Source organism: Mixophyes fleayi, chromosome 7, assembly GCF_038048845.1.
Source record: "Mixophyes fleayi isolate aMixFle1 chromosome 7, aMixFle1.hap1, whole genome shotgun sequence".
Taxonomy (NCBI): domain Eukaryota; kingdom Metazoa; phylum Chordata; class Amphibia; order Anura; family Limnodynastidae; genus Mixophyes; species Mixophyes fleayi.
Genome location: NC_134408.1, coordinates 18,500,922 through 18,789,279, shown reverse-complemented (window position 1 = coordinate 18,789,279; position 288,358 = coordinate 18,500,922). Strand labels below are relative to the sequence as shown.

At 42.6% G+C, this 288,358-nt stretch overlaps 5 protein-coding genes and 1 long non-coding RNA gene across 15 annotated transcripts; 3 read left to right on the top strand and 3 right to left on the bottom strand.

Annotated features, from left to right (window-relative positions):
• Positions 1–20,894: 20,894 nt before the first annotated feature.
• EPN2 (epsin 2) lies at positions 20,895–72,227 on the bottom strand. Of its 7 annotated transcripts, XM_075179254.1 has the most exons (12): positions 57,277–57,529; positions 40,307–41,154; positions 37,076–37,096; positions 32,379–32,491; positions 31,774–31,866; positions 30,924–31,095; positions 28,684–28,857; positions 27,943–28,038; positions 26,249–26,461; positions 22,214–22,257; positions 21,819–21,867; positions 20,895–21,785 (listed from the first exon to the last, which is right to left on the bottom strand). In XM_075179254.1, the coding sequence occupies exons 2-11, from the start codon at positions 40,902–40,904 to the stop codon at positions 21,826–21,828; spliced, it is 1,566 nt and encodes a 521-aa protein (XP_075035355.1). In that variant the 5' UTR covers positions 40,905–41,154; positions 57,277–57,529; the 3' UTR covers positions 20,895–21,785; positions 21,819–21,825. The 7 variants fall into 7 exon arrangements, with proteins under 7 accessions (XP_075035355.1, XP_075035354.1, XP_075035351.1 ...); XM_075179253.1 differs by having other exon boundaries at positions 20,895–21,867; XM_075179250.1 differs by lacking the exon at positions 57,277–57,529 and adding an exon at positions 71,917–72,227 and having other exon boundaries at positions 20,895–22,257.
• Positions 72,228–86,360: 14,133 nt separating this feature from the next.
• GRAP (GRB2 related adaptor protein) lies at positions 86,361–133,201 on the top strand. Of its 2 annotated transcripts, none has more exons than XM_075179247.1 (6): positions 86,361–87,597; positions 88,146–88,458; positions 95,731–95,828; positions 97,365–97,487; positions 120,671–120,833; positions 130,973–133,201. In XM_075179247.1, the coding sequence occupies exons 2-6, from the start codon at positions 88,381–88,383 to the stop codon at positions 131,153–131,155; spliced, it is 645 nt and encodes a 214-aa protein (XP_075035348.1). In that variant the 5' UTR covers positions 86,361–87,597; positions 88,146–88,380; the 3' UTR covers positions 131,156–133,201. The 2 variants fall into 2 exon arrangements, with proteins under 2 accessions (XP_075035348.1, XP_075035347.1); XM_075179246.1 differs by having other exon boundaries at positions 86,361–87,647.
• LOC142097425 (uncharacterized) lies at positions 120,840–121,463 on the top strand. The gene is made up of 3 exons (XR_012678181.1): positions 120,840–121,031; positions 121,250–121,279; positions 121,436–121,463. It is a non-coding gene; the product is annotated as an uncharacterized LOC142097425 (long non-coding RNA).
• Positions 133,202–141,474: 8,273 nt separating the features above from the next.
• SLC5A10 (solute carrier family 5 member 10) lies at positions 141,475–236,422 on the bottom strand. Its single transcript, XM_075179245.1, has 15 exons — positions 235,628–236,422; positions 230,147–230,218; positions 227,972–228,076; positions 226,376–226,435; positions 225,059–225,163; positions 221,033–221,138; positions 220,408–220,488; positions 217,472–217,677; positions 213,167–213,302; positions 169,702–169,809; positions 169,314–169,464; positions 148,244–148,412; positions 145,235–145,450; positions 143,097–143,202; positions 141,475–142,112 (listed from the first exon to the last, which is right to left on the bottom strand). The coding sequence occupies exons 1-15, from the start codon at positions 236,060–236,062 to the stop codon at positions 141,919–141,921; spliced, it is 2,250 nt and encodes a 749-aa protein (XP_075035346.1). The 5' UTR covers positions 236,063–236,422; the 3' UTR covers positions 141,475–141,918.
• On the top strand, positions 184,562–218,782 carry FAM83G (family with sequence similarity 83 member G). The gene is made up of 5 exons (XM_075179244.1): positions 184,562–185,390; positions 200,359–200,526; positions 208,211–208,335; positions 208,701–210,507; positions 214,534–218,782. Exons 1-5 carry the CDS (start codon positions 184,902–184,904, stop codon positions 214,909–214,911), a joined length of 2,967 nt encoding a protein of 988 aa, XP_075035345.1. The 5' UTR covers positions 184,562–184,901; the 3' UTR covers positions 214,912–218,782.
• An 8,307-nt stretch (positions 236,423–244,729) lies between the features above and the next one.
• On the bottom strand, positions 244,730–268,229 carry PRPSAP2 (phosphoribosyl pyrophosphate synthetase associated protein 2). 3 transcript variants are annotated; one of them, XM_075179242.1, is made up of 11 exons: positions 267,968–268,229; positions 261,480–261,635; positions 260,869–260,921; positions 259,201–259,267; positions 254,967–255,139; positions 253,371–253,486; positions 251,000–251,055; positions 250,395–250,543; positions 247,018–247,088; positions 246,426–246,572; positions 244,730–246,174 (listed from the first exon to the last, which is right to left on the bottom strand). In XM_075179242.1, exons 2-11 carry the CDS (start codon positions 261,560–261,562, stop codon positions 246,016–246,018), a joined length of 1,074 nt encoding a protein of 357 aa, XP_075035343.1. In that variant the 5' UTR covers positions 261,563–261,635; positions 267,968–268,229; the 3' UTR covers positions 244,730–246,015. The 3 variants fall into 3 exon arrangements, with proteins under 3 accessions (XP_075035343.1, XP_075035344.1, XP_075035342.1); XM_075179243.1 differs by having other exon boundaries at positions 267,975–268,229; XM_075179241.1 differs by lacking the exon at positions 267,968–268,229 and adding an exon at positions 264,613–264,694.
• Between the last annotated feature and the right edge of the window lie 20,129 nt (positions 268,230–288,358).

Genomic DNA, 288,358 nt, shown 5'->3' with positions numbered 1-288,358 from the left:
CCATCTGTGGGCGTATCTCGCGTTGCCCAGGGAAGTGTTCAGCACCAACTGGTGGTTTAAAAAATAAATTCAATGAAGGGGGCGTGGCCTGGTAGCCAAGATGGCCGGACGAGTTTATTAGAGGCTCCGTCGATCGAGAAATATCTGTCCCTCTACTAGGCACTACGGCTGCTTGTTTCTCACCGCAAACTCCATCAGTGGGTAGAGGAGAAATCACTGCCCTCCCGAATCATCTTTATCTCGAGCCCACTGCCCCTGGGGCCTCTCCCTCCCACCCAATCCACCGCTCCGCTCTTTGGGCGCGAAGTGATCTCGGCACAGTGAGATCGCCGACATTGAGAGCTCCCGACCAGCGCTACCCCTAAACGGCTGTGCCAATTAAAAGGAAGAGGAGAGGCGGTGGATGCCATCCAGATCAGCGGCGGAGTTCACATGGATATGCCCAGCCGCGGTGTCAACCTCTAGGGTCCCTCCCCCTTCAGCGGTCTGGAGTGTGGAAGCGCTGTTTGAGACCAGCAGTACCTGGCTTGGGGTATGTAGAGTCACCTCCTCGGAATCCACGCTGTATGCTTTGCCTGTGGAGCTCTGGGTGCACCTAGATTGCTTGAACAGGGTCTCATCGGCTGCTTCTGCTGTTTGTCAGACCAGAGCCTCCAATATCGTTATCTCCTGTATCCATTATACTGAATCTCTGCTGCCACCCTGTGGTGAAGATTGCAAAGTGCAAATGATAATACTATACATCATAACACCTTACACAGGTCTTACAGTATCAAATCTGTTCAAGATTATCTAACCCAGCTACATCTGAAAAGTAAAATTTAAAGCCTTTCTCTGAGATTAAAGTCTCTTTGTACTCTCAATTCCACTGACTGTCCTTGTGAGATCTATTTTTGACTGACGGTGCCCTGACTCGTCCGCATAAAATAACATCTTCATTTGGTATGTGAACTTTACTATGTTGCCCGACCCTGGGTAGGACCCCTCTCAACTGAGCCGATATCGGTGTGCATCCTCCCTCCCATCTTCCTTCCTCCTCCCCCCCACCTGACCCCGTCCTTTCTACCTCATCCAACGGCGAGACCGGCTAGCTTGATTACACCATGGCTGCCAAACCTAAGAAAGTGACTGCAGGAACATCAGCAAATTTCTTTGGATCAAAATCGAAGCCCCCCTCTCCACAGGCTGATCGCCAGGGGACATCGGGTTCTTCTTCGGCTGAAGTTGAGCTTGATCCTCAGATACAAGCGGTAATGAATAGCCTTGTGGAGGGGGTGAAAACTGCTTTCTATCAGGAGCTGACGAAAGTGGTCAACGAGTTCAAAACAGAGTTGAATGCTTTGGGTAATAGGACAGATGCCCTGGAATCAAAAACCGATGACATCTGTCGCTCTAACTCTGCAACTGACAAGGAACTCTCCCGCCTCCGTGATGAGGTGGAAATCTTGAAAGAGAAACAAGAAGATTCCGAAAACCGATCCCGCCGCAATAATGTTCGAATCAGAAATGTGTCCGAAGAAATAGGCAATGCAGACCTCCATGCTTTCCTCAGGGACCTCTTTATCCATCTTCTCCCGGACATTTCTGAAACTGATGGTCTTATGGATCGGGCTCATCGTGCCCTGAGAGCTAAACCTCCTAGTGGTCAACCTCCTCGGGACATTATTGTTCGCCTGCATTATTTTCGGACCAGAGATCGCATCCTTACTGCTACAAGAGATTGCTCTGTGGTCACATTCCGGGACATGGACATTCAACTATTCCAGGACTTAGCTCCTTCCACGATACAAAAACGGAGAGACCTTCAGCCTGTCACCAAGATTTTTCGACAGCACAACATCCGGTACCGTTGGTGCTTCCCTTTCCAACTTCAAGTATTTGCTGATAACTCCTCCCATTTTGTCAAATCGCTGGAGCAGGGTCAGAGTCTCTTGGATAGACTGGGCATCCTTCCTGAATCGTCAGCTCCTCAGGCTACTCCTTCCCAGGCTCAACGCCCGGCGCTCCCTCAGCCTGAATGGTCCCGGTCCTCAAGACGTCGTCCCCGAGAGGCAGAGCCTCCCTGAACCGGCTATCTCTACACGATTGGCTCTTCCTGTGTCTCCACTTGCCTTTTCTCTGTTTTGATTCTTCCTTTCTAGGTGGACTCTCAACGTCAGCCGGTATGAGGGCCAACGGGACCTCTAATATCCTCTTGATCCAAAAATTGTTTTGTTTTTGTGTTTTGTTTGCTGGTTTGTTTGTTTTTTGCTCTGCGGTCCTATTTTGGTCATTGGTAGAGAGAGCAAATGCCCTTTTTCTGGATCCCCCCTTTTCCAACCTCCCTTAATATCCTCTATCCCCCTTCCCTCCCCCCCTCCCTTTTAATTTTTTTTTTTTTTTTTTTTTTTCCCCATCCCCCCCCTTCTCCCTCCCCCCCCCCCTTAATGTTATAAATGTTTTATGCATACGTTGTATTTACCTTGCACACCGTTTTTCGGCTAGATTTTGTTTATATATTTATATTTGTTACTGTTGCTGTTTTTTTTTTCTCTTTATTTTTATTGTTAGTAACATACTCGATATGTGGGTCCCCCGGAGTCTCGGCGGCTCCTCACACCGCGTTAATTCAGGGACCACCCCCCCACGCACCCTTTGACATTGTTACTTTTACTGTGTTCCAACACTGGATAATGAGTTTGAATCCGTACAGGATTCCTTTTTTTCAGGGTTTTCGCCCAATTGGGCTTCTTTTTTCTCTATCCCCTTTTTCCTTTTTTTGTGACTTTGATCCACCTTCTTACTGGTTTACTAAGCTTGTGTCCTTCCTGCAAACTAACTGGTTTTGTTCCCCATTTAACTGTCTAGTGCTATCTTTGGAAACTGGCTCCCCGCTACCGCCATGGCTTTGAAGATTTTCTCCGTTAATGTGAACGGCCTCAATTCTCCTCGAAAGCGTACGATACTCCTGAGTGCCTGTAGGAGAGAAAAAGCAGACATTGTATTTCTTCAGGAGACTCACCTTACGGGAGCCCATACACAGCTTCAGGGTAAGCAATTTTCCCAGACTTTCTTCGCCTCAGCAGACTGCAAGAAACGGGGCGTTGCTATTTTAATTCATAGTAAGGTTCCCTTTCTTCACTCCAAAACTCATGCAGACCCAGAAGGCCGCTTTCTGTTGGTGATTGGCACTCTCCGTTCTGCTCCCGTTACACTGGTATCGGTCTATGCCCCGAATCAGAAGCAAAAACCTTTCTTCACCAGGCTTTTTAGGCGAATTGAGCAGCTGGTCCAGGGCCATGTTATCATGGGAGGTGACTTTAATGTCACTCTCGATCCGACATTAGATAGGTCTCCCCCTTCCTCCTCCCGGCGGGGTGTCTCCTCCTCTCCTGAATCCGCTAGTCTCTCCACACTCCTAATACACCATTGCTTACTTGACTCGTGGAGATTATGTAATGCGGACGCTAAGGATTATACCCACTTCTCTGCCCCGCATCAACTTTACACACGTATAGACATGCTACACATTTCGCAATCACTCGCTCATCATGTGGTACGGGCAGACATTACCCCCCTCTCCTGGACAGACCATTCGGGCGTATCCATCGCATTAGATCTTCTTAAACCGCCCCCTCAGCGCAGTAGATGGCGTCTAGATGATTCTTTATTACTTAATGTATCTACTTGTCTAGATATTATGACCTCCATTACCAATTATTTCTCAGATAATTCAACCCCTGACATAACACCGGGAATTGTTTGGGAGGCGCACAAGGCTACCATACGAGGTCAACTGATTAGTCAAGCAGCGGCGGTAAGAAAGAAGGCTGCCGATGAAGTAGCATCTTTGGAACTTGGAATAGCCTCACTCCTTACGCAGCATCAGACACACAATGACCCAGCCTTACTGCCCAAAATTGCCTCACTGAAGGGTCAACTAAATACCATCCTCTCCCGCAGAGCAGCGGTCACCTTGCAGAAACTTCAACAGCGTTACTACGACAAAGCAGATAAAGCCGATTCTGTACTTGCCAGAAAGCTCCGGAAAAAAACTGCCCTGCAACATATTGATAAAATTTGTTCTACTCCTTCCGGAAATGTAACGTATGACCCAACAGGGATAGTCAGAGAATTTAGAGATTTTTACTCTTCTCTTTACAATCTGGAGGCTCCCCCCCCTCGTCTAGATCCCTTGGCCCCTACTTTGTCTGACTATCTTTCATCTACTCTCCTCCCAAGAATTACCACCACGCAGCAATCTCAGCTAAATGCAGATATTACCCTGCTAGAGGTTTTGGCAGCGATCAAGTCCTTGAAGTCTTCCTCAGCCCCTGGCCCGGATGGTCTTACTCCCCAGTACTATAAAAAGTTTGCCAAGGTTCTCGGCCCTCATATGACAATATTTTTCAACGAGATACTTGAGGGAGCCTCCTTTGACTCAGCTACTACTAGAGCAAATATAATCGTTATTCCTAAACCGGGGAAAGATCCCTCCCTCTGTGCTAGTTACAGGCCCATCTCGTTATTGAATGTAGACTTGAAGATATTTGCAAAGATTCTGGCCTTTAGGTTGAACCCACTGCTCCCAGCCCTTGTCCATCCTGACCAGGTGGGCTTTATCCCAGGGCGCCAAGCCCCTGATAACACTAGAAGGATTGTTGATTTAATTCATACAATAAATAACGATGGTCTTCCTTCCCTCATTATGGCGCTAGACGCCGAAAAGGCGTTTGACCGCATCTCCTGGTCGTTCATGGAGGGGGTGCTGCGAGCGATGGGATTTACAGACAGGTTTTTGACAGGTATTTTAGCTCTCTATCGATCCCCGTCGGCTACTGTGTCTGCTAATGGCCTGACCTCGACGCCCTTTCAGATCACGAATGGCACTCGCCAGGGATGTCCCCTCTCCCCACTCATATTCGCCCTTATCATTGAGCCTCTGGCCGCTAGAATCCGAAATAATCATGAAATATCGGGCATCCAGGTGGGCCCCTCTATACATAAGATCGCTCTGTATGCGGATGACGTCCTACTGTCTATCACTAACCCCAACACATCGGTGCCCCCCCTTTTAGATGAACTGGACCTCTATGGCTATTTTTCGGGCTACAAGATTAACCCAGACAAGACAGAAGTTCTAGACTTTAACATACCGACTACAGACAAATTGCTGCTAGAGCGTTCCTTCCCTTTCCAATGGGGTCGCCAAAAAATCAAATATCTGGGCGTTTTTATTACTAAACACTATCGGCATCTTTTCCAGGCTAATTTTCCTCATCTACTTGACCAAGTAAAATCAGACCTTACATCGTGGTCTCAGCTCTGTATCTCCTGGATTGGTCGTATTAACGCCGTCAAAATGAATATCCTCCCAAGACTGCTGTATTTTTTTCAGACTCTGCCCATTCGCATCCCTCCACATGTTTTTAAATTTCTACAATTCCACGTTTCTAGATTTGTTTGGTCGGGGAGACGACCCCGAGTCCGACTCAAGGTACTACAGAGGTCCCCGCGGGGAGGAGGTTTGGGGATCCCTGATTTCCGAAGATATTATCTTTCTGCCCAGCTTGCTCAATGTGTCTTGTGGTCTGGTCCGACGAAAGCCAGAGTCTGGTCCAAAATTGAGGCTGAGGGTCTGGGATTGCTCTCTGTATCATCGCTCCTATGGCTCCCAAGATCACGTCGCTCTAAACGACTGTTACTTCATCCAGTAGTTGCACACTCTTTATCCATTTGGGACTCGTCATCCCAGAAATTTGCCTTGTCTCCCCATCCCTCTCCGGTTATACCGCTATTTAACTCTCCAGAATTTCCTCCAGGTCTCCATCATAGCGCATTCCAGCCATGGTACTCGCGGGGAGTCACTTACCTTAATCATTTATCCACATCGGCTACTTTTCCACAGTTTTCTGAAATTCAATCACACATTCAAGTCCCCTCAAAACACTTTTATCAGTTTTTGCAACTCCGCCACTTTCACAGTGTCGTTAAAGATCGTCTCCTATCCCGACCCCTCTCCACATTTGAAGCCCTTAGTCTACGCCAATCTTCAACCAAAGGACTAATTTCAACATTGTACTATGAACTTGCCTCTCCCTCTTCAGCCTCTAGAGCTTCTCATGAACAGGCCTGGGAGCGGGACCTTGGTGAGGAGCTCTCGGAGGAGGAATGGTCTGACATCTACGAAAACGCCGCTTCTAGTTCCATCTGTGTTAGAATCAAGGAGAACGTCTATAAAGTGCTATACCGATGGTACTATGTGCCTTCGCGTCTATCTAGAATTCTCCAAGACTCATCTGATCGGTGCTGGCGAGGGTGCTCCCAGGAAGGCACATTCCTCCACATATGGTGGTCGTGTCCAAAATTATCAGGCTTCTGGGCTGAGATCAGAGGCCTGATTAGTGCAATCCTTCAGGTGGACATTCCCCCTGATCCTAAATTCTTTCTACTCCCTTTGGGGGCTCCCTCAGCATCCCGACACCAAAACAAACTGATTAGGCATATTGTGTCGGCAGCTACTTGCCAAATAGCGGCAGACTGGCGTATGCTAGCCCCTCCCTCCATGCAATCCATAATCAATAGAGTCTGGCAGACTCATCGGATGGAGTATATGACCAGCATTATTCGGAACACTTCGAGGGCTTTCACCAAGGTTTGGGACCCATGGCTAGCCTTCTTTCAGGCCTGCCCACCTTTCACATAATCCAGTTCCAATACCTTTCCTTTCTTGGACTTCTCTTTTCTTACAGTGGATCTAGTCACCTCTTACCTCTCCCCTCTTTCTCCTTTTTCCCTCTTTCCTCACTTTCTCTATTCCCTCTTTTTCTTTCTCTTTTAAAAACCTGAGGTCATTTCCGGCTTCTACATTCAAAAGTCCGTTTGACTGAGTGTTTTGCTACTTCTGTACTGAGCAATGTTTTGATCACTTTTTGTCTAATTGGTTTGTTTGGTTTTTTTTTTCTTCTCAACTGTACTCTTGTTGTCAAACGTCTGTTATTTTGATACTGACCTTTTACAAAATAAAACTTTTAAAAAAAAAAATAAATAAATAAATTCAATGAAAGTATTTAAAAAAAAATGAGCACAGAAAGAATTTGAGCATTCTATATTAAATATAAGTTGTATTATAATTATATATATATATATATATATATATATATATATATATATATATATATATATATAAAGCAGCGGAGATTTTCCACAAGTCTCCAGGACATTCTGGGAGAGTAGATAAGTACTTACTGAATCGTATTAGTTCTTTAAGATGAGTCTTTGCTGACTGTGAGCAGCCACGGTGATCTATACTTTATATATCCTGAGAAATACAAACACAGATATTCAGTGTTAAGGATAAGCAGTGACAACAACTGTCTTTTTGTTTTGTATACATATAAGGGCAGTTATATTGCCATGCAGCTGGTACCATGTATAACACGGGATATCCTGAGTGCAGGCTTATTATTTCGTCTCTGGTTCAGTCTCAAAATATTACCTTATGTTGTCTTAGCATCCGTCTATCAGGCCTATGTAAGGCACATTTGGGTGTGGCTCACAAGCCAGCCCTCGTTAGATGCAAGCCCATCTACCTGGGAGGTAAGTGCATCTGATTTTAACTGCATTTTAATGGTGTTTAAAGCATATAGGTCACTGTAGGACCTGCATATAATGAAGGGCCCTTGATGCTGGGATGCAGGCTTAAATTATTTGATTAAAATATGAACCAATACCTCATGTTTTCATTTTGCTAGATACACACAGCTATGCAGTGTTAAGAATAAGCACTGACAACAATTGTGTTTTTACAAATTGTATATTTTTTGTTGTGAAGATCTATTCTTTACAAAGCATTATATGTGAACAGGTAACAGCTAATTTTTATTGCATACATAGCTGTTAACAGGGCAGTTTATTGATTGACTCATTTATTCAGTGTTGTGGGATAGGTTAGTAGAGAAATATGGCAGTGGGCAATGAGCAACTTCTGAGCTTTCCCTAGAATAAAACATGGGACTTATTTTCTAACAATTGACAAATCTGGATTAAATCATAGCAACCATTAGCTTTTATCTCAAGTACAAATGACAAAAGGTATCAAATTGTCTGGTTGTTGTGTGTTACTTTATTTTTTTTCTAACAAAATAGCTACTCATATAATGATTTTATGTCCTGTATCACACACCGTCAGCAACGTCAGACTATTTGTTGTAATGTTACTACTAATCACAAATATACTTGTCTCCGAGTATACGGTGTACAATACAAAAATAAATCTATTTTGAAAACACTCTCTAGTGGATTAATGCAAATTAATAATTAAACAAAAACATGAAAGAAGTATTAGGTTTAATTAGCTCATAACACAAGCATTTTGCTTAATCTTCAATATGTATTATGAGGAATCCCACAAGAGCCCAAGACTATGGTTTCCTTGGTAAAAATAAGTTTGAAAAACAAAGTGTCATTTATCTTCACTGGTCTCTAAATTGTGAATTTAGAAACATTAGGAACAAAACTTCCTGTAAAGTGAGGAATAGGACGGTGTAATGTGCGATATTTTCTATATCTTTCCACGACCCTGTGGAAATGGCTGGAGTTTGGTGCCATTACATACTGGAGAGGTTTGTGCATCGGTGGATATAAGCTCCAGTTAGGAAAAGAGCGTGTACATCATTATTATCATTATTTATATAGCGCTACTGATTCTGCAGCGCTGTACAGAGAACTCATTCACATCAGTCCCTGCCCCATTGGAGCTTACAGTCTAAATTCCCTAATATAGACACATACTCACAGACACAAACAGAAAGAGACTAGGGTAAATTTTTGATAGCAGCCAATTAACCTACATGTTTTTGGAGTGTGGGAGGAAACCGGAGCACCCGGAGGAAACCCATGCAAACACGGGGAGAACATACAAACTCCACACAGATAAGGCCATGGGCGGGAATTGAGCTCATGACCCCAGCGCTGTGAGGCAGAAGTGCTAAGCACTGAGCCACTATGCTGCCTGTTGTGTACATGAAACAAGGACATACAAAGTAGATGAGCCGAAGCGGACAGGGAGTAGGGAGAATCCTGCTTATGAGAAGTTAAAGACGGGGTAAAGCTGGGGTAGAAGAAGGATGGATGACTAGAGTGAGGGGTGTAAGGTGGGGGTGTGACGGCTGTGGTATAGGGGTGGTAGGGAGTCCCAATGTTGGGTAGCAGCACAGGAGAAATCTTGGTGGCGAGAAGCGGAAAGGATCAGATCCATTCCCGAATTATTTCATTTTATTTGAATAAACTGAACATTGATATCAGACTTATACATTTCAGTAGTTAGTAGGTTTCCCCTCAGGTAGGATAGGTTAGACATGCTTGCTAGGTACAAAACATATTTGAAATCACAGGGCCTGATTAATTAAGGAAAGTTAAGTTAAAAAAAAATGAGTAAGTAGCCTCCTTGACAAAACCATGTTACAATGCACGGGGTGCAAACTAGTTTTCTGTTTTGCACATAAGTTAAATACTGACTGTTTTTTCCATGTAACACACAAATACTTGATAGCTTATTTGTACACTGAAATTTAAAGTTGATATTTGTGTGCTACATGAAAAAACAGCCAGTATTTAACTTATGTGCAAAACAAAATGCTAATTTGCACCCCTTGCATTGTAACAGTGATTAAACAAAAAAGCTTTAAAAGATAATTCCACCTTTTGGGTGGAAAATGTTACAAACTAACCCCCACGTATCTTGCTCCTCCTTACCTGAATAATTGGAGATTCTCGTCATGGGACCCCCATTCTCAGCGCTGCAGGCACTGCATACCACCAAGAAAACAGGGTCTGATTTAGGTGTCCAAATCTCACAACTTGAGACAAAGTGCATGGATAAACCTTTCAGAATGTTCTCAACAACCAAAAGAGCTAAAGATGGATTATTAAGGTTGGTTATAAATACATACAACTTTCTGTGTGTTCGTAGACACATGAAGTTTCCTTGGTAGAATTTAATATATCTATTTTATAAAACATGGCTTAAAATATACCCAAAGGACCTTTGACACCCTACACCTAAATAGACGGACACTACAGGAATGACTAAGGAATTTACCTCTAAGGTCAAGCAGTATTAAGTGGGACGACGAAATTGGAGACCAAATGGTGGTAAATAAAATTTGGGGCACTTGTGGAAGGTTAGATGGTTGCTGTGAGTCCAATTTGAATTTGAGTTATTGGGGTATAATTCTGCTGTTTACTTAGCAGACAAAGACATCTGCTCAAACTATATTCTCGAACCTTTCAGTCAAAAGTATGTTCATCCTGCACAGGGATCATTGTACCAGACGGCTCCCTCAGGCCGGGCCCAAATCACTGTCAATTACACTGCATGATTTTTAATTGCTGCAGCACGACAATTAATCAATGGTCTCCTGCTAACGACACATAAACGCTCTGGCTAATTGCAGACACAGGAAATGACCATATATTTAACACTTACTGTAGGGAATATAACATTTGAGCTAATTTTAAAGACATAGCAAGCAGTACGAGTTACCTGAAAGGACAGTTATACATACATTTATCTTTATTTTGGTACAGAAACAATGTTATTCTGTTGTACTATGCACTTTCTTGTAGCTATTTGCCAATGGAGTATTTTTCTGTAAGTGTATAATTGTATGTTTCATCTGTGATGTGCACCAAAATCCCCCTCGCCCCTTCTTTTTATTAGGTTGCTTTTATGTCTGTATCAGACATGAGGTTACATGTATAAAAGTTGGTGCTCTGGAAAATGGTCCTGTGACCCATAGTAACAAATCAGATGTTTGCTTTCATTTTCTAAACTAGAAAAAAAAGACAGCTAGATTTGGATTGGCTGCTGTGAATTACAGTGCATTTTTTCCCTTTCTGTGGACCAATTATCACACGTCCCACTTTTCTCCCAAAAGTCTGCTCGACTCCTGAATTATAATTGTTGTTGATCTGTAAGATGCCACAGTGCTCCGCGGCGGCGGACAGAGGGAAAAACAGGGCGTGTATAAAACAGGGACATACAAAGACGACAAAATGTAGATGTGAAAACAAAAGTTAACGAGGGCCCTGATGGTTGCAAGAGCCGACGATCTAGAGGGAGAAGGGCAGAACTGATATTTTGTTCCAGATGTGCTCAACAGTTTCAAACAGAGCCACGAAAAACCTGTGTGACAATTTCTGGCAACGGCCCACAAGAAGTTGGGACAATTCCACTACTGTCAGTCCGTCCCAAGCACCCTGGATATCGAGAGCGCAGAATTGACCCCCCCCCCCCCCCCTCCTACCTTTCCTTTTCCTTGGGAAATGAACATGACTTGGAAAAGATGCAAAGAATGAAGATAGAATATAACAGAAGCTCACGCAATATTTTGAAGATGCATTTCAGATTATAGGGACATTTCTATTATGTCAGAAACTACAGCACTGAAGGAAACTTCTCAGTGCAAGATGCAGCTGGGTTAAAATCAATTGTGTTTTTCCTCGTTTGATATGTTTAGTTTCATTAAAGCACCCAACATTTGGGAATCCGGCTGCAGTGGTCTATCTCCTTGCTGCAGTAGTCCTTACTGGTGCTATTCATCAGGTTCCCCATAGTGGCCACTTGTGGTGGACATGCAGAACTGCGCCAGTAAGGACTACTGAAGCAAGGAGTTAGACCAATATACTGGCATCTGGACAGGACGCATGACCACACCCCTGAGGCATGCATAGCGCTTTTGAAATGCTAGGCTGCTCTCTACTCTTCTCCCCTCCCAAAACCTACGTTGCACCCAATCACCACTATTCTGCCATAGTGGTGTTTATAGCTACAGTTATTTGTGCGTTATGATCCATTTTGTATTTCGTGTATAGTCTCTATGGCTTTATGAAACGCTTTGAGCTATGTAACTTCCGATGAGTGGCCATCCTTAAATTCTGGCTGGTCGGGTGATGACAGAGAGGAATATAGGAGTAGAGCTTGTTTTTAGGAGACATAAGGACAGACGCACAGATCCCAGGACCATAATCAGTGTTATCTTGTATGATAAGATTAGAAGATTCTGTAAAACAGATACAATGAGTCCACACAAGGTACAATCATAATCAGTCTTTATCTCAACCTTGCTCAGAACTGCGATGCATTCATAATAAAGTCTCAGTTCAACTTGTCGTAAAAATAGGACTTTTAAATGGGATTTGTAAATACAAATGAAAAATAACTTAGACTGCGCAGAGACGGACAATAAACATAACATGTGACAGCTGGACAGAATTGCAAAATTTGCTTTAAAATGCAATTAATCTATGCAACAGTTTGTGGGTTTTACATATGTAAAAGAAAGACTTTTGTTACGCTAATTTAAAATATTTTTGTAACAAATTAGAACAGCAAATCAACATTCGCTGCTTTAGAATATTATCACAGGATTCGGTTTTACATATTCAGTGTAAAAACTAAGCTAAGTAATGTTAATTGTCCCTTTCTCTTTATCCAAACTTTATTTTATTGACAAAAAAAAAAAAAAAGGATTTCAGCTATAAATACTCCAACAATAAAATGGATATTTTGCATTGAATTATCTGTAACTACAGGTAATATAATTCTATAAAATAACAGATGTTTACATAGGGGGAAAAAAAATCAAATATTAGCAAACAATGAGGACAGCTCATTTTAACGTTACAACAAAAACAGTTTTAGAAATGATTGTAATCATAGATATGATCAGAGGCGGGACTGACGAGCTGTGGGCCCCGATGCAGGGAAGCAGGGAGGAGCTTGCTAGTTCCTCATACAGCGGGCCCCGTTATCTCCAGGGGCCCCACACCTGCCGCACCAATGGTAGTTCCGCCACTGGATATGGTGTCGATATATTTTCTGTGTTTTCCAATCCCGACGTGCCAAAGATAATTATTTGCTAGGACCGTATTTTTTCTTTATAGTAGAAATTAAACTGTTCTGTTATGTATAGAGGAAATGTTTTTATGTTTTTGTTTAGTGGTTAGTTTTGGTCCAACTTAGGTCATTTCAGTAATTTGGTGACATGCAAACAATTATTCAGACAAGAGAAAGATAATGGGACTCTCCAACAAGCGTTAAATGTCTGCTTCCATTAAGGAAACGATGGAGGACATTTAGAATTCCTGGTGCCGCAGAAAGGAATGTTGAGAATGGTTGCTAACGGTTACAACATCCTTTACTTGCGCAACAGTGATTGTTGTTGTTTTTTTATAAATGTCCCCTAAGGTTTCTATAGCCAGGTTACCTTAAATTGGGAACAACACAAAAAAAAACAAAAAAACAATTTATACTTGGACAAAACTACAGAGATCTATTGGACAACTGCTATTTGTTTTCATTAAACAGGAGATTTCTATTGATTAGTGCGGTGTGGTTTAGACGTGTAACAGAGTCTGGAAAATGTTTTTGTACCAAGTGCGGCAAAGATGGAATATTGCATTGGTTTATGTCTGGGATAATGTCCCGTCCTATTGTACATTATAAGGATATTACACGTCAATTATGAGGTTTCATGACTATAGTAACCACAAGGCCACGGATCTCAGAGGGTCTAATAACCTTCTAATATCCGTAATATAACTTCTAATAGCCGTAATAAATTACAGTGCTGTCGGTATTACTTATAACAAAAACGTTTTCCTCACAATCACTGAAGTGATGAGCTTAGAACTCACTGATTATAAGTGATGACGTAAGAACTCACCGATTATACAGATATTATTCACATGTGTTAATACATATATTGGCATCACTTGTGTATTACATTAGGGATTTTTCTCTGATAAAACACAGCCCAAATTTGCCCGCAAAGCTGTCATCTTCGGCTCGATATATGACTTTGACATGATTTAAAATCCATACAGACTGAGCTTCTATAAAATAATACAGGAAAACAAATGGAAAAAAACACATATTTTTGCACGATGGCACGGAGCTGTGCTTCAGTTTGCTAATAGAGAACACAAAAGTATACAATTCCATTATTTGAACAATAAAAATAAATTTAAATAATTAGGAAAAGAGAAGGGAGCAGAATGCTACAGAATTTTGGGGGGTTACTATTCCCTGCAAGAGAACCCCCAATAAACCAGTCACATGACCTGTCAACATGTCCGCCTGAGAGACAGAGGCTTAAAGCAGTAACACGTCAGCTGGCAGAAATATTAACATTTTAGCTTTATTTTCCCTCTTAAATTAACTTTGGAGGTAGCGGGTGTAGCTGACATTTGCAGAACTGTGTCTCATCTCTGTAAAAAAAAAAAAAGTAAAGGACTTTAGCGTGGAGGCGGCCATTTTGTGAGCTGAACCAATCTTCATGAGAATGCAGCCTATCAATTGACTAGAAACCAGGGGCATGGCATGCTGTTACTTGTAGTCCCACTAAGGTTGAAGAGCCATAGAATGTCTAAAACTCTTCTAAAGTGTAAACAGATCTTACGTTCAGGTAACCCTGGTACTTTTACCACATGTCGGACGATTTCACCATATTTAGGCAATTTCTCTTCCAGTTCCCAGGCATAGTTACATACAGGCACTTTGTATAAAGCAACAGTTTTCACTCCTGTATGAACAGACTGATTTTTACGTCCTGCTGACCGGGAATATTTTTTTTTATTCCTTAACTTACACAAGAAAATGTTATATTCTGGGGTTTACTGCTCAGCACAAATAGTGCAGCGTATATTGTAGCGTATTAGGTATATATTGTTTTGTTGTATGGGCCTTATAAGGGAAAATAATAAAAAAATCGTCAAAATACGCTTTACAATAATTATTTACAAATTGTCGCCCAATTAGAGCAATTCGAAAATATCTACACCCCTATTGTAATCGCCAAGTTCTCCCGAATATATTGGTACTATATAAAAGGTCCGGCACAGATATAGGGACCAGGAACAAAGATGGACACGCTGAGGTCAATTGGGGAGTTTTGAGGTGACTGTCATTGGATTGTACCACTGATGCATTGTTGCTCATGGGTATTAGACTGGCAGAGAATAGGGGTCACACAAAATGCATGCTGTGGTGTTTAAGTTATGCCAGGGCCAAAGATGGCGGCCATGTAATATGTGCCAGGGCCAAAGATGGCACTATGTAATATGCAGGGCCGCCGAGAGGGGGGGGGGAGCGGGTACTAATTACCCGGGCCCGGCATGTCAGGGGGCCCGGCCCGGGCCCTTGCGCTGCTGATTTTTTTTAATTTTTTAATTTTTTTTTTCCAAACGTTTTTTTTCCTTTCCTTTTTTTTTTTTTTTTGGCGGGGGGGGGGGGTGGGGGGGGGCTCGGTCGTTGGTGGGGGGAGCAGGCTAGTTTAAAAAAAAAAAAAAACATACTCACCTGATCGCGGAGCCGGCATCCCTCCTCTCTGCTGCTCTGTGCTCTATTCAGACTGTCTGAATGCTGGGTGTGATGTCATCATGTCATGCCCAGCATTCAGTCAGTCTGGAGCAATGGAGCACAGAGCAGCAGAGAAGACCAAGAGAGGAGAAAAGGTAAGTGAAGGGAGGAAAACGAGGGGGGCACAGAGGGGTTAAAAAACGGGGGGGGGGCAGCATGACAGAGGGGTTAAAAAATGAGGGGGAGCACAAGGGTTAAAAAACGGGGGGGCAGCATGACAGAGGGGTTAAAAAATGAGGGGGCACAAAGGGGTTAAAAAACGGGGGGGCAGCATGACAGAGGGGTTAAAAAACGGGAAAGCAGCATGTCAAAGGGGTTAAAAACGGGGAAGCAGCATGTCAGAGGGGTTAAAAAATGAGGGGGAGCACAGAGGGGTTAAAAAACGGGAAAGCAGCATGTCAGAGGGGTTAAAAAATGAGTGGGGGCACAGAGGGGTTAAAAAATGGGAAAGCAGCATGTCAGAGGGGTTAAAAATTGAGGGGGGAGCACAGAGGGGTTAAAAAACGGGAAAGCAGCATGTCAGAGGGGTTAAAAAATGAGGGGGAGCACAGAGGGGTTAAAAAATGGGAAAGCAGCATGTCAGAGGGGTTAAAAAATGAGTGGGGGCACAGAGGGGTTAAAAAATGGGAAAGCAGCATGTCAGAGGGGTTAAAAATTGAGGGGGGAGCACAGAGGGGTTAAAAAACGGGAAAGCAGCATGTCAGAGGGGTTAAAAAATGAGGGGGAGCACAGAGGGGTTAAAAAACGGGAAAGCAGCATGTCAGAGGGGTTAAAAAATGAGTGGGGGCACAGAGGGGTTAAAAAATGGGAAAGCAGCATGTCAGAGGGGTTAAAAATTGAGGGGGGAGCACAGAGGGGTTAAAAAACGGGAAAGCAGCATGTCAGAGGGGTTAAAAAATGAGAGGGGCACAGATGGGTTAAAAAATGGGAAAGCAGCATGTCAGAGGGGTTAAAAATTGAGGGGGGAGCACAGAGGGGTTAAAAAATGGGAAAGCAGCATGACAGAGGGGGTGAAAAAATGAGAGGGGCACAGATGGGTTAAAAAACGGGGCAGTATGGCACAGTGGGGTTAATAAACAGGGGTCAGCATGGCACAGTGGGGTTAAAAAATGGTGGGCAGCATGACACAGTGGGGTTACAAAGGGGGGGGGAGGCATGGCACAGTGGGATTGAAAAAAGGGGGGGAGCAGCATAGTATAGTCTGATGAAGGGGAGCCAGATGAAGGGGGCAAAAACAGCATGGAGGGCACAGTGTGATCATAAGGCATGGCGATGATGAAGGGGCACATTATTGTAATATTGGAGCTGGAGGAAGGCCTAATTATTAATCGTGGGTGCTATTGATTTAACGCTGGGGCTGGCTGTAATTTTCTAAATGTAGCCATTTTTTTTTCAAAATAGGTCCTTCAACATTTCTGGATCCGGACAAGCCACAACTAAAGAAAGCAGCAGCCACAGGTGGAGAAAGTGAGAAGAACAGGTAGGAGAGAGCAGCACAGTGTGTGAAATGTTGTGATTCTAGTAGGGACAATACCAATTTTTGGTGAATGTTGTGTCCAATGTAAGGTGTAGGCCAAGACTGAACTGTTTGTGTACACACTGCATTGTTTGTATACTACCCTGTGGTGGTAGATGTCCTGAAAGTCAGGAGTGCTTAAACATATGTGACGCTGTGGCGAATTGAGAGCCTAGTGGTTTTTATGTTAGCCACGCCCCAATGGCACGTTTGCCACGCCCCCAAATGCATGACCGCACCTCCCAAAATTTTTGCACTGCCGTTTGGCTAGCCACGCCCCTGAATATATGACCATATACCTAATCTTTTTTGCGCCGCCGTAAGGCGGCGCAAAAAAATTTTGGGGCTTACTTCACTATGAGGGGGGCCCCATGAATTTGTTGTACCCGGGCCCTGAATTCTTCTTGGCAGCCCTGGTAATATGTGCCAGGGCCAAAGATGGCGGCCATGCAAGAGGAGACAAAAATATAAAAAAAAGTGTCGAAATCCAAATAAACCGAAAAAAAATCTCGATTCTGCCTGTACACCGAAACTGAATCCAGGATACTATGCCTGAGGTAGTTAGATTTCTCTGTGTGGTTAAAAACAACTAAAGTCATATAAAAGTGATATATACGTTTTTTAACCACTTGCAACTGCCCGCAGTAGATTTATATGTAACTTAGATGGAAATGTGATGTCATTGCAAATGCACCATCATTTCCGCTCCTCCGGACCGCCAGAATTCAGTCAGGGCGGGAGTCGCACATATACGTTCCACTTCTGCTCTGACTGGAATATAATCATGTGGGATCCTCTGCCGGCTGGTACATAATCACAAAGGCACATCCGCTGGCTAACAATCATTTGGGCGCCTCTATTGTCTAAGACACTAGACAAGATTTGTCAGTGAAATTAACCCCAGATTTTTTATTCCCTGCTAATTTGCATTAAACATCTGTAGAATAACAGTGTCTGAACAAAGGTTATTTCTCTCCCTTCAGTCACAGAGAATTTATACACTACATTACCCACGTGCATCCGCCCCTTCCCCTCCCCAGTTCCGCCATTGAAGTCGCAGGCAGTGGCAAGTGGCATTTGTGTTCACACATGAATTGCAGCAACTGCGTTCACTGGCGTAAGGTCTGTTTGTGAGGATGCGCCGAGCTATTTCACGCAAGACAGCTGAAGATGAATTGGGCCTTATATCTCCCGTATTCCTGATTTTTTTTGTATACTTTTTATTCAGCCTAATCCATTTCCGAGGATCCAGGATTTGTCAGAACCCTACGAAAGTGGCTTTGGCTTATCCCTAATGGAAAGCACACCACACTCACGGGGGGGAATTCAATTAGCCGTAAAGTCTGGAACGTCCGTGAAAAACACTTTGCGGTGGAGATTTCGCAGAAATCTCAGCTCACTCGAACCCCATAGAGGTGAGAGGAAAAACGAGCAGATGTCTAGCGCACGTCCCAGCAATGTGGCGGTGTCCGCTCACCACATCAACGCCAATTGAATCCCCTTCCCCCCAGGCTGCAAGACTGTAGGCAAATTAAACTGCAGTAATGCACTTCCATTCTTTTCAATAACATGAATAAGCTTATGTACACACCTATGTGTTTTGAAATGCATTTTATTTCATATTGTAAAATAATTTGGTCGTTGTATCTACGATGTGCTTAGAATAGGATTTATAGCTGCACTTACATTAATTATTAAGCGCCATTAAAATAGGTGGCCCACAATGGCTGCTAATTTAAATGCACAATGTAAACACTTCAGACATGTTTACACGTGACGAACACATATTACAAAGATATGAACCTAACGTCAAAAATCTAGTTTGCACTGGCATGCGGATTATTAATGGACGTAACAACGCAAATATATTACATAGGTGTGTTATGTAGCCTAAATTATCTTCTAATAATGAGATGGACAGTCAGCAGCAGATTTCATATCTCCCAATAAGTGACCAAAAATAGATTGTAAACAGTCACAAACAAAATAAACTAAACTGACCGACACAATAACTAAAAATAAAGGAGGAGATTCAATTGTCGGCGATGTGATGCACGGACAACGCCGGTAATTACCTCTATGGCGGAAGACGACAAATGAGCAGAGATTTCTATCAAATCTCTGCCACAAAGTGTCCCGCTAATTGAATCCCCCCCCCCCCAATGAGTCTTGTGTAGACGTAGATCCATTCACGTAGCGCAAAATATGAATTTCACTACTGTGCGTTGCCCCCCCCAAAGAAGACTTAGTTGAGTCAGTATGTAGTTGGTCGCACCTTGTGTAAAAGACGCCTTACGGATATTCGGTACCATGTTGGCCGCCAACACCGTGTTTGTTGGCTGGTTTAGGTGATGTCTGGCGGCTCCTTGCGGCTCGCTGAATTCCTTCCCCCATAGAGGAGGATTGGGGTGAGCAATGGGGCATAATAAGGTGTACGCTAAGCTAAAGTAAATGAGACCGTTGTACACTCTAACTACAGATTGAAAATTGTCATCTTAACAAAATTCCTATCGATGTTAAAAAAGAAAAAGCACCAAACAGACGTAAAAATATTCATCTTGCAACGTACATTGTAACCACTAGCTGCTGGTTTAATAATAATAATATCCTGTTAAATGAATAATTTCTTTTTTTGCCCCTCTATATGGCATAATGAATAAACTTGCAGGTGCAGTGTGAAAACGATGCCCGGGCAAAAGACACATCACTGATAAAGAACATCACGCTTGCCTACGCAGCATCAATGCTTTTACATGTACATCTTTACATGTGTTTTTTGACAGAAAAAAATCTGAAAAATCTCATTAAAAAAGGATTGTGTGCCCGATGCCATATTTTTCCCAACTGCATACTATGAAAATGTTACATTCTGAGTCACATGTGTACAATCAACAGAGTCTGAATAACCAGCGAAAAGGTCTTGCAGCTAGCCGGAAAAGAATGAGCAAAGCTGGGCTAAACTTTATTAGATGTAGGAGTGGGGGGAGCAATTGTAAACTTACAATATTAGTGGAGTCCTCCATTATGTTGTCTAAAGTGATTACGTACACTGATGACCTCTAGTGGTCACACTTAGCGTTGCAAAGTGATTATTTAAAGTACTCCCATTTTTTTATCAATTCAGTACAAAGCGGTGACTGAGGCATTTTGTGCCTCAATAATGTCATTAATTCCAAGTTATTGAATGGCCTGTATTCTCAAAGATATTGGTTCCGCCGACAAAATGGCTGCCTCCACTGTTTACAGGCAAAGGGGTAGATTTGTCAAATCTTCCAAAAAGGAAAAGTATAGGTCAGTGATGGCTAACCTATGACACGCCAGGTGTTGTGAAACTACAAGCCCCAGCATGCTTTGCCAGTAGATAACTAGCTGAGAGCTGGCAGAGCATGTTGGGACTTGTAGTTTCACAACTCCTGGAGTGTCACAGGTTAGCCATCACTAGTATAGGTTTTGCCCATAACATCCAATCAGATCCTACCTATCATTTCTCTAGCAGTCTAAAAAATGATAGCTGGAATCTGATTGGTTGCTATGGGCAACAACTCCACTTTTCCTTTTTGGAGAGTTTGATAAATCTAATGCAAAAGGTGTACTTTAAGCATTTTATGCCCGTATGTGTTTAAAAAAAGAAAAGAAAAATGTTTTGGAGTATATAAAGGGTGATTTGATAACACATACTCGCCTTGATAAAAGTCACTTGTAGGACAGCAATGTTGCTGTATATTTTAGATAAAATACATTTTCAATTGCATCCCTAGTCCAAAAAAATATAAAACACCATCACTTATATACCACTTATCATCCTTTAGCAATTACTGAGTGTTAAAGTCAGCTACTAGAGAACAATATAACTCTTTACATCTCTTTGTTTCTGTCCCTACCGCTCGGAAGTCTCCATTTTTAATTGTACCAGGAGACGCACATTGATGACCTGCAGGGACCACCGATTTCCCGCCAGAGTACAGGTGGAGAGGAAATGATGAAAATATAAGTTTTATTTTATGTAAAGAATAGATTAAAAGACACAATCCTGGGTTTTATTTGGTGGTGATGCAAATTATTACTGTTTGTTCTATATATATATATATATATATATATATATATATATATATATATATATATATATATATATTTTAAAAGATTAACTTCCCAGATTCAGATACGCACCTCATACATTTGTTGGAAATCATTTAAAGCATACATTTCACCTAGACACAGAGGAGGCGGCCATTTTGTTGTCTGAACGGCGGCCATTTTGTTGTCTGAACTCCCATCTACTAAGTAGCTAGTGCATCGATAGCATTTTCATGAATATGAATAACTCCCACAAAATGTCTGCCTCGGCTGTGTGTGGGTGACGGGTACTCTATAAAAGTACATGTACTGCTTTAAGCCTCTGTCTGACTAATAGGTAAATGGTAAGGGAACTATTCAGGATCCTGTCTCTGTTATGTGGTTGTGTTCAATCTAAAAGGGTGACATAACCGCTCAGGTGTTTTATAGGCACACAGTGCTGCATCCCCACGTCAGACCGCACAATCTTCCTTATATATTCGGATCGACTCTCTCCATCTTTAGAAATACCCAGATTCCAGGACCCAATCTCCTTGCAGGGCCATGAACTGCAAATCCACGAGTTGGTTTCCTTCTTGTCGGTGTAAAACGAGCGTTAGATCCCGGCCGGTGTGGGTGACGGGGCCTCGGTGAGCGAGAGACCTGGAGACACCCGGGATGGCGTGACAAGCCACGACGTTGTAAAAGGCAGAAGGAGGGGTGAGGTCCGGCTTTTGTCCCGTTAATGCTTAATGTGACGCAGCTCATGAAATTTTATCACCTCTTGCTAGAAAGTAGCTTCAAGACGACCAGGCCCACGTCACTCCCACCCAGCAAGACGACCAGGCCCACGTCACTCCCACCCAGCAAGACGGACCGGACCGACGTCGCACTTCTGTGGAAGAAAACAACAGCTAAGCAGTGTAACTCCATTGTGTAGTGTTATACATTATCCCGTCCAGATCGCCGCTCGGCCTTCATAGCAAGAAAGGGTTGGTGGCGTTCATGGCTTGGGCTGCCGAGGGTGGGATGGACGAGCCGTGGTGGGGCAATGTCGCTGCCATGTTCATGTTTATCCCCAGGCACGCTGGAGGCACAGCGGGCAACGTGGACACTCCCAGTAACGGGGGTGGCATGGAGACCTCGCTAGCCGTGGCCGGCATCGTGTTAAAGGACGGACTGACTCCCATCATGGGGCTGGACCGCAGCTGATTGAGAGTGAGAGCTTGTGGCTGATTTACCTGGAACGGGTTGACGAGGGGGGCCGGGACTGGCGCAGGGGCTCCTACAAAACAAACACATAAGAGTTAGGATAGGAAGGGGCGACGGACCGTGTAGATCTACGCGGGAATGTCACCTTACGTGAAATAATAATTGTAGCAATGAAATAAAAACATTAAAGTGCTCTTGACGTTTCGATTTTAATTATTTAATACATTTGGCTAACAACCCATCATCCTCATCATTTATTTATATAGCGCCACTAATTCCGCAGCGCTGTACAGAGAACTAACTTCAGTCCTTGCCCCATTGGGGCTTACTCTAAATTCCCTAACATATACACAGACAGAGAGAGGGAGACTAGGGTCAGTTTGATAGCAGCCAATTAACCTACTAGTATGTTTTTGGAGTGTGGGAGGAAACCGGAGCACCAGGAGGAAACCCACGCAAACACGGGGAGAACCTACAAACTCCACACATATAAGGCCATGGTCGGGAATTGAACTCATGACCCCAGTGCTGTGAGGCAGAATTGCTAACCATGGAGCCACCGTGCTATGTTCTGGTCAGCGTGGTTCCTTTAAAGTACCTATTCACAATGAAGGCTGTCATTTTTGTGCATTTTTAAGGGACTAGAGAAATCACTGAGGCAGGAAATCTAGAAAACATAATTCCCAGCGCTTGTGGTCTTAGCAATCCTTAAAATTCTAAATTTTCCTCAGGCAGGAAGCCGGGGCAGTGTTATGGGATGTGCGGGGGTCACAAGGCCTCATTCCCGGAATTCCTGTCAGAGGGACTCGCAGGGCTGGGAGGTGCTGGAGAAACGATACAGGAACAGATTTCACCCCACTCAGCAGCATATTACAAAACAGCTTCAAAAATAATCATCTGCAGGAGGAGAGCAGCACTGGTTTGAGTGGTCACTATTAACCCCCAAATGTCCTTAAATTGTAGGAATAGCTTTTCTCATTTTTTTTAAGCCTGGCCACTAGCTAATAACAACATGTGCAAAAGCATTTGTTTGAAGAACTTAATAAAGGTGAAGATATTTGAGACAGAGGATTTCGTTACGGTGGAGGTGGGGGAGATTTTTCCTATGCACATTATCAACTAGGCTGACTGCAATGCCTGTCACTGTTTTCAACCACAGGAAGTTGATGAAAAACTTTATTTTCGATACCGATAATCTCCTGAAACTTTTGAATGTCTAGTTAGTAATTTAACCGGAAGCTCTTTAATATGAAGCCAGGCACATGTTAAGATTTCCTGTTCTTTAAACTTGTGTTTTGGACCTCTTACACATATACTTGTCAATTATTCAAGCTGTCCTTATTGTTAGAACTGGAATCGGGTTTAGTAGGCCCTTCATTCGCCATCTCTGTGTGCAGGTTGAATAACTTCAGATTGCAAGCTCTGTGGTACCAGAACTCTTTGGCAAACAGCGCTATCTATTACACCGATGATGAGGGTGAATCTGAGAAAGGGACGAGAGAGTCCCACAAACCAAAACAACATGTAATGTGATCAAACAGTTCTGGAACTAGTGAAGGAAACAGGACAGCCCTGGAAGCTCCTCTGGATCTAAGGCCAGATTGTCTTGTACTGTGAGAGGCCTCTTTATACCGCTGTGAGTAGCAGGGGAGGGGGTGGGGGGGGGGGGGGGGGGTGGGCCTACAAGGTATTTTAGGAATCCCTAATGTAAACAGGTCATTTCCGATTTCCAGGCAGACAGGAAAAACACAGGAAAGAAACTTTCTCCGGCATTAAGAGCCTCTGGCCTGGAGCCAGGGCCAATTACAATGTCTTGGTGAAGATGGAGAAGGGGGGACTCTCTTCAGGACGGGGACTGTGCATGGAAGCCCTGGAGGGGCCAGAGCGGATCAGGACACCCTGGGCACCGTTAACTCATTCCTGCCTATTATTCACCCCCCCCCCCAGAGGGAGAGGCTCAGCAGCAGCACATAACACAGCGATACACTACTGGCACTGTCCCATAAATATCAGCTGCAGACACTGAAGGTCCTTGTACACTGTGTACTGCTCTACAAAGGGTCAAATCGCCTTCTCTCCCTGATCAGCATTCCCAGGCCTCATTCCTCTACCCTCCCACAGGGCCGCTTATCTGCGCCTCCTACCAAAACACTGGGCCTGGCTAGGTCAGCATCTATATTAGTCTTATCTTTTCTAGAACAGAGGCTCTTAACTTTTTTTCTTGGTCAGCTTTTAAACCCATGGATCAAATGTTAAAGGGACATTGTCATTTAAATGTAACCTTTACAAGCATATCGTTAATACGTGTTGTGCGTTAAGGACATTTTGCACAAACATTTCTCAATATTTTCAGATTAATAGTTGTAGCTGTTTTACTGTTGTCTCTCCCCCAGGTCTCGTATTCACTCACTGGTCCGACGCATTTCACTATTCGGCAAACAATAGGTACTTACTGTTATTACTAATTCACTGTGTCGTTTACAGCCTAGTTTAGGGATTCTCGTACCTCTCCCTTGTCCCCCCACGGGCTAAAATTTGCCAGCCCTCCCCTGCCCCTTACTGAGTGTACGTTTAGTTAAATTGAACCCCAAACAGAACCACTTGATGCCACAATACTACGTGCATTTCGCACACAAATACTTGATAAGCTTTATTTTTACAAGTTGATCTAGGACATGCCCTACCCCAACTATAAATCTGCAATCACATTTTAAATTTAGCTCCCCGTCCAATGCAACATGGTTTTGCCAAGGTGCAAAGTTACTCAATTTGTTTGCTTTCCTTTCCTTAATGACTCAGGCCCTGTATGTTATTAAAAATACCTCTTCTGGTTAGTTCTGTACGTGCTTTTTTAGTTACCAACAATTTTAATGTTATTTTGAGTTATATTTAACCAACCAAAGCAGCCCAGTGATACCTGTTGGAGTCAACGTACAACGGGTTGAGAGCCTGAACTGGGCTATAAGTGAAGAGCAAGCGATATCATACAGGGAGAATGACAACTATCGTTGACATCACAGCGGGCCTGCTCAGTTATTACCGGCTTATCTGCTGTAGGTTAGATACACGGTACTAAAGAGTGTATCTGACAGATTCCTGCATTTTCAGCGGTTGCAGAATGAGCACCTTGGCACTGTGCATCTGCTGTAAAATCCGCTACTAGAATACTTCTCCACGTACAAGGGCTGACACTGTAAACACCAGGGGCCTGATTTATCTTTGGATGCAAGTCTCGCTGCGGCCGTTTCTGGTATGAAATTGCTCCACGCGTGCTCAGAAACGGGCCATAGACCAGGGCATGCAATTCAAGTATGAATGCAAATGACACTTCTGACTGCCTACGTCTGGAAAGGCGGAAGGGGGGAGGGAAGGACACGTAGACAATACACAGCGAGGGGATGCCGAGGTCACGAGCACACATTGATCCGATCCAAGCTCTGGGCAGGTCTTAGGTGCGTGTTTTTTAGATATCAATTGCAGCAGCTACAGGGTGGGTGTAAGTGATGGCTGCACATATGCATGTGCGTATCCTGCAGTCTGTTGTGTCTGTATACGACAAGTAGCGTATACCCAGAGCGTACTTATACCCAGATTCAAATGGAAACGTTTCATAAGATCCGCTCGTACTTCACAACGGACGGGCGTGTGTGCAACTAATGTGCGTTTTTGGGTTTTTTTAAACCCAAGTTGCGTTCTATTGCATTACAGGATAAATCAGGCCCGAGATCAGTGTTGGCTAACCTGCGACACTCCAGGTGCTGTGGAACTACAAGTCCCAGCATACCCTTTCCAGCAGTAAGCTGCTATATATTGGCAAAGCATGCTGGGACTTGTAGTTTCACAAACCCCTGGAGTGTCACAGGTTAGCCAACACTGTCCTAGATGTTTGTATAGTGCAGGTAACCGTTAGATACACTCTACCTGGTAGGAAGCCGACAGGAATTTACAAAAAAATGACCATTTGTTTTTACGTAAGTCTGAGTTATACAAAGTGGACATTTACTTTAATAAATAATGTACATTACTAGAGGCTATTAGTTGCAGAGGCACTATAGGAGATGTACCTGATGCCAAGAATGGGTTAAATGTAGGGGCAAGCTGCGCGGGCATGGTGACCAGGGTGTCCAAGTTCACTAAGGTGGCGTTGGGTCCCAGGAAGGATTCTGGGGTTTTTCGGGCGACGGTCTGTTTGCTGGTCGCGATGACACATTGAGAATCGAATAGGTCGGGACTGGTGGTGCCGCTGCGTAAGGACGGTAAAGTACATATGGAGTCCGCTGGAAGATATAAAGGGGTAATATTAGGAGAACATGAGCAACGTTCTACTCATCATGTACGGTTCTGTGTCTATAGAAGTCGTTTTTACTTGCATATATCTACCCACAATTCCCAGCTACGGGCCTGCAGTTCATGAGCACAATTCATGCCGGCTGCGAGCTTATTAGGAGTAAGACGTGGCACTATAGCCTGGACATAACCCCCAACAACACCATGCCAGTTCCCAATGCCAGACCGTGCCACCATGCTCTGGCACCGTGAATGATCACACATGGATCAGGTGTACTGGAGATTATGGGACACAGACAGAACAATGGAACTCTACGGAATGGTAAACTCTACAAGAAGATCTAGTAAACCCCTAACAGAAGCTAGGTAAAGTCATGCAACATGAATATTATCATAAACTCATTTCTTAACATTGGCTTTAGACAAACCCAAAAAAAAACATTTAAAAAAAAGTTATAAGCCTAAAGTACAAACTGATCCAAATGTATTTTGGGACCGTCCTAATTATTTGATAGTGTCAAAGCCTAGTTTTTGTTTAAGGCATCAATTTGTCCCAAGGGCTGCTGGAAGGTCATGCTGGGAATTATAGTTGAACAACAGCTGGAAAACCCACCGTTGTTCTACCTCCGCCTTAACTGTTGGATAAGCCCAGGAGGGGAGAGGAGCTACACTGAACACGCTGTATGTAATGTAAGGTAACGGTACAGCTGCAATACATTATAAAACAAAAGCTGTGGGTTCTTTTATTGCACAGGTTTAGATAAAGGCCTCCTTCCTTCCCATACGACCCCAATACCACAGGGCTCTCAGCACATGTGTGACCTTTGACCCCCACACCCCATCCAGATTTCTGTACATTTTCTGCCAGGAATTCAGCCAGATGTCTCGCTGTCCCAGGCACCTGGGATACATCATATTTCACCATGTACTTTCCCGGCAGAGAAAAAAATAATAAAATAAAATCAGGAATCCTTGCAGCGTCCACGTCGACGATGGAATGTTCTGTGGGCTGAGCAAGTGGCTGCAGTTCAGTTTATAAGAGGAATGCGCTGTCTGGATTAATGCACCATAGGCCACTTCTGCAGCTGTCACTGAACAAGAGTAGAGTTTTCAGCTAGAGGTGCATAGGGGGACTGGCTGTTAAAAGATCGACCTGGGGAGTGTGTGGCTCGAATCTCACTCTAGTTCGCTGGTGTCCGTTTTGTTTCCTTGTAATCCGGGAAACATTAGATTGTAAGCTTGACTAGGCAAACTGTAGGACCAGGCTAGCTGAGACCACTGCATGAACTCAGGGCTGTGACAGTGCAAGCAAAACTAATATGACCGGGGTAGATAATTGTGATATATGTGTATGTGATAGGTGTTACTCCCCGGATTAACTGCCCATTAAATTCTCAAAAACAGCAGCGTTTGTTCTATATCTGTAATAAGAAGGGTGGAACTGAATGATTTCTATTTGCAGGTGATGTACCTGATACTTTGGAAGAAGACCTCAGGCTGTCAAACTCAGAGAAATCGTCTTTCGCTGTCCCATTTAAATTGCTGAAGGGGTCAAAGGACGAACCTCCTGTTGAGAGAAAAAAGCAAGTGACTTTTAGTGCCTGATTCATTAAGGAAAGTTAAGCAAAAATTGAGTAAGTTTTCTTACTCAAGTTTTCTGGACAAAACCATGTTACAATGCAAGGGGTGCAAATGAGTTTATTATTTTTGCACATAAAAAAATATTGGGTATTTTTTTGGCATGTAGCACACAAATGCTTGATGGCTTTATTCTGTCACTGCAATTCAAAGCTAATCTAGGACATGCCCTACCCCAACTATAAATCTGTCCCCCCATTTTAAAATGATCTCCCCCCTCCAATGCAACATGGTTTTGCCCAGGTGCAAAGTTACTCCTTTTAAGTATCTCCAGAATTCTACCATAGAGGTTTATTGATATTACAATTCGGGTAGGTAAGCCTTTTGGTACTGGACAACTATATAAAATATACACCCTTACCTTTCCTGAATAAAATGTGCCCATTTGGACTCGGGACTGCCCTGTGAAAACTGGGACTGTGGGAGGTGGCACTCCTTAATATGCCTCTAGAGGCCATGCACGGTACTGCGGTGATCAGGGACAGGTTGCGGATATAGCATGCAGTCAGGTTGCGGATATAGCATGCAGTCAGGTTGCGGATATCATGCAGTATATTCACTTTGACATTCCTACCTGTGCTTGTGCTAGATTTAACTGCTGGAGCCGGTCCCCAGGGATCCCCTGTAGAATTAGCTGCCGCTGTGGCCGGTGATGATGCCCAGGGGTCCTGGTTCTTTGGAAGAGGCTGCGTTGAAGAAGCCGTTCTCGGTCCCCAAAGGTCGCTGTTCGCAGCTGTCTTTGTACCTGCTGTACAAGCAGATGATATAATGCGGTGTAGCACTGGGCATTAACAGCAGTATGTCACATCTAACAGGTTGGTGTGTGTCACACACAGCAGGAAGCACACACTCTGCTGCTAAATACGTCTTCATTTAATGTGCAAATAACAGCAGCAGGACATAAATCCTGAAAGATAAACACCCCTAATATTCGGACAACATACTACCCTTCATGTCTCGTCATTTAGTGTAAGGACAGAGTACTGGGACTAGATTTTCACCAGTTGCGATGCCAACAAATGAGATATCAAGCCACGACATTCTTGAACTGAAAGCCTCTATCCCCCGAAAACAGCAGAAGTGCTGGTTGGGTGTTACCCGCCCCTCTCTTGTGCATTTGTTGGTCTATAAGCCTGGAGAATTCTCAATCTGATAGATACTCAGCAAGGGTGTTGTATAAAGCCGATTGGTTAAGCGGGGTAAGAAATGAAGTTGATTGGAGGGTTGGCGTTCAGCCACGGTGTTCATTGAAGCTGATTGGACAAGCTGCAACAACCATGCAAATCGGTATCAATCCACACCCCGAGTTTCTATCAGATTCAGGATTCTGAGAAAGGAATAAACCAGCGTTCTATCAATCACGTCCCAAAAACCATTTGTCAATTCATATGGGCACATGAAGGAAAAGCAATCTGTAAGCTATTCTCTTAATTATTTCAATGATTTATTTATTACTATTATTATATTATATATAAAAAAAACACATTATATTGAATGGAAAAAAAAATAACTCATAATTCACTATAGTAATTATTGCTGGAAATCTAAATATTCTATACATAAAGAAATAATCTGTAAGTAGAAATGCCCAGTTGGCAAATGGCACTGATCACATAGGAAGGACAACCAGCACTAAACCTTTATATTTTAATTTTTAAAATACAATATGGGATCTATTTTATGGAATGTTTGGGAATTAATGTTAAAGGGTTTCCCCAGAATTTGGAGCGTCACGTCGGAAATGTACGTACAATAAAAAAAATACCCACAATTCCCCACTACCCCTGGCATTCTCATTAAGCGTTCCTCAAAGACAGGAAGAGACACTTGGTGATCATTTCTGTGATTTATAATATTATCAACGAGCAGCAGCCAATCGGATGTCACGTGTGTTCCGTTGAAGGATGTTAGAATAATGAAAGGAAAGGTGTGATTGGTTGCTCCGGGTTACAGTACACTGGTCCTTTCATAGCACCCAAATTCCGCAGACATCCTGAAGGTTACTCAGTGCGTCTGCTTAGTCTGTGATTACATAATACAACGTGTGCGTAGGTCTTGGAGTGGGGCTGCCTTCACATTCCAGGAGGATGTTTTTTTTATTTTTCCTTTTTACTGCAACGCTGCTGTGACCTCACACGGAGGAATGTGTCAGGATCGCCAAGAGACTTTCCGAATGGATTATGTCATGTCAGGCTGACTCCCGACACCGGGCTCCTGTGCAACTGCTGGGTAGCGGCAGGTGACTAATTCATCAGCCGCTTTAGTATGAAATTCTGGAACAACATTTACACTTTCCCCGGAACACTGCGCCTTCCTGTCAACTATGATACCGTAGGCGATACCAAGCTGGCGCTCGCAGCAGCGGGCACTGTTCTGACACACAAGAGGTTAACGTTCCCCAGGTCAAATGATTTAAAAACAAAAACAAAAAAACTATTTATTTAGGCATACCTCCCAAGTTTAATAAAGGCAGAATAGGGACAAAATAAGCATACCACCCAATCGTCCCGATTTTGGTGGGACATTCTCGATCTTGACAATAGGGGGTGGGGCTTATCAAAAAGTAGGAGGAGTTTTAACTAAATGTGCCCATTTGTGTGAGAAGTGGCGGTATGAATAAGCCACATCCCCAATCCACAAAACTCCACCCAAAAACTCGTGATTGAAAAGGAGGATAATCCTACAAACAATGTATGAATCCCCCCCCCCCTGTGTTTCATTCCTCAGTCACACTACTAGCTGATAATGAATCAATAGACTTTAGTCCAGTCCTTATTGAAGTACATTCACCTTGATGCAACACTAAGCACATACCAAAAGACTGCCACGGGTCTAAGGAGGCTGGAGAGGCGGCAGCTCCACCCCAGGGGTCCTGATGACTATTCGGTGTTGTCGCTGCTCCTACCGCTGCCCAAGGCTCGGATTTCTGAGGCCCCGCGGCCCCTGGAGGGAGCGCATCTATCAGGTCCAACAATGACGGTTGTTGCTGTCAAATCAAGAAAAATATGGGATTATTATGAATAAAACTATGCAATGCATTTAGTAAAAGCTGCAGCAAGGTACGTACGAGCCAATAAACTAAAGTCGTATGAGGGTGGTTATGGATAAAAACAAAATAGTGGTAGACGGCTATTAAATTGTCATTCATTAGATGATTTGTTTGCTAAATACATCTAAAGAGCTGATTTTCTGGTGAAATGATTAAAAAACGTTTCGGCTACGGTACAGCAGTGACCAGGCCTGGGCAGGCGATTGCTGATTTTTCTTGCCAGTGACCAACAGTGGCTCTCTAGGCCTGAGCAGCCGATTGCTGATTTTCCTTGCCAGTGACCAACAGCGGCTCTCCAGGCCCGAGCAACTGATTGCTGATTTTCCCTGCCAGTGACCAACAGCGGCTCTCCAGGCCTGAGCAGCCGATTGCTGATTTTTTTTTTCCCTGCCAGGGATCCATATACGGTTTCCATTCACTAGACAGCAGCCATTTGTTCTACTCTGCCAGCACTACAGGGAATATTCTCACTGTATGGAAAATTTCCTTATACACTGATTACCCCCCCCCCCCATTCCCACCCTTAGTGGCCCACTCCCACTGTCCACCCCCCCCCCTCAGCAGACAAACCAAAACAGGACAGGACACTTGTCTTGTAGCAGTTATTGATCTTACCGCTTTCTTTTTAGGGACTTTTATGGTGTGTTTTCGGCTTTCCTCTAGCGCCATCTGCAGCCGCAAGTCGTCCCCTCGACGGATACGCTCCTCCTGTACGGATTTAAAACACAGCTTAGTGTCAAAGCTGAGCTCTTTACTTAGCCATCTTTTCTATATAGTAAGACACACTTACCTTACTTTAATAATAATTAGCTATAATTTTCTGTTTAAAAGTTTTTTTAAGGAGTTGTGCAAACTAAAGAGTTGAGCAAGTATTTATTTCTATTCATTTATATATATATATATATATATATATTTTTTTTAGATTTAAAATCCCAGAAGGGAGTGGGAGACGATAGACAGCTGCTTCCAGTGACCTAGCTAACAAGAGTACATACAATTTCACAGTAGGATTGGCAGCGCAGAACAGAATGTATAAGGAGTCACGGATGCTGTCACCAGGCCCATCGAGCGAAGCCGTCTAACCAGACGACTTCTCCCCGCTGCAGAATCCAGACACAGAGGAGCCGGGGGGGCTCTGGGACTGAAGGGTCTGCGTTACAGACGGGAGCTCTATCCTTCTCGTACATATACCAATTTTACCGTACTGTATATTTACCCACCTGCTCTGCCACCTCCCGGCTCATGGCGAGCGCCAGCTGTAACTGCAGCTCCTCCTCTCCGCTTGTCTGCGGCCGCGCCTGTTCCAGCTCCGAGGAGACCCGCGGGGAGGTAGCTGAGGAACGACACACAGAGAGGTCAGTGAGACGGATGATACAAGACTCTGAGTATTACTGCCCCCCGTCGGCTCCGGGGGGGGGTAAACTAGTGTTAAAGGACCACTTGGGCTTGGGCAAATTTAGTCCAAAAGTAAGTGGGATATACCGAAATGGACTGATGATAGTGAGGTTGAAAATGGCATCCATCAAGTTTGGCAGCCCCCCCCCCCCCCTTCCCTCGAAGCATCTGCCAATATATCCAAGTAAACAGCCCCAGTACACCCTATTGATGCATTCAATCATTGTATTATTGGATGCCTGACACTGTGTATTGCTTCTCAGTTTATTACTACACCAAGAATACTAAGACCTAAGGCACTTTCCATCTACAAAATAAATAATCCTATCCCTTTTAATGTCTCGGTAGCATGATTATTACTGGCCTAAATGCATTTTCTTTACTTTGAACTTCATCTTGCATTCACTCGGTTATTCTGTAACTATGGACAAATGCACCACCGTACAACTCTCCTGTATGCTGGGTATAATTCTCAGTAACTGTTTTAAATATGTAAACTACCACAGTGCACAGTGCAACTTCTCTGTATATCGGATGCAATTCTCAGTATCTGACGTCAAAGTGCTACAGGTTACTAAAGAATATTACAACCACGTCTGGTGATTAGGATATATTTCTGGGCACAGTACCCTGTGACAACTGATATAGATTTTGTTCCATGTAAATTGAAATCTTACACCGAACAGGAAAATGTCCCTGTACATTATACGCAACTGTTGGCAGGTGTGATAAATCAAGTTACTGGCCAGTTGCCTGATAAAAATAAAAGCATATATGCAGAAAAGGCAGATTCTGTCAGCCCAACAATTTATACCAGTTACTGGATACTAATAAATAGGACATATTCTCCCATTGATGAGTTCTGCATAACCCCCCTCTACAGTACCCTCAGTTGCTCTCCAACTACCAAGTCTGTACGTTCCCGTGTGGGAAACAATGGTGAACATACACGCAGGCCGAGCTGTGTTGCACAATCTCAGACGGACACACAACATGTGGGAAAAACAGAAATCACATAATTCCCGGCGCTGGGGATCTTAGCAATCTTTAAAATACTAAATCACCCCTCAGGCAGGAAGCCGGGGCAGTGCTATGGGATGTACGGGGGGTCACAAGGCCTCATTGCCGGAATTCCTGTCAGAGGGACCACGCAGTTTGTGTGGCCCCTGCGCTTTCGCCCTGCAGCTAAGAAATAAACACCCGGTATAGGAAAGCTGCGCTGGTTTTGAGAGTGCTCACGGTCTATACACAGCGACGTCAGCCATTTTGTGTGCTAAAACAATAATCACGAGAGCGAGCCTAATGATTCGCTGGGAACTAGCACCTGATGCAGTCTCACGCCTCACGTCCTAGCGATGTCACTAGTGTATTGATGAGCTTAATATTAAGCTCAGCCCACAAAATGGTTACCTCCACTGTGTGTGTAGGCAACCAGGTACACGTTTAAAGTATCGTATACACATACCCGCCTACGTTGTGCCACTTGTACCTTGGCATCTCCACGAGGGGAAGTATAAAAATAGGCAAATATTTAGTACAAGGCCGGGGTCACGGGTTCAATTGGGGGATTGGGACCGATACACTGAACCAGGATGACTATAAGGCTTAGCCATGTCATGAATAAAAAACACCCAGTAAGTAGTACAGCGATATGCTGGCTGGGCAGGTGACGGCTATCTGCCCACGTACTGTGTTTGGCATAGTTATCAGTAAAATACACCTGTCCCACCACACAGTGATGCATATGGGAACTTCCCGTACTCCTGATGATAAACAACAACAGGCTGGTTTCCCCTCCCCCGGCTGCCTACAGCACAGTAGAAATAATTTTGAAATTCTGCTAATCACTAAAGCAGGATTCCCATCACGCCATCTGTCCCCTCTCGCCTCTTTCCTCAGACTTAGCATTTTCTGTGCCAGGGCTGCAGCCAGCGGGCCAATGGAGGGACGGGAGGGATGTGGGCACCTGTCAGAGACACTGACTAATGCTGGCTGCAAAAACTAAAGACACTGTGAACTCTATTCAGTCCTTTAGGGTTTGCGTGTGTGTCTGAGAATGTAATTAAAAACTGCACTTGCTCCCTGATTCGTGTGCAGCATTATATATCGGACGGTCTGGGGGGAGATTCGATAGCTGGTGATGTGCCGCACGGATGTCACTGCGATGCCCGGCTGCGCACATTGACAGCCATTACGGTAGGAATCTACGCTCATTTCTCTGCGCATCTCTATGGGGTGCGAGGAAAAATGAACAGAGATTTCTGTCGTAACATCGGCGCGACGCGTCTCCACGCATGAATCAATCGTGGTGGACACACCACACCGAATCGAATCATTCCCTCAAAGTGCTCCGGTCACCCACAAACAGAGGAGGCAGCCATTTTGAGGTCTGAGATGATAAACTGAGGCACTTTGTGGCGTCCCTAGAACCTAACATAACTGATAGTCTGCATTCTCAGGACTAATAAGCACCCCAAGATGCTACTGGTTCCCAGTGAGCGAATAGGCTGGATTCTCAACAATATTGGTTCAGCGCACAAGATGGCTGCCTCCACAGTGTAAAATAATTGGATCATAAGCACATTTTTAGATCAGTAAAACTAATACTATATATAGGTATGCCCAAATCAAAGAAACATGTACAGAAGAAATGTGGAGAACGAGGGTGCCCAAAATAAGTCAAAACTCCATAACCAAGGTGGTGGCGATCTAGTACGCAAACAAAAAATCTATACATTGTCTCACACCTGCAAAAATTATTATTATTGCTACTACTACTACAAGTATTATTACTATTTACCAAAAAATAGCCCCTTCCCAAAGTGTGCATAGTTCCCTGTGACCTGAATCCTTTTTTGCATTACAGGAGAAGTTGTACTGGGCAGCTGTCTGTACATAGCAGGAATAACATACAGAATAAGAGGTGCAATCCTCCATATGTACTAAAAACCGAATTGCTCCGGTGTACACAAGAGAAGTGGTACTGTGCAGCAGTGCTGTGTTATATGTACATGACACCAATACTTCTCACAAACAATTCTTCAAAACGGGAGTTTCCCAATATAACAGATACAATTGAAGACAACTTAAAGTGCAAAGTACAAAAAAGTGACAGGTCCTCAGATAAAAATTGCAATGTATGTATAGCCAATAAACGGACACAGGACTAGAAAGTGCAACCAAGTTAGCGAGACACTGAGCGCTGGTCCAGACGGAGGTATTAGTCATTATTTTCTTATACACTGCAGGATAATGTACTAGATCTGACCTGTTACCCCGTTATATTTGTAACTTTACAGAATGTTTTATTCAACTCTTCTATTCGACATTCTAACCGCACCTTAGAACTATTAATACTGTATTATTCCATGCAAGAGATCAAGGCCTCACCCATAGGCATAAGGGATATATATATTCCAGTCACACACGCTTTCTCTCCCCACAATGCAGCATAAATTCTGGCAGGGCTTTCTGTGACTTGTAGTTCCACAGGTTGCCTGATGCAGGATTTTTAAGATAAACTTGCTGAAGTCAGGGCCATGCAGAGCTATAGGCTGCAAAACCTTTCAGCAGCCAAATGGATAAACAGCAAAAACAAGAGGGTGTCTGTATGCTTTATGGAACATAAAACAAGTCTATTACAAGGGTGGCTGTGTGTGACCACTTTGTCCACATTTCCAGATTTAACATGATGAAAGGGTGATGAAATATGTTTTTACAAAATAAGTTGACTTTGTCTAGGACAAGAGGGGCATGTCTTACATTGGTCATGGAGCTCCGGACTTGTGTTACAAAATAGTATTTTCCTGCCGGTCTGACATATGCTTAGGTCAAATTTAACAGAGAGATTATATTTCCAAAGGGAGGCCTTCTGCACCAACCAGGGGGGGACAGAATGCAGGAAAGCAGACAAAAATCAACATAATAAAACATTTAAACGGGCATTCCACCAATCAGCAGCCGGCTTTCATTTAGAACCACTGCTTGGGGTATCTCTTAATGCGAAAACAGCCGAGCAACGCCATAGGTGATGGGCACAGCCCAAGCAAGGGTCCGGCAGGGTCCTGTAGGGAGACTCCCACCAAAGCCATAGTATAGGGAAGTTACATAAAAAGCCATAAAGACTTGTTTAAAAACAAGTAGCATATTGGCACCTAACGCAGCCAATCAGGAATCAGCTTTGAACGTTCCAGTGAAAGCATACATCCAATTGGTTGCCATAGGTTAGATTTGCCTACTGTGTTAGTAAATAAGCCTTGCTGGGCTGCATCTGGAACAGGGAAGACCCATGTCTCCATGCGATCACAATAGGAGCGAGCTCAGCCAGTCTTGGTACAATCGGCTGTTTATGTGAACTGGCATTAGCAGGCTCCTCATCTCGCTCTCATGAAGAGCGGGTCTGTTTATTGTGGGAGGTGGGAGGTGGGAGGTAGGATTGTACCATGCAGCTGAACCCAGCTTGCCCATCAGCCTTACACAAACCGAGCGTGCCACCAGCCATGCCCAGACACCGTGCACTCACCTGCTAGGACATCACACATGACTGGAAGGTGGGGAGAGATAACAGAATAAGATGGTATATCATTCAGTATATACTGTACATCACTGATATATGTAATATTCTGCTGCTTGTGCGGAAGAAAACAGAACACGTCAATGTCAGAGAGCTGTGTCTTGGTAATATGTTCATCCTGGCACTGTTTATATTGTTTCAACGGGTTACTTCAAATTACTTCAGCACACATCGGCAGACAGGCTATTTCTCATTTAACCGCACATGATAAGACGGGTATAATAAGTTTATCGGCCACATACACACAGAGGGAGAAGCCATTTTGTGGGTGGAACCAACAGATGTTAGAATGTAGCCTATCAGCTCACTAGGAACCAGTGACATCACTGAGGTATGACAAATGCAACCTCTTAGCTCACTAGGAACCAGTGACATCAATGAGGTATGACAAATGCAACCTATCGGCTCACTAGGAACCAGTGACATCACTGAGGGATGACAAATGCAACCTATCGGCTCACTAGGAACCAGTGACATCACTGAGGTATGACAAATGCAACCTATCGGCTCACTAGGAACCAGTGACATCACTGAGGTATGACAAATGCAACCTATCGGCTCACTGGGAACCAGTGACATCACTGAGGGATGACAAATACATCCTATCGGCTCACTAGGAACCAGTGACATCACCAGTGGCACAAAGCACCTCAGGGATTACTCTAGAATCTAGTTCAGGCCTGGACCACCTGTGGCACACCAGGTGCTGTGAAACTACAAGCCCCAGCATGCTTTGCCAGTAAACAACCAGCTGATAGCTGGCAGGGCATGCTGGGACTTGTAGTTTCACAACACCTGGAGAGCAACAGGTCAGCCAAGCCTGCTCTAGTTCCTATGGAATAGATAAGCTGCATTCTCATGAACAGGGGCTCAGCTCACAAAATGGCTGCCTCCGTTGTGTGAAGGTGACAGTTACACTAGAACAGGGGTGCCAGATTAAGAGGGTGACATGGTCTATACATACTAGCGGATCAGATTGTAGCTCATTATATTGAATAAAGTTAATATATTTTTTGGGTAATAGATTATTTTTTTTTACGCTTATTTTTATAATTCATTACAGTGTCCTCAAGGACAGAGAAAAAAAAAATAAACCACTTATCATAAAACTCCATATAAGATTTATGCAGCAGGCAAAGATGGTTTTTTTACGGTTACATCACATCAATTATACAGTCTGAGCATTTCCAGGCAGTCTGGTCATCAAGGAACAGCACAGTACAGTGTGTACCATAATATAGCAAAACATCCTTTTATTCCCCCCAGTTTAGTTCAACTTATTTCCCTTCAGTTCCACTTTAATGCAATAGTTCAAAAACGTAATTTGTAAGAAATGCGATTGCAAATACAAGCAAATCTTTCTGTCTCCCCTGCGGATAATTAATTTGCAGGCATTATGCCGTTTCTCCATTCCAAAAGACAGCTAAATTGGATTAGCCAAGGAGTGATAATGACAGAAGGCGGGGAGGCCGGCCCCTGTATCCTGACACCACATGTATAGTGCATTAGATGTATGTATGTGTTACAGACAAGGTCTGGAAGCCGGTTAATCTCGTCTCCTCCATTGCGCTCATCAACAGATATTATTAATTCTAGTGAAGCTTTGCAAAGATTATTTTCTTCAGGGAAAAATTTTAAGGGCCTAGGTAATGTGGGTCAGAAGGGTGTTTGAAAGGATCTTTAACTTACAGGCAGCTATTTGTTTTAGCTGAACCGTTAGTCCCCCTATCAACTCACAAAATGCCTCATGCCTCAGTCAAGTCAATAGCTCCTGATGCACCTTCATGAATATTAAGTCAAACCTCAAAATGGCTGCCTCCGCAGCCTTTTAAAGTGTACCCATCACCCACACTGGGAGGAGGCGGCCATTTTGTGTGCTGAACCAATATTTACAAGAACACATCAATTCCCTAGGAACTAATGACATGGCCGAGGCGTGAGGCACTTGGATAGGCTAACGATTGGTTCAGCCCACCAAATAGCCGATTTCACCGTGCGTGACAGGCCTACTTTAAACACTAACCAGGGGCAACACTAAAAACAAAAAAAAAGAGTGCAAAGACTACTTATAACCTATCAATTTTAGGTCGAGGGACTGGATAACGTCAGCATTATATGGGCTTCATATTTTACCCGTAGCACAAACATATATCGAGCCTACAGACACAGCGGCATTGGCTAGATTTATTCATGCTGTTTTAACATTATGCGACTGCTTCTAAAATGAGGGCACGTGAGTAAGACTCCCTGGCACGTATCTAAAAATAATGCAGGTAGAGGCATCGCCGAATCGTGCAAGTTCAACGACTGCCATCGTTAACCGAAGTTACACATTAACATAAAGTACCATCTTTTCTGATTCAAAAAGGCACCGATACCATTCTAATAGGAAACTTTTGCTTGCAAAAGCGGGAGAGGCAGATTCACCGGGTATTCTGGTAGTTTAAGAATAAAGATTGCCTTCCTGCTGCAGATACGAACACGGTAGAGAGAGATGGTAATAAGACACTTCAAGCCTGGTCAATTAAGAGGCCGCTAAACCGCAAAATACAAATTGATCTATACAAAAGAGATCCCAGTAACAGTCACAGATATATATGTAAGAGTTTCAGGAATTTTATAAGGCTAAGAATATTTCAGATATAGCTGTGGGGGAGGGGTTTTTTTTTTCATTAACAGCCGACTTCCTGTCTTCAAGCATATATAAGAACAGTGCAAGTACCGGTCTGTGTCAAACAATGGCTAGCAAGGGGGAAAAAAACTGCTTGCATTTAGGATGCATAACAAAATGGAAAGATATTATCAAATATATAAATTTCTGTCAGGATAGGCAATATTTGATATATATATATATATATATATATATATATATATATATATATATATATATATATATATATATATTACAAGGCATCTTTTCTTACTGGGTCAACGTGTATTTTCTGTTTAGTGGTCTTTAATTGTCTTTGCAGACTTACCTGTGACAGATAGGACAAGGAATGAGTTACAGTAAATATATTTAAATTTATTCGTCCTGAATGTTTTCTTTATGAATAAAACAAGACTATTCCCATGTCTAACCACCGCTTTGATTAAATCCTATTAATAAAACACAGTATTAACTCCTTCAGGACATGAAGCAATGGGTACGCACTTTATAGACAGTGCATCGATACTCACAGCCATGGTAAGACGCCGGAGATCCACCGGATTTCCCATAATCTTGTTCGGAGTAACTAGTGGACAGGTTAGGCTGGCTAGATCCACGACCGAAACCGATCTGGTTGTTGCTGCCGACCGCGGTGGTGACCTGAGCCATTCGCTCTTTGGTCTTAAGGGCCTGAGCTCTCTCGCCCTTCAACCTCTCGTCGTCTTTCAAGAGGCTAACCAATTGTTTTGACTTTTCCCGTACATTAATCCCTTGGTCTTTGCCGTCCCGGTCGATGTACTGGAAGTCTTTCAGCGTCTGTATGGCAAATATGTTTTCTTTGCACTGGTGGGACACTCTCTCGGAGCCGGTCTTGATGAGATAATCCAATAGGGTCAAAGCTTTGTAAACATGTCTCCAGTTCTTGCCGTGGTCGTTTAGTCTCTTCCAGATCATACTCATGATTTCCGAAAAGGCCACCACGTTGTAGGTCAGGTCTGCGATCTCCGTCATGAGGGAGCTGGAAGGACCCCAAGGGTCGTTGGAGGTGGCTTCCCTGACTTTTATCTCCGCCTCGGAATAATTATTGACGATGTTTTTCATCTGCCTCCTTATGGATGAGGTCGTCATTTTTGTAATGGATTAAATACTTTAATAAAAAAAATATCTCAACTGTCTTCTTTTTTTTTTTAATAAAAAAAACCAAATTAAAATCACAAAATGGCCCCCATAATCCAGGACCAAGGTCTCCTCGCGTTAAAAAGTAGAGAGGGGAATCCGTGACAGAGGTCACCAGGTATTTCCACGCATGAGAACAAATGTGGTCCACCGTCGGTTGACAGCATCTCCTCAGCCAATGAACATTTTGGAACCCCAGAAGCTAAAAAGAAAGACAAAAAAAAAGGTGTCAACTCAAAACGGCCCAATCAGTTTAACATTGATTTACTAGCAGGACAGACCTGGGATCATCCTATGCACGATTGAAGGACATTTACGCCCAAATTTCTTTGCTCATCTACCCCAGCGTTCTTTCTGTATTTATTTGTATTCATGTCCCTCAGTTAACAACAAGATAACATGCACTGTTATCATTGCTCCTTATTCCTTATGGTTGACATACAGCACTTAAACTTACCAGCTTCTATGCAGCATTAAAAAGTCAAAGAACTCTGCCGGGACTAATCAATCACCTGCTACTAACATCTCAGGCACCACACACCCGCATTAAAATCTCAGCAATAACAGTGCTGCAAATATTATTAATTAAAGGGACTGTAACCCTATTTTCTATCTGTCCTTTGTCTGATCATATACCAGTGGGTGAATGTTTAAAATGATTCTTGTGTTAGGAATGTACCTTGTTTCTATGATGCCGCTAGTAACTTTGTTTGCAGAACTCACCATAATCTTTTATTTCCTCCCAGGTTTCTCCTGTCAATCTAATGGAGGTGTGATAATCCACTGACAATACCACAGCTTGTGGGTGTGGAATAATGGAAAGGGATCTTCGTGATATCATTGGAGGTGGGATATGAGGGATATTTGTGGGGAGGGGGTTCGGTGTCCGTTTATATTAACACTGTATAAATGATAAGTTAAGAGACTGAAGTAAATAATTACGAGGCTATATATGGCTCTGGTTCCGACATTGTCCTCAGCTTAACTGGCATTTTAGTGATATAGGGCCTGATTCATTAAGGAATTTAAATTAAGAAGTTTCTTATTTCAGTCTCCTGGACAAAACCATGTTACAATGCAAGGGGTGCAAATTAGTTTATTATTTTGCACATAAGTTAAATACTAACTGTTTTTTCATGTAGCGCACAAATACTTGATAGCTTATTTGTACACTGACATTTAAAGTTGATATTTGTGTGCTACATGAAAAAACAGTCAGTATTTAACTTATGTGCAAAACAGAATACTAATTTTCACCCCTTGCATTGTGACATGGTTTTGTCCAGGAGACTTAAATAAGAAACTTCTTAATGTAAATTCCTTAATGAATCAGGTCCAGAGTCTGGTGTCCAAACTGAACCTACCTTATTAATTGAAACAGCTCATACTTTACAGACATTAATCACGTCACAACAATCACGTCAATGGAAAATATCTGTAATATTATGGAAAGTTTCTATATTAATCAAACAGGTATAAAACAAGGAAGTGTTCAAGCTTAGCAATTTCAAAAATGCTGAATGTCATCAAGTTCCTTATTGACCATCCAATCAGGGGTCCTTGAGGCTGCAATTACTTCTTCATTTTGCAAAGTTTCACATTAGCAGGTGCTCAGGTAACTTCCAGATGCAATCGAACTGTATAGACAAGTGAAGCTGTGATACAATCAGTATGTTATCAGTAATTTGGAGGATTACAAACTTATTCTGGTGTTGCCCATAGCAACCAATCAGATCCTAGCTATCATGTTCTAGAATGCACTGGGTAAATGAGAACTAGAATCTGATTGGTTGCTATGGGCAACACCTCAATTTTTCTTTATAGAAGGAGTGATAAAACTACTCCTTAGGCTGCTGCTATTTAGAGGATCCTTTGTAGCAACATTTTAAAATACTTTGCAGGGACACTCCATGTTAGCACGGCTCACGCCATAAAGTATCGACAGTGCTTTGGTGCACTACAATGTCCATCATGCCATGTTTGTAGATCTTTATTACAATGGTTATTTTTGAATTTTAAGCATTCTCCAACGACTAGCCTCAGGGTATAAGGCTTAGAGGTGGTTAGACGTGCATCTAACATGCAGAAAAAGAAGAATCTCATCATTGTGCATTTGCTTAATACTGGGAAAAAAGGGATAAAACTTTAAAAACGGGGACAGTCTCTAGAAAATAAGTAAAGCCATCAACAATGTTTCTTATTCTTCTGTCACCAACTCATTACCAGTACAGAATACCCTTTTATTTTGGACACAGTATCACAGGCTGCAGAGTTTACACCTATTTACATATCAAAAGCATCATAATTGGAGTAAGTGTTGGGAATCTAAACAATGGAATTAGGAAGTAATTACCTCTGTCATTCTTCTCTGCCTGTGGGGTAACCAGCTATTTAAATATGAATGAGATGGGAGAGGAAAGCTTTATCCTGCATGCAAAATGCAATGGGAATTAATGCGCGCCACGGGCTGAATATACCACATGCCGTGGGCGACAGGATCACTGTTCAATATGGCCAGAAAAGGAAGGTGCCAACAATGGGCAATGTTCGGACAGCCTGATCGCTGCTGCCATAAGTAAAGCAGTTGAAAGATCGTCGGGCAATCAAGGTCATTCTGGCGTCAGACACATTGCTGGTATCCTGTGTAGACCACATTACAGACATCAGACATGGAGGTCAGACACCAACTTCAGGCCCATCTGGGACCAGAACAACCAAGGATAAGAAGCTAACAGAATTTCATTGGCCTAGTAAGGAAATGTGGCCAATCAGCAACCATTTTTTCTTGCCTTGTTTCTTCAGGCTATTAATGATCTACAGTTCTGCGCAGTGTCATGTGACTACCACATGCCACATGATGAGAGCTTTGGGGCGCCCCTCAATGCTCCGTCTGCAATGTAAAAAAATCCCCCCCCCTCCCTCTGACATCACATGATCACAGAGGCCTCCTACACAGTACACAACATTGAGGAGTCACACTTCCAGCTGAGAGTCTTTGAGTGCTTCTAGCAGCCACATTGTCTACCATCAGAGAGATTTTGAAAAGGAAATCAATCATTCGTAGGTGTACAGATTAAAAAATACATGCTTGGGACACATTATACTTTTTAAATATCTGATATCCATTGTGCCATCTTAATGAAATATACATCTCTAATTCCTGACCCACGACACTGACCCCACATTGGGACTGCCCCCCCTGTCCCAAAGCCCAGCCTGCCCCTGGGATCTAGTATCCTGAATGCTTGGGACTATGGAAAAGCCATTCAATTCTGAACAAGGAGTTTTCCATAATTTTATGCCTAAAATATACTAAATTACAATTAAAAATGATAGTTCTTCCCTACACTACCACTGGCATCCTACTCCTAATTGAATGCTCTTCACAGTGACTATAATAAGAAACTGTCAATATTTTATAATATTATTACAAAAAAAAGCAGCAATTATTTACTAATTTTCCTTTCTGTTTTTTTTGGATAAGGGGCTTCTAGATAAGACATGACATACGACCAATTATATAAAACAGCGGTCTTTTCTATCTAACCCTAGCCCAACTGCGGTTGCATTGCCTCTAAGGGCTGGATCACACATCAGGGCAGATCTGTAGCTACATGCTTCAAGGTCCGCAGATAATTAAGATGTAGAAAGTAATTCAGAAAGATGACTTGTTCAGGCTACGGAAGGCTTATAAGTTGCATCTTTCCAGGCATAAAAAAACCGATCACAGGGAATATGGGTCTTTTTTATTTTTCCCAATGGTGTTGTGAACGGTTAAGTTTTGGGAAACAAAATAAAATTGCAGCATCTAAAGGTCTTTTAAAAAACATTACAGTTTTGGACCCACAATGCTTCTAAATTCGAGATTGTCCAGATGAAATCAGGACAGTTGCGAGGCATGCGAAAGCACCATAAGACATGACAAGATTACTCTTCAATCCTTCATTTTATTAGTAAAGCTAGGTACACACTACAGAATTTTCCACCAACTTTTTATGTCGAGCGATTTTACATGCGATCGATGGTCCGATCGCTCGGTCCATGGACTGCATACACACTAGCCTTGTTTAGGACGATAAAGGGAAGAGCGGACGTCCCTTTAGCGACTTTTTACAGCCATGTTGTCGTGAGCAATGACTGTAATTTCTTCGTGGATCGGTGGGAAGTTTATACACACTACACAACGGAAACGAGATTGGAACGAAAATATTGAACGGTACGACCAACCAAATGAGGCGACAATCGTCCATTTGGGCAGACTTTCGACCGTTGTGTCACTGCACACACTGACCCGACTTTTGAACGAGCGGTCGTATGTCGGCTGGTTGATCCGATTATTGGACAAAAACCCTGTAGTGTGTACCCAGCTTTAGACATTGAGGTAAAACATTTTTCAAAATCAATCTCTCAAGGAGAGGTGGCCGTGAGATCAGAAATTGTCCGGGGCCCATAACTGCGCTTAGTTATGTGACCCCCTAGTGTCCTGTGATTCTGTAGCACAAGCTCTGTGATATAATCTGAGGAGGGATACACTTTGCTATCTGTGGTCTCATGTCTGCCTGCCGAGATACAGGGTCACTCTGTTTATTTATATCATCATTGTTCAATGTCACAGGAAGCCACAGAACACGTATGTCTTCTTCTAAAGACATTGTATCATACATGGAGCTCTTAAACAATACATCTGAACCTGCCAGCAGCACAGGAAATACAAACACAACCTTTTTATCGACTTATAAAATCGGGATTTTAATTTGGAGGATGCAACTTGCGCCTTTGTCAACAGATGTTACAAGTTGTGTTAGTAACCAACGGGGACATGCACACGGGTAGTCAGCGGCATTGACAAGAATGGACCCTGGGGTGTGTGTATGCCTGGAAGAGAATTTAGACTGTAAGCGCAGGGAATGATGTGAATAATTAATTATTCTCTGTACAGTGCTACGGTATATGGCGGCGCTATAGAAATAACCTGCAATAAAGAAACAATTATGTGCCAATCTGACTGTGCTGCGTCCTCCAGACCTGCTATCATACAGACTGGAGAATACTATATATAGATTCTATCATATATATTTATATTTGCATGGAAATAAATCAAGCAGTCAATTACATCTCTTGCAACTGCAAGTCATATATTTAATTGACCCCTCCATATAACTGCAGGTTAAACCAAATTATATCTTCAGACCATATAGTCCATGAATTAGGAGTATATAGGTACAGGATTATAGTGCATCCAGCTAATTTTATCAAGATCACTTTTTATGAGCACATTTTTATTCCATATTTCGCCTTTTTAAATAAATATCAATAAAGGTTATATTTTAATAAAGGATGGTTCTAATACATGTTCAGTAAAATAACAAAACATAGAGGATTTTGTGCACCTAAATAAAGAAACTTCTGTTCTTCCTTCTTTTCACCTATGTGCTGCGTCCTCTTCAGCCAGCCTTGAACGGAGCACAATCGGGCTTTAATAAGAGATCATTGATCCTTATGATGACCAAAAGGGCAAGTCACGTAGCCAATCCAGGCAAGGACGGAGCACAGACGCAGATTCCCCAAATGCATAAATTGCCAGTACGACCATCACAGTGGCCAATAATCTTTATTTAAAGCACTGAGGTACGTTCTGCTCTGCCAGACAACAGTATAACAGAATGAAGCTCAGTTGGAGCCTTAACCAACACCGAACTCAGCAATGCAACATCACAAACGCAGAATCTATATAGGTCAACATTTCCACACTCCCAGCTTAATAACCTGCAGTTTAAAGCTGCTGTACTACAACTCTCAGAATGCATAGCAGACCGCTGGGGTTTGCATTAGCGTTGGTGGTGCCCAGCCTAATGTTACACTATTGCTTATTCTGATTTGTCATTCTGTAACCCAGACAGGAAGGGAGACAAGCGAGCATTGTAATACATTGAAGAGGAAGAGAATACAACCTTCACTGTTTTAAAGCGGAGACGGAAAAGTGATTCAAGCAGCACTGTGAATGGGGACATTCATGGACAATTCCGGGCTAAAGAAATCCTCCTGATACTGTATCACAGTAAAGCTGGGTACATCCTGATGCAATTATCCTGCAGATAACAGGATAAACGACGATATTGCAAGAGTGTGTCCGCTCCCACGATCATATTTTATCTCACCAAGGCAGATCGCTTGATTTGGTTGGATAAAAACATCACGATCAACGACGGAACGATGTCGGACAAATGTGGAAGTGTGTACGCACTCACGACCAGCATCGTAGACAGATATCTGTAGAGTGTGCAGAGTCACAAACTGATAACAGCAAAAGTCTACACACTGGCTGCGATAATGGGCAACTGGCCCGATATAACAGCGTGTGTGGCCTGAGAGTGATCACAAGGTCCGATAATAACGTCACGTACATCAGCCGGATCATTATTGGGAATACCGATAAACATGATTGGGCAGCACGGTGGCTCAGTAGTTAGCACTTCTGCCTCACAGCACTGGGGCCATGAGTTCAATTCCTAAGTATGGCCTTATCTGTGTGGAGTTTGTATGTTCTCCCCGTGTTAGCGTGGGTTTTCTCCAGAAGCTCCGGTTTCCTCCCACACTCCAAAAAACATACTGTAGGTTAACTGGCTGCTAACAAATTGACCCCAGTGTGTGTGTGTGTGTATTTAGACTGTAAGCTCCAATGGGGCAGGGACTGATGTGAGTTCTCTGTACAGCGCTGCGGAATTAGTGGCGCTATATAAATAAATGGTGATGATGATGACTGTCCTGTGAGTGCCGACATCTTCTGTTGATGTCAACTACCTGCAGCCAGAACTCTCAGCCCGCGTGTAGCCAGCTACATCTGTTGCTATGGATCACAAAATGTGTATCAAGTGTCACACTGTTAAAGCAGTAATATTTTATATCTAAAAATATAAAGTAGCCTTGTTCAATCCTTCATTGACAACACGTTAAGGTTACGAGAGGCCATTAAATAACGTAATACCGAGGTCTTACGTCAGTGCGTGTGTACGAGGCTGCACAATCCCGGCTGTTTAAGTGCTAATTCCCAGCGAGGGCTCACATTGCAGTGTCTTTATAAGGACATAATCCCTCAGGGCTGCATCCTGTTAGGTAATAAAGCAAGTCCACACAGGTTCCTGAGTGCACGCTTGTCAGCAGTGAGACACAAACTTTTTTCGGGCCCGTGTCCAAACACATGGAAATCATTCTGACGCAGGGATAATGTCTACAGCAGACTGGCAGCACTCAGGATGTTACAGATTGTAATAAGCCAGGAGGGGCCACTAAAAACACTCTCTCTCGCCCCCGCTGCCGGTCTACTGCCTGCGCCAACTAACTGATGGGGGGTATGTGCCCAGCCATGTAAAACTACGCATCTCAGACTGGCAGAACATTGGGTAAGATGTCAATATTTACATATAACACCCTGGTCTTAACTAAAATGGGCTGTGGCCGACAACAGCCAATTAGGTTGCAGCTGTCATTTCTCTAGTGCAGTTTAGAAAATAAAAGCCAACATCTGATTGGTTGTTATTGGATGACAGGGCATTAGTGGGCATTCATACCCGGGGTGAGCCGTAGAGCCGCTTGTGATCCATTATCTGTTCAACGCAGCTTGTAACAGTGACCTATTGATCGCCGTGGCAATTTTTACGGACGTCAGATAGATCACGGCTCAGACTGGTTCCATATACGCTATTATATTGAATTAAAATCGATTTTGATCAATGTCATCAATACCTCATGTTTGCTCAACTTCTGCCACCCAACAATCTGATTATCGCATGTGATTTGAAGGATTACTGGAAATATTTTCAACATAATACCACAAGAAATAAAGTACTTCTGTTTCTGAGATATTATCCAACATATAAATGGCAACATGTTGTTTGGCATCATTAATGGCTCCTTTTGCATTTTGCATATGTTCCTATTTTTGACTATGTATTAGCTTAGCGATACAGATGAAAACATTTTGAATTATTATCATTTATTGACCCTGGAGTGAAACAGTTTCTATGTCCATTATAAAACCTACCTAGTAAATCCCTTCTTGCGTTGGTGAACCTGATTCTACGCGTACACATGTGTACATCCCGGAAAATGCATAAAGTCGCCTGGAATTTTTGGCCATATAATGTGGGATTACATACTTGCTAAAGTTGGCCTCCGGGAGCAGTGGGCGTGATGGGGACGGGGCTCCAAACATTCGCGTCATTTTGGCCTCGTGAATCGCAGCGTTTTGGACCTAATTCTGCCCACTTCACTAGGAAGTGGGCAGAATTCTGCCAGATGCGGGAGATTGCCACACTCTCCCATGAGTCCGGAGACTCTCGCGAATTACTGAAGTCTCCCGGACATTGCGGGAGAGTTGACAAGTATGGCTTTAGCCCACCTCCCTTATTTAGCTTACTTTCTCAATTGACGGTCGCTTCAATGCTTGTTGGGAGTCTAAATACAATTCGGGAGTCAGGGATTAAGGAGCTGTGAGTCTGGTATCCTAAGCTTTTAATTTCTTTGTTTTCCCGTGAGCACATCCACACTCGGAGATTTTCGTTTGAATTTAGAGACGTACATTGTCTCCCACAGAAAAACCTGAGACTACATGTTCTCCAATCAGGCTCACAAACGCAGCCTGCTCTGATTAAGTGTAACAGTCTCGATTCCTTCTCATGTAGATAGAAGTCTTGTAAAAACTACTATTTTATTTATTCTACTGCTTGAGATTCAGAACATGAACTGTTAGCGCCTCTGGCACACTGTAATTCTCCTGCTGCCCAACCAAACTGTGCGGTCGTCCACAAAAATACCACCAGGACGTAATGACGTCACAAACAGATAAATGCGGATTTTGTGAGGCTCTGTTTCTGCTGATTGTAAATGACCATAAAAGTTTAGTTTCGTTTTAGGGGAAGATTCAATCGCCGGCGATGTGGCGAGCGGACATTGGGCTGCGCAAATTGCCGGCATTTATGGTAGCAATCTTCGCTCATTTTCCCTAGTTTTTCTATAGGGTTGTCACGAGCCGCGGCGGTCGCGGGCACCGCCGCGACTCAGTTCCTGTTTCAGGGCAACGGCCGGATGCCGAGAACTTTGCCCAGGCGCTCTGGGCGCAATAAACAGCTGGGCACATGCGCAGTCTAGCGCAAACCTGTAGGAACTAATCAGGCAGGGGCTGTGACTTGTTTCAGAGCTAGGCTCTGATTGGCTAGCAGTGGTAATTAGGGCAGTGAGGACTGAGCCTCACTGCCGGTTATAGCGTCCTGTCCTCAGTTCTGCTGCCTGCTTGTTCTCACTCTGCTTGGTTACTATTACCTCTGATTGACTTCCAGTGTATGACCTTTGCTTGTTCCTGGACCATTGAACCTAAGCTTCTGACCCTGACCATTTGCCTGAAAACCGGATTCTGCTCTTCCGCTAGTGCCCCTGACCTTTCGCTTGTCCCTGGATTTCGAACCTGTGCTTGTGACCTCTGACCTTGGTTTTCCTGCCCGCTACTGTCCGCCAATCACTCCACTCCTGGGTTCTCCTGGAGTCAGTATACGTTACTCGACCCCCTGTCGGCCCGTGGCCAAAATTGTCCCCACCACTAGGGGCTCCAGCGAACACCGGGCCTTCAGGGCAGACCCCGAGTTTCATTGTACTGGCTTGGGAGTTCCTAACATGAGTGAGGAAAAATGAGCGGCGATTTTTGTCAAATCTCTGCCGCAAAGTGTCTCGCGGACGTCCAGAAGACATCTTACGTCTAACTGAATCTCCCCCTTAAAATTTCCTGTATTAAAGCCATTGTGTGTGTCCTTGCAATCCTATACACAGATATTAGAAAATAATGCATATCCCTATAGATATTTACCATACCACCCAACAAATCGGGACGGTTGGGAGGTTCTTGCAATTGACGCTAGAAAAATCAACCTGCATCCGGCTTTGTGGATATATCTGAAAATGTCCATGGTGTACGAGCAGCACCCTCTTACCACTTTGGCTGCCTGTCAGTACCCAGTTTTGTTTTATTTTATTAGCGCCACGGAATCAACTGGACAGAAATCTCGGCTCATTTTTCCTCGCACCTCTACGGGAGATTTCTACCGTAATTGTGGGCAATGTATGTGGCGTGATGTCCACAAGCCACATCACCAGCAACTGAATCCCCCCCCATGTGTTTATTGAGGTGGGAGGGACTTTATGACGTGATTCGCTCAACTTACGTCTGGTAAGAGGTCTCCGGGATAATTGTCTGTTCTCTCGGGAGTCTGGGAGGTCTCCCCTTTCCTCGGGAGTCTCCCGGACATTGCAAGAGAGTGGACAACTGTGACTCAGGTGACTGACGCTCCTTCAGAGAGAAACTCTGCATTAAAATAAATAATTAATGAAATGGACGAGGTAAAAACCTTTTCTTTGCTTCACAAATCCCAAGTGTAACGTTCTACACACAGCGGAGGGAGCCATTTTGCGAGCTAAAACAATCTTCTTGAGAATGGTCTGAACCAATATTCAGCATGCTAAATAGCTAGGAGCACGCTGCAGTGCCTCGCGCCTCAGTGACGTGACTTGGTCTCAGTAACTCGATCGTCTGCGTTCTTATGAACATCGGTTCAGCCACAAAATGGCTTCCTCCGCTGTATACGCTCAAATTCCACTTCCAAGCCACATGGTTTTAAATTTTGTATTTTTTTTTTAAAGTATAAGACAAATATTTAAAGTAAATGTTTCCAGGGGATGTTTGAATAGCCAGCTTATCCTCAGCTGATATCAAAACAAGATGTCTTATTTAAAACAACGGTGCAGTCGGGGAACAAGTAAATAAACGTAGCCTATGTGAAGTATGTGCTGTGTATAATACGCTCGGCTCTGTGTACCTTTACCAGCCAGACTCTACAATGTTTTTTCCACAGTTTTTCATTAGTGAGCATGATGGGTATAACTGCACGGTGCCATTATACTTTCCGTGATGTCATTACGGGTTGCCAAGCAACGCGTCGCTAGCGTCTGCTGCCATGCAACCCCGGCTTACAGCTGCACGCTTACTACCTCAACTATAGGCACCAGGTATGAGAAAGGGACACGTATGTATGGAAGGTTGAAGAGACAAAGGGGTAGAGGTGTTGCCCACAGCAACCATTCAGATTCTAGTTCTCATTTATCGAGTACATTCTAGAACATGATAGCTAGGATCTGATTGGTTGCTATGAGCAACACCTCCACTGTTCCTTTTTTATAAGTTTTAGGAAATTTACCTCATGATTATTAAAATGTTTCTTTTCTCTGTTTTATGCTAATTTGGAATCACTTTGGGCACAGGCCCATTGAGGGGCTGATTCACTAAGGAACGTAAATGGTGATACGTGCCGTGTTTTGCGTAAAATCGCGCTGTGCATGTCCAGAAACGGACTGTACGCCAGTAAATGCAGGAACGTCCAATTTATCTTCAATGGATAAATCACTTGCACCAGCTACAGGTCTGGTGTAAGTGCCGATAGTGATGACAGTGGCGTATGCAGCTAGAACATGTGTTTGCAATCAGAAGCAACTGTAAAAATGCATTTTATATACAGTAGACATCAATAACATCCTGATAAATGTATTTCATGGAGGGAAAAATTATTTTTACTTTCATTTTTTTTACAAGATTTTATTACTGCCTATATTATTAACAGGTAACGATAATTGTTTTTTTTTTCTGCAGAGACTTTATGTTTCACATATGTATTGGAGGTATCTGGTAGCGTCTTGTCTATCAGAGAAGAGCATACCTAGACCCGTATTCAACAAGAGAAGGTTCTTCAGATCCGCTTGTAGTTAAATACGGACATGCATAATTGTTTTATGTAAAAGACCTAGTAATTCTATTTTGCAAATATATATGTCATCCTTTTAGGAACTTATCATAAATAAAAACGGAAAAGACAAGGCTATGATTATGGGGTAGGCATATTCCCCATGCACATCAGATTACCTGCTAGTGACCCCAGTGACGGACACTGTTGGGAGTGTTTCTAAAACGGCTGATAACTGAAAACAATAACTTGCAGTCTGGTAGATAATGCTAAGTACTGTGTCAAAAATCTCAATGCTATGGTGCCCTTTTACATACACATAGATCAAGTAATATTATATTTATTAATATTTAAAAGACTTTAAATGGTATGGAGGGGATTTCTGCGTTATGTGCACCGATCCCCCATACAAAAAAATTGAGAGCAGCCATTTTGAGTTCGCTACTGACTTCATGGATTGAGTTTTGTACAACCGACAAAATGGCTGCCTCTACTATGTGTAGGCGACCGATGTACTGCTACAGAAAGCAACTATAATATGTCTAATGCTGGCTATACACTCTGTGGTATGTGGATGCCAGATGGTAAAATGGACGCATATCATCCAATTTGGCTACTTACACATGTGTGGCTATGACGGTCACCAACATACAGTGGGGGCAGCCATTTTGCAATCACTACTTCAAGAGGAAGGGCCTAGTGCCTTGCTTCTAGTGAACTGATGAATATTGGTTCAGCTTACAAAATGGCTGCCAGCCGTATGAGTAGGTAACAGGTACGACTTTAAGACATGGACGCTGTGAGATGTTTTCTAACATAAACACCCTTAAGACGTTTCAAGTGGCTTCCTGCAGTTGTCTTCAGCGATTGTTTGCACAAGACATCTGGAATGTATAGAAAAATATGTTGCTTGCTCCAAGGAACAAAGTTTACCTAAAAAATGTTGACAAGTTCACAGCTGCTGACAGTATCATGGTTTCCAGGGACAGTCCCAGGATTTAAAGATTTTTGGCCCTGGAGATGTGTTAGATGCACCAGTAGAGCTGCACAGTGTTCCTGAGCAATATTTGCAATTTACGCAATTTCCTGACACTTTTTAAAACGTATTAGCCAATGCTAGTGATTACCGTTTCATAGAATGCAACTCTGTTTACAGTTTTTGTTTTATTTTAATTGCTACAGGTCACATAATAAACAATGACAATTATTTTTTTTCAAACTGGATATTTTCATGCAAAGAAACAAACGTTTCCATTTAGCCATCTAACCGCACACATGAATGGGAGCAATCATGTTTTAATCAGTAATATAGGGATAATTAGCTACCGAGGAATGCCCCCCTTGCAAAAAGAGCAATGCTGCATTCTGCAGAATGGTTTCCTTTTAAAATAACCTGTCCCTATTACTGTACGGATATGGCCAGTGTTTGAGATGAGCTTAATTAGAGAACACTCAGTCTACACTTCATACTGAAGTACTGGTTCTACAGAAGTATTAGGTACCCCGATCAGTCCGTCACGTCAATGGCCTGCAACAGAGGAGGCAGACACACTGTTCTTGTCTGTTGGGGGTTTACTTTACAATTAAATCCATGTTTAAAATATTATCAAATACTGGCAGGGTCTGTAACTGCACACTGGGCGTAAGCAAGCTGAGACTTGTAGTTCAACAGCGGCTGGAATACTACAGGCTGCCAACCTCTGCTGTACAACGCTGCCCTGGCTGCCAGGATAGACTGGGACTTGTAGTTCCACAGAAATGTTGAGCCGCGGAATGGCCAAATCTGCAGTACATCAGAGTCAAAAATGAGATGGGTAGACGAACCTCATATCTGCTGCACAGACATTTTATTAAACTCTCTGTCACTTTATGCTGTCCTAGGCTGTAAGGACAGAATGATATACAAAGCACTGTGATTGCAGGTGCATATAATACAGTATACCTCCCTGCCTGTGATACAAGCAGAAGTCTGATTCTATCCCATATCCTAGTATTAATAGGAATCTTCACATTACATTGCTGCAGAGACCAACCATGTAGACTGGAAATGTGGCATATATTTCAAATCAGCATGCACAGAAGGAGGACTGTTTTATTAATAGTAATTCTCCCGGGCTTACACCACCTATTTGTATCTCTGCCACAATAATCTAACGATCGCAAACACCTCATCTTGGCTACAAGTAAAAACAGTTCCCTGATTCTTAATGGGTCCTTCTTACATGAAAAACTGTGTGTAAATTCTCACCAGTGAAACAGACATTGCCCAAGTGGACATTGCACAAGTCAATAATGTTGTAGCCCTTTGACCAAAATTTACTGACTCACAGAATTGTTTACTGACCTTATCTAAGTCACACAGTCCTTTATCAACAAGTGACAATAGAGTCTCTAGAACAAAGAGGCTCAAAAATAAGGATTATGGTGGGTAAATAAGATTAAATCAGTAGTGTAAATAACATTATTTTCACTGAGCACTATATCTGTTTAACAATGGGCAGTTATTCTGCATACTGGGTGTTATTTAATGACAGTGCTAAAGAGTAAGGGCTTGTTCGCTATCACCTCTTAAGTGGTCTGTGCTTGCAGCTTAAGCTGGGTACACACTACAGAATTTTCCACCAACTTTTTATGCCGATCGATTTTACATGGGATCGATGGTCCGATCGCTCGGCCCATGGACTGCATACACACTAGCCTTGTTTTAGAAGATAAAAGGAAGAGCGGACGTCCCTTTAGCGACTTTTTACAGCCATGTTGTCGTGAGCAATGATTGCAATTTCGTACACATCGGTCGGAAGTTTATACACACTACACAACGGAAACGAGATTGGAACGGTACGACCAACCAAATGAGGCGACAATCGTCCATTTGGGCAGACTAGCGGTCGTATGTAGGCTGATTGAGCCGATTATTGGATGAAAACCGTGTAGTGTGTACCTAGCTTTACGGAGTGGTGGGTATTGCAGCTTGGCACAGTGTGAACAGAAGCGGTGCTACTTCCATTCAGATAGATGATCTTTCTGCCTGCTTTAATTTTAATGCGGCCAAACAGTATCCACCAATCACATTTCTCCATTCGCTGTTGCAATGGGAACACTGTATTAGTAAATAACCCACAATAGTCAGTTAAGTTACTTTGGCAAGCATACTGCTCTGTGCCATCATGTAAGTTGGGCAACACTTATTATGAGCAACAAAACAGTGTGTGCTGGGAAAGTCTGCAAATAGATCTGGTACATCTTGGAACTGCAGGTCTCTATAAAAATAATCACTTTATTAATCCTGTGGTATGTTTACAAACTAACCAGTGCATGTGTTTGGAAAAATCACTGCAGCATACCTGAGTAGTGTGTAATTTGAAGTAACCTTTTCAAGCAATGAATTCCTACTCTCCACACGCAAATCTCAACACTCCTAACTTTTGCAACCACATTGCCAAAGATTAAGTGCTTAAAACTTTGCATGTAAGTGACACTGATCAACATAGCACCTCCATACCCAACACATACAATGCAACAACAAAAAAAAACAAATTTTTCACTACTAAATGCATCCATCTCAAAGTCACTCCCAATGATTAACGTATGGGCAGGTTCTTTTTTAACATTTCATAACAATACTTTAATTTCACTCAGGAAACACATGTTTTTTGGATGTTATAGTATATAGTAAAGTTCATCAAGTGCACAAATGACAAATTGCAAACAGATAGGAGCCCTGTCAACCCTGCACACAAAGGGTGAACAAGTTTAAAAAGCCAAATTGTAGGGGGGGAAGGGGGGACTAAGAGGTTGAATGTTATCCAAAAAGGCACACAAAGCAAAAACCCTCCTAACAATAAGAGTAGGACAATGCTTCAGATACCAAGACCTGAGTCCTGCTGCAAACCCTAAACCTCCTACCCAAAACCTCCCCCCACATCCAGCAAGTCAGCCACTCCAAGGAACAGAGGGGTTTGCAAAAGGGATACTGCAATCCCACTACATGGGTTAGTGAGGTTTAAATAAAATAGCCATGTGGGGAAGGCTGATCTCGGACAGAGCTAGACTGCTTCATTACCCACTGTTGGTGGGCACTGGTACCCCTCATTGGGCGCAGGGTGGGGGTACTTTCCATGTAATGTAGCACTGCTGATGTACTGTACCCAGCACTTTGCAGCACAAATAGAACTCTGTGCCAGGAGGTATTTTAGGGAGGGAAGGCTTTTGCAGAGGTTATTTTAACAAGCACAGTTGATAGATGCCAACATGCTCTGCCCACTGGAATTTTGGAGCTGGTAGGGCATGGTAGAGGGAGGGTGCCTTAATGCAGGACTTTGGGGGTTAAATAAGTAAATAAATAAGGAGAGGGGAGTAGGAGGAGGAGGGGGTGCATCCCACACCCAAAACAAGAGGCCTCTTCCTCTAGACATCTCATGCAACAGGCCCCTGGGATGAGAGAGAGAGAGGAGAGGGTCCTGCAGTGATGGAGGATGCACAAGGGCTAATCAGCTGCAAACACCCACCCAGACCCCCAACTAAATAAATGAGCACACACTCACCCCACGGGGCTCTCCTCTTCCTGTGCCAGGGAGACTGTCCTGTGACTGCTGCGTGTAGCAGGGGGCAGGGAGGCTGCTCCTCTCCCCCCACCCCTCCCAGCTCAGGGTGAGAGCGCAGAGAGGGCCACGGGTGAAGAGAGGATCGGGTGTCTTACTCAGCCCCCAGACCCGGCGGCAGGGAGATGGTGTGAGCCAGCCAGGGGAAGGATGAGGGGAGGAGAGAAGGGAGGAGGGTGAGAGAGAGAAACAAGAGCCTGCAAGGAAGGGAGGGGGGAGTGAAGTGTGAGGCAGAGGGAGAAGGAAGGGAGAGGAGGGAGGGGGGGTCCTAATTCCATGCTCCCCCCTTGGAGTGTCAGTCACATTGTGCAGCTACAAGTGTTTGATCACAGAGACACTGTATTTACAATACACTAAATGTGCATAATGATGCTACAGTTGCAAAAGCACCCTGGCTGGCAAATTTTAGCCTGGAGAGGGGGGCGAGCAGGGGCAGACTGGGCAGTGGGGGCACTGGCCCCCCGGGCCACTCAGTCAGACCCCTGTTAGGGCCGGCCGCCAAAATGACCCAGCCCACGGTTGCCCACTATGGTACCGGCCCAAGGGGCAGGCTGGCCTGGGTGGCCGGTCCAATAGTCGGCTACCTTAGGCTGGATCACTGGGCCACCTGCATTTTTTTCCCTTTAAAACAGTCTGCTGAGTCGAATTCCCCCCCCCCCCCCCCCCTCGGAGTAAAACTTGCCAGCCCTCCCTTGCCCCAGCTCTGCAAGCACCATAGGGCTGTATTGTGAATTGTGGCATATCAAGGGGATTAGGATTACACTGATATTGGGGGAATCTGATGAGATTTAGCTGGACTGTAAGGGGGGTATTCAATTGTTGCTCCGGACCGCAAAAAAACGAGCGCGTTAAAACTATTACCGTTTATACGGTAAACTTGCGCGTAAAAACCGTTAATACGGTAATTTACTCGCTGAATTTCATCTCGCAGCTCAGGGAGCTGCGAGATGAAATTCAGCGAGTAATTGCCGTATAAACGGTAATAGGTTTAACGCGCTCGTTCTTCCGGCGGCCGGAGCAACAATTGAATACCCCTAAATGTGAGACAATCAGTGGGTTGTAGCAGGAACTCACTGAAGTGAGTGTCACTTGGGGAGCGGGGGTGATACTGAGTTGGAAAGTAAAAAAAAGGGGCAACAATAGTGAGCTCAGACAACCTCTGCTGCGCCATCTGTTGTGGAACTACAAGTCCCAGCATGGGGCAAGACACAGTTTGCCAACTCAGAAGTTAAGAGTAATTATTAGATTCAAAGTATTGAAAAATACTTTTGCATATTTTCAGGGACAAGTCTTTAAAACTGTCTCTGGAAATTAGGGTCAGCAGCTACGGGATGAGGTTGAGCAGGGTGTCATTATATATTATATATTACTAATACTTACCATCTTGCGGACATAGTTTATGTCATCACACCATCCAAATTAGACACAGACCCAAACATATTGCAATGATTGCCTACACAGCCTGAGAGCACAGGCGCAGTACAGCCAATCACCCCTGACATGTAAGCTTAGGAGAGTTCTATGTTGATATTTTGAAGAGCTATAAGCTATCTAGTAATACTGCAACAAAACCTAAACAACTAGCGGCAACATAGCACAATGCCAAATAAAGATCTACAGCTCAGTGTCATCATATCCACTTTCGGACATACTCCTGACCTGCACAGAAATAATTTATTTAGAGAATTCAGTAGTTTAAAACCAAGACCTAAATAATAAAGGAAAATCTAACTGGACACTACGTACAATTTAGTTATGTATATTTTATTTATTATATATATTTTTTCTTGCTGTCTACAGCAGAGGATTTTCTATTTATTTCTAAGTACAGATGCTCAAGCGATTTGTCCTTGTTCGAAATTCGATCCAAGGAGCCCAGTATGACAAACTCAAACTTTTGGTCAAAATCAAACACCATAGTCTACATTTTGAAAGTTCTAAGCCGGAATTTATTTTGAAAGTTTGCACCTTGCCATTAAGAGGAGTTAATATAAACTATAAAATGCCTTTTATAAGATGCCTTTTCTGCCATCTGTGCCCAGATTGGCTTACTTCACCACCCGGTCTGTAGGGGGGAGAAGGACGAAGGAATGTTTTTCCTACACAGTTTATTCTTTCTCACCGTCAGTAACCGACTGTTACTGAGCACACCTACTGGTGTCACCTTTCCACCAGACACTCCCCGACTGCAAATGCCAACTGCGTACAAGCTGCAGGAGAATCTCGCTGCCACCCCTAGTCTCTTTCGCAGCACCTAGAACCCTTCACTTATAGGGTAGCTGCTGCAGCGCCTCTTTGCAGTGGGTTGACTGGTACCTCCTGACCGCTCACTATGGATCAGAACCGCTGGGTAGCGGGCAGAGTGTTGACACAGAGAAGATGGGTTCAACACAGGACAGCCGGAGAACAGATTAGAGTGTAAGCTCCTGGTCACAGGATACAGCAGGCAATAGGCGTCAGGCAGTGATGTTTATTTGCTCAAGGGGTTCTTACAAGGACCATTACACACTAGTTGGAGGTATTAGTGATCATACAGAAATACAGCTGGTATAATTCATTGCATGGTCAAACAGAGCTCTTTATATACTGTTTCTGACACACATGTTGGCAGGGGGGGCAAACCAGCCCCCTTTCCCAGCTGGCACCACAAAGTCTGAGATATTGCAATCGATGGTTAGCATCAGGATGTAATATGTTCTCTAAAGTTGGATTTAAATGCAATTTAAACGTAACAAAATTTACATCAATCTGCGATTTCCTAAATGACTTGCTGTTAAGTTTCCTCTCTTTCTAAGACACAGGATGAAAGTCTAACGACTCTCCCCTGTGCATTCAGACTAAAAGAGGACTTGGTCACTCACAAATCAAAAGTCCTAATTAGCATGGGATTTCCTATCTTACAAAAAACATCAGTACAATTAGTATGATATGCATCAGCGCACTGCGTCACTTATTGAAATAAACTTATACAAGTTATTTATAAGTGATCCAGCCACACTGCCCATTTGAGCCTAAATTGCTGCATTTTTTCTTTTTTATATTCAAACAGGCATTATTGTGTTCTATATCAAGTTCGAATTCTCCATTTCCATGGAAGAACTTTAAAGGTACCATACAATATGCCCATTTTAGCTTGAACATGTTCCAACCAGCTTGATCGTGGTGGAACTTGTCCTTCTTGATTGAATTCCGCTAAAAAAAATTAGTCTATTTGAAGTTCTCAAATTTATTGCAAATTTTTGAACTTTAGAGCCAGTTGGAGAATCACAATGAAACAATTCCGAGCATGGCTTCAATCTTCAATCTTCAGCGACTTGTCATGATCACTGTAAGCCATGATGTTACACTCTGGAAAAACAGCTAAGCTATAAGGCTATATAAAATATTTATGAACATTTGTTAGAATTGCCAGTGTTGGAGGCAGACAGAAGAGGCTGAGTGTTATGTAACGCCGTAGAGGCGTGAGCGGGTCAAGCGTCCTTTACACCTCCCAACATTTGGAAAATCTAGACAGTGAGGATGAGCCACCACAGAACTACCGCGTGCCTCAGAAAAGTGGGCATGGACACATCACGTACGTGCCTTGCGGTTCTGATGTTCCAAAGCCTCCAAACGCACCCTTAAACCTTATCATCATCTCTTTATATAGCGCCACTAATTCCGCAGCGCTGTACAGAGAACTCACTCACATCAGTCTCTGCCCCAATGGAGCTTACAGTCTAAATCCCCTAACATACACACACATACAGATTGTGAGAGACTAAGGGCAATTTAATAGCAGCTAATTAACCTACTAGTATGTTTTTTTTGGAGTGTGGGAGGAAACCGGAGCTCCCGCAGGAAACCCACACAAACATGGGGAGAACATACAAACTCCACACAGATAAGGCCATGGTTGGGAATCCAACTCATGACCCCAGTGCTGTGAGGCAGAAGTGCTAACCAATCTTTTCATTTAAGCCTACCAGCCCCCTCCTAACTCTCCGGCCTCCTCCACTATCAATGTTCCCGTCCAGTCCCTCTGGAAGGTAAGCTCTCTTTGGGGTTTTTTCTTTACATAATTATGTTGTTTATCCAGATCCTAAATATGTTAATTTGTTGTATGTATTTATATAATTTTGTCACTTTAGTACTATGTTATTTTGTCATTTTGTCTTAATCCCCTTTGTACGACTCTGTGGAACTCTTGTGGGGCCGTATAAATCAAAGCTAATATTAATAATCAACAAAGATGGATAAAATAGTGGCCACATAGCCAAATGAGTTTATATCAGGGCAAAGGGCACAGTTTCTCACTGGGTGCCAAAATCACCCTGCCCCACCACTGGGACAATGGTCACCATAGGCAAACCGAGGGGGGATTCTAGTGCCTGGAAACCCCCTCCAAGCCTGGGGCACTGTATAATTGAGGTGACTGGACCCAGCCCCCACTTCACGCGGCTCTGCTTGAAAAGGGAGAGCTGTGTGCACCTAACAGTAGTCCACCCAGCATTGCCCATGTATATTATGGGGATAGGAAGAGTTGGAGAGCAGCCAAGCACTGTCTAAAATTATAGCCACGCCCCCATGCATGCTGGTCACGCCCACTGGCGGCGTGGAAACCCCCCTCTACAAATCCTGCGTTTGCCCCTGGCCCCTATAAAGTGGAAGGATCTTCAGAGCCTGCCTGGACCAGCTTGCTGCATTAATCTCCATCTGCTCTCAGATCGCTCATTAAGATTACTCTGCCTTATACAAACACATCTCATAGGCCAATAGCCTTAAGCTGGGTACACACTACAGAAATTTCGACCAACTTTTTATGCCGAACAAATTTTACATGCGATCGATGTTCCGATCGCTCGGTCCATGGGCTGCATACACACTAGCCTTGTTTAGGACGATAAAGGGAAGATCGTACTTCCCTTTAGCGACTTTTTACAGCCATGTTGTCGTGAGCAATGACTGTAATTTCGTACACACTGTTGTGGATCGGTGGGAAGTTTATACACACTACACAGCGGAAACGAGATTGGAACGAAAATATTAAACGGTACGACCAACCAAATGAGGCGATAATCGTCCATTTGGGCAGACTTTCGACCATCGTGTCACTGCACACACTGACCCGAGTTTTGAACGAGCGGTCGTATGTCGGCTGTTTTAGCCGATTATTGGCCGAAAACAGTGTAGTGTGTACCCAGCTTTACTTTACATAATTATTTTTGTGACGACTTGGCTGACGGACACTGTGAAGTCACATAGAAAAAAAGAAAATAAATCCGCACAAGGTTAGGACCATCCTCATCCCTATATTATCATTATTAATTAAGGTGAGGGGTGCTCTTCCCATTGGTAGACATTAAAAAGGGAGAAAAGATTTACAGGATGGCACTCCTATTCTATCTAGACAGTTATAATAAAATATGTAGGTTTTTACACCTTTATTATTTGTACTTTTATTAAAAAACAAATTTCTTAATTGACCCCGAACACATTATTAGTCCTTGGTCCATAGCGGTGAAATATTAAAACATAGAAAGAAATAAGTGAATAAAGAGAAAATGGTGTATTAAAATAATCAACCCCAAGTGAGGCCAGTGAATGGGATCCTTAATATTAAACAGTTACTATGTAACTAAAATTATTACATTTATTAACATATGTTCTTTGCTTGTCGTATATGTGGTATTCGAATAAAGTCAATTAACATTTTCCACACTCGGCAGTTTTTGTCATGTCAATAAAATGTATAATTGTATATATGTATTTGGTTTTATCCTTGTATTCGCCGTATATTCACGTATTCTAAGTATTATTGCAAACTTGTTTACACCATTAATAAGCTATTGATAATTATTCATGAAGATATAAAGGATTCCATAAATATCCATAAGGATCCGTTTCTAGTTGAATACGGACATTGTGCGTATGCCCAATTTGCCTGGGTTTGTAAACAAAATATATGTTTTGTGTGCCCAGCATGTGTAATAATAACTAAAGTACTAGCGGTAAACACAGAGGACTGTGTTTGTTACCTCAGGCCAGGATTATAGATCTACACATCTGTGCAGCACTGTAAGAGGCTTATGGTAATATACAGAGATGGCACAACCTGGGCATGATGACATCATCGGGTTGGGAGGTTGGCTCAGTGAATCACAGTCCTGGAATCCTGAAGGATTAATCACACACACTATTAAATATGTTCTATAAATGTGCAGGACCACCCCCACAAATGTACTGAGCCCCTCAGCGGAGCAGGGCTCTGGTGGGGCGGCACTGTGGTCGGGTGCCCACACTAACAATGTCTCTAAATGAGTCATTATTAGTTAGGATGTGCAGAGTGTTGCCAACGTTGTGAATGTTTGAGAAAAGCTGGTGGGCAGGGGGGCATGTACAACATAAAAGATGGTGGGCAGAGGGGGAATGTGTGAAAAAAGCTGGCGAGGGTAACTAGGGCAAGGGTGCATATAAGGAAAAGCTAGGGGCATGTGAGAAAAGCTGGTGGAATGGAGGTGATATGTCTGACAAGAGCTGATGGCATCCCTCCCCTTGCCTGTGCCCATTTCAGTAATGAAGTATGTGGGATCCGAGAGGGAGATCTGCGTTTCAAGGAGTCTGGGAGACCACCTGAATTTCACGAGTCTTCCAGACATTTTCCCCTACACATCCAACGTCATTTGCATACACACGCCCTCCTGCCCAACATCTGCCAATGAGAGCAGACACAGTTATACGCTAATAATTCCTAGTTCAATAGAATGTGTAACGGATCTGTGTGAGAAAAATATTATTTATTTAAATCAATATATTACGCTATTTGGCAGTATTATACTAGACATGCCTTCATTTTCTGTTCTGGATATCAGATGCAATACACTCCTTAGGTTGGAGAACATTCATTTCTGGGGGGTATATTTACCAAACTGCAGGTTTAAAAAAAGTGGAGGTGTTGCCTATAGCAACCAATGAGATTCTAGTTGTCATTTATTTAGTACATTCTACAAAATGACAGCTAGAATCTGATTGGTTGCTATATTCAACATCTCCACTTTTTTTTAACCAGCTGTTTAGTAAATATACCCCCTGGTTTCCAACAATGTGACTAACCCCTTGAATTCTCCCTGTGATACATCTCAGTCCTGCTGTGTTAGTATGTCCCAGTATATATTACTGATTTTCAGTATTTATTCTAGCTTTGTCTTGTTTACCAATTTTGCTTGTGTGGTTTTTTTTTAGCAAAGAATTTGGCTTGCTGTGTGGCCCCAGTGTCAGTCTAGCTATAATAAAAACATTTTTCCAGGTCTCTTAGTGTTGTCTGTTACACTGCACTGCAAGTTTGGCAGAACAATGACTGCGGTCAGCTTGGTTGTGGGCATCTTTTGAACTGGGGCTGCAAGGGGCTGTCAAGTTCACAGCAAGGCGGTGTCCATTTTCTTTCTTGCCCCAGACAGTAACACATACTTGCCAACTCTCCCGGAATGCCCGGGAGACTCCCGCATTTTGGGTGAGTCTCACGGACGCCTGGGAGAGTATGGCAATCTCCTGAATCTGCCCACTTGTTGGCAGAATTTGGTCCAAAATCCACAATTGGCCCCGCCCCCTGGTGTAAAATGACGCTTTTGCATCATTACGTCACAGGGGGCGGGTCCAAAAATGTCGCGACTTTTGGCGCCCGCCCCCCTCACGCCCACATCCCCCGGCAGGCTCCCGGGAACTTCAGAAAGTTGATAAGTATGCAGTAACATTTCTAGTTAGGGTTGTGCCTTTGAGAACCTTGCAACACCCTTGGAGGACATCCCTCAGTCTCGCCACAGGCAGATCCCGCCCATTAAGTCACACTGATAAGTGACTGCCATCTTGGGGTTGGCAATACACAGCTCTGCCAGCCAGTAATCAGCCGCAGATGAACAGGGAGAGTAGAAACAAAACAAATTCCTCAAATTTCATAATTGAAACTACATCTATAAATTTATATAATTTAGTTATTTTTTATTTAAACTCTTTATTTAAAGAGGAAACAACAGGAAAAATACAGTCAACATATTGAACATAAAAGTATTAATATACGAGGTGTCTCCTCTGTGTTTTATACATTTATATAGGTGGGGTAATAATTAGATATTAATTTAGATATTTGAAATGCATTATTGTTATTTATTCCTCTTTGGTGAAGCAATTTCATTTGAACCTCTCACTTCCTGAGTACGCCAAGAAAACAGAACTGCTTGCACGATGCTTTGCTCTACAGGTGCAACTTGTGTATGACCGGCAGCTTCTGATATCATGTGATGACAGGAGACGGACAGATAACTTGCAATCCATTGACTCTAATTCAATATTAAAACATTATAACAATACTCCCCGGAACATCACTCTGTATATAAATTTAACGATAACACCAAGTCTCCATAGAGCAGGGTCCCTCTGGTACCACGGCAGACCATCATTAGCTTGTTTTATACTGCATTTCCTGGATGCTAGAAGATGACCGTTAATGGTTGTCGTCAGCGGTTTGTGCTAATGGAAATATAATCAAATCAGACAGCGGGGCCTGGGAATGAGCTAGGACCGCTGTAGTGACCCTTCCGTCTCTGCGTGCAGACAGAGTATAGAAGATTTGTGGCTATTAGGTAATCTGCTTAGGGGGCCTGTGATCGGATCATTACATTACAAGGTCCGACGACTCTTAAGAGCCATTTTTGCAAACGTAGAGTTTGAGCGAGAATACAAATGTTTCTGCTCAAGTTAGTCTGGTGTGATCCTACGGCTGACTCTCCAGTACGACTTCAGCTGGACAGTACAGAATTTAGGGCTCTGTCCTGTTGTCCCGTCCGGGGACATGTTTCTCCTGCGGGTGGGAATGTTGGTGGAGAGAGATAAGTAATGGGCACACTAGCGCTAGGCAGCCCTCTTGGGGCGTAGCTATGCCCCCATTGTGAAGAGATCCCGCCCCCATTGATACGTGGCCACTCCCCCTGTCAAGTTGCTGGGGACTTGCATGTTTCTAGTAGTCCCTGAAATTCGGGGGTCTACTACACATTCCGGGAGTATGATCAAAGGGCGGCCGTTCCTTTCCCATAAAATTCCTGCTTAACTTAAAATTGCCGTTACTAGTGGTAAATTGTTTGATGTTCAGTAAAAACAATCAAATTGTAATATCAAATGAAGGGATATATTTACTAAACGGCTGGTTTGAAAAAGTGGAGACGTTGCCTATAGCAACCAATCAGATTCTAGCTGCCATTTATTTAGTGCATTCTACAAAATGACAGCTAGAATCTGATTGGTTGCTATAGGCAACATCTCCACTTCTTCAAACCCGCCGTTTAGTAAATCTAGCCCTAAGTGTCTAATTGTGCCCAATGGCAAGAGTCACGTTGAAAGGTCTGCTATACCGGCCGGGGTATCTTTAGTGTAGACGCATCTACCATGACCACTTATTTAAAGTGAGGATTTCAAACACAACAGCACCATGTTAAGCGCAGTGCTCTATGCCTCACAATAGTGTATAAATCGGGAAATACTGCAGGAATATGACCGCTGGAAATTGTACAAAAATGTCAACAACGATGAGGCCGTTTTAGAGTTAGGAGAACGTCCGGGTACTGGGTGTAAAACTTGCACCTGGAAAACCCGTTTTGTGCTGCAGGGTGAAGTGCAAATCTTTACATCACTCCCTACATCCCGTATCCTCTGCCACCCTCCGCCAGGCCACACACTAACAGTCTATCTCACGCTGAAGTATCATTTACATTTCAATCTCCGTGGCCTCGTGCCGTTCCATTAACACATGCCAGGACTCCTTTTAGGGTCTGTGTGTTTATATAGCAGCTTCTGGTTCCTCTTTCCACACCACGGGATTTAGTTTACAGTAATCCTCAGCCAGAGTAAAAGCAGGCCTGGCTCAGGATGTAAACACATCTAGCGCTCCGTGTTATTAACGTACATAGTATTATTTCCATCCTCTACTCAGTACAGCATGTGCAGACTAAATAGCAGCTACACCGAGGGCTTGTGCAAGGCGTGAACAAGAACTTTGTAAGAAGCGTGGTCATAAATGCATCTGACAGCATAGAGTACTGGGACACGGCCATAAACCAGGGGGGAGGCCTACCGCTAGATCGCACATTACCCCACTTCCCTACATTGGCGTGAACACTGCTCCATTCAGTGTGAATAGTACACAACTCCAAATATTCCGACTGCCGGACGGTGGTTCAGACCCCTCAAATCAGGACATTTAGGAGGTACGTTGGCCTAAGGGTCATTTATGAACATGCCTCCAAAGAGCATTTGCCGTTTTGTGATATCAAGGACAAATCAGAGCGCAAGAACAACATAGATCTGGATGTCAGGATGGCGGATCTGTACAGGAGATGCTGAGCGGATCAGGGCTCTCCTAACTAAATGCCGGCCGGATGTTTGAAAGGGCTCAAATTGCTTTGAAATGCAAAAAAAATTAGATTTTGTTTTGCAGGCCAATATATTTAAATGAGATTTACAATGTAGAGTCAGAGCATTTATGAGAGCTTTGGCATGGCAAAAAGATTTGGGGGTATATTTACTAAACAGCGGGCTTGAAAAAGTGAAGATGTTGCCTATAGCAACCAATCAGATTCTAGCTGTTATTTCTTTAGTATATTCTACAAAATGACAGCTAGAATCTGATTGGTTACTATAGACAACATCTTCATTTTTTTTTCGACAGGATTTTTTTTTTCATTGCCTTGGGCCCCCTTTCCCCCTGAGCCCCCAGGCACCTGCCCATCGTGCCCATTTGGAAAGATGGCCCTAGTTCATGGGGAGGGAGTGGGTCCATCAGGGGGGGGTGGTTCATCGGGGAGGGGGGGTCATCAGGGGGGGGGGGGCCTGCCTGCTTCGTTGTACTGGGCCCCAGGATTTCTGATGGCGGCCCAGATCTTAAGCCCCGCCCCCCGGCACTTTACTGCTTAGCTAGTTAGGAACCGGGAGCTTAGCCTGCTATCCTGGGAGTAAATCCAGTAAAGGCTTAGAACACATTAGGAAACATGGGCTTCCTGGTGAATGTAGACCTGGGGCCTGAGTCATTAAGGAGAGCAAAGCGTAAAGAAGGAGTAACTTTGCACCTGGGCAAAACCATGTTGCTTGGAGGGGGGGGGGGGGTAAATTCTAAATGTGGAGACAGGTTTATATTTGGGATAGGGCATGTCCTAGATCATCTTTAAGCTTGCAAATAAAAATAAAGCTATCAAGTATTTGTGTGCTACATATAAAAACAGCCAGTATTTTCCTTACGTGCAAAATAATTAACTAATTAACTAATTAACCCCTTGCATTGTAACATGGTTTGTCCAGGAGCAAACTTACTCCTTTTTTTTTTTTTTTTGCATTGCTCTCCTTAATGACTCAGGCCCATGGTGTGGATGGAATGGATGGACCTAGGTAAGATGATGCTTGCTCCCTTGTATGGGCATATTGTTTTTGTATTTGGACTTTTGTTATTTACCTTCTTGTTTTCTTTGATAAAGTTTTGTTGAAAAAAAAAAGACCTTGTTAGCAAACGACGTCTGATTGAAGGAATGATAGAGTCACAGATACAATGTACAGTAATGTCATCAAATTCCTTTAATCTTGTCAAGTATGGCTCTATGATACAGAGCATCTCTGTGCACAGTTCTATGTCTTATAAATGCACAGGTAAAAGCCTGGTACTACAATGGGAAATAAATAATTAAAATTAGATATATACGAATGAGCTGAACAAAGACAGGGAATTCACTTTGTAATTTGCTTGCACAGTAAACAAGTAGAACGTGGGCTGGTGCGTAAGAGGTTAATGCGCCATGCTTTTCCTGGATTCTTGGACACCGGCCCAGGTCTGGAAACGCAGCTCTGTTGGGCATGGGCGCATTGAGCTTTCCTCCCAGCCTGAGAACAATCCATGTATCTAATATTTGTGTCCCCCCCAGCTGGGCCTTTTCCTCTTTCCCTGTCCTGCAATGAATTGTGCATTTACAGAGCTTCCCTCGGCTTCCGACAGATTAACCAGATGCCCAATTAGGCTCTGGCTTCACCAGGAATCACAGGCAGCCTGGGCAGTGTGCCCAGCCTCTTGTCCACAGCCGCTTATCTAGAGAGATTCTGTGCAGAAAATAGAAAAGTTGGGAACATAACGCAGTCCCAGGAAGAGGAGTTTCCGTCTTCCTTCCTGACCTCCTCTTCCAAAACTGGTTCCCCCCCCATCTGTGCTGGCAACCTCTGGGGTCTTTCCGCAGCTTTGTGTATAAGAAACCTTCCAGGAATGACCCACAGTCTAGAAACGCTCTGTTTAACTACTCCCTCTGGTCATGACACAAGTATAACAATAAGAGGCTTTAAATATACTGTATATATATATATATATATATATATATATATATATATATATATATATATCATTTATCCTATACATTGTATAGGATTCATTGATTCTAGGCCCAACATCACAAATTCATAGAACATTAGATCACTTAAAGAATATATATATATAAAAGATGTCCGTCTTGCTCAATTTGTTTCATAAAAGAAAAAAAAAGTGTCTTTCGTCTTTCCTTCAGAATCGATTGTGACAATGGCATACTTGCCAAGTAAGGGTTGGCAGGTCTGGGTAACGTGATTCACCCCACCCACCAGTGAGCAATGACATGAATTGCATCATAGTTCTTTGCTTCCCTTTCGTAGGGTTACTCTCAGGAAGGATTGTGTGCATTACGGAAATGCCTTCCCCCACTGGTGGGAATGTTGGAGGAAGTGAGATAACTAATAGCCTAGCGCTAAGCAGCCCTCTGGCTTAACCATGCCAACCTCATGATGTGACTACGCCTCCATCATGATGTGACCACGCCTATCATGATGTGATCACGCCCATATCATGATGTGATAACGCCCCCTTCATGATGTGACCACGCACTCATTGAGACGTGGCCTCTCCTCCTGTCCCGCTGCTGGGGACTTGCATGTTGGGAAGTATGCGGAGGGAGGCCTCTATTCCAGGAGTACGGGAGACTCCCTGAAATTCGGGATTCTACAACACATTCCGGGAGAGTTGGCCACGCCCCTTGTCCCACTCCTGACATGTTGGGAGGTATGGTAATGCAGTATTTGCAGGGCCTTAAAGAGTAATTACACACCCTGGGTCTGGAGCTACTTAGACACAGGCGTGAGCGCACAGATATCCCAACCACCCCCCACCCCTCCTGAGTGTGTGCCTTTTATCCACTTTCATGTCCATGGGAACTTTCACAATGTTGACAGGCATGGCATCACTGCAATGGGGTTCCTCGTGTCCTGTAGTAAATTCTATGGCCCTGAATCATTGAGGAGCGCAAATAAAAAAAGGAGTAACTTTGCATCGTGTCAAAACCATGTTGCATTGGAGGGGGAGGTCAATTTAAAATGTGGGGACAGATATATAGTTGGAGTAGGGCATGTCCTTGATCAACTTTAAATTTCAGTGTAAAAATAAAGTATTTGTGTGTTACATGAAAAAAAACAGCCAGTATTTAACTTATATGCAAAATAATAAACTAATTTGCACCCCTGGCATTGTAACATGGTTTTTTTTTGTTTTGGGTTTCCTTAATGACTCAGGGCCAATGTGTTTTACATTTAAGCAAGTTAATATTTTATTACAGCCCCTTCAAATGAGTACATATGGCCCTCAGACCAAAAAAGGTTGTGCGTCCCATTAATAGAAGTGGTGGAGTTTTAGCTATCAGCATCTCCTAAATATGTAATACTGTGGCTGCTTTGTGTGGCTGAAAAGACTTTGAGAGCTATTTATGAACCATGCGAAAACTGTATTTTTCACGTGGTTGAGGCATATTTAGGTAAAATATTTATTTAAGAAAAGCCTAACGCAGGAGATGTCGGGGTTGCTGCTCTCCCCTGCGCTCCCTACCGCAAATGGCAACAGTGCAGCACACGCCAGTCCTTAGGTCACGTATATAAAAAAAAAAGTCATGGCCTTATCTGTGAGGAGTTTGTATGTTCTCCCCGTATTTGCGTGGGTTTCCTCCGGGTGCTCCGGTTTCCTCCCACACTCCAAAAACATACTGGTAGGTTAATTGGTTGTTAACAAATTTACCCTAGTTTGTGTATCTGTCTGTGTCTGTGTGTGTGTATGTCTGTGTGTGAGGGAATTTAGACTGTAAGCTCCAATGGGGCAGGGACTGATGTGAGTGAGTTCTCTGTACAGCGCTGCGGAGTTAGTGGCGCTATATAAATGAATAGTAATAATAATAATAATTGCTGGGACAGCCTCCTATCGGATGCACCGTCCTGATGTGACTTGTATAGTAAATTCAGCCGAACGGTCATCGTTGCGATGTCAGATGATAATTAACCGGGCAAAAACACATTATTAATGAACACTCCCTTTGTGTTTTCACGCTAAAATGGAATCACCTTCAAATGCGCCTCTTGAGGTTCAATACAATATTTGAGTCCGTAGCAGTCCAAGCCCTGATCCGAGCTCATTATTGCAGAAATCCTGCATGCTGGGACTTGTAGTGCCTCCAAAGCTGGAGAGCCACAGGTTAGCTAAGCTGGGCTAATAAGAGAGAGGGTGGACAGACTTACCGAGCTGACGCATGCTTCCAGCAGGGTAACATGGCAGGTGGCACTTGTGACTGCACTTGCTGGTTTATATTTAGCTGTGATAGAGCTTCAGCCAGCGGGGGACAGCTGCCACCAACTTATCAACCCATGTCAAGTACTGCAGCAGCCGGAGAAGAGGCGCAGGTCACACCTTTCAATCCCTGGGAGTCAGCGTGGAATCAAAGAATAAAGGAAGTCGACATGAAGCCACGTAATCGTCTCCCGCTGCAATAAAACATCTGTGTGAAACTACAGCATCACTCAGTCACCGATTCAACCGAGACCAACCACAGGAAACCGTGTGGTAATATCTGTCAGTGGTCACAGGGGTGCGGTTCTGCTCTGCAGACCAGAGTTTATCTCTCTCGTACACACACAGCGCTGTAACCTGTAAATATAAACACATGCAATCGTCAATGTAAGTAGTAAGGTTTGCAACGCTATTATTTTTGCATATTTTGTCGGTCACAGAGCCAACCTAATGTTCCTAAACACAGGCACCTTTTTTTAACGTCAGAATTGCAGAATTCGGAAGTGTCAGCAAGCTGGCTGTGTTTTTAGACCAATAATGTGCAAGTGGCGGTATTGAGGCTTACTCGTGGCCCTTAAGACACACAACTGTGGCCCTCCTGATACAGTTTTTGACTTGAAAAGTTCCAGCACGCTGCATTTGCCCACCTTGTCCCAGGACGCTGGTGTCGCCTGGCTTATTGACCAGTTGTATCAGTCAATCATTAACCTGCTGCTTAGGCTGCCTGTATACGTTGCTGTGATACTGGGATTTCATAATGGGCTGCAATCATCACAGGACGGGATGCAGTGGGGCTTGAAAAATATGCAAATACTTCTCAATGAATGTAAAGGGCAACTCCCTTGAATTATGAACCAGTTAAAATAATTTTTTTACTCAACAGCCCCTGTCCCTTATACTAGCAGAATCCTCTCCTTCTCCTGGTTGTTAACATTAGAACAAGAACCGTTACAGCAGGGGTAGATTTATCAAACATTCGAAAAGGGAAAAGTGGAGGTGTTGCCTATAGCAACCAATCAGATTCTAGCATTCTATCATTTATTTAGTACATTCTAGAATCTAGAACATGATAGCTAGAATCTGATTGGTTGCTATGGGCAATGCCTCAACTTTTCGTTTTTAGAAGGATTGATAACTCTACCCCATGTGCTCCTGAGCTGTGGGGGGTCTGTGACATAGGACCCACAGTCTTGCAAGTTCGGGGGTTGGTAAAAAAAATGTAATTGGTTGTAGTTGTAATCGTCCTTTATATGGTTAGAACCATAGGCAGGTTTATTAAAAAACATCATGTTACCCATTACTAATTTACACGGTATTGCCAGAGAAGAAGAGAAGAGAAATCTGGCTCCTTTCACTCCGCCCACCAATGCTTACGTTTGTGCGTTTAAGAAGTTCAGCTCCACTTGGTTTTTTAAACGGGTCGCGGAAATCTTTGTCACTTATTTTATTTTCATTAAAATCAGAACTGTATCCTGAATAGAGGCGTTAACAAGCAATACTGAGGGTGATGGCGTGAAGGTGGAGGGGGCTGTCACGCCTACGCCTGTTGCCGTCCTTGACCCTCCTACTTGTTTATCCTCAATTACCGCCCAAGGATGACCCATTGTCTTCATCTTTACCATGGGAATATGTCAATATTAAAACCTTACAACATTTTTCTTCCATGTCTTCTTTTTACTTTGGAGAATAACTGTTCTCTTATATTTTAAAATTTATTTCAGTTTGTTTCTGACAATGTCACAATTTTTCACCCCCGAAATGTTGGGCCCCCAACCCTTTCACCCTAGGCTGCAGCCTAGTCATCCTATTGGATAATCAGGTCCTATCTGTCAACGATGATGTTGACTTTGCTGTTGTGTTTCTCTGTCAGCGTTTTCCCACGTCTCCATATCATGCACCATGATCTTACTAGAGCAGAGAGAAGTGCGTGTAAAAACACGTGGAACACCAACAATTGCTAGAGGCTAAACAGAGCTCCAGACAATGAGCTGTGTCAAGCCCGGCTCTCCTCCCACGTCTGTGGTACGGATCCATTCCAACCTGATTTCAGAATAGTCTCATGACTTGAAATGATTGACGCGCACCTACCGCCTACACAAGGTAGAGGCGGCCATTTTGTGTGCCGAACCAATATTCACGAGAAGGCAGTCTATCGATTCCACTGGGAGCTAGGTCACCGCCGAGGCATGAGACACTTTGTGCCACGTGCCTCAGTGACGTCACTAGTTCCTTGTGAATTGACAGGCTGAGAATTTGTTCAAACCCACAAAATGGCTGCCTCCACTGTGTGTGGGTGAGGGCCACACTCTAAATACAAAGTGCATCTTGTCTTTTGATACATTACTCTTATAATACCCTAATTTGTTTTACGTAAACAGCACAGAGGTAATCAAATATTATGGCTTTTATTCTGAGATGTTCTTAAAAAGAATTTTTGTTTGTTTTTTCATTGTGTGAGGGAAATGAAGGGGTAGTGTATAAAATTGCACAAGTTTGAGTAATTGGTTTGCAGTCTCCTAGGTAACACGAATGACTGAGTATACTGTTGGATTTACAGACAGAGATTAGACTCGGGCTGCAAGTCTCAATATGAATAATTAACAGGCTTTGTAAGCTGATCCATCTCGTAGTCAGGGCTGTGCTCAAAATAAGGCAAATTAAAACAGCTGTGTGACCTCTCAAAGTACCGTAGACATTAATAACACACAAATATATGGACTATATTTCAAACATATGTATGACCTCTTCAAAGTTATACAATAACATAAATGAAAGGTAGGATACACTGTATTCGAAAATAATGACATAATTGATGAAAAAACCTGGGAAACTTAGACCCACACTTCCCACCATTCCAGGAAATAAAAATTGGGACAAAATTGTACTATGCCCCTGTAAGTTTTGGGGTTACAGGGATGTGGGTGGAGCTTCACAAGAAACGGTGTAGACGGTCATAAAGTGGGCGTGTTCTTAGTCAGATTGGGGCTGGGTGTATATGAATCAGGGGAGTGGGTTTTGCAGATCAGTAGTTGCATTTATTTCGTCATGATTTTGTCAAGGCAAATGGTGGTGGGGAGTATGTCTGTCAAACAACTGACTTAAATATATTAGGTCCAAACGTATATATATATATATATATATATATATATATATATATATATATATAACAATACAACATGCAACCTGTGGGTAATATACCTCACTTGCACACAAGAGATCTGGCGCACACTTGCGCATTGAAACGGAAAGCCCAGATTTTAATTAATTCCAGTTAATTTAGCAAAAAAATAATCATTGCGGGTCATATGTCTTGGGTAAATATTAGCTTTAGTACAGATACAATTTAGGCTTTAGGCTTCAATGCATTAACTGAGTTTGAAAAGATGGTTATCAGATCTCTCACATCCCCCTTTCATCCCTATCGAGGGCTCATTCTCATTATATACAGATGCGTTTTCTTTCCAAATGCCTTCTTATTTTAATGTGGTGTGTTGTGGGTTTCCTCATGTGTTTATAAAGTGCTTTTGCTGCAATAAAAAAATAAAATAAAAATTAAATGATTACTTATATTGTTAATTATACGGACGTCACTTGACTCCTCCCAAATATACTGCCATGGAGGATTCACTTCTGTTGCTGGGTCTTGCAGTGGAGGGCTGCATGTTGCTGGTGAGGCATGCTGGGAGATACTGGCTTGTTTCGGAAATTGATGTTTTGGAAACTGAAATTACAAGTGGGTGGAGTACACGTTTCAAGTGCATACTTGCCAACTCTCCCGGAATGTCCGGGAGACTCCCGAAATTCGGGTAGGTCTCCCGGACTCCCGGGAGAGCAGGCAAGTATGCCGCATACTGGAACTTACTCGCCAAAATAATGCGATTCGCGGCGTCCCGCCCCCTCCCGCACTCCAACCACGCCCCCTTCCCGGGATCTCCCAGAATTCACGTTCTAAAGGTTGGCAAGTATGTTCAAGTGGTGCCCATATAGTTAACAAGTGAACCTTCATTTATATGATTGAAAGATTTAGGTCAGGTCTTTGAAGGTCCTGTCCAGGCCATCTTATGATATGGCACGTTTATCTCGTGAAAAGTTGGGCATTTTTCAATTCAAGAATGTTTTTGGGGAGAGGTGGATTTTAGACGCTCTAGAGCTTTGGAAGCACTAGAAACACTCCTTGGGGGGATGTGACCTCGCCCATTGTGACACAGCCACACCCAATTTACACATGAGGTAAGACAATGTCCTGATTTAGGAAACGCAATTGTTGGGAGATATGAGTAAGGTAGAAAAGAGCATTGACACAGGTTACGGTGAATGAACCCTCACTACAATGCAGCAAGGCAAGCAGCAGTCAGGGCTATTTCCACTTTTTCTTACATTGTTGTAACTGTGACCCCCACTACTGTAGGACTTTACCAAGATGGCGCCACTGATCAGCTACACTAAAATGGCCGCCCCAGGCCTGCATGCCTACCTACATCTCTCAGCAGTCTAGGGTGCTGGGAGGAGGGGAGAACTAAAGAGGAGGACGGAGAGGCTTTGAGGAGCGCACCAGCACCAATCACAGAAGATGACGTTATAAATAGAGGGCAGAGAGAAGGGAGAGCTGCCATTTTGGAGGAGTCCATGCAGAGTGGAGGGCTGGGCAGCCATAGAGAGACAGAGTTTACACAGAGTTGCTGAGAGTGTCCAGTATGAGGGACATGTTTTACTTGGGGTCTGTGCTAGTTAACCTCTGGCCAGAGAGGGACATTCCAGAATTGGGTGAACTCCGGGTGAGCAAGAGAGAACAGCAGGCAAGACAAGATCTGGTCCCTGCTGATTGCTCCAAAGCTGTGCCCAGAGTCCTGTATCCACAGTGACAGATAAGTGAGACTGAGATAAATGTGCAGATCCGTACTGGTCCTGAAGTGTGTGATTGTAGCATTGCATACCTGCATTATCTAAGAACACAGACAATTTTAGCCTGGTGACATTCCCTTTATGGAGGACTGTTAAAGTTATCTGCTGCAGACATATATATTACTGACATTCAAATGACCTGGGTTATTCACCAAGTGCAGCAACGGTACCCAACATTTATAACTGTGACTGTATCATTTGCATTAGATCGAGTGAGAGGATTGGTACAAGTGTTATTGTGGTGCTGTTAGGATTCCTTACTCTCATTTATTATTTCATGTGTACAGTCATGGGCAAAAGTTTTGAAAATGACACAAATATTATTTGGCACAAAGTCTGCTGCCTCAGTTTATATGATGGCAATTTGCATATACTCCAGAATGTCATGAAGAGTGACCAGATGAATTGCAATTAATTTCAAAGTCCCTCTTTGCCATGACAATGAACTTTTTCCAAAAAACAACATTTCCTCTGCATTTCAGCCCTGCCACAAAAGGACCAGCTGACATCAGGTCAGTGATTCTCTCGTTAACACAGGTGAGAGTGTTGATGAGGACAAGGCTGGAGATCACTCTGTCATGCTGATTGAGTTGGAATAACAGACTGGAAGCTTTAAAAGGAGGGTGGTGCTTGAAATCATTGTTCGTCCTCTGTTAACCATGGTTATCTGCAAGGAAACATGTGCAGTCATCATTGCTTTGCACAAAATGGGCTTCACAGGCAAGGATATTGCTGTTAGTAAGATTGCACCTAAATCAACCATTTCTTGGATCATCAAGAACTTCAAGGAGAGAGGTTCAATAGTTGTGAAGAAGGCTTCAGGGCGCCCAAGAACGTCTCCTAAAGTTGATACAGCTGCGGGATCGGGGCACCACCAGTACAGAGCTTGTTCAGGAATGGCAGCAGACAGGTGTGAGTGCATCTGCACACACAGTGGGGCGAAGACTTTTGGAGGATGGCCTGGTGTCAAGAAGGCCAGCAAAGAAGACACTTCTCTCCAGGAAAAACATCAAGGACAGACTGATAGTCTGCAAAAGGTACAGGGATTGGACTACTGAGGACTAGAGTAAAGTCATTTTCTCTGATGAATCCCTTTTCAGATTGTTTTGCGGCATCTGGAAAACGCTTGTCCAAAGAAGGAAATGTGAGCGCTACCACCAGTCCTGTGTCATGCCAACAGTAAAGCATCCTGAGACCATTCATGTGTGGGGTGCTTCTCAGCCAAGGGAGTGGGCTCACTCACAATTTTGCCTAATAACACAGCCATGAATAAACAATGGTACAAAAACATCCTCCAAGAACAGCTTCTCCCAACCATCGAAGAACAGTTTGGTGACAAACAATGCCTTTTCCAGCATGATGGGGCACCTTGTCATACGGCAAAAGTGATAACTTAGTGGCTTGGGGATCAAAACATCAAAATTTTGGGTCCATGGCCAGGAAACTCCCCAGACCTTAATCCCATTGAAAACTTGTGGTCAATCAACAATCAAGTGGACAAAGAAAAACCCACAAATTCTGACAAACTCCACGCATTGATTAGGCAAGAATGGATGTCCCTCAGTCAGTATGTGGCCCAGAAGTTGATTGACAGAATGCCAGGGCGAATTGCAGAGGTCTTCAAAAGAAGGGTCAACACTGTAAATATTGACTTTTTGCATAAACTTAATGTAATCGTCAATAAAAGCCTTTGACACTTATGAAATACTTGTAATATTACTTCAGTATACCATAGTAACATCTGACAAAAAGGTCTAAAAACACTGAAGCAGCAAACTGTGAAAACCAATACTTGTGTCATTCTCAGAACTTTTGGCTGTATGGGAGGTTTGTATGCCAGCAAGTAGGGACTGATTAAGAGTTCAGGCCGCCATAGGTTAATATGATCATAGTGCCCACTTGCCTTCCAAACCAAGCTAATACATGGTAGGTCAAGAACGAACTCCTTAAATTAAATTCCGGCCTCCTTCCCCCCACCAATGTTCCCATGTTTTTGGAAGTCAGCTCCACTTGTTTTTTTTTAAAAGGGTCAAGGCAATCTTTTCACTCATTTTGTCTCTTCAACTGTTTAAAAGGGGAACAAATTGCTACCCTTTGAGAATAGAAAAAATAGACTAAATGAGAAATTTGAATAGATGCAGAAGATTTTAATTTCGTAATCCAATGAATTATTTAATGATTATCTTTATTGATTTTGAATTCTATTCTCTTTTTTTATTATATTTTATATATATACCACAGCGCTGATTTTCCTTTAGTCAAGATTAAAACCATACTACATTTTTCTTTCATGTTTTCTTTTTACTTTTGAGAACAATTATTCTTTTATATTTGTATATACATTTCAGTTTATATCATACTTGCCAACTTTTAAATGTTGGCCTCCGGGTGATCCGGGGGAGAGGTGGGCCTGTGGGAGCGCTCTACGAATGGCATCACTTTGGCCCTGCCCACGATACAAACGCGTCATTTTACAGTGGAGCTGGACAAAATTACGCAGATGCGGGAGGATGTCCTACTCTCCCGGGAGTCCTGGAGACCTACCTGTATAACTGTTTTTTGCAAATAAATGTATGATCATTGGGTGATATGAAATATAAAATCTTAATGCTAATCAATGAGATCACTGAAAAAAATCTAAACTTCATGTGGGTTTAAACAGGACCCCTACCAGCCTAGTACAATATGTTCTCCAACTTCTCACATAATATACTATTCCAGTTAACTGTGCTGAATTAATTAATAGATGCGTTGTATACTAAGTAATGAGTTAATTACGTAATTCAGCGCAAGTCGCTGAATAAATAGTAACCTACGTTCAGGGACAGAGCATTTTGGAGTAGATTTATCAAACCTTCCAAAAAGTAAAAGTGGAGGTGTTGCCCATAGCAACCATTCAGATTCCAGCTATCTTTTATCTACTACATTCTAGAACATGATAGCTACAATCTGAATGGTTGCTATGGGCAACACCTCTTTTCCTTTTCAGGATAAGATCATTGCTGCTGCATTTGTACGGCAGGGAGCCCCAGCTACTTTCTATCCGGGATGATAACCACAGCGTTCTGTTCCACCCTCCTGTAATCCGGCCCTAAACAATGACTTCCTTCAGATGAATGCACTCGGAGAATAACATGTCAGTGTGACACAACCTCCCCCAGGCATCTGCACACCAGGTGTGTCAGACCAGGGCCACACCCAACCCTCCACGGCTGCAGTGCTCTGTCCGAACAGTAGAGGGAGCAGCTGTGCCACATTCCTGGGCTCTTCAAAGTAAACACATCTAAGTTAACCCTTCCAGTGCCACAGCTCCAGCCGTTCATGTAATCTTCACCTTAGTCTTGCGTTTATGTTATTTAGTATGTTTCCATAACAGCACATCCCCATCATACTGACCTGGTGCGGACAGTTTGTGGGTCACCTTTGCTTGTGCAATTTGCTGGCAACCATTTATCCCCACCCCTCCTGAATCCAGGCCCCACTAGAAAAATTAAAAGGTTGATAACTAGGTTGCGGACGGAGTCCCCCGGTGCCTAGATAAGGACCTAGGTCACCTAATGGGTAATCCAGCTCTGCATACAATGGACAAATACCACATGACCTATGTTTTCAATGTACATTAAAATGCAAATGACTTAAATAATACATACAGCAAGTCTGGATGTTTGTCTAAGATTGTCTCCGGTAGAATTCACTGACTATTTCAGCCTCAGAAAAGTCCTGACACCGTGTGGTGTTGCTGTGGCCTATTATATTATCACAGTGACGTGAGGTGACACAGAAATGCATTTACAGGGCAATGTGATCAATGCATTAGCTGGACCAGTCCCCTGGACAGTTTGCATTGATCACTTTGCACAGCTTTAGGTCACCGTGCACCATCTGCAGACTGCCTCCCGGGAGCTGCTGGTTTCTGGTGTAATACTCGTACCAATCATTAACAGCTTAGCTCATCCATTTACTGTCAGAGTAACCCCAGGGGAGCCTGCGGCTGACACATGACTCCATCTACAGCAGCACTTAGCTGTAGCGTTATTGGCTTATTAATATGTCGGAGACAACGGAAGAGGACAAACGTCGCTGTGTGATGTCCATGGCACTGGTCCTACTTTGTCAACACGTTGGCCGAAGAGTCTTTTGCTGCCCATCATAGATTGTGTTTGGGCTTGACATCTTTTGCCAATGCCAAAACCGTAGAGGTCCCCGAAAGTTAGCTTGGCACAGAGTGTCTTGTCCTCAGAGAAGAGGCACTCTTCTGTAAGAGGGAGGAGCGCGTACCCTTCTCTCCAATGTGTCATGGCGGGAGCGACATAGCTCTTATGAATGCTGTGCTCGTCTCACTGGAAAAGTGCAGCGTTGACATGCTGCTGTGTGGCACTATACTGCGGGTAGTTTCACATTACAATAATGGAATGCAGCGTGGGTTGGCATAGAGCGGTGAGGGGCAATAGGCAGCCCTAGGGGCTTAATACTATCATGCACACTGCTCAATAGCTGCTTCTGTGTACGTGCTACATGCAAGTAAAAAGGGGACGTGGGCGGGGCGGTGGCTCAGTGGTTACTACTTCTGCCTCACAGCACTGGGGTCATGAGTTTGATTCCCAACCATGGCCTTATGTGTGTGGAGTTTGTATGTTCTCCCCGTGGGTTTCCTCCAGGTGCTCCGGTTTCCTCCCACACTTCACAAACATACTGGTAGGTTAATTGGCTGCTGACAAATTTAACTCTAGTCTCTCTGTATGTGTGTGTATGTTAGGGAATTTAGACTGCACGCTCCAATGGGGCAAGGACTGATGTGAATGATAAAACTTTGTCACTGAACCAAACTTGATATTTACCAGGAGCGCACGCAACTGAGAGAGCTGCTGCGAAGTGCCCCGCTATGTGGGGCACTTCGTTAGCGGAGGGGAGGGGTTTCTGGAGACCCAGAAACCCCCCCTGCGTGCGCCCCTGTTTAACTTAATACAATTATACTACAGAAAGAGTCTTTTGCAGGCTTACTGATACAAGTTTTCACTTTGTTCCAAAACCAAGTATTTGGAAATCTCCCTCTAGAAATCTTGCATTTGAGCCTGTTGTACTGCACACGGGTATGCTCAGCAAAATATGGGGCAATTACATTCTGTATACAATGATGGACAGATAGTAGGCATTTCTCGCTGCTACAGATAGTAGCAATTAACTAGGCACATAGTCCACCAAAATTTTATTTTGATAGATGTATTAAAATAATCTGGAAAAGGTAAATATTGGGCATATATAAAGGAATTAGTTATGCTGCAAATGGCCAATGGCATAAACCAGCTAGGAGGTGGCAGGAATCATGTTCAGGAAATGTCCCTTGCTTCATGTAGGCAGGTACACCCGAGGGCATAATGCACACACATACACATGAATGTACATACACATGTAAACCATACCGGCCAATAGGATTTGGCTAGGGTTCACAAATGTAGCAAGGGGTAGAAGCTTCTAAAAAGGAAAAGTGGAAGTGTTGCCCATAGCAACCAATCAGATTCTAGCTGTCATGTTCTAGAATCTTTCATATAAATTACAGTTAGACTCTGGTTGGTTGCTATGGGCAACACCACCACATTTTTTTAGAAGCTCTATTGAATGTACCACTAATGTTTGCCTATAACTATTACACCTAAAAGTGTCCAGCACATGTCACAATCCTGTAAGACAGGTGCATGGCAAGAATAGTAGGTAAATTTAGAAATCCGTAACCTCTGTTCCTATCCATTGTGGAAATGCTGATATAATTGTTCATGCCAGTAGTTAGTAATGTAATGGCTAGTGGGTATATATGTAATAAAAATTGCCCCAGATACGTCTTCTATAAGTCCGATAAATATGGTGTTTTTTTTGTTTGTCAGATACAATTTACACTGAATCTATTAAAGTCCAGCAACCCACAAGAGTCAGCGAATGAGACATGACTACAACAGGGACCTTCCCCGGGTCTCTCTGTTGCTCTCGGCTAGGGTTGTGAAGTCTCCCAGACCTGCAGGACTTTTTCCTGATTTAAAGGCAATGTCCCACCATCCCGATTGAGACAGCACTTCCAAAGGGCTAGGCATGACCCAGCGTGTGCCCTCCCCCCACCCGTGACGTGACAATGCCCCCATCCCGCTGTTGGGGAGACAATGTTGGGATGTATGGTTAATGGTTGGGCACAGTTTGCACATATCCAATATAGGTATTGTTATATTTTATTTGTATTTTTCCAATATCTACAGAGGCAGGGGTGAGTGAAGGGGAATAACTAGAAATTTGTGGAAGCATCCTTTCCTATGGTGCTGGTTTGTGCACTGCATTGTGGGACTTCATATGCTAAGCCATTTGTTGCAGTGGACCACTGGAAGGACTCTGGGGGCTTGACTCATTAAGGGACACATGCTGAATGCAATGGGGGGGGACGGGTCGCACGTGAATCAGGCATACGCACATCAGAATTCAACAATTAGTGGAAGTTACGCCTGTTAATGAATATGGGGGCAGTTCTGCTCTAAAAGAGTAACACCAGAAATATGGGTCTACAGCCAATGGGATGGAGGAGATGTTAGAGTTAGAGTCATTGGTCCCTGCCATACACTATGGCTTTCCAGTGCAGTGTTGGTATTGAAACAAGACAAAACTACTCAATTTTGTGTGGATTATCCATGCATGCCCCTAGTTGATGATTTCTTAGACCAGTGGTGGTTGGACTTGTGACATAATTATTGTACACTCCCTGTACAGTGATGTACCACTCTATTATTTTTATCTACCTATTGACCACATCTGAAACACAACTGGGGGAAGCCCTATGTCCACCTTGGATTTTGTGTCCACTCTTCTCTGCTCTCTCGGGTGTCTAATTACCTTTCCGTCATCTCCTGGTTTTCCTCACGCTTTCTCAAGCTTAACATGGCCAAAACTGAACTCATTGTCTTAACTCCATCAAGAGTCTCCTCCCCTCCACTTTATCACCATTATCTCCTCTGTACCCCAACTCCACTGCCTCGGTGTCATTCTTGTCTCCTCCGTCTCCTTTGCCCCTTACATTCAGTTTCTTGCCCATCGAGTTGCTTATAGCTTCGCACCATCGCCCGTATCAGACCCTTTCTGTCCTAGGATACCACCAAAACTCTTATCCACTCACTGATCATTTCTCGTCTCCATTACTTCAACCTTCTCCTTGCTGCCCTCCCCCGCTCCAATCTCCTTCTTCTTCGCTCTATTCTTCTTAATGCTTCCGCTAATCTTATTTTCCTCTCTTGCCGCTTAACATCTGCCTCCCTTCTCTGTCAGGCCTTACACTGGTTCCCCTTCCCATAGAGAATTTACCTCAAACTCCTCACCCTCACGTACAAGGCCCTCTCCAACTCCAATGATCCCTACATCTCCAACCTCATCTACATACATACTCCCTCCCGCCCTCTCCGGTCAGCCAATGACCGTCACATTTCCTCCCGTCTTTAACCGCATCTCACTCCCTTTTCCAAGATTTCTCCTATACTGTCCCCCACCACTGTTATGATCTCCCTCATTCTATCAGACTCTCCCCTCACCTGTATAGCTTTATATGGTCATTGAAAACCCACTTGTTTACCAGTCCACCACATAACCATCTCACCATGTAGTATACCTCACCCTCTTTCATCCACCATCTCTCCCACTCTGTCTTTCTGCCCTCAGATCCCTTTACATTGACTCACCCCCATGTGTCAACTGTCTGTCTGTCTCTTGCTCTTTAGATTGTAAGCTCTTGTGACCATGGCCCTCTTCCCTCCTGTTCTCATTACCTATGACTTTCTCTCACCAGCTGCATTGTGCATCTCCTCCTTGGGCTCTCTGCCCATTGACTCCTCTCCTACATTGTATTTGCACCTCTTTCAGTGGCTCTAAACCTGTTAGTTGTGCCCACACTAATGGGCGCAGGTTTCTGTCTGCACTGAATATACCCCTTGTACCCCAGTAGCGGTGCTGAGAGTTGTAGTGTTATTTGTTTACTGTATTGCGCTGTCTGGTTATTTGCGCTCTTTACGACACTGCAGACCTCATATGGCACCCTGTAAATAATAACTAATTAATAATAATAATAATAATAAGTAGGGGATATTGGCAGATACCCCTGAGCACAGTGGTGCCTTATTCAGTCTATTTCAGTTCACTGCACTGCCCTTCCGGGAGAATTCCTACAAATTTGGGAGTCTCCCAGATATTCCGGGAGACTTGGCGCTATGCTTTGTTTATCAGATTTGTTTGCTATAGCTTGTAACACTTATCTATAATGCCCACTGATATGTTATTACAGATAGGTGTCTCTTTGATTAAATGTATTATTTTCATTTATTAATGAGATTAAGGCTATAGTCACTGTCCCATATACATCATTTATTCCTTCCTGGGTTACATTAGTTTATAGCCACTAGATGGCACTGCAGGACCCCAGACTGACACATTATTTTCTGTTACACCAGCAATAGACTGTTTTACTACATTTACCAAGAAGAGTTTTATTAACATTTCTGTTGTATATATGCACATAAATTGTGCAGCACTTTCAAAGTTAGAGTATTAAACATGTGGGGGCAGCATGGTGGCTCAGTGGTTAGCACTTCTGCCTCACAGCACTGGGGTCATGAGTTCAATTCCCGACCATGGCCTTATCTGTGTGGAGTTTGTATGTTATCCCTGTGTTTGCATGGGTTTCCTCCGGGTGCTCCGGTTTCCTCCCACACTCCAAAAACATACTGGTAGCTTAATTGGCTGCTATCAAAAATTTACCCTTGTCTGTCTGTCTGTGTGTGTGTGTATATTAGGGAATTTAGACTGTAAGCTCCAATGGGGCAGGGACTGATGTGAATGAGTTCTCTGTACAGCGCTGCGGAATCAGTGGCGCTATATAAATAAATGGTGATGATGTGATAAGAATATGCTATATCTATACCATACAGCCTATATCAGACCACGGTTCCAAACATATGAGTAAGAAAAGTGATATTTACTTTGAATGGGAATTTATAAAAGTTTTGCTGTTTGCGCCGTTGCCCGTACTGGTTTCCCGCCACAGGTCATTAGCCGTAAAACTGCATCAGCAAAGAGCGTTGTTTTATGTGCACCTTCATTCTGTGCAACGCACTCACCCCTATTCTGCGTTTGCATGGCCCATCTGAGCAGGTATTTGTACAATCATCATCATCACCATTTATTTATATAGCGCCACTGATTCCGCAGCGCTGTACAGAGAACTCGCTCACATCAGTCCCTGCCCCATTGGAGCTTACAGTCTAAATTCCCTAACATAGACACACAAAGAGAGATTAGTGTCAATTTTTGATAGCAGCCAATTAACCTACTAGTATGTTTTTGGAGTGTGGGAGATAACTGGAGCACCCGGAGGAAACCCACGCAAACACAGGGAGAACATACAAACTCCTCACAGATAAGGCCATGGACGGGAACTGAACTCATGACCCCAGTGCTGTAAAGCAGAAGTGCTAACCACTGAGCCACCGTGAATGACTTTTCATCGGCAGCAGGGGGGAACCGAGAGAGCTTACTGCCTTTCCCACTGCGATTTATTCTAAGGATGGCCACCAGCAGTCCTCTGTGACCCCACAGTTCTCTGGCTCTCTGCTAAGTGATGCCATCTTCTGTCTTTCAATGGAGGTCTTCTGACTTGCCCTGCCGTCTTCCTGCTTGATTCCGCTGTTGGTTCTTCATTGCAAATCTTCTGGCTTGAGCTCGCCTACTCGTCTGCAGAGCTCCGCTTGGGCCTGCCTCCGCTGTTGGACTGCCTGCGCTGCGCGCAACAACTAAGTGTAAGCCCTTGTGAGTGGGCGGGGCAATGACGTGGTGGGCACCAATTGGAATTCAAATGGCCGGAGGTTAGCACTGATTGGAGCAATAGAAATAATACAAGAAGCACACGCCTATTGCTCTGCTACAGTTTTCTAAATATCCGATAGAGAATCGCTTGTCTTTGTGTTTATGCTTTGCATGCTGGCATTTTATTACCTACATGATTAAATCATCTTAGACCCCCAGTTTACAGCTTAAAATAAGACAGGCGGGAAGATGCACCACTCAGACGGAGCCTGAAATCTCTTGCAGTACCTGTAATAGCCAGTAAGTGATGCTGTGAGTCATTTGTAAAAATATATATATATATTTTTTTTTAAATACAAACCCTCTCTCTAGATTAGACTTAGACAACCTGCGGCTCTCCAGCTGTTGTAGAACTATAAATCCCAGCATACCTTGCCCGCAATAGCTTTAAACAAGATGCTTTATCATCATAACATTTTGTCTTATTTTTAATACAAGTTACAATAACATTTAATTTTAAACACATATTATTACTATTAAGACTTTATATTTGGGCCTTAGACCCATCGTCAATTTGTGTAATAATAGGTATTCATTAAAGGATGCTGCAGTGTTTGCATTCGTCATCAAGTCAAATGCAGGAGAAAATGTTTCAGTGATCGGACCAATTAATCAAGACTGTATCGAGCAACATACTTGTGTCGTCTAAGCAGTGTTGTCACAAGCTCTTGTGTCTTGGCAGTGTGTTTTACAGCAACATCCTGTTTGTCTTTATCTAAAGAAAAAAAAAAAAGGTTAAGGTTTCTAGACGAGAAAAAACTCTTCCTTTGCAAGCTCAGCAGAGCGGAGATAAAACTTCAGCTAGAAGTTGGAGACTTGTACCCAGAAGAACTCTTACTGCACACGAGAAGGTGAGACAGGCGGATAGCTGGTGTTGTGAAGGTGGCGGACTTTGCGGCAGGTGTGTAGATACCTAAGTGTGTGTGTGTGTGTTGATGATGGGATGATACTTCACCTCTACAGGGCCCACTTTACATTGTGTGCGAGCTTCCACACTTATAACACACCAGTGATGCTTTGTGCATGTATAAACTCCAGTATATAATATCTTTATAGACAGCAAGTTCGCACGTCATGGCTTTATAACTGGTGAGTGCTGATGTCATCACTTAAGCGGTCATTAGGGATACTTGTGTATTATATTGAATAACTCGCCCTCTCCTCTAAATAATTGTGGACATTAGTATCGACCTCAGATTTCTTTTCTATAAAAAGCTATTATATGGCCACCTGACTCTTATGTCACCCCTAATATCGTTATAATATACAGAGGGCAATGCAGCTTCCCATTTGTAATAAGAATATAACTCTTTGCACTCTTATGTTGGGTATAATGATTATGTGATGTCCGCAATTACATTCTCATAGTTTTTTTTGGTTTTTTTTGGGTGGGTCCTAGGCACAAGCTGGTGACCGGGAAGAGGCAGTGGGCTGAACTGGACCCATCTGGGTTTCCTGCTGTTGGCCCCACGTCAGGGACATGCTTGACTGGCTTTCCACTACCGAGAACTCATTGCACACGTTCATCACTTGAGAGCACCCACCCACCCACAGATTTTCCTACCGATCTCTACTCATCTGCTGAAAGTGGTCCCTTAACCCACCCGGCGTCTGAGGCTTCCCCATCAGACGAGATGGAGGCCGTGGCGATATACAACTTCAGGTCCTCTGAGAAGGACGAGCTGCCCTTCACCAAAGGGGATGTACTGAAGGTAAGTAGCTGAAAATACAGGAATGAAGTTCACTGCTCGTTTACAAAGATCAATTTTGTGTAGGTTTTATTGTTCAATTTTATAAAGATTTAGTAAATATTTCTCTTTGTTCCCTCCACTTGGTTGTGTTATATAGAAAATTTAGATAAAATAAAAAAATATATATGTAGAAATTTTTTAAGTCAATATAATGTATGCTGTCAAAAATGCAATTTGTCTACATATTTGCATTGTTTTTACAGTTGGGATTTTCCTATTGTTTCTTATTATTTTTATTTTTATTATTAATATTATTATTATTATTATTATTATTATTATTACTATTATTTCTTTTTTTTATTATTTTTTTTTTATTATATTTATTTATTATTATTTTTGGAATATATTTATATAGTTAATTTAGAAATGTAATTGACACAAACCGGTCTCTTTAACACGCGCTGTTCTGTTCTGTACATTACAAACAGGGGATTAATACTGGGGGTTCCCTGGAGTGACCATTAATACAGTGGTCAAACCTTTTATTATAAATGAAGTTACTATAACTAGGAAAGTTATATACAGCTCCAAATGCTGCCCTGTTGTGATCGCAATGGTGCCTATAATGAGGCACCTGTAACGGGCATCAGATCTTGGGGGGCAGCAGATAGTTGGGAATGAATAAATAATATATTTTTTATTTTTCTTACCACCCAAATCATAACATGATGGCTGCTACTTTGTTGGGTATATCTAAAAATAATACAACCGTCAATATTTGTGTTTGCAAGCGTACACTAATATAAATGATGCCGATGCAGGTTGTGCCCCAGGTAGCAGGATGCCTAGGCATGGTCCTGTGCTAATGTATTGCCATAGAAGTTGCCAGGTATTGGATAATAGGAGATCTATGCTATTACATAGGATGTCAATCAGTGAGGGCGATATAGTGGGCCCTGACCAGGTGATGGACTAAGCTAAGGGATAAATATTAAAGTGGTACGTTTTTAGTAGTAAAATTAATTTACCAAATTTAAACTATGGTTTTAACATAGCCAGCTGGACTAAATAAAGTCATTAGATGTGGGCAGCACGGTGGCTAAGTGGTTAGCACTTCTGCCTCACCGCACTGGGGTCATGAGTTCAATTCCCGACCATGGCCTTATCTGTGTGTAGTTTGTATGTTCCCCGTGTTTGCGTGGGTTTCCTCCGCGTGCTCCGGTTTCCTCCCACACTCCAAAAATATACTGGTAGGTTAATTGGCTGCTAACAAATGACCCTAGTCTCTCTCTGTCTCTGTCTGTGTGTGTGTTAGGGAATTTAGACTGTAAGCTCCAACGGGGCAGGGACTGATGTGAGTGAGTTCTCAGGTTTTTCACCTGATTATCGGGTCAATCACACAATAAACCATCATTAGGGCCAATATAATGTATTAGTGCGTACGCTGTAACGATCATGTGTAATTGCTCCAAAGCTCATCACATCGTTTAGTTTGATTTTATAAACGGACTAAAAATCTCTTTAAACGATGGAACGATCGGGATCTCCGTAGAGTTTACAGAGTCACCATCTTTTCAGTCGATGGTTATGACCGATGAAGAGCACAGATCTGACAGTAAATCGTGTATAGTGGGTACACATGAATCGTCATGCTGATCGGGACTTTCAGTCGTGTATCCAGCCTAACATATAGGGATAGTACACTATATTTTATCAGGATATTAGAAATTACATAGGAATTATGTGGCTTTATTAAAACATGCATATTCAGTCTTTATATTGATTGCAGAAATCTCAGATGACTTCTAATGCCCAAAATAATTCATAGCAAGGTAATGTTACTAAAACACAGTTTTCCCAATAAACACTGATGACATCAGTACTCACTGATTATAAGCGATGACATCAGTACTCACTATTTGTACATATATTATTTCATTATACATAGCAGAAACTATGTACTACTGTGTAGATTTTACTGACATTGAAATACTATCCCACGCCTCGATAATCACTGGCTGACACATTTTCAGCCTGACGTTTCCATATTGGTATACTAAATAGAAAAATAAATATTTTAAAACACAATAGACATTAATTATAAGCCTGCACATTGTGCCATACAGCACTTTTCTACCAAATGTGTCAGTTTACCAGCTATGTGCATACATATGTGCACACCTGCATTCTGGTTTTTAGGAGAACCCCCAGAAATACTCTGCAGTAGGGTTGCCATGTGTTTAGTAGATACCACATTCTTTTTGAGTCACAAATCCGAGGTCTGGGTGGGATTTCCCTAGTGACAATTTCTCACCTTCTCCAACGTGCTGAGCTATCAGTTTGTGACTGCTGCTAACCTACAGGAAGCACACGTTGCTTCCAGTTGGTTTTTATGACAGTCGCTATGACCTGACCACTAGAGGGAGCTTCAGGCAGTCTGCTCATACAGCTGTGTGCTAAGTGGGCAGATCATGGAGGATTGGGGGCTGCCTCTAGTGATCATCACCTGACCACTAGAGGGAGCTTCAGACAGTCTGCTCATACAGCTGTGTACTAAGTGGACAGAACATGAAGAAGGGGGGTCTCCCTCTAGTGATCATCACCTGACCACTAGAGGGAGCTTCAGACAGTCTGCTCATACAGCTGTGTACTAAGTGGGCAAAACATGGAGGAGGGGGGGTCTCCCTCTAGTGATCATCACCTGACCACTAGAGGGAGCTTCAGGCAGGCTGATCATATAGCTGTGTACTAAGTGGGCAGAACATGAAGGGGGGGGGGGGGGTCTCCCTCTAAAGATCATCACCTGACCACTAGAGGGAGACTAAGAGAAAAGATGTGTACTATGTGGGCACAACAGGGGAGCCTCTGTACTAAGTGGGTATAATGGGGGTAGGGGGCTGTATACAATTGTAGAAAGATGTGCACTATGTGGGCACAACAGAGGGAAGCCGTGTGAAGCTTATTAGGGCTCTGTATAGTGTAGTGGTCATCAGATTTAAAGCTGCAGTACCACCTAGGAAAATATTTGCCTAAGGTGTCTCCTCCCCCTAGCCAGAGCCCCAGGTCAATACATTAATGCATGTAGTAATAAGTAATACATAAATGGCAAATTCATTTTTTAATCAACATTTAATGGCTGTGCAGGTGGGGTGTAATCGGGCAGAGTCACATGACTATATAGCATTTTTTGGGGAACCCTAATCTGTACCTTCTACTGTGGGTCTGATTGGAAATGCCAATAAATATACTTATTGTATTTATAGCTTAAATAAATGATGGGAGTGGAAGACAATTGGGACCATTCCATACCTCAAAACTCTACCGATTTTGGAGGGACAACCGGATTTGTGGTCTGCAAAAGGGGTGTGGTTTAATGTGAAAGTGGGTGGAGTATTACACTCAAAAAAAGCAGACAATTTGTGGGCGGAGTTTGGTCAGAGCGTGGGCAGGACTTAGTTTGTCCGGCTTTCAGGATTCTAAATGTTAAGAGGTGTGAAGTTCTTCATACATGTGTTACTAGCATACATTTTAAAAGTTCTTATTACATTGGTAGATAAGCGTTTAAAATGCGCTTTCCTGTAATTGCGGGTTCTAGAGGCGCCCCAGAGTGGCTGTATCAAATCGATGTCCTTTTGCAAGGAGAAGAATGCATTGTGGCCCCCTGCTAACCAGCCAGGCTCCATACAGACCTCTCTTCTCCCCATTGAAATATCTCATCCCACAAAGCAGAATCTCATTTTTGCACATGGGTGCAATTCCAAATGTACAAGGTCGTCTGCCCTGCATTCAGCCAGGAGCGTCCCAATCCACCTAGCTCCCTCTGCCAGACGATGCAAAATCTGGCATCTGGGCAAAGACCGACATCAAGGCCAAATCCTTGCTCTTCATAGGAAAATAAAGCGTATCTGTGCATGACATCCCTAAGGGCCATTTTTGAAGCAGGGCCGCAATTTCGGACGTTCCAGAATGACCAATGGGTTAATAAAATGCAGGAATCAGTTTTGTAGCTCCAACAAGTCATTGGTGAACGAAAACAAGAAAAGAGGTGCCCATAAACAGGATGTTTTCTCCTTTTGTGCAGTAAACAGATACGATGTTCTCAGACAATTTACGTTGTGTGTATAACTATCCTCTACAGGCATCTGCCACAGTTTAGTCTGGGCAGTTCAGAAACGTCATGACACTATTTCTGTCTCCGTAGAAAGCGTTGTGTTCTATCTTTTCGTGTCTCTTTGTGTAATCATGCCAGTGCTCCCCTAATATTAGTGGGCATATTATTACTACAGGTAATTAAATTACTGGGTACATTACTGCAGCTGAGCACAATAATGGTAATGACACTACTAGTGTCATTACCATTAATGTGGGCACATTACTACTGATGAACATGATATTATTAAGCACATTACTACGCTGGGGATATTACTGGGCATGGTGTTCTGCCAATTAATTACAGGGCCGTTGGGATCAATTTTACTGGACAGTGCTGTAACTAATGCACACTGTACTGGACATTGTTGTAACTAATGTACACTGTACATGGGCAAACGCAGGATTTTTAAGGGGGGGTTTCCAAATGGTTGAAGTCGGAACAAAGCAAAACAAAACATAAAAAATCATTCCTACTACACACTAAAATACTATACATTAAAACAATCTAAACCCTTCATTAAAATGAGTATTGACACTCCGTATTTAAACTAGCAATGATACCGCACATCAAAATAGCATTTCTAACGCACATTAAAAAAATGAATAACCACAAAAATAAAGAAAAAACATTGATACCATGACACAAGTTTGGACTATATTACATACATATATGCAAAACATACTAGTAGGTTAATTGGCAGCTAACACATTGACCCTAGTCTGTCTCTCTCTGTTTGTGTGTTGTATGTTAGAGAATTTAGACTGTAAGCTCTAATGGGACATGGACTGATGTGAGTTCTCTGTACAGCGCTGCGGAATTGATAATGCTATATAAATAGCTGATGATAACCAATATGTTATAGGATCCACTATTTTAGCTTGCTACGTAAAGCTTGAAAAAAAATATACTTTACAGTCACAGTAAGCCAAGTCAGTCTAGTTACTTGTGATTGGCTGAGATTTTCCAATTCATATCTATGGGCAATGCATATTAATGGGCTTTCTGTGGAAACTGAGATGCACAGTTATTCAAATGAGTGGCAAAAGGGAGATTCTGCTCAGCAAAGTAAAAGCATCTAAAATCTTTGGAATTGATGATTTACCTCATGATGGCACCTCTTCAGCCTGCCTTTCTCCAATGACACATTACCATCCTCCTTTAAATATGTGCACATTTCACTAATCGTAAATAAACCCTCTCTTTCCAACTACCGCTCATGTCCTTTGCCTCTAAACTACTTGAGTGACTAGTGTGCAATCGCCTATCTCACTTGCTCACATCTTACTCCATCTTGAATCTCTGCAGTCAGGATTGGGCCCCCCAATATTCCACCGGGGCTGTCCTAACAAAAGTGATCAATGATCTACTATAAAGTTCACTTCTCCGTAACCATCCTACTGGATCCCATTCTCCCTCCTCCCAGTGTCACCACTGTCAACTACACCACGATTTCCTCAGCCTCCCTTTGTATCAAACTGGACTCTGTGCTTTATCCCTCATATCCAGTCTCACCCAGTCCTGTTGCCTCCACCTTCGAAATATTGTTAGAAAATATCATCATCATCATTTATTTATATAGCACCACTAATTCCGCAGCGCTGTACAGAGAACTCACTCACATCAGTCCCTGCCCCATTGGGGCTTACAGTCTAAATTCCCTAACATCATCATCATCATCAGTTATTTATATAGCGCCAACATATTCCGTAGCGCTTTACAATTGGGGACAAACGTAATAAACTAATAAACAAACTGGGTAGAACAGACAAAGAGGTGAGAAGGCCCTGCTCGCAAGCTTACAATCTATGGGACAATGGGAGATTGACACATGAGGTTAAGTATACATTTTGCATCTTGGCCCAGCCAGACTGCAAAGGTAGGGTGATTAACACACACACACACACACACACAGACAGACATAGAGACAGACAGAGAGACTAGAGTCAATTTGTTTGCAGCCAATTAACCTACCAGTATGTTTTTGGACTGTGGGAGGAAACCGGAGCACCCGGAGGAAACCCACGCAAACACAGGGAGAATATACAAACTCCTCACAGATAAGGCCATGATTGGGAATCGAAGAGACCCCAGTGCTGTGAGGCAGAAGTGCTAACCACTGAGCCACCATGCTGCCCACAATATATATTCATTTCTTATCCAAGATGTAGCCTAAACTTATTTATTCTCTCATCATCTCCCGCCTCAATTGCTACAACCTCCTCCTATCTGGGACTTCCCCACCATCTATCACAGCCACCCCTTCTTACATATCAAATCTCATCCCGAAATACTCTCCCTCATGCCTTCTTATATTTACTTCTGACCTGCGCCTCGTCTCTGATTACCAACTCTCAGTCCTGCCTACAAGACGTCTCCAGCAACGCTACCCACTTACGTGTGATCAGAATCTCCCCAGCCTTCACTCTTTAAACACCCACTAAGAACCCACCTCTTTATAAAAGCTTATCCTCCTTCTGCCTATACTACATTATTCCGGTACACAACTGTCCTAGTGTCCACTCTGAGCCACACTCACTCCTCTTATCTGAACTGTCCCCTTTTCCCATAAAATTATAAACTCTTTCACTAGCAGGTCCCTTGATTTCAGGTCTGCATTTAACTTGGGGCAGCACGGTGGCTCAGTGTTTAGCACTTCTGCCTCACAGCACTGGGGTCATGAGTTCATTTCCCCACCATGGCCTCATCTGTGTGGAGTTTGTATGTTCTCCCCGTGTTTGCGTGGGTTTCCTCCGGGTGCTCCGGTTGCCTCCCATACTCCTAAAACCATACTGGTAGGTTAATTGGCTGCTAACAAATTGACCCTAGTGTGTGTGTCTGTGTGTGTGTGTGTGTGTGTGTGTGTGTTAGGAAATTTAGACTGTAAGCTCCAATGGGGCAGGGACTGATGTGAGTGAGTTCTCTGTACAGCGCTGCGGAATTAGTGGCGCTATATAAATAAATGGTAATAATAATACCTTTTATGTCCTTATGTAAACTCTGTTTTGCCCACTGTCCGGCATTGGCAAAGCACTGTGGCGCCTTACAAACCAACGGTAATAATAAGATGTGATATAGAGATGAGATTTCCTTTCATCCATTTGTGCATTTTCTGCAATTATAATCTCCTCGCTCTATTTCAGATACTTAATATGGAGGATGACCAGAATTGGTACAAAGCAGAACTTTATGGCATAGAAGGTTATATTCCGAAGAATTACATCAAAGTAAAGCCCTACCCGTAAGTACAATTCTGAGTGTGTGACCCGCCGCCCAGCTTCGCACGCCTTGTACGTTTTGTGCACCTGTTAGTAAAACACACAACTCCTAACGCCCAGATCTCGTCTCTTCCTCTGCTGCAATATGTAAAGTCATAACAACATCTGTATGGTTTACTGCTGTTTCCCTGAAGTCACACAACGGTAAAAATAGGAAACTGAAACCACAGCGGCCAATGCTGACACTGAAGCACATGGTGGAATGTAGAGAATCAGAAATATGCTGGCTCTAGGGTTTTCTACCGTTAGTAAATTTACCTACAGTCAGTAAAAACCCATCATTTGCTATCAGTAGGAAAAAGGTAGCCGTCAGTAAAGTCAGACACCCTCCATATCACGTGATTGTGACACTGCGTAGGGTTGATGTTACACGCTGCCTTTAATTTAACTACTAAACAATGTATAATACGGCATATTAATGTGTCAGTAAAATGCACTAGTGGTTAGCACTTCTGCCTCACAGCGCTAGGGTGATTAATACAATTCCCAACCATGGCCTTATCTGTGTGGAGTTTGTATGATCTCCTTGTGTTTGCGTGAGTTTCCTCCGGGTGCTCCGGTTTCCTCCCACACTCCAAAAACATACTGGTAGGTTAATTGGCTGCTAACAAAATTGACCTTAGTCTCTCTCTCTCTGTCTGTGTGTGAGTGTGTGTCTATATTAGGGAATTTAGACTGTAAGCTCCAATGGGGCAGGGACTGATATGAGTGAGTTCTCTGTACAGCGCTGCGGAATCAGTGGCGCTATATAAATAAATGATGATGATGATGATAATTAAGCAGATAAAGGTGTTTCCCGTAAGACCTACAGGGGTGGGCATTTAAGAGGAAGGAAAGAGATATTAAATTAAGCCTTTTTATTGAAAATGTTCCAGATTTACACAAAAAGAAGAAAACAAAAAATAGCCCTCATCAAAGCACCAGACAGGGAGGTAACACTTACATACTTATAGTCAAACATAATCTGGTTCAGCAAAGAAGAAAAATGATAATACTCTGCGGTACTTTGCCTCATAATAAAAGAACAGTACATAAATTATTTATACACTATAATCATCACCAATAAATTAATTCTAATTGTTCATACAACATGTTCAGTGTTACAAGATTAATATAATGTTGCATATTGCATGCGTGCTGGGCGGGGCTGAGAGCCGAGCGATCCATACAGGTGCCAATAAGACTGATAGAACCATTCATATTTAATGAATTCATCCACTGGATCTACAGATCGTTTAGCAGATGTAGAATTATACTAATGACACCAAATTGTGTGACATTTCTTGCTGGCATTTCTAGTGGCACACGTACATCTCTCACGATTCATTGTATCGTTAACCAAACTGCCCCAATGCTTGCTCTACTACTGGGGGAGGTAGTTAGATATATTTATAAGCTTCCTCTACTAGAACCAGAAGATGCCTGTAGTGCTATCTGTGAGTAAATTGTTCAGATGCCGCTATAGTTGACACATGAACGTTTTGCGTTTCTTGATACAGGTGGTACGCAGGCCGGATCTCCAGGCAAGAGGCTGAAGAAATCCTGCTGAAACGGAGGTTCCTGGGAGCCTTCTTAATCCGGGACAGTGAGAGCTCGCCGGGGGAATTCTCAATCTCTGTCAAGTAAGAGAAGCAAGTTCTATATTCTAGTCCTTTGGGTCAGGACCCCAAGCAGGGCCCAAAATATGTTTCAGGGGTCTACAGATTGTCAGATATGCAATACATTCTATTGAGAACCTCATCCCAGAACAATGGTACACTGACACTGGAGTTACAGAATAATGGCACACTGACACTTGGGGTTCTAGAACAATGGTACACTGACACTTGGGGTTATAGAACAATGACACACTGATACTTGAGGATACAGAACAATGGCACACTGACACTTGAGGATACAGAACAATGAGACACTGAAACTTGTGGTTCTAGAGCAATGACACACTGACACTTGGGGTAACAGTACAATGGCATACTGACACATGGGGTTCTAGAACAATGGCACACTGACACTTGGGGTTCTAAAACAATGGCACACTGACACTGAAGTTACAGAACAATGGTACACTGACACTTGAGGATACAGAACAATGACACACTGACACTTGAGGATACAGAACAATGAGACACTGAAATTTGTGGTTCTAGAACAATGGTACACTGACACTTGGGGTTCTAAAACAATGACACACTGACACTTGGGGATACAGAACAATCGCACACTGACACATGGGGTTACAGAACAATCGCACACCACTGTTGACAGTCACACTGTCTGTATTTTATCTTTGTCAGGATTTTATCCATGTAGGTATTTAGATTGTCATGATTTTGTCCATGTCAGTATTTACACTGTTGGGGTTTTCGTGTCAGACATATTTCCATAGGTATTTTTACTGTCGGAAATATAATTATCACCGTTACACACTCTATCACTACCTAATGCACATTCATTTTAGCTATTTGGTCCAAATTAGACTTTACAATCAATTATATTTATTGGAGTTTTTATTTAAAGTACAGCTGCACACCGTGGAGACCGCCATTTTATAAGCTGAACCAATATTCATAAGAAGCCTATTAATGCACTAATCATGAAGTGCCTCAGTAGCATCGCTAGTTCTGTGCATGAAATGGCTGCCTTTATTGTGTGTAGGCAGCAGGTGAACTTTAAGGAAACAGTATTTTCGGTGGACAAGACTAGTTTGTAGAACTTTGTAGTTGCTGCACAAAGTTTGACATCTAGGCCAGTTTCCTTGTAACCAGCAAAGCATTCTGGGAGTTTACCAACATCTGGAGAATCTCTGTCCTAGACGATGTAATGTGAAGTATTTTAGCCATTAAAGAGCTATAGCGCTTTTAAAGTTATTTTGTCTGAACACATTCTACACAATGTACATTTAAACAATCAATTATCTAAATTTTTATCCCACAACTGCCAACATTAAAAAACTGGGACATTACCCAACACCAACGATGCTCTCAGTCATGCCCATATCTAACCAAACCTCACCCCAGTTCACCTAAACCATGCACCTGATTCTTCCAAACCATTTCCCAGTCCCTCCAAACCATGCCCCAATTTCCTCAAACAATGCCCCGATTCTCTCAAACAATGCCCCGATTCTTTCAAACAATGCCTCGATTCTCTCAAACCATGTCCCGATTCTCTCAAACAATGCCTCGATTCTCTCAAACCATGTCCCAATTCTCTCAAACCATGTCCCAATTCTCTCAAACCATGTCCCAATTCTCTCAAACCATGTCCCAATTCTCTCAAACCATGTCCTGATTTTCTCAAACCATGTCCCGATTCTCACAAACCATGCCCTGATCCTTCCAAACCATTCCCAGTCCCTCCAAACCATGCCCCGATTCTCTCAAACCATCACCCAATTCTTACAAACCATGTCCCGATTCTCACAAACCATATCCTAATTCCCTCAAACCATTCCCAGTCCCTCCAAACCATCCCCCGATTCTCTCAAACCATCCCCCGATTCTTACAAACCATGTCCCGGTTCTCTCAAACCATGCCCTAATCTTTACAAACCATGCCCCGGGTCTCTCAAGCCAAGCCCGATTCTCACAAACCTTGACCAGATTCGCTTAAACCTTGCCCCAATTCTCTCAAACCTCACCCCAATTCTCTCAAACCATGCCCTGATCTACCCAAATCACACCCAATACCCAGAAATCATGCCTTTATCTACCCAAACCTTGAGCTGATCTACTCAATCCTCCTCTCCTCCAAAACCACTTCCGATTCATTCAAACTACACCAACCCAAACATTGCTCTGTTCTACCAAACCCACCACCTGACACTGCGAGACCACACCTGCTTTACCCAAACATGTTCCTAATCCTCCCAAGCCACACCCACCCAAACTTCCCCTGATCCAACCAAACTGCACCCATTTATGGTGAGTTTCTTTTGGGAACCAAAAACCGACATTATGCCATGAAAATCAGGACTGTTGGCAGGTATGCTCTCTTAGAGCGTGTGTGTTATTGTTGCTTGTTTTTTTTTTCTATTCCTCCCACTCATCATCTCACACACCATGGGGTTGATCTAGAATTAGGTGCAGAATTACTAGCCTAGCAAACTATGTGGCACAGGGGGTGCAAATGCAAACTTTTATGTATGGAAGGTAAACTCTGCATGCTGTTATATGTTGCACATACATACTGGGGGACTCTATTCTCACACTGCAATTTAGAGTTGGGCTAGACATCACAATTCTCACAACTCTAAATTAGATTGTGTATTCCACAATTTCCTCCCCACAGCAAAAAAAATGGCTGGTGCAAATTTTGCACTCAGTACCTGGATTTGCTCTTAACTCTAAATCAGCCTCAATGATCTCACTTATAAGAATAAAGAACATGTTGTGAAATAAATCACCTAAAGAAGTTGGTTCTTGAGCAGCTCCAGTCCACTAGGAATGTAAGATAAAAACAACTTTATTGAATGATATATTTAAAAGCGATTTATCTGATCAGATCTCAAAAATCGCCGAATATTTTAAAATCCAAACAAAAAGATATGAAAAATAAGTGTATATAGAAATAAACACAAAAGCCAAACAGACCCTTTAGGAGAGCCGTTTAGGGTGATGTATGATTATTATTCAAATCCCTATGAATATTAACATAGGGATTATATTATCCAGATTCCTGTGACAGTTGACATATAAATATTCTTTGAAATTCATATTCCCATAGTGCAATATATTGTTCTTTCTTGTAACTGTGTTGTTAGGAGAATGAACAATTCTAACATATTAGGGGGTAAATGTATCAAGCTGAGAGTTTGCCGGCGAGTTTAAAAAGTGAAGATGTTGCCTATAGCAACCAATCAGATTCTAGCTGTCATTTCGTAGAATGTTCTAAATAAATGACAGCTAGAATCTGATTGGTTGCTATAGGCAAACCTGCTGGAAAACTCTCAGCTTGATACATTTACCCCCTAGGTCAGGCCTGTCCAACCTGCGGCCCTCCAGGTGTTGTAAAACTACAAGTCCCAGCATGCCCTTCCAGCTATCAGCTGGTTGTCTACCAGCAAAGTATGCTGGGTCTTGTAGTTTTACAACACCTGGAGGGCCGCAGGTTGGACAGGCCTGCTCTAGGTCTTGTTCTACATCATCCTCATAGTGATTGGCTAGTTTACAGAACTATTATTCTTGGGAACAGATGTTATATCTCCTTTAATTCGGAGTGCAAAATGGGATATCCGTAATGGAGAATGTCTGTGTGATATATTTATCAAAGTGGGACTAAGAGGGTCATATATGTTTGTGGAGAAATACTTGTTTTAATATGCAATGTATTAATGTTGTTACGGGATTAATATATCACTGTTGGTCATCACCCGTTAAATATTCACCAGTATTTGGGGCGAGAGTCTCTCCATTCTTATTTATATCCTCCTATATGAATATAAAATATCAATATTAATGTGATCGATAGTACATGCACCCTGTTGGATATGGGTAATTATTATTAGCGATCCACAGGACAGGAAACCATTATAATTGATTATATCACAGCATCATGCTATATATATTTTTGAGTGAATATTGTATTTTAATGTTGAAGGGAAGATATATCTGAGTATAAGTATTTAGTATATGATATTTTTTGAGTATGCCATGTGCACATTATTGGCTTCATATCACAAGTTTATATGAGAGATTTAAACAGCGTTAGGTAATATCATATTATTGGGTACTGTATTTGCAAGCCAGGAATATATATCCACTGGAAAATCAGAAATTTTTTATTCCATGAGGAATGGATAGTTTATTAATATATTATTACCTGATTATATCACAGTATCGCACTATGTATATTTTTTGTTGTTTCACTTTTATGAGTGAATATTATATTTTAACATTGGAGGGAAGTCATATCTGAGTATAAGTATATAATATTTTTTTGAATATTTTTATACAATATTAGGTGCACATAAATGATTTTATATCAGAAGTTTATATGAGAGATTAAAGGTAATATCATATATATATTTTTTTGTCACATTAGTCTACTTGATGTCATTTTCTCTTTTAAATCTCTTTTTTTAAAACCCTTATCTGTGTTCCTGATGAAGCTTGACAGTGATGTTAGCCTATTCTACTATAGGATGATAGAAGCTCTATTTCGTCTTCTTCACAGAACACTGGCATCCTATTGGAGTTAAGTTTAGCACAGGCAACTGATCGCTACCAGCAAAAATTGGAATTTGCGGATAGCAATCGTTTTTCCATTCTGACGCTCGACTCTGATTAGCTGTTGGAATTCAGTGTAGGAGAATAAACAGAGCTACTATCAGCCTGTAATAGTAGAGATTGTTAGCATTTACACATAGAGCTGGGGCTAAATGTATCAAGCTGAGAGATAATTCCGGCGGGTTTGAAAAGTGGAGATGTTGCCTATAGCAACCAATCAGATTCTAGCTTTCATTTTGTAGAATGTACTAAATAAATGATAACTAGAATCTAATTGGTTGCTATAGGCAACATCTCCACTTTTAAAACCCGCCGGAATCTCTCAGTTCCAATGGGGCAGGGACTGATGTGAGTGAGTTCTCTGTACAGCGCTGCAGAATTGGTGGCGCTATATAAATAAATGAAGATGATGATGGCCACGGGAGTTAGTCACCTGCGAGTCTCTTGTTTGGACATGTATGAAGTTGAGTTGCTATATAGTATAACATGTAACATGACACATAGTCAGTTAAGACATTTCACATAGACAGTGGTGCACTCAGGGGGGGTTTCTGGGTCACCAGAAACCCCTCCCCTCCACTAAAGAAGTGCCTCTGCACTATCCAGCAGCCGCGGCACTGTCAAAGAAGCATCCACGGCGGTGCTGATACAGCACCGCCGTGGACGCTTCTCTGACAGCGCCGCGGCTGCTGAATAGTATAGGGCTGCCGAAGCGGAGCTGCTGCGCATGTGCGGGCATTCGCTGCAGCTTTCCCTTTTCTTTTCTTTTTTTTTGGGGGGGGAATCCTGCGTGCGCCCCTGATAGACTCTATGAACCCGAAAAGATAAGATTTGGCAGGTCTCGCCAGCAATAGCTTCCCTATGCAATGTCTATTTATCAAGGTATCACGGCGCAGTGCTTGTTGTGTCATTGTCATCTCAGTGTCTTGATATCATGAAAATAAACTAAAACAAAATGCATTATTACCATTTTCAATTGTGAATACGTATAAAATATTTTAAATTTGATTTAGTATTTTAAACCACTTTTTCACAATTTTTTAGACTTGCAATTCCAATTCGCACGCGTGATTCCGGCAGTGACAGGTCACAGGTCACAGGTCACGCTCGCTGGTATCTCCGCAGGCTGGCTCGCCAATGTTAACCCTTACCGCTCCGGGCCAGTACCAACATTTCAGCGAGATATCGTTCAGCTGCTTCAGTGAGATCTTTATGATAAATTATAGCAATAGGTCATTTGGGCGATAGGAAATCAGCCTTATATCTGGATGTTAAATAGACCCCAACGGCTTTCTTGGATAGCCGGTCTGTGAATTGTATAAAAATTTTGTCAGTGACTTGGGAGATTCAGACTCTGGATCTTCAGAAGTTCAGGATTCTTCCATCAGAGGGCAGAAGAGGAACAGGGATGAGCTGGAGACTGGAGACAGATCGGAATCTCGGAACAATAGAAAACATTTCAGAAATAGAACGCTCACAATGCTCTTTTATTGTCCAGAAGACACAGAAATGAGGACAAGACTTCTACACCTGTCATTGGGCTCTCAGTGGAGAAAAATATAAATATATTTACTATAGATATGTGTAAGAAAGATGTGTGAAATAGTGATCTGTGTGTGCACCGTCCTTACTCTCTGTAACAGACCCTGATAATTGAATTGTGTAAGTGTTTCCCATGTCTCAGGCACTTTGAGTTCTCCTACAGAGCACATCATGTGCACCAGACATGCTGAGTCTCATTGGCCCGTACTAGTGTTTATGCCTCAGGGCTGCCCTGTGGGGTTGTCCTAATGAACTGACTGCCAGGGACCTTAATCACAAACAAGCTTTAGTTAAAGCAGTTAGTCCGGTCATTCTTGCATGTTCTCTTTTGTCTTCATTTTTTATTTTTTTTTTATTTTTAATAATTCTTTTCTTTTTTTTTGAGTGGTCAAAAAGTTTACAAGTTGCAGTGCAAAGAAGCAATGGCACAGAAATCTGCAAATGTCAAATATATAATATCACTGTGCATCAAGGTTACAGAGCGAAACAGGGTCTAAAATGCAATAGCAACTGGGAACCAAGGGATGATAATGTATGAATTTTAAGAATTAAAGATAATTATAGTAGTAAGATAGACGGGAATTTGGTAGGGGAGAGAGAGGGCCAATTATAGCAGGGGGCGTAGCTAAGATGACGCGGTATTTGCATCATTAAGCCCCACCCCCACAACTTATCTATTGTGGGGGCGAGAACCGGAAGCTCTCCCTGGAGCCCGGGAAGTCTCCCAGAAGTGCGGGAGTCTCCCTGACATTCCGGGAGAGTAGGCAATTGTGCGTTAAAGAAAAGCAGCTAATGAATCTCTAGAGACTGAAGTGTCTTATACATTTCTGTCTCCATTACTGAAGTTATGTTGTCTTACCTGTCAGTCTTTGATTAAATACATACTTACCTACTTTCTTCGGCTCTCTTCCGGGAGCCAGCCAGTGGAGGGGGGCGTGAGGGGGGCGGGACAGCCAGAATCACGGCATTTTTGCACCGCCCCTCTGTGATCTCATGACGCACCCGCGTCATTTGACAGTGGGGGCGGGGCCAAACACCGCGATTCACCGGGAATCGCGGCGTTTGGGAGCTAATTCTGCCCACTTTACTAGGAAGTGGGGCACTTCCTAGTGAAGTGGCCAGAATTCGGGAGATTGCCACACTCACCCAGGAGTCCGGGAGACTCTCGCAAAATGCGGGAGTCTTCCGGACATTCCGGGAGAGTTGGCAAGTATGATTAAATCTTGGTCTCCATGCAAATGGCCACCTCCATAGGCATCAATACATGGACATAGGACACAATTTCTGAACAGTGTCATCATGCCACAGATGGCGAAGCCAACCACGTCTTGTACTGGCTCAGCATCAGGGAGAACGCCAGACTCTTCAGGGAGTGAGGAGATCACCCCTATTTCAGGGAGTCTCCCTGACATTCAGGGAGAGTTGGAAAGTATGGGGTAGTAAGTTATTTCCTCCATGGCCGCTATATGCCAAAATTGTATCTTAAGTGCGGATAAAGACGGTGGTCAGGTGTTCTTCCAATTTAGAGCCAAGAGGCGTTTAGCTGCTCTTTGTCTTAGTTCTGATGCTAGGAAATCCTTCAGGGTCTTCTCCACATCCTACGTCTCCGTCTTGTGTGACCTTGCTGATGTCAGACTTGCGGAAGACTATAGGTGCGGCTAACAACATCCTGTCCAGTTCCTCCGGCTGCGCTGTATTTTCCTGTCCTTTCTCTCAGTTCTCAGGGGAAGGGGGACGCTCTGGCCTCATTCCAGGAATTTTGGACCATTCTTTCCCATGAATATTGGTACAGCTTGCAAAATATCTGCATACACGGTGTGTAGGTGAGCGAGGGGTCCGCTTTAATTATTGCAGCCAGACATTATACTGCCCGCAGTACACATAGTATAATCACAGGTCTTGCGCTTAGTAGTAATCAAGAAGTTAAATGTATCAATAGAAAATATAATATGTAAACATATGCATCAAAATGTTGAATTGGGCCAAAAGCTTCTACTCATATAAGTAGGGATTCTGTGTTTTGGTTTTAAGCAAAAAAAAAAAACTCATTGAGGGACTACCTGGCGAGAAAGCCCAAAATCCTCACTATGGTGGTTCCAACACCAGCACAGCCATCATTGCCCCTATCAGTAAATCGTGATGGGATAAAGGGTCGTTCTTGTGCATCGGGGCTAATACTGCTCAGTGCTCCTTATGTGTTGTGCTTCTAATGCCATCATGTTAGGAGCTGATGGAAGTCCTACAAGCCGTGCGTCACTGCACTCCTGTCGGTAGGGTTGTAATTGAATAGTGTGTAGGCCTTTACTCTCTCCTGACACCTCCTCTCTCTCTCCAGGCATCTTATACCCTAAAACCTCCTCCCCTGTCACCCTGTCCTCTCAAACCCAGGTGCAGGTGAGAAAAATACAGAATAAAAAACACTGAATTTCTCCCCTCGCAGAAAAAAATCTGAAACCCAAAAACCATAAGCATGTCAACCAGTGTCTCCTCATCTCTTGCATCCTTGCTCCCCAGCAAGCCTGCCCCCCAAACTTCTAGAGTGTCCCCCATAACCATCTAACTGACTCCTTGCACTGTGCTTTGTCCTCAGATTCCTACACTTCCACTCTCACTCAACCAAGTTCCATAGGAACTTGGATCCCCTCTTCTTCCACTCTCGCTCACCCATCTGTTCTTGGCCCCCCTCTGCCCTCCTCAATTAATATAGAAACTCAATGTTTCCACTCCCGGCTTCCTCCACTGCTCTCTCGCTCCCCCTTCCTGCGCCCCTGCCCCCAGCTTCCTCCTTCTGCCATCTCCCTTACCCCCTGTCATGTCTTATCCTTGACTATTTGCACCCGGCACCCTTCAGTAACAGTCATTCAGTACTGTGGTCAGTTATTGGCTTCCCTCACTACGCATAATGTACAAATGTACCAGAAACCTTTTTTCCTTTAAATGATGTACTGGGTAAGGGCAGGGTCACTTTTGCTGGTATCCTTATATTTCACAGCAGGAGTAGCATTATATATTTTATGGCTTAGACCTTTGGCTGTCGCAGTAAAGCTGGGTACACACTACACAGTTTTCATCCAGTAATCGGCTAAATCAGCCAACATACGACCGCTCGTTCAAAAGTCGGGTCAGTGTGTGCAGTGACACGATGGTCGAAAGTCTGCTCAAATGGACGATTATCACCTCATTTGGTTGGTCGTACCGTTTAATATTTTCGTTCCAATCTCGTTTCCGCTGTGTAGTGTGTATAAACTTCCCACCGATCCACAACAGTGAGTACGAAATTACAGTCATCGCTCACGACAACATGGCTGTAAAAAGTCGCTAAAGGGACGTCCGCTCTTCCCTTTATCGTCCTAAACAAGGCTAGTGTGTATGCAGTCCATGGACCGAGCGATCGGACCATCGATCGCATGTAAAATCGCTCGGCATAAAAAGTTGGTTGAAATTTCTGTAGTGTGTACCCAGCTTAAGAAAAGCAGCTTAGTAGCCCTGCTAGAGCTCTGGTGATCTAATTAAATAATAAAAGCATAGTGTGCTCTGAGTACACTATCTAGGTTTCTAAGCAGATCATACATCTCGGAATGTTGCTGTTTCCTGCGTTCTTCCAAATGGATGGAATCTGCGGAACCTTTACCAAAGAATTTCTGTCCCATGAAAAACAAATGACATCAAGTGTGAAGACGACAAGCCCTTATCTGAGAACATGTCGGCTTTGGCAGGACTCCCACTGAGAAAAGTTCTTGTTACGGTCACAAGCGACGAGTAACAGGATGGCTAAATCTAGCACAGGATGTCTGTCAAATATGTGTAGTCTGGTTCCTGTGCATTCCTGTCTAGAAAGAGAAACCTCACCAGAACTTTCATGACCGCAGCGCACAATTTGAATTTGGAACCATTGTCCTGTAAACAGACATGTACGGTGTGACAGAGCATCACATGATCATGTATTAACATATCACAAAGGCTCATTTACAAACCATAAAAATTTGGAAAATACACATTGTGAAAACAATAAAATGTTCTCATTGATGTCCAACTTCCTATCATATTAAACCTCCCTCATTAATTTAGGCTTTTCTGTTTTTCTCCTATAATACTATGGGGTCTATTACATTCCCTCTGTTCAAGGGAGAAAGTGGTTCTACCATACAAAACCAAAGCCTTTTCTCTTTTTGCTTGCAAAGGCTCTACCCATTGAAAAGCATTGGCAGCACCAGAGAAAATCTGTTCAATTTCTTGTGTGCAATACTTTCTCTCGCCACTAGGTGAATTAATTTCTCCATCATCATCAGCTATTTATATAGCGCCACTAATTCCACAGCGCTGTACAGAGAACTCACTCACATCAGTCCCTGCCCTATTGGAGCTTACAGTCTAAATTCTCTAACATACACACACAGAGACTAGGGTCAATTTGCTAGCAGCCAATTAACCTACTAGTATGTTTTTTGGAGTGTGGGAGGAAACCTGAGTTCAATTCCTGACCATGGCCTTATCTGTGTGCAGTTTGTATGTTCTCCCCGTGTTTGCGTGGGTTTCCTCCAGGTGCTCTGGTTTCCTCCCACACTCCAAAACATACTGGTAGGTTAATTACTTGCTATCATTATTGACCCTAGTCTGTGTATGTTAGGGAATTTAGACTGTAAATTCCAATGGGGCAGGGACTGGTGTGAGTGAGGAATCAGTGGCGCTATATAAATAAATGGTGATGATGATGATGAACCTTAGTGCACATTGCTTGAGTTATCTACGGAACAGCTCTCGAATGGCTGGAAAGGATGAATCCGTTACGTAGAAGTGCCCAGGTAATCTGGCGTATCTTAATACCCAGAACATATTATATGATCTCCCAGTCACTTCCTATGAGGGTGAACCCAGTTTACTTCTCTAAAGCTTCTACACACTCGTCCGCTGTGGATGAATTTTCCAATAGGGCTTTTGATTAATAGGGGCCTTTGTCTCAGATAAAATGAGTCACGTTGAGAGCTTTAGGGTTTAGAGACTGCATCCTATCAGATAAACAGAACACAGCTCTGGCAGAGGTGCAAGGTGGGCACAGCGCCCGTGGAATGCCAGCCTTCTCATCTAACCTGTACCATTATTCCTCTGTATAATCATTAGCGTTAACCCTTGATGTTAAGGTTCAGCAGTGAATTAAATACCAATGCCTGGCTCCACGCAACTGGTTCATCTAATGACCATTTTATTTGCCAGTGAGTCAGCGTCTGAATAGACAACTCATTAATCACCTCGTGTAGCAAAAACCATAGATCACTGCCTCCTATATTGTAATTGTTAATGAATTACAGTCACGTTAGGAGACAATCGCTGTGTGGCTAGTATTGTGCTGGCTCACATAGACAGATAGGGCACAGGGACTTCCAGAAAAACCTAATGTGAAAAGTTGTATTTTTGTTGTGTACCAAATTTCCCTGAGTGGAAGTATTTTGTGAGTTAAGGTTCATTAGATTGCAGCCTATCCGTTCCCTAGATACCAGTGACATTGCAGAGAGACGAGGTTACCTCTTTAGTTAACCTTCTAAAAGTAGAGGTGTTGCCCACAGCAACCAATCAGCTTCTAGCTATTACTTATCTTGTACATTCCAGAAGATGATAACTAGAATTTGGTTGCTATGGGCAACACCTCCACTTTTCCTTTTTAAAAGGTTTGATATATTTACTCATTGGTCTAATTAATTAAACACAGGTTAATTCTGCCATAGACACAAAAAAAGACAAACATACAGAACCAGTAAAGTGGTACTGTGTAGTTGTCTGTACAAGAATAGAGACTGAGTGGTATATTTATTAAACCGCGGGTTTGAAAAAGTGGAGATGTTGCCTATAGCAACCAATCAGATTCTAGTTATCATTTATTTAGTACATTCTACAAAATGACAGCTCCCTGTCCCATTGGAGCTTACAGTCTAAATTCCCTAACATACACACAGACTAGGGTCAATTTTGATAGCAGCCAATTAACCTACTAGTATGTTTTTGGAGTGTGGGAGGAAACCGGAGCACCTGGAAGAAACCCACGCAAACACGGGGAGAACATACTCCACACAGATAAGGCCATGGTCAGGAATTGAACTCATGACCCCAGCACTGTGAGGCAGAAGTGCTAACCACTGAGCCACCATGCTGCCCTACAGCGCTCCATTACCATGTAATCTGTTAATGTATAGAATCTATCGCTATACAAGAATAACAAAAAAATAAAGGAACAGGTTATGTTACGTCAACAGCGGAGAGATGGCTTGGACGCTCCTTACTACCAAAACATTAGTTTACCATCAAGCAGACCCAGGGGCCTTTTGGTCTTTTCCCTGTTTTGTGGTTTAACGTTTTGTTTTATCATTTTGGATTGTCGAGTCAGAATCCTGACTGGTCTCAACATGAACTGTGGGTCATGACTCACGGATGAGAGTCAACCAATAGCGGGACGTCAGTAATGCAAAACTCCTTCAAAATACAACCTCCCACCTGGGAGACCTACACACTCAGGGACCAATCATGGTCAGGAATTGGGTTTTTACAGTATAGTTTCCATCCAGGTGATGCATTGCCTATATTACCTGCATAAATGACACAGGCATTGCAAGCGGGGTGGAGTGTTTCTATGTCATTTAATTCACATTACACAGCGTGCTGGGAAATGACTTTATTTTCCATAAGTGTTGTTGTTTTATATCATGTACATCTCTGTTGCATTATTCATTTGGAATTGATACCTTGCTTTGCATAGCTAAAAATAGAGCCAAGGTTTGTCTATGAATAAATGCTAATCGTGCCATGATTTAAGGCACAACGAAAATATCCCCGGGGTAGCTGAACGATACTGAGCCGTGCGACGATACTGGTTCCCGAGCGGTAGGTCAGGTTTTGGTTCTCAGTTACACTTAGATAAAATAAATAAAACGTTTTAAAACTAGGTCAAATTTATTAAATGTTTTAAACACCTGAACACATAAAAAAAATGCTTTACCAGAAATATAACAGAGGGATGGAATTAGCCCGAGGTGATATAAACGCTGCGGGGGCAGGCATATGAAAAAGTTCAGGCATAGCAGGAGTTAACTTATATGGGTGGTAGTGGAACTGAGTCATCCAATCGGGAAGGACGGAAGGGGAGGGCTTAGCTTTCAGAGAGGCTTATAACATATAGGAAAAGGTTTCAACTTCCTCTTACCGTCTGGAGAATTTACCCACCCACCCACCCACCCATTCCCTATTTTGGTATAGGAGTGAGTATTTGTTGGTGATTCATACATCTAATTTACAAGGGGCGGTAAGCAGCCCAATCAGCGGCCAATTTGGTTACATTTAAGGCGTAGTAGGCACTCTCCCCTTAAAGGGATTGGGCAATTAGTCAGAATAGCCCTTCGGGGTTAGGGGGCTCCACTTAGGCGGGCGGGCCTCAGCTAATGCGCCAAATGGGGAAGTTTGGCATTTTTACGCCTAGTCGGATCCAAATTAGTTTGGACGGAATTTACAACTTGTAGGTGTGGCCTGGAGGCTGATTGGTCTGCTTAGATTGGCCACCATTTTTTTCCAGCAGATTCGCCTTTAATAAATTCCTGACCTTTCAAACGCCAATTCAGTTCGTTAAGTTAACTCTTGTAAAGGTAAAATATGGTAAAGGTATAAGGTCCACCGTAAGCTGTTTATAACAAGCTCTTATTTTAAATGATTTTAATCTGTTATCACCAAGTGGCCACGCACTATTTTTTAAATAGAATTACTCCAACAAATAAACCTGCACACAGTGGTCGAAGTGGGAATTGAGAAATGGTGGCATGGAAAATGTAAGTGAATGGGATTTGATTTTACAACGAAGACAGTAGGAGAAGTAGCGGTATGACATACCACAGTATACCATCCCACTGCCTACACACAAATGCACATTACCAATAAGCCTAATCAACAAGTAACTAAGCATACGATTAATGTACTGTGTTTTACAGATGTATACTAAATGCTCAGTAAAGCATTATATATTTATATACATATATATCTTTCTATATCAATTTGAATTTAGGATGAAAGGTAAGCTATCAGCAATTGTCCAGGAGAAGTTTGAAAGAAAGGAAAGGCCAGACATGGAGACATCTGATTGGTTGTGAGCTACAGCCACCTATTACGTGCTCTCCACCAATCAGATTCCGCCCCTCTCCAGCACGGAACGCTCTTCTCTTTAAAATTTCTCCCAGGTCATTGCCAAAAGCGCAGGTGAAGTCTCACCTACTGATATACTCAGCATCTTATTTCTGCTGCTACTGCATTTTCAATAAATGTACGCATGTGTAAGTTTATTAAATTGTCATCAGCGACCTGCATATCACCTTACAGTTTAAATTACGTACAAATTGTGAGCAACAGCAAGTTCAGACACGGTAGGAAAAAAAAGTTCCTGATCCAAAGAGCTAACAATCTAATTTAAAATTCATAAATATATTTATTCGTCTATTTCTCTTTTTCTTTTTTTTTTGAGCATCTTGTTTGTGGCGTTACATTGTCTGTGGGTGCCCTTCCTGTAGTTAGTAAAACTTTAAGTGAGATCAAAACATTCTGATTAATGCACAGTGATTACTGATTGTCTCAATCAGTTCCACTCCTCTCTCCCTGCAGGGACGTCCCAGTGTCAGCCCTGGCACCACCAGCTAATTTGTGACACTAATAAATCACAATGTTCCCAATCTTCTCACTCCTGTTGGGATGCTTCACTAATTGATTACTGATTGATTACACTTCAGCTGGTGTCACCTGCCAAAACAGAGCGACACCTTCATAACCCCAAATCATGGCGGTGATTAACCCTTCTGCACTGTTCATGTAAACAAACTTGTGTTGTTCTACGGGAGTGATGCACTAATGTAAACAAAATAGTGGTAGGTCATATATGCAATCATCTAACGATCCTGTGAGGTCCCAGGAACACCGGGAAGTCATGTTGGGACCAAAGCGCTTACTAGTTAGAGTACAGAACAGAGTTACAACAGATATATGGCGATACGGATGGAAATGTCCGGTTTTGGGTGTTCCATACCACTAAGTGCCAAAAAACTGTTTAGAAATAGTAAAGAATGAGATGGGAATAGCAGAAGGATGGCCGGAGTACATTTATCACCACTTCTCTTGGAAAACTAATAAGCTCCTTTGGATTTCAGTATCATCTCTATGCGGATGATACACAAATCTATCTATCCTCTCCTGATCTCTCACCATCTGTGTTGTCTCGCGTTACTGACTGTCTTTCTGCCATTTCATCTTGGATGTCTTCTTGCCAACTCAAACTCAATCTTTCAAAAACTGAATTAATAATATTCCCACCCAACAATAGAAGTTTCCTGCCTGACATTTCTATATCTGTTGATAACATGACCATAAATCCCACCCCGCAAGCTCGCTGCCTAGGTGTAATCCTTGACTCACAACTATCCTTTGTTCCCCACATCAACTCTATATCTAAATCATGTTACATACATCTAAAGAACATTTCCAAAATATGCACATATCTCACACAAGACACCACAAAAACCTTAATTCTTGCACTCATCATCTTCCGCATCGATTATTGCAATTCCCTCCTTACTGGTCTTCCCAAAGTCAGACTTGAAGTCCTACAATCTTTTTTGCACGCAGCGGATAGATTGATTTTCCTTACAAACAGTTCTTCTTCTGTGTCACTCTGTCAGTCTCTACATTGGCTGCCTGTATTTCAACGAATCCAATATAAAATTCTTTTACTAACATACAAGGCCGTCAACAAAATTGCACCGACATACATATCTTCACTTGTCTCAAAATATCTCCCGACTCGACACCTCCGTTGTGCACAAGATCTGCGTCTCTCTTCCGCTCTCAGCACATCCTCCCATTCTTGGTTACAGGACTTTTTTCGGGCTGCATCCACTTTGTGGAATTCCCTCCCTCGCACCACAAGACTTTCCTCTAGTTTTCAAACCTTCAAGCGTTCTCTGAAAACCCACCTCTTCAGACAAGCTTATGATATTCCTCAACCACCATATTAATCTCCCTAGGTTTCCCTATTACCACCCTCTACACAGCTAACACAAGACAACAACCCTCTGACCAACATTGGTACACACACATCCCACTCAGTACTTTTACCTTTGCGTTCTAGCCGGTCTAGTGTGCAATATGATGTAGCACGTGCCCTTGTGTTTCAAGCTCCCATTGTCCTATAGATTGTAAGCTTGCGAGCAGGTCCCGCTTCTCTCTCTGTATATATGTATTACCCAGTATTGTTTTATTACTGTTTGTCCCCAATTGTAAAGCGCTGCGGAATTTGCTGGCGCTATATAAATAAATGTTGATGATGATGATCCTTGTGTAATAGGCTTTGCATGAGGAAGCTATCACTGGAGAAACCCAGCTGAATCTTATCACCAGTGTTAACCCCTTGATAGATAGGCAGAGATTAAAACAAAGCCATATCTCTGGTGAAAACACAATATAGTGTTAGATAAGGCTTTCTCCATTTGATGTATAGGTCCATTAATGTTAAATAATTGGACTATAAATCCTATTTAAACATACCATACTACATAAAAATGTCTGTATCGCTTCTGTGCTCTTAATTTGAATAATGACAAATAGAGCACGTTCTCACAGGTTTGCCATATCTCCCAACATATGGGTAGGTGGCTCAGGACAGGGGGCGTGGCTACAGCACGACAGGGTGCGGTCACGACATGATGGGGGCGTAGTCACTTCGGAGACGTGACTAGCGCTCTAGAAGCCCGTTCTCTCCTTTAAACGTGGCATTATTACTCTGCAAAGTACAGTGGTGGGAACGCTCATTCAGTACACAGTACACTATCTAGGGCTGGCTGGACTGGGGGTCTGGGGGGCCCACTATGAGACCGCCCCCCCCACGGGCCAGTCCCATAGTGGGCTACCTTGGGCTGGATAACTGGGCAACCTGCATTTTCTTCCCTTTAAAATAGGCTGATGAGTCAAATCTTGGCCCCCAGGCTTTAATTTGGCAGCCCTCCCCTGTACGTTATGCTGCAGAGAGGCTTTGAGACCGTGCTTCCAACGCTCTACTAGAGCCAGGACAAAGTGCAAACTTTCGTCTACTCTTTTAACAGGAGTTGTTTTCCAAGCCCATTGTGTATATAAACCCTAATATTAACGGGTGCTCTGAAGTATTTCGAAACATTTATGCCACCTCATGCAGTGGATTCAATAATAAGGCACAGAGATGGAAAACAAGCCTGACATTTGTGTCAATAAGTTAATATTTATAGAACCGCTGTCCAAGGTTTGTTCACGGAAAGGACAGAGATCGCTAGGTCAGGAATTACCTCGCTTGAGGGTCTTCAATTAACGTGAGAAATAGATTGCAGGCAGTTTGCTAATATGGGATTATTTGATATGTGGAATTACGTATAATTTTAGTTTAAAAATTAACAACAAATATTAGAAAAAAATTTTAATTTATATTGCCAATTTTTTATTTTTTTTTACTATAAAAATGTCTTACGGAATTGTTTTTTTCTTCTTTTTTTGTTGTTGATTGTACCAGGACTAAAATGTTTGAAAATTAATTTAGTGAAAACAGAATAATTATTAACCCCGTACTGTGAATATTTTGGCAACTCAAACTTCACTGGATTTGCGTTTGGAAACACAAATTTGGGGTGGCTTTATCAAACATTCTAACAACGAAAAGTGGAGGTGTTGCCTGTAGCAACCAATCAGATTCTAGCTATCATTTACCTAGTACATTCTAGAACATGTTAGCTAGAATCTGATTGGTTGCTATGGGTAACACCTCCACTTAAGGTGGCTCTATAAGTTCATATATTTCTGCATTGGTAGTAAAATGATGGTACTCTCACCAAAGCTTTGATCACTGATGTGTGGGATTAGTGACCTTAATGCTAACACCGAGCTCTACATTCTGTTTTACATCCTATAAAATATTTATAGTAAGAAGTCATGAATGAATGCGCTCACTGTTTAGACATGTTTTTAAGCTTTAGTGAATGGGAAAGAATAAAAAACCCTGGAGGCTTTAACGCCCAACCTTCATGTACCTTCTGGTGTTTTGGGATTTATAACTCCCTCCTGTCCTCTTAGCAGACAGATTCAGTAGCATAAACAAACGTGGAACTCATTTGGGTGGATCAATTAATACTCTGAGCAAACCTGAGTCACCGTCGTCAACCAACGCAATTCCCTTCTGGAACAGCTTGTCTAACACTATAACCCGGAGTCCAGGCTTCACATTTGAATCACTTGCCCTTGTTTTTAGAACTTATTTCTGGCTGCCAGAACTCCCTTGTTTCCCAATTTATTCCTTTCAGTCCAATTTCCATTGATAATGAAATGAAGTGAGTCAGAGGTGTCGTACTTGGAAAGTTATATATGTTCTAGACGTGTTAATCTCTTGTCCGGGTCAGAAGATATACAGCGCATTGGTTTTCAGATCTGAATGCAAGAGTTTCAATAACCACTAGGCAACCAAAGCACCTGCTATTTAAAGGGCAAAGCCCTGATATTTGATGGGTGGACTAGTTTATACACCATCCATCTTCAAATGCAGTCAAACTTTATGCGTATTTACAGTTCGTTATTTTTGTTGTTCTCTTTTATTTACAAAATACAAACGTATTGCGAAGAGCTGTATTCTTCCAACGTCTCAATAATTTCATCCACTTCCTTTCTTTCCCCGTTGTAATGTTCTCTATAGTGTACCTCAAATAAGCAAACCAAAGGGGGGGGGGGGGGTTCTAGTGCCTAGAAACCCCCCTCCAAGCCTGGGGCACTGTATAATTGAGGTGACTGGACCCTGCCCCTGCTTCACAAGGCTCTGCTTGAAAAGGGAGAGCTGTGTGTACCTAACAGTAGTGCACGCAGCATTGTCCATGTATATTATGGGGATAGGAAGAGTTGGAGAGTAGTCAAGCACTGCCTAAAATTATAGCCACGCCCCCATGCATGCTGGTCACGCCCACTGGCGGCATGGTGTGGAAACCCCCCTCTACAAATCCTGCGTTTGCCCCTGCCTCATACAGTGGAGGCTGCCATTTTGTTGGCTGAACCAGTTTTATCGCAATGCAGGCTATTGATTCTCCAGGAAACGGTGACATTTTGTGCGGCATGATTCGGTGATGTCACGACTTCCTAGTGAAGTGTTAGGCTGCAATTGTCGTGAGTAACGGTGCCACCGACAAAATGGCTGCCGCCATATTGTGTAGATTCTAATTATTATTATTGTTTATTTATATAGCAACAGTCTAGATGACAGGTACTCTTGCAAACAATGGGGGGGGGGGGGGGGAAACTAACGTCTCTTCCTGTAATTCGCCTTGTGTTATTCATGACTGTGGTGCCTACCCAAAAACCAGACAGAGGACTGGCTTCAACTTCAAAAGTCAATTTGATCCATCGACTGAATACACAAAAAGAACAGGAAATCTGGTGCCTGTTAGTCTGGGTGGAAGGAGGACCCATGAGCATGGGCAATTCGGTGCATTTATCAACATGCTCGATAATGATCAGATTGATATCAGTTGGATTATTACTATTATTGCGCGTACAGGAATATCAGGCTGGATGCCTAACTCTGGCTGTCATATCGCAGAAAACGTGGCCAGCGCACCTCCACGAAAACTGGGTATGGTAAAGAAACTCTACTCTACGCTGCCTGTGATCTAGCACGGCTAGGGACTGCCAATCAGGTTATAGCTAACATCTGATTGGTTGCTATGGCTTGCAGACCATTAGTGCATCTTTGGGCAGCACGGTGGTTCACACTTCTGCCTCACAGCACTGGGGTCATGAGTTTGATTCCCAAACGTGGCCTTATCTGTGTGGAGTTTGTATGTTCTCCCCGTGTTTGCGTGGGTTTCCTCCGGGTGCTCTGGTTTCCTCCCACATTCCAAAAACATACTGGTAGGTTAATTGGCTGCTATCAAAATTGACCCTACTCTCTATCTGTCTGTCTGTGTGTGTGTGTATGTTAGGGAATTTAGACTGTAAGCTCCAATGACGCAGGGACTGATGTGAGTGAGTTCTCTGTACAGCGCTGCAGAATTAGTGGTGCTATATAAATAGATGATGATGATGATGATAAGCTTCACAGTGGAATTTTTAGCCAATTCTCTATATGAACTATGAGCTGCCTGAGGCTTGTTTTATAGAAGCTGATCCCGTCATTATTAAATAAAAGATTTTAAATTTTAAATAAAACCCCCCGCCTAGGAATGAGATAGAAAGGGAGCAGGTTTAAACAACATCCAAACAAAGAGATTAGTCACTGGGAAGTGTTTGCCAAAGGCTAAAAACCATTTCCACACATTCGCTGACTGTGGAGATATGCTTAGTAAGCATGTTATACTCTTCCCTACAGAAGCCAAGGAGTACCTGTGACCTAGCCACAGTGTACGGGGGCTGAGACAATATACTTATGACTTCACTAGGTACTAGTGACTCCACTAAGGCATGAGACATCGAGGGGCATAGATCGTTATCACCAGGATTGAACACAAAACAATCACCAGGACAGATAAGCGATACTGACCTAGAACTACTACTTCGCAGTTTCTGAAGATGAGCGCATGTGTGAATTGTCTTCCCAGTGGGACTGAAAGCCCAGATTTGGGCTACAGCTCCACTTCTTCCTATAAAAAGAAATAAAAAGTAAAAAATATTTGAAAGATTAAGGACTATTTAACCCATGTCACAGGAGAGTCTGGTGAATGGATAGGCTGTATTCTTAGTGATATCACAGAGATTCTAGTGAATGGATAGGCTGTATTCTTAGTGATGTCACAGGAGATTCCAGTGAATGGATAGGCTGTATTCTTAGTGATGTCACAGGAGATTCCAGTGAATGGATAGGCTGTATTCTTAGTGATGTCACAGGAGATTCCAGTGAATGGATAGGCTGTATTCTTAGTGATGTCACAGGAGATTCCAGTGAATGGATAGGCTGTATTCTCAGTGATATCACAGAGATTCTAGTGAATGGATAGGCTGTTTTCATAGTGATGTCACAGGAGAGTCTAGTGAATGGATAGGCTGTATTCTTAGTGATGTCACAGGAGAGTCTAGTGAATGGATGGCTGTATTCATAGTGATGTCACAGGAGAGTCTAGTGAATGGATGGCTGTATTCATAGTGATGTCACAGGAGAGTCTAGTGAATGGAATGGATAGGCTGTTTTCATAGTGATGTCACAGGAGAGTCTAGTGAATGGATAGTCTGTATTCTTAGTGATGTCACAGGAGAGTCTAGTGAATGGATAGGCTGTATTCTTTGTGATATCACAGAGATTCTCGTGAATGGATAGGCTGTATTCTTAGTGATGTCACAGGAGATTCCAGTGAATGGATAGGCTGTATTCTTAGTGATGTCACAGGAGATTCCAGTGAATGGATAGGCTGTATTCTCAGTGATATCACAGAGATTCTCGTGAATGGATAGGCTGTATTTTTAGGGATTTCACAGGTGACATTTAATAATTTATTACATTGGAATTCACATTAAAACAATACCAATAGTCTGAATTAAATCTGAATTAAACTAATTAAAACTATTATCTGACACTTCTCTTTTAGATATAGTATTCCAATTTTTATGGTTTTAGTCACTGACAGAAGTTGTCATGAAACAGACATTGAGGTACCATTACAGTCTTTGGGGTGTGTAGTATACAGGAATTAATGTGTTATTTGTGTGCTGCGTGTTCAACCTTACTTAAAGCCTACACACAACTGATCAGGTATTTAATATTTAGGACGATCTAAGAAATCATCTCGAAACAGGGAAATAAAAACATTTTTTCAAAGATAATCCAACCTGTCTATTGTTTATTCTCTCTCTTTAGTCTGACATAATTATGTCAGATATGTCAGATTAGTTTCCATGGTTTCTGTTTATTTCTGACAAGAAATATTGCGCTAATAAGTGCAGGTATTTTTCATTGTTTTGTGGTGATTTAGTAAACATTAAAAGAACAATTACGAAACTTGGCAACCATGGTGATAGAATAGAGGTATGGATTCTATTTTTTGGGACTGCTGGGACCTAACATACCCTAAATTTAAAGGTGAATCTGTCTCCCCACACCACCCATGGATCCTCCATATAATTAAATGGTGTTGCAGTGCTCCTCGCAGTGACTGTAGGTGGAGGTACCTAATGATCCTTTCTATGTGTCCGACATCATTATTTTATTTTTGCTTTTTGGAACTGTTGACCAACAAGTTTCTAGATAATAGATCAATAATGTTCCTTACTCTGTCTAAGGCATGGAACCTCAGAAATACACGTTAGCAGAATTTTTGAGTGGAAATTATTTGGGTGAATTGGTGAATTCATGGTAAACGTGTTTAACTCCTGATTTGGTCCAGGTTACTGCAATTGAAAATAAGTGAGGAATGCAAAGACAGTATTCGCACCGTGGGAAGGTATCAGGTAGGCATGTAAGTAATAAAATGATGCCATGGGTTTTAAAGTAGACTAGGGCCCTCATCAGGGGCACCGAAAGGAATCCAGGGCCCTGGTGCAGCTTCTTCTTGGTTCTTGTCCCAAAGTGGCGCACACAGCCTAAAGAGAAGACAGTGCACTGCGCACAACCTAGGAGGGGTGTGACCGTGAGGACCAATAGGTAGCTCCCCACTGTCACAATGCCCCACCCACAGTCCAGCTCTTTATCTATCTATCTATCTATCTATCTATCTATCTATCTATCTATCTATCTATCTATCTATCTATTTACTGACCCTTCTTTTATAAGGATCTTCACTAGGACACTTGTGAGCAACCAGACAGCATCAGTAGTGCTGAGTTTCCCAGCACTAGCCACAATGCTCAATAGTGCTCATTCAGCAGTAACAATAATGCCCAGTAGAATGTTGTGAAATAGCAGTAATGCTTAGTAATATGCCAACAGTAATATGGCAGTAGTAGTAATGTCCAGCAATAAGCTACCAGAGGTAGTAATACCCAGTCACTCGCCAGCAGTAATAATTGTTTCTTTTTTTTTATTGTCTCTCCAGCTATGGACACCACGTGCAGCATTTCAAGGTGCTGAGAGAGAGGAGCGGCACTTACTACCTGTGGGAGACCAAGTTTAGCTCCCTGAACGAGCTGGTGGAGCATTACCGATCAAGTTCCATCGCCAAAACCCACCAAGTGCTCCTGCGAGATGAGGAGGAGAAGGTAGAGACCGGGGGAGGGACAGGGAAATGATGATTAACCCCAAGTGTCAGTGTACCATTGTTCTGTAACCCCAAGTGTCAGTGTACCATTGTTCTGTAACCCCAAGTGTCAGTGTACCATTGTTCTGTAATCCCAAGTGTCAGTGTACCATTGTTCTGTAACCCCATGTGTCAGTGTACCATTGTTCTGTAACCCCAAGTGTCAGTGTGCCATTGTTCTGTAACCCCATGTGTCAGTGTACCATTGTACTGTTACCCCAAGTGTCAGTGAACCATTGTTCTATAACCCCAAGTGTCAGTGTACCATTGTTCTATAACCCCAAGTGTTAGTGTACCATTGTTCTATAACCCCAAGTGTCAGTGAACCATTGTTCTATAACCCCAAGTGTCAGTGTACCATTGTTCTATAACCCCAAGTGTCAGTGTACCATTGTTCTGTAACTCCAAGTCTCAGTATCCCATTGTTCTGTAACCCCAAGTGTCAGTGTACCATTGTTCTGTAACCCCAAGTGTCAGTGTACCATTGTACTGTTACCCCAAGTGTCAGTGAACCATTGTTCTATAACCCCAAGTGTCAGTGTACCATTGTTCTATAGCCCCAAGTGTCAGTGTACCATTGTTCTGTAACTCCAAGTCTCAGTATCCCATTGTTCTGTAACCCCAAGTGTCAGTGTACCATTGTTCTGTAACCCCAAGTGTCAGTGTACCATTGTACTGTTACCCCAAGTGTCAGTGAACCATTGTTCTATAACCCCAAGTGTCAGTGTACCATTGTTCTATAGCCCCAAGTGTCAGTGTACCATTGTTCTGTAACCCCAAGTGTCAGTGTACCATTGTTCTGTAACACCAAGTGTCAGTGTGCCATTGTTCTGTAACACCAAGTGTCAGTGTTTCATTGTTCTGTAACCCCAAGTGTCAGTGTCCCATTGTTCTGTAACCCCAAGTGTCAGTGTACCATTGTTCTGTAACCCCAAGTGTCAGTGTGCCATTGTTCTGTATCCCCAAGTGTCAGTGTGTCATTGTTCTGTTACCCTAAAAGAACTGATCCCCAATAGAATGAATAGCATTTCTGACAACAAACCAAACTCAGATTCTAAAACTCCATATATGTTTCTGGCTCACTGGTCCCTTTGCCTTAAACAGCGCCTGTCACCATTGCAGAACAGAAGCAGCCGTTTTGTGCGCTGAGCCTGTAACTCGGTGTATGCAGCCTATCAGTTCACTGGGAGCCAGAGCCTCATAAAGTGGCCATGTAATTTCCCCTGTCCCAGTGAACTGATTAGCTGCGCTCTCCTGCCCCAGCCGCTATAGTATATGAAGTGGTAGAATTCCTGGGTGGCTTTACCAAGCAATATGTTTCAAAGAAAACGCCTCAGACACGAGAGGACTTTATTTAACAAGAGAGCTACAAAATATCTGATGATGAAGTAAGCTACATTTCAGTATAATATTATTAAATAACACAAGATAGAAAGACTATATATTAGGTACACACAGTGTAGGATACCAGGGACATTATCCATACATTTATGTAATTGTCACTAAAATAAGTATAAGACAAAGTGCAACACTCTGCTGTATCTAAAATACCCATGATGCTCTCCATGGTCATAATATGATGGTCATTGACATTGACCATCCATTCACATTTTATACAGCTCATCCGTTGAAAGGGACAGGCAGTCTTATATAAGGAAGCTGCACAGTTCCCCAGTATTTTCATAGCACCTGTTTTATTACACTAATGAATAGTTTTTGTCAGTCTCTATGGACTGAATACTGGGCGCACAGTGCCCCGCCCTCTAGTATCACATGACCTGTTTTGACTTTTTGTGTTCTAAAATGGAATGTATAGGTACCATACAACCAAAAGGCAGGTGCGTCCTTTACTGGAATTAGGATCACAACTAAATACAATGGGAAACACACATTCTGTGCAGAGGAAGAAATATCTTCCTCCATATTCACAGAGTAATTACAGATATATTCAGTTCTAATGTTCCTGACGTTCGTCAGTAGTTCTCTTATATTAAACAACTTGTATAGCTGTATAAAGAGCCAACTCATACCACGTCTAGTGCTGCAAATATGGACCTGCGATCATTTTACCCCTGCAATATTTGCCGATGAGTCAGAGCTGGGCAGTCCAGGCGGGCTACCCAAAATTCGGGCGCTTCCCCGACATTCTGGGGGAGTAGGGAAGTACGGGTTAGGAGAATCATGGGAGCACATATTATTTCCCACTCTCTCCTCCGGTAACTATCACATGCACAGTAAAGACTCCAGGGGGCATATTTAATAAAGCACGATAGTGCTTTTAACGGGTCATTAAGGTGTCCTCCTGTCCTCCGCAAATTTATTAAGGGTGCATCGCAGCAGATATCTGCTGCTTTGCATTCCTCTTCATTTTTGGGAGCAGTCACCATTCAACAAGCTTCAGCTGGCGTACATCATCGGAATTGAAGAAATCTAATGCTGTCAGCTCTGCTCCGAAGAGCAGAGCTGGACAGCGCATGTGTGGAGGGATCACATGATCCCTCCCTGTCACTCAGCGCGCTCTCTCTGCAACTATCGTTGCAGAGACAGAGAGGGGATCTGTGTGCGCATGTCCAGGTCTTGGAACTGGACATGCGCAATTGAAGAGTGAAGAGAAGACCCGGAGACAGCGCTTCCGAAGAGGGGGGTAAGTATGACTTTTTTTATCACTGAAACAGCAGTTTTTCGGAACTGCTGTTTCTGTGCAGGGCTGTACATAAATGTGAGAAATAGTTCAATCCTTATCATTGCGATAAGGATTGAAAACTACTTTTCACTTTATGTGAATATTGATAAATGTGCCCCCAGGTCAGAACCTGGACTTGTTATGTTAGTTACATCGGATGTGCTGTCCCGGGATGATTTTTTAAATAAATGGCCATGAAATATCATCCCTTATCATTGCGATAAGGGATGATATTTAATGGGGGCCATTAATAAATAAGCCCCTTGAACAGTCTCCCTTAGCAAAACAAATCTAATTTTTGCACAGGATCTCACAACTAGGCTCCTCCGTCTGCCTCATTAGCACTTAGCAAGAGACACCTTCAGACCACCCAGCACCTTCCATCGGACTGAGTAACATGTTGCTTCTCCGCAAACTCTTCTATCCTGCTGTATTGTGTTGTTACACCACCCAGACGTGTGATTTCACCAATGAGGATATTGCACAGTTATGCGCCTTGTAGAGTAGATCCGGTTTCTAAATGGGAAAACAACTGTGAATAGTGCTCGAGTACCTCCCTAAGGAGCCTATTTATCAATCATTTTTTTGCTGTAAATCCCGCAAATCTAAGTACTCTTCAAATGTATTATTGGTGCATGGCTCTGCTGCTTTGCATTTTTTTTTTCTCAAAATACATAGCAGTCCCCATAGATGTCTACGTACCGCAATTTATCAACTTTGGTAAAAACGTTTCCACGTGTGGTAATGTACGCCAGCTCATTTCTGATCGTTTTCAGCACTGTTAAGCTCTGCTCCGAAGAGCAGATCTTTAAAGCGCGGGTGCAGCCCTGTCACATGACCCAGGTCCTTCGGGTCAGCGCTGTTTGGATGCCTGTGCGCATGCCCGAGTTATCAATTGGCGCATGCGCACAGGATTTGCAAGGATGAACGGAGAAGCCACCCAGAATCGCATTGCAATGATGGAGTGGTAAGTTTTTTTTCCACAGGAACAGCAGTTTATCGGAACCGCTGTTTCTGTGTTGGTTTTTTAATAAATTTGAGAAATAGTTCAATCCTTATCAATGCGATAAGGATTGAAAACTATTTTTATTTTTTTGCGTATATTGATAAATGTGCCCCTAAGTTGGTTCAAATCTAAACTTACTTTACTGTACAGTAAACGCAGTGTAGATATTGCGGGGGGGGGGGGGGTTTCTGGTTCTCCAGAAACCCCTCCCCTCCGCGAACAAACGGTACTGTACAGCAGCCGCGGTGCTGTCAAAGGAGCATGCGCGGCAGCTCTCTCTCTCTCTATTTTTTTTTTTGAAGGGGGGGATCCTGCGTTTGCCCCTATCCCTATATACCACCATCAGCTCAGGATAGGACACAGCCAGTCCGGTGACTGTATAGGTCTATCAGCATACCACAGTGCTTTCTCAGAAAGTCTCCAGGACTCTTGTGTTACAGTCACATGAGAAAAGCTGTGGTATATTTGTCTACAAACATGTTTTCCTCCTGTGTGCACCGCATTCAGCGTGTTGTGTACAATCTGGGTGTCTCCCAGCGCCTGGAGCATGTAAATAAGAAGAGTGATTACCAGGCGATTTCTGTAGGTGAATAGATGCCAGCGTTATATGCTTTGGGATTGTCACCTATAAAAGGCAATGCTGACATCTGATTGGCTGAGTGATAATAACACAATAATGACAAGGATCTTGTAGCCAAAGCTTGTTTTACACCCTGTGTCTGGAATGTGCTTGTAAACAGCTGAGACGCGCACAGAGGAATGGAGCTGAAAGTCATTTAATAGGGGATTTTCATCTATTTCATGTGATCCTTGTGCTACATATAGGACCCATAATTTAAAGGGGAACTCCGCATTCAGAGATTGTAAACTCAGGTCGGTGCGTTGAATATAAGTCGTATCTGCACTCTGCACCACAGGTCTGTTATCATAATTCAGGGCAATACAAATAAACAAATCTGCCTGTATAAAATCTAATTCTCTGTAGGTCATGTTCCCCTTTAATGTTGTGCTGCAGCAATAGACTGTCTTAGGACTTCCAGCTACCGCTGAACTGCAAAATCCAAACATACTAACTGGGCAGCTATGATACGGCCATATATAATAATGAATTATAAATGAACAGCCACAAGAATTACAATTGATACTTCTGTTAGAATGAACAGCAATGCTACTGTAATCAAACCGAGGGGTGGTTTCCTAGTGCCTGGAAACCCCCCTCCAAGCCTGGGGCACTGTATAATTGAGGTGGCTGGACCCTGCCCCTGCTTCACACGGCTCTGCTTGAAAAGGGAGAGCTGCGTGCACCTAACAGTAGTGCACGCAGCATTGCCCATGTATATTATGGGGACAGGAAGAGTTGGAGAGCAGCCAAGCACTGTCTAATATTATAGCCACGCCCCCATGCATGCTGGTCACGCCCACTGGCGGCGTGGTGTGGAAACCCCCCTCCACAAATCCTGCGTTAGCCCCTGTCTACCTATCCTAAGTTATCCTTGCTACATAGTAATTGAGGGACTTGAAAGAAGTCTGTTTATAAATTACCTATACTTCTAAGCAAGGAAGTTAAGTTTAAACTTTGGAAAATAATACTAGACGGTAATAATAAAATCAGAAAAATGTATAAATACATTTGTATGTATACACTGAAAAATAAACAAAATGAAAAAATAATATGTAGCAAAAGTATTAAATAATCGTCTGTTTCCTTACAACTAATAAGGCTTTGTATCTAACCTCTATGAGAAGGTATCTTTTTTACCAGTTATATACACATGAATGGTTAGTGTCTTTTGTAGCTATACTTTTGATTCTATTTAGCTGCTTTTTTTTTAATATAGACCTTGCAGCAGTGAGTTTGTACAATTAATTGGATATCAATAAACATTATGGAGTAAATTTACTGAGATGCTTTTCTTTTATTTTGCAAATGGCCACAAATCCCCAGCGGTTTTCGGCTGGGTCGCAGGATTATAGTTCCTGGGACACACCTCCCTGATATATCTAGTTAATTATAATGCGCTACGCTATTATAGCACTTTATAATATAGCACACTGTGTGCGGTTATAGGTGTCAGGAGAGCTAAGATCCTCGTCAGACTCTGTAATTATAAGAGCATTGTCCAGGACCCGGCTCGAGTGCTGTGGTCGGTGATGAGCACTGAACAACGAGGGTCATAGTTAGATCATGTGCTCTTCTCTAAAGGGATAGAATAGGGAAAAAATATATTTAAGGCGAAGGATCCCTTTAACTTTTCACATTTGTATAAAATAAAACCTGCATGTTAGAGACACAGAGAACGAGAGTTATGGAAATAAAGATGGGGTTTCACTTCTCATTTTCGTCCGGCCTCCACCCACTACTGGTTGAGCTCATGGAACGTCTGATTACAGGTGGGGGCATCCGTGCATGAGAGATACTGTACGTTACTTAACTCTCATGTTGTCATCTACCGTCACATTGCATTCTCTACACATCTTACTCTCTTATAAGGTAGTAAATTGTATCATTACACTTTTTTTTCTTTATGTAGTCTGCCGTCGGGGATTTTCTCCCTTGTCTGAGAATTACGTGTTTAATAACTTGCTGTGAACTTGTGAGTACCTATACAACCTCAATGGTACCCCCCACACTTATTTAGACTTTTGCAGAAAGAAATATAAGCACGGTGGCTCAGTGGTTAGCACTTCTGCCTTACAGCACTGGGGTCATGAGTTCAATTCCGACCATGGCCTTATCTGTGAGGAGTTTGTATGTTCTCCCTGTGTTTGCGTAGGTTTCCTCCGGGTGCTCCGGTTTCCTCCCACACTCCAAAAACATACTGGTAGGCTGCTATCAAATTGACCCTAGTCTCTGTCTGTCTGTGTGTGTGTATATTAGGGAATTTAGACTGTAAGCTCCAATGGGGCAGGGACTGATGTGAGTGAGCTCTCTGTACAGCGCTGCGGAATCAATGGCGCTATATAAAAAAATGATGATGATGATGATCATGTTCTTATACAACACTCTCTATATGTTTCTACTCACACAAAATATTGTAGCTGAAGCTGCTGCCTAGGTTAACCTCACTATACGCCCATCTCTGGCGGTGGAGGGCATCTTACCATATTTTTTACACCACACCCTATTTTGTTGCTCTACCTAACTGGCTACACATGCAACAATTCGGTCTCCAAGCCTGATTGAAGCATGCCCTGTGAATAATTCAGCCACGCTCGTAAGTCAAATTGGGCATATTCAGTTGTTTAGTAGGTGGACTGACTGAACAGACCACGAGGGACTATACGCTTCCTTGTGGTGGATGACCACACACACACAGATGAACGCTGTCATTGTCAGGCAAGATTCTCCTCCCTGTTCGATTAAACCTTATTAGATTTGTATTAAGTCAATCAATTCAAAGGTGACAACTGTCCCATGTACAGGTCGGTTGGTCCAAAAAAAAGCAACATCGGTCTTAAATATTGTAAACTAATCAGACCACGGTTACCGTCTTCTGGGGTAGATGACTGGACTTCAGACAGACAACTCAAAGATATCACACCAGTCAATTGTTTTGGTTTGACTAGCCACAGCAAGTATTTTCCAGTCATAAAAATAAACAAACAGAAAGAAAACTCTTGCCTGTCCAGCACTAACTAAACATTCAGAAACACCCTGTCTCAAGTGAGGGACATTGCGTCCCACACCCATACAAAAATACAAGACTTACTGGTCACCGATTGCAGTGTCTCTCAGGCAGGTGGCATCCAACCTCCTCCCCAGACTGTGAGAGAGAGAGGAAACTGCCTAGCAGCTTTTTGTCAGCACCTTGCAGGTGCAATTCCTGATTAGTCTGCTGTGTGCCTGGGAGATCAGAAGACCCGGACTGGTCCTTATGTATGGAGCCCACCCTTCTCTCTCCATACATAACCCCAGAGACCCTTACCAGTTTTTCCTACAGCTGTAGGAAAAATAAAGATGGGCTTCATACATAATGCCCAGTACAGTATGCCAATATGCTCAGAAACGCACTGAACTGTTTGTACAATAGAAGAGGCATTATTTCTTAGATGAAACAAGTTTTCCTAATGAAAAGTAACACAGGTTAGTGTACAAATAGCCTTGTGCATTTCTGTGCATACGAACACTTGACCTATTTCTTTTTAAATCAAATATTTTTGTTTACCATTTTCAAAAACACAAAGAAAAAAAACTGCACAATCGAGAAAAACATTCCTAGTCTAAAATTGTTCTGAATCTAAACCAATGTGACGCGAACGGTGTTAAGTCGCCTTCTACAATAGTAACTCTATTCTGGCGCAGCAATCTAAACCTCTGATCCCATACACTTCAACTCCAACCCGCCCCAGGGGCAGAAAGCGAATGGTAAGTGGTGCACTAGGAGGGACCCAAGGGGCAGAAAAGCAAAATTGTTTGTAGGTCCCCTGTGCCACCCAAGCAGAACACTCAGTCAGGGTCAAAGTCAGCCGCCAACTACCTGATTGCAAACCTCGATTATGTCCATCGGGGCAAACTTTATAGTATTTTGGCATAGTATTCCGGGATTGATATGTAAACCGTTCGTGTCCTTACTTGTGGCCTCATTAACCAGGTGTACCCAGTTAGGAAAAACTGGTCCCTCCCGGGCCATCCATGCTCTGACAATGGTGATTGTGGCCATTGCAAGGAGATTGTTAATGTATTTAGTTGCGACACTTGACCTATTTATATAGGTATAATATGATTTACAGTAATCTGTATACAGGTGACTTGAACGATTATAAACTTTACGTGCACAATTTAATCAGTTCATTAAATCTTCTTAGCATGGTTATTACTTTACAGATAAATCAGGCACCGACATGACATCTGCCTAGAGGGCCTCTTTATATTAAACATATTCAATATATACGCGGGATGCAGGATTATTAACCAAGGGTTTGTAACGAGTAGAATGTTCGTTATCGTTTGTTGTGACGGGATCAATTTATACCTGTCAGGCTGTCAAATTATTAACGTCTATTTTTCCACCAATGATTATATTACAACAACATTTATGAAAAATGCTGTTGCCTCCCAGCCTGGAGGTGCCCAGACTGCGTATAGAAGCGTGAAAGTAATGGGAGACTCGTGTATTATTGTACGACTAGAAATAGCAGTTTTACCAGGAACGTCTCAGATTCTGTACAATGTATGTCTCTGCAAATATACAGCGTTCATATGAATAACTCTGATCTTATACGCAGGTCTGTAGAGTATTAGTGGGCTAGCCCAAATTTCCAACTTTTATTAAAGAGCGCTGTCCAGCCTCCCAGCCCTGTATTTATTAAAACAGTCACACGTGGACAGTACCACTTCTCTTGCACGTGTGGCATCATCGACTCTGGAGGGTTTAGTGCAGTCTTAAGCAGTCTGTGGACTACAAATCCCAGCAGGCCCTTTCAGCCAACAGCTAGAGAGCCACAGGTTGCTTAACCCTGTGTTTGAAGGCTGTGGTAGACCCAGAGGCCCCCTGACACCTGTAAATGGAACAGGATTAAGGAACTCTGCAAGATCTTGGATGCCCAATGAGCGAGGAGTGTTGAGCACATGTGACTGTTGGCAGTAGACATAGTTGGATAACGCTGAAACTTTATTTTTTTTTAGAGCTTTATTTATAATTTTCAGCACACAATATAGAAATAACCCGCATGAACCAAAGCGGACAAAAACAGGTGGTAACTCGAAAGTTAGATAAGTCAAACTAAACATTCCGGAAGGAGCAATTGAAAATTGTACGTAGGTGAACGTGTGAGACCAGCCGAGAACTGATAAAAAAAAAATCTATGGAATTGTAAGCTTGCTTCTATGTTAATAGGTCTATTTTTAAAAGGTAACAAATAAATGCTGATCCTAGGATTAAACATCAATTTGGCTACCCACGTAGATCGCACATAGGCCCAATATTGGATATAGCAGTATGTATTGCAGGTATTATGATAGAGTAAAAGTGTTAATTTTTTCACCGTGTGTCAATATATTAATGATTATGGATATCCTATTGCCAGAATACTGTTTGGACTGTATTGAAAGGGGGGGATAGTTCCATAAGCAATGTACGTATCTTCCTTCTCTGAAGACATTACCAGAAATATATTTGGGTATTTCTTGGCGCATTGTGTCTAATCTTCATGTACGGCTGGTGGTATTTGTAGAGAACATTGGCATACTCAGTTTTCCATCCATAAATATATCTACCAGAAATCATTTACCTATATGAACTTCATACACATGGAACAAAACGTCCACCCCTAAATGTGTCTAACTTGGTTCTCATACATGTACCTAATTGTCTGGTAAAGTGTGTCTATCTATTACCATTCCCACCACCCGACTTCCTCTGTCTCATAGGAGGACACCAGTAATGGTTTCAACTTTTTACTCCCCCCACAGAGAAAAAAGCAGTTTGTCCAGGCTCAGTACAACTTCATGTCCGGGAAGCCTACGGAGTTGTCATTCCAGCGTGGGGATATCATCGAAGTCATGGACAACTCGGATCCCAACTGGTGGAGTGGAAGGATCGCCGGGAGGATTGGCCTTTTCCCTCACAACTACGTCAACCAGATCCAGTTGTGACCAGATGCACATGATTATTAGACCTCTGGGGGTTCTTATTGAACTTAACGGGCAACCAGAAGGCGACCATCTGCTCCATTGAGATAGGGCGGAGGACATTGCCTAGGCTTCAACATATCTTCTCTTCATTCTAGTAAGAGACTGAACTTTGTATCTAGAAATTCTTCCATAGAAGCAGAGTGTCTTGCTTTATATTGGCTTTAGAGGGACAATAATATTACATAATGGTTACACACGTTTTGATATATTCCCCCAAAACGTGTCTATAAACCCTTCCCCTGAGTTCAGGGCATAATAGCGTGCCATGCTGGTACACGGAAGGAGGGCTGGTTCTTATCTCCAAACAATCATCTGCTAGTGGAACTACTTAATGGCTTCAAACATAGTCACAGAAAAGCAATTTAATGATTAAAAGGCACCCTCAGAATATAAAGTATAAATGCTTAGGAAACAATCGGATATTTAACTGTTCTTTAAAAAGACAATCTACCAAACCCATAAAAGGAAAGCCGTAGCCTACGCTTGTAGTATCCCCCCCTAGACAGTTGTTATTACCCCCACTTATACACGGGGAGGGGGGGGCACAAATATGTCATCACAGTACATTACACCATATGAAGGTATATAGGGAGCTGGTTGCTCCTAATATCTTCTAATCGTTTTGTTTTTGCTGAGATCATTCCCGGTTCCTCAATGGAACAATTTTAAAATGAGTGTAAGTGGGAGGGGCCTGTTTATATCATGCATAGGGACTGACCGGCGGACTGCGTGACTGCAGACTGCGGTTCTTTATTTTAGGAGGAAGAAACCCCGCTGTAAAGCAAAGATATGAAGAGACTTTTATGACATCCGTCAAAGACAAAGCCGCCAGTCACTGTGTTTGGTTTGCGCTTTGTAACATACGCCGGCAGGGTGGGGTGGGGGGTGGGGGTTTGGGCAAGTCAAAAATCCTGGCGTCCTCTAAAGTGTTTGTTCAAGTACAAGTATTACATTCTTCCTATAATGGAGTATTTTGCACCTCATTAATCCCTGTCAATCAGGTGCAATGTCATATTTACTTCCCAGCTGGTAGTCACACCTCATTGAATATTTTCTGATTTGCCCCAATGAGCTGCTGTCTTAAACTTCAGTTTAAAAGGAAAAAAAAAAAGAGTAAATTGTCTCCTGAAAAAACCCATGTTACAATGCAAGAGGTGCAAATTAGTTTATTATTTTGCACGTAAGTTAAATACTGGCTGTTTTTTCATGTAGCACACAAATACTTGATAGCTTTAATTTTATACTAAAAGTTGATCTATGACATGTCCTACCCCAACTATATATCTGTCCCCACATTTTAAATTTACCTCCCCCTCCAATGCAACATGGTTTTACCCAGGTGCAAAGTTACTCCCTTTTTATGCTTAACTCTTTAATGACTCAGGCCCAATGTGTTCCACCAACAATGTGTGACCTTGTAAATACTTTGTGTGAAGATGGCTGTCTAATGTAACTTTTCCTCAATAACGTTCCACATTTTATTCAAAATCCCAGGTAAAACCAGGTATGAATTTTGTGTTCCAGGTGTCTTATCTCTCAGCACTTGTCTAGTTTATCTAAAAATGTTATATACAGAAAGGAAGGGAAAAAAGATGTAGGTCAATAATTGTAATTTGTATGTCACGTAAGAAAGTGTGGGCAGTCGTGTGGGCAAGTAGACTGACGTCAATAAATCTTGGAGTCCTGGTCAACCTCCACTTTCGGTGTCCTCTTATTTTTATACAATTTAGTCTTCTTGTCTTTAAATGCCAAAACAATAGATTGTAAGCTCTGTGGGACAGAAGGTTAATGATTTTGATAATAAGGTGTAGAGTAACTGGCCGAGTTATTTAAGACAATTATATGTCTCAGCTTCTTTGCAAGGTAAGTAAGTTGTCTGCGACATCACAGGATTGATTTTACCCAATTACATCAACAAAAATGTATGTATGTTCCCAATCTCTAAATAAAGTTTATTTTCTGTTTATATTCTTGTAAATGTTCAGTAAAAGACCTGATTATGTTAAACCTGATTTCTCTGTCTATTCATGTTACATCCTCTTTGATGTGGAGAGAGGGAGTATCGTTATTTTTAAGAGGTCGTCTCCTGAGTTGTACTCGAGAGTTCAAGTTTAGAATTGAGTCAGGTTCAGAGTGTCCATCGCTCGGTGTGACGAGATGGGACCGCGTGAGGTTCCAGAGCCCGTGAGATAAATGGAGAGGAATAAGATGAGCGCTGTGACCACAAGTATTAACCATGAGAAGAGAGCTTAGCATAGAGCCGACCCCAGCGTGTAAGAATCAGATCCTGAGAGTGTGGGTGCATGGTAATATGGGGCCTGATTCATCAGCGGCGATTTTGTGGGTACAATCTGCAAAATTACTCTGCTGGTACCCAGAACCGGACCGTGCGCCACAGAACGCAGCCACTAATATTAGAGCGCAAAGGACACTTAATACAGTCTACGGTTTCAGTAGGGGAACAGGTTGAGGAAGGGACATTTGCCCATAGTCAATGTACAGTATGCATAGGCAAATCGAGGTGGGGTTTCCTAGTGCCTGGAAACCCCCCTCCAAGCCTGGGGCACTGTATAATTGAGGTGACTGGACCCTGCCCCCACTTTACACGGCTCTGCTCGGAAATAGAGAGCTGCATGCGCCTAACAGTAGTGTACGCAGCATTGCCCATATATATTATGGGGATAGGAAGAGTTGGAGAGCAGCCAAGCACTGTCTAAAATTATAGCTACGCCCCCATGCATGCTGGTCACGCCCACTGGTGGCGTGGTGTGGAAACCCCCCTCTGCAAATCCTGCGTTTGCCCCTGCAGCAGTGTCCGATTCAAGCTCTGGGCATCCCTCAATATTTGTTTTTCAGCCATATCTCTTGCTCCAGCTACAGGGCTAGTCTAAGTCCTGATTACTAGTGATGACAATCGTATGTGCCTGCTAGAACATGTGTTCGCAATCAGGAACCACTGTTAAAATGTATTTGCACAGTAGACATTCATAACATCCTAATAAATGCATTTCATGGAGGGGGTGAGCACTTTTTTTATTTTTTAATATTTTATCATTAAAGTCTATATTATTAACAGGTGACATTAGTTGAATAGGTTTTTTTTCTGTGCCTTCTTATGTGAGTTTATATTCCACATAAGTATTGGACGTATCCTGCAGTGTCTGTCTGTTAGAGCAGAGCGGACCTAGACCCGTATTCATCACCAGACGTATCTTCACGTCCGCCCCTTGTTGAATTTGGGTGTAGGTATACCAGATTTACCTGTGTTTTAAAACAAACGCACATTGCGCTCAGTATGCGTGCCTTGACGAATCAGGCCCACAAAGTCTACGTGAACTGAGTATGGAGAACCCAGGTACCCCAAAATAGGGGACTGTCCGTTATAGTCAGAGACATTACAGAGACTAGTTCTGCTTGTAGAGTTATGGGGAGAAATCAGTTGTTCAGAATTTACAGTACAGGAGGAGAGAAGCAATGCTGACAGTGACAATCCCGCAAGGAGTGAGTATTAGCTCTTGAACCCAGTAGCTGTTAACATTTGAAAAGCCACATGAGGGGTGGGATGATAAAGGATGATCCTGTTGCAAAGTACAGAGTATTTATGTTGCAGGGTGTTGTTCGATGAGAAGACAAGAGACTTTGTATAGAGATTGTAAATAAATAAAAGCATATATTTTATTCATGTGAGCAGATGAGCTGGCACTTATTACTTCCATCATATATGTCTGTGCACTTGTTTCCGCTGAATGCAGGGCAATAACTAGACATTTCTGTGCCAGGGCAAAACGGAACACTGATGCCCCTAAGCCTTAAACTGTGTACAAGTCAACCTAAAATATTCATTTCCCTGTGCCCCCTTCACTTTTACGTGCTGGGTGGTTGTCTCTCTCTCATACCCCTGGTTACCGCTTGCCTGGATGTCACCTTTATTGACGTCTGCATGTGTGGTTACCTCTGTTTGCCCACACTGACCCATACACCCTGGCATGGAAGAGAGACTGAGCTACAGCTGGGCATTTGACCCAGGGATTCGCCAGGCAGGTGTCAGGGAGGACACGTTACCACATCACCAAGGCCAACGCAACACGGGAAGGCTCCGTACTTACCGGGGCACCCGGCCTACTCACCTGTGCTGGAATTTTTTTCTGGCCTGGGCACCTTCTCCCTTATCTTCCGAGTCCCCACTCTGGACAGAGCAGGGATCGGAATAGGCGAAACGCTTTGGTGTGGGGAATAGGCTCATGCAAAGTGAAGCCTCAAAGAATTTATCTACCAACGCATTTCACAAGGACGGGACTACGCTGGAAAAAATAAATAATCTCCCTCTAAGCCCATGAAGTCTTGTGACTGTTTCAATACATCCATGGCTCTCACTGATATCCTACTAATATTTTAAATACTGAGGTTCACCTACGGATAACTATTCACTATCAGGAATCATCAAACTGTTCCTAAGTCACACATGGCAGCCATGTCACTGGTTCCCAGTGAGATAATAGGATGGATACACATACATTTCAGTTTGTCACATGTAACATAGGGTCACCTATCTGAACTGGTCACACAGCTCAGTCTTCCAGGCAATGCTGGGGGAGCCTGGGAGCTTCCACCCCAGGTCCCCAGCTACAACTCTCCTCTTGTGTCCCCCTTCTCAGTTCCTATCCCCCCTTAATGACAGCCCCTCCTTCCTCTCACTTAGTCTCACAGGCTGGGCTGGGTTATCACCATGGTAACCAGTTTATGTAACTTTTCAGAAACTTCTATCTTACCCTCTAGGTGACCCCTCCTCTATTCACTGAGGTAAAGGTTTAACTAAAACACCACTAGGGGGGTGTTACACACAAAATGGCTGCCTCCACTGTGTCTCAGTGATATCGCTGGTTTGTAGTCAATAGATCTGCTACAACCTCATGAATGTTGGTTCAGCCCACAAAATGGAGGCACGGACCCTACCCGAAGAACCTCAAAACACCCCAGAACTGAAAGATATAGATGGGGGCTGCTCATTTTTATACTCTGATGAATTTGGTGGTCTTTTTTCAATAATAATTAGATTCTTTATATTACAAATAACTTTATATCCAACTAGTCTCCCCGTGGTCCAGTTCAAGTATTCAGCTATCTTGCTGAGTTGACATTAGCTTTAGTAGTTGGGTAAAAGTGGAACTCTGTATATGTTATTATAATAAAGCTGTGGCATAAACAGTTGGCACTAGATGCAATATTTAGATGAACATTGACACTGGAAACCGTTTTCTAGCCAGGGTTGTACTTAGACAATGTCCGTAACTATCGTCATCAATAAAGATTGTCCGGTGCGATTATGTCTTAAAGGCTTTCTGAATAAAGAAGGTCGAGTAATTCTGATGTTTGTAGAAAGTAACAAATTCATCAGATAATAGGTATCTTTATAGGTATCTGGGTGTGAGATAAATCAGCAGGATATGACTACATGCACGAGGGGGTTTTTTCCATTGAAAAAAAATATTTAGAAAAAAAATAGTGGTCAATAAGAAAAGCAAAGCAAAAAAAGGAGTAAATTTGCAATACAAAACAATATTGAGATGCCCACACAAGGGAGCGAGCATCACCTTGCCTAGGTCCATCCCACACCATGGGCCTGAGTCATTAAGGAGAGCAAAGCAAAAAAAAAAAAAGAGTAAGTTTGCTCCTGGACAAACCATGTTACAATACAAGAGGTGCAAATTAGTTTATTATTTTGCACGTAAGGAAAATACTGACTGCTTTTCATGTAGCACACAAATACTTGATCGTTTTTTTTTTTACACTGAAGTTCAAAGATGATCTAGGACATACCCTACCCCAACTATAAATCTTCCCTCACATTTTCAATTTACCTCCCCCACTAATGCAACATGGTTTTGCCCAGGTGCAAAGTTACTCAATTTTTATGCTTTAAGTCAAATAGAAGATTTCATAACAGAAAATACAAGAGTAATATAAAAATGTATAGAGCCCCATGGCCAGACTCTACTGAGGTTATAGACTATAACTGATAGAGATGTGATATGTACAAACAAAAATATACCTTTGGTAGTGTGACCGTTCAGTATAAAATAAATGATAAGAATTTGTTTTTTTTTTTATACCGTACAGTTTAGGTCACAATTGCCAATTCTCCCGGAATGTACGGAATTTTTGAGAGTCCTCGTGGGTTCCCGGGAGAGCAGGGCAACCTCCCGGAGCCTGCCCTCCTCGCTGGTGAAGTGGGTGGGGGTGGGGCTAAACTCACCACCCTAACAACGCCATTTCGGCGGCCACACCCCCATGACGGAGCCCCTTCCCGGATAGCTTTGTACCAAAGTTGGCCAGTATGGTTTAGGTAGAAGATAAAGAAACCACAAAAGGGGGAGGAGGGTTGAGAATCTCCAACGTCAGGGAAAAAAAAGGAATCCGGAGGGAGAAATTGTGGGAAAAGAGGGTGGTAAGGGCAATCCTGATGTCTCTACAGCTTTTAATATGCATTGGGTCTTGATAAACTGGAGAAATTATAAGAGAAAAAAAATGATGAAGGGTGCAGGGGGAAAAAGCACTCGCTGTCACTAACCGTAAGTAAGGGTGAAAACAAGTCAGTTCCTCTTGTATGACACCAAGGGGTAAATTTATTAAGCTGCGGGTTTGAAAAAGTGGAGATGTTGCCTATAGCAACCAATCAGATTCTAGCTGCCATTTAGTTAGTACATTCTACAAAATGACAGCTAGAATCTGATTGGTCGCTTTAGGCAACATCTCCACCTTTTCAAACCCGTAGTTTAGTAAATATACCCCCAGGGGGGGTTATTTATGAAAGGACGAAGAGCAATTTTGCGTTTTCACGGGCTCGGTAGGTCTTACACATGGCCTGAACTACAGAGACCGGCCCAGCAGTGGAGGAGCACTATACGGTTAGATTCCCACTTAATTGCCGCTTGGTGGATGGTTTCTCACACCAGACATGTGTCATGGTATTTACTGATTGTTGCATGCTCAAAATGCTTAGCCTGTTGCTTCATTGTTTCAAAGCCTTTAATTGCCTGAAAATATTTGCATACTAAGCGAGGGCCTGGTGACTATAATTGCTTTAATGGGGAGTAATTTTCACAGGTTCGGCTGGTTTACTGACAAGTCAGCAATTTTCTCATTTGATTTCATTAATTACATTTCATATAATTTCACCAAGTAGATCCCAGATTTTCCCAGAGACTTGTTTTGGTCACAAGGACTTTAGATACGCTAAACGTTAGCAGAAGCCAAAGTATTTTCACTGGCTTAATTTAAACTGAACTCTCAGAAAGGGATAGGTCATTCCAGTGGTCTCTGGCTAGTTGGGGTATATACAAGACAACCAGAGCCATTTTAACAGCGTTATAAGCCCCTGGGCAAAGCAATGCACTAGGCCTCTACCTACACAACCACTCACCCACTTATGTACAATCAGTGTGTGTACGTTGTTTTTGACAAGGTCAAGATATGTATTTGTAACAGCGAGATTGCATGTACAGATAACAGCTGATACTGAGGTGATTAGTCCACCTAACTGTTGTAATAAAGAGGGTTTGAAGGTTCCGCATAAATCACCCTGGATAATATACTGAAAAGCTGGCAAGCCTTTGGGGCCCCTATGCCCGTGGGGCCCTTGGCAACTGCCCAGCGTGCCCATGCGTTATTAAGACAGCCCTGACGACGACCAGATTGTATTGATCTGGTAGTGTGGTGATCAGCCTAAATCACAACATCAGAAAGGACCTTTGCATTCAGACTAGCAGTGATTTCCATTATAAAACAGAAGGTTTTTCAGCTAGCCACAACCTAACATTAAGGGTTCTTCATGTACTCTGACTTCAAAACCTCTTAAAGGGTAACTCCTCTAATAAAATCACAATGTTGTCGAACAACAATCTACTCCTTGAAACAGAATTGCCTGAAATCACCTACTGAACTCACAGAAACACACTGTGACTGCCGTTTGACAAATAGGTTAATAACCCTCATTGGAAGTAACCCAAATCCCATTGGAAGTCCAACTCATGACAGGAGACAACCAGAGTCAAAAGTTCACATAACTGAACCAACATATTAATGCTGATGAGGTTTCCCTCTTCAGTTACCGATTACCCTACAGTGTAACTAATGTAATATAAATGTTCTGTGATATCAAGGCATTCCAAAATAATAAAATCATTCTTCTTATTCTAAAGCTACCATTTTTTTGTACACAAATATCCCTTTCTTTCATCTATTTCATCTACAACGCCGTATTGTTCCTCTGGAGTATCGATCTGTGGGGATAAATTCCTCCATGAATATCCCCAAGTGTCTACTTGTCTCTTAATTCTCTTTCTTATGAAGGGATCCCTTTGGTAAGAGCTGATTATGCCCCTGACTGTCGACTTTACATTGGCATTAATCGGACATCCACGTCTAAGAGGCAACAACACCACCTCCGGTAGCTTGATAGAGAAGAGCAGCATTGGAATGTTCAAACCACCAGCGGAACCCACCAGATCAGAGTAATTCCGGACCTAAGTGGGGTAGAACTTAGTATTCTATCTTATCGCCTACCCACTCGCTCCAGTGTGTTTGGTCACCTACTTCAACTGAGATGACCGATAAATGCAGACTTTCCATGCAACTTATACAAGTCTCGTGACTGATTGAAGGGCCATTCCACTGTTAAAAAGTATTTACACAAAACCAAACACCAACTGTGGCTGGATAGAGGCAGTCCCTCCTTTGAGATACATTATCAACGCATGGGGAGCCCAAATGAAGTCAGTCCTGGGAGTAAATGTATGAAGCTCCGATTTCTGCAATTTGCCGAAAATCGGCGACTTTGCAGTGGAAATTTAAAGCTGCGATGGCTTATAAAGGCAAACTTGCATTTACAAGCCATGAAAGGATATCCTTATATCTGTCCCATGCTCTACTGCATTAGCCTCTACCACCTCTGATGGGAGGCTATTCCATTTATCCACTAATGTTTCTGTGAAGTAGTTTTTCCTCACATTTCCTCTGAACCTACTTCCCCCCAGTGTCAGTACATGTCCTCGTGTTCTAATACTTCTCTTCCTTTGTAGAATGTTTCCCTCATGTACCTTGTTATAACCCCAGATATAATTGAATATTTTATCATGTCCCCACTTTCCCTGCTTTGATCCAAACTATAAATATTAAGATCTTTTAGTCTTTGCGGGTAAGTTTTGTGCTGTAGGCCATGCACTATTTTAGTCGCCCTTCTTTGTACAGTCTCTAATGTATTTATATCCTTCTGGAGATACGGCCTCCAGAACTGAACACAGTAATCTAGATGAGGCCTTACCAATGACCTATACAGTGGTATTATTACTTCTTTCTGCTACTGATTCCTCTCCCAATGTAACCAGCATCTGACTTTCCTTCCTCATTGCTTTGTTACATGGCTTTACGTCACCTGAAATAGTGACTCCCAGATCCCTTTCCTCCACAGTAGTTTCCATGATAGTGCTATTAATACTATATTTAGCCTTTGGGTTATTGAGACCTAAGTGCATGATTGCACATTTTTTGGTATTAAACTGTAGTTGCCACTCTCTTGACCATTCCTCCAGTCTAACTAGTTTATCAATCATTTGTACTTTAAAAATGTGTTTTTTAATTGACATTAAAGTGGACCTGTTACCTGTACATGCTGGAGGCAGCCATTTTGTGTAACTATAATCTATGATAATGCGGCTTATCAAGTCACTCGTTAAGAGTATGTCATGAATATTGACCAGGTTTCATGAATATTAATAGCCATGGTCTTATTTTTTTTACTGGCTCCGAGCATATAGACAGACTGCATATTGGTTCGGCATACAAAATGGCTGCCTCCACGTTATATAGGAAACAGGTACCAGGGCCGTAACTGTGGCTGTGCTAGAGGGGCGGCCGCCAAGGGCGCAAACATGAAGGGGGATGCAGGAAATTCAAATTTGAGATGAATTTGGTAAAGATGAGGGTTTGGGGGGTGTCACATTTCCTTCTTGCCTCAGGCGCCAACATTTCTAGTTACGGCCCTGACAGGCACACTTTAATTTGATGTAAGAAGCCTAATTTAACACTGGAAGATGAGGATGTTTAGTGTCTGTACAATCACAGGCAGAACGCTGATGATGACAACTGTGAGAGAAAGCGTTGAGGTACAATGATTCATTACTCGGTGTAAAGAAATTATTTCTGACACACAAGGCTTTCCTGAGTGTCATCGCTATAAAAGATGAATTAAAAATCCCCTTTCTTGGTTAACGAGGAGGAGGCTGTTAATTTAATAACATGTTTTATTCAATAATTGTACTTTATAAATCCACACAAACTGGGGAATGTCATCATCCTGCCTGTTTAGGCTTGGTGGTCCGCCATCTTGCTTTTCTGTAAATAAAAAAAATCATGTCATGCACTGTGAGGTTTGGCTGCCTGAGCCGAGAGCACGTTACCAGAGCACTAAAACTGTATTCTGTTGACATACAAGTTGTTTTGTCCTTGTTCTGGCAAAAGACACAGTAGGAAGGTGGCAGCAATTAGCGGATCCCAGACTGGCCCAGGCTAAGTCCGCAGGAAGTCGTTTTAGGAAAATGTCCCAGCTGTAGGCGTCAGAAGTTACCACAAAGATATGTGACGCGATCCTACACTCCTTTACTGCGGTAGGTGGTCGGCAGTGAGGGGGTTAATTCTACAGCCCAGTCAGATTTGTCGTGTTTGGCGGTTTAAGCAAAATATGCATAGAAGAAAACGTTGACACATATCAGAATGATGGCGTTAATGCAGCACACCCGCGCCCAGAACGGATCCTCCTTAATGCTTCTCTGGTTCAGAGGGGTGGGGGATTCTGACACTTCTTTGGAGGGGCTGCAGAACACTCTGCTCCAGGTCCTACTGCGGGGGGAACAATTGTCTGACGCTGTCCATGGGATTGAGAAAAACATACAGATGGTGCATTAGAATAGAGACAGACAAACCCATCTAAATATCTATCAATCTATCTATCTATCTATCTGATATATATCCATCTAATATCTATCTATCTATATATCTATCACATATCTATCTATCTCATATGTATCTATCTCATATCTATCTACCAATCTATCTATCTATCTATCTATCTATCTATCTATATATCTGATATCTATCTATCTAATATCTATCTATCTTATATCTATCTATCTATATATCTATCTCATATCTATCTACCAATCTATCTATCTATCTCATATCTATCTACCAATCTATCTATCTATCTATCTATCTATCTATCTATCTATCTATCTATCTATCTATCTATCTATATCATTTTCTATCTATCTATCTATCTATCTATCTATCTATCTATCTATCTATCTATCTATCTATCTCTAGCAGAATCAAATCAAATGAAATATTGGTTAGCCAAAGTAATAATTGGACCAGCTACAGCTGGCCTAGTCTCCCAGTAGATATATACAGTACAATAATTGAATAATGAATGTAACAAGCATATTGGTATTGTAAGGACTTGAAACAATATATATATATATATATATATATATATATATATATATATATACCGCCATAGAAGTTGTTTTTTTCTGCTTTTAGTCATAGTCTAGTTAACTAAAACAAATAGTATAGTAACTGCATAAAATCAACGTTCGCCCCAGGGTATGAATGATATTCCTGAGATAGCAATACAGACCTGTACCTGGCTAGGGTGAGGGGTAGTTCTGGACATTCTGAGGGACATCCCTTACTTAGGGAACTATTACCTACATGGTCCTACACCCTCTCTTCCATTACATACACCTGGGAAGGTTATATTTAAATGCAATCAATATAAAACAACATGCGATGTGTCCACCGGTAATAATATAAGATACAGCCAGATGTCACAGAGAACGTGATCTACCTTCATTGTCTCCTCGTCCTGTGTGGCTTCGATTGGACACTTTTCTGAGTGTTATCTCTGGTGGGTTTCTTCCACGTGGTATGGTCCACCAAGTGAGGTTCTTCACCTGTAGAGGTAGGGCAGGTTTGGTGCCATCAAACTTAAAGTGTAACTTTTTCATTTTCAATTTTAACCAACTGATCTCCACCCAATACTTGTTTGTTTGTTTTTTTAATTTATTGGCTGAGTTCTTCTTTAGAAGTTAATGAAAAAAAAGCTTAATGTTTGCCTTTACCAAACAAAGCAGTATAGATGTTATCTATATATCTCACTTTACAGAGAAGCACTGCAAGCTTACAAGACTGTATGGTCTAATTCCCAAGTAAAGTTCTTACGTAAGAGGCAAAAATTACAAGGCTTATTAATTAAAGTAATTACAAAGAAATATATGGTTAATTAATTCAAGTGAACTATAGTTGCAGTAATATCTGCTGTATTGTACAATATTATAAGAGTACCTATTAACTGCAAACAGTGGTGACATTTTATGAACTGAATAATTAGCCTATCAATTCATTAACTAGTGACAACTATTGAGATTACTGAGGTACCAGACAAAGTTCCAAGGTCCATTGTGAAAGTCCACTTGTGACCCAGTTAGATGCATCACAAAGTGTTCAAAATGTTGGTAGCTATGTAGATAAGCGTTCAAATGTTTGTCAAAAATGCTTGAGACTATCTGAGCCACAAACCTGGAAAAAGGGATGAGCCGGATCCATACCTTTCTGGGAAGAGCAGAGCGACTTGTCAGATCCTACAACTACCTGCAGACTGCTATACCTCAGCCCTAGATCCCACTAAAAGGTGGAAGACTTTGGGGTAGATTTACTAAACCTTCTAAAAAGTAAAAGTGGAGTTGTTGCCCATAGCAACCAATCAGATTCTAGAATCTATCATTTATCTTGTACATTTTAGAAAATGCTAGCTAGAATCTGATTGGTTGCTATGGGCAACACCTCCTCCTTTTTAGATAGTTTAGTAAATTTACCATTTTGACTGGTCAATCCAGTTCCCTGTTTTACACGGGTGATAATGCTTCACGTGTGAAAACACAATACATTTTTAGTTTCCCAACATTCCACTATTCACTATTTCATCCGATCGCAACCAAAAAAGAACTTTTCACACCAACGCCATAGAGAGCAGAGGGAAAAGTCCTATTCAGTTATTTTTTGCATAATATCTTTGGTCGCATGTAATGAATTAATGTTCCCTGAATCTCCTTGCCACACTTTAAGTGGCGAAAAGATTCAGGGACAGTAGGATTCAAGTGCATCTCACTCTAGTCCATAAACAATGAATATTTTATTTAAAAAAAAAATAAAAAAAAAAATACTTTGAAAAAACACTTAAAAGCAGATGCAAATGATGCAATTGCCATCTGGGTTACATATCGCCAACATCACCTGATAGATAGATAGATAGATAGATAGATAGATAGATATGAGATAGTTAGCGCCATCTCAGGATGGTGCTAATAGAAAAGATCACTGAAAACAATAATTAGTTGATTACATAAATTATTTTTTATTGGTGCCGGTCTCTGGCCAATTACTGACGTTGTATTTTTGATGAAAAAAAGTGCAAATCTAATGTGAAAACATGTGTAAACGCTTACATGCTATCTGCCATGCGTTTCGTATGCAGTATAAATGTGGTTGATATGTGCAGGATGCATTCACATGGGTGTACGGATGTAATTGGCACAGAGCTTTTCCAGAGTCATTTCAGTGGGGTTACCATTCTATAGAAACCCCATTAAAAATGAATGGGCCATTTGAAATAAAATATTAATGTTAAAATATCCTTGCTGCCTATACAATGTGGAGGCAGCTGGTTTAGGAAACAAACTGTCTCAATGCCAAAGTCATGTCACTGGTTCTTAATGCTTCGTATCGAAGCTTGCACCACCAAGATGAACAATGATCCAGTACAATTGGATTTTAATGGTTTTGGAGCAGTTCAATGGTAAATTCAGTCAAGCCAGGAAACAAAGCCATACTACCTATTGGCACCATTAGACAACCACAACCGGAGGAGCATATGCTCTCTAGCCTCTGGATACAGAAGGAAGTGGAAGAAGCCCAGTGTGATCTTACCTGTGAGTGGGGGGGAGGCTCGGTTAACAGGCTGACCCCCACCACTACTCCCACCGTCAGCGCGCATAGGATGATGGCGAAGTGTAGGTAGTGGACGTCCTTCAGAATTGAGGGCCTCTCATCCGGAATTCCACAGCGGGGTATGGGATACACAAACTCCATAATCATCCGAACCATTCCAATCACAAGGCCGACCATCAGACCCCAAAACGCACCCTGCGAGGGCAGACAGAGGAAAACTTTCAAACCCATTGCTAAGCTCATATATGCAACTGAGGGGTCCAACATCAGGGCTGGCACTACACTGAAAATAAATAAATAAAACAGCCGATACTACTGCTGTCCCTATATTAAAATGAATAAATACAATGACATTACGTTAAAAAAAACAGCATACCCCTCCCCCCCCCCCCAAAGAAAAAAAAACACAGCTTTACCAACCCTAGTACTGCCAGCATAGGCTGTTACTAGCAAAGTTGGTTAGTTAAGCTGTTGGGGGGAGACGGGGCATGCAATTTGTTTTTCTTACATATCGCTGGCGGGTCTGGCAGGGTGTGCATTTCGGTGGCTTATACATAGAAGAGAAGGAAATTGTTGCACCAATTTTGAAAAATTTTAAATAAAGGACTCTTTACCCTATCTTAACTGTTACCGGTGCAATACATATATATATATTTATTTATTTTTCCTTTATTATTTCCAATATTAGTAGGATGACACGTAGTCATTTGCAAATCCGCAGATATTGTGTAAAACTCCCGCTTATACCAGGGGAGGGGGTTAAATGACAGGATTAAAATTTATTTTGAACCCAGGAATCTATACACACCTGTTTCACAATGCAGCAATTATCCCATTTGGAGATGACTGCTGGATCTAGCCTGTCACATACGCTGGATTAGTAAAGCTTGCCTCTGGCTTACGACGCCTACACAAGTCTAACAATCTGCGGGCAGGACACTGCATATGATATGGTGTCTGCATGCCTGCTGGTATGGGGGACAGTACAGCTCCCTATGAATCTGACCCTACACAGACTCAAGAGGCTATTTATCAGTATAGGACAACTATTTGCATCACTCTGAGAAATAAGCCAATTTTCACCAGTGATAACCTTGTTTTCATTGGTTACTATAAACTATTCATGAAGCAGGGGGAAGTTTATCTTTACACCATAAATATTACTTCTAGGAAAAGGGAAAAACAAATGGTATAAATAATATTAAAAAGAAATGTAATATATATGGGTACAACCATGGGCACTGAGCGGGCAATGTACCGGATTAAAGCTCCGCTGTTTCTGCCATAATTTTTTTTTTTATGAACATGGTTAAAAGTAATTTTTTTGCTGCAGGATAATGATCAATATGCCCCTTAATTTTACTGGGAAATAAGGTCACACTTGTTTCATTAAATGGGTAACTGACACCCCCTCTCCCCTCCTGCAGATGCCACAGTGTTCTAGAACTGCCACCCACTACACAACATTCCTCAACATTCCAATATTGCTGGTTGGTGCCTCATTTACAGCATAGTGAAGTCATGAGAGTGAGGGGATATGAAACGTCTCATTTAAATGTTTGTATTACTTTTGGTATCTGTGTGCATAAAAACAGAAACATAAAAGGCCAGATTCATCAAGGAAAGCAGAGTGAACCAAATTTGCTTTTTTCTTAAATTGGACGGATATTGCACGTCGGTACGCCTGTATTCAAATTCAAGTGTATCTGAAGAAACATTTCTAGTTGAATACGGGAATAAGTACACTCGGCCTTTACGGTACTTGCCGTATGCAGACATACACAGCATGCTGCAGGATACGGACAATGCATATGTATATATAAAGTACCATCTGAACGCAAAGACAAAAAATGATTAAAGACATAAACAACTATTAATAATATAGTAATTAATAAAAATACTTTTACAAAAAATATTATCCCCCCCCCATGAAATAAATATATCAGGATGTTATTAATGCCCACTGTACATAAAGTTTACTTTTACAGTTGCTCTTAATTGGAAACACATGTTCTGGCATCCATACGTCCCATCAGCACTATCAATCAGTATTTACACCTTCCATGTTGCTGATCCAAGTAATACGGCTAAAATTCACGTACCTGAGAGGTGCCCACAGCTTGAATAGGTTGGATGTGCATGCGCTAGACCTTGGCAGCGATTAGTGTACACAGCCTACGTACAAACGCCCTTTCCCTCCCCCGTCCAGCCCTTGAAATTGAAGGACGTCGGAAGTGTCCTTTGCGTTCAAAGATGAATTACCTGCACTTACGTTCACTGGCGTATAGACCATTTCCGGGAACGCGCTGAGCAATGTTACACAAAATACGACACGTATCGGGATTTACGTTAATGAATCGGGCCTAAAGTGTGACTAGTTGATGCATTTCATTAATACCATAGGCAGCGCAATGGTTGAATTATCAATATTGTATTGTGCGTACAGCTTTCTAATGACACAAGGACAAATTGGGGCAAACGAAAAAACAGACATTGTCTTTAAGACTCCATCATTACTAAAAAACCTGTCTGACAGGCTGGATGATGGGATTTTGTATACTTGGGTCTAAATCTCATATCTTAACTGCAATTAAGCGCTACTTATATGCAAGAAATGAGATTCCCTTCCAAAACATGACAGTAAACATCTCTCGGTTGGCTAAATATTAACAGAGATGCATTGAATGATACAGCCTGTGAACCACTCCCTTCCTTATTTACGTCACAATTAGTTCTGAAAATAAGATTTTCTTGTCATGAAGCTCAATGGGCCCAATGACCTTATTCACTCGAACAGAAAGTGCCTTGTATTGTTTGTCAAGATGTATTGTCTTAGATAGGCGGGTCATGTGGTGTGTGTGTGCGTGCACCACAAAGTATAGTATTATATGGGTGTGCAGTGGGATTTGCGGTGTATATGTGTGATCGCTGTTTAGTATAGTGTGTGAGGTACATGGCCATCACACAGCCGACCCAGACGGACTTTACCTGCTCGTTGGCTCTTTTCCAGAACACCGCCAAGACAAAGATGGCTGTGACGGGGGGCGCCAGGTAGCTGGTGACAGACTGGATGTAGACGTACAGCTGCCCGCTGTTGGCGTTCTGCAGGATTGGGATCCACACCACGCTGATTATAACAAGGAAGACAGTCACTATCCTGCAGAATGGGGAAACACAAGACACACTTTATATTGTGACCGAAAATCTCACAAATGTGGCTCCCAGTAATGTTTTATTTTGACTGGAATTTTTAATAAGGTCCATGCCCTGGGCACCATCTTGGGCACCATCTTTAGTGCTGTCTTTGCCCCACTCATGACACCAGACCTGACATAACAGCAGATCCCAATATCACTGAATACATTTTATTAGAGCACATTTTCAAACAGAGGTGTTATAGTTGACCTTTCACACACTTTTGCCTCAGGAGGACACTGACTGGTTCCTTGGAAGCTGATAGGTCTGTATCCTTATTGGTTTAACCCACAAAATGGCTGCCACCGATGAGTGTGGGCGGTGAGTAAAGTTTAGGGAAGGAGATGGACCTGTGTATGATGGCAGCACCCAGTCCTCTGCATTTTTACGTTTATGACAAAAACACTCACAGGGACAAAAATGACATCCAGCAAATCACACACACATAAACAGAGAGGTGGAAGTGGTATTGGTGTACGGGGTATGCCATACCGCTACTACTCCTACTGCCTTCATTGTAAAATATATAAAATTCCAGATACTTACAGTTTTCATACCATCTCTTCTAAATTTCCACTTTGACTACCGTATATATATATATATATATATATATATATATATATATATATATATATATACACATTATATACTACTAATATATGTCTTGGGGCAGGGTTACTAGACTTTCTAAAAGGGAAAAGGTGGAGGTGTTGCCCATAGCAACCAATCATTTATCTAGTACATTTTAGAAAATGATAGCTAGAATCCAATTGGTTGCTATGGGCAACACCTCCAATTTTCCCTTTTATAAGTATTAATAAGTGAAGCAGTAAGCTGAGGGCTTTTAAAATTAATTATGTGTTGGGTCTCTGAATAGGCACTTACCACTGGGGGTTAAGATTTATTGTGTTTCCATTAAGCCAGCCAATAAGATGTCCCTGGGAGGTTTTGTTTATTCTGTATAAATTCAGTGAGCAAGGGATGCTGGGTCTTTCTGTTCCAGATCGTCGCTGATACCGTCCACCCGCCCTACAGGGTGTAAGGCGTTTTAACATATCTTCATTTATACAGAGGAAGTGCAGTGGGTAGGAGCGCTGTGCAGTTGGCAATTAGTCGAAGGTGCTACCCCTATTGGCCGCTCGTCACTGCCCCTTTGGAAGAACATGACTCTTGACCCTTTCTGCGTGGAGGGTCCCTTGCCGCGCTTTGTGTGGCACGACGATATTGAGTCTAGAAGGGAGCAGTCACACTGATGCCCGATCAGCTCCGGCCAATTGGTAAAGATGAGATTCTTGGTTAGTGGTTGAGCGTTTGTCCCCCGCGGTTTATTGGTTGAAGATTAGTTGTTAGCTGACTGCTACGCTCTCACCGCCACCAGGAAGGTTTAATATTCAAATAAATAAACTGCGACCTTTAAATTTTCAAATATCTGTGTCTGTGTCTTATTTCAGGTTTACATACAAACATTTAGCTAGGCTGGTATAGTGCCAAGTAAGAAAGATCTCACATTATTATTTTATAGACAAGATCTCTATTCTGCAGAGAAACCTATGGACAGGAATCAGCGATGGCCTTTTCACAGACAATACAAACAGTCTAGAAGGAATGAACTGTCGTACAGGGTTACAAGAACAACCGCATACAATGAATAGTTGGCAGAGAACTGTGTCGCACACATCGTGCAAGGTAAATTCACTGTAACATGCACTTGTTAGACGGATGACAGAAGAACACATAGCTACATACTGTGCATAGTTTTACCTAGTGCCTGCTTCAGGCAGACGAGCATTAATTACAAGTGGTAAAACAAGAGTCTCAAGCACATCTTGTGATCTGCAGTCACGCCCCAGCTCAAAAGCCCTTCATCCAGATTGCAAGGAAGTCGGCCACTGTGTTATTTATGTACACTAAGTCTGGGTACACACTACAGAAAATTCCTTCCAATGCGATATAGTTAAAAATTTTAGTTCGGTTTAAAAATCAAATGATACGATATGATGAGCTGTGGAACGGTAATCGCTCATCGTTGGAGTGTACGCACTAATGCAATATCGGACAAAAGGTTGTTTATCGTGTGATTGGCCCGATAGTTGGCTGAAAACCCTGTACTGTGCACCCAGCCTAAGTCTATAGAGGATACTGGTAATTGTTAATGGAATCACATGCTTCAAGGATCACATGCTTCAAGGATCACAAACCCTACTTTACAAGTTGACATACATATAAAGAGATACTAATAACATTGACAGGTATATTTGAGATATAGTTGTGATTGTTGGGGGGGATATTTCTCCTACACACAGCAGATATCCTGTAAGTAACCATATAGAACACGCTGCAGACAGCAGAGATTAGAGTACAGTGGCAATAAAAGTATTCAGCTCTTTTGGCATTTTTTTTTTTACATTTCATTTTATTTTACTTACATTATTTTCTTACAGTCGTCACTTGGAATCAAAACAGATTTGCATAAGTATTCACTCCCTTGATTTAATACTTGGTAGAAGCCCCTTTAGCTGAACTTAGATCTGTGAGTCTATTTGAGGAAGTCTCTGCCAGCTTTGATTTGGAGTCTGGACATTGCAAGTCGCCCATTATTGACAACGTTCCACCAGTTTGGACGGGAACCATTGCTGAATGGCAATTTCCCCATTATTCCACGGATTATTGATGGGATTAGGGGAGCCTGTGCTCACCTTTATCGTTTTAAAAATCCAACTTGAATCTTCGTTCCTGCAGTAGCCCAAATGCCAGCAACAAACAGTAGCCCAGATAGACAGTCGCAACTTGACATAATAACCACATTGCTAATAAAAGACTGGCTGTCAGCTGTACGGGTCAATACACAAGCAGCCAATCAGAACAGCTAGCTAGAGCAGCGATGGCCAACATGCGGCCTAAGGGTCACATGCACAGGCAGCCAATCAGAACAGCTAGCTAGAGCAGTGATGACCAACATGCGGCCTAAGGGTCACATGCATAAGCAGCCAATCAGAACAGCTAGCTAGAGCAGTGATGACCAACATGCGGCCTAAGGGTCACATGCACAGGCAGCCAATCAGAACAGCTAGCTAGAGCAGTTATGACCAACATGCGGCCTAAGGGTCACATGCATAAGCAGCCAATCAGAACATCTAGCTAGAGCAGTGATGGCCAACATGTGGCCTAAGGGTCACATGCACAAGCAGCCAATCAGAACAGCTAGCTAGAGCAGTGATGACCAACATGCGGCCTAAGTGTCACATGCACAAGCAGCCAATCAGAACAGCTAGCTAGAGCAGTAATGGCCAAGTGCAGCCTAAGGGTCACATGCACAAGCAGCCAATCAGAACAGCTAGCTAGAGCAGTGATGACCAACATGCGGCCTAAGGGTCACATGCATAAGTAGCCAATCAGAACATCTAGCTAGAGCAGTGATGGCCAACATGCGGCCTAAGGGTCACATGCATAAGTAGCCAATCAGAACATCTAGCTAGAGCAGTGATGGCCAACATGCGGCCTAAGGGTCACATGCACAAGCAGACAATCAGAACAGCTAGCTAGAGCAGTGATGGCCAACATGTGGCCTAAGGGTCACATGCAGCCCTCCAAGCCTTCGCCTGCAGCCCCCAGCTATATAATGCTTGCTGATATGTTATTACAGATAGGTGTCTCTTTCTTTTTTAAATGTATTGTTTTAACTTATTACTAGGATTAATTGTAATGTACGGCTCTTTTGAAGGGGGCCTCAGGTATCTGCAAAAAATATGCCTCATAAGAAGTGAGACACGTGTAAGCAGGAGAATTCATTGCATGGTGCGGCTCTTTCTAATAGCCTTATCACTAGGCTTCACGACCAGGCTCTGCAAAAGCTTAGGGTTAAACCTTCATCACCTACCACCCACCCCGGGCAGCGTCAAAAGCACGTGGAGCCATAGAACATCATTGGTCCGCACAATCACTGGCCCGCCCCACAATCTAGCTGTGATCTAGCTCACTTACCCCATCCAAGTCCCCCTTTTGCCTACCGCCGGGCCCCCAGGGGAGGCCAGGGCTTGCGTAAGTTGTATTGTGCCCCCCTTCCATGTGTATAAGAAAAATATTCTCTTTGCTCTGATTTGGAGAGAGGTGTTCTTTGCATAGGCAAGGGGCTCACACAGGGGCGTGGAACAGGGGTTAAAGGCAGACATGAATCATCCCTACGTCATACTTTGTTTTTAATTAAATCCAGCCAACACTTCAAGGACCAATTAGAACCATTACCAGCACTTGGCACTCAACCTGATGCAACAGAACAAGCCCCATCTGATAGAACTTGCAGGGATTAGTCAAACCGCCATTATGTGCTCCTTGAATATAAAAAATAAATAAACATTTATTATTGAAGCCACCAGGAACCTTGATCCGCATTATTAATCTTAAGTGAACTTGTTTCCGTGCCAAGACTCGGAGCTGCCAAGTTGATTTCATTTACAGCTGGGTCAGTCTCGGTCTGCTCCCTCACAGGAAAGTCTAATTGAAAGCTCTACACGTGAGACAAAGGCTGAAAACAATTAGAGAGGTGTGTCGGTGTACATTTTAGTAGCTTCCTTCGACTGGGTGGAATTAAAACCCTCTTGAATGCTGGGGTGTGTCTGCACCTACAATGCTGGGTGATGATTCCGAAGCTCGAATGACATGATAATACACGAGGATCTCCATATTTTGAATCATTCTGATGATAGATACAAGACTTTTTCTCTGCTGAGTTACTAAAACTTCACTGCAAACTACAGTCCTCTGTTATCCAACATTTTAGGTTCATAAATGCTTCTTGCAGTTCACTGCAGTAGGATCACAGACAAGAAGTCTGCTTTATCTCATGTCCAACTCCTGACGTGTTCTTTTCAAAATACAGCACTTCCTCTTATAGTGTATAATAAGGGACCCCTCCCCCTGGGCTTCATCGATCCAATCTAACAGCAGAGGAATGGGCAGCGTGGTGGCTCAGTGGTTACCACTTCTGCCTCGCAGCACTGGGGTCTTGAGTTCGATTCCCAACCATGGCCCTAACTGTGTGGAGTTTGTATGTTCTCCCCGTGTTTGTGTGAGTTTCCACCGGGTGCTCCGGTTTCCTCCAACACTACAAAAACATACTGGTAGGTTAATTGGCTGCTATCAAAATTGACCTCTCGGTCTGTGTGTGTGTGTGTGTGTGTGTGTGTGTGTGTTAGGAAATTTAGACTGTAAGCTCCAATGGGGCAGGGACTGATGTGAATGAGTTCTCTGAACAGCGCTACGGAATTAGTGGAGCTATATAAATAACTGATGATGATGATGATCTTCAATTTAACTTGTCAACACTATAGATCCTCAAATTATTCAAACTCAATCAAATGTGATCGGTTCACTTTTCAAGTTGGCCATTCTTGGTGAAAACCAAAGGGATTCAAAAACACAATAAAATGTTTTGTTTTTCAACTCAAACAGCGAACGTCATCGTGTTCAAGTTCGTTACATGGGAACAAACTGGTGAGAACATGGTTGAACTTGTCGGACTTGGTTGAATTTCACTCAAGTCTTCTAGTCTATCTAAAGTTTGAGCATTTATTGCAAATTTTCAAACCTTAGAGCCAATCCCAACGATCACATTCTAACATCTCTATTCATCACCGGAGCAATTGAGCACTATGAACATTGAGTTTTTTCAGCTGGAGAAGCTCTTGGGTTCAAAGCACTGATCTAACATCACCCATAATGTATTGCTTTTTCTAGGAGGGAGTAAGAGAACTGCAGTAACAATACATTATTATGCAGCCCAAAGATGAGTTAGGGAATTTCCATACATCACGCACTGATTTCCTATACTATCTATCTGGTGGAGGGAGTATGGGAACATTATGTTACACATACAGTGCAAAAAACACTACAATCTGTTAAAACTACCTAACAATAAGTGATACGTTTTCTTTAAAGTGCACTTGAAGATAACCACTTCTGTGAACTGGCTAAAAGAGACAGAGGCAAAAAGGGAGAAAGAGAGAGAGAGAAACAGAGAGAGAGAGGGAGAGAGAGAGAGAGAGAGAGAATGTGGAGGAGGGAGAGAGAGAGAGAGAGAATGTGTAGGAGGAGGGAGAGAGAGAGAGCGAAACAGAGAGAGAGAGAAACAGAGAGAGAGAGGGAGAGAGAGAGAGAGAGAATGTGTAGGAGGAAGGAGAGAGAGAGAATGTGTAGGAGGAGGGAGAGAGAGAGCGAAACAGAGAGAGAGGGAGAGAGAATGTGGAGGAGGAGGAGAGAGAGAGAGCGAAACAGAGAGAGAGGGAGAGAGAGAGAATGTGGAGGAGGAGGAGGGAGAGAGAGAGAGAGGGAGAGAGAGAGAGAGAGAGAGAGAGAGAGAGAGAATGTGGAGGAGGACGAGAGAGAGAATGTGGAGGAAGAGAGAGAGAGAATGTGGAGGAGGAGGGAGAGAGAGAGAGGGGAGAGAGAGAGAGAGGGAGAGAGAGCATGTGGAGGAGGAGGGAGAGAGAGAGAGAGATAGAGAGAGTGGAGGATGAGGGAGAGAGAGAGAGTGTGTGTGGAGGAGGAGGGAGAGAGAGAAAGGGAGAGAGAGCACGTGGAGGAGGGGGAGATAGAGAGTGTGTGGAGGAGGGAGAGAGAGAATGTGGAGGAGGAGGGAGAGAGGGAGAGAGAGAGAGGATGTGGAGGAGGAGGGAGAGAGGGAGAGAGAGAGAGAGCATGTGGAGGAGGAGGGAGAGAGAGTGTGTGGAGGAGGAGGGAGAGAGAGAGAGAGAGAGAGAATGTGGAGGCGGGAGAGAGAGTGTGTGGAGGAGGAGGGAGAGAGAGAGAGAATGTGGAGGAGGAGGGAGAGAGAGAGTGTGTGGAGGAGGGAGAGAGAGAGAATGTGGAGGAGGAGGGAGAGAGAGAGAGGGAGAATGTGGAGGAGGAGGGAGAGAGAGAGAGAGATAGAGAATGTGGATGAGGAGGGAGAGAGGTGAGAGAGAGAGAGAATGTGGAAGAGGAGGGAGAGAGAGAATGTGGAGGAGGAGGGAGAGAGAGAGAATGTGAGGAGGAGGGAGAGAGAGAGAGAGAATGTGGAGGAGGAGGAAGAGAGAGAGAGTGTGTGGAGGAGGAGGGAGAGAGAGAGAATGTGGAGGAGGAGGGAGAGAGAGCGAGAGAGAGAATGTGAAGGAGGAGGGAGAGAGAGAGCATGTGGAGAGGAGGGAGAGAGAGTGGAGGAGGGAGAGAGATAGAATGTGGAGGAGAAGGTAGAGAGAGAGAGAGAGAATGTGGATGAGGAGGGAGAGAGGGAGAGAGAGAGAGAATGTGGAAGAGGAGGGAGAGAGAGAATGTGGAGGAGGAGGGAGAGAGAGAGAGAATGTGAGGAGGAGGGTGAGAGAGAGAGAGAGAGAGAGAGAGAATGTGAAGGAGGAGGGAGAGAGAGAGCATGTGGAGAGGAGGGGGAGAGAGAGTGGAGGAGGGAGAGAGAGAGATAGAATGTGGAGGAGGAGGGAGAGAGAGAGAGAGAGAGAATGTGGATGAGGAGGGAGAGAGAGAGAGAATGTGGAAGAGGAGGGAGAGAGAGAGAGAATGTGGAGGAGGAGGGAGAGAGAGAGTGGAGGAGGGAAAGAGAGAGATAGAATGTGGAGGAAGAGAGGGAGAGAGAGAGAATGTGGATGAGGAGGGAGAGAGGGAGAGAGAGAGAGAATGTGCAAGAGGAGTGAGAGAGAGAGAGAATGTGGATGAGGAGGGAGAGAGGGAGAGAGAGAGAGAATGTGGAGGAGGAGAGAGAGAAAGGGAGAGAGAGAGAGAGAGAATGTAGAGGAGGAGGGAGAGAGAATGTGAGGAGGAGGGAGAGAGAGAGAGAATGGGGAGGAGGAGAGAGAGAGAGAATGTGGAGGAGAGAGAGAGAGAATGTGAGGAGGAGGGAGAGAGAGAGAATGGGGAGGAGGAGAGAGAGAGAGAGAATGTGGAGGAGAGAGAGAGAGAATGTGAGGAGGAGGGAGAGAGAGAGAATGGGGAGGAGGAGGAGAGAGAGAGAGAATGTAAGGAGGAGAGAGAGAGAGAGAAAGGGAGGAGAGAGAGAGCATGTGGAGGAGGAGGGAGAGAGAGAGAATGTGGAGGAGAGAGAGAGAGAGGGAGAGAGAGAGAGAGAGAATGTGGAGGAGGAGGGGGAGAGAGAGAATGTGGAGGAGGGAGAAAGAGAATGTAGGGGAGGAGGGAGATAGGTAGAGAGAGAGAGAGAGAGAGAGAATGTGAAGGAGGGAGAGAGAGAGAGACTACAAACCTTACAAGACCCACAGGTAGAGAACCCCTTCACATTTTTTATAAAACATTCCAAATGTGGTACAGTTCTGATTTCCAACCTACTGTAGGATGTCACTTTTTTCAGTGTCTTAACTCCTTCAAAAGCCACATTGGGTCAATGGAAATGTAAGATGATAATATTGGATTTAAATGAATTAGATGCCAATGTTTCTCTACAATCTTTTTGATTCTTTTTTTTTTTTCTCTGCATTATTTAATTGTGTAACAACTGGACAGAAACATTATTTGTTCAGTAATACTCAACTTCTTATGCTTATATGTTAAAAGAGATTTCTGTTACAATTTTTTAGCTTTTTATAAACTGTTCTCTACCAATATTAATGGGTAATCACATTCCAAAAAACGGTCTTTGAGGTTTCTGCTTGTTGTTTAAGTGGTTGAAAGCTGCGCCATTTTCTTTGAAGACAAGTAAACTGGGAAAAGGATATTCTATTCTTCCAGCTGCCTAAAGGACAGGTTCAATAGTCTAGACAGCTATTGTTATTGGCCCCTCTTTATAAAAGTGTAAACATCAATTAAATTTGTTTCAGAAAATTGAATGCTATGTAGCACATGATACAAAAAGTCTACCTTCCAAATGTATAGGTAAATTTAAAATTATAATTGATTTTGTGAACTACCTCTACAAACTTAATAGAACTCAACTAATCTCTGTTAAAAATATCATCGATATACCTCTTGTGATACACAATGTGCTGACTGAAATAATTATTAACATAGATATAGTTTTTCTCCCAGCTACGCCAATGTAAATACACATAGCTGAGAGCAAAATATGTTCCCATAGCAGTGCCTCATAATTGAATATAAAAATGTAAAATAATTGTGCTCTAAAATATATCTGGCACAATCCACAATAAAATTACATTTCTCAATACTGAAAGATTAATTTAAATGCAAAAATTCCTGCATAGATTCCAAGCCGTCCTTGCGTGGATTTGAGGTGTATAATGCTTACAAATCGATGGTACATCACTTCAGGCTTCAGGCCTTCCTTCCATATACTGTTATTGAGTAAATGCGTTATACAAAGGTTCATCCTGGGGGGTTGTTTAGATCCTTATAGATTCTAGGTGGATTCTAGGTTGATGGTAAAATGTGGGAATTTGGGGTAAGTTATTAAACAATTATTGATATTCATAGTTAATCAGAGACTCTAATTTCAAACTTTCCCCTTATAACAATTCAAATTCATGCTCTCTCTCTCTTTCTTTCTCTCTCTGTCTCTCGCTCTGTCTCTCACTCTCTCTCTGTCTCTCACTCTCTCTCTCTTTCTGTCTCTCACTCTCTCCCCTATCTCTCTCTCTCTCTGTCTCCTTATCAGTGCGCGAGTCTCTCTTGCTCCCACTCTCTCTCTTTTTCATGTGGCATTATCCACCTGTTACCCCCCTCTGTCCCCAAAAGCATGCCTCCCAGTCTGTCTGTCCCCAGCAGCGGAACAGTCGGTATGGACATTGCAAAATAGGGGTGCAGCCAGGCCCCCAGAGGGCTGCCTTGACCATTACATACCTCCCTTCTCCCAACATTCCACCCAGGTGGGACAGAGGGACAGAGCCCTAAAATTGGGACTACCCTGCTAAAATTGGGACAGTTGGTAGGTATGTCAAAAGTGTGACAGCTCCCCTCTCCAACTTAGCAAGTCACATATGGGTCCACGTTTCACAAGCCACATGAGAACTGTTACTTTGATATAGAACATTTCAGTTCACATTTCACATAAGTGTTGCATAAAAATAATTTTCCATTTATTCTTTACAGTTAGGTCAACTTTAAAGATAATAGATTTCACCTGGAATGACGGAAATTCCATTATTTATCATCAACGGGTCAATCAGCAGTTTTAAACTGTGTCTGCATCTTAAGTCATTATGTTTTTTTTGGGTTTTTTTCAAGGACATCAACACTCCTTAATTACATTCAATTAAACAGTTATCCAGGTCAGTTGGCAAACAAGCCCGTCTCCTGCTCCCACACGACTGACTTCCTGCAGATTCATGCACGAGATTCGAGCGTCAGTAAGTTGTTGCAATACCAACAGACTCTCAACAATGCCAACAGCGAGGGATTCTGGGAAGGGTGATGATATATAGCATAAAAAGAAAACCACTCACACACACGTACAGTACTATCTTTTGCTTTCTTCTACTCTGACGTTAAAACACATTTAAACCCGCATTCAATAATGCAACATCTCTGGTTATGGATAGGTGTCATTGCAATGAATTACGGAAACTGTGTATAACATTTTACTGTGTATAACATTTAAGGGTTTACTGGCTAGATAGATTCTAAATCAGTAAATCAGTAATTACCCCATCCAAACTGATAAATTGTCACATTCACTCTCTATATAGAGGTTTTTGAGACAAATATTGTTACCTGTAATAATGTATCTCTAGAATCACAGGAATGGGAGTATTACTTTTTATCAAAGGTAAAACAGAAGTCATATTGTCAATGTCCTGGAATCAATGTTAAAGTTTTATGTAAAGTTACCAATGTTTCTTTTTCTTTAAAAAAAAGTACTGCATTTTATTCAGTATGAAAATAATCATTAATGCATCTACTTATTAACGGCATTCATTAAATCCATTGGTATAAGTCAACAAATATGCTAATTGGCACTTAACATGGTTAGACTCAACCTCTAGAATGTTAAATAAATAATTTTGTAGTTGTCACGTCAGATTACAATCTAATTGTTTAAAGGATTACTCCACTGACAGAAATATATTTGAACTACTTGAATGTTTGAACTTTCTTTCATTTAGAGGTGCCTTTAACACCACAATCTTCCAACATTACTTTGACAAGAGCCTTGTATCACTACTCTGTGCTGTTGGAGGACCCTGCTCGTTCCAATATCTGAGTCTGTAACTTCCTGGTTTTCACTTACACCCTAACGCTGCCCCTGTCATGTGCATCTCTGTCCTCACTGACGCGATCACGCGAGAGGACAGGTCACTGCCTCCCACATGAAATAGTATAAAAGAGTATGATGCATAAAGGGTTAAATATGATTAAAAACAGGGGTGTGTGGATAATGAAGGAGGTGATGAGTAACGGGGCTGAGGGTGATGAAGGAAGATAATAAAGTGGAGTGGTAGAATTACAGTGGAGGATGGTGGTGCTATGGGGGAAAAATATGTTTAATATTAGGTCTTTTTTTATTAAACGTGGAGCTGTTAATGTAATCTGGGGTTGATGAGGGCTAATAATATACTGTAGGGGCTAATAATGCAATGTGGGTTTTCTGTCTAGGCTAATAATTTAATGCCTAGACCGGTCAGGGGGGACATTTATTAAATGTGGGTGCTATTCATGTAATGTTGGGAAGAAGAAGGCCTAGAGTGTCCCCTTGTTACTCAACTTTCCAGGAGGTGAATAATACTTACACGATTTCCAAACAACATTCTGGGATCCGGCCAAGAAGCAACAGAGATTAAGATATTGACAGTAACAGGTTGTCAATCATCATCATCACCATTTATTTATATAGCCAGTGCTGTGCGGCGGCCATGAAAGGTATGGTCAGCGGTCGCCGCACAGTTTTAAAGAAATTTTTAATCTGTGGCACCCTCCAGGCACCCCCCAGAGCCCAGCGCCCTAGGCAAGTGCCTAACCTTGCCTAATGGGAGCGCCGGGCCTGTATATAGCGCCACTGATTCCGCAGCACTGTACAGAGAACTCACTCACATCACTCCCTGACCCATTGGAGCTTACAGTCTAAATTCTCTAACACAGAAAGACACACAGACTAAGGTCAATTTGTTAGCAGCCAATTAACCTACCAGTATGTTTTTGGAATGTGGGAGGGAACCGGAGCACCCGGAGGAAACCCACACAAACATGGGGAGAACGTACAAACTCCACACAGATAAGGCCATGGATGGGACTTGAACTCATGACCTCAGCACTGTGAGGCAGAAATGCTAACCACTGAGCCACCGTGTTGTCAATGCTGCAAGAGTAGGTAGGAGAGAGCAGCACACACCAAATGTGACATGGCCCCTTGCAGTGTGACCATGCCCCATTCCATTCCTCTCTCCCTACTCCTCAAAAATGTTTTGAAGTATGCATATGAGTGGCCCAAACACTAGTCTTGCATACAGGCCAACTAAATTCTTAAAACTGAATATTATAAGCTGCTCAGAGCTCCGTCAAACACACCTCATAGAGCAGGTAAAAACACTTTTAAATTAATGAAAGATTGAGTATTCCTGTTCTGAGTAATATACATGAAATAACTGCATCATACTACAACTTTTATTCTGTGTGCCATTAAAAGTGTAGGACGAGCCCGGCACCCCTGCTCCGGCGGATAAATTAGGTCTTTTTTTTTGCAGAAGCAAAATGGCTGTTTGCCCACCCATTAACACCGAGACTGCCTCACTAAATGTACCTTTTCCACCAACCCGCCAGCTCATTTAAATATACCTGAATCCTTGCAAATGAAATCTTGTTGCAAATAGCATTTGCAGACTTATGCATGGTCATAATCCAGCTTTACCGTGCATAAAACACTCCAATCTCGTCTTACTTTAACGGACAGTATCGTCATGTAGCAACTCGTCTCTTGTATTTAGCAGTTGTATCATCTTTCAAATTTTGATTAATATAATTTTGCTGAGCTTTGACATTTATAGCACGAACATTGACCTAGATGTAGGATTTTCAAATTGCTGTAATTGAGGGTTATAGATTTAATGATCTTTCATAAAGCATCGTTGTTTTTTATGCAAAGGAGAAATGTTTGCCCTAACGTAACACTCATCTAACAGAGAAAAAAACCTGAATTCAGTTACAATATTATACTGTAAGTAGATAAGTAAAAGCGGCAATCAGCTCACCTTCATTGTTTAACTAATTGATCGTTCTTTCTGCAATCCATTACTGTTCGTCAATGAAAAGGAAAGTTCACTTGACTCAGGGGAGGGCTGACAACTATTAGCCCGGTGGGCAAGTCTCGATTCAGCAGCTTATTTTAAAGGAAAAACATGCAGGAGGCCTAGTAAAGCTGGGTACACACTACAGAATTTTCCACCAACTTTTTATGCCGATCGATTTTACAAACGATCGATGGTCCGATCGCTCGGTCCATGGACTGCATACACACTAGCCTTGTTTAGGACGATAAAGGGAAGAGCGGACGTCCCTTTAGCGACTTTTTACAGCCATGTTGTCGTGAGCAATGACTGTAATTTTGTACTCACTGTTGTGGATCGGTCGGAAACTTATACACACTACACAAACTAGATTGGAACGAAAATATTTAACTGTACAACCAACCAAATGAGGTGACAATCGTCCATTGGGGCAGACTTTCGACCATCGTGTCACTGCACACACTGACCCGACTTTTGAACGAGCGGTCGTATGTCGGCTGATTGAGCCGATTATTGGACGAAAACCGTGTAGTGTGTACCCAGCTTAACACAGCCCAAGGTAGCCCACCAGCCCAATCTGCCCCTAACATCCTTACAGCCAGGTAAGACAGTCAGGTAAGTCATTATTTCATATAGAATGTTCCCTCTATTAGTATATTTACACTTTACTTATACTTTCAGGAGATCAATAGCATGTTAGATTGTAAACGTAGTCACTTTGTTATGACTGTCAATCACTCTCTCGCGGCAGAGGAGCGAGAGAGAGAGAGCAGGGTGGCCATTTTTATGTATAAACAATTGAGTTATTTCATGCATGTTACTCAGCTCAGTAATGTACAGCCCTTGACATACATCAATGTCAAATAGTGACTTTTCCTGCACTTTAAAAACTAGCCACACCAAGAAGTCTATCATCGCCGAGGTATGCAAATAGGTAAAGGAAGAGAAGGAGAGCTGGTGTGTCATGCACTGCCACAAACACAGCACTTATAAAAACATTTGTTTTGTTTTAGCACCATTTTTTAGGATATGGGAACTTTTGCTGGTGTGTTTGTGAATGTTAGAAGTCGCCCTTCAAATTCGAAAAAACTTTGGTATTAGCTATAGTTTTCCTCGTAAGAAAATGAGTCAGATGTTTATAACTGAACCCACGGATCTGGTAGAAACACCTTCATAGATAAGTCCCAACCGCTCCCACGTGCCCATGCGGAATGATACGGTGTGTTTAACTCTGCCAGGTGCGGAAGTGGGCACGAAAAACAGAAACAGGGCTACAGAAATACCTTACGAGTCTACAGCCTACAGAATGATCTACCTATGACTTTACTGTAGAGTCCCGAGTGTCTAAGTGACCAGGACAGAAGTAGTCTCAACGAAGTAACCAATCAGACACTTCCTACCACTGTCTAACTTGCACTACAATGATGAAAGATGATTGATGATTGGCTGCTGTGGGCTAATGTGCGATCGGCTGTCACATGACCAGCAAAGCTTCGGAATGTTCAGTATAAAAATTGTGACTAGCGGGAGTGAAGGAACTAAGGCCCCAATGGTTTTATGCCTACAGGCTCCAACTATACGATATAACACAAACCTTTATACCTCAAGGTTCTAACTATGAGATTTACCTATGTTTACATTATTGTGTAAAGTTTTGTTACCTGGAAGCATCAGTATAAAGGAGAGAAAAACCTGTTAGTGGCTAGCCTGTGACACAGTGATTTATCATCGGTAATTATTAGTCTAATTAAAATATCCTTAAATAGATAAGATGCCAGTTAATCAAGCTCATTCCCAGACTGTCTGAAAATAAACCAAACATACTACATAGATGCCCTGAGGGATTAGCTCATGTTATTAACACAGCCAAAAAAGCAGATATGCAATTCAGCTAAATAAAATATGGGAAGACCGAGGTAAGACTGTCCCTGCCTGTCACGGCTGGACGGACCTGCACATGTTGTGCAGCCGTCGGCAGCAAGTGTCTGCTAGGGCCCCCCCCCCCCCCCTGGATCCGCCACTGGTTGGAAGTTAATGGAAAAACATACATAATCGATAAGTCTTTAATGCAGCATCCTTCTGGGGTACAAGTATTTAAGGTAGTTTGTCTAACGACTCCCAACATGCTGCAATGCGGATGTTCGGCATGATCGAATCTACATGTGGCGAATGCCCCACTTAGACTTGTTGTAGCACCAGAATCACTGCAGCCTGTTGTATACTCTAATTGGATTTGTCCAGGGCAGAGCATGCCACTCTCCTTACCCCAGTAAAGTTGCATTAGGGATCCTTCGTACCTAAGGTTGGCATACCACATACTTGCCAACTCTCCCGGAATGTCTGGAAGATTCCCGGATTCTGGGTAGGTCTCCCGGGCTCCCGGGAGAGTATGGCAGCCTCCCGCATCTGCCCACTGCCTAGTGAAGTGGGCAAAATTAGATCCAAAATGCTGCAATTTTCAGGGAATCGTGGAATTTGGCCCCGCTGTAATATGACGCATTTACGTCATTACGTTATGGGGCGGGCCAAAATGGCATGATTTGCATGGCCCAGCCCCGAAACGCCCACCTCCCCCAAGCAGCTTGAGAAAGTCGGCAAGTATGGAAACCAGAACATAGGATAAAGGACCAGAGACGTCAGGGCAATGGGGTGAGGATGGTCCTTCCGTTACAGGCCGAATTCCAACACATAACATGATAGCAGCTATTTCACCATTGATCCCAGATATAATGTCCCACTACTCTTGTAAAGGTGATGGATAGCATTTTTTGTCCAAATATACCCATAATATCATAAAACATAACGTGCCAGTGATATGGCAGCCAAATCATTTGCATGCAATAATCTAATGATAATGACATATTCCAATGACAATACCAATCAGAATGTAATATACCAGTTGGTAATTAGCTAGTAATTTCCAGTTAGCTAGTAATTTCCATTAGGATATTTAATTATTAAGTGTTTGTTTAATTGTTTAGCTATTACAGTAATACTGTGTAGTGCAGGATCGTGCATCCGGGTGGGTTCGTTCCAAAATCACCTAGGCAAATTGTTGCAACCAAACAGTGGTTTATTTGACAGACCGCAAAACAGGTAGAGTAGCTACGTGGAAGCACAGTGTAGGTACGTGACGGCAGCATAGCTCCTAGTCGCCACACAAGATATAGTCACAGACCTTTAAAAGCACACTTTATATAACACTGATTAGTGTATTAGGACAGTAACTCGCTAGTGATTGATGGTAATATGACCGTTTAACCCCGGAGTATCCTATCCCCTGCTTACTGGGGGCCGCTGGTACCCTGGACAGATGGTGCCTGGGAGTCTGAGACTATCATGCCATGTCCTTATTGACTAGAGGACAAAAGTGGATGATATGGAGTTTGTTTACTCTCCTTGTTTAGCCCGGACCCCTTGTCCTGTCTTATCTATGATTAACTCTTTCACCTGGCGACATTTAAGAATAAACCCGTCTAATGCACAATCAATAGCCTAAAATACGCAGGAAATATAATCACATACTTTAGCACCCAAGTACAATAAACTAGCACAGCCCGATGAGAACAGTCCAGTAGGCAGAAGGAGGCAATGGCACGCATGTTCTTATAGACCACTGCAGTGCGGCTACAACAGGTCCTGAGATGAAGGGGCGTTGCCGACCTTTAACCCCAAATTTTGCTATGATGTCTGCTATGCCGTGTTCCGCCCCAGATGGCAGTGTTACTGCCTAGTAGAGAGTAGTTCTCTGCAGTACTTACTCCCCCGTGTTCACTATTGCCCCTTTCAAGCTCTCAGTGGCTGTCTTGCCCTACCAATGCTGCCTCCTGCTCTAACTCCTTTGCTGGTGCTCAATGTCATACATCCCATTATATCGGGGTGTCCGGGGCCAGCTTCTATTTGCCCACCATTTGGTGGCCATGCCAGGACATACCTCATCCATGCCAGAGAGTGACAAAGATAAAATGCTTCACTTCATTTCTCAATATACCGTGTTTGAACAATACCTACAGCTTCTCCTCTTCATTCCTCTCTTCCTCCAACAAAGTTACGCCCACAGCTTTCCTTTCTCTCATTCAAAAGCAAAACACATAACGAAACTAAAAACTGGGGATATCAAAATGTAATTGAATTATTGGCAACTAAAATACTAACTTGTTTTAATTGTTATAAAAAAAAATACAACTCATGTGTTAAAAGAAATACCGAATCCCCCTCATGTAAAATATGTGGGTAACAAAAGTCACCTAGGCATTCCTTGACCTATATAGCTCCTTGGTGACTTCAGATATCATTATATTTCACAGGAGGGTGCACAATGCCATATGTCCTCCATACCAGAAGGGGGCAGTGTACCGAATATAGTGAAAAAACGGGATTCCGTTCCAAAAGATGCTTTTATGGCGGAAACTTTTTTAAAAAAAATTCTCTCAAATTTAATTCACATTTATTAAACATTACTTTTAACATGATGAGCTTAGAAAGGCTGGTTTAATTTTGCTTCTTTCAGAGAAATGGACGTTTTGATGTAGTCGTAATACAATAATATCCATCAGTAGCAACGTAACCCACGCATGCCTGGGTACTAATAAGTATTAAATAAAAAATAAAGTATATCCTTGCTGCTCAAGCGGTATTCACGCTCTCTTGACTCTTACTTCCAAATGTTCTACAGATAACAGGTCATAAATGACATGGTATACATGGTAATAACACAATGAGCAAAAGGTTATAAAACAGTCAACAATGTCAGAATACTTGTCCTTGACTCCTATAGAAGCTAATTACTGGGGTTGTCACAATCCTTTTATCTTCGTATCAGCCATAAAACAGATGGCTGCGACAAAAACAGGACACGACCAATAAACACATGACAGGAAAAAGCTGTAGCAATAAATGTACGTCAAAACATAAACTGGAGGGGCTGCTGCCTTCAATACACATTGCAGCAAAACTCTTGTTAAACACCGGAATTGGTTCAAAAAAAACACATTTAAGTAGTTGGGACCATCTCCCTCTATCTTCTCCTTGTGATCAGAACGATAGCGGTCTTCTGGCGTTATAGTCTTACAATTACCAACCTTTTATTATATAAATACACAGCTAATTGGCCCAGCAAGAGCCATAACTTAAAGTTTTAGCGGCTGCGGCGAGAAAGAAAATTGCCGTCCCCAAGCCCTCAATTTTAACCAAATGAACCTAAAATATTCATAAACTGCTCCCCCTTTCAACGTTGTGCCCTGGGCGGCCGCCCCTATTGCACAGCCCTAGTTACGGCCCTGGGAGCAGCCATCTTGCTTGAATGTAGGCCTCAGCTGAGGTACCATGTCCATTGTAAAATATTGTACAGTAAATTAGTTTATAGTATATAACTTATTTGGAATTATTGGTTCTCTTGTAAGGATAACTTCACCAACGCAAACATTTAGAATTAGGTGGCGTTCCATTGGATAAATTAAAAAAAGAACCCTTACTCGTCTTAATTTGTCACATCCTCCAGGGTCTCTGATGGGTCAAACGGGCCCGTCCTACATTCTCTACTTTCCTTTTCCCGCTTGGCCTGTTTGAAAAAAGCTGACGAACGTCGACACCTGCTGAGCTTGTTTCATACAGGCCGAGGCGAAAAGTTGAGTACAGCATGGGGCCATTAAATCGGGCAAATCCCGGAACTAATGCAGTGAATGGAGAGTGGAAGGTGAGTCAAAATTTGTTTTCTATTATATCTCATCAAATTTCACCCACATCTAATCTTTCTTGTTTTTCGTTTTAGATGATTTTATCCTTTTAAGGCTATGTCCATGCAGAAGCATTTTATAAGGCATGCACGAGAGAATTGAAGTATGAAATATTATATTTGCTCCCATGCTATCTAAATGCTCAAAAATGTGTCAGTCTGCATTATTATTATTATCCTTTATTTGTTAGGCACCGCAAGATTTCCGCAGGACCATACATAGCACATACAGTAGACTACACAGGGTGAAACAGTACTGAACAATAAACAAATAATACCAAGACTTCAGAAACTCCAGGCATAGCTGTTGCAGTAAAGATGGAGCAGAAGAACAGGCATAGAGACAGGAGGGAAGAGGGTGGAGGAAGTATAGAATGAAGGGGGGCGAGATGGGAGTAGGGGACGCCGGTAAGGAGAAGGTTGCAGTAATCAAGACGGGAGATGGTGAGTGCATGGATGATAGGTTTGGTGGCATCCTGAGAGAGAAAAGGACGGATGCGGGCGATGTTGCTTAGTTGGAAGGGACAGGCTTAGGCAAGGGATTGAATGTGGGAGGGGAGAAGAGAGAGAGGAGTCGAGGATGACACCCAGGCAGCGAAGTTGACTGACAGAGGAGATGGTGGTGTTGTTAACAGTGATAGAGAGGTCAAGGTGGCAGGAGAATCTAGAAGAAGGAAAGACAACGAGTTCAGTTTTAGAAATGTTAATTTTGAGAAAGCATGAGGACATCCAGGAGGAGATGGCGGAGAGGCAGTCAGATACCAGAGAGAGGAGGTTGAAAGAAAGATCAGGAGAAGAGATGTAGAGTTGAATGTCATCAGTATAAAGGTGATACTGAAGATCGATGGAGGAGATGAGAGCACCAAGGGAGGTAGTATAGAGCGAAAAGAGTAGAGGGCCGAGAACAGAGCCCTGAGGGGCACCTACAGGGAGAGGGGAGGGGGTGGAGGAAGAACCAGACGAGGATACAGAGAAGGAACAGTTAGCAAGGTATGAGGTGAACCAGGCGAGGACAGAACCAGAGATGCTGAGAGAGTAAAGAGTTTGCAGAAGGAGGGGGTGGTCCACAGTGTCGAAGGCCGCGGAGAGGCCAAGGAGGATGAATAGGGAGAAGTGACTCCTGGATTTAGCTGATAGAAGATCATTAGTAAGTTTGACCAGGGCGGTTTCAGTGGAGTGGAGGGGGCGGAAACTGGATTTGAGAGGGTCAAGGAGGAAATTGTCCAAGAGGTGCAGACAAACCACTCAAGTAATTTAGAGGCATAGGGGAGAAGTGAGATGGGGCAGTAGTTAGCAAGTGAGAGATTGGTTTTTTTGAGAATGGGAGAGATAAGGTCATTTTTAAATGAGGAGGAGACGATGCCGGAGGAGAGTGACAGGTTGAAGAGGTGTGATAGGTAGGAGCAGGCAATGGGAGAGAGAGAGCGAAGGAGGTGATAGGGGATGGGATCAAGATGACAGGTAGATGGGGGAGAGAAAAGAATAAGGGATGTGGCCTAAGGATAATTTTCCTCGTACAATAAGCAGAAGAGTCAGCTGTGCTGGGTGGAACATGTCTTCTGGAGATGGCTGGTCAAGCAAGGGACACGCTCGGCTTTAACCAGGCAGGAGAAGGGCTTGCAATGATTGGCTGTAGGACATGCATAAGACAGTTGACTACATTACAGCAGATAGACCCCATATGCATACATTAACATGTAATTATGGGATGGAGTATAGGGGCAGCGCATTTTCGGCTACAATGTCCTTCTGCTGGATAAATAATCTTTGCAGGGAATCATCTGTGGAATTTTAAAGTTGTCCATGGGGCAAGTACTCTCCAGCTCTCCTTAAGTTGACCACCACCAGCAGGTTAGGCTAAAGCAGGTTCTACTTATTTACAGCCATCAGAACAAACCAAAGAATGTAACATGTGACTATGGCATTCTTCTGCAGTAATGGTACTATATGGCCACCTCACCTGCCCACTAGCAGTAGCTCCTTCTCATTGGCGTTCTTCCTGATCTTTCTCCAGATGTCCATAGTGAAGAGAGTGCTGCTGCTGTTAAATATGGAGGTCAGTGAAGACATAAGAGCCGCCATCATTACTGCGATCATCAGTCCACGTAAACCTGCCGCCATCGCCCGGTGGTGACCACAGAAAGGGGACAGAAGACAGACAAGTCCACAAAGGTCAAAAACCAGGCCAGGTCTGGACTATAACGCCCATCAGAACAAAGGTAACATTTGTTATTTGTTTGCTATTCATCAAGAGAAGACGTGGTCCAAATTTCTGAATTACCATTACATAATATGAATACAGTAATAGACGGAAACATGGATCAATGAGTGCAATACGGGTCTCTTACCGCTTGGCATCAGGTCAATAACCAGTTTGGGGTACGCAATATTGGAGCAACCAACTTCAGTCCCACAAACTTTAACACACTCCTCAGGGACCACACAGCCAACGGAATCTGCAAGACATGAGTCATTAGGAAGACACGAGATGCTCAGTTAACCAATCAGTCCGAACAATATGCTTTGCATGGGGAAGCTATCGCCAAAGTCGGTTGGCAGAGTCTATCCACAGGAATACCCTGTGATCGTTTTTGCTTGGTAAGTAGGTAGAAGTCCTATCTCTGTGAAAAACACACCATTTTCCCCATGATAAATAGATAATGCATATTGCTATTCGTACTGTGATAACCAAAGTAAAATCATAAAGCGGCTGGTCAAAACGGTTGAATGTAGTGGCAAAGACGGAAAGGGGGTGGCAGATCTAAGTTTGCAATGCTATTTCAATCTTATGCCAGCATGTCTGGACAGTTCAATGGTGTGCAGAAGACAATATCCAATATTGTCGGTCATCATATACCCTACTTCTTTGTCAAGATCACCAAACTAGTATTGCTCTGGAACATGATTGGGAAGTGCACTGATTCAGGATTTATTTAATGTCCCAGAAGAGCTATGTGTATATTTCATCTCCATTTCAAAAACATTCAAACATTTTCAGTCTAAAATATAGAAAATTGGCAGAGAAATCCAACTGAAACACTTGTCAAAAACTAGATGGACTGAGCCAGATGTTCAGAGCTCTAAGTCGGTCAACTGAACAGGTTTCAGATGCTAGAAGAGAATTCCAGAGCAGGGAATTTTGATTCTTCTACAAGAACAAAGCATGGAATCTACACGAAGGTGAAAACTTTTGATTTTGTCGTTTAATTTTTCTTCATGAAAAATATCTTGAGTGAGATAAAAATACTAACTGAAATACTGTAACCCCCAAACTTCAGTCTGATTGACTGTATCAGTCTGATAAAAAGTACAGCCCAAACTTTACAGAACATTAGTGGTGACTCTAGTGGTAAGGATGACCTAATAGACAGTTCAGTTGTCTTTGCTGACATAATGGGCCTGATTCATTAAGAAAAGTAAAGCAAAAAAAATTGAGTAACTTTTAACCTTGGAAAAACCATGTTGCAAGGGAGGATGAGGTAAATTTAAAATGTGAGGACACACATTTTAGTGATGGGTTTGAAAGGCAATGCTGCATCCATACAAGAAAAGGTTGCACCATTGCACTTTAGCTTTCATCTCTGTTGAGCATGACAAATTTGAGATTAGACCACATAGAAAAAAGTGATTGGTATGTTCCATTCTAGGGGCTAGATTTAATAAACTGCAGGTTTGAAAAAGTGGAGATGTTTCCTATAGCAACCAATCAGATTCTAGCTATCATTTATTTAGTGCACTCTACAAAATGACAGCTAAGGGGGAATTCAATTCCCCCCCGAAGTACCGCCGTTATTACGGTAATATTAACCCGGCTTTCTGCTCGCAGAAGCTGCCGGAGCTGCAAGCAAAAAGCCGGCGTTAAAACTACCGTAATAACAGTTTTTACGCGCACTATTACCGTAATAACGGTAATAGTGCGCAGGCCGCGTGCCAATTGAATCCCCCCCCCTAGAATCTGATTGGTTGCAACATCTCCAATTTTTATTTAAAATGAGTTGTTGGTATTACTAGGTGGGCTGCTTTGAAGAAAAGAAGAATTAACATTAAGTGAAGAACAGACTAGACGTAAACTAATCTGGCACGATCTTCACATTTTATTTGCATTGCGTTTTATTTCTTAAACTTATTTGTGCTGTTTGAAAATAAATATATATAATATAAGTTTGTATTCTGGGTTTATATCTGTACTTATTACTATGTTTTACATTTTTTCGATTGCAACCCATTGGTAATGGATGTTATATATTAAGCACATATACTGTATTTTATATATAAATTTGATTTGGAAAGTACGACTCAGGGCACTTGGTATTTAATATTCGCCATTGAATTGATATGTATAAAAGGGGAATGTTTCAAATGCAGTAGACATGTACTATGGTCACAGTAGGCAGGCCGTGTAGTCGGGTGTACAGTTCATAGTTGTAAACGCAGGGCGTGATGGCAAAATTAGCATCAGCATACTCCTTGACCCGTTAAACTGATGGCACAAATGACGTCAAAAGTAGGTAAGTAGTCCTCTCACCATATCACAATGCAACCAGAGGCCGGAGACCAGAGAGATGGGGGGAGCCGGGGGGGGGGAGCAACATTTAAGCAGAAAAAGTGGGAAGAGCAAACCTGAGTTACATACAGTAGAACACCTTGGGGTAGATTTATCAAACCTTCTAAAAATGAAAAGTGAAGGTGTTGCCCATAGCAACCATCTGTCTAATCCTATTAGATGTTGAACGGCATTACAAATTGTTTTGAGCCCAGATATCTATCTAGTGTATTCTAGAACATGATAGCTAGAATCTGATTGGTTGCTAGGGGCAATACCTCCACTTTTCCTTTATAGAAGATTTGATAAATCTACCCCATTCAGGGGCAAACGCAAGATTTGTAGAGGGGGGTTTCCACACCACGGTGCCAGTGGGCGTGACCAGCATGCATGGGGGCGTGGCTATAATATTAGACAGTACTTGGCTGCTCTCCAACTCTTCTTATCCCTATAATATACATGGGCAATGCTGCGTGTACTACTGTTAGGTGCACACAGCTCTCCCTTTTCAAGCAGAGCTGTGTGAAGCGGGGGCAGGGTCCAGCCACCTCAATTATAAAGTGCCCCAGGCTTGGAGGGGGTTTCAAGCCCTAGAAAAACCCCCTTTGGTTTGCCTATGCCATTGACTTTGAGTCACGGTAGAGAAACTTTTACATATACACGTGTAACTGTCACATAATGGATTCATTTGTACTTTCCAGAGTAACAGGACATTTTTGATTACTGAATGTATTGCTTTATTATTTATAGGTTTTACTTCTGAACCAATAACTTTCCCCTCTGTAGAGATCTACAGAATGTTGACCCTGGTCAGGGTAGATCATGTTCATACTGATGTCACTGGCACAGCATGGCATACTTTATTTTTAGATGCACATTTTCTGAACCTCAGCTTTGAAGTATGCAACCTCCATTCCGGCAGACGCATTCTTACAGGAACTGTGTACCTGCGTTACCGTACACAATTCCACTCAAAGATCACAGAAATTAAAGCAGAAGCTTTTGTGGGGAACCAGTGATATACACAGCACTGTGTGTAATAACCCTCTGTTTATGTGTCTGGCTATTTGTCTGGTGTGTTCCTGTCCATTAATCTTTTTCCAGCTCATTACTTGAGAAGGAATTTAGGGACTTGAAGCCTTTTGGCATCAGTCTATGAAATCTTTGTTCCAGATAGCAAATCCCAGACTACAGGCTCCGCATGTAATATTCATTGGCAGATCAATGCAGACTAACTGTGCAGCTCTGATTAACTTGTACAGCCAGACACATCTCAGATCTACAGATGAAGAAGACAAAGGGATAGATTTATCAAAACCTTCTGAAAAGAAAAAGTGGAGTTGTTGCAACTAATCGGAATCCAGCTATCATTATCTAGAATGTACTAAATAAATGATAGCTAGAATCTGATTGGTTGCTATGGGCAACCTCCACTTTTCCTTTTTAAGAGTCACTGCATCATGTACATGGGGCCCTTACAAAATGTTGCTATGGTGTACAAATGGGTGTTGATAATATAAAAAGGGCACCTAAGAGCCCCCACACATACTGCGGGCGAGATTGTGGGGCATGACCAGCAAACAATCAAATAATTTGGAATGGGACATTGAACCAATTGATTTGATTACATGGAGTACAAACAGATGGAACGGCAGGCATTGTGTCCTGTGCCTCCAGATCTAACCATAACTCCAGACACCCTGCAAATATATTTTGACAAGATCACAGATGGTCCAATAGTTGAGTTGGGTAATTTGGTCAGATTATTGCCTCTATACCTAAACATCACTGTGCATGCAGAAAAACAAGCTGGTTATGTGGTGTGCTCATATCTAGGTGTGTTTTAACTTTCCTGATTGCACATTCCACCAAGGATCATGTTCAAAGTGACTTATGTTGCTCTGCAAGAGGGCGCGGCCAGTGTCTTAAGGGCATACGGACAAACTTGACAGACCCTCCAAGCCTAATAGTTCTTGTTTGACTTGACCTAAATAATTCTAATGATCTCTCAAAGCATATGCTGAACTGGAACATTCTTAACTTTGTACTTTACTTTTTAACCACTGTGGACGTGTTACCTAAGGCAAGGTGGCCATTTTGTGGGCTGAAGTATTCATCGGAATACAGCCTATCAATTCACTAGTAACTAGAACCTTAGTCCGGCCTTATTAATAGTAATCAGAGCATGCTTTAGTGAAGTCGCTGGCTACTAATAAATTGGTATGCTCCCTTTTCAAGCCAAGTCGTGTGAAGCGGGGACAGGGTTCAGCCACCTCAATTATGCAGTGCCCCAGGCTTGGAGGGGGGTTTCATGCACTAGGAAACCCCCCCTCGGTTTGCCTATGATCTTGGACGCCCTCTCTGGCATGCTGATTGGGTGACTCTGGCCATGGGTTATCCCCACACTTCTGTTTCTCTACCTGCCCATTCACAGGTAGATCTAGTCGTTTGGCACAAGCAATGTCCAATTTGCAGATCGATTTCTGGCTAGCACCGTCATACGGTGACCACACACACTACAAAATCACCCGATTTTCTGCCAGTTCCAATCGATATCCGACCTATGAGATGTTGATCACTATTACAAATCGTTTTGAGCCCACGCAGACAGAAATGTAATTTTAGTCTAAAATGACCACATGGTCCTTACTTACTAATATAGAAATGATCACGGCAGTAACTGTGCATTTAAAAAAAAAAATCTAAAGCTTTACTCAGCTGTCCAGCATTTCTGGCCTGGGGCTGTAACAGTACCTTGTTTAGTCAGTCTCCGTTGGCCCTTGTTCCTCCAGCACAAACACCCTTTTTAGTTGGCAATTGGGCTCTTCACCTTTTTATAGAGCCCTCGCTTGTAGTAATCTACACATGTATCAGACAAATATCTTGCACATATGGGGGTAGATTTACTAAAGCCTCTAAAAAAAGAAAATGGAGGTGTACTCACAGCAACCAATCAGATTCTAGCTATCATTTATCTAGAATGTACGAGATGAATGACAGCTAGAATCTGATTGGTTGTTATGGGCAACACCTCCACTTTTCCTTATTTAGAAAGTTTAGTAAATCGACCATCTGCTGTTCTCATTTTTCCTTAATCTGTTAACCATTATGGTGCTTCAAATAGTCATTATGGTGTTTTAGAGTTATGTCATGGTGTCCTATTTCTAGGGTGCATTAGCAAAAATCGACAGATTAAGCAAATACAAGTCAATATAGGGAAAAGTGAGGTATTATATACAGAACAAAATAGATGTGCTAAATAAAAAAAAAATTTCACTTATCATTGTACTGCTTAAAGTCAACATATTCCCATTTTTATATCCATCTTGGTATAAGTCAGGATTGGCAGACATCAAAGTCAGCCAAAAGGTTTGGTTTTCCTGTTTTTTTTATAATAAATATTCTAAATATCAGATATCCCTCTGACACTCAGAAATATCACAGCTTATAACACTCTAAATTCCTAAACTATTTATAATCCATACACCAAATAGCATTTTGCAGCCAGCTACAGGAGCCATGGTTCTGTAGTAAATTAGTAATGGATTTCCTATCAATTAATATATTTTGGGTGCAACACGCCGACTAACATTGAAATATGATTAACATTTAGATTAGTATTTGAAAGGATCGGTATTCACCGAAAATAACATAGGGACCCACGTGACAAGAAAACCTGCCTTAAGTGATTAAACTACTTGCAGAATTGACAATCATTTTGGAGAACGTTTAATATAAAATAACGATTAGTCAGACATTTCCTGTGAAGTTGTTGGTAGGATATATTTTTACGAGCTTTGGCAACCCTCCATTAAATCTGGGCATGTACCATTTCAATAACAGCAGTATGGTCATACTCATTATTCATCATTACACACCCTTAAAACTACTTTCTTTTTTTCTTTATCTACAGTCAACTGTTATAAATATTGTTCCCATCATCTAGTATGACATGACCTTATACCCCGCTTGTTTCTAGTGAATTGCTAGGCTGAAAAATGGTTTAGCCAACAAAATGGCTACCTGCAGCTTGGTGTTGTATTGTTACAAGATGCATTCATAGGAATACACCTCCCGATATTCACAATTTGCATAAAAGGACACTTTAGGTCAGGCTCTACAAAGTGTGCAGGCCTTGCTTCGTATCTTCATTACTATGTCCCCAAATCGATAGGCCAGTTCACTAAATCGATAAGTCACGTCACCAAATCGATAGGTCACTTCACCGAATCAATAGTCTGCTTTACCAAAGTGATAGGTCAGTTCACCAAATCTATAGCTAGTCTGCTTCACCAATTCAGTAGGTCACTTCAACAAATCAATAAGCCACTTTACCATATCCATAGGTGAATTTACCAAATCAATAGGCCACTTCATCTAATTGAATGGTCACGTAACACAATCGATAGTCCACTTCGGCAAATTGATAGGTCACTTCACAAAATCGAAAGTCCGCTTCAGCATATCGATAGGCCACTTCACAAAATCGAAAGTCCGCTTCAGCAAATTGATAGGCCACTTCACAAAATCAATAGTCCACTTCAGCATATCGATAGGCCACTTCACAAAATCGATAGTCCGCTGCAGCACATCGATAGGCCACTTCACGAAATCAATAGTCCGCTTCAGCATATCGATAGGCCGCTTCACAAAATCGATAGTCCGCTTCAGCATATCGATAGACCACTTCACGAAATCGATAGTCCGCTTCAACACATCGATAGGCCGCTTCACAAAATCGATAGTCCGCTTCAGCATATCGATAGACCACTTCACGAAATCGATGGTCCGCTTTAGCATATCGATAGGCCGCTTCACAAAATCGATAGTCCGCTTCAGCATATCGATAGACCACTTCACGAAATCGATAGTCCGCTTCAGCATATCGATAGGCCGCTTCACAAAATCGATAGTCCGCTTCAGCATATCGATAGACCACTTCACGAAATCGATAGTCCGCTTCAACACATCGATAGGCCGCTTCACAAAATCGATAGTCCGCTTCAGCATATCGATAGACCACTTCACGAAATCGATAGTCCGCTTCAGCATATCGATAGGCCGCTTCACAAAATCGATAGTCCGCTTCAGCATATCGATAGGCCACTTCACAAAATCGATAGTCCGCTTCAGCACATCAATAGGCCACTTCACAAAATCGATAGTCCGCTTCAGCACATCGATTGGCCACTTCACAAAATTGATAGTCCGCTTCAGAAAATCGATAGGTCACTTCACGAAATCAATAGTCCGCTTCAGCATATTGATAGGCCACTTCACAAAACCAATAGTCCGCTTCAGCAAATCGATAGGCCATGCATATTTTTGCAGCAGAAAAAGCACTTTTAACTCACAGTTGTGGATAATATTAGAGGCATTTAAGGCAGTAGATCGGTGTCTGAGCCTGAAAGGGGCACCAAAACTTCTCCATTCAAAACAATCTGGTGCGATTACACTGTCTCATGCCCACTAGCGTTAATTTCATTTGTATACAACAATAGCACAATGTATTTAAATGAGAATGTAACCCATTGTTGCCAATGTCACCGTACCAGCTTGTATCTTTACTAGTGTTCCGGTACGTTGCATTTTTCCAAATACATCTTGCTCTATCCATATGCTATTGTTGGCTTCAAACACCAATAAAAACGTGTGTTCAGAATAATTTCAAACGTGTACGTCATGCGTTTCCACTTACACAATGCCAGTGGGTCTAACTTTGACAGGAGATAAAATCAGACGTGAGATTTTATTTTTCCAAAGACGTTTATAAATTCTTAAAGTATTCTTGTTTTCATATGTTCTTTTTATCTTACATATTTTCTTCGTCTTCCAGGTGTGTTAAGTGTCTAGCACAAGAGATAATATCTGGGTAAAGTTGGTCCAGTCATGAGTTAAAAATTTAGAAAATCACTGAGGTGTATAGTTAAGTATTTGTGGCTGGTGTGAGAGTAATTTCTGAGGAATGGGACTTGTAAACAGCTGCTTGGTTTAGAGAAAGATTATTCAACAATCTCAGGTAACAGAAGGATTCAGTGTGCAGTTAAGGCTGGGGAATTTCTCCCGATTTTACAAGATTTGCCTTCAGATCTCTGCTCTGACTCTGTAAACTCTACAGAGATCTATGGACACTGCAAAATTTGCCCAACATAACACAACCATATACTCTGTCACCCATGCCTGGGTGTCACCCTTGACTCCTCTCTCTCCTTTGCCCCCCACTTCCAATCCCTTGCCCAAGCCTGTCACTTCCAACTGCGCAACATCGCCGGCATCCGGCCCTTCCTCTCACAAGATGCCACCAAAACAATCATCCACTCACTCATCATCTCCCGCCTCGACTACTGCAACCATCTCCTCACTGGCCTCCCCCTCTCCCATCTCGCCCCCCTCCACTCCGTTCTCAATACGGCTCCTCCTCTGTCTCCCCTCTCTACCACGCCCTACACTGGCTTCCTTTCCCCTACAGGATCCTTTTCAAACTCCTCACCACCACTTACAAGGCTCTCTCCCAGTCTACTGCCCCTTACATCTCTAACCTCCTCTCCATTCACACTCCTGCCCGCTCCCTGCGCTCGGCCAACGACCGCCGCCTCTCCTCCACTCTGATCACCTCTTCTCACTCTAGAGTCCAAGACTTCTCCCGAGCTGCCCCCCTGCACTGGAACGACCTCCCTCGCTCCATCCGTCTCTCCCCCAGTCTGTGCTCCTTTAAACGGGCGCTTAAAACCCACCTGTTCTTCAAAGCCTACCAACCATCCACAAGCCCTCATCTACTCTGCTCGTTCTCTCCTCTTCCCGCTACCCTCTCTTCTCTCCCCCTTGCTTCACTGGCTCCCTTTTGTGCCTGTTTTTGTTTCACCCTCCCTTAGGATGTAAGCTCATATGAGCTGTTCTGTGTCACCCTGTTTGGTCTACTGTTTGTACTGTTTGTACTGTGTACGGCGCTGCGGAAACCTTGTAGCGCCCAACAGATAAATGATAATAATAATAATATTAACATCATTCCATCGTTTATAGTAATTTTTAGCCAGTTTATAAAATCAAATCAAACAATACTTTGGTACGATAAAACATTTTCGTATGAGCGTACGCACTACCGTGATATCGGCCCTAACGGTCGTGTATTGTGTGATTGCCACGATAATTGGGTGAAAAACCTGTAGTGTGTACCCAGCCTTAGATTCAAAATCAAACCAAGAGACATGTTCACAGTAATGAGGGAGATAGCTTCCACATAATCAGTTGTGCTCGGGCGTTAAAGAGACGCTGCAGTCAAAATGTAATTTTATGTTTACATATAATCTTTGGAAACAAACAGCTGATTGTTATTTTGTGTGGATACAAATTTACACAATAAGAGACAGCTTTTACCATTTTCGGAGCTGATTTTTTTCTCTATTAGTTTACTCTCTAGGGGCCTGATTCATTAAGGATCTTAACTTGAGAAACTTCTTATTTCAGTCTCCTGGACAAAACCATGTAAACCATGTTACAATGCAAGGGGTGCAAATTAGTATTCTGTTTTGCACATAAGTTAAATACTGACTGTTTTTTCATGTAACACACAAATATCAACTTTAAATTTCAGTCTACAAATAAATTGTCAAGTATTTTTGTGCTACATGAAAAAACAGCCAGTATTTAACTTATGTGCAAAACAGAAAACTAATTTGCACCCCTTGCATTGTAACATGGTTTTGTCCAGGAGACTGAAATAAGAAGTTTCTCAAGTTAAGATCCTTAATGAATCAGGCCCTAGGTCCTGATTTAAAAATGGATGTACAGGAATTTGCTCTACATAAATAAGCGCCTTTTTGCAAATTTATTGCGATGTGTATACGCGCGACGGACGGCCACGTCCCCTTGCGAGGAGCCGATTAGGGATGTTCATGTGCTGAAGTAGCATATTGAGGTATTTTTCATTGCATTGGATTGTGAAGTGTGCTCAAGTGTGAATGATAGGGAACATCTTTTGAAGGGATCAATGATCCCCAACATACCAGGGGCTTGATTTACTAAGCTGCGGGTTTGAAAAAGTGGGGATGTTTCCTATAGCAACCAATCAGATTCTAGATTTCATTTATTTAGTACATTTTACAAAATGACAGCTAGAATCTGATTGGTCGCTATAGGCAACATCCCCACTTTTTCAAACCCGCAGCTTAGTAAATCTAGCCCCAAGACTCAGTTCTTTGAGATGGGCCCTGGCCCTCAGCCCCGTTCTTAGTCTGTCTCTATGACAGATGTAGGATCATACTCTGAATATCACAACAATATGATGGAGGTTTGAGATATAATGCATAGGGGGAATAACAACACATTACTGTTACACACATTCACTTCTTATCTGTGAGAATCACAGAATTGTCAACAAGGCATATTGCCAAATAACACTAATGTGAAAATAACATGTCATTGTTAGAAAATCAATTTTAACAACGTTGCTATTACTGGAAGAAATTAACATTTCCTTTCCACACAACAGACATTGATATATCGGGAAATGGACCTATTTGTGATGTCATGATCTGTAAAATGAACATAGCAAAGCCTGTGTGTCAGTAAGTTAAACTATACACAAAAATAATATACTTTCCTTTTTGGTTCTTATGTACTATCCCAAATGGAAACAATATATTAATCAGGAAATGCTATAGTGACCTATATTCAAAGCATTGAGAATTGTGACTTGTTACCTGATCAATAAAACTGGGCACGATCATATTATTTATTTACAGTTATTTATATTGCATAGCTCCCAATAATTAGAATCCAGAAAGCAGTTCAAAATAAGCCCCGTCTCTGCTCCACCAAACTCCATCCACAATGGTCATACTTAGTCAAAAATCTACCCACTTTCCCATTAAGCCCTGCCCCTTTTGCGGGCTGCGAATAGGGACACCCCCGAAAACAGGGACAGTTAGATTATACTACAAGTTACACAGTGTTTTAATCATTCAGATTAGTCACTGCCCCAATTGAGCTTAGCATCTATAGTACTACACAGACACACCAGGGTTCAATTATCAGAAGCCAATTAACCCAGCAGTATGTTTTTGTAGTGTGGGAAGAATCTAGAACACAGTGTGTAGTGCAGGGGTGGGCAAACCAGTCCTCAAGGGCCATATAACAGTTCATGTTTTTAGGATTTCTTTAATCATGCACAGCTGAGTTAATCTATTTGGCTGGGTCAGTAATTATCCCAGCTGTTTCTACAGACAGAAATCCTAAAAACATGAACTGTTATATGGCCCTTGAGGACTGGTTTGCCCACCCCTGGTGTAGTGTATAATGCAATAGTATTAGAGACATAGGACACTACACCTCCCAACATGACCTGACCACTGGACATGATCATAATACAATTCTATTACCCTCTACACAGACATAGGACACTACACCCCCAACATGACCTGACCACTGGACATGATCATAATACAATTCTATTACACTGTATACAGACATAGGACACTACATCCCCAACATGTCCTGACCACCGGACATGATCATAATACAATTCTATTACACTCTATACAGACATAGGACACTACACCCCCAACATGACCTGACCACTGGACATGAACATAATACAATTCTATTACACTATATACAGACATAGGACACTACACCCCCAACATGACCTGACCACTGGACATGATCATAATACAATTCTATTACACTCTATACAGACATAGGACACTACACCCCCAACATGACCTGACCACTGGACATGAACATAATACAATTCTATTACACTCTATACAGACATAGGACACTACACCTCCAACATGACCTGACCACTGTACATGATCATAATACAATTCTATTACACTGTATACAGACATAGGACACTACACCCCCAACATGACCTGACCACTGGACATGATCATAATACAATTCTATTACACTGTATACAGACATAGGACACTACACCCCCAACATGACCTGACCACTGGACATGATCATAATACAATTGTACTACATATTATAGAGACATAGGACATTAGACCTCCCTCAGGTGCTCCTCTTAAACCCTGCGTCCCCTGCACACATCAAGCAAGTTGGCGGTTGTGGAATCCTCTGCTCCTCTGGGTCAGACCGAGAGAGTGGCGCAGGACTGTGACATCATAGGCGAGTGCCACGCTCCTGTTATAGTATATTGACATTGCATTTAGGTGCAAACGTTGCACTGAACCTGAACAACCCATTAGAAATTATCTTTTATCTAGTACACGTTAGACAATTAAAGTAAGTTTGAAATGGTCTGCTTAGTTGAAGTTTTGCACCTGAATGCGCTGTGTCACATACAGATGTGTAGGGCAATGCTGCATTAAATATTAGTTTATTAAACCAGAGCAGTAAAGCAGATAGTGAAAACTGTGTGGACAATGTTACATGTCTTGTTATACTGGATCATGTTTTATCTTTGGTAATTTTTTTAATTTCATGACATGCCATGAAGTCCCCTTGGCGTTAGTGACTGATACTGTAAGCTTCGTCTCTGTGCATTAGATGCCTCCCGGGCAGAGCCGTAACTTAGAATTCTGGTGCCCTGGGCGAGAAAGACAAATGCCGCCCCCCTAGCCCTCATCTTTAACCAAATTAACCTAAAATATTCCTTAATTGCGCCCCCTTTCAGCGTTGCGCCCTGGGCGGTCGCCCCTGTCGCACAGCCCTAGTTACGGCCCTGCTCCCGGGGACGTATCTGGTTAATATGTCTAGGCATGGAGGAAGGGGGGGGGGGGGGACGGACGGACTGAAAATGAGAATAAACAGAAGTTGAATTTGACCTGTGTCTGTCTGGAAGGACTGGTTTAATACCATGGAGCAATCTTGTCTATGCAATAGGCTGTTTCATGCAAACACATCAAAGTAAGTCAGTGGATTTTCACAAGAAAAACATATTTTACATTGTGTTTATTACAAATGCAATAGACATTTGTAATACTGATATCCACAGTAGATAGATGTAGAATTGTAGTTTGTGCTTACTGCTAAACTGAAACACTCTGCAAACTGTAGAATTCTCATTATTATCTTTTATTTTTAAAGCACTGAGATATTACACTGTGCTGTACACTGAGAGAATAAGTACACAAACAACGGCATGAGACAGAAAGTAAAGATGGTCCTACCCAGTGGAGCTTACAATCTAAGAGCATACTTACCAACTTTCTGTTGGTGAAATCCGGGAGCCTGCAGAGGAGGTGGGCGTAACGGGGGGCGGGGCTCCAAGTGGCGTCATTTTGGACCTGCCCCCATGACGTGATGACGCAAAATGCGTCATTTGACAGCGGGGGGCGGGGCCAAACGCCGCGATTCACCGGGAATCGCGGCGTTTGGGACTTAATTCTGCCCACTTCACTAGGAAGTGGGCAGAATTATCCAGATGCGGGGGATTGCCACACTCGCCCGGGAGCCCGGGAGACTCTCGCAAAATGCTGGAGTCTCCCGGATATTTCGGGAGAGTTGGCAAGTCTGTCTAAGAGGTGTGAGGAACACTTGATACATAAGGTATAGGTATTCATTTACACTCATATAAATATTCTATGTACTATTGTTTTGTGTACCTAATTTCAAGGCCCTTTTGTTCTTCTATACTTATTAGTTGTTTAGCTATAGTATAGTCCAGTGTGAGTATAGTGAGGTATATGCAGTCTGCGATACACTAGCCCAGGCATGAAGTGTGTCCCACCACTAAATACTTCCCCAGTGACACAACCTCCCCACACCCCGACTACAATCAAGTCTGTGAAATACTTATTCACCAGGACCAAGGGGCCGTCTGGCAAATTTTAGCCCGGGGGCAACACTCGGCTCAGCAGCATATTTAGGAACATTTTAAAGGGAAAAAAATACAGATAGCCCAGTGACCCAGCCCAAGGTAGACCATTATGAGACCAGCCAGGGAGGCAATGTCATCATCATCATGATCATTTATTTATATAGCGCCACTGATTCCGCAGCGCTGTACAGAGAACGCACTTACATCAGTCCCTGCTCCATTGGAGCTTACAGCCTAAATTCTCTAACACACACAGAGAGAGAGAGACTAGGGTCAATTTTGATACAAGTCAATTAACCTACTAGTATGTTTTTGGATTGTAGGAGGAAACCGGAGCACCCAGAGGAAACCCACGCAAATACAGGGAGAACGAACATACAAGCTCCACACAGATAAGGCCATGGTTGGGAATTGAACTCATGAACCCCAGTGCTGTGAGGCAGAAGTGCTAACCACTGAGTCACCGTGCTGCCCCTGAACCTCAGCCTATCCAGCCCCTGCCAAGAACTATTCAGAGTTTTTCACACTCATATTTGCAAATCAGCAACAAACTTCCCAGCACCCAGTAAGTTCATTGTAACTTTTAATAACAGAATATAAATTAGTGTTATTGTGGTTTCTTTTTTTGCACAAGAAGGAAACAGATGAATAATAACTAATGAGACACTTTACTTTCATACATGCTGCAATGAGAAATTGAAATTCTTTTCTGATCACATTTCACGTTAAAATGCGTGTTTGGCCGCTGAGCTTGCGCTCTAATCCCTGCCTGTGTGTCTGGGCTAAGGGCAGGACGAGTCACGTGACGCCGCTGTGAGTGACAGGGGAGGGGGCGGGGCCGGCACCGGCTCACGTGACGCCGCCTGGCTGAGCTGCTGCTGCTACTCAGTGTGTGCTGAGCAGTCAGCTCAGTCCGGGAGCAGCGAGAGCCGGGAGATAGACACCGGCTGCGGGTCAGCGGGGGACCCGGATCTGCCACCCATCAGAGATACCCAGGCCACAGCCCAGGTGGGCATTCACAGCACCATGGGTCAGTAGTCCACCTGTAGATCTACTGCCCACCAGTAGATCCCCATTCCTAGCAGTAGATCCCCATTCCTAGCAGTAGATCCCCTTTTCTGCAAGAACCTTGAGGACACAGAGTAGAGGAATCTATCCCCCCAACAACAAGCTCTACTCCAGGAACTCATTCCACCTGGATCTGAGGGTCTCCAGCCATGGCTCTCTCCCAACTCCAGTGCCTGGACCATAACAACGTTAACTGGAGGTCCAGTGAGGCCAAACCAGAGTTCTTCTACAGCGAGGAGCAGAGGTTGGCCCTGGAAGCCCTGGTGTCCTCTGGACAAGATGCCTTCCAAGAGGTGGTCAAGAGGGAGAACATCAGGAACTTTTTGTCCGAGCCGGAGCTCGCCAAGATCGTGGGTAGGGTGGAAGCCTTTGATCCGGACTACTGTCCCCCAAGGGTAACTGGGGACAAGCCCGAGAAGGAGGGAGAAGAAGAAGGAGACCCACAAGAGGATGTACAACAATCCTTGGAATATTGGCCGGATAGGTCGGACTGCTCCATCCCAGATCTAGACTTGGGGTGGCCGGACACTGTGGCCTACAGAGGAGTGACCCGGGCAACAGTGTATATGCAGCCCCCCATTGATGGGCAACCTCATATAAAGGAAGTGGTCCGGAAGATGGTCACCCAAGCCCAGAAAGTGAGTAATTCCCATGTCAAATGTGTCCGCTTTCAGAACAGTTGTCTGTACCAGGTTAGGTCAACCTGTGGCTCTCCTTCTGTTGTGGAACTATAAGGCTGGCCAGGCATGCTGGGACTTATAGTTTCACAAAACTTGGATAACCACAGGTCTATACAATCTGCATAATGTAAGTGTCCTAACGTTTTATTCCCAATGACTTTGTCCCGTCCGTATTTACATATTAATATACACACCAATACTCTGTGTACCATTGTTTTTTTTTCTGTACCTAGATGTGAGTGAAGTTGAGGAGAACCTTCACACATATCTAGTTCCATGGGGTTCGGTATTTCGGAGATACTAATTTCGTGTAATGTGATTCAGTGCCACATCATACATTTTTTGCAGCTTTTCTAGTTTACAAATAGAGCTGGGGCGACAATGGTCAACTCATTCCTTTGGGCGGCGCGGTTTTCGTATGACTAGCAACACCTAAGGCCAAATTCCGCCGTCTAAATACGGAATTGGTTTAATAATCTGCAGTAAAGCCGACTCCCGTGTACCAGTACCTCGGTGGGTCATATGCGCTATTTGACCACGTACATGGTTTTGGGTATCTCTCGCAGATGTCCTCCATCCTACCAGGGTTCAAAATCAGTCCTTCCAGGACCCTCTTTTACTTGACATAAGTGTCTGACATATTGTCTCAATTATCTGTGTTCCAGCAGCAATTTCCTTGGAACTATAAAATATGTTACGCCAACTCTTACATTTTGACCAGCAACTAGATCAGTGTTGGCTAACCTGTGACACTCCAGGTGTTTGTGAAACTACAACTCCCAGCATGCTTTGCCAATATATAGCAGCTTATTGCTGGAAGGGTATGCTGGGACTTGTAGTTTCACAACACCTGGAGTGTCGCAGGTTAGCCAACACTGAACTGGATTGATAAATATGAGAATCGTGCATTCCTGCCCATGCTGGCTCACGACCCTTTGACGTGTTGAAGCAGGGTCTGTGACATCACCACATGACTCATATTCTGCGTGATCTCAGCGGAAGCATAATGTAACACCGGTAGACTCTATAACTGGCTGTATATGAGTAGGTGATGCAATTAGTGGGCAAGGTACGCTGTATGCCTCAAGTTATGACCTTTCATTGCTTGGCATGAGATCACCAGTCCTTTACCCTGTCCTGATTTCAGGAACAAACATAGTTTGCTTAGTGTTACACAGGTCAATGACTAATTACAAAGAAAACAAAGTGTTTTATAATGCGTTTCTGGCCATATACATTCAATTCCTGTGACAGGAGCCATATAGAATACCAGTAAGTTATCACAACAATGTGAAAGGTTTAAATAACATGTTTATTGCATCGTCTATAGATTCCGGAGCCAAGTACTAGGGTGGAATCTCTGCCTACAGCAAGTTTAGACTTGGGCGTGAAAGAGTTATTTGTGAAATGCCTCCGTGTTCCATACTAAGGTGGATTATAATGCAAAGAAATCATAAGCTGTAACTACGCGCTAAAATAGGAGGTATAAAAGTCCTCGCCCATATGAGCTTACAATCTAAAGGATTCTAAAAAGTTCTCAGATTTTGGGGCACATTTTCAAGGATTGGAAGTGCTCAGTGATTCGGGCGGGTGAAATTTAAATGACATTTCGAAGCTGGAGACAAGAAAAACTACAGGGGAGGCTAAAATGGTGTTGTCTCTTAATGTATTTAAAAGATTATCCATTTGTCATATATTCTAGTCCTCATTGACTACAAGGGTGGAAAAAAAATAATGTAGAATTTGGGAAAAACATCATTTGAGTCTAGAAGCCAGATGGAACTTTTTCAAGTGTATCTCTTACATCTCCATTTATTAAACATTTACGTAGACTGTTTGGAAATTTACTGTTTTTTGCAATTTATCTGTATCTTGTGTTTGGCTGTGTTTTTCTGATAACGACCTGACAATTTCACCCTGTGTTCTGCAGGTATCCATAACCCACTTATCAATCTGGTCCAGCCAACAGTTATGACTTATGTAGTACATTTTAGCAATGAACTTGGTCCAATTTAACCCCATTGCCATCTATAAACGTAACCCACAAAAGCCAGGTACATTTATAGCCTGGCATCTATCCGGCTTCTTGGCTGTATCCAGCCCTTCATTAACAGATGATTATAGGGTTGTCTTAAAGATAATAACAATTCAACCTGTTCGTAGATATTCCAATTGAGTATCTGTGTTCTAGTTATATTAAGAAACCACAAACCCCAATTTGCTCTATACGAAAGAGGTACAAATATATTGTCGACCTATTAAAAACATTTTCAGACCGTAAACCGTAAAGATATTTGAAATTCATGAATAGAAGGAGTTTTTGTTCTCCATGCAAAGTACTTCCAATTCATATCCATAACCTCATTAAAGAGCACATCATCTGAAACTTTAGATTTACTAAAGCTTCTAAAAAGGAGGATTATAGCTATCACATTCTAGAATGTACGAGATAAAGGATAGCTAGAATCTGGTTGCTATTGGCAACCGCTCCATTGTCCCTTTTTAGAGGGGTTGATAACTGTATCCCTGTCTAAAATAGCAGCTGACAATAGCTTACACTGAAACGGATAACAAGGTATATACAATGCCAAGCGACTATCGGGAGCAATAGACCTAAAAGTAGCCTTATCAAAAATGTACTAATATCATTCATAAATATATATCTGAAAGTCCAAACAGAATGGAAGATATTTAACAATAGTTTTGAGTGGCGGGTATGAGTTTATTTTCTCAGCCTGAAATAGCTGATAACAGAGAGCACCAGCTTGTCCTTGGCTGCATATCTTATGTAAATACAATGTTCACTAACGTCCCCACGTCTGTCAAGGTATGGGGATTTTAACCATATATCTGAATTTAATTGGCTGCTCTTTTCATACAAGACAACTTTATAAATTCAGTTTCAGTGGTCCTTTCGTGGTATAAGGAATTTTACACATTCTTGTAAATATTACAGATAAACACATTGAGTATAAAGCTGAGCTTATTGTGATACATAAAGACCTTTTGCAGCCTATTTAGATGTCACTTTTGCTGAGTAAATTGTCCTTTCTCCCAGACCATTAAAAGGATTAGAGATTTTATATAAATTAAAGCACTTCTTTTAAAACCACTGCTAGGACACCAATGCCAGGTTTGTGATCTATACTGAGATCGGCAAGTATATTGCTGTACACCAGTGTTGGCTAACCTGTGACACTCCAGGTGTTGTGAAACTACAAGTCCCAGCATGCTTTGCCAATATCTAGCATCTTATTGTTGGAACTTGTAGTTTCACAACACCTGGGGTGTCGCAGGTTAGCCAACACTGCTGTACACTCTTACTGATGGCAGATGAGTGTTGCTACAAGAAGAAACCCGAGGACACCCACGCAAACGCGGAGAGAACATGCAAACTACACGCAGATAGGGCCCTGATCGGAACCAAACTCGTGACTCCGGCGATGTGAGGCAGCAATGCTAACCACTGTGCCAACATGCTGCCCCATATGTAACATTTCAGTATACTGCAGAGGTAGGCACTCTGTGGCTTTACAGGTGTTGTGGAATCATGCTATCCAGTCTTTAGAGCAGAGGTTGGCAACCTCTGGGCCTCTAGCAGACAATTGCTGCTTTCCACTCACGGGGAAAAATTACTTCTAGGTTGTAGGTGGAATTTTTATTTCGTGTTGATCTTCGTTTTCGATAAGCCGGGATATCGGCGTGTTCTGGACTTTTGTATCCCAGAATCCAGGGTGAACTTTCTCCTGACACGTTCTCCTTATCTCTGCCAGGAATGTGATGTTTCATATACAAGGAACTTGTGAAGTAATGTTACTTGTCACATATAACCGTGCAGTGATTCATTGTCATCCGCATGCAAAATCATTAGTTCCCTTATAACCCACAGCCTGCGCCAAGTGTCTGATATATCAGCATATTATGTCTCTCAGCACAGAGCCTGGTCTCGCACTATCTTGTGTGTTGCAGTTATTTGTGGAATGTGGGCTGGGGAGATTGTGGAAGAAAGACTTGGCTTTGTGTCTCCAGTTTCTCCTTTATCTTTCCCTATGTGTCCTGCTGTTCTTAATTGACAAATCCCATAATCATGATCCTTATACAGCTGTGAGCCAATAGAACTATATGAGGTGGGAATTGTACTTTAAATACTTACACTCTATTATTTTTTGTTTGTTTCCTGATTTCGGAACTGTCTGACCTTTGTCCAGTTTGGATGCTCAAACGGGTAACCGGATTGGTTGGCTGGGCTCAGGCACTCATTGAACATGGGAGCCTTATAGTATTATGTAGATTGCGCACATATCATCATCATCTTATATAGCGCCACTAATTCCGCAGCGCTGTACAGAGAACTCGCTCACATCAGTCCCTGCCGCATTGGAGCTTACAGTCTAAATTCCCTAACACACACACGGGTCAATTTGTTAGCAACCAATTAACCTACCAGTATGTTTTTGGAGTGTGGGAGGAAACCCACGCAAACACGGGGAGAACATACAAACTCCACACATATAAGGCCATGGTCGGGAATTGAACTCATGATCCCAGTGCTGTAATGCAGAAGTGCTAACCACTGAGCCACCGTACACATACTGGCAGATCTCAGTCACTAGACGTCTGGGTTCTGCTTAGCTCTGATTGACGTACAGGCCTACACCCTAATTCATATGAGGCCACGTTACTGTGTATATGAAAAGTTTTGTTGCCCCTTTAACTACTCTAGGACTATGTGTGTTGTTCTGGGGTATTTAGACTACCACCAGGAAACAACCTACCTTTAGCTGTTTCATCCATAACTTATCCCCCTAACCTTGCCCGTATTAACTCTTTAACCCCTAAGTCAATTATTCCCGTTTACACAGCTTATACGTTGCCGTAGAGTATGTTAATAATTGCTCTAGAGAAGTTATATATATATTGTAAAGGTCAGCAGTGTAAGCCCATGCTTTGACTAATGAAAGGACAATTAATATTTCTACATATGAATATCGTCGGCTCCCAAAGTATCTGTTTGGTGCCAGCATGTTTATAAATGCATATGAGCCCGCCTTTGTAGCCGTGTATAATAATCTGCATTTTATGAGTGTGTATCTGAACATCTTGGGACGTTCAGATAAGTCTGTGCATTCTTACAACAATTTAGTGTCCGTCTATGGCCGTCTGAAATGTTGGGAAGTATTTATGTGTTTCTGTGGTGACTTTGTCATGTAACGTCGAAGTAAAATAACAAATTGTCTCCACAAGTTTGAAAAATCTATATTTGGTATGCGGGGAAGAACGCTAGCAGCATTAATAACCATCCATCTCACTAAGCAGCCATGTAATTGTGTGTACACACTGGGTGTATTCGTGTCTAGTCACGGGCACGTGACTGATTAACCACAGAACCATTTCTACTTGACAAGTCTGACAACACATGTCACCAGTTGTGTTATATGGTAGAGTGCGTCTGTCCGCGCTGTGTTAGGGGTTGCTAAGTGATCCCGTCGCTGCCAGAGCGTCGGGCAGGATAGTCCCCATGTTCCTCGACAATGACATTGGGAAGGGAACTGGTATGACCCCAGGCTAACACCCAGTCCTGGAATGTTTGTACTAAGGATTAATAAGCCCAAACAGAAACTGCAGTGTCTTCATGCATGTTACAAACTATAGATCTTTGCTGCCTTTTTGGTGATCGTACAAATGCAGATTTCACAGTTCTCTGAGGTAAATTTGAAAAAAAAAATTGGGACAACAGGTGCACTTTCTGCCTCAGTAGTTCCTAGTGATTTGGTGAACTCTATCGCTATAGATGTTGGATCAGTCCACAAAAATGGTTCCTACATTATCTCAGTGATGTCACTGGTCCCTAGTGAATGGATAGGCCTCATCCTCCTGGTTTTAGCCCAGAAAATGGCTGCCTCCTCGGTGTGTAAGTGACAGATACTTAAAGTATGTGTTGCACCCCTAGATGTAAGCTGTGTGTGTGTGTGTGTATGTGTGTATATATTCTATCATATCTATCTCTTGCTAAAAATAAGTTAATCTCTGCTTATGCTCAACCAATGCAGTGCAGAGTCGCTGACTTGGTAACAATTTAAAATATGTTTTTATTATATTTTTTTTGCAACGAAAATGTTTCATTAAGTAAAGTGACCAGCAAACTTAAAATACGTGATAGAAAAGACTTGGTGAAGGAGAATATTATTAGGTCTGCAGATTTGGAGAGGAGGGATGGGGGGGGGGGGGGGGTATTACAGAAAGACCAGCAAGCCTAGCTACTGCAGAAATATGCAGCTTAGCCCCTCCCAAGCACGGGTAACTTCAGCTGCCTGGTCTCGCCCTACAGCCATGTGTTGCAGTAATGAAAAGTAAGGTTGTGTATGGGGAAAAAAGACATGTCTCCATTACTGAAGTCATGCTTCTGTCTCCATTACTGAAGTCATGCTTCTGTCTCCATTACTGAAGTCATGTTATCTTACCTGTCAGTCTTTGATGAAATCTTGGTCTCCATGAAAATGGCCACCTCCATAGGCATCAATACATGGACATAGGACACAATTTCTGAACTGTGTCATCATGCCACAGATGGCGAAGCCAACCAGGTCTTGTACTGGCTCAGCATCAGGGAGAATGCCAGACTCTTCAGGGAGTGAGGGAGATCACCCCTAGTTCAGGGAGTCTCCCTGACATTCAGGGAGAGTTGGCATGTATGACCTACCTGTTTATTCGGGAACTAAACAATAAGCGTGATAATAAGCAGATAGATCTGGAAGACGCAACATTCCGTAAAATCATGTGCGGAATCTAATATAACAGTGGAGGACCACACAGCAACGGGGAAACTTTTTGTCGGAAGTCCCTTTTGGGGCACAGAAACCAATAAGCATCTGATCAGATGAATCCTACCCAAGAGATAACATACCTGTTTCCATTAGGGGATAATTGACTCAATTGATATCCATTACATTTGGTGGGATACCTAACCCCCAGACTGCTACACCGATGCTGACTGACGCTTAAATGGAAAAGCGCCTCTCAATAAAGAGAGCAAAGGAGGTGGCAAATTTGTAATAAGAGCTCCCCCGTCCTGTTAGGTTAAGATGTATTTTTTATTTTTTTAGTTAAGTTTAGTGCTGAAAGGGGTTAATGTTTCTCTATGATGAGAGGGTGAAGGAGGTAGAAATCCACATTCCACACCTGGCTGCTGTAGGTTGGTGAGAGGGCTCACACCTGGCTGCGGAGAGTCTAGAGTGACACCTGGCTGCTGCAGGTTGGTGAGAGGGCTCACACCTGGCTGCGGACAGTCTAGAGTGACACCTGGGTGCTGCAGGTTGGTGAGAGGGCTCACACCTGGCTGCGGACAGTCTAGAGTGACACCTGGGTGCTAGTTCACATCAGGTTTTTCTGGGACCTTTGTCTCTTGTAGCTCCATGAATCATCGGGCAGACTTACAGTTCTGTCTCACATTCTGCCCAGAGTCCTTTTAAACTTATAAAGAACACTTTATAATGTAAGGCTCGGTGCACACTGAAGAATTTTCCGACCGACCTGTTATCTCAAACAATTGTACCTACGACTGAAGGTCCGATCAGTCTGACGATTCATCCTTACACACTGACACGATTTACCTTCAGATCTGTGCTCTTCATCTGGTCCTGTAGTCTTCAGAGAATGACAGCACAATATTCATTCATTCATTATTGTCACACTGATTAAAACCGCCTTGTTATAGCTATCCACATGTCCTAACGAATTTCGTTAGCTTCTGTGACTCTGAAACAAAACATTCTGTCTCAGAACAAACGAATTATTCCTTCTACAGCCCTCTCTACATTTATTCACCAGGACATTCATCGCTAGCATCGGCTGAACAGAACACGACTCTGTAAACTCTACGTAGATCGTGAGCATGAGGGCATACACACTACACGATTATAAGGTGATTGGTCGGAAAATGTTACACAGTACGACCAACCAAATGGACCGATGATCGGCACTTTGGGACGACTTTAGTTCACAGTGTCACTATACACACTCACTCGATATCTGACCAAACGGTCGGATGTCGGCTGATTGGAGGTTTTTCGTGCAATCATCGGGCCAGTGTGTACCTAGCCTTACACAGTGCTCCCTCTTTGCGCCAAACCTCTTTATAACTCAATCCTCCATTACCACCAGGTGTACGGTCTGCACAGAAGTGACAGAAATGTAACTATAGCTGGGAACGTGTCTCCAACAGTATTTGGGCACTGGTATGGAGAGGCAGGCACCATGAGGTACGGTCCCATGCCAGTTGGAGTAATTAACACAGACCTTTTAGTATTGGTATTTATTATTGGTTTGGTAAGTGCGGAGTGGGTAACACATCCTCCACTGAAGTGAAAAGGCTTTGCAATTTTATTATATTCAGTTGTTAGATACAGGGTATCTAACCAATGATGCAGATTAGGTAAGGACATGTATATTTACTAAACTGCGCGAGTTTGAAAAAGTGGACATATTGCCTATAGCAACCAATAAGATTCTAGTTATTTATTTAGTACATTCTAAAAATTGACAGCTAGAATCTGATTGGTTGCTATTGGCAACATCTCCACTTTTTCAAACCCGCAGTTTAGTGAATATACCCCATAGTCTCAAACATAGAGCCTAGATCTCTGGATGTTATAAAGGATGGAGAGCGCGCTGCTCCTAAGAGCTTACAATCTAGTGGGAACAGGGGTACAGTTAAGGAACAAGCGATAACCGGCAGTGACTAAACGATGCTTTACACGTCTCTATGTTCTCTCCAGAATGCAATGTGCATGTGAGCAGGAAAAACCCTGAAATATCGCCGGTATAATTGAGAACTAATACACTACCAAGCCAGCAGCAAGAGGACTTCCCGACAACAGTTACAGCATATTTGTTGAAGGCTGGCCGGGAGAATGATCTGAAGCAAAATACAAAGCTGACGATCGTCTTGGATGTACTTTCCAGTAACAGTATTACATTTCAGCTGACTAGACAAACGACCCACCCTGTAGAATAAGAAACGACGTCAGCTAAAATAATAGATAAAAAAAAGGTCATTTGGTCAAAGTCTCGACTTGAATTCAGTGCCATTTGGAGCCCTGACGTTTGAGGCTGAGCAATACAAGCCGGGCCTTGTTTGTGTGCTAAGCCCCAACCACGGTAATCCTAAAGTACACACAGATTCTTTTATATTTCTTTAGTGTTTAAGAGCAAAGTCTCAATAATAAGCTGCAGGGCCAACAAGTAAATGTGAAAACTGCAGATTGGGGACACGGGATGTGGATAAAAGGTCACAAAGAAGACTAAATTAACTATGTAGATGCTAAAAGCTACGACCGATATTGGCCAGTTAGCCTCATTCTACAAAGTGTGTGGCCCCCTGACCATTATTGGCCTACGTGTGTGGTCATCTTCGGACCTCACTTGCCCCAGTGAAGACGAAGCCTTGACCAATAGCCTTGACCAATATGTCAAACTATCAGATCTCGTCCAGATTGCCACTAGTCCTGTCCCTTAGTGCTCGTCCTATCGGCAGGCTCGTTGCGTGTCGGTGTTGTCACTGTTTCCATCTGATTTCATAGGCTTTTCTCATGAATATTGGCTGAGCCCACCATATGGCCTCTAATCCCCAGATCTAGGGGAGGTGGTTATGGCCCAGGGAGCCCAAGATCCTGAATCCCTGGGTGAGGCTGTGGTGGATACCAGGAGAATGATACTTTTCTTATTATCGTTTATTTATAGGATGCCAAAGAATTCTGCAGCGCTGTACAGTGCGGTAATACAACGCGGGGAACAAAACAAGTAGCGTGACCTAACTCAAGACACAAGCATTATGGGTAACAGTTTAGTTGAGTGTAGACAAGGGGGAGGACATAGTGGAGACATTGCAGGGTGGTACAGCAGAGGAGGGAGGGCAATTGCTCATGAGAGCTTACAATCTAATCTCCTTGCAGAGTAGGGAGGTCTGAGACCCCTGCCTCTACTGGAGCGCCAAGGATAAAATGTCTACTTTAATGACCACTCCCTTAGTGTGGGGAGGGGGGGGGCACTTTGCTGGGGTTACGCTCTGAATACCCAGTGGGCGAAACATTAATTGCATAATTGGTACGTTAGTGCCTCACAAAGGTGGCTTATTTGCATATTGCATCCTTGGGGAATGCAGTTTCCATTATATTTAACTGAGAAATGTACAGGTCTATTATTTGTTCAATAGATATAGGTAACTTGCAATGTATGGCTGCCATTTACATCTCTCTATTTCTGCACGCACATTTCTCCCCATATGGATTGTAATGATGTTCATCGACACAAGTTCTTTGTGTGACATTGAAATAGGCACAAATACAACAACATTTACCTCAGAGTACATCCTACATAACATTCGTACCACCGCCATCAGTCATAGTTTTTCCTTCATAGTCCACAGAGCTTTACAAAGGTCATTGAGACATCATTGTTTTGAGAGTCACAATTTTAATACTTTTTAATGTATGTGCTTTTGCTATAAAACTGTGTCTATGTGCATGAATAAAATATTTGGCTTTTATACGTGAGTAATTGGGATGACTGGGAAATATCCTGCAATTAATTTCCAGCCACATAGAGAGCACCCTCCCACTCGTTCACCTTATCAAACACTCCTTTATTAGACAGGACAATATCTACTTCTAATATTGATAGAACGCCCAGTGTCCACAACTATATGTGCAGCCAATACGGTATACTGTATAAAGCCGCATAACCAATGCTAACAGACTGGCGACTAAGACATTTTGCACATTTTTTTTAGTCCTTTTTAGTAGTCGTTTCATTGAAACATAACAGGCAAATTATTTTTTCACCTATATGGATTGAAATCCTCTCCAGGCTCAGGGATTAGTACCGACTCATAGAGCTTCAGCCGCCAGTTCAATTCCAACCTGGGATTTTGCGTGCGCGGGTTCTGTGGTAATAGAATTTACATTTAGATTGTAAGCTCTGTGACTTGTGCCCGAATAAAGGTTTCTGTACAGTGCAGAGGAATATGTCGGCGCTATTTAAGGTCATAAAAAGTGATAATACGTGGACCGGTCTCCAAACTCCGTGTGAGGAGGGAGCACGGTGGCTCAGTGGTTAGCACTTCTGCCTCACAGCGCTGGGGTCATGAGTTCAAGTCCGACCATGGCCTTATCTGTGTGGAGTTTGTATGTTCTCCCCGTGTTTGCGTGGGTTTCCTCCGGGTGCTCCGGTTTCCTCCCACACCCCAAAAACATACTAGTAGGTTAATTGGCTGCTTTTAAAATTAACCCTAGTCTGTGTTTCTCTCGCTCTGTGTGTGTGTGTGTATATTAGGGAATTTAGACTGTAAGCTCCAATGACGCATGGACTGATGTGAACGAGTTCTCTGTACAGCGCTGTGAAATCAGTTGCGCTATATAAATAAATGATGAGGAGGAGGAGGAGCTCAGTAATAGTAATACTTTGGTGGGAGGAATATTCTTGGTCACATTAAAAAAAAAAGTTTTGGTTAAAGTTATTATTTTTTTTTTTCTTGTGATAAGGTAAAACTAGAGGAGTGATTATGCACGCACTGGCACAAAACCACAGCCCCTTTCAGATACTAAAAGTAAGACTAATGGGAACTATGGCAAGGGGCACAAATAAGTATTTAATAGTTGTTTTGTTGTACCGCATGTGGCATACAATCAATCTGCTGTAATTGGTATAACTTGAACCCATGGGCTTCTGTTCTTGGAGCGCTGGCAGACTCGCCTTTAGAATAAAGAGTTCTGTACAGCGCCGGGCTGCGTGAGGCAGCGTTGCAAGGGTTAAACAAAGCTAGCCAGAAGGTAGCTAAAGTGCTGAATTTCACCGGCTTTGATGGGATGACATCTTTTGAAATAAAATAATTACATGCTAGGCAGGAATCCGGCTTCCAGTTCTCACCCTGGCTGAGTATTAATTAAACTTTTTTTTTAAAGGCTTGGTGTTTCTTCCTCTGGGTGTGTGAGAAAATGACACCGATGAAAGATATAGTGTGAATTAGGTTCGTTAGGAAACCCAATATCGTGCAACAAGAGCTGCGTGTCCCGCAAAAGAGGCCCAGGGAGTAAATAATAAATAAAATAAAAAGGTACAAAAATATTCCTATTTAAAGAGGACCTGTTATGAACTTGTGCCTTTTACAGGCACGAATAACATTTTCAAATATATATATATATGTAAAAATGTCCATACCTTGACATCACTCAAGATATTTGATCTAGTGTTTGCATTTACTATGTAGCAAATTACAAACTGCAGTCCTCTGTGGTTAGTAATTTTTTGCAAAAATAATAATTAAAAAAGAGGCTGACTGCTGTGTTCTTTAGTGGGAGAACTGACAGGAAGTCTGCTGTGTGTGGGAAAATATCTTCCCTCACGATCACAAATTTATCTTGAATATCTTGCATTCTGGTTAGCTCCTCACGCTTCTGCATGTAAATATATATATATATATATATATATATATATATATATATATATATATATATATATATATATATTTGTAGATGTTATTAGTGTTTCTCTTATCTAATCTCATCTTGCGTTTATTTCACATGGCATGTACAGTAAGCCACCAGTTTCCTGCAATAGACAAAGTTTGGTGGGCATAGAAACTTCTATACCCCCATTACCTCACATTTACATAATATATTTGAGAATGTTAAAAAAAAAAAAAAAAAATTTTTTTATATGTGTATATAAGTTTTGGTAAACGCCTGTGCTCTTTCCTGAGTTATAAGTATACATTGTCCGCATATGCTACTTTTTAGTTACGTAGAAAATTATATTTTTCAGAATTACCTGTGTAATGCTTGACACTGTGCGGGCAGCCATTTTATGGACTGCACCAATCTTTATGAAATGACAGCCAATCGGGGCGCTAGGAACCGGTGACATCACAAAGTGTTTCCTGCTTCAGTGATGTCAATTGTTCCTAGCAAATTTTGAGGCTGAATATGGGTTCAGCTCACACAATGTCTGCCTTCTACTGCGTGTAGACAACCGGTACACTTTTTAATTCTTCCCCCCACATTTTGAAGAAACCCATAGCCCCAGTGTGAATAACGTTGGAAAAACGTGATATCATCTGGTTGATGGCCCGATATGGCAGCGTGTACGTGGCCTGAAAACAACAGCGATTCCTAATAATTATCGGACATGATAGTATTCATTTTCCTATTGTATGTACGCTATCTGCCTTTTGTATGCAGAACGAACAGGCTCCAGTCATGTGGAAGGCGATTGGCAAATTGAATGGGAAGAGGGTGCAAAATTTAGGACTATAAATTCACATTATCCACGGTATAAAGGTTGAACTGGGATAAAAATAGTATGAGATTTTGTCAACTTCTCGGTGACCTGTCATCTATGTGAAGTACAAAGTGCGCTATGTCATTGTGTATTGTCCACGCATCCACGTTTTCCCCAGAGCTGTATGAGTCACGGGATGACACAAGGTCTCTGTCTTTTATCTTCTGTATTGTTTTCACAGGGGAGTTTCTAGAGTGACAGTGTCATAGATCAGCATACATTGTAGAACAGCATGTGATATCATCATCATTTATTTATATAGCGCCACTAATTCCGCAGCGCTGTACAGAGAACTCATTCGCATCAGTCCCTACCCCATTGGAGCTTACAATCTAAATTCCCTAACATACACACACAGACAGCTAGGGTCTATTTGGTAGCTGCCAACTAACCTACTAGTATGTTTTTGGAGTGTGGGAGGAAACCAGAGCACCCGGAGGACACCCACGCAGACACAGGAAGAACATACAAACTCCACACAGATAAGGCCAATCTGACTCATGACCCCAGTGCTGTGAAGCAGGTGCTAACCACTGAGCCACCCTGCAGCCCATCTCAGCACAATATATAGTGGCAGGCATCAAATAGCGCAGCGCTGTCTACATCCTCCATGTTTAGCCGAGCAGTTTTACCGTCCAATTCAGCTCCGCTCACACCCCACACCAAGCGTTTCTTTAGTAGAAATTGCTGTCGCAAATAGAAGCTGTCCGGTTTTAATAGGAGACAATATTATTTTGTAATCCTAAACCGTTGCAGCTTCACTGCATGGCGTCACGTTGAGTTAATTGGCTGAAAGTGCCAATCATCTCAACTCTGGCATTTATCCATTGGCTCTCCATGCGTAGATGGTGTTCTCATCTCTACTAATGCGGAGAGCAAACTAACCACCATTGATAGAAGGACAAAAAAGAATGGGGGAACGAGAGTGGGTACAACACTATAATGTACACAGGGCTTTAATTGGCATGCAGCTGCTATCATGGGCACCGGGCACATCACCACAGGTGGTGGATATGTGGTTGTTAAGATGGACACAAGGCTATGGATATTGGGCACAGCGCTATGATTGGTATGCATATGATTGCATGCGAGGCTGTAAGGCTTGCACAGGAGAGTGATAGGCATGTGGCTCATGACACAAGGGTGTATGTGGAGTGAATGGTGCACTATGTTGGGTATAAGGTTGTATGTACTAGGGTTTGTTAAGCACATTTACTTTCTTTGATATGTTGCTCCTTACTTTTTAATGCCGTTTTTTGCCCGGCACAATAAGTTTGTCTCTCACCAACTGTGTTAAGTATTCGCCAGACCATCCTAACACAAGATACGTTATGGCAATACCAAGGGGAAAAATATTTTTTGGGTTAAAAGATTAAAAAAGCCACAGGACTTTCATGATGCCCTTCCTTGGGGGTAAGTATTTTGTAGCAGATTTCAGTTTTGTCCTTTATATGAAGTTAATTGAAAGTGCTAATTCTAAACCCAATTGTGATCTTGTACATGGCGTAGTGCTCATGGGCTGTTACTGATTAACCCCTGATGGGCTGTGTTTGAAGGACTCTTTTAAACCGCAATATTCTTTCCCTCTCCCCAGGTGATTGCCGTCGTCATGGACCTCTTCACCGACGTGGACATATTTAAGGACATGTTAGAAGCTGGCTTCAAGAGAAAGGTCGGGGTGTACATCATTCTCAATGAGTCAGACGTCAAGTATTTTCTACAGATGTGTGAGAAAGCTCAGATGCACAAAGGTCACCTCAAGGTGAGTGAGATCTTCTCATACAACACCTCAGATTTAGGGTGACTTCTGACATATTCAGTTCCTGCATTGTCCGCCCTTCCCAGGTTTCACGTGTGTAACTTTCTGTGCCGGTCTGGTGCACAGAGAAATGATTCCGGAACCCTTAATAATCCGATTCTAACTCAATTGTGTTAGGTTTGTTTGCAAATTGAGGGCTGATATCTGGTTGCTATGGGTTACAGAACTTTTTTCATGTGCACCATTTTTATTTTATTTTTTTAATTGTCCACAGTGTTGGGACATTTAGTTATCAGTAGAATACATGTATCTCTGTTCTACAGAGGCAGTGGTCACAGACCTCTGCAAAGATTGGGGAGAGGGTCAGCGCAGTTGCTTGGGGTCATCCATGATCTGCCGTGGAGATAAAAACATACTTATCTACTTTTGACAGGCTCCCTCCGGGAGATCACTGAAGAGGGGTGGGAAGGGGGTGGGGCTTTGCAATTTGCGTCATTTTGGCCCCGCCCCCAGTGATGTATGCCTGTTTGGGGTCTTTTTACAGTGGCAAAAAAACCCAAAGCAGGCATTACGTCTCTGGGGGCAGGGCCTAAATCATGCGAATCGCGAAGGGCCGCCCCCCTTCCATCCATGCACCCCTCCATGCCGGCAGATGCGGGAGAATTGCCGGCTATTCCGGGAGACCTACCCAGAAATCGGGAGTCTCCCGGACATTCCGGGGGAGTTGGCATGTATGGATAAAAATACAATTAGATTTCCATTATTATAGCCCATCAAGTTAACATGGCCAGCAGCTCCTCCGATGTCTACCATGCATGCAATGTGTAATGTGTTTTATAAAAGGACCCAGATTTAAAATGTTATTTTTTATCTATTCTTAAGTCTGCGTAATGCAAAGTTCTGGTTCAGAGGCGTGGCATCTGTGCTTGTTGTGATAGATCACTCATAGGGAGGGGCGGGGATTTGATTCCTGGCGATGTGGCGAGTGGACATCGCGCTGCGCACATTGCCAGCAATTACGGTACAAACGTTTGCTCATTTTGCAAGGAAAAAATTAGATTTCTGTCAAATCTCCTCCGTGAAGTCTCACGAACGTTCCGGAGACAATTTGCAGCTTGTTGAATTCCCCCCGTAGTGTCTGAATGCAGGAAGCCGTCACCGCTGGCGGCCAACCGTAGCTGCCAGCGACTCGTAGTGGAAGAAAGGGGACCACAATCGCCATTCTAGTCAGTAGAGCAATTTCCAGAATACGGATAATATAACCTACATAAGTGTGCACAGATAAACCATTCTACACTTTAATAATTTATTTTTTGGCTGACACACCCTGTATAAAAACAAACAAAACATGAAATCGTTCTGCAGGAGGATTATTTGTGAGACAGGAAACTGTATGTAACAGACGTGTGCAAGCCGGGATTACAGGGCCCACCTACTCAACACCCTCCTTTAACACTGTTTTTAGGTGTCATCAGTCTCTGAAGCACCCAGGGGTGCCTCCCTGCCTCTGGGGTGTGCTTGTGAGGACATGTAAATTAAATAGCTCATTTAGCCGGAGCTGTGTTGTTTTGTACATGCTGACAAGGAAGATGTAAGGGGAGGCCAGGTCATCACTGCAGGGGTCCATTCTCTCACACCCCCAAGTTTTTTTTCGCTCTTGGGTGTATTTACAATAAAGGACACAATTGAATGCAGGATAGACATAAGTAATTGTAATTACTGAAATAGATGTGACACATGAATGGAACAATGCTGAGATAGACGGCTGTCGCTGCGTCAGCTGTTGTCTGAGGTAGAATTGTTGTGTCTTGCACTAAAGGTGCCAATTTTCCTGCAGCTGTCCGTGTTAGTCCATATTATCCCCTCGTAGTCAGATTGTCACAGAAATAAATAGGATTTTTTTAGTTGTATATTTGCATTTGATGAGTTATAATAAATAAATAAAAAATAAAGTGTATCTAAGCGTGTCTATATGGTACCGTACATCTCCCTAGAGCCAGCTTCATGTGCCCCCCCCCTCCCCCCACCCCCATAAATAGAATGGGGAGTTGCCCATGGAGTTTTTTTGTTTTGCACGGACTCTTCTCTAACACAACCATATAGTGCAATCTATGCAGACCAATAGCACAGAGGCAATACTGAGTATAGAGCATGAGACGAGAGAGCAAGTAAAGCCACTATATGAGAGGAATGAGCTGAATTAAATAACAAGTTTAAACTTAACTAAATATGTCCATCATGGCCTCTCACGCCTCTGCCACAAGTTGACCTATTAGATGTTTCTGGAGCTGAGCAGACACTGTGTGAGTGACACATTGTCAAACTTGCTGCGTGGTAATTGTTAATTTGAAGCGCTACGCTCTGTCTTCCATCTTGGTAGTGGTGTCCCCTGTGATCTAGTGAAGAAAGGAAGTGGGACAATCTCCAGCTGTCCGCATCGCTCTACTGAGCGTGCTCGGACAGGAAGTTTGGCTCACAGCAGGTTCTTCCAGTGACAGTTGAACTGAAAAGAAGTTCTAACTGTAGCTGCATCCTTTTTTTGTAAACTTATATATAGATATATAAAGTGATTAGAGTTACAAAAATATATTTGAGCAACCTGTTCTGACACAATATAAGCTTACCACCATCTGCACATATGAATGTACTATAACAGTGTTAAGTACATTAACGGCATAAGCTTGTCTTACTGCCTGTCTGTTACAGTCAGTATCAACTGTGAGCAACTGTATATATGTATATATCATCCGTTACAACAAGTTCTGAAATAAAACCAACATCTAACAGCACAAGTGCCTTGATAATAGGTTTCTGCCAATAGGTTATGGGCCCAGCACACTTCTGTTTAGAAACACACTGTGTGGCAACAGAATAGTTTCCTAATCCCCTGAGAGGCAGCAACTATTCATGATCCCCAGAGACCCTTCTTACATAATGCTAAATGTAACTGCAACTATTGTGTTCACATCATTTTGCTGAAAAAGGGATTTATAACCTACACACACTGGAGGCAGCCATCTTGTTCGCTGAAGTAATATTTATGAGAATGCAGCTATTTAAATCACTATTGGGAAGAGATAGCTAATGAAAAATAGACAAGACCTCCTTGTATGTCCCTGTTTTCTGTTTTCCTTACTGTACAGCGCTGCGGAGCAAAGTGGCACCTTACAGAGCTACGATAATAATGATGATGATGCCAATAACTAGGATACATTAATCAATATGCCCAGTGTATCTGTAAATTGTCTCCTCACAAGGGGGAAGTCACTCACTCTGTCAGGCAGCTGAAAATTCTTTCTCTTGTTCCTTCAAGCTAATTATGTGACTCATTCAAATGGTTTTTTTTTTGTTGTTTTTGATTTACACTTGAGTTTCCTTATGATACAATCTGGGTTTTTTTGCAGACTACTAAATTTTTGGGATACCCAACGTTAAAGGTGATCAGACAGGAATGCAAACATCTTAATCTATCTCCCTGTCACAGACTATAATAGCGACAGACAATTGTGTGTGTGTGTGTGTGTGTGTATCTGTATCGAGATATATATATATATAATTATTATACACACACAATCACTAAGATATATTCTTAATTGTGGCTGGATCACTTATAAATAACTTATTGTATAAGTTTAATTCAATAAGTGGGCCAGTGCACCGATGTTTACAATTGAAAATGTACTGATTTTTGTATTAGGAATGTGTTTTTTGTAAGAAAGGAAGGAAGGAAATCCCATGTTAATTGGGCCTTTTCATTTGTGAGTGACCAAGAATGCACAGGAGGGGATCGTTAGACTTTCATCCTGTGTCTTGGAGAGATAGGAAACCTAAGGGCAAGTAATTTAGGAAATCGTAGATTGATGTAAATTTTGTTAAGTTTAAGTTGCATTTAGATCCAAGTTTAGAGAACATTTAACATCCTGATGCTAACCATTGAATGCAATATGTCAGACTTTATGGTGCCAGCTGGGATCAGGGGGCTGTGTTACCCCCCTGCTAACGTGTTTCAGAAACAGTATATAACAAGCTCTGTTTGACAATGCAATGTATATTATCTGTACTTTTGGATGATCACTAATACCTCCAACTAGTGTGTAATGGTCCTTGTAAGGACATAAACATCACCGCTTGAAGATTCTGCCTTACATCTATTTCCTGCTGTATCCTGTGACCAACAGATAGGAGCTTACACTCTAATCCATTCCCCGACTATACTGTGTTGTACCCAGCTTCTCCGTGTCCACTCTCTGCCCGCTACCCAGAAGTCCTGATAAACCGCCCAGGAAGAACATCCCTCTGTCCCCCCCCACAGACCAGGTGGCAGAGTAAGCCCATCCGGCCACATTAACCCATTGCAAACATGACCTTCCGTTTAAATCGGGTAAGAAAATTCTCGCTGCAGTGTTTTTCAATGGGGAACTGGCAGGAAGTCTGCTGTGCGTAGGAAAATTTCTACCCCCATGATCAAATTTTTTTTTTTTTTTTTTAAATTATATTCCTTTCTAATACACTTTTACATATCTATTTGTGAATGTTATCAGTAGCTGTGTTATATACAAGGCTACTTATCCCTTGTAGTAAAACAACAGCCCTTGCGGTGAGGCACAGAGTACACAGGTGAACGAGCTACTGCAGCTGGAAGTTCCCATTCTATGGTGGACAGAGGAGGGGCAGCTGTTGTCATATGTTTGCTCGCTGACATCTGTGACGCCGCCCTTACATCTGATTAAACCAAGGCCACAGCGTTCCATTACATGGGAGAGACAGACGGAGCGGCAGCTTGTGTATAGGGGATGAAAACCAGGACATATATATACGATGACACAGTGCTGGATCCAGAATTAGCCAATCAGCTGTCGTCTTTCATTTTCTAAACTCTACTAAGGAAAGTGACTGAATCTGATTGGTTGCTACAGACTACGCCTCTGTCATCTGTGCAATAGTTTTTAATAATGTCCTAATATATGTTTTTAATTGATTTTTCTTTTTTTTTTTTTTTTGCTCTCATTATCTAAATGCCTGCATTTCTCTTCAGTTTAAAACTTTTATAGCTGCTTTCCAGTTCTGTTTTATTTATTTTATTTTTTAAAGGGAAAATACAACCATTCCAACATATAGTCGTCACCCGTGTTTCCAAAGTTGCAGACTGAAGGTTTTACTGGATTTAGCAAGTTTCCCCCACCAGGAAGGAGGTTTTACAAGAACGTTTGTCCAGGAGGCAGGGTGTGGGCTGTGCAATGTATAGAATGCAGATTAGACTGTACAAAAGGCAGCGTATAATCAGGGGGGGTGGGGGAGCATTCTCACAGAGATATCCACAAAGCACTTTTTTATTGTCTGAAATGCTATAATTCAGCGATCTATCGTTTGTCAATTCTATCTGCAAATACTTAGAAGCTATTGCAAAGCATGGTGTACACTAATGGGCAGGTAACTCTGGCATGCTGGTAATCTCTAACATGCCAGAATTATAGGATATCCTATTATGGCCAAAGCAAATTACAGACTCATTTTTTGATTTGTTTGTGTGTCCATAAGACTTGGGGGGGGGGGTTGATTTACTAACACTTCTAAAGTAGAGGTGCTGCCCATAGGGACCAATCAGATTCTAGCTATCATTTTCTAGAATGTACCAGATAAATGATTGCTAGAATCTGATTGGTTCTAGTCTTCCACACTCCATGATATTGGCCCAGAGAGATAATTTCTGTAGAGGGTGACAGACATTTCTAACCTGTCAGGAAGCGCTACGGAATTTGCTGGAGCTATATAAATAGATGATGTTGATGATTGAGGAATAGTGATGGGCGACAGAGCTTGCAATAAATAACTTGTATCAGGATAAGTGCGGTTATAAAACCACACCTTTGTTTACACCTAATTAGTATGCATGGCAATAGACAAAAAAAGGCCAATATAACAATAAAACCCTCTCTATGGCTGGATGAAATATTCTGTACTAGGCAAGAAACACCCAAGATCTCCCATTGCACCTATGCAAACGTCTACTCCTCTGCGAATGCAGCCATCTTTCTCTAACAGCCGGCACACACTGGCGGAAATCCAGTCGCACCGGCGCCAATGAAATCGCGGGACGTCACCATAGAGAATTTCTCTCTGCATCTCTGCCATTTTAAGCTTCATAAACGAAGCCCACTGGAGGCAGCCATTTTGTGGGCCGAACCAATACCATTGATTTCCTAGGAACTGACGATGCCAATGAATATCCATCCAGCCCACAAAATGCGCTACCTCCTGTGCCAGGGGGGGCTGATTTCAGTGTTTCAGCTGATCCTCTGAGCGCTAGTCTAACAAGCAGCAGAAATTTGCAAACGTTCCATGACAAAATGGCCACGTAAATACACTTAAGAACACATGATTAGCTGTTCTTCTGTGGGGGGGGGGGGGGCGGCAACCACATAATTTAGGACAGTCTCCCACTGAATTAGAAGACTTAAATGATATGTATGCCTTGCCAGGATATAATCTTAACAATATAGCTTAGTGCAGAGGTTCCCAAACTGTGCACTTGGGCTCCTTGGGGTGCCTTGAAGATCTCACAGGGGTGCCTCAGCCAGGGCCAGTGGTAAGGAAGGCGGGGGACTACTTGGTAATTATTTTGGCTTAGGGGTGCATTGAAAAAATTTGGGAGTCTCTGAGGGTGCCTTGAACTGAAAAAGTTTGGACTCCACTGGCCTTGTGTAGTTTACCAGTTGTAACCCTTTAAAAAGTAGTTGCTTTGATGTTGGAGCTGTTGCATAACGTCCTACTAGCCTCATGCACTGTTTGGGGCGACGGGCGTGGGAAATGTCCGTGACATTCGGCCGCAGGCTCACCATTATTAATAATAACACTGTGTAGCCACAGGGGACGTCCAATCCTGCTCGGATTCTGGTCCGGTCACATTGTTTTGATACCATGTTTTTGCTGAGGTAATAACTGTACCCATGCTACAATAACAAACTTGCGTGTGTCCCCTGGCAATTGTCTAACACAAAGGAACCGGGGACATGTCACATGGCATCGTATTACAGCCTCCTGTGTAAATAGATCTTCCCGTGTTTGATTACAGAGCCCGGTATCATTTGTGTATTGTCAGTAACCTGTTCTGTCTCTGCGTGACTCATCGCTCCTATCTGGAATTGGGGATAGGAGGAGAGTGGATGTTTCACGTACATTCAGATCTGAAATTAAACATCTTGATTAAACATTGGTGCAACCGGCCTCAAAAATCCAGCGGACGTCATTTTTCGGTTCCAACTAAAGACGTGATTTTGAGTTCTTCCAAATTAGTGATTTATATTTCGTGAAAAGGAATTGGAATGTGTGTTTTGCTTTGAAGGGAGACCCCACGTTCAGTATACATCGTCTCCTGGCCAGATTGATTCATTTTTTTGTTACCTTTCAGATAGGACAACATATTTACTGATTGGTTGTATCCGGTGTACAAACCTTTTCTTGCCTGATCCTCGATAAGTGCAACAAAAATAAAATAGATCTGCACTTTCAGGACAATTTAATAATAAAGAAAAAAAAATAGTAGATATGTCTTTATTCTAAGCCATAGTCTTATGACTTAAATAGTCCATTTAGGTGGCCTCTCCCCTTGCCGTAAAACAGTCCTGTGTGCTGGCTTACTACCTGGGAACCGAACGCTGATCTGTTTTTCTTTGATGTTATTTTGCAGAACCTCAGGATCCGTAGCGTGGAGGGCGTAGAGTTTTACACCCGGTTCTCAACCAAGTTCAAAGGATCTCTAGGACAGAAGTTCATGTTTGTGGACGGAGACAAAGCCATGTGTGGGTCTTACAGGTAAACCAACTGTGGGTAGTACTACATGACTTACACTGATTAGAGCGGCATGGTAATTTAACCTTGGAAAGGTGGCAATAAACAAGATGGGCAGCCCATGATGATTGAAGGACTATTGGGCTTCTACTAGATGTACAAAGTGGCAAGGAACCTTAACTTGGGATGAGGTGATATTGAATATGAACAGTCCATGGCTATTAGAAATAAATATTTTACAAACCCATGGCCATTCTTACAAACCATAATGCCAGACCTTAATTTGGATCAGATGAGTAGCTTAGGATGCTTACACTAAAAAAATATACATTTTTGCTAATATTTTCAGGAACTTACATAGTTTGCTTATTTTTTTTTTTTCTTTTTAGTTTCACCTGGTCAGCAGCAAGGATTGACCGAAATCTAATCACAGTCCTCTCTGGCCAGGTAGTGGAGAGCTTTGACCGCCAGTTCCAGGAACTCTATCTGCTGTCCAAGGGTGTCGGTCTGAAGAATATCCCAATGGATAATGAGCCAATACCAGAACCAGTGGCTTTGCCGGTTTCCTTACCTGCCGGACCTACAGAAGCAATCGCCCGGAAGCTCATTAACCCCAAATATGCCTTGGTGAACGTCAAGAGTGCCAGCGATTCCGGCAAAGATCCTAAACAAGAAATCAGTGCCGTCAAGAAAATTACCACCAAGGGGAGAGTGTCCACCTTCCAGCAACAGGTGGACGAACCCCAGATTCACCCAGCTCTACAAGATATGGAGAGAGCCAACATGTTTGACTATCTGCCCACATGGACGGAGCCAGACCCCGAGCCAGGAAGTGACATCTTAGGTTATATCAACATCATTGACCCCAGTATCAAGAATGCACAGCTCTCTCAAATGAACAGAATCAAGATTTGTGACACGTCTCAAGCAACAGCCCAATTCATGCAACAGAGCAGGGAGAATGAGCTGAAGCAAAATCAGAACAGTCCTGCTTCTAGCCATAACAGTAACCCATCCAGGCAGGCCAGCCAAGACGAAGTGCCTGGACCTAGTAATAGTAAGGGTATCCCATCCTTGCAGGCCAGCCAAGACGAGATGCCTGGACCTAGTAGTAGTAAGGGTAGCTCGTCCAGGCAGGCCAGCCAAGACGAGGTGCCGGGACCTAGTAGTAGTAAGGGTAGCTCATCCAGGCAGGCCAGCCAAGACGAGATGCCTGGACCTAGTAATAGTAAGGGTATCCCATCCTTGCAGGCCAGCCAAGACGAGGTGCCTGGACCTAGTAGTAGTAAGGGTAGCTCGTCCAGGCAGGCCAGCCAAGACGAGGTGCCTGGACCTAGTAGTAGTAAGGGTAGCTCATCCAGGCAGGCCAACCATGACGAGATGCCTGGACCTAGTAGTAGTAAGGATAGTTCATCTAGGCAGGCCAGCCAAAGTGGTTCTGTCCCAAGCCGCGACACAATGTCAACAGAAACATCCAACTTGATTAACGATTTGGGAAATCAGCATAGAAGTCAGGATTCAGCGGCCCCTGATGAGCAGGAGTCAACTTCTTTACAGAAGCCCATAGAAGGCTTTGCAGAACTAGCCGAAAGTCATCATCTTGTGTCCACTACCAAAGGTCAAGGACCAGCGGGTGGTAGGCCACCTCCGGTGCCAAAGCCAAGAACAGTGCCAGTCACAGACTTCATTACCATGAAGAATACTCTAAATGCCAAATCTGGCAGAACAATCTCATCGACGGAAGAAAATCTTGTGCCATCTGTCAACGGGGTGGATGCTGAAGGAAGAGAAACTGAAGATATCGACATTCTCATTGAGAATGATCAAGATGAAGACAACCGTAATATTTACCAGCTGTGCACTGGGGAATATTCCTCCAGTGGTTCTGGTTCTCAACCTCCATCCAACGCCTCCTCCCTGTCGGAGGAATACTACCCATCCACGCCCTTACAGAGGAGGAGTTCTGAACGTATTTCCAACGGGGAGCGCCCTCCTCTTCATAGAAAACTGAGTGATGGCCACATAAGCAGAGGCAGCTTTTTGAGTCCCAATAACATCTCCCAGCCCTATATGGATATGAGATCTGTTGATAACGAAAGGAGGAGGAGCACGCTGGAGGAGGAGCTTAAACGTGTCCTATCATCTAGCCACCCAGTGCAAGGGACGGACCGGAATTATGGATCGGAGCCCCCCCAGGTGTGTATTGATATCCCAGAAAGTGATCTCCAACAAATCACGATGACCAGTGAATCTAAGCTAGAAAAAAAATAGTTTGACACTTAATTTGTGCCTTGGATATATAAACTTTTTGTTGCACATAGAGGTGTATTTTACACCACAACCTTGTCCTTGACTAGTTTGACAGGAGCCTCTTATCACTTCTCTGTATTGATAGATGCTGGTTATTGGCTACATGTTGACCGTCCCACTTCAAACCTACTTACATACGGACTTGCAGGAGTTGGCTAAGCTGAAATGCTTTGAGCAGCTGTTAATATTCTAATGCTCTTATTGGCTACAGGCTGTTGTGGCCCATCCCACTTCGTCTCCTGCACGTCTGTGTGTAACCAGTTTCAGAAGACTGATTACAATGGGTGCTCTGACCCTAGTCAAGACTACTAGGAAGCTATGAAGGCTATATACAAATTAAATAAACAAAAAATAAATAAATTATGATTTTTAAGAAACAAACTATAGGCTGTCAGAGGACTTATCAAACTATATGGTGGAACAATGAGAATTGCACAATGGTCACTGCAACGCAACGGAGGAAAGATGTTTTATAGATATCGTTTGCCCACTGTTCCGATGGAGGCGAAGGGGCTCATTTAATCAGATGTTCGCTTTAATTTATATACTGTGTTTGAACAATGACCGTGATATGATGGATTAAATCACATTGCACCTTTTGGTATTAAATATGGCTGGTTCACCTCATCATAGCAAGCAGGTGGGTACTTCCCACTAATGTGAATGCGTTCACGTCCTTCCCTCACGGAGGAGATAGCCATTTTGTAGGTTGACACAATATTCATGAACGCAGCGCAACCTATCCATTCAGTCGGCTGTAGTGGCATCGCTAGTTCATAGTCATAATTTTATAGGCCGAATATTAGTCCGGCCCTCAAAATGTCTTCCTCCACTTTGTATAAGGGACATGTACACTATGCAGAGACATTTTGGTTTTGTGAGTTACTTGTAGCTCTGTTTTGTGGAACATTTATAAAATGTTTTGTCTCTAGTACACAACATTTCTGCTGCTTTACATAATCATAAAGTGTTATTACTGTACTTCAGTTATTCAACTCTGCCGAGAGAGCATGTTTACACAAAACCAATAAAATGGCCGCCTTTTGGATCTGTTGATGCTTTCCAGACTTTCTTCAACTTAAAACTGTAGGCAACGTCCACCCACAATGCAGCCAGAGCGACCTCCTTTCTGCAGCTACAACTATCCCTGGATTCTATAGTGTAGGCAGGCTTTGGCCCTCTAAAGTATTATTGAACTACATTTCCCAGAATGCAATGTTTTTTGGTTCGCAGAGCATGGTACGAGTCCTAAGGGTAGATTTATCAAACCTTGTAAAAGGGAAATGAGGCGGTGTTGCCCATGGCAACCAATTAGATTTCAGCTATCATGTTCTAGAATGTACAGGAACATGATAGCTAGAATCTGATTGGTTGGTAATTGATAAAGCATTGCTAAATCTGCCTCCTAGTTTATAGACCATTGGCAAGTCAGTAAATTGGTTTCAGTAGAGGGTACTCGGTTTGGGGAAGTTGAAGCAGCTTCTCTTGCAGTCTGAGCCTGGCACAGTCTTAGTATTAAATCTCTGCCCTCCTTGCCAGCCATGGGCCGTACTCCATGTTCTTGTTAAGGGATGTTTATTATGGCACACCATTTAATTTAATACAGCCTGCTTTTTATTTGTAACAGTTAGAAGGCTTGTATATGCTTGTTTTTGCACGTTGCAAGGATATACAGTGGTTGTATAAAGTAGTGGCAGAGTTGCCTGAGGGAGACTCGTTCATTATTGAGATAGGACTAGATTGTGGTTTAATAGTTTCTTGGTGTCTTAAACTGTGTGGAGGAAGTAAATCCGTCTCGTACTTAAGTAATTGTTTATAATTATTTAAGATTATTGCTATAATCATTACCATGATTTAAAAATTATTTATTAGCAACTATTTATATAGCGCCTACATATTACACAGAGAATGTTTGTTTAAATATTTGCATCAGTCCATGGTTTGTCATGTTCCACCACAGGCATCACACATTTGGTGCATACACGTCTTTAAGTAATATTTGTACAGATTTCATCACTTCAGGGTTCATTAGATAAACAATGTATATTATAAGGGCTAACGCACACCCTACTGTGAGTTATCACCTCAGATTTCACGGAGCAGGGGCCTACGTGAACCATTCAGTATTTCCATGGCAAGCGCTGGGTTACATGATGTAGCTAATAAGTTATTTATATAGCACCTACATATTATGAGGTGTGTTACATAGTTAGATAGTTATTGTTTCCAGAACACCAGTCGGCATCAGTGCAGTTGCTGTACGATGCAAGTGGCCAAACAAACAAAATGGAGGAACTCTGGATCAAAGTGTACCAGTTGCCTAAACACAGTGGAGGCAGCCATTTTGTGGCTGGACAAATATGTAGCCTTATCAACTCATCAGGAACTGGTCACCTGACTGAGGCAAAATGGCGGCGGCCACCACTGTGTTTAGGTGAAAAAAACAGTTTAAAAAAAAAAGGGGGGGTGGGGTCACGAAAAAACCTATACATTACAATAACATTGACACTTCCCATAGTACCCACTCATTGTTTGCCCTCCTAACCTGGATAGAGCGCCCGGCTGATCATCCCTGGCATCACTATGAAGATCATGGGTAACATTTTGAGGTAGCTGGCGAGGATGGATCCGGCCTTAGCGTGGCTCAGGTTCTTGGCGGAGAGTGACCTCTGCACGATGACCTGGTGAGAGAGGGTGGAGGGGAATAAATGCCTCCTTTCTGATAGAGAGATAATGTACCACAACCTTTCTGTATTAGGACTGTGTGTGCCACATTATCAGGCTCTGTGTGGAAGCAGCGTTATGGCCTATCCTGACTGAATGGGCATGTATATGCTGGGTACTACAGGAACCAGACAGTCTGGCCAGCCTGCGACTCTCCAGGTGTTGTAAAACTACATGTCCCAGCATACCCTGCCAGCTTTCGGCTGGCTATCTACTGGCAAAGCATGCTGGGGCTTGTAGTTACACTTGGAGAGCCATTGGTTGGCAACGCCTGGTCTAGAGTGGTAGGACAGATGACACTTTTTATATAGCAATAACAGACCTGGTCACTTGTCCAAGTCTCCTGAGCGTGCACTGCAATGGGCTGTTAGCATGTACTGCCCCCTAGTGAAAATATATATAACATATTGCATTGATTTCTGATACAAACAGCTGTAAAAATAGATGCAACAGGTTCTAAAGCCTGGTATGATAATGGAGACACAAAGCCTTTCTATGCAAACAGTACAGGGTGAATAGGTTAAAAGAACCTTCGTTGCTTATTTCTGATAGGAAACTGGTTCTTCTGACGTGTGTATACAGCTGTGTTCTTCTGTGGTGATTGAATTTGCTGTGTATTCTGGACATGAACATTGTGTTACTCAGAGAGCTCCATTGAGCTGTAGATTCCCAGTACAACCTTGCTGTATACATTAGTTTAGTCTATTTCCAGGGTGAACACTTTGAAGCAGGTTGAGGGTAGCTGTCTTCTCATCGTTAGCAAGCTAGGAGTTGTAATTCAACAGCAAGGGCTAGATTTACTAAGCTGCGGGTTTGAAAAAGTGGAGATGTTGCCTATAGCAACCAATCAGATTCTAGCTGTCATTTATTTAGTACTTTCTACAAAATGACAGCTAGAATCTGATTGGTTGCTATAGGCAACATCCCCACTTTTTCAAACCCGCAGCTTAGTAAATCTAGCCCCAAATTTTGGTTTAAGGGCGGGATACTTACTTTGAGCACCAGGACCATACAATATCCAGCTGATGCCAGTGCAGATTGCATGTCATTGCTTTAATTCATATTAATGCTGCATGATGTGTTGGGTTTTACGTCTTTGCCCCTGCTGACTAATATTGGCCCTGCCGGCAGTTACAGATTAAGCCAAGTTCATACTAACACCCTATCCTTCTCTTCCTGCTCTTCAAGGGAAAAGCGATTTTCCAGTACAGTCCTAATGGGACCGCTGGAGGCTACGACAGATACCACTCCAACCCAGCTACCAGGAGCGCAGGCAGGGGACGAGGCAAAAAGGAAAGTATGGAGGGCCCCGGGGCGTACCGTCAGCTCCATCGGAAGTCCGAAGCTCCAGGGGCAAGACCCGGATTCTGGAGCAGCAAGGACTATGGAAACAGCTACACAAGCCCCGTTTCTCAGAGCCCGGTCCTGCCCGACAACTCGCCCACTCCGTTCGGGATTCCGTATTCTAAGCTCTCTCAGGCGAAACACCTTAAGAGCAAGATAGGAGCTGCCGGCCTGGATTCCAGGAGGAAAGGACACGTTCCTCCAGGACACAAGGACCTTTAAATCGGCTGTTGGGGACCGTTGCCAAGTTCATCATCCAGAGGCTTTCCTCTTCCTGAGCTCTGTAGTAAGGGGGACTCCACACTACGGGCCTGCAGGGATACACTACGGGGATGAATGTACGGAAAAGTATGCCCAATAGTTGGCCAACGCTGTGGTTTTACCTCGTTTCTTTCACCTAGAAAACGCCAGAAAGGTGCTGCTGTCTGACCACAGAGAAGCCTGCATGCCTCCGTGTGTCTGTGTGCTTGGGGAGGCTGGTGGACATTTATTGGGAAATTGTGTTTTTATTGTTGTCCATCTCCGCTGGGCTGCAGGTTCTGCGTCTACTGCACTTCCGCTCTACCCTGTTTACATTCTTACTTGAACCGTGTCGTTTATCGAGGAGCTTTGAACACAGTGATTGTATTAAGTTTTAGTTCTCCTTCTGGTATTGTGAATCATCCACCAGTTTTCCTATAGCGGATCCAAGCATTCAAATGTTCTACTGTATAAACACAGGCTAGTCGCTGGCTTCCTGCTTCCAAATGTGCCTGCTTTTTTCAAATTAGTGACCTTTTATCATCTGTTTTTAATTTACTGCCCTTTGTACGAAGCTCCTCCTTAATGCCAGCGGCAGTTATTCAACACTAGAAGGAGGAGAGATCAGCAGACTTTTTTGTAGTATACAAAATAGCATGACTTTCCCACAGTGACATAGTGAAAAGGAATTAAACTTGAATTAAGAAACGTATTTCTTTTTAATACAGTAAAATATTTACTTTTTATGTGGGAATAGCTTTTGCCTTTTAATAATAGGTTCCTCAGAAAGATTAAGAAAGTGACTGAAGAAAAGTGGTTGGATTAGGCTGTGTCGGTCGCCTGCACACAGTGGAGGCGGCCATTTTGTGGGAGAATGCAGCCTATCGATTCTGGAATAAATCGTGATGTCATCATGGAGTCAGCCATTTTGTAGGGCGAGCCAATATTTATAGCAATACGATCCGTCAGTTCACTAGTAACTACAGAGGTCTAAAGTTTGTACAACGTACCTCACCCGTAGCCCCTGCAGTTCAAGGATCGGAGGGCCACAGTCAGCCCATCACAACCAGAGAAATATGTATTGTTGCAAAGTTGGAATTGTCATGCAGAAATGTTTCTAAGGTTAATCTGTCACGTGACCAGGATTTAACCCACAAAATGGCTGCCACCACTGTAGTCAACAGACAGATTTAACTTTTCATAAAAAGGTGTCATTGCAAGTGTTTCTTTTTAAGTTGGGGTTTTTTTTTCTGAACACTGTTTGCTGTTACATTTCTCCTTATCAATCCAGACTTAATGGCGTGCATTGATTATTTGAAATGTAGATTTGTGGTCAGAACATCTGTTTGGGATGGGCGGGTGTTTTTATTTTTTTAGCTAAACTTCACTTAAGTTTAATGTTAGCCATACTTGGTACATTTGGAATAGTTTACTGTATGTTTTAAACTTGTTGTGATTGTATGTATGTGAATATGTAACTTTATGTATATATGTGTGTATGTATATAATTATATATCAGACTTCTGTATGTGAGGGCAATTGCAACTACATAGGTACTCGTATCAGGGTTACCATTGCTATTTAAGGAATCCATAATTGTGGTACATTCTTTGTCCCAACATTAGAGTTTACATGTCGCCTACACACCGTTGTGGCAGCTATATATTTTTTTTCTAGCTCGACCAGTAATCAGATTCATCAATTTCACTAGCAAATAAAATGCCTTGTGCTTCTGTGGAATGGGTCGTCTTCTCTTGAATATTGGTTTAGCCCACAAAATGGCTGCCCCCGCGGTGCTCAGGTTGCGTATCCACTTTTACAATACACTGTACAGTAACGTTTATGGAGTTTGAAGCCAGCCCATTTTTTGTATATATGGCATTGGACCTACAGGTTGGACGGTTGCCATAATTCTTAAAGCAAAAAAAGTGCCTAAAAAATGATGAATAGCATCTAGCAACATTCAAGTATCTGTGTTAACATTTCTATACCATAAGAGAACTTTGAGATGGTTAAAGCTGTGTTTTCCCTGGTTGGTTAGCCACGTACAAGGACATTTTTTCTATAGTCCTCCATACCGGTCTCTCTGATGTGTTAGGCAATAAACTAGGACTTCCTGTTCTAAAAGACAGTAAGTGTGGTGTGCGTAGAAGAACGCTTCCATCACGGAACACAACACGCAACGTCAGAATGTTGTAGATTTTACATAGAAATAAAAAGTTTGTATTTTAGATATAAACAAAGCTTTTTTTGAAGCGTCAGTTCAGCTCTTTAATTAATGACCGTTGATTTTAATTTTCTTTTAAGTGCTGCTTTTTCGTTTTTTAATACTTTTGCACTTTAACATTGGAGAGAATATTAAAGTAAGAGGAAAAGGAATCTGCCGCTGCTGTACTAAGACACATGTGTAATGTGGTTTATCATTGAAACAAAACTGGCCAATCAGATTGCTTATTTTTTTTTTGGAATGTCCCTTATACTCAAGTTATGCAGTATTGTCTTTGGTTAGCAGTGTAACCCTCCCCCCGCACTGGTTAATTACCTGATCTGTGCACCAGTACCAGGCTGCAAGAATGGTTAAGCCAAAGGTCATGCCTGTCCAAGGTAGGTCGCCGGAGACTGGGTCACGGAACAGGTGCATGGCATCGGAGCGCGGCAGGTGGCACGTGGTATTGGGGACAATTAGAGATGGAACGGCGGCAGCGTACGCCGTTTGCAGATTTTGATAGCCTCCAATTTTGTTAAATGCTGAGAGAGAAAAAAAATATACATAATTAAAAAATGTGAAAAAAAATAAATAAAAATCTAGAACAGATTTGGAAACCTATTTTCACCACTGCCAGCTCCCGGGTGTAACTTTCTGATGTATTGACCAACTTGACATAACACACAGGCATCGGCAGCACATTAAAGTTTGCCCATTGCCTACACACACAGTGGGGGCAGCCATTTTGTGGGCAATATTTGTGAGAATGCAGCCAATCAAATTCATAGGAACTAACGATATTCCTGAGAGGTTTGAGGCACTTTATGGCTCATACCTCAAGTAATTTCCGTAGGCTGTCTCCACTGTGCTTAGGCGACTGGTACACTTTATGCAGGGTTAACAAAGATAATCTTTTGCACACATCTAGAACTTTCCATGTCATTTATGTGTAAAGGAAAAATCATTTGTAAATGCAACATCTGGGGGGAGGATTTAGGAAACTTTCTAAAAAGGAACAGTGGAGGTGTTGCCCCTAGCAACCAATCAGATTCTAGCTATCATGTTCTAGAATGCACTAGGTAAATGATAGCTAGAATCTGATTGGTTGCTATGGGCAACATCTCATTTGCTTTTTAGAAAGTTTGCTAAATCTACCCTTGGTATTTTACATAGTTTTGATAGAGACCATACGGTACAATGTGTCGGGATTATAGTATTTGACTATGGGAATTTCATTTCTGTCAGGTGACACGTATCAGTCGGCCATATTCTCTGTAACAGTGTCTAAAATCCATGATTGTCTAGGAACAATAACAATATACGCACTGGAACCTCATTATGTGGAGAACAGGTGGATTATAATAAGTCTATCAATATGACCAAGGGGCTTCCCAAAAGGCACAAGAGTCCTGACTGTATGCCAAAAAGGGCTTCCTGCTGTGCATTGTGGGATACCATATAGTGCATGTGTTTCATTGGTCGTCTGTCCTCAAAATGTTTCTTTAAACTACCAAAGATCAGCGGACATCGTACATTCTGGTTCCTCATGTTTCAGCTGTGATAATCTGCAAAGTTCTCAGACTATTTTTGTATGGTGTAAAAATAATTTTTAAGCTATTTTAAATATATGCAGTATTTAAAACCTTGTCTTGGTGTCCTTTGATTTTGTTTGTTTCATTCCTGTTTAAACCGATTTCCTTCATTTGAAGAAGTATGAGGCAAAAATAATATTTTGAAAAGTAATTTCTCCATATGCTGTGGTGAACTGTAACTCAACTCAATAACACTCATTGAACACAGAAATCGTACACAATGATTAATGCACTATATATTAATTTGTCTTCATAAATGGGCAGATGCACATTCATCATCCAGCACACCCATTATATTCTCACAATGGGTTATATACATAGTAGATAAAGCCTATAACAGGCTTGGCTAACCTGTGACACTCCAGGTGTTGTGAAACTACAAGTCCCAGCATACCCTTCCAGCAATAAGCTGCTATATATTGGCAAAGCATGCTGGGGCTTGTAGTTTCACAACACCTGGAGTGTCACAGGTCAGCCAAGACTGGCCTATAAAGAGGGATAACCGAAATCAATGAGTGAATTTAAAGAGTTGCGTTTGCCGTACTTTCGGACTCCTGGTCGCCAAGGCCTGCCCCAATGATGTTAATGATGTTTATTACATACCACTACCCCCCCTGCCCATGTATTGCAATGTCATGATCACCACAATAAGTCTGACAGGAAGGCTCTAAGAGGATACAAAGGAATTGTGGGTAAACAAAGACTAGCAAACGGTAAACACTGAATGGTCAGCACACAGACTTGCTAACACCGTCACAGAGACTAGATAAAGTCCTATAACAAGAATATTTTTTATAGATTAGATTAAATAAAACTATACAGAATTTTGCTGCATTTAATAATAAGTGGGCGAGTAACAATAACGGAGTTTATTTGCTTCAGGACACTTGTTTCTGTCAAAATTCTTTAGTACTATTAGAGGATACGCTGTTATACGCTTTATTGTGGATTTGCTACACCCTAAATACAAATATAACAAGTAATTCTATTGTTTCACCCATACAACCCTTATGTCCTGGCCACTGTTGTGAGTTTTACAAAGTAAATTGTTTTCTGGTTTCCCATGACATGTTTTTATTATTAATCCAGGAAGCTTTGTTTTCATTCAAACACTCCACCCAATCATCGCTCCCAGTGTCTCACTGAATAAATGTCAGAGGTTCCATGACAAGTGTGTTAAACATGTAAATAATGTCTGTATCTGCTGAAATAGAAACAGATGCAATGTGCAAATCCACCTGTAATACGCTCATTCCCAATGCAAAATATCCACTGACTACACAAAGGATAAACATTGGCAGGAATGCTGAATAAACAGGTTGAGAGCACGTATAGTCATACTATGTTTATCATCTAGACCAGGCCTGGTCAGCCTGTGACTCTCCAGGTGTTTTGAAACTACAAGTCCCAGCATGCTTTGCCGTCAGTTTGCCAGCCGATAGCTGTCAGGGCCTGCTGGAACTTGTAGTTTCACAACATCTGGAGAGCCACAGGTTGGCTGGGCCTGATCTAGAACAGGCCTGGACCAAGTGTGCCTCTGCAGTTATTGTGAAACTACAATTCCCAGCATACCCTGCCTGCTATCAACTGACAAAGCATGCTGGGACTTGTAGTTTCACAACACCTAAGGCTGATGACTTTCCATTATTGTTTGATAGATCCCCCATGTCTCCTCTTTACCTGTGATGGTCAGAATAACAGCTCCCACGATCATGACCACGGTTTGCAGGGCGTCTGTATAGATCACCGCAGCCAGACCTCCTGAAAGAGAGAGGGGAGGGGGGGGCGTAAGCCGCGGAGTCAGGACTTTCACTGAGTTCATTAAACAAGGTGATTTTTGACATGAAGTGTTCATTAAACTGAGCATGATTAAATTACTAAGCTCAATTTAGTCAATTAAAAAAAAAAAAAAAAAATGGCCTGTACTACCGCTCCCATGGGGCCATGTTGGGCAGTGATGCGGTGGGATGGCTCTAGGGCCTGTGTTTGTGTAAACAGCTTATGTCAATATTAGAATGTACAGCTCTCAAAACTTTATAAACTAAGTATAGGTGGTTCTAATTGCTCCTTGAGGCTGCAGGTCATGTATATACTATAGGGCAAAATGGGAGTGAAAACAATGATGGCCAACTGGTTCAAGGAAATGCTAGAATATCTGGCAGCGACAAGTGAGCAACTAAAAAATATTTCCTGGGTAATCAGCTGTTCTATGAAGACGTTCCAGCTTAAACTCCACAATATATCATTAGTAGTCTTTTGGTTCTGCTCTTATTAGGAACTGTATGTAACAATAGCGTTGTCCCACCTGCGATGGTGTACATCGCGGTCACCACCAGCATCAGCACCGTCGACAGGTAGAGGTTCCACCCTAAACACACCTGTACGAAGAGCGCTCCTGAATACAGGTCCGTCTGCAGGGAAACAGGAAAGCAACATGTCATTGCTCACAAACATGTCTGGGAACATGTCATCTGCCTAATGATCACAACACAATGCAAAGCTGAAATGGCAAATTCTACCTTTGAAATCTAATTATTTGAAATAATTCCGTTCTCATGTCTGGATAGAATAAAGGAATCCTAAATTGGTTGTCTGGGCCTCGGGGCAACAGGAAGAGTGTAGTGGTAAACGTACGTAGGAAACAGAATATGGCATCTGTAACGTTCTAACAAGGGGTCACAACGTTTACAATTATATTGTGTTATACACATCAACAACTTGTATTTGTAGTGTAGCCATCAAATAAACTGCAAACAGCGGATGCAGCCATTTTGTGGAGTGGACCAGTATTTTGTATTGGGCCCCCTCTGCCCTCCCGGATTCCTACACCCCTGCCAGTTGTTGGCAGGGGTGTAGAAACCTGGGAGGGCAGAGGGCCCTTCCCCTCCCCATGGTTTCTGTTGGGTGGGCAAAGACTGTGTTTTGCCCCTCCATGAACTTCTACACAAAAGCCTTCATGCTACTGTCTGACATCATATAAAGAAGTGGAAGTTGCTCAATCAATTTATAGGCTATAGCAGGTGCTTGAAAGGGTGGGGTTATCCTGAAAGGAACAGATTGAGAGCTAACTTACCAAAGAGGTACCCCAGAAGCCTCCAAATAGCATTCCAATGTCAGCACTCCCCCTCAGCTACTGACACCAACATGCCTCTCAGACAAATAAAGAAGTGGAAGTTGCTCAATCAATTTATAGGCTCATAGCAGGTGCTTGAAAGGGTGGGGGTTATCCTGAAAGGAACGAACACACAGAGAGATCCCCCAGCACACTGCTATAGCCAGCAACAGATTTAAAAACACATATGTATGGCCCAAATATATGGGACTCTCATTGTTTAGAGTTAGGACCACCCTATTAGCAAAAGCGCCGTGGAGTGGTGGGTGACTTTAACATACATTTGCAAATGTGTGCAACTAAGACTTTTGCATTTTTATCTACAGTAGAATTGGCAGGTCTGTTGCTGGCTAAAGCAGTGTGCTGGGGGATCTCTCTGACTGTCTGACATCATGTTATCTGTTCTACACTTGTGAAACTTTTTTAAATTATAGATTATATTAAAGAACATTTGGTAATTATACTAAGACAGATTGCCTAAATGTAGATTTAATACATATAGATTAATTAGTTTATTTAAAAAAAAAACCCTCTAAGGGGTATATTTACTAAACTGCGGGTTTGGAAAAGTGGAGATGTTGCCTATAGCAACCAATCAGATTCTAGTTATCATTTATTTTGTACATTCTACAAAATGACAGATGGAATCTGATTGGTTGCTATAGGCAACATCACTTTTTCAAACCCGCAGTTTAGTAAATATACCCCTTAGTGTTCTGTTCATAATCATTTAATAAATAACCTGCATTGATGATGAACAACTATTCACTTTGCTTTTACACTGAATTTCGTGCGTCCAGTAACAAACATGAGATACAGCTGTCAATGAAATCTGAATAAAAACTAGGTTAAGGACTGTGAAAAATGTACATTTTTAAGATGAACAATTAAATTTATCTTTCTAACAGCTATTGTAGTAATTGGTAGTTAATATTAATAATAATATTTATTTAATAATGTATAAATTGCTATTCGTAAAATAAACAATGAAACCCTTAAGACGCTGACAAAAATTTACATAGGATTGGAAGTCTTTGTATCTCTACAGTCACTGTTACAACTGTTATAAATTGAGATCCAAAAGCGAGAAAATGGGCTTCAAGCCCTATACTAGTCCTTGGCCTTTTGCCCTCCCATGAACATTTTCGTTCCTACGCCCCTGGTTTTGGGTACAGCAGTTTAGGGGGAGGGTGGAAGATCTTTGAGCGTCTGATCCAGGTGCTTGAGGTAATAAACGCCAATAAACGTAATTGCAGTCTTTATTATTTTGTATAAAGAAGATAAATGAAGTATCTGTTGTGTGACCGGACAGGAGCGGGCCGTCACGGACATATGCCACGAATGTTCTCTTTGTTTATAAACAATTTATAAATACCCAGCTAAACTCTCAGTAACGCAGAAAGAAACACGAGACAATGGCGTGCACAGGAATATAGGACAGGCCTCTGGCGTGAAATAAAAGCTATCTAGATGCCACAGCAGGGCGTGAGCAGACACCCCGAAATAAAACAAGAGGTGGACTAGTGGGAAATAAAAGGGAAGAAAGGACAAGATGTAAACAGTAACAGGAGCCTTTGTATCACAGACAGTCATCATCGGGTCATCAGACACCTCATTGTCTGTCCTACGGAATAGAGACAAACATGTCTGGAACTACCTCATCAGCTGCACACAATGTGTATTACATGAGAGGTAACCTGCGCTATGCTGGCTGTTGCGGAACTACAAGTCCCAGCAGCCCCCTCCAGCCAGGAGGGTGACCTGACTTGTAGTGTTGGCCCTCTGACCTTCAAAAGGGCCACACATTACCCTTAATCTCAGAAATAGGTTAAAACAATACATTTATTATTAGAAAGAGACAGAACAGCGGAAATTGTGTAACAATTTGTCACCCACATGAGAAATAAAATGATAGAATAAATGATGTTTATTTGTGATACAATTAAATCATTACCTCGGAGTTGTTAACAATTTAAACGGTGATTTGAAGAAACACTATTAGCATTTTACGAGCTTTTGTAAGTGACAGCGGCTAGTTCACTGGTAGTATTGTAAGATGGTAATCTCTACAGCTCCCCCCTGTGGAGGCACAAAGCATTGCATGGTCCTATATTGAAACTGGCCAAGGGTCAGTGGCCCGTGGCCTCCCATTAACTGATGCGATTGTTTCAGAGGGTCCCCCGGCTATGGCTGTAACTTAATTTGTGCTTAATTAATTTAAACGCCACGACATTGCACTCTTAGAACATTAGTCATAGGGAATAGATTCTCAGAAATTCCCTTCGCTTCCTGCCCATTACATCCTGACTTGCCTTAGTATAGGCTGCAAGGTGGATGATGGTGACATACAGGAAATTCCTATGACCTATATTTCCCCAAAAAGCGCTAAGGCAAGTTTGCTGGCATCGGTTCCAGTATCTGACAGACGACAGGGCGTGGGTCTATGCGTGATCATTTTCTCTTTGATGTAGTAGATTAATCTAATTCATCCCTCTAGACAGATGTTACGGAATGCCAAGCCTACCCAGATCCTCTGCTGTGTGTCGTTACACCACAGATACCCGCTCTGGGGAGACAAGCAAGTCCTTCAGACCTGAAGGGAATATAGTGACGAAGGGCAGAGCTTTAGCTGTAGCAGGATTGGGGCAGCTCTTGGCCCCAGGAGGCAGGGGCTGGCTGGCTTGGGGGCCATAGTGTACTACCTTGGGCTAGGTCACTGAGCTACCTGCATTTTTTTCCTTTAAAATATTCCTAATAGACTGCTTAGCCAAGTCTCGTCCCCCCCACGGGCTAAAATTTGCCAGCCAGCCCATGCCCAGAGGTGAGGGGGTATTCTGAGGAGAGCAGAGTGGGGAGACATGTATCGTGTTCCCCAACAAAATATTCTTATGGAACCCAGTGATGTAGCGTTACTGCGACGTGTACCATTCAAAAGCGCTATAAACATTTCTATTGCTCCCCATGGCAGCTGGGGTTCAGGAAGCAGCTCCTGGACAATGGGTCCCGGGGTCAATGGGGCAACGGAACTTCCAGAACTCAACAAGTCAGAAAGATCAGCAGAAACAGTTCTATTATCCCAGAAACTTGAATGATCAATTAAAAGCAGCAAACGCCAAAGCACTGTCAACTAGCAAAACCCTATAAATATAAGGCATGTGTCAGGGAATGCCCACTTTAAGCTGATCACCCCTACGATGGACCAGAAGGACAGGTACTTACGGAAATCTTGGTGAAGACGGAGAGCAGTAGAGAGAGCGCAGACAGATATATCTGAATCCTCTCCCCCCCAAACCTCCTCTGTAGATATTCCGGCATGGTGACAATCTGAAGGATGAGAGGACATTGTCACTGACTATTCGCACCCTGTCTACTGAACAAACTTTTATACATTAATTATCTTAATTTATCTGTCTCGTAAAACCTGCTGCCCAAGACAGCTGCCTCGGTTAGGCACATCGGTGGCTGAGATACAACGATAAATTGTAAAACATGTTAACGATTATCTGTTACCTAGAAACACAGAAGTTCATGTATAGTGACAGGTAGCTACCAATGTATCTGCCTGATCTTCAGAAATAACCTGCTTGATGTTTATTCTAATTGATATTCAGTATAGCTGTGCTAGCCATAAATGGGAGTGTAATCCTAAAGGGCATCTATTGGGCAAAATAACCACTGGGTACTAAGTACAATTTACTCCAGAAACTGTATAAAAATATATTTATTTTTATTTTGTTTACAGCCTGGTGTACCCTCAATCAACCAGGAGGGGGCACTGTCACACCACTAAAAGACCGCACTGCCAGTCTTCCTGCATAAGATCTCATGTTACCATATATACCACTCTTCCCTAATGGGATAAATACAGCAGTACCAGAGCCGTGTAATCAGGGCACATAAGAAGTATGTAGGCTGCGTGCTTGACATTTATACTAGAGGGTCACGCCACATGCATGCGCACTACCTGCAATGAAATGTATAGTTGTCCATATAATACCACGTGTGACGTGTTTAGAGGCGTCACCTCAGCATTAACAAAATGCCATTCAAATAGTTGGCAACTATGCAAAAGTGTATTATACATGTGTCTGGATTTACACGGCAGAGCTGGAAACCCTACACGTGTACACTTGTTACTAGCTACAGATCTGTCACAGGCAAATACATGTATCACAATGAAGGGCACCCAGGGACGGGCAGCAGGGGCCCAGGGGGGCACAGACTACCTACAGGAAGGGCACAATGTCACAATATATATGTTTTCTGTATATATGGACAGCTGCACAGCACCAATCCTGTAGTACCTACCTAGGTTTGTGAAAGGATGGAGGGGCATGGTGAAAGGAGGGCGTGGTGTGATTTAAACAGGGTGTGGCACAAAATGACAACCAGGGCATAGTTACAAAGTCCTGTGCCCAGGGTGCAGTATAGCTGGTGACACCTAACATGACACAGGACATAGAAACAACAATGACACCCACATTCTGTACACACACCTGGCACACAACGCTGGCAGCACACCCACTCAGTACTTACCCCAGAGGAGATATAAACTGGCACAAAGATCCAGGCCAGGGCCAGTAAGATATAGGTGGCCTGTAAGATAATAAATGCACATTATAAAACATATCTTATTGTGCAATCACCACTTGTTACCTATGGCTCTTTCTGATGGATAAAACAAGTGACCGCTCGTACTGCAGAAACACTTGTACCAAACACACCATGATTAATACTACTAGATGGGGAAGAGCGAGTCTTACACTGCAGATATATAGGGGATTGGGGTTGTCCATAAAATGAGGTTAGTTGTGATATTTATTTAAAAACAAAACAGTTTTTTGATACGACACAACATTACTGATTGGACAATTACGATGATTTAGAGAACACCCCAGATCTGCCTGAACTACAACCTCATCTGACTCCTTTTTCCACTCCAAAAATCTAGATGGGGCATTCATACAGTTTTATTTCACGTGTTCCGGAGCATGGATCCCGATTCAGTCCTTATTTTCTACCCGTATACCTGGCGTGTTCTAAAAGACACCTAGCCTATTGGACAAGGGCATAGGCAAACCGAGGGGGGGGGGGGGGGGGGGGGGAGGGGGTTCTAGTGCCTGAAAACCCCCCTCCAAGCCTGGGGCACTGTATAATTGAGGTGGCTGGACCCTCCTCCCGCTTCACATGGCTCTGCTTGAAAAGGGAGAGCTGCGTGCACCTACCAGTAGTGCACCCAGCATTACCCAGGTATATTATGGGGATAGGAAGAGTTGGAGAGCAGCCAAGCACTGTCTAATATTATAGCCACGCCCCCATGCATGCTGGTCACGCACACTGGTGGTGTGGTGTGGAAACCCCCCTCTACAAATCCTGTGTTTGCCCCTGAAGGGTCTGGCAAGACTTGGATGGAGATAGTAGAAGATATTCAATTTAAAAAAACGCTTTCTTGTTTAAATAAAGCATAATTGCGAGTGGGAATTATTTTAAAATAATTAGTTTAAAAAATGTTTTTTACACCAAGTGGAAGTAAAAGACCAGGCTTCCATCTCCACTGAGCTTACGTGAGCCGACACGCTGGGTCACACATATGTATACCCGACATCAGGATAGTGGGGGTGTCCATGTCACAATGGGGGCGTGGTCACATTTTAAGGGGCGTGTCCACGCACAGCGGGTAGGTGCCTAGCACTTTTGAATGGCTGGGGTACCAGAGTGTCGCTCAGATGCTAGGTGAGGCTTTAGTGGTAAATCATGGCCACAGGAGGTGTCTATCGCTGCAATAAACGACATAACAAAACCAGCTCTATTTAACAGTAACTAGGAGGGAGGAGCACATTTTTATAGCTGATTATTCTCAAAATGTTGTGTATTAATAACTTGCAATACATTGCAAATAGCTTTTTAATCAGCCTGCACTATTCATCCTAGATTTCTGCATGACAGGTACTCCTTACAATACAAACCAGCTAACACCCCCACAGTCCAGGCGGACAGGCCCATAGAGATGTGCGAGAATACCCCATGAGGAAAAAGAACAAAACAAAAAGATTTTCTGCAGATTATTTTTCTTGTCCATTCACTGGGACAATACTGTGCCACCCCAGCGTGGCATTCCGTCTGTTCTCTTACATTCCATTCAAAGCCGGCAACAGCGATGCCACCTGCCGCTCCGGTGCCCGCCAGTCCGATAAACAGCCCAGAGCCTTCACTGCTGGCAAAGAGAGAGGCACCAATCTAAGTGTGAGAGAGACGTGGGCTGATTAGTAACATGAAATGTGATACAGAGAAACTAGGGGTAACACATTTATCTTATAGCACCCAAGACCCTGTTTGTACCAGGGTAAGGGGAGGGGGTTTGGGGCTGGGGGTAATCCATACTGTGCTATTGTGAATATAGTAAACTGTGAGTGTTAAACATTTTCTTTTATCATTTGTTAGTTTCCCCTCCCTGTTCATAGATAAAGCTCCTTTAACTGAAGTCACAGAGACTGATTTAATGCATAAACTTCCCTGTTAGCATCTTCAGTGCCCGCTACTGTCCATTTGATTTTTTATTTTATTTAATTTTTTCAAAACCTGCTCACATATCCACCATTTGTTTTTGCAATGCTAAATAGATCAGAGCAAGACCTATTATATCTTCACGATTGGCCATCCCATTTAAACCCACTGATTACATAAATAATTGCAAAGGCTAAACAGTGCTGAAATGATCAAACTTTACAATTCGAGCTGTAAATCATACCATACTGATAAAGGTCAGTACCCAGAGTTCCTTGCTGCGACTGAACCAATGTTTGCCATGCCGTTGTTACACGAAGGTGAGTTGGCACGGTGGCACAGTGATTAAGATTGCTGCCCCACAATCATGACCAGTGCCCTATCTGTGTGGAGTTTATATGTTCTTTCCGTGTTCACATGTGTTTCCTCCAGGTGCTCCGGTTTGCTTCCACAGTCCAAAAGCATACCAGGAGGTTAAAGTTAGTGAGTGTATTTGTGTGGTAGTAAATTTAGACTGTAAGCTCCACTGCGGCATGAACTGATGTGAAATATTCAACAGTCTCTGCTGTCGCTATGTAAATACTTAAGTTAATAAATAATTGTTTGATCATCAGTCATAGCGATATCCAGACTTGATAGCTGCACATGCAGTACTTTTGTTTCACCACCAGAGGGCGCAGATTTTTACGCTTGATTTGTGTCTCTCTGTTACCAGACAGGTTATCTGTGCCAGGAAGCTGAACAAGTTCAAAAGCCAAAAAGCTCAAACTAATCCATCTTACAAATCTGCTGTGAATCCTTACAGATGTAATTCCCAGGACTTGTGCGTTAACCCATTCCATAATACACTTCAGCTAAACAGTTTCCCCAGCTACTTATTACAGTAATCTAATTAGGGGGGAGCAAGTTATTATTATCATTACCGTTTATTTTATTTAGCGCCACTAATTCCGCAGCGCTGTACAGAGAACTCACTCACGTCAGTCCCTGCCCCATTGGGGCTTACAGTCTAAATTCCCTAACACACACACACAGACAGACAGAGACAGAGACAGGCAGACAAACACAGACAGACACACAGACTAGGGTCAATTTTGATAGCAGCCAATTAACCTGCCAGTATATTTTTGGAGTGTGGGAGGAAACCGGAGCACCCAGAGAAAACCCACGCAAACACAGGGAGAACATACAAACTCCTCACAGATAAGGCCATGGTCGGGAATTGAACTCATGACCCCAGTGCTGTGAGGCAGAAGTGCTAACCACTGAGCCAACGTGCTGCCCCCAGTTAAATCTACCCCCATTCTTCTCGTGTATGTAGGGAATCGGGTCTGGATTTGTGGGTAAGCCAGAAAGGCCCCGGCCCTTTGTCTCAACATCTTACATTTATTTTTCAGCGAGCAATTCCCATCTATAATTACTGACACTACTGGTAATGGTAATTATTTTCTTCTTTAATTACTTATTTTATGCAGATAAAGCTTAGGGTAGCTTAGGGCCATGGAGTTCTGCAGCAATAGAGGTGAGGGCAGGAATACCATGGGGGTTGGGGGAAGTTAAATCGGGGGTTTGAGGAATAGGTGTTCCCATTGTTGCATGAATCTTCCTGTAATCTCTGCAAAACCCAAGTGTATCAGTACAATATTATATCATTTCCTTCAATCCTACTCCTAACGATGAAAGCAAAATAAATATAAAAATACATTGTTGTAGATTCCCTGGCTAAAGACACTTTTTTCCCCCAAAATAACTAAAACAAACAAAGCCCTGTGGGTTCTGAAAGATTTTACGTTATATACTTACCGGCCACCAGGCCATATTCCTCCCTGCTAGGAAATATCCGCTCAGGGTGTTTCTACTGACACGACATGAAGACTGAAAGAGAAAGAACAAGTCATTGGGACGAGGTTTATATGAGTCCATTATTCAGTGTTCTTTCATTTTTTTATTTTTTTTTAAATCCACTTCAACAGCCCCAATAAAGCTTTATCGTAAGTGTTATAGTCTCCTTGTATTCACTCTTATTATGTAACCACTGGTCGCATTATTTAGCATTAAACAATCTATAGACTCATCTTCCTCTCACGCCGCTCCTCCTCTGTCTCCCCTCTCTACCACGCCCTACACTGGCTCCCCTTCCCCTACAGAATCCTTTTCAAACTCCTCACCACCACTTACAAGGCTCTCTCCCAGTCTACTGCCCCCTATATCTCTAACCTCCTCTCCATTCACACTCCTGCCCGCTCCCTGCTCTCAGCCAATGATCGCTGCCTCTCCTCCACTCTGATCACCTCTTCTCACTCTAGAGTCCAAGACTTCTCCCGTGTTGCCCCCCTTCACTGGAACGACCTCCCTCGCTCCATCCGTCTCTCACCCAATCTGTGCTCCTTCAAGCGGGCACTTAAAACTCACCTGTTCCTCAAGGCCTACTAACCATCCACTTAACCTCTCATCTCTTCTGTTTCTCCCCTGGCCCCTTTTTTTCTCCCCCCTTTGCTTCACTGGCTCCCTTCTGTGCCTGATTTGTTTACCCTCCCTTAGGATGTAAGCTCGTATGAGCAGGGCCCCTCTTCCCTCCTGTCTCCATACCTGTTCTTCCGCTCCGTCTCTACTGTATTTGCCTGCCTGGAGTTTCTGGAGAACTGGTACTTTGCATTTATTGTTCTGTATGGTTTCACCCCGTATAGTCTACTGTTCGTACTGTGTACGGCGCTGCGGAAACCTTGTGGCGCCTTACAAATAAACGATAATAATAATAATATAGCCGTCTCCACTGACCACAATAGCTGAACAATGTCGCTCAGGTAGAGGATATAAAATGATTGAGTTGGGTAGTGCAGATGTTTCACTATGAAGGCAAAGCTCTTAGAACCTTGATGGTTTGATATAAATATAGGGGAGTTGTTCTTTGTTGAAGAGACTTGGAGACCATGTCTATGAGGAACTGATATCTATCTTCACTTCTATTCTGCATGTACACGATAAAGTTCTACCAAGTACACTTGGTGCGGGTTCTGTCTGTTCACTGGAAGGAAAGAGGTATCTCAGCCCAGTAACCTGAAGATACATGTCTATATCAATGTGAATGATGCTGTGTTGTAGGATGGACCTCCTAAATGTTAGTACCCCCTGCTTGTCGTACTCTGCACTATGGTCATTGTGTCTTGCCCTGGCAGCTGAAAACGGTTTACCCACCTGTTATTTATGGTGTATCGGGTTGGAGGGATTGGCTTTGGAGGTAACTGTATCCACATTGATTTATATGTGAACCTACCAAGTTTCCGCTGATTTATGCTAGCCGACCTAGGGTGGGGAGTGGGAGAGACACCCCGGTATATTTCTGCAAGGGAGTCTGGGCCTCTAAGCTTGCGCTCACCAGGCAGGAAGCTCACAAATCCTGCAAATATAATCAGCACCACAGACAGAGATCTGGGAAAGGACAATAGATTCATAAAAGGTTAACAAGCGCAGGTCAATCAGTGGACCTTGTGGCACGTCAGAAGAGATACAGTAGCTGGATGAAAAGACAAAAGGAGAGGAGTTTGTTTCTCAGCAAAGACACCTGTTGCTCGGGCAGGGAATTGGGACACGGGTGGGGCTCAAATAGAGGAAGTCATGTAACATTACTGGGGATTGAGTAGCTGAAGCATGGGCTGGAGGACCCAGGAGATAGGACTCAGGAAGAGAGAGACCTTTCCGCACCCAGAGGAAAACATGTTTGTAGCCCCAAGAACTGGGCGCCAGCATCTTAGCTGCTGGGTCTAAAGGAAAAACCGGTGTTGGCGTCAGTGGCTTGCGACTTATTGGACCGTTGTCCTATGGCGATTGTGTCTTGGCCCAGTAGCTAAAGATGGTCTAGCTACTTGTCTTATTATGGAGTTGGGATATCAAGCTTGGCTTCCTAAGAGTAAATAAGCCATCACCAGGGTCAGAAATTAGGTTTATATTACACACCCAACACTTTCAGGAAGATGCCTATCCAGTTTTTATGGCCCTACAATGCAACAATGTGTTTCACGGAAAAATATGTGCTCCTATCCATCAATCCTTTATTTTCAGTTAGTTATCCATCTGATCTAGGCCACCTCTTGGCTGATTATCATTACCTGTGATACCTATAAAATGAGACATTAATGCAAATTATCCTATAGCTTCCTCATTCATTTGCTGGATGTACTATCACCCATTTATCTGTTTCCTATCCCATAGTGGGAGAGGACAACATCTAGTCAATACGCTTGTCTCGTCAGCACAGTTATCAGCTTACATGTCAGGTACTAATTTCTGACTATCCATACTGAATTCAGAGAACATGGTCTGATCGACTTTTTCAAATAAAAATTATCCTCATCAAAGTAATATTGTCCATAATTCATATCTGAGATGATCTCTGTAGGTATGTACCATCAGGAAGAATAGGTACATCAAATGTTGACCTTAGAGAGCAACTTATTAGCAAATATATAGAAAATAAGTATTTATCCAAATAATCAATATTTTATAATTATGTTTCATATCTACACATAGGTAAATGTATGCTCTGTTCATTACAGGGAAAATCATATTTCTAGAATGTACAGGCACAAAGATGTTTCCGTATAAAAAGTAATAAGGAAGAAATATGCAGGGGGGAAAAAATGTTGTTTAAAATCCCTGAGACTGAAGCCAAAGGTGTTCATTTTACCCAGAGACCGATCTGACTGGGGTATGATCCATTATTCTGCTGCATTCTGTCACAACAGAGATAAGGAATTGTAAGTTTCGATGTTTATGTATTTTCTCCTTTTGATCTACACTTTTACACTTTAGTAGTTTGAAAATGAGTCTTTATGAGAGGCATTAGTAAAGCCTTTTGCGAATGAATGAATGATTAAGCATGGCGCAGAGTACAGCGCTATAGGTATAATGCAGAGTTCTCCGGAAATGTCAATTTCCAGTGTCTCAGTGGGAAAGGGGGTAAGGGTTTGTTGAAAAGAGCCAGAGCTTTTTGGAGGATGTTCTTTTTATAAACTGTCGGTGCAGTTTTTAGAAATCATAGCCATTTTTTGCACATTAGTTTTTTTGATATAACTTATACTTATACTTTTTTAACTCAAAAATTTAAAAAAATTACTGACCCTCCTTAGAAAACGGTATGTTCCTACATTTCACACTTATTTTTCTATGGCTATAACCTGGGCTGAATTAATGAACTGAACCTATCTCAGCCCAGATAACTGCAAGAGGAAATTAAATGGAAAGTTTGGGAACAGAACATTTTTTAACTGCTGAAAAAGATTTTGTTGGCGGGTCTGAAAACACAGACAGCTGATATATGTACCTGACATGGTTGAAGTAATTCTAAAGCAGTCTACATACGCTGCAATAAAAATTGCTGCTTTCAAACATCATCTGAGTGGGAACAAACAGATATTGATCATGGTTGTTGGCTGTTAAATTTGGCCGTACCATGAAGGTTTATCCGACAGTGCTAACTGGGCATGTGTATGCCCAAATCTGACTACTGAACAGCATCAGGATGTTGTAATTTTACCAAAAATTGTTTTCTAACTAAGAGCCACTATTTTGACTGTCAAAATTCAGTGCTGGTGGGTACCATGCATGGGAAGCAACGAAGGCACAAAGGCTTATAGATCGGACCCAAAAACTTAATTGGGAGGAAAAAGATTTAATCGGACAATGGTGGGGAACAATGGGAACGCAGGAACACCGATGGCTCAACCAGTAAAAATCAATGTATCTGACTCTTGTTCTTCCAGTCTTGCAGAGCGTTACTTTATATACACATAGGTTCTTAGTTCTCTAACTTCTGTAGAGATCTGCAGAACATTGCTCTGTTCCAACTAACCCCTGGACAGAGTCATATTAATATAATTTCTAGATCATCTGAACCAATGAATAGACAAAACTGGGTTATAAACTAATATGGATTACTGTCAAATTAGAACCAATCTAATGATTACCACCAAGGTCACATAATATAAAATAACTATTATAGACCTATGACTCAAAGTGATTCCCTTTATTGGTTCACTGAATAGATTTGAGTTACTTTAGCTCTTAAAGTCTTGAAAGTTTGGAACTAAAGTCTGTTCTATTAGTCAGTAAAGTGCGTGACTATAATTTCACTGTATTCCAGCTTTTATCAATGGATAACACAGTATAATCCTTTGCTGATATATGGGAATAAAACCATTTTGTCAACGACTAAACTAAGAAGAGCTATAACTTCCAACCGCACGCACTGCAATACCACCGCTGATATCAAACATTTGGCGAAACATCAGAGGATTTGTGGCCCCAAAACAACGCTCAGTAATAATCCAATGCAATGATAATGACCATCAACGGCACAATCTAGTCGCTTGTGATTGGCTGATTGACCCCTCCTGCCGATACTTAAATCACTTGCGTTGCGGCTATAGTAAACCAAATAGCGGACATCTATACGAATTACTTCATTGCCATTTACATTTGTACGATTTAGGGAAGAAGATTCTTGTTTCATTTTTTAAAGCGGAAAACAACAGGTGTTAATGACATTATGGGGCATATTCAATTGTTGGCGGTTTCAACCGCAGAAAAACTATTACCGTTATTACGGCAATAGTAGCCGGATCGCAGCTCCCTGAGCCGCGAGCTGAAATCCAGCGAGAAAAGTACCGTAATAACGGTATTTATGCGCACTATTACTGTAATGATGGTAATTTTGGCTGTAACGCCAACAATTGAATATGCCCCTATGTATTGAAAATGCGACTATATTAATAACAGTCAAGACACTATTCTCTCTTGTGTACATGACACTTCATAACGTAATTATATTGTGTACAAATAGGGGAACGCAAGGAGAACTGTTAAGTCACTTTACCATCATAAGAAAGTATATATGCTTATTAAGTCTGATGCAAATGCTACCGTTTTTAAGCTGGATGCATCTTGAGATGCGTACGACCCAACATATACACACTTTTTTAGTGTGCGTCTTTTCTGATGTACGTTCGGAGCGCAAACGCATCCACCTTGAAATGAGCCCCTCAATGAGTAAGATCATGCGCATTCATTACTGAACAATGCCATATTATGGGGGAAACCAGGGTAAAAAAATCGGCCCATGTCGAAAGCTATGACATTAACACAACAGATCTATAAAATACAACACCTAAATATACAAATCTAAGCGGCATTGGTACAAAGTATAAATCAGTCAGGCCAATCTGGGAAACGTTGACAAAGTCACTTTGAGTAATTCCTTATAAAGTAACAGTAAAGACATCTTCTTACCCAGATCCCCACGGCCACGTTGAGCATAAAGTAAGCCACGATGACGATAATATCGGAGATGTTGAACTGGTGCGATGGGTCTTGAGACGTGGTGATGTTTCGTTCCATGGTTCTCTTCCTGCGACTTCTCTGCACTGAGTGGAGAGAGCTCCGGGATGCGGAGGGGTCAGTGGTAGAATTGCTGACTACGAGGGACTTGCTAGCAGGTTGGGGTAATTGATCATTAATCCAGCTGAACAGACCCTGCTGCTGGAGGCTTTCATGCGGATATAAATGACACAAAGTACAAGTCTCATATTTATCACAGAAGCATCTAAACAAATAGTGGGATTCCTCCAGCAAATCAGGCAGCCAAGCTCCCAACCCATCCCACTTGCCATCCCATGGTCTCTTGTGATTGGATGTGTACCGGATATTCTGCTCCATTACCACCATTGATGGTGGGCAACGATTAGTCAAGGAGAGTTGTTCAAAACCCCTGGGTTACTAGAAATGTAATTTACCCTGTGTTTTCTTGTAACTGAGTATAGCAAGCTGCATTTAATCAGGCTTTATTACATGAAAATTCTGCTGAATTATACAAATATCTCACAATGGGCCTGAGCTGGACGCACGTTGGTCCTAATTTACGCTCAAAAGGCCGTTCATAAAAACAGGGGTATCTACATCTCCATCCGGGTCTGCCTCTGTACACAATTACTGGCATATGCCCTTACTGTACTCAGCCCATGTTAAAATGCAGATACGTGCAACTATGCATATCCGTGCCGCTTTATTGTGGGCCTAAACGGAGACCGCTGATGGTTATGGCATTTTAAATCCTCCTCATAAGTACAAATTAACCAGGTCTTTCTGTTGTCACTGTGATCAAGAGACACCATTTTATTGTGGACCATATTAAAGTGTGTCTGTCACCTACATGGAGTGGTGGCGGCCATTTTGAGGGCTAAACCACACCTACAACTAACTCCTTGGTGCAAACCAAAATGTAGTTCTTCCCCAAATGCTGCACACAGGTAAACGTCAGTGATTCATCTCCATGAGGGGTATGTTTATGATGCAAGCACAGGAAAGCATACAACGTTTCGGGGGGAGGTCCTCTCTCATCAGGCGCCTCGGCGAGGTCACTGGTTACTGGCGAAGCGATTGGCTAAGTAATATTCATGAGAACGCAGCCTCTGAATATAGGTGCACACATTCCAGCTTTAAATGGCAGGATTACCAAACCCTGGCCTTAGCTTATCCAGTGTTGGCTAACCTGTGACACTCCAGGTGTTGTGAAACTACATGTCCCAGCATACCCTTCCAGCAATAAGCTGCTATATATTGGCAAAGCATGCTGGGACTTGTAGTTTCACAACACCTGGAGTGTCACAGGTTAGCCAACACTGGCTTATACCGTCACAGTTATACAGATATTTCTGGGTTGGTGAAGAATTTGTCAGCGAGAGGTGTTTCATGCCATTAAACAGTAACCAAATCAACTACTGGAACCGTCGCTCTGGGCCAGGGAAAGTAGGAAAAGTTTAAAAGGTCACAACAGCAGCACTGAGAAGCCACACAGGGCTGCCAAGATCCGACCGGGCCTGGACTAAGTACGTTGAATAAACTTCATGTTTAATATATTATTCAAGCAGTAAAGTTCATGCAGACATACGCTGATCCACCGAGACCCCGTTCACCCACAGCAAACTGCTCTTCTCCTTATTACTATTGCAGCTATCTGAAATAATTGATGTTTAAGTTACCTTTTTTTTTTTTAAAGGAAAAGAGCAATAAAAAAAATATTAGAGGTCGCTGCTCAACTAATACAGGTAATTGCAGTAGGGCAAAAATAAGTGAGTGTAGTTAGCGTAGAGTTGCAAAGGCAATCATTTCAGACTGGACATAGGATGCATATTGGACAACATAATACCTAGACCAGTGTTGGCTAACCTGTGACACTCCAGGTGTTGTGAAACTACAAGTCCCTGCATACCCTTCCAGCAATAAGCTGCTATATATTGGCAAAGAATGCTGGGACTTGTAGTTTCACAACACCTGGAGTGTCACAGGTTAGCCAAGCCTGGTCTAGGTATTATGTTGTCCAATATGCATCCTATGTCCATTTCACTAAAGAAGTGGGCGGGAACTTCGGGAAGCGGTCTTCCGGACCTTCTGGGAGAGTAGGTATGTAATGAATATCTGTCACTATAGGCTCCGCCCCCACAATGTAATCCTATGGGTAACTAGGGGGATGGAAATCTACCTTACAGCAATCCCAGGTTGCTCACTTCAGGGGTAACATGGCAGGGGTCCAGTTACCCAGAGACCACCACACGCTCCAATCACATGACCTGACGGGTTCTAGGAACCTCTCAGACAGATTCTGCATTGAATAAACTACAGCACATTGTCTACAGTGCAGGGATTTATTCTCATGAGTAACTGTTTTAATGAACATTGGCCACAACAAAATGGCCACTGCCACTAATCTTACTTTTTTTTTAATGTTTTTCTGACATATATATTAAATGTAGTAAGTAAATGACCAGTGCCCCTCTGCAGTTTCTGGATGAGTAACTATAAGCCACATTTTAATATTTTTTATTTTTATTGAGTATACGAGGACATTAATATTCATTTGGTAGAGTGGTATAAATTGCCAAGGTAGTCAGAAGTACGTAACAGGGATTAATATTAACGGGGGGGGGGGGGGGTGTTATTGTACAGCTTATTTTTTTAAATGTTATTACAGTGCACTTCCATCGTCTATTCTGCGTGCAGCTTTTAGTGTTGTAGCAAGATGGGGCCGACAATGACTTGATCACTCTCTCCAGAGTATTACATGGTGAATGTTGGCAGATATGCAATCACAGAGCTGGCAGTCATATCTGGCGCACGTTTTTACTTCTGCACCAGTTGGCGTTTTGGTGCGGTCAGCTTACACTCAATAGTACTTCAGTTTAATTACTACTCACTGGCTGTAACATCATGAATATTAATGACCAGCTATTAGATAATATCTCACACTCTGTGAATAAGCAATGCTTTGTCACTAAACCAAACTTTGTTTTTGTTTGTTCCTAAATCAAACCCTTGGAAACCCTCCTCTGGAAATCATATACTTTGCCCCCATATGTTGTGAGCATATCTCAAATTTGCCAACCTGACTCCTTTTTACAGTGGTATAAGTCCGATTCTGCTTTTTACACTTATTCTCTGTAACAGTCTTGGTCCTAAAGAGTTATCGTAAGGGGGAGGGGGGGGGGGGGAATCCTTAAACTTAAGCTAGGTACACACTACATAAAATTAATGTGATTTCTGTAACAATTTTACCAACAACTGAATCCCCGATGAGTTGATGCATATGTACACACCTTCAGATCTGTGCTCTCCATTCATAATAACCATCTGCTGATAAGATCGTGACTCTGCACACGCTATAGAGATCAATGAACACTGGGGGTCGTGAGTGAATTCACACATTTGCCCCACGTTGTTCCATCGTCGATAGCGATTTTTAGGAAGTTTAGAAAATCAAACGACACCATGTGCTTTGGTACGATAAAACATGGTCATGGGTACACACTAATGCAATCTCGGACCTGACGGTTGTTGATTGTGTGATTGGCAAGATAATTGGGTGAAAAAAAAACTGTTGGATGTACCCAGCTTTAATTAATTCATCCCAGGTTAATGCAAATGTAACATGCAGCAAGTGGAAAATCGGAAGCATGTCATTACAGAAAAGATGTTAGTTTGAGAGGTAGATCATCTACGTAGATGAGATAGAGTGCAGTGTTTGACAACTCCAGACCTCAAGCCTCCTGACAGGCCAGGATTTAAGGATATCTATGCTTGAGCACAGGTGACTGAATCAGAATGACTGAGACACTAATGAAGTCATCTGTACTCAAACACAGATATCCTTAACTCCTGGACTGTGGCAGGAGGGGGCGGGGACTTGATAAATATAGTTGGGGAAAGAATGCTGTAGCAGTGATTAGAGATTTGACACAGTATTTGTACGGTCCTCTAATCAGTAAAAAAATACCGCAACATTACCATAGACCTCTGAACAAGAGCCGAACCACAGTGGAGTATGAAGAAATAATAATGAGCAGGGGCCAACAGACACAGGCTGGCTAGGTTGGCACACGAGGCTTGTACCATAGTGAGCGTCTTTGGGTTGGGTACTAGGCTACCTGATTTTTTTTTCACTTAAAATCTTCCTAATAGGCTGCTACGTAGTCTTGCCCCCTGGGTTAAAATTTGGCAGCCAGCCCCTGCCCACAGGGCATATAGCAGGGATGAGCTGGGGCTACAGGTGAAGTCTTGGAGGGACACCTGTTGCCTGTTACTGCTGTACAGTCATGGCCAAAAGTTTTGAGAATGACACAAATATATTTTACAAAGTCTGCTGCCTCAGTTTTTATGATGGCAGTTGACATATACTCCAGAATGTCATGAAGAGTAATCAGATGAATTGCAATTCATTTTAAAGTCCCTCTTTCCAATTACAATGATCTTTATCTCCAAAATATTTCCACTGTATTTCAGCCCTGAAATAAAAGGACCAGCTGACATCAAGTCAGTGATTTCCTCGTTAACACAGGTGAGAGTGAAGAGGACAAGTCTGGAGATCACTCTGTCATGCTGATTGAGTTAGAATAACAGACTGGAAGCTTTAAAAGGAGGGTGATGCTTGAAATCATTGTTCTTAATCTGTTAACCATGGTTATCTGCAAGGAAACATGTGCAGTCATCATTGCTCTGCATAAAAAGGGCTTCACAGGCAAGGATATTGCTGCTAGTAAGATTGCACCTAAGTCAACCATTTATCGGATCATCAAGAACTTCAAGGAGAGAGGTTCAGTAGTTGTGAAGAAGGCTTCATGGCGCCCAAGAACATCCAGCAAGCGCCAGGACAGTTTTCCTAAAGTTGGGTCAGCTGCGGGGTCGGGCACCACCAGTGCAGAACTTGCTCAGGAATGGCAGCAGAGAAAGACAAGAAGAAGTTTCCTAATAGGTGTGCACTATCAACTCTGAGTATGATAATCAAGGAGGAACAATAAAAGTAAAATATAAACTTTTATTAAATATATTTTAAAAACCATAGTAAAATTAGCAAAATAAAATATGTAAGTGCATGAACTAAAGTGAGTTTAAAATAACTGTCTGCACCGAATATTTCTCCTATATAGTTTCATGAACAGTGCTCTGTAAATTATCATAAGTGCAGCTTCAGTAAACCCAAGTCTGTTAGCTGATTAAAATTGGATGTAGGAAGCTGAGGGATAGTGGCACCCTAATAAGTGCCCAATAAATTTATAGCAGAAAGAAGCCCTTTATATGCCCTCTCTATTGTTGTAAAATCCATTTCAATAGATCTTCAATCCTTTAGAATATCTCTTAGCAATATTAAGTTTCTCCCATAAAACTTTCAAATAAAGCCAAGAATACAGGAAGTGATTTGCTAGCTTCCTGATAGTGTACTCCAAGCTAACTGTGAGTCTATAGGAACGATATATCTATAGTAAAAGAGCTGCCTAGTAACCAATGAGAAAAGATGCAGACAGCATTAACGCCGATGCGCGTTTCGCTAAACCTGCGGAAAATCATTGTTGCTTTACACAAAAAGGGCTTCACAGGCAAGGATATTGCTGCTAGTAAAATTACACCTAAATCAACCATTTATCAGATCATCAAGAACTTCAGAGGTTCAATAATTGTGAAGAAGGCTTCAGAGCACCCAAGAACGTCCAGCAAGCACCAAGACCATTTCCGAAAGTTGATACAGCTGCGGGATCGGGGCACCACCAGTGCAGAGCTTGCTCAGGAATGGCAGCAGACAGGTGTGAGTGCATCTGCACGCACAGTGAGGCGAAGACTTTTGGAGGATGGCCTGGTGTCAAGAAGGCCAGCAAAGAAGCCACTTCTCTCCAGGAGAAACATCAGGGACAGACTGATATTCTGCAACAGGTACAGGGATTGGACTGCTGAGTACGGGAGAAAAGTCATTTTCACAGATAAATCCCCTTTTCTGATAGTTTGGGGCATCTGGAAAACCACTTGTCCAGAGAAAGAAAGGTGAGCGCTACCATCAGTCCTGTGTCATGCCAGCAGTAAAGCATCCTGACACCATTCATGTGTGGGGTTGCTTCACAGTCAAGGGAGTGGGCTCACTCATAATTTTGCCTAAGAACACATCCATGAATAATGAATGGTACCAAAACATCCTCCAAGAGCAACTTCTCTCAACCATCCAAGAACAGTTTGGTGATGAACAATGCCTTTTCCAGCATGATGGAGCAGGCAAAAAAGTGATAACTAACTGGTTCGGGGATCAAAACATCAAAATTTTGGGTGCTTGGCCAGGAAACTCCCCAGACCTTAATCCCATTGAAAACTTGTGGTAAATCCTCAAGAGGCGGGTGGACAAACAAAACCTCACAATTCTGACAAACTCCAAGCATTGATTAGGCAAGAATGGGCAGCCATCAGTCAGTATGGGGCCCAGAAGTTGATTGACAGCATGCCAGGGCGAATTACAGAGGTCTTCAAAAAGGGTCAACACTGCAAATATTGACTCTTTGCATAAACTTAATGTCATTGTCAATAAAAGCCTTTGACACTTATGAAATGCTTGTAATATTACTTCAGTATACACCATAGCAGCATCTGACAAAAAGGTCTAAAAACACTGAAGCAGCAAACGTTGTGAAAACCAATACTTGTGTCATTCTCAAAACCTTTGGCCATGACTGTAGTGTCTAGAGTCTAGACCATTTCATTATATTTACTGAGTACTGCGCAAGCTCCTCCCTTGCAGTATATTATTTATAAAGCACCAAGACCTGACAGCGCTGTACATTAAGGGGCTTATAATACAAATGACCTACAATGTGTGTGTTCAGGTGAAGTTTTGCAGCCATACACGGTAAGTTACGAGACATTTAAAGGTTGGAGGAGCGTTTGCCACATATAATTGTATATAACTAATCACACGGCTTGTCAGCCATTGCTTGGACACAAGCGTGCAGAAAGTTCAGTACTTTCTGTTCTTTACCACAATCCTTGCACAATACACAATATTGGATAGCTTCCAGGAAATGTGTGGGGGATGGAAATGAGAAATACAGAATTTGCTGATAGCACACAAGAGATAAGAGAACCCTCTCACTTCTAATGAAGCACGGTGACATTAAGGGCCAGGGAGCATGCGAGTGGTGAATGCTGGAAATGAGTGTAATGGAGCAGAGGTCAGGAGAACACATACACAACACCTGGCCCTCCCCCTTCGTACCACAGGCCTGCACACTCAGCAGAGAGGACGGACATCTGTGCAGTAATCAGCATCCTGAGTAGATAGAGCCAACGCTTTCTCTAATGGGATTTGCTTTAGAAATTGAGTTTTGGTTGCATAAGTAAAGTTGGCAAACACAGAGCAATGATGTCAGGCAATCAGACCCAGACACTGCCCCTGATCACCTATACAGGGGCTTCAAAACAATGCAGGTTCCTGGAACCAGTGGTAGTAAAGGCATAATAGTGTGGGGCCAGGTTTCATGTTTTTTGTGAATGCCCCGACTTTGTGGTATTATTATTGTTATTATCCTTTATTTGTTAGGCGCCACAAGGGTTCCGCAGCGCCGTACACTGTACAAAACAGTAGACTATACAGGGTAAGACATTACTGAACAATAAACAATAAATACCAAACTTCAGAGGCTCCAGGCAGGCTAATGCAGTAAGGATGGAGCAGAAGAACAGGTGTGGAGACAGGAGGGAAGAGGGCCCTGCTCAAGTGAGCTTACATCCTAAGGGAGGGTGAACAAGACTCAGGCACAAAGGGAGTCAGTTGATGCCTATGGGGGGGGAGAAGGGGTCGGGAGGAGAGAGGGGAATATGGGTTAGGTGGAAGGATGGTAGGCTTTAAGGAAGTGGTACCCTATGTACCAGCTTATGTGGTAGCTCCACAAATCCAGACTAGCTGCCCACACTAAGGTAAGACACATGCGATCATATCATCTAGCGAATTACCAGATATATCCAATTCAGCACTTATCTCCCCCAGCTATAATTATCCACAGACAACACAGCCACTTGTCATGGAGACCCCAGCAATCTAATGGGCCATTGTCCCTCCTGCGCGAAGACAGAACAGCTGGTGTTTTGCTGAGAACCTAATAACCAGATGCCAGCGTGAGGCTGGAAGCTGGTAACCACTGTAACATGCACCACCACCGATGTACATGCCAGCAGATGTGTGTCACTTATGCTAAAGAGAGAGGCATCTTAACATTTTAATATCCAAACTAAAACTAACAAAAAAAATAAAAACCGCAAACCTTACAAATATTTACATTTATTCTCGACCTTCAGAAGGCTCATTTTTTAGTTTGTAAGTACACTCTTGTGACTTTTACTAAACACATTAAGCTATCTTCCTTTTGTGGAGTTTAGCCATTGGTTATAGCCAGATTATATAAACACAAGGCTGAGAGGCACACAAGGAATCTAGTAAGAATAATAATAATAATAATCTGTATTTAGCAAGTCATTTCCCATGTAAAATAAAAATGTCCACTTAGAGAGAGCACCGCAGCAGAGCAGATATTTCCCAGCACGTTTCCCCTTCTAAACCGGATGCTGGCACGACAGGCCTGGTGATGTATGCCTAGCAGCTTCAGTGTATGCTACACTAATGCACCAATACAGGTCTGGAATCTCAGGGCTTGGTCCCATGATGAAGACACATACGCTATAGGGAACTATGTGCATATACACGGGGCATTACAAACAAAGGGACTGGAAACTTAAATGCACATCCATAACTCATTGGGGTAGATTTTTCAACCAATCAGATTCTAGCCATCGTGTTCTAGAATGTACAAGATAAACAATAGCTAGTCTGATTGGTTGCTATGGGCAACACACACACCTTTCCTTTTTAGACGGTTTGATAATTCTACCCCATTGTGTTCACACAGCGGTCAGTTATCCTTATAGTTGTAACATTAGTTTTAATGGGATAACACCGGATAAGAAAACCTGCTCCTGCTTACAACTTTTCCAGTATAGAAATATCTGATTTTTTTTTAAGGATTGAAAACACAATTCACACAAACAAATATTTTTATTACATGTTCCCTCTTCTTTAGCAGAAAATAAATACAAGTGCATATTTTCCGTATGCTTTCCTACAAAAAGCATCAGTACAGAGCCCCTTCCCGCAGGCACTGACTCGAGCTGCTCCTCTCGCGCCTGCAGCAAGTTCCTTACATCAGCGCAGGGGGCGGAGCCAACTTTGGAATTTTTTAAAAACAAAACAAAAAAAAAAAAACAATTTCCACAGTTTAACTCTTTACACACCCTTGTGCTGCTCAAGAAGCCTGCAGTATATTGATCCACACATACTACATTGCTCAGCAATGCTATGCAGGCCCCTGACATTGGTTGGGGCGGCCTACTATCCCGCCCCTCCACTACCACACCGCCTGCAGCATAACTGTTAAAGGCAAAAGCAGCAATACTAGGTACACTGAAAAATAAAAGCGCAACGTCACCATAATCGGCTAAGCCCAAGGTTTGGCGAGATACGTTAATCGTGGCATTTCTTCAATCCACCAAAGGCAGTCATTTTTTGGGCTGAACAAATACAGCCTATCCATTCATTAGGAACCAGCGACATCACCAAGGCAGTAACGTTCAAAGTTACTGATGAATTTATAGGCCAAGCCCACTAACAAAGCTGCCACCACTGTACCTAAGCGACTGGAAGATTTTAAACAAAGTTATTCCCCGAAACTTGCAACCACGACTCACTGCAGCCAGCGACGTTGCCGTCCTGCTTAAAAACATTAAGACTTATCGTGGTAGCGGTTAATCGGCTCTTCGCAGAATGAAGCAGCGCAGCAGTCCTCACCACACGGATGGCTTCTAAAAATCACTTTGGTTACTCTACCGAGTACAGCTAAACAGGTACAACTCCTCAGACAGGTAATGACAACTGATGACCGCAAGTTTTATATCCATAGCCGGGGGGAGAGTGGGTGCGAAAATGCAATGCATACAACCCGGCCGGAATAAAATAGCCGCAGGAACGAGACAGATTTAACGCATGTCAACTAGTAATGCTGCTTTAAACTCCTCTACGGCATGTAACAAAGGCAGTTTTCTTTGTGTGTGACATTTTGTTCACAAAAAAATTAGCAAAAAGACAAGCAAAAAAAAAACTTGATTGATTGGTGAATCTACAGGTAGACAGATCAGCCTGAAAAAAACGGCCTTGTTGAAATATTAAGGTAAACGTTTGTACGGCACGGAGACACTGTACAATTCCAGTTTTGGCCCTTGGTATAATTCCTAAAAATATATATATTTATATAGACAAATGGAAAGAATTAATCATCCACTCCTATATTTCTAAAAAGGTACGACATGGACTCTCCATTATGAATTCGGCGAATGGCCTCAGACAGGATCATACTGATGTCAACCGTCTTGATTTTGGGACACTGCAGTTTTTGGACTTCGTGGGGGATTGTGTTGCTGACAATGACCTGGGGAGATGGAGGGACACAGAAACCGCGGTTAGGAACAGGTATCACTTGCTCTCTGCACAAATAAGAGATAAAAGAAACATAGAATGCAAAAATGTCATCTCAAGTCCCGCAAAGCTGTTAAACACAGATCTGCAAATGCTGGATGCTGACTTTTCATATACAATTCATTAGCATTTTGTCATAGGTTTGCATAAAAACAAAAAACCACCCAAACCATAGCTAAAACACGAAAGTTAAATTGCTCTCACCTCGTCAATAGCGGATTCCTCTATTAATCTGGGGGCATCTGAGGACAGGAGACCATGAGTGGCCATAACAAAGATTTTATAGGCTCCTCGTTCTTTCAGTGTTTCGGCTGCAGCGACAAAGCTGTCTACGTCATCGATGATGTCATCCTGCGGAAACGACAAAACGCGCACACGTATGATCTCATATCAGGGAGACGGTCATCAGAACTGAATCAGACTGTAGAATGAAGATAAAGGCCCATCGCTTGTGTCTCAGAGAGGGAGGCTGCCAGCTTGTATGCTGGCCATAAAGTGCTCCCAGAGACATCAGTGGTCTCTTACTGCTCTCTCATGAATATTGGCTTAGCTGGTTTAATGGCTGCCTTACCGGTGACGGGTGTATTTGTATCTACAGAACTGCGCCAGCTAGTGGCCAAACTAGGATAAGATCGTGGCTAAAGGTTTTTATGCCATAGGATCTGAAAGTGAATGGCCGGGCAGCTCCTACAAGCATCTACCACGACTGAATGAATATCGCATTAAATGATTAACGGGTAACGGTGATTATTCAGTTGATGTGTTCGGCCTCAATGTCCGTCTATATGACACTTACCACAATGATAGCTATCCTGCCGCCAACGTCACCAACTACAGTGATGGGAGGCTTCTCTTTGGGGAACATCACTGCAACAAAAAACACAAGCGTTAAGTCTACACAATCATAAAAAAGAAACGCCTGCTTATTGCAATATATTTAATTTCTGCACATGTGGTAGTAAAAAAAAAAAAAAAAGTAATCTACTTCTGGCTTTCATTTATTTCTCTGCCATAAACAGTTCTACATGACAACCAAGCAGGTTTTGGGAGCTGCTGCCAGCGAGAGAGGTGGTAGAAGTGACAGACTTCTATAAGGCACTTTGTTGCTGCCAGCCCCAAACACTACATGCAGCGTTCTAACTGCTGGAGGCAGAATATCTGCACTGTGAGCTGCTGTGTATACCAAGATCAGACTAAATAAAACAGAATTTGAGAGACAGCGTGGCCTCGTGCACCAACTCACATCAATGTGAAGGATTCCCAAAATGTAGGTTTTAAGAGTATTTAATTTATTTCACTTTTTTGCAACCTTAGCTTCCGAGACGTTCAGCTATTTGGATGGCTGGACCGTATAATGTATAATATTCAGCCCATGAATTAACTAGAGATAACCGTTCCTTCATTCCTAATGAATAGAAAGCCCGACACAAATCTCAGGGGTGTTACTGGTTACAATAAATGGATAGGCGCCTTTCTCATTATTATCGCTTCAGCCGCCACAGCATTGGTAGAGTATGTTACTCTGATGTATAGACATCAGGACGTAGGCCACAAATGAGAAGATGGAGAAGACGCCATAGAATAAGGACATAGGAAAAGATACACGTTAGCTCAAGGTTCACATATAGGACACCCCCCCCCCTATGACTCAACAATCATGGAGGAATCAATTCCATCAACAATGCTTTCCATAAAGCATTTAATAGAAACATGAGAACCATATTAAGCTAGTTAAATATCACTCAAATAGATGCTGGTCTTCCAGTGGGTCTAGTCTGCAAGGACTGGCTAATAATCTTGGCTGGGCATCTCTTCAATTTCATGTTTTCCCCAGAACGCATGATACAAATGTACTGTGAGGGTTAAATAATGATGTACGCCGCCGACTCTACAAGACCCTGCCAGTCCGTCCCCCTACCCGCCCCAAATATCACGTCTCGTCAGTTCATGCAGGCAAAAAGGAGGAAGGAAAAACTTAGACCGTAATCCTCAATTGTAACCAAATGATCTCAATCTGTTGTTAGGATTAAGGTCTAATCTTCCAAGGGCTATTCTGATAACAAGGACCGCTGGAGTCAGACAGCCGCCTTCACATTGGCTACAATCCCCAGATAATCGATTGTAAGCCGTATGAAATCTACAGGGAGTTTGGTCACTGTATACTGCTGTGCAATACGGTAGCACTCGGTAATTATGATAACAAGGCTACATTGCCGACACTAATCTAGTGACCCCTGATCAAGGGTCCGTGACGGTTGTTCTGAGGAGCCAATGAATGGATGAGACAGGGAAATCTTCCAGGGACAACACTTACTGACACAGAGACTGCGCAGTGTTTAGTCAGCTTGTGTTAGAGTCAGCAAAAGGAGACAAAACAGAAACTTGCAAAAAAAACAAAAAAAAAAAAAAACACAAAAAAACCCCAACTAACTGCTCCAGAAATAAAACCACAAAATAACTGCAGGCTTGTATGTCTAACCCAGCAGACAGGATCCAGCTGGCCTAGACTGATTCCTGTAGGATGAATACACTGCACGATCCCCGCCAGACCGGCTGTGAACAGGACCTCGCCAGCAGAATCGTCAGCCCAGCTCTCCTCTATCTGAGAGATCAGTGAGAAGCTACAGGGAGAGAGTCGTACTTCTGTGATTTATGCATTTGTCACTCATTTTATCCCCTCAGGAGTAATCACAATGTAACTGCTCCCAGTTCGGCTCCCATCATACAGGACTTGTACTTGGTGTCTGTAGTAAGTTACTAGGATCAGCTGTGTACACAAATCAGGGATCTGCACAATGTGGAAGAGCAAATATCTACTAGATGCGCTCAGACCATTGTTCTACGTAGAAGTTTACCAGACAGTTGTTGTGTGAAAGATTCATATCTGATTGTATCAACTGCTCTTTGCATTAGCATTTTACAAATATTTTTGTCTCGGGGATGGCTGTCAGTCTGGTCTTAAACTTATTTTTACTTTCACTCCTCAATTTCCTTTTCTTATTTCCTTCCTAATGCCAGTGGCTCCAGTATGCAAATGAGGGAGACAGACTCAGCAGGTATTCTGGGAGCGTTAACACAATCTTTAAAGACACTAGTATTGCCAATTTTTGGGCAACGGTTGCACCTCAGGGAGCATTCATCAGATTATAGTGGTTACATGGAGGGGAATAGGGACAACGGAATCAGGAACAAGTTTAACTTTGTTAAATCCCCATCCCCCCAACACACAACACTGTTCAATGTATCTATCCAGGGGAACAAATCTGATCTTCCATCCAGTATCCCTTTAATGTTAGAAGCCCTAATACACAGAACAGACCAGATACCACGTGCCATGCTGTAACTGTGCTGCCAACGTCCCAGTGCTCAGTGTGCCAGTCTACGTCACAGTTTCCCACAAAGGAGATAACAGAACATGTGGGAAGTACTTGTGGACTGGAGTTATGTTCCAAGCCTCCAGGAACATAACACAGCACAGCGGATGCCCCCAGCAAATCAGCAGATGGCATCCTGGGCGAAGCATATCGGCAGCAGAGCAAGATGGCACACATTGGCAGAAGCTTTCTAAAAGGATTAACAAATGTCCCCCGCACTGCAAGTCTCTTCAGGAGCTGGTGATTTTCTACTGTAAAAAAGTTGAAATATTGTATCTTGAAAACACCAAATAAATTTTATAAATAAAAAAAGGGCCCTGGCAAACTACCCTAAAGGATGCATCTTGTATGATTGTTCTATTCCTTCATCAAGTAAAACAAACAGGATGTACACAGACTACCCCAACAGAAGGTTATTCACCAATAAACGGAGGGGTTTCATGTATTATGAAAGCAGCGCTGGCTGTGTGGATGCACCCAGCTGGTTCCCAACCAGCGCTGCCACGCCAGGTGGACTTCAAGGAAAGATGCGACGACGTGTTACGTAAGCTGTGTGACGAGGTGAATGTCTGTGGCATGTGATTGGAGGGCGACCTGCTAACCAATCAAATGCCACCTACACCAGTCACCTTTCCAATTCTTTTCTGGAAGCCCACTTAGTGTTAAATCCTTTTTTTTTAAACAGCTGGTCCTCAAGTCACCTATCTGAGGTATTCATGCAGTCAGAATACTTGCTGTCTACCTATCTAAAACCACAAATAATCACTGCTAAATGAAAACTGAAAGGCAACATACTTACAGGGTATCTCCAAAGACGGATGAATGGCAGCAGGGTTTTTGGCAGCCGGCGGTGAATGTCGACCATCGACCAAATCTGACTCTGCGTCCTGAGCTTCTCCGTGTATGACGGCAATTCCTAGTCGTAACCTTTCAGCAAACGACTGGGCTCTATAAAAGGAAAATAAATTTTATAACCGGAGGTCCCCACATTTCCTGTCACTACAGGAGGTAGGAATAAGCATCGGTCATGTGTTGTACAGGCCTACGAAATGGTTCTGAAAATACCTAGACCTAGGTCTCCAATGTCCAATCAGTTGTTCAGTCCCTGACTCCTGGCTACTTAATAGCATCCAGGCAGAACAGAGCGGTACCTGTGCGGTAGACAGACCCTGCATGGATCGAAGAGTAAAGAAGCCCAACCGGGGCCCTAGAATTTGATTTTGGAGTCCCCCCGATTGTCAGATATTGGAGACAACTTCTTAATGGACAGTGACACACGGACACTTGGGGCACCTGCTCTACAATCCCACTGTGCCCATTCACTACTGATACAGGCAACAGACTAGAAGAGCATGTCCAGAAATCTATAGGTAATGGGCCACGGTAATCTAAATCTCTACTCACCTTTTTGCCGATGACGGGGATTTGGCGACAATGACAGCATTTCTGTAGTCAGGAATCTGTAACAATAACACAAATCTTTTTCAATGGATATAAGAATATGCGTGTGTCTCCTTACACGCTTGGCAGTGCAATTTATTCTGCTCGTCAACGCAATTTAAAAGTGGTTTTCCATTTTGGGGCGATTTCCTCAGCACCCTGGGAAACTACAGCCTTTATATGATGTCAGACTGACAGAAGAACAAGCGCTGGAGGACTGAACCCATCCCAGAGGGTCCGTGAAGAGAGGCCAGGAGGTGCGAGGTCTGTGCGGGCACCTCCCTGGACAGGCTATCCAACCTGCCGCACTCACTTGCCTTGGCCTTTCCTGCCAGATCTTAAACACCCTCCAAGACCTCTCCGACGTCCTCCAGCTACGGCCTGAACCCAACGATCAGGAAACACTGGACGGCTACCAATGTGTTACAGGATGGGGCATTACCTAACGGGAGGCAACTCTATTACCACACTCAGCTCAGCAGTACATGTGGAACTTATAGAAGTTAACCAGGCTGTGCAGGATGCGTCGACATGCTAGGCCTGAATGCCATAGATACGGGGTCACCCCCGTCACATTCTGGAATTTGCTATGGATGTGCCCAGTTGCCCAGTCTTTTTGGGTTAAGATATGGGACTGCATCTCTTCCACGATTCCTGTCTCCCCCTTCACTGTGTCCCAAGGTCTACCTATTTGGCATCACACTCGCAAAGAGCCTAAAGGCAGCCCACTCTTTAAATATACATTTACTCTGTTTTCCCTTGCAAAGGTGGTTATAGCTAGGAGCTGGATGGGTTCAGACCCCTTTAAAATCCTCCATTGGACCAATCTGGTGACAGAATTGTTGTTTTGTACAGGCACAGTTGACACAATTAGTCAGATAGGGTAATTAGTTAGGATGTATTTACTTGTCTGTGTTACAGAAGTTACACACTATCCATGTGCTCCAAAAATGCCTCAATTATATATTATTTTTTATTATTATGTCTTGCTACTGTATGCAACTGAGCGGAACAGATGGTTTCAGCTGGATGTTCTAGTAGTTTAAACTGAAATAGTAATAGTAAAATAGTATAAAGGAAAAGATACATGATTATTGAGACACCAATGTAGCTTTGAGTATGACCATTTCACATCATAATGATAATCAGGAGTTACCAAGAACGGAAATCTACCTCATTTTCGATCACTAATTATATGATTTTAATGTTTATTTGAAAACGGGACAGAAAGACAGTATAGGAAGATGGTACATTACTCCGATGGGCTATAAATATGCAGATAAATGCTAGGTACACCTCCAGCTCCCGCACGCTAGTAAATGAAATGCACGCTCATTGTTCTGCCAGAAACGTGATCAGTCTCCAGCCTGCCAGGGACAATATCTAAAATGCATGGCTTCCTATATCTTTGCTGTAATTACGCTGCAGAAAGATCATCTGTCATTTCAGGGAGCGATTGCACTTGTGGATACAGATACACCGGTATCCTCTGACTGGGAGAGATGATCTTCAGCTACAGAGATATGAATGGTCTGGAGCTCCCTCAGGGTTGTCTGTAGATTAGCACTTTAACTGCCCAGCGCCAGGTATAATCTGGAACTAGTATACATAAATAACTTCCCACACCTTGACAACACTTATAAAGGGGTCCTCCACCTTACAAACTACAAAGTGATGCTAACAAAGTCCGTCAGGCCCTAGCACCTCCAGAGCTTCTCTCGCACAGCGGCTAGGAAGCCAAAACAGATACCTGAAAGTTAAACAAACATTTGCGGTCTCTGCCATTTGTACAAGGTGTGGAACGTAATCTAAGCCGCTAGGAGACCAGTCAGACATTGCCCTGTCAGACATTGCCCTGGGATTAGGGTTCACCTTTAGTCAGGTATATTGCCGGATGACTCTGGGAGGTGGCCAATTGCCACATTCTTCAGTAGACTTACAGACAGGAGCTCTGCGATGCTTTCCCTGTAACCAATATTCCAATATATTTATCTATACTGGTAATAACCATTCTTTCACATAATGCATCCGGCCTCCAGGGTTAACAGGTGAAGGATGATTGGCGACTCTCGTCCATCAATAGAAGCTGCGACTTTAACCGACATAAGTAAAAGATAACTCCATAGAGGTAAACTCATTGCCTTAATGAGCGTAAAAAGAGAATGACATAGAGGGTGCTATAGCAACACCTGACACACTCTGCTTTACATTGCGAAATCAAACCGTCCACGAGTCAGGTTCAACATGAATTAAAAAAAATAAAAATAAAATACTGAACTGTATGACGCAGTTTTACAATCAAACATCAATAAAAGGGAGTGTATACACAGCTCACCTCTTCCTGGATGTACTGTAAGAGGAACGGAGACGCTCGCAGGTTGTCCACAGGAATATTGAAAAACCCCTGGATTTCTTTCTGATGCAGATCCATGGTAATTAAATGAGTTAAACCTTAGGGAGAAGCAGAAGAGGCCCAGTGATATATACGACAGACTGGAAGCACACACATCACAAGAGATATTCTGCACTACATTCTTCCCTATAGCTTGGAGTTATGCCCGGTGACTGTTTGGTTAAACCAGATCTTAGATTACATAAAGACAGGGAGCCAAGTTTATACAGAGAATAGACTGGCTAAATAAACACAACTAATGGCTTTCTCTATACAGAGGCTAAGTTGGAAAAATTCCCGAGGGGCTACTTAAAATGCCTCCAAACATGATGTGTGGAGGGAGGGAGGGAGAGGTGAATGTGAAGGTGCGTTATTTAGAGATAAAAACTACAGTGAAGATACAAAATTGAGTTTCCTAGACAGCATAAGACAGCACTGGGCACATTCCATTAATTGGACTCAAACACGGCTCAATCTAAGTATAACCAGTGAAGCGATACAACAAATGCTGCTGTAGAAAGCTTAACTTGTTAAGGAAGTCATTTAGTGGGCTGAACCAGTATTCACTAGGAGCTAGCTCCACCAGAGAGCCTCCGTGATGTCGCTAGAGCCCAGTAAATGGATAGGCCGCAGTATCAGGAATACTGGTTTAGCCCATGAAAGAAGCCATCTTCACTCTGTCCTAAATCATTTTACTAATGTGTCCCCTTCCAGCAAACATTGGGGGCTGCTGCAGGCGTTTTTCTCGTAAGGATCAATCAGGCAATCAATACAGCTCACCATTTTTAAATGGGGCCTCTTGGCTATTCGGTCACGGATGAGAAATAGAGGGGCCCTGGGGAAAAAAAATTGCTGTACAGAGCAGCAAACATGGCCTCCGTCTAGGTAGTTCTCTATGTGTCAGTGGTGATGTCATCAGAAAGCAACTATTTCCCCTGCTGCATGTATGTATGTATGTATGTATGTATGTATGTATGTATGCATGCATGTATCTATGAGCAGCCACATACTATGTACATAACAGAGATTCTTCAAAATGAATATGAATAACATAGCACCAGGAGAACCTTCAATAACGTTCTATACATCATAAGTCGCAGAGCATTAACAAGTGCTGCTCTTTCACTTCCCTTAGGCTAGGACCTGGGTCCACAACAAGTCCCATCAGTGGCAATAATGGATGTGTAGTTAAGCAAACGATGACTGACCATCGGATCATGGTACATTCACATAGCAACCACATAGATTAACATAGGCAAACATATGAAAACTTTCCCAGCTGCTGCCAAAACCCCTCATACATATTAGGCCTGTACTGATTTCTACTATAATAAAAAGCACTTGTGTGACCAATACACAACGGATATGTGACTAGTAGCTGATATCTAGGGATCTGTGTGAAAGAACTCCCAGGGCTGCATAGCACATTGTCAACACTAGGGGGTGGCGTAATGTATCTGCACAGCAAGGGGGGGGCGCTCCGTTAACATAAATACCCCTCCATTCGGGATTCCGTTTTCTACAATAAACTTGTCTTACCAGCTTTGCACATCATGGAGGCTAATAGCTTGGAGACAATGGAGCCCCTCTTCCTCATCTTGCACTGCTTGCTGTAGGGGAAGTAAGGGATGACGCCACTAATGGTCTTAGCACATGAGGTCCGGCACGCGTACACCATGATTAAAAGCTCCATGATTGTGGTGTTCACATCCCTGGAAATATGGGAGAAATCCAACTGGAACGTGGTTTGGCTTACCCAAATGCAAAGTGCTTATACATTATGCCAACAAACATGTATGAAAGCGGAGGGCAGCCGGTGGCTTCCAAGTTACTGAACCGGGGGCATCATCGTCCATCAACAGCTGGGAAACCACAGGCTGCCCAAGTCTGACCTAGGGAAGGACATAACACAGACAGGACCTAGCCCTTGTAGGAGAGCCGGGCTACACGTCCCTCCCTTCTAGAAGAGGTGGCAAGGCTGCTAAATCACAGTACAGTCCAATATGACTAATTGCTGAAGGGAAATAAAGACCACCAACGGTCTTGGTTATGTGAATGAATCTTCATTGGCAAATTTAATGATCTCCCTTCCACAGGGTGAAGGACTCTAGTGTATTTTAGTTCCTCTTGCCACCCCTTTCTTTCATCCAGAATGTCCGAAAACAAACATTTAGATCTCCAGGGAGGTAAACCGTTCCTATGTGCTGTCCAAATAATACTCCTTAACTTTAACGTCTTAGTTTAAAAAAATCCGTCATTAGATTATAGACCAACTAGATCAGGGCTGGACAAATGCCAGGAGCCAGGTAGCCAATGCGTCTACAGAAGCGATGGCTGGCACCTAAGGTTTGGAAGTAATTGGTATTGCTATCAATGACTGTTCGTTTGCCCTGGCTCCAGATCCTGACGGCTGCGGAATTCTGGACACTTCATCCACCCCTGATCTAGAATCATTTTGTGTCATTAGTGTCTTTCCCTAGGCCACTTCACTCGAGAACCTTCACCCCCATTTCTGCAGATCTCCAGGGCCCTAATCTCCCCAAGTCACACATTTAAAATAATTAGATAATTACCATTACCAATAGCACCAGTAATTATAGATTGTCATTGTCCGTTTTCATTCTGGCAGGCTGACATTTAAAAAAAAACCATAGTAAGGTGTTTAAACAAGAGGCATCTTGCCGCTCGAGATGTCTGCTGCCCCAGGGCAAGGCCCTGTGGGCCTTTCCACAAATCAAGACCTGATTTGTCTACTGGTTGCAAATTTAGGAAGGGGGAGGGGGGTGAAACAAACAAAAATTATACCTAGAAGTACAACAGTCAGTAAAGAAAAAAATATACTTCGATATTAGAAGCCACTCAAACAAGCAACTTGTGTTAATAGCAAAAACGCCTATGAGCAAGTTGCTACACTGGGTTATATCATGTCCTGAATAGGGAGACAGGGGTCTTAGAATAATACTGAAAGTAACCGAGTTGAAATAGATACGAGGTCCTCAGGATGTGACATCATTGGAAAGGGAACAGAGATTTCAATCGGACTAAGGATCTTGTTCAGCGATGGAACGATGTTGTTCCAATTCTGCAGAGTGTACGTACTCAAGACCGGCAGTGTCCATAGATCCCTATGGAGTGTGCAGAGTCACCATCTTTTCAGCCGATGGTTATGACAGATGCAGAGCACCGTCCTGATGATAAATCGTGTATAGTGTGTACACATGAGTCGGCTGCTGATCGTGACTTTCAGTCGTTGGTAAACTCATTAACGATATCGTATCGGGAGAAATTTTGCGCAGTGTGTGTCCAGCCTCACCCCAGTGTTAGCAGAGAGAGCGCCCAGTCGCTCCAGCATAATCCCGTATAAGGCTACATGTGCGCAGTAATGTTGAATATTACACAATAGCATCTGCTCCTCAGATGTTTTTCAGTATAGGCTCAGCCAAGTTTCTTTTAACAATATTAACCCTTACCACGGTACGGTCAATTTCTTTATCATAATAGAGAATGAGCCGGTCTCTGGGGGGGCATTAAAGGAAGAACACCATTCCAAAGAAAGTAGTAGGATAGTATTATAGTATCATGTATCCTTACACTGATCTACTTGCACAATAACAGAGTTGTATAGAGAGACATAGCCTTAGTGACCATCAGGGCTAAGGGACAAACACTGTATATAAAACTATGCTTGTAGTATTTAACTTTCTTAAGATGTAAATGGTTATCCCTTTGTTTATACATAATAACCGCTATCCCTGTTATTTTGCCAAAACTCTATCAATTAAGCTTCCCAACAATTACTTAAAATCCATCATATTACTAGCGGTGATCTATATTTTTTATGATGGTTTCTCTCAAAGGACAATTGGACGTAAACAATTTTATAACACGTCAAAGAGCGAGTATTTGATTGTAATATAGACTGTATTATGGAGCTGAACAATAAGCATCAATCTACCGGAGAGTTTATACTCCACTATATATGTCCATCATGTTATATTTCACTCCCTTGCATCAGGTTGCTGAGCTAGGAGCTTCTCTAACACAGCAGAGAATGACTGACAGCTTGGCCGTCTTGAGTTGGAGAAATGCGCTGTGGGGATTGGTGGATTCATACACAGGGGTGGGGCTGGTGAGGTCACATGAATGCAAATGAGTGCACTTATGATCGGCACTAGATCCCATCAGAACCTTGTCCTAATGATGTCGAAGGAGCTTCAGCCCGCTATAGTGGGTGGGGGAAAGGGGGGTGTAATACTTTACTTTTTAACATAGCTGCAATGGAATGACATAATAACACTAAACAGTGTATTTACAGTCATGGTTCATATCTGAAATCTTTTACTTTGGGGGCAGTCACAAGTGAGCAAATTAACAATCATCTATCGCCAAAATGAAAATATTCTTTAATTGTATTTTGGTCCTCAAGCACATTTTTGTGGTTTGGCCAAGAAGCTTTGTGTGGGGAGATGAGAGGTTGTTTACTAATATTGCTCATAGGTGCAATAAATTACAGCTGTACACAGATATCTGATGAGGGAACAAATAAAAGGCGAGGATGGAAGCTTTAAATACATTTACGTACAGAGTGATTCCAATCAAGATATGCTGTAAAATAATCCGCAACGTTAGCAGTGATGAATGGTCTGTGTTTGACATTTGGACACAGTTGTTTCCATTTTAAATGCACACAAAGTCCATTTCAAGCTTTCCCATATGATTTGTGGACTGTAGTATATTTCAATAAACATTTGTATAGAAAGGTGGTTATTCTGCGACAGTGCCCGCTACAAACAGCAGCTAAGCATCCCACTCGAAGCACCAACATTGTTCTGCCCTTCCCCTATGCGTGTGTTAAGTTCCCCACCTCCGTCTGCACCTTTCCTCTTCCCAACTGCAGACAGCAGTACTTTACTATCTTATCAGATATTTGTTCTAAAGGAAGGAAGATGGGAGGGAGAGGAAGTTTAGAGCTTCCTACTACGGGTAAACAAAATGCTGCCCACAGAAACGTCTTTATACAGAAAAACACAGCATTTTCAAATTCCGTGTAAATAGGTCTGATCCATATTAATGAAAACACACCTTTGTTTTTTATTTTTAAGGTCGGGGGTCACTAAATCTTTAAAATAGCAATTTCACAAGTCAGCAATTTTGCTTGTAATTTAACCAGCATTTATGTCAAGTGTGATACCGTACAGTTTTATTCTCTAAACACAAATCAAGATTGTGTTCTGGTAATGCTGCAAATTGGTCCTTATAAACTATTATTTTTTGCGGAATGTGAACAGCGGTATGTTGTGGGTTAGATTTGTTGCGCTATGTAACCGATTAAAGAGTGTACTTGTGTTGGAAGCTGCCATATTGTGGGCTGTACCAAGACTCATGGCAAGGCAGACCATCAATTCCCTATGGAAGCAGGAGGCGCTTTACGCTTCAGTGATGTCACAAGGTCATAGTGAATTCATAGGGGAGATATAAGTTCAGCCCCCGCAATTGCTGCCTGTAGGCGACAGATATAGAATATGAATATAATTAAATAAAACAAGAAAAGCAATTGAAAATAAGTGTCGGCTCTAAATCACTGATCTCTGTAACATCACTGACTCCAATTTGCCAGAACTTTTAACCCCTTTATTTATAAATGAAAAAAAAAGAAAAAAGTACTAATGTTTACTTTAAGCTTCTGCATTATTTTTGTTAATAAATGACAGTTTAAGGCAGATGCAAGCAACAGCCATCCAATAGGAAAACTTCACATGAAACAATTACATACTTGGAAACGGTTTGTATGATAAACACATCCTTCCCCCGCACCGACTCCTGAATCTGAACACGTGTTTCTGAGAAATAAAATAAAAAACAAAAAAACATAAAAATAGTTTAAGAAAATATGATAGGCTGCTAAAAATTACGTATATTGAAGTCAACTTGAATATAAGGTTATTTCCACGTCAGAGAGATGCTTTTATTTAAAGGTGCAATCCTTTTTTTTTTCCCACCAGAATAGATTAAACACAAGGGGCACTACCCTACGTCTGTTGTTCCTTTGACTACAGCAAACTACACAATATATCGCTGAATCGCTGGCACGGGAGCCACACAGCTTTACTAGTTGTGGGGAGGAAGGGGAAAATGTAAAAAAAATATATAACTTCTTACGTGATGTATCTGAAAAACTTCTGCATCCTAGCTATTGCCCTTCTCTCTGGGTTTGCAAAAAAAATTGTGATGGCAGGAGGGACAGAGAAAATAATTTTATTTTATTGATCTATCAGTGACTTGGGATGTGGGCCAGACTTTTACAGAAATTTGGCAGCGTCACTGAGCAACATCTGAATAACTGGATTCTGACAGTCATGAAAAGATTTTTAAAAAAAAACAAAACAGCTGACCCTTCTCTACAACATCTCAATATTATTTCAGGTTAAATTCCTACATTAAAGAATCAGTGGGCAGAATGAGTGTAATAAAAGCACAATGACTTTACCCTTGCTGCCATTTACAGGGACAGAAAATGAAAATATAGCAGAGTTAGAGGAGTGCCAAATAGATTAGTAAGAATGAGTGTCCCTGGCTGGGAGTCAGGCAGCCATAACATTAGGGAGACAACAAGTAGCTGTCAGTGCTGAAGGGCAAAAATACTTTTTCCTATCGAGGTCACAGAACCAGCCGGACACAATTCCAAATACATATATATCATAACACAGCCCTATCCTGCAGAAGGGGTGAAGACTGGTAGACAGGAGAAAGGGCACATTAACTAATGAGGCCGGCCATCATCCTCGTTATCCAAATTAAAAATATCTAGTGGACAGCTGTTCTTCGGGGTATGCCAGGACTGATCACTATTAATATTTTATACAAGTTTCTGCGCTCAGTGAGATAATGGATTTAATAAAGATTTCTGAAACGTGCCACAGGTCTACCAGACGATAAAACGTCAGACACCAGTGTTAAGAAAAACCTTTTTCTATTGCAACACTTGCTGTGTGTCAAACAAGGACAGATCTGGGCCGTTATTGTGCCGTTTTTGCTCAAATTTGTCCCGACATCGGCCTGTGTGTGGCCTAAATGGAAATCTGACTGTTTTCATGGCGAGTCTAGATGGTGAGTGACTGTATTGCCACGTGGGTGATCATTGATTGGCCAAACACACTGTCCCCACGTTCAGCTCAACCATCTAACAATCGTAGATTTGTCCAACCCCAAATCTGGTGGAGCCAGGTGGAACGACCAAATCCCCTGACTGCACAATTTTATGTAATCTGGTTCAGGGATATGTTCTCTACAACTCACAATAAGGTTATCACAATAATAACACACAAATATCTTCAGTTCTAAGGAGTTCCTAAAATAATGACATGAAAATCTGTAGAGTTTCTTTTCTAAAAGCAATGTGTAAAGAAAAAGGGGCTGGAACCCCCAATTACCAAACACTCACCTCGGTTTGGCTCCTGGTACACCAGGACTTTGCCAAGTTCAATTCCCAGGCGTCTGTAAAAGGAAAGTAAATTTAAGAAACCCGGGGCGTTGTATTCATCTAACAGACGCGGTGTCAAATGGAGGAAAGTTATGTAATAGTCAGAGGCTGTTATACAGCTTCTAAGGGTGATAAGAAGACATTACACATAAATGGTTCAATGACATTTCTTCAGGTCTGAGTCCAGCCACACAGGGCGCTTATGTACCAGGCATCAAAGACACAGTTTTATTCATGGATTTGGTGTTTCGGAACTACTGCTGGGAGGGGGCAGTGTGTGTGGCCAAGAAAATAAATGTAAATAGGTGAAAACCAACATGCATCTCTGGACATCTGTAGTGGATGTGGTGTAGAAGTTATAGCGGGCAGTGAAGGGTGATGTCTGACACATAAAGCCAGCTGGAGACAGTTATATTCTATTATCTAATGCTTGTCCAACACCATTGTCAACAATATCAGGTCTAATGGCATGGGAAAATATGCTACCCAGCAGGAAGAATACAACGGAGCTCTCCAAGGTCAGACACATAGAGCAGAACATACCACAGGCAGGACAGGATTGTTATACTCACTCTCCAATCTTCTTGGCCAGTTCTACGCAGGATGCGTTGGAGTTAGCAGAGAACAGCACCAAGCCACCCTTGGTAACATTCATCTTGGAAGCGTCTGGTTGCGTCACATGTAACTGGCGGGACCTACTGTCCTCCTTAACACAAGGCGGCAGATTTCTTTTAAAAAAAATAAATAAATCGTATTAAACCGAAACTGTATGTTGAAGTGACAGAGTATGCGCTGCCTACACACATACATATATACTGATAAGAATGTAGCCTATACAGTGACAGCGCTGAAGTATATGACATTTGGTGCTCAAATCTCCCTACATTACTGATTCGGGAATAGTGACAAAGGCCATGCTCACATCCCGCTAAAGCCTCATGCCTAAATATTAAGGCCCCACCCCGAAATAACAAAGGCCTACCCCTATGTAGCTAAATATATCCAGGTTGGAACTATTGATGGATAGGAGTGACTGACGTAGAAGCGATATAATTGGTTCTTAGTGAACTGATGGATTACAGGAGGCCCAGCTAATCTATGGCCCTACGAAACTACAAGTCCCAGCATGCCTTGCTGACTATCTGCTGGGACTTGTAGTTTCACAACACCTGAGAGGCACAGGTTGGCCAGTCCTGGACTACAGTCTTGTGAATATTGAGTAAATCCAGACAATGGCTACCACGTCTCTGTGCTGGCAACAGGAACACCAAGTACAGACATTATTCTCCCTCTTGGGATATCGGTCCCAGACAAAGTAGACAACCTGTTTTCGCTGCAGTTTGAAGACAAATGGAAAGCAACTGGTTGTTTTAAAAAAACAAAACAAAAAAGATTGATTATGAATAAGGTGTAACCTAAACACTCACTACAATTCCTTAGAACCTGTACTTAGATAGCATCTGTAAACAAAGTGTGGAAATAAACCCTGTTGCAGATCTGGACAGTGCCATCGCTTACTGCTACACCTTTAAATGCGGCGCAGAAACATCCATTGTTTGCAAAATAACTACTCAAGATCTAAGATATTAAGAGGAACAATAATTAGAAAAATGAAAATTTACCATAAACAAACAATAATTTAAATCCAGCAGTGATGCAAAAGAAAATATCAAGAAACAATTAAAGACTCCACATTTTCGAGAGAGATCAAAAGAAAAAGAACAAATTCTCCCAATGGATAAAATAATTTGCAGCTTGTTTTGGTTGAACCCCTGTCAGGACCTTGGGGTTCCCACGTCACAGCTGGCTAATGCTCATCAGCGACCCTTACTTTTCTCTGCTACAGATTCGAGTGTGGGTGCATTTATGACATACGGCAAAATTCTCAAAGTGAGTGTGATTTAAACAACAAATATACATCGCCAATTAAGTTCCCTGACGTTAAACAGAAGCTGCATAAGGCCAACAAGAACTGGTCAGTGCACACGGAGAATATATAGCTAAATCAAACACACTGATAACTTCCTTAGTTCGTTTTCCCTTCACAGGTGCATGAAATGCAAATTCTACAGACGTACATTTTCAAAGCAAATTTCGCACACGTGATATGTCCCAAACTGTATAACCATCCTCCTTCTCCTAAAACTACTCCTCCCCCCCACCCCAGGATCTTTATTTGGACTCATCTATAAATGGGAAAAAAAAAGAACGTAAACCCTCCAGCAGACGCTTTCAGGGCACAGAATGGTGTTGTGTGTGTTTTATAGACTGCACTATACAGATACTATACACTGCTCCACACTATGGTTCTCCCAGTCAGGAGCATGTGACACATTACTAACCTCGTCTAGTTATTAGAACAGGGAACTGGGTGTTTTATGACTGTTGTTGAGTCACATTTTCCAGCAAGAAGGATACTACGTGTTGAGCTCAAACAGACTCTGAAGGCTCAGAACGGAAGTCGCTAACCCTTCCCTCGGCTTAATCACAGAGCAGCGAGAGCAATTGATGATATCCGGCTTTACACAGGTCACAAACATCTGCAAACAAAAGTTCACTCAGGGTGTTGGGACTTTGGCCAGAAGGATCTAAATATACAGATACCCATCAACCTACTACAGTGTCAGCTTCCATCTCCTGTACATAACTTCAGCAAAATACTGACCTTTAATCATATGGCCACAGAAAAACTAATATCACGACACAATGCAACAGATTCAAATCACCCAAAACAAGGCCATGATGAATATGACAAATGGATGACCAGGCCCAGCACTGCATGCTTATTTTGTGGACCCAGTTGTGGCTGTACTATCCAAGTGGTCTAACGTCAGCAGGGTTACAGTGAAATCATTTTACAATAAAGGCATTAAAGTGAATATCAAAACAACGCTAGGTTACGGGCATGGTGGTGGGGGGGGGGGGTGGTTGTTGGCAAATTATCCCTAATAACCCTATTCTATCTCTGACAGTGATGGACACATAAAGAAATGATTTCAATATTCTACAAGATACAAACAATGCGCATTGTTCTGGACTAAGCCTGCAGACTGCATGGGAAGGCATAGTAATTATAAAAGATTTAGAAAAAGGCAAACTCTATGGAAACTCAAACAATCTTGCAAGGCAAGAACTGGTTCTAAACAAACGCAGACGATTCAATCTGATAAGCACATTGCTAGGTTAATGTATTACTGGTCACCTTGATCCAAAGACCAGGGAAACATCCTACAAGCTGAGGGGGGGGGGGGGGGGTATATTTCAAAGAGAGCAATGTACAGTGTCAAGAATTGGTAGTGCAAAAGGGAAACAAATCCTAAGACACGCACTGAATCACGATGAAAAGGTGGTGGGAGCCTCAGCAGCAAATATGCATGTACACACTACAATACAATGACAGAAGACAAAAGAGGGTGTTACATTACCCTCATTCCAGAAGCGTTATGGGAGGGGAACGTACAATCTTCCCTCCACACAGCGTATACAGCTTAGGTATTGGGAGCTCCGCCCTACATGGGGGGGGGGGGGCGGATTACAAAAGAGAATTTCTACAAGAGTCAATTTTACCTTTAAAGTCTACTTGATGCCTTGCTCTTGATGAATTAATAACCTGCATTCTCATTAATTATTTCAGACCACAAATAGGCAGCTTCCACTATGCGACTGCATGTTAAAAACCAGAAACTAACTTCTGTAACAACCTACCCTAAGCAAAGCAGTAGGGGACATATTGCTTTCGACATCATCAACATGCTGGAAAATTTGGTGACTCAATCTCAGACGCATACTACAGGAAAATCCAGGAAAGAGGGGAGACACATTAAAACACAGTAAATAATTACAGTAAGCCTCTCAAATAAAAAGCAAACAAGACCTAAGGGGAGGTTTTACAAACTAGTGAATATGAATTTATTTATATATGGGGTTATTGATCTTTTTTTGGAGCAAGACAGTGTTTTGAGTAATGAGCCACTGTAGACCTTGGCTGTCAGTGCTATGTAATAGGCTTGTGAAGAGGATCTGGTGTGCATAGGAAAAGAGACCCCCCCCCAATAAATCTGTCTCTTATAAGTTCCTGAAGAGTGAAACCCAACTGAATTTCAGAGAAGCAGCGTGAAATAGCAACGCAAGGAAAATAGACATGAGCTTACACACAGCCACGTGCTATGGACCCTCCGATACCTGACTGCTGAAACACAAGTAGAAAGCCATGTGGAGGCATGCTACAGTTTATATGCACTACAGACAGCCATCTATTTCCATACAAATCTATGGTAAGATCAAAGGGCTCATAGCTGGAGATAGATAGATAGAGATATATATATATATATATATATATATATATATATATATATATATATACACACATATATAGATAGATATATACACACACATACATCTAGCTATGGAAGATACTGAAACATTAGCTGGCACTACTCAAAGTCGCAAGACAAATTGCTCAGTGAGCTTCTCAAACTTATGAACAGAATAAGGGGGCGTAGGTTAGGTCCTTTTGACTGGGTTTTGTAGCTCGCAAGATTCAAAATGGATAAGAACTTTACATATTGTGAGCAAGCAGGAAAAAAAAAATTACAAAACCACTTGTCAGTATAACCTATAGTAATGGTCAGCATGAATTACATTATATGCCTCTAAATGTTTGAGAAATGATAAATAGATCAGTAATTTTGCTGGTGTAGACATTAGGGGGGAGACCCTAAGACTGTATAGACATTGGGGGGGGGTTTAAGAAACTGTATATATATTAGGGGTGGGGGGAACTTAGTAAGACTGTATAGACATTAGGGGGCGCACTTAGTTAAACTGTACAGACATGGGGGGGGCGACGCTTCGCAAGACTATCATCATCATTTATATAGCGCCACTAATTCCGCAGCGCCGTACAGAGAACTCATTCTCATCAGTCCCTGCCCCATAGGAGCTTACAGTCTAAACTCCCTAACACACACACACACACAGACAGAGAGAGAGAGACTAGGGTCAATTTGATATCAGCAAATTAACCTACTAGTATGTTTTTGGAGTGTGGGAGGAAACCGGAGCACCCGGAGGGAACCCACGCAAATAAGGGGAGAACATACAATCTCCACATAAATCGTATAGACATTATGGGGAGGGGGGCACTTAGTAATACTGTAGAGACATTAGGGGGGATGCTAAGTGTACACAGAGATATGAGTGCCTCATATTGCTGCATCAGTCACACTGAACAGAGTGTAGGTTAAACGCTTCTGCAATGCAACTCGTGTAGTGACTGCCAGTATAATTGAATTATGACCACCCGTCCTCCCACAGCACAAACAGCGTAACCAAATCCACAGAATGAAACTATCTCAGACTCTTCTTATTAATAGAAGCATCTAAGATCACGCTATGAAAATGGATGAAGACCCATGTAATTGAGAAGAGAACACTAAAAAACACTGTACTGCCAGGAAGGAAGTGTAAATTAGCAAATTATAGGAGTATGGATTAGGTAAACACATAATCCTGAGTGTTTCACTAAATTGAAGGATTAAGAACAACAAGATTAACGCAGGAACTGATAGCAATAACAGAAAATGTTCTCAAAATGTAGATGTCCTTTTATATTTTAGTGTTAAAATAATGTTGGCATTACAAACTAATGCTTTGGACAAGTGAACTAGTCTGTCACAAGAGCTAACAGTCTATGTAGGAAACTGCAACACGGCATTAATTCTCAGTGCAACAGACATAGGGTAAAATTAAGGTTGCAGGTCCTGAAAGCTTGAAAATCCTGTTTCATATGTGACAAATTAAATTTTCTTCCGTGGTCCAAACAGAAGCATTTCTAGCAGTATCATAAAATGAAACCACTTCCCGTTAATGCGCATTACACTACAACTAAGGTCACAACTGGGTTGTTGTAAAAATCAAGTAACACACAATCTGGCTCACATAAAAGCTTTGTCTACAAAGGGAAGCTCTCTCAGATCACTTAACCCGTGGCCTTTCCATTAATAAGAACCTTATCTATACTGCAAACTAATAACATACATTCTCCTCCAACCAACAGGCTGCAAAACCACCTATGTAAAGGAGAGTCTCTAACATCTGCAGAGAGTAGCAGCCATGGCATAGACTCACGTCACTATTACCCCACCAAGACCAATTAGGAGGAAGGGCAGGGGCAGCTCCTTGAAATTTACACCACTTACTTAAATTTATGCCAAAATAGAGATGTGTTTTACAGTAACATGCAATTTCTAGTGTACATAACATGTCCTGTAAATTCAATAATATGGTGTATAAACAAATGACATTCAATATAAGTGGCTGGGAGAAGGGAGCATATAATACAATTAATATTAATTGTATTATATGCACCCTTCTAATACCTACATAACATGTCTAGACATATGCGTAACCCTCAAATACAATGTCTACAACTACCATGACTGGACACATCATACATGTAAGTTCCCCTAGCAGGACATATCATACATGTAATCTCTTATGACTGGATATATCATACATGTAATATGTAAGTTCCCCTAGCTGGACATACACATATATGTGAGCTATTATGACTATATACATCATACATGTAATATGGAAGCTCTTATGACTGGATATATCATACATGTAATACATAAGATCCCATGACTAACACAATAGGATAGATCATACATGTAATATGTAAGCCTCCCTGACTTCTCTAACTGAATATAGCAGACATGTAATATGTAAGCTCACAAAGACTGCATACATGTAATGTGTAAATTTAAATGCCTGGATACATCATACATGTAATATGTAAAATAAAAAAAGACTGACCTGAGCATAAACCAAACATGTGACATGTATTCTGCATGACTCCATACATCATACATGTAATATACATGTAATATACATGTAATATACATGTAATATACATGTAATATACATGACACCTGCCTGCTGGTTATTACACATATAACGGTCACCACACATGTCCTGTACACAGCACAGAGCACATGGTACGGCTCCTGTACACAGCCGGCAGCAGTCACACCATGTACACCCAGCCCCCGGTTACCTGTTACCTGCCCGTGGCCGCTGCTCCCGGTCCCGGTCTCCGTCCCCCGCTCTCTCCTCACAGACACTGAAAATGGCGGCGCCGCGGAGGCCTGGGGAGCGCCGAGCACATCGATCCGGGCACTGATTCCCTCAACCGCTACATCCGTGACGTCACCGGCACCGAGCCTGTCAATGGCAGGGGAGCAGGCTGGCCCGGAGCGCCGAGCGCATCGATCTGACAGCAGAGGCTGATGTGTGATGATCAGCAGCTCATCATAGAACAAAGGGGAGAGACCAGGAGAGCCTAATACTGCCCCCTGTCACATAGGAGAGACCAGGAGAGCCTAATACTGGCCTCTGTCACCTAGGAGTGACCAGGAGAGCCTTAATACTGCCCCCTGTCACCTAGGAGTGACCAGACATGCCTAAATACTGCTTCCTGTCACATAGCAGTGACCAGGAGAGCCTAAATACTGCTTCCTGTCACATAGAAGTGACCAGGAGAGCCTAATACTGCCCCCTGTAACCTAGGAGTGACCAGGAGAGCCTAAATACTGCCCCCTGTCACATAGCAGTGACCAGGAGAGCCTAATACTGCTTCCTGTCACATAGGAGAGACCAGGAGAGCCTAATACTGCTTCCTGTCACATAGGAGTGACCAGGAGAGCCTAATACTGGCCTCTGTCACCTAGGAGTGACCAGGAGAGCCTAAATACTGCCCCCTGTCACATAGGAGTGACCAGGCAAGTGTAACACTGGTTCCTGTCATATAGGAGTGACCAGGCAAGTGTAATACTGCCTCCTGGCACATAGGGGTGACCAGGCAAGTCTAACACTGGCCCCTGTCACATAGGAGTGACCAGACAAGTCTAACACTGCTTCCTGTCACCTAGGAGTGACCAGGCAAGTCTAACACTGGCCCCTGTCACATAAAGAGTGACCAGGCAAGTCTAACACTAGTCCCTGTCACATAGGAGTGACCAGGCAAGTCTAACACTAGTCCCTGTCATATAGGAGTGACCAGACAAGTCTAACACTAGTCCCTGTCACATAGGAGTGACCAGGCAAGTCTAACACTAGTCCCTGTCACATAGGAGTGACCAGACAAGTCTAACACTAGTCCCTGTCACATAGGAGAGACCAGACAAGTCTAACACTAGTCCCTGTCACATAGGAGAGACCAGGCAAGTCTAACACTAGTCCCTGTCATATAGGAGTGACCAGACAAGTCTAATACTGCCTCCTGGCACATAGGAGTGACCAGGCAAGCCTAATACTGTCTCCTGGCACATAGGAGTGACCAGGCAAGCTTAAAAATAGTCCCTGTGACATAGGAGTGACCAGGAGAGCCTAAATACTGGCCCCTGACACATAGGAAAGACCAGGCAAGCCTAAATACTGGCCCCTGACACATAGGAAAGACCAGGCAAGCCTAAATACTGGCCCCTGACACATAGGAAAGACCAGGCAAGCCTAAATACTGGCCCCTGTCACATAGGAGTGACCAGGCAAGCCTAAATACTGCCCCTGTCACATAGGAAAGACTAGGCAAGCCTGCTGAGCCACTCTGTCAATCTACACTGGCTGCCTGTTTTTCAACGAATCCAATATAAAACTCTTCTACTAACCTACAAGACTATCAACAAAATTGCACTGACATACATCTCCTCCCATGTCTCAATATATCTCCCAACTCGACACCTCCGTTCTGCACAAGATCTGCGTCTCTCTTCCATTCTCATCACATCCTCCCATTCTCGGTTACAGGACTTTTTTCTGGCTGCACCCACTTTATGGAATTCACTCCCTTGCATCACAAAACTTTCCTCTAGTTTTCAAACCTTCAATCGTTCTCTGAAAACCCACCTCTTCAGACAAGCTTATAGTATTCCTCAACCACCATCTTAATCTCCCTAGGTTACCCTATTACCACCCTCTACACCGCTAACACAAGACAACAACCCTCTGACCAACATAGCTGTGTGACTGATCACACAGCCCACTCAATACTTTGTAACCTTTGCATTCTAGCTGGACAAATATTCAATACGATGTAGCACGTGCCCTTGTGTATCAAACCATTGTCCTGTATATTGTAAGCTTGCGAGCAGGGCCCTCTTATCTCTCTGTCTGTATGTATTGCCCAGTATTGTTGTATTACTGTTTGTTTCCAATGGTAAAGTGCTACGGAATCTGCTGGGGCTATATAAATAAATGATGATGATGATAATAGTATCTCCGTAAGGCCTCTACAGAAATATCTTCAGTATATTACCTAGATTACATATGCATTGTCTAAGGTTTAGAATAAAGGGGGCATGAGCAGATTGGAAAGATTGGAATTTAATACCCAGGCATTTTGTCATTATTAGCTCTGAATTGTGAGGAGAAGTCACCGCACCACCCAGATGCCATTATGCCTGAGCTCCATGTCATAGCTGATTAAATATAAGTCACTACACTTTGGGAATGTTGTGGCTATCTTGCCATAAGGTGCCCCCTTGTGGTTTATTAATTTCTGGCAGGTGTTTGCCACCCCATTTATACAATAAATCTTGGACCAGATTTTGGCATTTTATAGGGGAGGTTGCCAGGCCCAATGGAAGTATAAGAGATGTATCCAAGTTAATCTTGATACCTGATCATTAAGGAACAGTAGAGCATCATCAGTGTATATTGCTATTTCTTCAGCCAGCCCTCCAACATATAATAGCTGCAATGGATTCTAGGGGACAATGGCCTTTCCGCCTGGTACCTTAATGTAGACTACAACGGTGGCGGTGCTCCTGCTAAAACCTTGGTAGAGGGAAAAAGCCAAGGTAGGTCATTACCTGCTGCAAATAATTCCACTTAATCGAATCAAAGGCCTTTGTGACATCTAGCAGCATGTGTAACAGGATGGACCGCCTATGCCACCCTGTCTGTGATATCCTAAAACTTGCTGAGATTTCCTGCATCTTGTTATAGACAAAGGAAATCTAACAGCAAGTCTAAACCTTCTTGTGCCTTCAGGTGCTGGACCCTCACACATAAAAAGGACTAATTAACATGAGATTAACATGAGTCCTTTCTTCAGATAGTTGCAGAATACACATTCCCAAAGAAAAGTTACAAAAGACCAAATAAGTCATTTCCCTACCAAAATACACAAAAGACTTCCTCAACAAAGACTTATTGCATCAGGTATATACTCAGAAATAATGCATTTCCTCTAGCAACGTTAAAACAAAAAAACAAATTTCTTCTCCTGGTCTCATAAATAAAGATATTTCCTTTACCAAAATACACACAATATCAAAAATAAGTACATTTGCAATTATATAAATAAGCGCCCTGTGCTATTTCCTTTAAATAAATTTATACCATAAGTTATCTATAAGTGATCCTGTCACAGTCATAATAGATTTGTATATTAGTCATAAAACAAAATATTTTTGAAGGTAGATTTGGGGGACATCAAACACGTTTGATCACCATTGATAATAGTATGAATGACAATGTTTAGTCTTATTGATAACACTCTGGCAAAAACCGTGGCGTCCAAATTAATGAGAGATGTAGGTGGGTAAGATCCACAATCTGCAATATGCTTACCTGGTATGTGAAATGCCATTGTAGTATTATTATGTTTTTTAATATATACCAATAGGCAATGCATCTAGTCCCAGGGTTTTATAGGTGGGTGATCCCCTGCACCGAGAGATCTGTGCTGTCCACAGGAACCATCAAGAGTCGGTACCAAACTGAGATGCCTCCCGCATGAGAAATGGGAGAGAGAGACGACATAATACCAGGGGGAGCCGGTTTCAAGGCTGGTGGGAATGAGGGGTGAGAGTGCGCCCAATATCTAATTTGGAGGTACTTGTAAAAGTCGCGGGCTGGGACAACATATCTCTCCTGAATTTGGGAAAAAGAGAGAAGTGAACCTCCCTCCATAAGGTCCCGCACCCGACTAGCCCCCTGCCTATTCCAAAAGCCAAGGCGCAGGTCTGGAATCAGTTGAGACAGTGCAATTGTAGAAAGACTAGAGGAAGGGAGATGAAATTCTGGCAGAAGAGTCAGCATCTTATCCCAGACAGAGAGAGAGTCTCTAACACTTCTCAGGGCTTGGGAAGGGCTTGGTCTACTTGGCTTATCTAACCATAGCAGGTCTAGTAGTGGGAATGGGGAAAAACTATGTTGCTCAATGTCAACCCAAGGCTTCCTTAGCTGGGGAGGGGCATGCCAATCCCTAAGCTGGTCTAGGATAGCCGCAGACTGATATATTTCTATCTTAGGGGCAGCTAGTCCACCTTTTACTTTAGCTCTAAACATCTTATCTCTTGATAGTTTTGGGCGTCTATTGCTCCAGATAAATTTAAACGCAATAGAATAAAAAATTTTAAGCAAAGACATAGGCACCAGATAAGGGATACAACGGAATAGGTGTAGTATCTTTGGAAGGAGCATCATCTCTACGGCTGCTACTCTCCCCACCCAGGAAACCTCAAAGTTAATCCAGGATTTTGTGAGTTTATCAAACAAGCCTAACAGTGGTTGGTAATTAAGTTGGATAGTCAGGTTATGGTCAGACGGTATACATAAGCCTAAGTAAGTTATGGAGAGGGAACACCAATGAAATTTATATGTAGACTTAAGCAGCTTCAAAGCATCTTGTGTGAGGGCCACCCCCCAAAGCTTCCGATTTGGTAGTATTAAGCTTATAATAAGATACTGCTGAGTAGTCTTGTAAAATGCGGGATAGGGCGGGTAAGGAAGACTCAGGGTTTGAAACAAACAAAAGGACATCGTCAGCAAACAAACAGATTTTATGCTGTTGAGAACCAATGACTGTCCCCACCACATTTTGATCCATTCTAACTTTAGCCGCCAGGGGTTCCATGGCAAGGACAAAAATCAGGGGGGATAATGGACAGCCTTGCCTGGTACCATTGCTAATCTGAAAGGCAGAGGAGAGGAACCCATTACTGAAGACTCTAGCAGACGGAGTAGTATACAAGGTAGCTATAGCTTGAAGAAAGGAGCCCCCAAAACCAAATTTATTGAGAACAGCCATCATATACTTCCAGTGGATTCTATCATATTTTTCCAGTTTTGTACACATTCACGCATGAAAAGATTCAAATTCGTGAGCAAGTTTTTTTCTATACAAACATATAGGCATCTGCAAAATGTCCAACTCAATTGATAAAACCAGTTATTATTGCGTGTCGTCACACATGCATTTGTATATTAATTACTGTATATAACTTATTTTATATTTTACTATGTTTAATAATAAGCCAGTTAGATAATTAGAATTTTTTCACTAAATTTAGTTTTATTATCAAAATGATTAATCGCTGCGAAAAATTTTGTTTGTTTTTTAACCCCGCAAACAATCCCTTAGCACCCACAGCAATAATATAATGGTAAATTGGGTCAATGAGTAATTTTTCATTGGCGCGAAAACCTGCGGTAAAAATGTGACTTTTTATGTTGTTGCAAGCACTGTGCCTTTTGGTAGTGCTAATTCCTAAATCGAGCAGCCGAGTGGGGATGGGTGGTGTTCCCCACCACCTAAAAGTCTGTAATCTCCACAAAAAATCCCTGGTGTAGATGGTGCATGTATTAGGCAGAATAGTATAGGTACAATAAAAGTGGAGAATTATTCAGGTTGTCTCAGTAACCCTATGTAGACAAGGTGTACATCAAGCTATACGTAAACTGTGAGACAGAAATGTGCAATAGGTACAGGTTTCCAAAAGATCAAAGATAAACACCATTGATAAAGCAGGGCAGCTACTTGGAACCTGCGCGTTTCACCTATGAAAAGGCTTCTTCTGAAATGCATGTAGTGATTTGAACTGCATCAATAGATGGATATATTACCACCCTAACACAATACAACAACCCTCTGACCAACATAGTTGTGTGACTGATCATACAGCCACTAGACACTTTGTAACCTTTGCATTCTAGCTGGACCAATGTGCAATATGATGCAGCACTTACCCTTGTGTATCAAACCATTGTCCCATAGATTTGTAAGCTTACGAGCAGGACCCTCTTACCTCTCTGTATGTATCACCCAGTATTGTTTTATTACTGTTTGTTCCCAATTGTAAAGCGCTACGGAATCTGCTGGCGCTATGTAAGTAAATGTTGATGATGATGATGATACTGTTTGTTGCAGGGGTATTGGAGAAGGTATATCACTCCTGAAGTTTCACGGGCGATTTATTTCCATGATGGAGAATTTTTTCCTATTGTGATTGGATGTGAATTCAATTGTGGGTTTGGTGGTGTGTATTTTCAAATTCTTGCATGCTTTGCATTTGTTGCAAAACAAAAATCCTTTGTTGTCATTCAATGTGTTTTGGGAGATATGGACATCTGTGGGAATGGCATTCTTGAGTAAACTCTTCCTAAAATTCTGAGCTCTTTTAACGTTGATTTTAGGTTTCTCTGAGATGAGACAGGCCAGTATTTCAGCACAATATTCTTTATAGTTTTTGAGTGTTCGCATTATTTTGTAATGGATCTTATACTCTTTTCCTCTTCGGTTTCGTCTTTGTTCCTGATTCCAGGTGCAAGTAAGAGGTCTCTATCAGTAATTCTTGCTTCCCTGAGAGCTCTGTTGATTCCTTCGGTGTCATATTTTTTCTCAATAAATCTTTCACTCAGCTCCCCAGCTTGTAAGTCAAAATCTGAGACATTGGAGCAATTTCTACAGATCCTTGGTTGCTTGTAAGCAGAATATGATTGCTACAGTATACTTCTTTCAGAATGGTTCTGGTGGTCAGATTACTTTTTTCTACATAGATCTCTAGACCTAAAAAACTCTACCCTCTCTTGACTGGTGGTGGATGTGAATTTAAGGTTAAGATCATTATTGTTAATGTAGGTTTTGACTCAAAGTTTTCTTATTTACCTTTCCAGATATATATGACGTCATCATCAAGGTATCTTCTTCATTCCGCATTGTCACCTATAAAGGGGTTGCTGTTTCATATATTCAAGGCTTCCCAATGTGCCACAAAAAGCTTTGCGTAACTAGGTGCAAACTTAGTTCCCATACTAGGCCTGTACATTCAAAATAGATAATCACAGTCGTTTCAGACTCAGGGATAAGGTTTTAGGGCCTCAATCCTCTGTACGGCAGGGTCCTCCTGCTTGTGGTCTACTCTTAGACAAATGCGGAATAGCATGGCATATTTAATAGTGGGGCATACAGTTAAATACTTATGTGCTCTTTAAAAGACAATATTGTCGTTTGTTGACATTTTTAGATCTACCAACAAGAAAAATCACACTAATTTAGGTTTTTTGCATTAAGAAAATTGGCATTTCGTTAAACAAATTCTCATTTTGCTTTCCCCAAAGATGCACTGCTTATCAGACAATGACAAACCAAGCTATGTTTGAATGTAAATCCTTTCATCTCAGCAGTCACTCTCTTGTCTTCTGTCTACACAGACGTGGTAGAAGTATGTTCACCCTGCATGGCGTTAAACAGCTCATGTGACTTTTAGATGCCTTCACGTTATCACCGCTCCTATAAAATGTTCTGTATTCTGACACTTGACTTCAAAAGCCCTTCCAGCCTCTAGCTGCACATAACATGATATAAGCAAGCTGCATGGTATGTATGGGTGACTTTGTGCCACTGATTTGAATCCATGCCAGCCCTCTGAGTCAGCTGTGTTATGGGAAACACTTACACAGTCTTCTGCCAAACCTGTTTCCCGAACAGATCATCTGTCAGGGGCACAGGTGTGCTAATTAGTGACTTGTTGCCCACGTACCTGGCATTCACCGAATAACCGGATGTGTGAGTCAAACTACACAACACCTGTTGATCATACACATGGTGGGTCACTGTCAGCACATGCTCTGTCCCTTTTCTGTCAAAAGAAAAATAGGGATCAGAAAAAAATGTTGGCAACAAGTGACAATACAGATTTTTTTCATTGCATTCACAACAATTGGTTTTGATCTGAGTATTTTCATTTTTTCATCCATTTTAGAGTCGGTAAAAAAATATCAGCTGTCAGTAATTATTTAGAAGATTTTCAGAATATTTTTAAGGGTGCTGGGCCAAGTGCCCAGAATGCAAGATGCATCTTATTGACACATCTGCCTCATACACGGGACAATCTTCCTTCCTGCAGAATCAAATCTGATTCGGTTGGAACAAGTGCTGATCTGGAATGATGGGAAAACACGGAGTAGGATACCTGACAATCTTTACACAGCCTGGCAGTACCCTGTTTCTGCTTTTGCAACTTATTTTTCAAGTGCAATAACCTGAGCTGAATTAGCTAATAAATGTTACAGAGCTGAGTTGAATTAGCTAATTTGGATTATATAGAAATGTCTTTCTACCTAGTTAATTAATTTAGCACTGGAAATAATGCCAGTTTCCCAATTCAGGTAACAGGGCAGTTAAATTAGGGTTTAAGGGTGTATACACCAAATACTAGTAATAATCTGTATATTCACAGTCAGTAAGCTGGCAGAGAGACAAGGGGGCCCATACTCAGTGCTTGTGTGACTGTATCGTTAAGCTTGGGTCAAGGTTGAGTGGTCAAAAAACCCAAAGGCGTTGAGGCGGCTCAAACCTCACCATGTACACAAGCCTATAAGGCATACTTGAAGCTGGGATGCAGGCTTAAATGTTGTGATCAAAATACGAACTAATGCCTCATGTTTTCATTTTGCTAGATACACACATATATTCAGTGTTAAGGATAAGCACTGACAACAATAGTCTTTTTGTTTAAAGGTAAACTTGTTGACTTTGTCAGCAGTGATTTGAAAACTACTATACTGGCCACCTTTAGCTTTAGGCAAGACTGGTGTCCAGGTGTCCTCAATTAGCAAGGACAGCCCAGGTTTTCAAAATGAGTAAATGTTGCTACTGACCACATGTGTAGTACAATGCCTCTTACTCTCTATACAGGGCCGTCTTTCCCATTGGGCACAATGGGCAGGTGCCTGGGGGCCCAGGGGGAATGGGGGCCCTGGCAGGTCTGCTGTAAAAAATCCTGTAAAGAAAAAAAAAAAAAGAAACTTACCTTTTGCGGTCACCTGACCGTCAGGTCAGGTGACGATCCGACTCACTCCCTGGTCCTCTCTTCCGTGATGCGCTCGCAGTGAATGTCGGGCGTGATGACGTCATCATGCCCGACATTCACTGCGAGCACAGCATAGAGGAGCACAGCGACGAAGTACAGAAGAGGATTCAACGCATCGCGATTGAAAGGTAAGTTAAGATATATATATATATATATATATATATATTAGATATAATCCTTTTTTTTTTTACTTATATATTTATATATAGGGGCCCCGGTGCACTGCTGTGCCCGGGGGCCCATACTGTTGTTAAGGTGGCCCTGTCTCTATATTAGGTATAATTCACACTATTCTTATTCTCTGGGTTTTATAAGTCAATATTTATTGAATTAGAGTATTTAAAATGCACAAAAAACAAACAACATTATAATCAAATTTAGAAAACACATCATGACATAGTTCATCTGGAGAGCACTACATGCGTACCAGTTCTGTGTCCCTGGACAGTGTCTTTAATTATCCAATTTAACCATAAATTTAATTGCAGCTGATAAGGTCTGAACATTACTTCTGCACAGGTAAATCTATGCACGTTATGAGCAGAGCTGTACAGAAAGAACACTCTATCTTTACACACAGCCAAGCATTGATCTATTTTTTTCTGTTTTAAATGTTCATCCTTATTACATTATAGCACGTTATAGAGAATAAGAAGATGGTAATAAAGTGAAAATAATTGATTGTTTGACTTTGATCATATTGTCTTAAAGGGAAATAAGGACATTTATTAATAAAACATTAGTTTAAAATTGGGTTACCCAGCTTGACAAACAATAGCTTAGAGTTTCATTATTTATTACTGATTGAGAGAGTGGGGATTATACAGCATTTGAACAACGTCTAGGGGATGCGAAAAGTTCACAAATATGCAGTAGTTCTCTCTTTGGATAGTTGAATGGTGTTTCTGTTGGATATGACAGTGACATTTTGCAAGAGTGTAAACCTTTCAATTAATACATATCTCATTATTAAGATATTGAACACTGATACCAGTCAGTCTGATTCCCATAATCTCGGTGAACAATGCTTTAAACTTCACTTTCCAAACCTGGATGTTGTCTCAGTATAGAAACAATTTATTACTGTGTTTACATATAACTTTTGCATACTACAACAAAAGGCTGTGTTTATACTAACAATATATGCAAAATCCAGTACATATAGATTAGGTTTTATAAATTACACACCAGGAGACTCTAATTATTTAGAGTAGCTTGTTTAAGGCAGAAAGCGTCTGTCTGGATGAGAAGTTTTGTATTTAATATAGGAATCTTAGTTTTGTGTCTTATTTATTAGGGAGAAATATAGCGTCATAATAAAAAGCAATGAGCTGACGATTAAAGATACAGTCCTATCGATTTATTAAAAATGACACTTTAACAATAGTGAAAAATACACAACCCATTGCAACTAAGGTTTAAAGCTTCACGCAGCAACAACAATGGGGGCAGGGAAGGGCATTAGGGCAGTACCAGCCCAGAGATTTTTTGTTTATGTTACTCCAAAAATGCTGTTCATGTTTTTTTAGTGTATTAAAGGCTTCTGTGGGGGCTGCGGGTGGAACCTTTGATCCTGTGTTATGGATTTCTCTCTCAGTCACACACAGATAATAGGGCAGTGAGCTTTACTTCTACCCACCACTCTTCCTTTCTTCTGTTTTTGCAATTCCTGATATTTTATTATCATAACTATCTTTATTGTCACAGCTTATATTGTTTTGCCCCTGCCAGGGCCGAGCCTACCGTTAGGTAAACCTAGGCAGTTGCCAAGAGCGCACGTGGTTAGGAGGGGTGGGGACACGTAAAACTCTGGATGAGTAATATAATTTCACTTGACCAGTGTTTTAAAGACCCCGTGGAACCCCCACATGTAGTGTAGGGTGCTAACATAAAGCAGAAGCTGCCGGCAGCTACTTATATGTGAAGGTGCTGGCTTCTGTTCATCATCACCATCATCATTTATTTATATAGAGCCACTGATTCTGCAGCGCTGTACAGAGAACTCACATCAGTCCCTGCTCCATTGGAGCTTACAATCTAAATTCCCTAACACACACACACACACACACACACACACACACAGACAGAGAGAAACTAGGGTCAATTTTTTTTTGTTAGCAGCCAATTAACCAACCAGTATGTTCTTGGAGTGTGGGAGGAAACCCACGCAAACACAGGGAGAACATACAAACTCCACACAGATAAGGCCATGGTCGGGACTTGAACTCATGACTCCAGCGCTGTGAGACAGAAGTGCTAACCACTTAGCCACTGTGCTGTTCATCCATGTCAGTGTTGCACTAGGAGTGTGATGCCGTTCTATGGTGTTAAAGCCAAGCGCGGGACGCCGAGCGTGAGGATCAGAGGATACCGCCTCCACCTCGCACCTGCTAAGGTAAGAAGCAACAGGGATGTGAGTACAGTACCCGAGGTGTGGGGCACCTGGGATCCCCCACAGGGCTTGTATTAGCCTTGGTTTTTGCATTGTTTTTTTCAGGATTTGGTTGGTTGGGGATCATATAATGTCTCATGTCTACATTTATATCTACTGGGGGGTCAGGCTTGCAGTCAGTAACCTAAGGCTTTAGCCTAAAGTAAATGGAAAAAAAAAACAGTCAATAGTGTTACATATTGGATTCAAACCTGAGGTTAGAATTCTGTTATTGTTGTTTGTGACCAGGTTACTTTTTTTATTGTGTTTTATGGTTTAACAAAAACGTATGTAAAAAAATAAATCTGTGACATCTACTTTCCCCCAACATTTGTCTCTGGTCTCTATTTTTTTATTGTCTGGGATTTCATCCACAGATTTCAGCCTGAGGTGTGGGTACATGTTGTATGTTCAAGGTTATGGATTTTGTGTTGTTGTCAGTTGCACAGCAGAGTACTGGGACTTGTACAATTTGTGCAGCAGTCGCTGTTCTAAAGAGAATACAACAATAACACGCGATCAAGGCTTCGTTTTTCTTTACCGTTACCAATGTGTATCCGGACACTGTGATTGGCGCCTGTCACTGACATGACATACGCTGTATTTCAACTTCTTTTCCCCTGACAATAGAAGTGAGTTGTCTACCTTCATTTTTCAGATTGCAGGTTTCAGGTAACGGGTAGAGACGTCCTGTCCTAAAGAGATAATTAGGATGTAAAGGACGACTCAACTGTGGTGTACATTTTTTTTTGGTCTGAATTTGATCCTAGTTCAATGTACCTATGGTAACGGAGTCTGCAGAACATGAAAAGCATTTTGTCTTGAAGGAGTGAGCCTAATATGCCCGTATTACATGCCTATGGGGCCTGTGAGTGAGTTGGGGGCACCGTAGGCAACACCCCCAGCATGCCCACCCCAACTGCTGCCTCATCTACCCAAAAGAAGAGATTTACGTGCTTGGGATTTCAAAACCGCTGGCGACAAACAAATGCCACAGTGGTGGCACTGGCGGATCCAGAGGGGGGAGGTCGGGGCAGTTTTCCCCACACCCACCCAGCAGCAATCTTCATACCTTAAAATTGCTGCTGAGAGGTCCGATCATCGAGAAGGAAGGGGGCGGGCCAACCAATCAGCGTGAAGGAGAGGCGTGGCTCTGTGAAACCAACCCCCCCTCCCCTAAGGAAGTCTAGGCCTGCCCCTGAGTGGTGGTAGCATTTATAGAGGAATGCACATACTATGGTCATCCCCATCAGGATGTACTATGATCATCCCATCAGGATGTACTATGATCATCCCATCAGGATGTACTATGGTCATCCCCTCAGGATGTACTATGATCATCCCCTCAGGATGTACTATGGTCATCCCCTCAGGATGTACTATGATCATCCCATCAGGATGTACTATGGTCATCCCCATCAGGATGTACTATGGTCATCCCCTCAGGATGTACTATGGTCATCCCATCAGGATGTACTATGATCATCCCATCAGGATGTACTATGGTCATCCCCATCAGGATGTACTATGATCATCCCCTCAGGATGTACTATGATCATCCCCATCAGGATGTACTATGGTCATCCCATCAGGATGTACTATGATCATCCCATCTGGATGTACTATGGTCATTCCCATCAGGATGTACTTTGGTCATCCCATCAGGATGTACTATGGTCATCCCCTCAGGATGTACTATGGTCATCCCCATCAGGATGTACTATGATCATCCCCTCGGGATGTACTATGGTCATCCCCATCAGGATGTACTATGGTCATCCCCATCAGGATGTACTATGATCATCCCATCAGGATGTACTATGGTCATCCCCATCAGGATGTACTATGGTCATCCCCTCAGGATGTACTATGATCATCCCATCAGGATGTACTATGGTCATCCCCATCAGGATGTACTATGGTCATCCCCTCAGGATGTACTATGGTCATCCCCTCAGGATGTACTATGATCATCCCCTCAGGATGTACTATGGTCATCCCCTCAGGATGTACTATGGTCATCCCATCAGGATGTACTATGGTCATCCTGTCAGGATGTACTATGGTCATCCCCTCAGGATGTACTATGGTCATCCCCTCAGGATGTAAGCTTTCACAAGCAGATTCCTTATATTTTCCGTTGACCATTACACCTTCTGTCCAGACCTCTGCACCTCCATCGCTGTTCCCCAGCACAGTCTCTTTAGCCCATGCTCAATAGGCAGAGGCCCACTGCATGCGGGTATTACTGATTACTTATGCTCACTGTCTAGTGATCAAATTGATCTGCAATTCTATGTACTCTGACTCTTCTATGTCTACTGCAATTAATTATGTCCTTTCTTTCATAGCTGTCTGTGCATTGTGTATTACTGCAAATGTCTATTCTGTTCACCCCCTATGTACAGCGCTGTGGAACATTTGTGGCACCTTATAAATGGAAGATATTAATAAAATTACAATAATCTCCCTAAAGACAGAAGACTTTTCACTTCCATCTTGTTCAGAATCCCTCAGATACACTCTGCAATGGAGTGTATCTAACTAATGTTGCAAGTTATGTAGATACTTCTCTTTGCATAAATAAATCGTATAGGTTTATCACATGTAATTCAGTAGAAATGTTTGCAATGGTGGACATGTCCTTTAAATCAGTCTGTGGACAGGAGTACAATATAGATAGCATTAGGCTAGGGGTTGCTGGGCAACTGAAGACAATAGGAGAGCAATTGTTGAATGGTTAGATCTACTAACACGTGATCTTTTACTTGCGGATTTGCAGGGGTGACAGTACTGTTTTTATGCCATGTGACCAGTGGACAGGGCCATCTTTTCCATTGGGCACGATGGGCAGCTGCCCAGGGGCCCCACGGGCAAGGGGGCCCCATAGGCACGGCTCTTAATGAGAATAAATAATCCTGCAAAAGAAAAAAACCTGCAAAAAAAACCTACAAGGGTCAGTGAGCAAGTACATCTATCTATCTCTATATATCTATATCTATATCTATATCTATATCTGTATACATCTATATATCTATATCTATATCTAAGGGCCCCGGTGCACTGCTTTGCCCGGGGGCCCATAATGTTGTTAAGATGCCCTGCCAGTAGATCTACTGTGTTATCTCAGCTAAATAATATTCCAATAACTGCACTTCAAGAAGGGGGCATGCATAGCTCGCCCGTGTCATATTGGGGGCATGGCCGTGTTCCTAGGTGCCGTGCCTGGCACTGTACCAGTGGCAGGTTTACGTGCCTTTGCATTTTTATTATGTGTAAAACTCATTGCATGTGCAAGGTTCACATCTCTTATCACACTTCTACCCATGTTTATTATTTTGTGGCAATAGAACTAACTTTCTTTCGTTGACTGGGGGGGGAGAGGTGAACGGGGGTAGAGGGGTAGTGACTAAACATAGCCCATGTTTCCTTTTCAGTGTTCCGGAATTTCTAGCAATACAGACTTCTGTGTGTAGTCGGGGGGAATCTTTGTCACTGCTGGGTAAATTTTCTTTTGTCTGTTGTAAAATCCCAGTTATGTACATCAGCGATCCCCTGTGGCAAAGAACTGTCACTTTCTGTAATATATTGTAAATACCTTATGTAAAGCATGCTAGTCTACTCAAGTGATTGGAATTGATCTGGATCTGTCTCGTTGAGAATGTTCTGTCATTTAACTGTATATTTGAGATGAAGGTGGACTCAGAGTGCTCTGTTTCCACAATATCTAGGTGTTTTGCAATAGTTTAAGGGAGTCTTGATTCTTTGCCTATTTTCATCACAAATTGTATGTTAATCATATTAAATATGTTAAATATAATGTGTCACTTCTAGCTTGGGCACGCTGGGCAGTACCCCGGGAGCCCCATGAGCATAGGGGCCCCATAGGCTTGCCAACTTTTTAATATATTAATCCGGGAGATTTTTTTAGAACCTTCAAACCCCCCTTTATTAATACGACTAGGTGGACTAATCACCTCGGTATCAGCTGTTATCTGTACATGCGATCTTGCTGTTGTGAATACATCTTGACTTTGACAAAAACAACATGCACGTACTGATTGTACATAAACGAGACAAAATCCACACACATCGTTTTTTAAGCAATATTTGAAGCAATTCTCTGCAAAGAAATTTCGCAAATGTTTGTGTTGAACACTTGATTAATAATAAATAATTGATAGTAATTTCATACTGTGCCATCTCCGTCTGTATGATTTACCAACTGAGCACCGTTTTTATGTTGAACTTCTTATTTTTCTATTTCAAGGCTCATGTTATATTGTCCAAACGTTTTTGTGGATTAATCTCTGCTGTACAGCATGTTTTTTAATGTTTAAACTCTGATTTTGTGGGAGGTAGCAATAAATATAAGCTTAATTTTATCGATAATTGACATTTTTATTCCTGTGAGTGGTTGTGTAAGTAGGTTCCCAGACAGTAGTGGATCCAGGGGGGGGGGCGATCGCCCCCCCCTAGCAGGGGCTTGCTGCCGGCGGCTGCACACTATGTGCAGATCCGTTCAGCAGAGAGAGTTAGGGAGAGAGTCCTGCCCAACTGCTCTGATTGACACAATCAGAGCAGCCGGGCAGGACTCTCTCCCTAACTCTCTCTGCTGAACGGATCTGCACATAGTGTGCAGCCGTCAGCAGCCTTAGGTGTCAAAAAGGGGGCGGGGCTAAATCCCCCCCCCCCCCCCTAAATCGCCCCCGGTACAATTAACTTCTGGATCCGCCCCTGTTCCCAGTTTACCACTTTGCCCGGGGGCCTATAATGCTGTTAAGATGGCCCTCAAAGTCGATATTAAGGCCTTTTGGTGTCCACCATGCTTCCTCTCTGTTTATTCTCCTCTGTTTAATGGCATGAAACTTTAGACACTTTGGGTTGCATTAATGTGACTGGTTATAGTGCTGTGATACACTGTGTAGGGGGTAACTTTTCTATATATTGCGTATATGTTTGCTAATTCTCGTCTTTAATTTTCTGATAGCTCGCCCTATGTAGTTCAGGTTACATGGGCATTCCAACAGGTATATGACATTGGTACGTTGAATATTTTATGATCCAATGGTTATATTTCTTAAATGGGTTTCGTGCTTGTGCATTCCAAGTTTTTTGCAATCAATGCATTTGTCGTAGTAGTAGAATCCTGTTCGGTTTTTCCGGACGTCTAGCCAGGTTTTTGATTTTTGTTTTTATGGAATATGGTTTTAGATTAGTTTTGAGCTTAAATTGGGAGCTTTTTTGAATATTATCTTGGATTGAGGTGGCAGTATTTTCTCAAAGGTGGCATCTCTGATGAGTACATGCAGGGTTGGATTAAGGGAATGGAGCAGGCTAAGGGTACTGTGAAGGCCCCTCTACGATCCTCTGCAATGTGGTTTCCCGGCTTGCTTTGAATCCATGTGCGCATGCGCCGACCGAAAAGCACAGGCATGCGCACAGAGATCTGGGGGTAAATGTATGATGCTCCGATTTTTTTCAATTCGCCAGAAAATCGGCGACTTTGTAGGTAAAATTTAAAGCGGCGATGGCTTGTAAAGGCAAGTTCGCCGCTTTAAATTTCCACTGCAAAGTCGCCGATTTCCGGCGAGTTGAAAAAAATCGGAGCATCATACATTTATCCCCTGGACTGCAAGATGGTGGGTCATGTGACAGAGAGGGATCACATGATCCCTCCACCCATCGGCAGTGAAACTTTTCAATTATGTTAATGTGCGGCAGCTTGAGCTGACGTACATTAACATGATTGAAAAGTTAATTTCGTTCATTGTTAAATAGCGTTACTGAGCACTCCCCATACACTGTTATGTGGCGTGCTCAGAAAAACGATAAGAGATGCAAAGCAGCAGATATCTCAGATATCTGCTACAATCATACATAGCAATTTAGCGATTAATCCCTGAAAACTGTTTTTTTCGGGGATTTAACAGGGGGTGGGGGGGGGAAGCTTTGATAAATAGGTACATCTGTGTTTTTCATTTCTTGAATGGGGTAATACGCTGCATTACCTCAAAATAAAGCGGTATGATAGAGGGGAGAGCTTAGTCAAGGTGTAATATACTGAATTACCTCAGAATAAAGCAGTATGATAGAGAGGAGAGCTCAGTCAGGGGGTAATATACTGAATTACCTCAGAATAAAGCAGTATGATAGAGAGGAGAGCTCAGTCAGGGGGTAATATACTGAATTACCTCAGAATAAAGCAGTATGATAGAGAGGAGAGCTCAGTCAGGGGGTAATATACTGAATCACCTCAGAATAAAGCAGTATGATAGAGGAGAGTGCGCAGTCAGGGGGTAATATACTGAATTACCTCAGAATAAATCAGTATGATAGAGAAGAGAATGCAGTCAGGGGGTAATATACTGAATTACCTCAGAATAAATCAGTATGATAGAGAAGAGAATGCAGTCAGGGGGTAATATACTGAATTACCTCAGAATAAAGCAGTATGATAGAGAGGAGAGCTCAGTCAGGGGGTAATATACTGAATTACCTCAGAATAAATCAGTATGATAGAGAAGAGAATGCAGTCAGGGGGTAATATACTGAATTACCTCAGAATAAATCAGTATGATAGAGAAGAGAATGCAGTCAGGGGGTAATATACTGAATTACCTCAGAATAAAGCAGTATGATAGTGGGGAGAGCTTAGTCAGGGTGTAATATACTGAATTACCTCAGAATAAAGCAGTATGATAGAGAGGAGAGCTCAGTCAGGGGGTAATATACTGAATTACCTCAGAATAAAGCAGTATGATAGAGGAGAGTGCGCAGTCAGGGGGTAATATACTGAATTACCTCAGAATAAATCAGTATGATAGAGAAGAGAATGCAGTCAGGGGGTAATATACTGAATTACCTCAGAATAAATAAGTATGATAGAGAAGAGAATGCAGTCAGGGGGTAATATACTGAATTACCTCAGAATAAAGCAGTATGATAGAGAGGAGAGCTCAGTCAGGGGGTAATATACTGAATTACCTCAGAATAAAGCAGTATGATAGAGGAGAGTGCGCAGTCAGGGGGTAATATACTGAATTACCTCAGAATAAAGCAGTATGATAGAGGAGAGTGCGCAGTCAGGGGGTAATATACTGAATTACCTCAGAATAAAGCAGTATGATAGAGAGGAGAGCTCAGTCAGGGGGTAATATACTGAATTACCTCAGAATAAATCAGTATGATAGAGAAGAGAATACAGTCAGGGGGTAATATACTGAATTACCTCAGAATAAAGCAGTATGATAGAGGAGAGTGCGCAGTCAGGGGGTAGTATACCCCGCAGAGGAAGGTTGAGTGAGACTCTGATGAGCGAGATGGGTGTGCACCATATCAATTTGATCATCCTATTAACATATCTGTGATAACTGTTTAAGGCCTGTGCTGTAAGGTGCAGGAGATATACACATTTGTATTACAACCCAAGTATTGTGCCGGAGTGTAGAAGACGCGCAAATAGGAGTTTCTATTTTGCAATGTAGAGATGGTCTGGAGCCCAACTTACTGCAACAGCAATTGCGCTGCGCCACCACACAACAACACCCGCTTCCGCACAAGAAGAGCGCAGGTGAGGAGGTGCTTTACCCACCCATACACCCCAGGACTACACACATAGGGGTTACAATAAAAAATAAAATAATCGCCATCTTGAGATGGTGATAGCGAAAGGAGGATATCGCCGGTACATGTACCGCCACAATCCTTGTTAAACAGGTAAATCTGTTCACCGATGGGGGCTATCTATGATAGATGGGGAGAAACACCATTTTCACCAGAGATAGGGCTTTCTCAGCTTAATAAATAGAGTCCTTAAGCCGAGAGCGCCATCTGCAGTTTGTAGTGTAGAGGTGCATTTCCCCGGCTGAAATAAAGCACAGTCTGGACTGAATACTACATGAACTATCGGACCACATCTGGTAATTGCCAGAGCACAGAAGGTGGATAAGCCGTAGGATAGGGCCAAAGTCATGGGCACATAAAGAAACAGGACTGACCGGGAATTGATTTGGCTTCTTTGGAAAGCGGACATCATTGGCCTGATTAGGGAGTGTATTGTGTGAAATTGAGGTGTTCCGTCCACGGATTGAGGCAGGGCTTATTTTTGTCCTAAATTTGCTTTGGTATATCTTAGCAGGTATGGGTAAGCTGCCCTGAGATATCAAAATGATGTATAGTGAGATTGGAACACCCGAATAGTCAGGATCATCTATCAACATATACTCAGGCTCCATGGTTCCAACAACAAAAATTACACAGATATATATATTTATCTGTGTTCCATGTACAGGCACTGTATATTATACATGAAAACATACAAGACCTCACGGCATCTTAAAAAACATTTGCTTTCATGGTGGCTAAGTGGTTAGCACTTCTGCCTCACAACACTGGGGTCATGAGTTCAATTCCCGACCTTACCTGTGAGGAGTTTGTATGTTCTCCCCGTGTTTGCATGGGTTTCCTCCGGGTGCTCCGGTTTCCTCCCACACTCCGAAAAACACACTAGTACAGTGTTGGCTAACCTGTGACACTCCAGGTGTTGTGAAACTACAAGTCCCAGCATACTCTTCCAGCAATAAGCTGCTATATATTGGCAAAGCATGCTGGGAGTTGTAGTTTCACAACACCTGGAGTGTCACAGGTTAGCCAACACTGCACTAGTAGGTTAATTGTCTGCTATTAAATTTACCCTAGTCTCTCTCTGTCCAATGGGTCAGGGACTGATGTGAGTGAGTTCTCTGTACAGCGCTGCAGAATTAGTAGCGCTATATAAATAGCTGATGATGATTGTCTAACTTGCAAGTGGTAGTAGAAAACTAATTGCTGATAATCATTTGCCCTTTTAGTGAACAAA

What these genes read in the sequence shown, in the direction of transcription:
- EPN2 (XM_075179250.1), bottom strand. Translation starts at nt 40,904, where the DNA reads ATGACGACCTCATCCATAAGGAGGCAGATGAAAAACATCGTCAATAAT. An exon ending in AGACCCGTGGCAGTCTTTTG is followed by an intron (nt 28,858 to 30,923) that starts GTATGTGCTTAG and finishes CTGCTTGTACAG; the next exon opens with CAGGTACAAAGACAGCTGCG. An exon ending in TAAATCTAGCACAAGCACAG is followed by an intron (nt 28,039 to 28,683) that starts GTAGGAATGTCA and finishes TTCTCTCAACAG; the next exon opens with GAGGTTCGTCCTTTGACCCC.
- GRAP (XM_075179247.1), top strand. Translation starts at nt 88,381, where the DNA reads ATGGAGGCCGTGGCGATATACAACTTCAGGTCCTCTGAGAAGGACGAG. An exon ending in CCAAAGGGGATGTACTGAAG is followed by an intron (nt 88,459 to 95,730) that starts GTAAGTAGCTGA and finishes GCTCTATTTCAG; the next exon opens with ATACTTAATATGGAGGATGA. An exon ending in ATCAAAGTAAAGCCCTACCC is followed by an intron (nt 95,829 to 97,364) that starts GTAAGTACAATT and finishes TTCTTGATACAG; the next exon opens with GTGGTACGCAGGCCGGATCT.
- FAM83G (XM_075179244.1), top strand. Translation starts at nt 184,902, where the DNA reads ATGGCTCTCTCCCAACTCCAGTGCCTGGACCATAACAACGTTAACTGG. An exon ending in TGCACAAAGGTCACCTCAAG is followed by an intron (nt 200,527 to 208,210) that starts GTGAGTGAGATC and finishes GTTATTTTGCAG; the next exon opens with AACCTCAGGATCCGTAGCGT. An exon ending in ATGGATCGGAGCCCCCCCAG is followed by an intron (nt 210,508 to 214,533) that starts GTGTGTATTGAT and finishes CTGCTCTTCAAG; the next exon opens with GGAAAAGCGATTTTCCAGTA.
- SLC5A10 (XM_075179245.1), bottom strand. Translation starts at nt 236,062, where the DNA reads ATGGTGGTAATGGAGCAGAATATCCGGTACACATCCAATCACAAGAGA. An exon ending in ACGTGGCCGTGGGGATCTGG is followed by an intron (nt 230,219 to 235,627) that starts GTAAGAAGATGT and finishes TTTCTCTTTCAG; the next exon opens with TCTTCATGTCGTGTCAGTAG. An exon ending in GGTACTGGTGCACAGATCAG is followed by an intron (nt 213,303 to 217,471) that starts GTAATTAACCAG and finishes CTCTCTCACCAG; the next exon opens with GTCATCGTGCAGAGGTCACT.
- PRPSAP2 (XM_075179241.1), bottom strand. Translation starts at nt 264,659, where the DNA reads ATGTTGATGATGTCGAAAGCAATATGTCCCCTACTGCTTTGCTTAGG. An exon ending in TACAGTACATCCAGGAAGAG is followed by an intron (nt 251,056 to 253,370) that starts GTGAGCTGTGTA and finishes TTATTGTTACAG; the next exon opens with ATTCCTGACTACAGAAATGC. An exon ending in AGGAATCCGCTATTGACGAG is followed by an intron (nt 246,175 to 246,425) that starts GTGAGAGCAATT and finishes CCATCTCCCCAG; the next exon opens with GTCATTGTCAGCAACACAAT.